Below are 280424 nucleotides of genomic sequence, written 5' to 3'. Positions count from 1 at the left end.
GGTTATTAAAGACCTTCAGATTATGATGATTCCAGTTGTTGTTATACAGATACTTGCTTGTTTGATTGTAAAATGTGAATCTCTGTAGTGTGTACTATTACTTTTGACTTTAATAAAGTATCCATCCATCCATTTATCCATCCATCCATCCATGTAACTGTAATTTCTGTCTGAAAAGTATCTGTTATTTTGATTTCTTCACTTCTGCCTCACAGATCCACTGAGTTTTGATTCTGAATTGGTGGTTCTTCTCTTTCTGCAGGTTGTTGGGTGCTGCTGCAGAAGAAGCTTTCAATGATCTGAAGAACGTTGTGAGTATAAACCTGTTAGTAGAGAGGAAGTTTGATCTGAGTCAGAAGATACATGGAGATTCAGGAGTGAAGAAGTTCTCAGAGCTACTGAAGGATCCACACTGCAGACCCACCACACTCAGGTGAGTTATTATAAATTTTTTCTTATCAAGTTTTTATAACTGTAGATTATAATAATGATCATTTCACTGTATAAGAACAAGTTTGCAGCAATCACAAGTATATGCTTACACTGTTGTGTAAATGTAATTAGAAAGTTAATTAATTGTTGGGTTCTTTTGTACTTAGTACTCTGGGAGGTTGAGTAATACTGTGCAGGAGATCAGCTCAGAAAGAAACTAAGACCAAGTCAAAAGCAGAGACTGATCTCATCTCCATTCAGGAAGACAGTATTAATATAGCAGCTACTGTGGCAACTTACAACACACTCTTATTACTCAGTTTAAAGAAGAAAAGGACATTTTGATGTATAATATTATGGGTTACTGAGCACTTAATATTCTTTAAAATAATTCATTGTATACATGAAATGATCCAGCAGCCTACAATAGCTAATTAGCTAATAATACAACAATACAGAATGACTTACCTGAACTGAGATTGCTGCATTCTCCACCATTTGTTAGAACATCAGGTTCTTTTAAAGAAAAATCTTGCTGCTTCGATCTTCTACTCCAGTGTTATTTGGACCTGTTATTATTATTTATTATTTGCACCTGCACTTTACACAACTGTTATACATACGTATATATGTATAGTTATAGTTATTTTGCAGCGTCTTATATAGTACTGCTACAACCCCTTCCCGTCCATGGTCTAAACATAGCCCTAGATTTTGTTGCAGGCCTTCCCGAATCGCATGGTATGACCGTCATCCTAACTGTTGTGGACCGTTTCTCCAAACCATTCATCTACTAGCACTTCCCAAGCTCCCTTCCACTTTCGAAACCGCCCAGCTCCTGTTTGATCAGGTCTTTAAGATCCATGGAATACCACAGGATATAGTTTCTGACCGTGGCCCCCAGTTTGTGTCCCAAGTCTGGTGCTCCTTCTGTAAGGCTTTAGGAACATCTGTTAGCCTCTCATCAGGGTTTCACCCCCAATCCAATGGGCAAGCGGAAAGAGCGAATCAGGAGCTGGAGGCTGCTCTGCACTGCATCACTGCCAGTAACCCCTCGCAGTGGTCCACTCAACTTGCCTGGGTGGAGTATGCCCACAACTGTTCTGCTACTGGGCGATCCCCAATCGAGGCCTCTCTGGGCTACCAGTCTCCCCATTTCGCTGAGCAGGAACAAGAACTGGCAGTTCCCTCTGTCAAACACCACATCCGCCGCTGCAGGAAGGTCTGGAGGTCTGTCAAGGCAGCCCTGATAAAATCACAGACCTCCACCCAGCTTCCGAGTTGTGTACTGATTGTGTACTGATAAATGTTGTTTTTAAACTTTTTAAAACTTAGGCAAATCACCAGGTAATTATGGCTCAGTAAAGCTTCACATACAAGAACATAACTGAACATAACTGATCAATCCACTTATTTAATTTCACTCTTTCTTCTGCTTGATTGTATTTTCAGACTCAGTCAGTGTAATCTGACAGATGAAGGATGTTCAGCTTTGTTCCAAGTTCTATCATCAGATTCCTCCACTGTGAGAGAACTCGACCTGAGTAACAATCAGATTCAGGATTCAGGAGTCAGACTCATTTCTGATCTACTCAACAATCCAAACTGTAAACTACACACTGTGAGGTAAATCTGAATCGTTCAGTGTGATCCTCAACATAAATACAACCAACAACCAAATTCACCTTAACCATAAATACCACTAATCTAACATTAATTATTAAGCATTAATATTTTATTGTATTTTATGCTGTGTGTTTTATTATGTAGATGTTTGTGTACATTTTATGTCATGTAAAGTTTTTGGAAAGCACTTTGTGATCCTTATCTGTGAAAAGTGCTATATAAATAAATTTTACTTAATTATTTTGGTAATATTGAGAGATTAAATAAATGTCTGATTTGTAAAATGTAATTAATAAAAAATTGTATTGTATTACTTTTATTACTTAAAGTAATTACTTAAAATGCTTAAAGTTACAACCCCAAACCAAAAAAAAAAGACCAGACAAAACATGAAATATCTTCATCCTGTCTGCAATGAAATATAATTTAAAGTAAATGTAAGAAACTCTAATAAATGATTTCTGCAGATTATCAGATTGTGGTGTAAGAGAGGAAGGTTATGCTGCTCTGGCTGAAGCTCTGAGATCAAACCCATCATCAGAGCTGATGGAGCTGGATCTCGGAGGGAACGATCCTGGAGATTCAGGAGTAAAACCGCTCTATGATCTACTACAGCATCCAAACTGTAAACTGAAGAAACTGGGGTAAGTTATTTAACAGCAGTTTATTTAGACTAGAAGAGCTGAAGAGTGAACAATTTAGCCACTAAATGAATTTGTGCATGGGTTTACTCCGGGTGCTCCGGTTTCCCCTCACAGCCTAACAACATGCAAGTGAGGTAAATTGGAGATACAAAATTGTCCATGACTGTGTTGGATATAACCTTGTGAACTGATGAATCTTGTGTGGTGAGTAACTACCGTTCCTATCATGAGTGACCAAAGTGTAAAACATGACGTTACAATCCTAATAAACAAACAAACATCTGTAGGATGTAAAAGGTGTAAGATAAGAAATGTAAACTGTACTTTTATACTCATGTACAGAATGTGACCAGATCAGATTTATTACTTATGAGAGTTTTAATATGTGTTAATATAATTGTAAACATGATCCTCTTTCTCTCTGTAGATTATTACTGTACAGTGAGGTGAAACTGTAGTTACACTTTTCTTCATTTCTAATATTTTTGCATATTTGTCACACTTCTTTGTTTACCTCATTCTAAATAGATTCAAATAAAGATGCTAAACAAAGTCATTAAAATCTACCAGTCTAAAGGTTACAAAGCTATTGCTACTGGGACTCCACCAAATCACAGTGAGAGCCATTATTCACTAATAAAGAAAACTCAGTAGTTAAAGCATCTTCTCACATTTGCCAACTTACTTGAGGGCAAAACAGGAGCAAATACTTTTTCACAGCACTGGAAAACTTAAACCCACTTCCACATTCTTGGAGGACATTAGTACAGTTTTGATTCTTTTGAGGGTACTGAGTTGATGGCTTGCTGACTATGGGTACACTTTCACCTAGCGCTTTCTCTCATTAGCGGTAGTTTGGGTTGCAAGAGAATCAGCACAGAAAAGTTGACTCCTCTCTGCTTCTGCCATGTTTTAGGAGCACATTGCTTTATCAATAGCTGTAGGAGAGATTGGAAGAAGGTCTTTAACATCCCATAAGCCACCACTGCCTCTAAAAGAGCTGCTGCCAACCAAAAGGGTCCCACTTTCCACCCAGCGCAACAAGACTTGTTGTACACCAAGGATCTTCCCCCTTATCCTGCAATTAAAGGAACTGTGACCTAGACATGTTGCACCATTTAAGATCATAAGGAGTGTTAGTCCACTAGCATACACTGTGCAGCTACCCCAGTTTATACAGATTAACCCAAAGTTCCACATATCACACCTCACGTTGGTACTTTACAGCTATTTACATCCCTCCCCACCACAGGCACATTTCTACCACATCAACTGGTTTTCTGGTGCCTCAACCTACATCATTAAGCTGCTGCTCTACATGCATCAGATGAAGGGCAGCAAACAGTATCTTATTGATAGAGAAGGGAAAGGTACAGGCCAGAAGAATGTTCCTGTGTTCCAGTCTGACACACCGTGCACTAGGAGCTGTTTGTAGAAGCTCTTTAAGAGATCTATTATCTTTGTTCACTCCCTCTCACAACAGAAGACGTACCATAGAGCTGCAGCACTCCTTAGATGCAGCTAACATTCTCTTCATAGGGTCATGAGAGACTCCCAGTGCAGAAAGAATCAACTCCTCGTCTCCATTTTCTTTTGTCAAAGAGATGTCGGGCCGTTGTTTAGTCAAGACTGTAGGGCATTTGCCTTTATAGCTCTGCATTCTGGTGTCGAATCCTGCTTCATGCAGCTCTTGTCTGTAACTTTCCCAGTTCCTTTCTCCTAGACATTTGGTCATATTTCTGCCCCTGAGCAAGGCCCTTAACCTTTAATTCCTCAAATTGTATTTAGTCACAGTTGTTAGTCGCTTTGGATAAAGGCATCTGCTAAATGCCATATGTGTAAATTGTATAACTGTATGCAGAGAAGGGGCGGCACGGTGGCTAAGTGGGTAGCACTGTCGCCTCACAGCGAAAAGGTCCTGGGTTCGATCCCCGGGTGGGGTGGTCCAGGTCCTTTCTGTGCGGAGTTTGCATGTTCTCCCCGTGTCTGCGTGGGTTTCCTCCGGGTGCTCCGGTTTCCTCCCACAGTCCAAAAACATGCCACTAGGCTAATTGGAGACACTGAATTGTCCCATAGTTACCTAGCCGCTGGGATGCACTGACCAGTGCATTGTAGTGCCAGTCCCAAGCCTGGATAAATAGGGAGGGTTGTGTCAGGAAGGGCATCCGGCGTAAAAACTGTGCCAAATCCCGCCGGCGACCCCTAAAAAGGGAAGAAGCCGGAAATGCCGACCCCGTAACCGAAAAACGGGACAAAAGGCTGAGGAACAAGAAGAAGTATGCAGAGAAGGGATTGGTCGAATATCTTAGCCATTGACACTTTCTAATCCTGGGTGATTAGTGTAGGTGGATGTTAAAATAGTAATTATATCCATTTTAAATTAAATCTACACAATAAAGTCTGCAGAAAACCGGGGTCTGGATTCTTCCTGAATCTGTTGTGTATAATAGTGTATTGCTCCTACAATTTCAATTATAATTTACTAAACTTTGCTGCATGAGAGGTCAAATTCTACCTGATTCTTTATAACTGTTTTATTCTTAGATTTTAAAAACCCTAAAAAAAACGATCAATAATCAGTAATAAAAAGTAAAAAAAAAGTAATTAAGTAATTACAATAAGTTCATCACCATCACACACAAAACCTTTAGCAATAACAATTCCTGATTTCTAGGATCAATATTTTCTACACAATCATTTTAAATTTAGATCTTGAGCTGCTTTAGAGAAACTTTTATTCTTATATCAGCTGTAAATGCTCTTAAAGCTCCTAAAGTTCTGATTCATTGTTTATGATTCTACTTACAGACTGAGTGATTGTGAGATCTCAGATGAAGGTTATGTTGCTCTGGCTGGAGCTCTGATGTTAAACCCATCATCACCTCTAACTGATCTGGATCTCAGTGGAAATAATCCAGGAACAAAAGGAATGAAGATGTTTAATGATTTATTAAAGAAACCAAAATCTAAACTGAGAGTGAGGTGAGTACATTTAACTTCTTGTGTTTAAATCAGTCAGTAAAGCTCAGAGTGAAACAAAACATATTAAAAAAATTTATTTATTATTAATTATTATTAAAACAACTAAAACTGTTAGCAGGTTTTATTATTTACAGAAGTGTATAATTTTGTATAATTTTGGTGAAGCAGGAGTTTGCACCAACACTGCTAAACAGTTTAATATGAACTTTAATTACTCATCAAAATGAAATAAAACCCTGCTGGTTAAGTGATGTGATTAGTAATTAACTATATTTACTTGGTATTAAAGCTTGTACGTCTATTATTTTATTGTATAAATGTAAAATATCTTAGGTGTACATTTACATGTCTTGATTCGACCAGACTACAGCAAGCGTGTGGAACAAAAAGTGCAGAACTGCAAATACAGACTGTTACATACTAATTTAACATTAACAATTAAATATGAAGTAATTTTGAATCCACTCTAAACTCACTGATCCTGTATTCTGGTCTGTTACATTAGCAGTAAAATAACGGTGTAATAATATTATTATTTATTGTTTTGTAGATTTCTGAGCAGAAGCCCTGAGATGAATAAAGCTTGTGATTATCTGAATAAAATGGATATAAAGATGTTAGAACTGAGTGAGGTGGATCTGAGTGGAAGAAGAAATGTTGGAGATTCAGGAGTTAAACATGTATCGACTGTACTGAAGGATCCACACTGCACGATTACAAAACTCATGTACGTTTATTTATTGGAAAAATCCTGGACAGGTTGCCAGTCCATCACAGGGCAATAACACACACACACACACACACACACACACAAGTATTTCCAATGAACTTCAAATTAAATCTACACAATAAAGTCTGCAGAAAACCGGGGTCTGGATTCTTCCTGAATCTGTTGTGTATAATAGTGTATTGCTCCTACAATTTCAATTATAATTTACTAAACTTTGCTGCATGAGAGGTCAAATTCTACCTGATTCTTTATAACTGTTTGTTTTTTTAGGGTTTTTAAAATCTAGGAATAAAAACAGTAATCAGAAATCAGAAATGAAAAGTAAAAAAAAGTAATTAAGTAATTACAATAAGTTCATCACCATCACACACAAAACCTTTAGCAATAAGAATTCCTGATTTCTAGGATCAATATTTTCTACACAATCATTTTAAATTTAGATCTTGAGCTGCTTTAGAGAAACTTTTATTCTTATATCAGCTGTAAATGATCATAAAGCTCCTAAAGTTCTGATTTACTGTTTATGATTCTACTTACAGACTGAGTGATTGTAAGATCTCAGATGAAGGTTATGTTGCTCTGGCTGGAGCTCTGATGTTAAACCCATCATCACCTCTAACTGATCTGGATCTCAGTGGAAATAATCCAGGAACAGAAGGAATGAAGATGTTTAATGATTTATTAAAGAAACCAAAATCTAAACTGAGAGTGAGGTGAGTACATTTAACTTCTTGTGTTTAAATCAGACAGTAAAGCTCAGTGTGAAATGAAACGTATTAAATACTTATATTTATTATAAATTTTTATTAAAACTACTGAAACTGTTAGCAGGTTTTATTATTTACAGAAGTGTATAATTTTGTATAATTCTGGTGAAGCAGGAGTTTGCACCAACACTGCTAAACAGTTTAATATGAAGTTTAATTACTCATCAAAATGAAATAAAACCCTGCTGGTTAAGTGATGTGATTAGTAATTAACTATATTTACTTGGTATTAAAGCTTGTACGTCTATTATTTTATTGTATAAATGTAAAATATCTCAGGTGTACATTTACATGTCTTGAGTCAACAAGACTACGGCAAGCGTGTGGAACAAAACGTACAGAACTGCAAATACAGACTGTTACGATCGCAAAGTGTAAAGTCAACTGAAAAACATACTAATTTAACATTAACAATTAAATATTAAGTAATTTTGAATCCACTCTAAACTCACTGCACCTGTATTCTGGTCTGTTACATTAGCAGTAAAATAACGGTGTAATAATATTATTATTTATTGTTCTGTAGATTTTTGAGCAGAAGCCCTGAGATGAATAAAGCTTGTGATTATCTGAATAAAATGGGTATAAAGATGTTAGAACTGAGTGAGGTGGATCTGAGAAGAAGAAATATTGGAGATTCAGGAGTTAAACATCTATCGACTGTACTGAAGGACCCACACTGCATGATTACAAAACTCACGTACGTTTATTCACTAGAAACATCCTGGTCAGGTCACCAGTCCATCACAGGGCAATAACACACACACACACACACACACACACACTTACACTTACGTATTTCCAATGAACTTGGCTGCATGTCTTTGAATTATGGGGAAAAAAACGGAACTCGCAGAAGAAACCCATGCAGACATGGAGAGAACATGCAAAACTCCACACAAAGAACACTTTCAATTTTACCTGGGAATCAAACTCAGCACCTTCTTGCTGTGTCATTATTTTTTCAGTACAATTCAAAATAAACACGTAATCACTTCCACAAAGTAAAAGGGTCTAAATAGTTCAGTGAATAAGACACTTATTCTATTTTTATTTTATTCTGTTTTTAATAAATGTTTGGAAAGGTGTTTGGTTGGTAATTTAGTCTAGTTCACTATTTCTAAGATCTGAGTTTATATCTAAGTGGTGCTGTTGGAATTTACACTGACATGATTGGCTATGTGTGCTGGTTAAGATACTGAACAAGTAATCAGAAGGTGGCTGGTTAAAGCCCCACCACTGTCATGTTACCTGTAAAAAACTCCAGAAAAGGACTCCAAACCCCATAAGCCCTTGCTCCAGGAAAGGGTGGGGCTTAGTATTTAAAAGGAGAAGTCAGCCATTTTCTTTAAGCACACTAATTGTGTAAGGTGCCATGAGGTCTATTTTTGATTTGGATGTGTGTTAATGAAAATCATCCATTCCTTCATCCATTTCTTTATGTACCTGCATCCAATTTCAACCTTGCACCTAATGAAGTTCAAGTAAATGGAACTGTTTGTGTAACTGGCAATAAAAGGAACTTCTCAATCTGTTCTCTTTCTGTCCTATGTGTTTTAATGGGCACACCATCACGATAGCATAACCATCTATTACCTGCTATTTCCCAAACTTCTACATATTGCTGAATAGGCAATATTTTACATTACCACTATTGGGCCCCTGAGCAAGGCCCTTAACCTTTAGTTGCTCAAATTGTATTTAGTCACAATTGTTAGTAGCTTTGGATAAAGGCATCTGCTAAATGCCATATGTGTAAATTCTATAACTGTATGCAGAGAAGGGGTTGGTCTATTATATCTTAGCCATCTTAGCTTTCTAATCCTGGGTGATTAGTGTAGATGGATGTTAAAATAGTAATTATTTCCATTTCAAATTAAATCTACACAATAAAGTCTGCAGAAAACCGGGGTCTGGATTCTTCCTGAATCTGTTGTGTATAATAGTGTATTGCTCCTACAATTTCAATTATAATTTACTAAACTTTGCTGCATAAGAGGTCAAATTCTACCTGATTCTTTATAACTGTTTGTTTTTTTCAGGGTTTTTAAAATCTAAGAATAAAAACAATCAGTAATAAAAAGTTAAAAAAAAGTAATAAAGTAATTACAATAAGTTCATCACCATCACACGCAGAACCTTTAGCAATACGAATTCCGGATTTCTAGGATCAATATTTTCTACACAATTGTTTTAAATTTAGATCTTGAGCTGCTTTAGAGAAACTTTTATTCTTATATCAGCTGTAAATGCTCTTAAAGCTCCTAAAGTTCTGATTCATTGTTTATGATTCTACTTACAGACTGAGAGATTGTGAGATCTCAGATGAAGGTTATGTTGCTCTGGCTGGAGCTCTGATGTTAAACCCCTCATCACCTCTAACTGATCTGGATCTCAGTGGAAATAATCCAGGAACAGAAGGAATGAAGATGTTTAATGATTTATTAAAGAAACCAAAATCTAAACTGAGAGTGAGGTGAGTACATTTAACTTATTGTGTTTAAATCAGTCAGTAAAGCTCAGGGTCAAACAAAACATATTAAATACTTATATTAATTATTAATTATTATTAAAACAACTAAAACTGTTAGCAGGTTTTATTATTTACAGAAGTGTATAATTTTGTATAATTTTGGTGAAGCAGGAGTTTGCACCAACACTTAAACAGTTTAATATGAACTTTAATTACTCATCAAAATGAAATAAAACCCTGCTGGTTAAGTGATGTGATTATTAATTAATTATATTTACTTGGTATTAAAGCTTGTACGTCTATTATTTTATTGTATAAATGTAAAATATCTTAGGTGTACATTTACATGTCTTGAGTCGACCAGACTACAGCAAGCGTGTGGAACAAAAAGTGCAGAACTGCAAATACAGACTGTTACATACTAATTTAACATTAACAATTAAATATGAAGTAATTTTGAATCCACTCTAAACTCACTGATCCTGTATTCTGGTCTGTTACATTAGCAGTAAAATAACGGTGTAATAATATTATTATTTATTGTTCTGTAGATTTCTGAGCCCTGAGATGAATAAAGCTTGTGATTATCTGAATAAAATGGGTATAAAGATGTTAGACCTGAGTGAGGTGGATCTGAGTGGAAGAAATATTGGAGATTCAGGAGTTAAACATGTATCGACTGTACTGAAGGATCCACACTGCATGATTATAAAACTCACGTACGTTTATTTATTGTAAACATCCTGGTCAGGTCACCAGTCCATCACAGGGCAACATACACACACACACACACACATATATACACACACACACACACACACACACACACATATACACACATACACACACACATACACACACACACATATACACACACACACACATACACACACACACACACACATATACACACACACACACATACACACACACACATACACACACACACACACACATATACACACACACACATATATACACACACACACACATATACACACACACACATATACACACACACATACACACACACACACACACATATACACACACACACACATATATACACACACACACACACATACACACCTGTGTTAATTTCGTTGACGAAAAATGACACATTTCTCATTTGACGTCGTGAAAAACAAGACGATGTGTAAATCATGTGGGGCGACGGTCTCGGGTAAAAACAACAAATCTGAAACATCTGGCACTGCTGGCAGTATAATGGCAACATAACGTCACAGCTGCTTTTATGGTACCCAGTTTTATAAAGAATGTAATATGCAATTTGTTATGAACAATGCATATATGTTTCAGGCAGAGCAGGCCTACTGGTCATTCATATTTTGTTATTGTTATGCTCAGTAAGCAGGTCAGGTAAATAAAGATGTTGTTTGAAATAAGTTAATAAAGCAATAAGCCACGAGAGGCCGTTCATTACTGTGATTTTAGCACGGGGATGACGTTTTTGGCACGACGCGAAGCGGAGTGCCTAAAACTTCTTTCCCCGTGCTAAAATCTTAACAGTAATGCACGGTCTCGAGTGGCTTATTGCTTTATTAACTTATTTCAAACAACATCTTTATTTAACTGACCTGCTTACTGAGCATAACAATAACAAAATATTAATGACCAGTAGTTCGATTAACAGTGTTGCTAGGCAACATGAGGGCAAAAATAACATTAATTTTTTCTATTCAGTGGCGTATTAATATGGAATGATGTGAGGTGGTCATAGGTGTGAGTTTATCAGGGATTTTACAACGGCTTCGAACGCGGCTCAGCCAATCAGATTTTAGGACCGGAACTATCCGTTTTATAAATCTGGTTTTGTGTGTATTGCACATTCAAACATTATTAATATTCCATAACTGGTTAAAAATGTTTCATTTTGTGTTAGTGTATATAATGACAAATAATTTAAGGGAAGTGATGACAAAGCATTTACATTTTACACCCTTTATATGTATTTTAGGGCAGCACAGTGGCTAAGTGGGTAGCACTGTTGCCTCACAGCAAGAAGGTCCTGGGTTCGAACCCCAGGTGGGGCGGTCCGGGTCCTTTCTGTGTGGAGTTTGCATGTTGTCTGCGTGAGTTTCCTCCGGGTGCTCCGGTTTCCTCCCACAGTCCAAAGACGTGCAAGTGAGGTGAATTGAAGATACTAAATTTGTGCATGACTGTGTTTGATATAACCTTGTGAATCAAATAAACTTGTGTAATGAGTAACTACTGTTCCTGTCATGAATGTAACCAAAGTGTAAAACATGACATTAAAATCCTAATAAACAAACAAATATGTATTTTAGTCGACTGAATCGACTGTAGATTTAGTCGACTATATTCTTATGATAATTAGTCAACTAAAACTAAAACAATTCAGATGACTAAATTATGACTAAAACTAAATTACATTTTAGTCAAAAGACTATGACTAAAACTAAATCAAAATTTGCTGTCAAAATTAACACTGATACACACACACACATATATACAGTGCTGGCCAAAAGTATTGGCACCCCTGCAATTCTGTCAGATAATACTCAATTTCTTCCAGAAAATGATTGCAATTACAAATGCTTTGATATTAAAATGTTCATTTAATTTGTCTTCAATGGAAAACCACAAAAAGAATTGTCAAAAAGCCAAATTGGATATAATTCCACACCAAACATAAAAAAGGGGGTGGACAAAAGTATTGGCACCCTTTGAAAAATCATGTGATGCTTCTCTAATTTGTGTAATTAACAGCACCTGTTACTTACCTGTGGCACATAACAGGTGGTGGCAATAACTAAATCACACTTGCAGCCAGTTAAAATGGATTAAAGTTGACTCAACCTCTGTCCTGTGTCCTTGTGTGTACCACATTGAGCATGGAGAAAAGAAAGAAGACCAAAAGAACTGTCTGAGGACTTGAGAAGCAAAATTGTGAGGAAGCATGGGCAATCTCAAGGCTACAAGTCCATCTCCAAAGACCTGAATGTTCCTGTGTCTACCGTGCGCAGTGTCATCAAGAAGTTTAAAGCCCATGGCACTGTGGCTAACCTCCCTAGATGTGGACGGAAAAGAAAAATTGACGAGAGATTTCAACGAAAGATTGTGCGGATGGTGGATAAAGAACCTCGACTAACATCCAAACAAGTTCAAGCTGCCCTGCAGTCCGAGGGTACAACAGTGTCAACCCGTACTATCCGTCGGCGTCTGAATGAAAAGGGACTCTATGGTAGGATATCCAGGAAGACCCCACTTCTGACCCAGAGACATAAAAAAGCCAGGCTGGAGTTTGCCAAAACTTACCTGAGAAAGCCAAAAACGTTTTGGAAGAATGTTCTCTGGTCAGATGAGACAAAAGTAGAGCTTTTTGGGAAAAGGCATCAACATAGAGTTTACAGGAAAAAAAACGAGGCCTTCAAAGAAAAGAACACGGTCCCTACAGTCAAACATGGCGGAGGTTCCCTGATGTTTTGGGGTTGCTTTGCTGCCTCTGGCACTGGACTGCTTGACCGTGTGCATGGCATTATGAAGTCTGAAGACTACCAACAAATTTTGCAGCATAATGTAGGGCCCAGTGTGAGAAAGCTGGGTCTCCCTCAGAGGTCATGGGTCTTCCAGCAGGACAATGACCCAAAACACACTTCAAAAAGCACTAGAAAATGGTTTGAGAGAAAGCACTGGAGACTTCTAAAGTGGCCAGCAATGAGTCCAGACCTGAATCCCATAGAACACCTGTGAAGAGATCTCAAAATGGCAGTTTGGAGAAGGCACCCTTCAAATCTCAGGGACCTGGAGCAGTTTGCCAAAGAAGAATGGTCTAAAATTCCAGCAGGGCATTGTAAGACACTCATTGATGGTTACCGGAAGCGGTTGTTCGCAGTTATTTTGTCTAAAGGTTGTGCTACCAAGTATTAGGCTGAGGGTGCCAATACTTTTGTCCGGCCCATTTTTGGAGTTTTGTGTGAAATGATAATTGATTTGACTTTTTTTTCATTCTCTTTTGTGTTTTTTCATTGCAAGCAAAATAAATGAAGATATTAATACCAAAGCATTTGTGATTGCAATCATTTTCTGGAAGAAATTAAGTATTATCTGACAGAATTGCAGGGGTGCCAATACTTTTGGCCAGCACTGTATACATACACACACACACATACACACACATACAAAAACACACAAACACTTACGTATTTCCAGTGAACTTGACTGCATGTCTTTGAATTATGGAGAAAAAACTGGAACTCGCAGAAGAAACTAATGCTGACATGAAGAGAACATGCAAAACTCCACACAAAGAACCCTTTCCACATTACCTGGGATTCAAACTCAGCACCTTCTTTTCTCTGTACAATTTAAAATAAACACGTGATCACCAAGTCACCTGGAACAGTGGTTCCTAACTGTCAGGTTCAGGAGGGGAGTGAAGAAGCAGCTCAGAGTGGCTGAGGCGTGTACGAGCCTGTAGGGGGCGCAAATTTTATCACCATGACTGACAGAAATGTTCAGCATTACCGGTGTGTCTGATCTGTTAGATATTAACACTGAGTTGAGGGAGGGACATTAATTATAAACTACTTTATTCTAAATTAATAAGAAGTGAGTGAGCAATAAAAAAATAAAATCTTTCTTATTTGTTGTGAAATTATCATGAATTTCCTCCTGGATGGTTCATGTGGGCAAAATATAAATAAAAGATCATCAGAAAACAGCCTGATGAACAAGATCTAAACCTCAACTGATCCTCAAACCCTGCAGAGTAAATAAAACCTTCCAGGAACAGTGAGGGGAGAAAATCCTCAAGAGGAACAGACATGATTTAATTTTACACCCACCAACATGTAGCTTATAATATGATATTATTTATAAATACTTTTATTCAGATGTTCTTCTTCTCTCTCTGCAGCTTGAGGAACTGCAGCATTACAGATAAAAGTTGTACTGATCTGAAATCAGCTCTTGATGTAAATCCATCACACCTGAAAGATCTGGATCTGAGTAACAATCAACTAGGAGATTCAGGAGTGATTCAGATCTCTCATCTACTGAAGGATCCACAGTTCAAACTCCACAAACTCACGTTAGTATTTTATTATCATTTATTTATTACCAGATCATTGGTGTTGAAATAAACTAATTATTTATAAGAAAGTAAATTAAGAGCCAACAGTACATTTATATAATTAAATATTTTCTTATTTCTGCAGATTATCAGATTGTGGTGTAAGAGAGGAAGGTTATGCTGCTCTGGCTGAAGCTCTGAGATCAAACCCATCATCAGAGCTGATGGAGCTGGATCTCAGAGGGAACCATCCTGGAAATTCAGGAGTAAAACTGGTTGTTTATTTACTACAGGATCCAAAGTGTAAACTGAAGAAACTGAGGTAAAAGAAAATTAATGACACTCTTATTATTTCTACTCCTTTATCCACTGATATATTATGTGTGAGGAAAAGTTTGTGAACCCTGTAGCATGAATTGATTTTCGTTTCAGTGTCGCGTAGCAACAAGGCAAACAAAGCAGCCCAAGCATCTCTGTCCCCGCAATTAATGATGACGCGTGTATCAAATTAACCAATAAGCTGCGACAACCGAGACTGTAGGTTTGTCCAATTAGCTGCGTCTTTGTGGTTTGTTAAAGTTTGTTGAAGTGCAGGAAAGTTGATGATGAATGTCGTATCTCTCAAGAAAAATCCTTTTACTTGTTGAAGTAAAAGGAATGCCAGTATGTTTAATTTGTGGAGAATCTCTCGCTGTTCTAAAGAAAAATTATATTGAAAGACATCATACAACCAAACACGCAAAGTACAGTATACCACTCTGCAAGGATCGGAATGACCGGAGAAAATAAAGGTGCTCAGAAAAAATTTGATTGCACAGCAAACTTCTTTCACACGACCCAGAAAGGAACTGGACAGTGTGACTGAGGTGAGTTATGTGGTCAGTAAACTGATCGCAAAACGACTACAGCCTTTTTCTGATAGCGAGTTTATGAAGGAGTGCATGGTTTCTGCTGCTAAAATATAAGCTTCATGTAGCGGATGGTGGATCTCAGCCCGCCTAGTAGGGGTAGAAAGGAAACTAAACTTACCCTGGACGACCGCAGAGTGTACAGATCTAAGTCTTCACCCCCCAGTACAATTAGTCTCTGTACTTATAGGTATAAGTATGGTTTACCTATTTTGCGTGAAATATGTGATTCACTAATAGATGACAGCAGGTGGGCTTCGGAAAAATACTCACAGTGGCAACCCGAAGTTTTGTTGTTAACACTATACTAATAAGTATTAAATAAATGTTAACTTTCCCCCTTCTGCACACCTAGCAGAACAGGTGAGACGCCCCTACTCCAGGATAAGGCAACATACAACTTTTAACATCCAAATGATGTTTATTTAAGAAAACTGTAATGAGTTATGTTGAATATATATCAACTTAATAGCTATAATGCAACAAATTAAAACACAAATGCAATGAAGTTACAATTGTGATCTATCTGTAACAAGCAACGTTTGCTTTACAAGTTTTAAATACTCAGTTACTACTGTTCAGTTCACTGTTAATACTATTCAGTTCCTTACAATTAAACATCTTGCACAAAACACTCAAGTAAGCTCTTGTTACAAAATATCCCTGAATAACTACTGGAACATTTAGAAGATAATAAACAAAATATTTAAGTGTGTATATTTGATATACAAATATATTTGATATATCAAAAATATTTGATCACTTTCCTTCATTTGCTGACTGGAGTAGCTGAGAGGATGTCCGAATGGCAGGAAAAGAACAGTTCAACACAGCAAACAGCTGCCCCCGTTTCTAGAATGCAGTTCAAACACACGTGCACAAAAAATCGTCCTTCACGTAAGAAGTTGACAACAGTCAGTTCACTTGCAATGTCTCAGTCACTCTCTGTCCCCACGCGAGTATCCAATTTAATTAAAAAGTCACAAGCACTGGCGCTCTGTCCCGCACTTCACACAGCAGTCTGGTTGCAGTTTAATAATATCCACTTACACCCAAAACGGCTTTGGAAAGTCAAATAAACACGTTCTTACTTCGCTCCAGAAGTCGTAGTATTACTCGAAGTCCACGTTTTACACACAATACAGACAAAGCCTCAAAATTTTATCAGTCTATAGTGAAGTTAAACGCGTCCGCCATTACACACACACTGTATCTCCGGTTTTAGTCAGTTCTCCTCGCTTGTACCTTTTCGAACCCCTCAGCTCAACAACAGGTGCAGCGACTTAACTAAACTTCCCAATACCTTAAGATATTTACGGTTAGACTGGACTGGTTTCTGCTCTCGCTCTCGCTCTATCCACAACAACACTGGAAAACGGGCGCTAAAACGATCAAATATAAACACTACATACCATCAGCATCTTTTTATAAAGCATATATTATTTGGCTGTATGTTGCATCATTGCAGTCTGTGGCCTGTGACCAGATATGTAATTATTAATCTGGCCCTTAGTGGGTAGAAGGTTCCCCAACCCTGCTTTAAACAAACCGACTCCACTGATAATAAATATTAGCACCTCAGTGTTCTCCTCACCTCTTTATATCTCCTTATTTAGCTCAGATTTATTCACAGTTGTATTATTACTTATTATTTAATTACCTGCAACACATTCCAAATAAAGTTGGGACAGTAAAGCATTTACCACTTTGTAATGTTGTCGTTCCTTTTCACCACTTAAAAGAGGTTTTGGCACAGAGGAGACCAAGAGATTTAGTGTTTCAGCTTTTATTTTGTCTCGTTTTTCCTGCAAACACGTTTTAAGATGAGCAGCAGTACAGGGGGTCGTCGTCGTTGTTTCAAACTCCTCCACACGTTCTCTATTGGGGACAGGTCAGGACTGCATTGGGGCCAGTCCAGCCACACTTTTGTAATGAGTGCAGCAGGTGGTTTTGCATCGTCTTGTTGAAAAATGCTGGACGTCCCTGGAAAAGACGACGTGTTGAAGGCAGCACATGTTGCTCTACATACTTTTCTGTATTAATGCTGCATCATAGAGTGTAAATGACCTTTACCAAGGGCACTGACACACCCCCATACTATGACTGGCTTTTGGACTTGTTGCTGATAACAGTCCTTTTCGTCTTTGGTCCGGAGCACACGGCGTCCATTTTTCTATTAAAAAAAACCCTGGAATGTTGATTCATCTGACCACAATACACGTTTCCACTGTGTAATGGTCCATCCTAGATGCCTCCGAGTCCAGAGAAGTAGACGCCGCTTCTGGACATGCTTAACATAAGGCTTCTTTTTTACACAGTAAAGTGTTAAGTATGATTAGTGCAGTAACTCTGTATTGTAGAGCTGATAAAGGTTTGATAAACTAATCCCTCACCCATGTGGTCATATCAGCTAGTGTTGAGTGGAGGTTCTTGATGCCGTCTGAGGGATGGAAGATCACGAGTGTTCAGATTAAGCTGCACCCTCCACCTTTACACACTGAAATTTCTCCTGATTCCTTGAATGGTTTAATGATATTCTGTACTGTAGAGGGAGAACATGCAAATCCCTTCCAATCTTTCTTTGAGGTTTATTGTTTGTAAACATTTCAATCATTTTCTCACCCATTTGTGGACAAACTGGATCCTCTGATCATCTTTACTCATCAATTATTTAGTTTAAGTTTATTCACCTCATTACTTGCCCTAAATTGCCCCTGTCCCATTTTTTTTGGAATGTGTTGCAGGCCTGAAATGCAGGAATGGATGTTTATTAATAAATGAAATGAAGTTGAGCAGATAAAAGATGAAATATCTCAGCTTCATCCTGTCTGACATCAAATAAAAGTCAGTCAGTGTAAGAAACTCTTTGTTTTTATTATTTACATTTTCCATACTGTCCAAAGTTTAAAGTGATATTAAACACTGAAACAGCAAACTGAGCATGACGATCAATCTGAACCTCAGTGTAACTCTAATGTAACATTATTTTTACTATGTTTACATTCACCACTTCATTCTAATAATTATCTCACTTTGTCACATCACTGTCAGGGTGAACTCAGGGTTACAGATTGTAGAACATTATAATTTATAATAATAAAACATTTTCTTTCTTTCTTTCATCCAACAGATTTGATAAAACAGGAAGGTTTGACTATTTAAAGCGAGTCCAAAAATAAGCCTGATAATCAGCAGTTTCTTGAACCCTGCAGCTCCTCTTCATCACAAAAACCAGCAAAAGATGAAGAAGCTCAAAACACAGATGAAGAGGAAGGTTCCTCACTCACCTCAGACAGTAAAGACACATTTTGTTGTGCGTAACCCACTCAGTGTAATCGGTAATTCAGGAATGGTGGAGACCCCCAGGACAGCAACTCAAAAACATCAACGTCAGGCAGCTGTAGGCTAGACAACGTCCTACCACCGTTAATCCTGTTGAGGGATTTTATCTTTTAGTAATTTTTGCTGTTTCTTATCGTCTGATCTTTTGTCCTCGCAATGAGCTGTGCTATTAACAGATGTCTCAACACACACGCATGCACGCACGCACACACACACACACACACACACACACACACACACACACACACACACACACTACTATAGCTGTAAAGCTGATTATCCATCCAACAGGCTCCCTCATCTCCCACTAGACTTTTTTTATTCCCTGACCAAGGTCTTTCTTGTGCCCAGCTACTTCAATTTCATAATGATCACTGTAGACGTCCTGGTAACTCTGAAAGCTCTGAGATATTGTTTATATTCTTCCCCTGATCTGTACATGACTATAATATGATGGTGGAGATCCACAGATGATCTCTTGGACTTCATGGTTCTGTGTTTGTCCTGACGATGTCGTGTTTATAGACTCGGTTTTACCTTTCCAAACTATGTTCAATCAATTCAGATCGTAACAGGTGATTCCAGTGAAGTTCCAGACACGTCTCAATCATTAAAGCAAACAGAAGGCATCAGATCACAATCTGGAGCGGCACAGCAGGGGGTCTGAATACTTTTGTAAATAGAGATTTTAATTATAATTTTATCCATTCAAAATAAACAATAAAGTGTCACAGGGTCAAAGTCAAGGGGTCTGAATGCTTATTAATTCCAATGTATATATATCCCATATGTAATTGGCAAAGTCACACTAAGATATTTATATAATAAATGATCCACTGACAAATCTTTGTTAAGAAAAATATCTTGTGGTAGTTTTAAAGATTGTGTAGAGTAATTACAGACACAAGAGACTCCAGTGGGGGGGGGGGGGGGGGGTTAACACAGAGCTCCTTAATAATATATTTAGAAATTGTGAGTATTGATCTTGTGTGGGTCAGTAGTTCTGTGTTCAGTGAGATGTGAGTGTGATTAAAAACTGGATTACAGGCATCAGATTCTAATTTTGTTAATATTTACAAGCTAAAGTTAATTAATGAAATATTAAAATGTTTTCTCTGTGTTTTTATTAATAGGAGCAAAAATATAAAAGTGTCCATTTTATCTTTAAATGAGGCATAAAACACTAGATGAAGCATAAAATTACATAGAAGATTTATTCCCACTCTAAAATTCATCACAGGTTCTTCAAGAGTCATACATGTTAAGAATGATTCGTTTGAACAGGGTCATTTATATCATAATTTTGGATTTGCACACAATAATAGATTATAATCCTAATAAAACATCACACTGAAAAAGGCCTTCCCCAAACTGTTGGAACAACAAGTTGGAAGAATTTATTTTATACTATTGATTATATTAACCCGTTGGCAAAGGATGTGGCTAAACCATCAGAACTATTTTGTTAAGAGGTTTGAAATTGGAACCACAATGCGAACTCAACCACAGAGACTGAAACAGGGTTTAAATGGTTTATTAAGAATCACAGTCCAAACCGAGAACCAGGGAACGAGGGTGAAGGCGAGGGTACCAGCGGCAGCTCAGAGGGTTGAAGGGTGACAGGGACCCCAGGTGGCAGGTGGATGAGGGATCCAGGGACCAGGCAGAGAAGGCAGGAACACAGGAACAGAGAGCCCGCGAGGGATCCAGGAACCAGGCAGAGAAGGCAGGAACACAGGAACAGAGAGCCAGCGAGGGATCCAGGAACCAGGCAGAGAAGGCAGGAACACAGGAACAGAGAGCCCGCGAGGGATCCAGGAACCAGGCAGAGAAGGCAGGAACACAGGAACAGATAGCAGGTGCAAAGGGAACACAGGTACAGATAGCAGGTGCAAAGGGAACACAGGTACAGATAGCAGGTGCAAAGGGAACACAGGAACAGATAGCAGGTGCAAAGGGAACCAGGCAGTGTGCAGAGCAAACAGCAACTGACAATCTGGTGGTGATTGGGAAGAAACCAAGGGTTTAAAACAGTAGGCTGATGAGGAGTAGATTGGAGACAGGTGTGCCCAGAGCGGTAGAGAGAACAGAGTGGCGACACTCCCATAGGGAACCGTTGGAAAGGGGGCGGGACATATTTTCTGCGCAGCTTCCGGGTTGTGGAGCTCTGTATAGTTCCAAACAACCCATAGAGCCCCATTCATTTTCACTACTTATCAAGCATTTTTAGCTGTTTGTTACTTTGTTTTAAAAAAATAATGAATTTGATGTCATTAATATACTTAATACTGTTATTGTTTAGCATTTGCTCAGCACTAAATGTTACATGTTTATCTTAATTAATAGGTATAACTGAATTTAGCTTAGTCAGTTAAGCTAAATTATTGACACTAGAGTCTTTTCACCTAAAATGGATTAATTAAAAGTTGATTAATCAAGAGTCTTGTTACAGAAATGATAATAAAACATCAGAGCCATAATAAATCATTATACTTTTACTTTCATTCTTAAGTACATTTGAAGGTAAATTTAGTTTAGTACTTTAGTGGAGGTAAAGAGTATTTTACTTTTATTACTACTTTTACTGGAGTAATATTTCACCTTGGATATCTCTACTTTAACTCAACTACATGGTTTGTGTACCTTGTCCACCACTTACATTAGACAAAATGAACTAGTGCATATTAATTATGAATTAATTCATGTATTACATGTAGGAATAAATTATTACTTACTCATGAAATAAGACGTGAATTAATGCTATTTCATGTACCTGCACTATAATGTTAAAGGTATTGGTACGGTAGTGTGTTTATGAATCTGTTCATTCAGTGCAGGTAAACCTTATGAATCCAGCCACATGGCTTAGTGTTTAACCAAAATGATTATTATTATGAATCCTCAGGAAAGTGAAGGGAGATTAGTTTATGTAAAAAACAAAACATAAAAAACTGTCTAATCTCTGTACTGTATATTGTCTCTACTACTTAATGATATCGCATTATGTAATGTATGCTAATATAATGTACTGTGTGTTAACAAGAACGACCTATTAAGTCATTATAAACATCAATCTTCCACTTTATATACCAAATTGACATTAAAGCAGATGCAGTAAATGTAAAGGCAGGTGAAAATACCCAGAAATTGTACAAATGTTTATTATTTAATGTTTAATATTTCATTCACTGCTGCCTGTCCCATAGGAGAACATGACAGCGCCGGGTTTGTTTGGAACTATTGGAGGGTTACATGAACCACGTGACCGCGTAGCGGCGAGATCAAGGAGTGTCGCAACTCTCTCTATCTACGGCTCTGGGTGTGCCCAGAGCGGTAGAGAGAACAGAGTGGCGACACTCCCATAGGGAACCGTTGGAAAGGGGGCGGGACATTTTTTCTGCGCAGCTTCCGGGTTGTGGAGCTCTGTATAGTTCCAAACAACCCATAGAGCCCCATTCATTTCCACTACTTATCAAACATTTTTAGCTGTATGTTGCTTTGTTTTAAAAAAATTATGAATTTAATGTCATTAATATACTTAATACTGTTATTGTTTAGCATTTGCTCAGCACTAAATGTTACATGTTTATCTTAATTAATAGGTATAACCCAATTTAGCTTAGTCAGTTAAGCTTAATTAATGACACACGAGTCTTTTCACCTAAAATGAGTTGATTAATCAAGAGTCTTGTTACAGAAATGATCATAAAACATTAGAACCACAATAAATCATTATACTTTTACTTTCATACTTAAGTACATTTGAAGGTAAATTTAGTTTAGTACTTTAGTGGAGGTAAAGAGTATTTTTACTTTTACTACTACTTTTACTGGAGTAATATGTTACCTTGGATATCTCTACTTTAACTCAACTACATGGTTTGTGTACCTTGTCCACCACATACATTAGACAAAATGAACTAGTGCATATTCATAATGAATTCATTAATGTATTACATGTAGAAATCAATTATTAATCACTCATGAAATAAGAGATGAATGAATGCTTTTTCATGTACCTGCACTATAATGTTTTTGGTACGGTAATGTGTTTATCAATCTGTTCATTCAGTGCAGGTAAACCTTATGAATCCAGCACATGACTTAGTGTTTAGCCAAAATGATTATTATTATGAATCCTCAGGAAAGTGAAGGGAGATTAGTTTATGCAAAAAACAAAACATAAAAAACTTTAATGTCTATACTGTATATTGTCTCTACTACTTAATGATATCGCATTATGTAATGTATGCTATTATAATGTACTGTGTGTTAACAAGAACGACCTATTAACAAGTCATTATAAACATCAATCTTCCACTTTATATACCAAATTGACATTAAAGCAGATGCAGTAAATGTAAACGCAGTTGAAAATACCCAGAAATTGTACAAATGTTTATTATTTGCCGTTTAATATTTCATTTACTGCTGCCTGTCCCATTTGAGAACATGACAGCGCCGGGTTTGATGGAACTATTGAGGGTTACATGAACCACGTGACCGCGTAGCGGCGAGATCAAGGAGTGTCGCAACTCTCTCTATCTACGGCTCTGGGTGTGCCTAAGTAGGCAGAGGAGAGATCTATTGGCTGGAAAATGGAGGTGAAGTACCTCCAGCCATCACCAGATGTCGCCAAACTGCCCACAAAGGGAGTCTAGGGAACCACAGCCCCTGAGAAACTCCTAACATATTTAGGAGGGGTGTCCACATAGTTTTGGCCATATAATGTATAGAGAAAGTGGTGGTTTTGGTCTGGTGTGTATTTAGGAGAATTTTGGACGGCAGGAACAGAACCTGGAGCAGGGGGGTCATTAGCAGAACGAGTCATTAAACTTAGATTAAACATCCTGTCATTTGCCGATGAATTTCTCCGCAAACCTTTTGTCAGTCAATTCGGGGAGAGTGAGGACGGTTGCAACATTATTAATCACAATAATCATAAAATTAATAAAAAGGCTTGTTATAACATTAATTATAACATTATGGATGAAATGTTATGGATTAATATAGAATACCTTTAACACACACAGTTTAGTAAGCTAAAATAATTTGTGGTTCAAATTGATTGTAGTAATTATCCCCAAACATGACTGTTACTTAAAAACAGGGCCTATATATATATATGAATAGGTTGGCTATGCTGAGAAATGCATCATCAGCTGTGTGAATGTGGTATGAATGTCTATGTGTGTAAATGGGTGTTTGTCCACATGTTCACTAAAAGAGCGGATTCCTCTGCCGCTTTGATGCCGATGCTACATTTGGTGTCAGAAGTGGGATCAAGTTGTTCTGAGCCAGCGGCGAGAAATGGCGGCATGCTGGCGAGTGGACTGGTGTTCGGGGTGGCTCTGGCTGGACCGGCATTTCCGAGCTCGGCACGACGAGAGCTGACGCGGGCTTGCTGTTCGGGTGTGCTGGCCCAGATGAACTGCTGGGGCTGGAGAGGCTGGCGGCGGTCAGGAAGACGGAGTTTGCAGAGCGTGCAGAGCTCGTCTTATTGGGTCATTAAACGTCGCTGGATGGACACGGTGAACACGGGGCGGAACGGACGGCGGTCCGAGGAGACGTTTGGGCGATTGGCGGCAAGATGACTTCATGACGATGAACGAGTTGGTGTGCTGGTGTCTCTGAGCTCGGTACGGCGGGAGCGGTGCTGGATTGCTGTCGGGTGCGCTGGCCCATGAACTGCCAAGGCTGTGAGAGACTGGTGGCTTGGGCGGCGGTCAAGGAGACTGAGCGTGTGGAGCTCGTCCTGTTGGACCGGATTGGTGCGGCATGCCAGTGTTCCAGATAAGGCGGTGAGTGGAGGCAGCGGCTCGGCAGCTGGAGTGATGACTGACTGTGGCGTGTGATGATACCAAGCCACCCAGCGCACCATCTCTTCTCCAAACCAGAGGTCGGTGAGCAGAACTGCCAAGACGGGGACTGTGAGGGACTTCATTGGGGGTGGTTTAATTGGGTCACCGGGACAGTTGACCTTTGGGGGGGGGCTGTGTAGAGACCCGCTACTTTGGACCAGAAGGGGGCAGAGCTTTACCCAGAAGGACTTGCGGCTGTGGTATCAAGATCTATCGTGACAGTGTTGCTCAGCGCTGGGAATGGGTTGGCTATGCTGAGAAATGCATCACCAGCTGTGTGAATGTGGTATGAATGTCTGTGTGTAGATGGGTGTTTGTCCACATGTTCACTGAAAGAGCGGATTCCTCTGCTGCTTTGACGGCGAAGCTACAGTACATTATATATATCAGTGGGGCTCCTGCCAAATCTCTCAGGTGGAGCAACTGTTGCGATGATGGCCAAGGTGACCCATTCAGTGGGTAAATTAAAGCTTAAATAAGTAACATCTTAAGTCATCTGTCAGTTTGCCCTCACAAATAACTTTGAACATGGAGAGAGAGAGAGAGCAGCTTTATTATTAATCATAAAATGAAGCTTCACACTAACAATTTCATCAGATAGCATTTTATTTTAGGTGCAGCAGATCCAGAATAAAGATTGGGGGCATCAGGGCTGATGTGCAATGAATAAAGAAGTACAGTTAAACAACTGGGGAGATACAATACAAGATATACAATTGGGGAAATACACAATTCACAATTTAAAAATGACATTACTTGTATTGAAGTTTTGCTCGTCTCTCTTTCAAAGCAGCAAAGTGATCAATTACTCTCTCACTGAAGGCAAGGTAGCAAAATGTGCATGATCGTTCATCATTGATATTACCATCGGGGCTGTCTTATAGTTACCCAGTAGAGCCCCCCGAAGAACGAAGAGCCATTTTTTTGAATGCCTCTTTATAAGATCCGACTCCCTTCAAGGAGCCATAATTCCCATCACTAGCTCCAATTATCGCTACACTAGGTTACGTCTGACGCAAGCACGTAAGTGCGAGCCCCTCCGGAAGTCGTTCAAAATGCATTGCAGCGCCTGCAGTTAAAAAAAAGAGCCTTAACATGAGAGTCTATGAGAGCGATCTTGGGCGATTTTCAGTTAGAGTGAAGTCGCCCAAAAGGAGGCGGTACTGTACAGAACACAACCCACGCTGATTGGACTACAATATTCAGAGGCAAGGCAGACTCTAGAACAGTCACAGATAGTTTAGCACTGGTTAAATGTGATAGAAAAAAAAATTTCTTCCCTTTCGCCCTTTGGTGGTGCGTCGCCCGATCGCCGTAATGAACGAGACGCCCCTGATATATGTATGTATATATATATATATATATGTGTGTGTGTGTGTGTGTGTGTGTGTATGTGTATATGTATGTATCCTTTTACTGGTAGTAGTATTTTTACATTCAAATTAATGAGTAAAAACCCTATCTGTACACAAATAAAAAAGTCTTTGCAAAATTATGTTAAAGAATGATTTTACTACATATGTGCAACTGCCATGTTATGGGTGTATTCAAGTATTATTTTTTACACATATTATCATATGTATACAGTCCCCTCCAAAAGTATTGGAACAGTGAGGCCAGTCCCTTTATTTTTGCTGTAGACTGAAAACATTTGGGTTTGACATTAAAAGATGAATATGAGACAAAAGATCAACATTTCAGCTTTTATTTCCAGGTATTTACATCTGGATCTGATACACAGTTCAGAAGATAGCACCTTTTGTCTGAACCCACCCATTTTTCTTGTGAGCAAAAGTATTGGAACAGATCAACTTAAAACAGATTAAAGTGAATAATACTTAATTTTAGTTGCAAATCCTTTGCTTGCAATAAATGCATCAAGCCTGTGACCCACTGACATCACTAAACTTTTGCATTCTTCTTTTGGTGCCTCTTTCAGTTGGTGTTTGTTGGTGTTGGGGTTACTCCCTTCAGTCTCCTCTTTAGCAGGTAAAATGCTCTATAGGGTTTAAGTCTGGAGATTGACTAGGCCAGTCCAAACCTTCCACTTCTTGCCCCTGATGAACTCCTTTGTAGTTTTGGCAGTGTGTTTTGGGTCATGATCTTGCTGCATGATGAAGGATCTCCCAATCAGTTTGGTTGCATCTTTCTTTAAATTAACAGACAAAATGTTTCTGTAGACTTCTGAGTTCATTGAACTGCTGCCATCATGCGTGACATCATCAATGAAGATTAATGAGCCCGTCCCAGAAGAAGCCATGCAAGCCCAAGCCATGACATTACCTCCACTGTGTTTTATAGATGAGCTTGTATGTTTGGGATCATGAGCAGATCCTTTCTTTCTCCAAACTTTAGCCTTTCCATCACATTGGTAAAGGTTCATCTTTGTCTCATCAGTCCATAAAACTTTATCCCAGAATTTCTGAGGCTTGTCTACTTCTTGGCAAATTCCAGCCTGGCCTTCCTATTCTTCTTGCTCATTAGTGGTTTGCATCTTCTGGTGAAGCCTCTGTACTTTTGTTCATGAAGTCTTCTGTGAACAGTAGATTGTGATACCTTCACTCCTGCCCCCTGGAGGTTGTTGCTGATGTCACTAACAGTTGTTTTAGGGTCTTTCTTTACAGCACGCACAATGTTTCTGTCATCAACTACTGTTGTTTACCTGGGTCTACCTGTTCCACATCTGTTACTTAGTACAACAGTGATGACTTTCTTCTTCAGGACATTCCAAACGGTTGTACTGGCTATGGCCAATATTTGTGCAATGGCTCTGATTGATTTTCCATCTTCTCTCAACTTCACAATTGCTTGTTTTTCACCCATAGACAGCTCTCTGGTTTTCATGCTGGTTACTCCTCTAACCATAAATGCACAGTCTGCACAGGCAAAACCCAAATCTGAAACTGAGCGTAGACGTTCAGCGCTATTTATTGTTTAAATAATCAATGTAACAGGACACACCTGGGCAGCAAAACACACCTGACAGTCACATGTTCCAATACTTTTGCTCACAAGAAAAATGGGTGGGTTCAGACAAAAGGTGCTATCTTCTGAACTGTGTATCAGATCCAGATGTAAATACCTGGAAATAAAAGCTGAAATGTTGATCTTTTGTCTCATTTTCATCTTTTAATGTCAAACCCAAAAATAAAGGGATTGGCCTCACTGTTCCAATACTTTTGGAGGGGACTGTATATGTTACAACTGTGTGTGGGTGGGTAGCTGACAGATGTGGATTTTATTTTATTAAAATGTTGTCTTTTCAATACAAACAGTATTTGAGAAACTGAAGGAAATACATAAAGTGTTGCAATCATTCACCCGCCTCCCCCCCCCCCCACCATAACTTAAAGCAACTGAATTTCTAGCCTTGTCTATTTTATATGCTCCACCTAAGGATCACACTTTGCAATTTGTTTCTTCAAATGGACCTTGTATAGATCATTTACACCCAACTTGAAAGAAAGAGACAAAAATAGCATGTTATGATCAATCATAGCTTTTTGTGTTTTAAATATTTCAGATATTTGGTAAGACATTTTTACTGTTCTAAGCTGAGCTCTGGAGGTGGATGGTCCCTCATCTGATTGGGAACTGCCCATCACTTTCTGTTAGAGGACAGTAACACACATTACCATGGTAGATCAAATGAAATGCCATGCTCTATGTTCAACATATACTGTACCTCTGTAGGCCTCCCAGTATCATCCCACTCTGAGGCAGCTGAGATGGTTTCTTTATCGTCCTTCAACAGTGTTTTTTTGTATTAAAGAACATTATTTATACTCATCAGGATCTAGGAACATTTACATTACTAACAATTGCAGAAGGCTCAAAACCACCAATCACTGGAGAGATGCCAATAAAAGTGTTCAGGCTGTACCAATGCAGTTCTTAATATTCCACAGTTTATGCACTACAGACTAATGATTTACATGTAATGAACAGCCTTGAACAGTTTTTGTGTTTCATTTTTATCTGCTGCTATGTGCATCTGATTCCACTTGGATTACACCTAGATTGAGTAAATAAAAAAAAAAAACATGTAAAATCGAGACAAATATTACAACTGTCATATTCAACATTTTGCCCTATCCTTCTGCTAAATGTTGAATAAGGGTTAAGTTTTTTTTATTAATTTAAACTCACGCATTAACTCTAAGCATTTTTGTTTGCCATTTGCCTTTTTTACCGACGCTGCTGTATTACTTTCATGATTTTCATGATCTGCACACGCAAACATTCAAATGAATAATTCTATTGGTGTAAAATATGACGGACTACTTTTTTTTTTTATTCACCTCCATGGTGAATCCATTTATCGCCACTCCATTGAGAATGTCTGTTTATAGGTAACCGTGAACGCGCTTTTGCTGGGTTCAATCTACTCAGAATTGAGTAATCTAACCCTGAACCGCTTTTCTGGAACCGAAAACTCCGGCTATGACACGGCGAGATAAATCAACTCAAGAGCTCAGGGTTAAGTTTGAAGTTTGTTAAACCTGCTTTCTGGAATACCCCCCTGTAGATGTGTGGTTAGAAGCGTAGTTCCTGGTGGCTACGTCATCGCTGATGTAGGACGCAGTTCAAGGACCGTAGTCACAATGCCAAGAAAGCAGGAAGTTTACTTCAGTCTTGTTAAGATAAGATAAAATAAGATAACATAAGACTTTATTGATCCCCTTAGGGAAATTAACTTGTTACAGCAGTATGAAGACAGGAAAAAAACAGAAAGAAATACAACTAAGTGAAAAATATTGCACACATAGTGTGTAGTTATTGACTCTAAATAAATAATATCTAAGAAATAATATATACATTAGAAATATGCAAAATATATTAGGTTATTGCACTAAATGTAAATAGATTACATATTGCACTTGTTATTACACCATGAACATGTAAGATTAGGTATGAGAAGTTATGGTATGTTTAGGTATGTTTATGATTATGATACCTATGATTAGGTATGTTTGTTGTACAGACATTTAAAATGTCAAATATTTAATCATGTAGTTCTTAATGGACTTCTTTATGTATTTATGTAAATATAGTTGCATTTGTCGAATAATGAATTTATATATATATATATATATATATACAGTGTATCACAAAAGTGAGTACACCCCTCACATTTCTGCAAATATTTCATTATATCTTTTCATGGGACAACACTATAGACATGAAACTTGGATATAACTTAGAGTAGTCAGTGTACAACTTGTATAGCAGTGTAGATTTACTGTCTTCTGAAAATAACTCAACACACAGCCATTAATGTCCAAATAGCTGGCAACATAAGTGAGTACACCCCACAGTGAACATGTCCAAATTGTGCCCAAATGTGTCGTTGTCCCTCCCTGGTGTCATGTGTCAAGGTCCCAGGTGTAAATGGGGAGCAGGGCTGTTAAATTTGGTGTTTTGGGTACAATTCTCTCATACTGGCCACTGGATATTCAACATGGCACCTCATGGCAAAGAACTCTGTGAGGATGTGAGAAATAGAATTGTTGCTCTCCACAAAGATGGCCTGGGCTATAAGAAGATTGCTAACACCCTGAAACTGAGCTACAGCATGGTGGCCAAGGTCATACAGCGGTTTTCCAGGACAGGTTCCACTCGAAAAAGGCTTCGCCAGGGTCGACCAAAGAAGTTGAGTCCACGTGTTCAGCGTCATATCCAGAGGTTGGCTTTAAAAAATAGACACATGAGTGCTGCCAGCATTGCTGCAGAGGTTGAAGACGTGGGAGGTCAGCCTGTCAGTGCTCAGACCATACGCCGCACACTGCATCAACTCGGTCTGCATGGTCGTCATCCCAAAAGGAAGCTGACGCACAAGAAAGCCAGCAAACAGTTTGCTGAAGACAAGCAGTCCAAGAACATGGATTACGGGAATGCCCTGTGGTCTGACGAGACCAAGATAAACTCGTTTGGCTCAGATGGTGTCCAGCATGTGTGGCGGCGCCCTGGTGAGAAGTACCAAGACAACTGTATCTTGCCTACAGTCAAGCATGGTGGTGGTAGCATCATGGTCTTGGGCTGCATGAGTGTTGCTGGCACTGGGGAGCTGCGGTTCATTGAGGGAAACATGTATTCCAACATGTACTGTGACATTCTGAAACAGAGCATGATCCCCTCCCTTTGAAAACTGGGCCTCATGGCAGTTTTCCAACAGGATAACGACCCCAAACACAACCTCCAAGATGACAACTGCCTTGCTGAGGAAGCTGAAGGTAAAGGTGATGGACTAAACCCAATTGAGCACCTGTGGCGCATCCTCAAGTGGAAGGTGGAGGAGTTCAAGGTGTCTAACATCCACCAGCTCCGTGATGTCATCATGGAGGAGTCGAAGAGGATTCCAGTAGCAACCTGTGCAGCTCTGGTGAATTCCATGCCCAGGAGGGTTAAGGCAGTGCTGGATAATAATGGTGGTCACACAAAATATTGACACTTTGGGCACAATTTGGACATGTTCACTGTGGGGTGTACTCACTTATGTTGCAGCTATTTAGACATTAATGGCTGTGTGTTGAGTTATTTTCAGAAGACAGTAAATCTACACTGCTATACAAGTTGTACACTGACTACTCTAAGTTATATCCAAGTTTCATGTCTATAGTGTTGTCCCATGAAAAGATATAATAAAATATTTGCAGAAATGTGAGGGGTGTACTCACTTTTGTGATACACTGTATATATAATGTATGGGAAAGGATGTTGTTTTTCCACTTGTGTCTGTGATATTTGGTAGAAACCATCTGTACATAATGGATTCATAAAGGAATGAGTGAATGAATTAAATAAATGGTTAATCAATGAATGAATATATGAATGAAACGGTTGTAAAATAAGTGAGAATTATTATATGTAAAATTACAAAATGAATAGTGAAGGGAAAAGCTGTGATTTAAATAAAGGGGTGTGAGAGGGTGGCTTGGGGTTATAGGCCAAACATAGTTTCTATTAATTGGTGATATCTTTCTTGGCCTGCATGCATTGCTCCACATTGCTTAATTATTACACGACTCAACCAAAGCATGCAAAAGGTCAACATAAAATTTACCCTTAAAATGTATAGCTTAGGCCGCTCAGGTGGCGCAGCGGTAAAAAGAAACGCGCTGCAACCAGGGCTGGATTCTGAGAAGCGTGGTCTCGAATCCAGCCTTGCTTTACCGGTTCGAAGCTGAGTGGCTATATGAGCAACGACTGGCCGGTTGCTCATGTGTGGGGAGGGACAAAGAACCGGATGTGGGTCTCTCTCTGTCAGAATGCGATTGCGTTCTCTGCCGGCTGATTGGAGGCGCTTACACAGAGATGGGAGAGGGTGCCCTTAGGGTGTGTCTCTGCGCATGCAACGCTAGGTGGCGCCAAAACTCGTCAATGTGTGGGTGGCAAAGATGCATCTGGCTGCTGCTCGTGTTTCGGAGGGGATACGGGTTAGCTTCAATCACCTCCGTCAGGGCAGGGTTCGGCATAGACAGAGAGGAAGCACGATGCTAATTGAACAATTGGATGCGCTAAAAAGGGGAGAAAAAGGGGTAAAAATTAAAAAAAATTATTAAAAAAAAAAAATGTATAGCTTATGTGGAAATGTGTTTACTTTTAGGCGTATGAAAAAGTGTTGAAGTGGTGAAAGCGTTATTGACTACAAACAAATCAGAAGAGACAACATAGAAAGCTTTACAGTTATTCAACCCCCTAATGGTCTGCTCAACCATTTGGCTGATCTTACTTTGAGTCTAAAAACCTGGGTGAAAATAAGTTGTATTTAAATAATCTTGTTTGGGCCATATCTACTTCTTGTTTGACATGTGTTAAACTAAAAATATTGGATAGATTGTTTTAAGAAACCTATATGTGAAATTACAGTCTGCAGCTGAAAAAATATCCTTAAAAGTGCTTTTTATTATGGACAATCATAATCACCCACTGCACACAACTTTTGTGAAACAGAGAAGGAACGTAATTCTGAATGTAACAGAATTGTGGCACATGTATTTGTATATCTATGTACGTATGTATGTGGGTGTGCACATGTATGCACAGACAGGCACATACTGAGAAGAAGATATACGAAGAAGATATACTTTATTTGTCATATATACAGATACAGATGTACAGTACAATGAAATTCTTTCTTTGCATATCCCAGCTTGTTTGGAAGCTGGGGTCAGAGCGCAGGGTCAGCCATCGTACGGCGCCCCTGGAGCAGACAGGGTTAAGGGCCTTGCTCAAGGACCCAACAGTGGCTGCATAGTAGAGCCTGGATTTGAACCGCCAATCTTCCTGTTGATAGCCCAAAGCTCTACCCACTAGGCTACCACTGTCCCATACGCACCTCTTTGCACATCCATCTACACATTTTGTTTTTATTTTTGCACTGTACACTTTATAATTTATACTTTACATTTGATACAACCTATACCAGTCTTGTATACCAAAATAACACCTCCATATGTACCCGCAGGCTCTGTTGTAGTGTGTTGTTGGGATTATGCAAGTACGTGTTTGTATAATGTGAATTTTTATGGTGTGTACTATTACTTTTGATCTGTATAACTTGCTACTGAGGCCTATCTATCTATCTATCTATCTGTCTGTCTGTCTGTCTGTCTGTCTGTCTGTCTGTCTGTCTGTCGAAAATCGAAAATACTATGTGCACTAGCAAAAACATTAATTGTTTGTTGTTGGTATAATCCAAGAGTTTTTTAAACATTATTTTCTTGGTAACAATGATAAGTAAATCAATTGTTCATCAATTAGAAATTTCATTGCCATTATGATAAAGACTCTTTTTATGGGATTCGAACCCTCACTCCCACAAACGTGTGACACTGCCTTCAGCCACTTAGCCTCTTGAGCCACTAGGGACTAATGTAGAAATGTAGATTTAAATATATTGAAATAGCTAGTTCTTCTGGGGGTTTTTTTTCCCTTTAAGAAGAAGATTTGTATATAATTCGAATTATTTTACTTATTATTTTTACGCTTATTTCAATATTATTGTTTTTCTATGAATGTTTTTATTGTTAGTGGTGGGGGTGATATGAATATATATTATTAGATTAAATAATAGTGACGTTATTTCGGTCACAGCTCTCATATTTTGGCCTAATATTACAAAGTTTGTGAGTTTTGCACGTTCCCCGCTGTGGAAATCAGAGCAAACACGTCTGGAAACATTGTAGTTCAGACTACGGTGGTTCAAACCAACGTGGTTTGAACTACTGTGGTATCAACATGGATTCGGATATTTGTTAGTTTAACGGTGCATTGTACAATGGTAAGTAATTCTTCCATCTTTCAACATTGTCCTGATGAAACGATATTTGATGTCAGTATGCTTACATCTCTGTCTGCTCACAGGATCTTTAGCTAAAGCTATTGCACCCTGATAGTCCTCAGAAATTTGCACTGGTTTACATTTGTATACATTACCAATACCTTCCAGTACCTGGGTAAGATATACATGTACATAAACGCTCCTGTTCTGTAGCTGTTAAAGCCTCATATACTCAGCTTCACATGTGGATAATGCTACTGTAGGTTGTTTCTTTGTTCTCCATAAGACTAAACCTCCTGTTTCATTTAAGTTGAAGCAATATCCCGTCATGCTATACCTATTCTGGCTGTCTTGCCCAATCTGCATCACTGTAAGCTTGTAAGTTTAGACCTTCTTTGCACTTCTTGGACCACATTCGATAATCAATAGTGCTCTTCAAATATCTCAACATATATTTTGCTGTTACGCGTTGTTGTTCAGTCGGTTTGGCTAAATATTGAGACAACTTGCATACAACAAAACTTAAGTCTGGTCTTGTACATGTCATCACCAGTGGTGTATAAAGTACCGGAAGGCCATACTTGAGTAAAAGTACAAGTATCTTACCAGAAATTTACTTTGATAGAAGTAAAAGTCACCTTTTAGAATATTACTTGAGTAAAAGTCTAAAAGTATCTGATGTTTAATGTACTTAAGTATCAAAAGTAATTTGATATTAAATGTACTTAAGTATCAAAAGTAATTTGATATTAAATGTACTTAAGTATTAAAAGTAGAAGTAAAAGTAAATGCTGTTAGTATAAATGGAAGCGCTCATTTTAAATATAAAGATTGTTCTTTTAAGCCTGTAAACCACCTTAACTATTAACCTGTTTTCTTCCTTTCATCTGAACATGATTTGTGCCAATTCATGATCATAATCAACTGCTGACATCACCTGTTTGAAATCATGACATTATTTAGTTGTTTTTTTTAACTTATTACTAGCCCTAAACGTTCCTGTTCCAACGTTTTTAGAATGTGAGTTGATGTAAATGTACGAAACACTGCATCTATTTTATTTGCATTTTCTATACTGTCCCATTTTTTTTATTTGGGTAGTATATTTCAATAACAAAAAAATAATTTTGGCATAATTAATTTAAAGCAAAACTCTTTAATGATCTGTTCAACCATTAATTTAAATCAAAATATTTGAGTAAAATAATCTGTATTTAAATAATATTCTTTGGGCCGTATCTACTCACTGAATGGCATGTGTTCAACTAAAAAAATATTGGTATTCTTACTTTAAGAAAACACCATTTCTAACTTGAAGCCAACAGCTGAAAGATCATTAATAATAAGTTGGATAAGATGATTTTCTTGTTGAGATGATTAAAGGGTTAAAGACGAACTGCATGTACCTGCAAGCACCATGAATCTCTCCTCTACTGCTCTAATACAGAAGTTATCTGAGGAAATATTTGTCCGTAGGTGAGTTTTTATAAATAATGGACGTGTCTTCATGAGTTTTACAGTCAATGAATTCCAAACAAATGTAATGATTTATGAAACGTTTTATTTGTGGTTCGAATGTTAATGGGTAAAAATGGAAGGTAGATCTCTGAACAATGTTAATGCTAATAATATAAAAAAAAAAAAAAAAAAAAAAAAAAAAAATGCTGATGCTGCAGCTTTACTTTGTTAATCATTGTTAAATTACATCAGTGTGTTGGACGGGGAGCTTCTGAAATCTCCATATTTGCGGGTCTTTGGGTGAACGACGCACTTTTAGAAAACTCCCATAGCGTTTAGAGAACGTTTGCACATGCGCAGTAATGTGTTTCACCACAGGCGCAGATTCACCAAACCAGCTGCAGTCCGTCACACATCTCACATCATTTACCTTCATTCTGTAGTAACCAGTAACCAATTTACATACAGCCAATGTAACGGAGTAAAAGTACACCATTTCTTTAGAAAATGTAGTGGAGTAAAAGTGAAAGTTGCCGAAAATTTTTATACTCCAGTAAAGTACAAGTAGGCTACTTCAAAAAACTACTTAAGTACTGTAATGAAGTATTATTACTTCGTTACTATACACCACTGGTCATCACATATATCAGACTTCCTACAAGTTCTCTGTATTTCCTTGATTCAACAAACAAGGTTCACAAGGTGGCGGCCTTGCTTTACAATGAGCCATATCGAACCTGTTTAAGATTTTTTCAATGTATCGACTCTGGTTCATTTTCACAAAGTTTTCCAAGCAGTGTATTAATTTCCCTAAATCTTTCATTTTGAACTTCTCAGTAAGCATGTGTTCCACTGTTCTCATCACACTGTCATTGCTTGCTGCTATTATCAAATCATCAACCCCTATAATTAGTATTATTTTATCACCTTCTGTCCCTTTTGTATACAGTACACACAATGATCATCTGGATTTTGTGTGAATCCCGTCTCTAGTAAGTGATCATGTAAGACTTTGTTCCAATTCTGACCTGATTGTTTTAATCTGTATAGTGACTTTCAGTTTGTACACTAAGTTTTTTTTATTTTTCTCAGATTTTACTTTGAATCCCTCTGGTTGTTCTATGTACACTTCACAATCTATTGGTGCATGTAGATATGCTGCTTTCACATCCATCTGGTGTAGTAACATATCATTTTGTGCTGCTAATTGTAAAGTTACCCGTATGCTAGTCATACTTGCTGTTGGTGAAAAAGTGTCATGGTAATCTACTCCAGCAATTTGACCCAATGGGGGTTGCCATGATGCCTCCCTATTTCCGTTTGCCGTTTTTTTTTTTTTGTTTCCGGACGCGTTAGCTTTGCTGGAGTACTAACTACAACATTTCTAATGAGAAGAATGAAACTACTTTTGGTTAGGACTGCATGGTTCAAATATGAGCTCGGGCTCGACGTGTGCCACTCTCGGGTGCCACAACAACTCAAAAAAATTGAAGCTGTTGTTGGAAGTACGAGCTTTGAACACCAGCGGATTCGTAAACACTGTTTGTGCCCTGCGCCTTGTGCGTTACATTCCATGCCAACAAACGCGTTTTATTCTGTCCCTTCAGCTCCCCTTTCCTGCTTTACATCCACTCATGAGCCAGTATAAGTATACACTGTTGTAGATGTAAAAACAATCAACAAATCAGTTGTTATACATTGTTTATTATTTCCAATGTTTCACAGCAATTAGAATGTTCCTAGGCGCATCCCTTCCTTCCACAACTTTCCTAACCCTGCAATGCACAAGCAACCCACCGTCTCCACTACTCCACTCTCCCTCAGCGTTACCAACGCCTGATGTTCACCCTCAGCGTTACCCACGCCTGATGTTCACCCTCAGCGTTACCCACGCCTGATGTTCACCCTCAGCGTTACCCACGCCTGATGTTCACCCTCAGCGTTACCCACGCCTGATGTTCACCCTCAGCGTTACCCACGCCTGATGTTCACCCTCAGCGTTACCCACGCCTGATGTTCACCCTCAGCGTTACCCACGCCTGATGTTCACCCTCAGCGTTACCCACGCCTGATGTTCACCCTCAGCGTTACCAACGCCTGATGTTCACCCTCAGCGTTACCCACGCCTGATGTTCACCCTCAGCGTTACCCACGCCTGATGTTCACCCTCAGCGTTACCCACGCCTGATGTTCACCCTCAGCGTTACCCACGCCTGATGTTCACCCTCAGCGTTACCCACGCCTGATGTTCACCCTCAGCGTTACCCACGCCTGATGTTCACCCTCAGCGTTACCCACGCCTGATGTTTACCTCGGCTGATGCTCTGACTCGGTTCTACCTCTGCTTTCAAGAAAATGAAGTCGCTGTGTTTGCTATATAAAACCGTTCCTATTTTTTGGATATACAGTCATGTGAAAAAGTTAGGACACCCCATGAGAACCTTTGTCTTTTTGAACATATTTAAACAAATGAACATTTGAGCTTTATTTGAACAGTATTGAGAGATGGAGCTTATATAACTAAACAATTGAAACTGAAAAAATTACTTTTAAACACAAGTTGTAAAATGTAATGAACAAAAATGAAAATTTATTGTGAGGAAAAAGTAAGGACACCCTATGCCCTAATAGCCCCCTTTGGCTGAAATAACCTCAATTAGACATTTCCTATAACCCTCTACCGTCTCTGACATCGACTGGAAGAAAGTTTTCCCCACTCCTCCATGCAGAATTTCTTCAGCTGTGTGAGGTTTGATGGGTTTCTTGCATGCACAGCCCGTTTCAAATCACCCCACAGCATCTCAATAGGAATAAGATCCTGGCTTTGACCTGGCCATTCCAGAACTCTCCATTTCTTTCTTTTGAGCTTTTCCTTGGTGGATTTACTGGGATGTTTTGGGTCGTTGTCATGTTTAGATTAGATTAGATTCAACTTTATTGTCATTGTGCAGAGTAAACAAATACAGAGCCAACGAAATGCAGTAGCATCTAACCAGAAGTGCAAGATAGAGATTATATACATATAATACACAGTTAAAGTGCAGAAGTGACCAGATAAGTGAAATGAGGAGACATATAAGAATATTAAGACTATTAAACAGAATATTAAGACTATTAAACAGATAATGATGATTGTACAGTGAATAGACTAATATGTATTTACAAAGTAATGTAATGGAAGGTGACTAAAGTGGCTACATGAATGGGTAATGAATGAGAATAAATAATGTGAAGTATATAAGTATAGCGAGTATATACAGTATATACATTATTATTGTGCTGGTGTAAACAGCGCAATAGCGCCATGTGCAAATTTGCAAAATACTGATTGTATATACAGTCAAGATAAAACATTGTAAAAAGTACAGAGTTAAGTGTGGTACAAAGTGCAGTGATATTTTTACAATGGTGTGCTAGAGTTTAGCAGGGTAACAGCCTCAGGAAAAAAAGCTCCTCCTGAGCCTGCTGGTACGAGAGCGGAGGCTCCTGTAACGCCTGCCAGACGGAAGTAAGGTGAAAAGTCCATGGTTAGAATGAGAAACGTCCTTGATAATGTTCCTCGCTCTGCCCACGCACCGTTTATTGTAAATGTCCTGTATGGTGGGTAACTGGGTGCCGGTGATGCGTTGGGCGGTTTTAACCACCCACTGGAGAGCTTTCCGGTCAGCTGTGGAGCAATTGCCGTACCACACAGAGATGCAGTTTGTAAGAATGCTTTCAATGGTACAGCAATAAAAGTCCACAAGTATTCTGGGACACAAGTAGGCTTTTTTGAGTCTCCGAAGAAATGCATAGTCCACTTCCGCTTCAGCTTCAGTTTTTGGACAGATGGTCTTACATTTTTCTCAAGCACCCTCTGATACAGTGAAGAATTCCTCGTGGATTCTATAATGGAGAGCTTGCCATGCCCTGCTGCTGCAAATCAGCCCCAAACCATGACATTTCCACCTCCATGCTTCACAGTTGGTATGAGGTTCTTGTTCCCAAATGCTGTGTTTGGTTTGCGCCAAACATGTCTTCTGTTACTGTGCCCAAATAATTCAGCTTTGGATTCATCTGTCCTGAGCACATTGTTCCAGAAGTCCTGGTCTTTGTCTAGATGTTCTCTGGTAAACTTTAGTCCTGCCCTGATGTTTTTTTCACAGCAAGGGTTTCCTCCTTGCTCACCTACCATGAAAATCAAACTTGTGCGTCTCTTTCTGATGGTAGATGCATGTACCTTGACATCAACTGTGGCAAGAGCTAGCTGTAGGTCCCGTGATAACATTGTAGGATAGTTGGAGATTTCTTTATGCATCTTGCGGTCTGCTCTTGGGCTGAACTTGCTAGAACGGCCTGACCTGGCCATGTTGGCAGTTGTTTTAAATGTTCACCACATGTAAATGATTTTCCGGACAGTGGAATACACTGTTTCTAATTGTTTTAAGCTCTTTAGATCTCACCATGGTGATATCACTTACTTCAACAATCAAGAGTAAACCAAACTAACGTCTGAGGTGTAAATAAAACTCCACTGTCCCCTAACAATGGTCTAATCATTGCAGCTGATGTGGTGCACCGGATTCTAATTTTAGACATTTTAAGTAGTATTAAATGTGGGGGTGTCCTTACTTTTTCCTCACAATAAATTTAAATTTTTGTTCATTACATTTTACAGCTTGTGTTTAAAAGTAATTTTTTAACAATTTATTTGTTTAGTTATATAAGCTTCATCTCTCAGTACTGTTCAAATGAAGCTCAAATGTTCATATGTTTAAATATGTTCAAAAAGACAAAGGTTCTCATGGGGTGTCCTAACTTTTTCACATGACTATAGGTAATTGTATGCCTCTGTGCTTTTATAGTTCTGTAGATCCTCACCGTCTACACCTTCGGAAAAGACGAAATGGTTCACTATATTAATATAGCTAACCTCATGTCATCTACCCACTCTGTAAGTGTGGAAGGGTGCCCCCCCCCCCCCCCCCTAATTATGCAATTAGTTTTTTGCATAAACTAATCTCCCTTCACTTTCCTGAGGATTCATAATAATAAAAATTTTGGTTAAACACTAAGTCATGTGGCTGGATTCATAAGGTTTACCTGCACTGAATGAACAGATTCATAAACACACTACCATACCTGTAACATTATAGTGCAGGTACAGGAAATAACTTCATTCATCTCTTATTTCATGAGTGATTAATAATTGATTCCTACACGTAATACATGAATGAATTCATTATGAATATGCACTAGTTTATTTTGTCTAATGTAAGTGGTGGACAAGGTACACAAACCATGTAGTTGTAGTACTCCAGTAAAAGTAGTAGTAAAAATACAAATACTCTTAACCTCCACTTGAGTAAAAGTACTAAAGTATTTACCTTCAAGTGTACTTAAGTATGAAAGTAAAAGTATAATGATTTATTATGGCTCTAATGTTTTATTATCATTTCTGTACCAAGACTCTTGATTAATCAACTCATTTTAGGTGAAAAGACTCGTGGGGCATTAATTTAGCTTAACTGACTGAGTTAAGATGCTCTTCCTACAGGGCCGCGAGTGATCACTCAGTGGTTTGGGACAGACACTCATTTTACAACAGACAAATATAAAAGCTGCCTATCCAGCCCTCACCGCAGCCACCCCAGCTCTAACACTGTCAGTCAGAGTCAGAGAGGTTTTATTGTCATTTCAGCTACATACAAGTACATATTGAAACGAAACAGCGTTCCTCTAGGATCACGGTGTAACATGGTACAAAAAGTGCAAGACAAGACAAAACAGTGCAAATACAACAATAATACAAAAAATCCTATAATAAATAACTACAAAAGATATTCCTAATTATCCCTAATCTAAACAAGTAATTAGAAGACAGGACTAAAGACAAGTGTTAGTACATGATGGTGAATAGATGGTACAATGGTTCATGAGGTAGTGACATGTTGTACATTAGCAGCGTAAAATTGGCAATGCCGATAAGGTGCCTAAAAAGTAAATAAGGTGCAAAAATACAAGTAAGGTGCAGAAATTACTTGTTCAGTTCCAGGAGGTGTGCAAAAAATGCAAGTAACATAATCAATACAGTTCAGTGTGTGGCAGCAGAACATTTCCGGAGGAAATTGTTACAGTACTGAGTTTAGGAGTCTGATTGCTTGTGGGATAAAACTGTTACACAGTCTGGTTGTGTTAGTCCGGATGCTGCGGTATCGTCTCCCAGACGGGAGCAGAGTAAAAAGTCCATGTGATGGATGGGTTGGATCGTCCACAATGCTGAGAGCTTTGCAGATGCAGCGGGTGTTAAAAATGTCCGTGAGAGATGGAAGAGCGACCCCGATGATCTTTTCAGCTGTCCTCACTACTCGCTGGAGAGTCCTGCGGTCCGACGCAGTACAATTTCCGAACCAGACAGTGATGCAGCCGCTCAGGATGCTCTCGATTGTTCCTCTGTAGAACGTGGTGAGAATGGGGGGTGGCAGATGAGCTTTCCTCAGTCTTTCCAAAAAGTACAGACGCTGCTGGGCTTTCTTGCTGATGGAACTGGTGTTGAGGGTCCAGGTGAGATTCTCCTCCAGATGAACACCGAGAAATTTGGTGCTCTTGACGATCTCAACAGATGAGCCGTCGATGTGCAGTGGGGAGTGGTCCCTTAGTGTCTTTCTAAAGTCAATGACCATCTCTTTGGTTTTATCCACGTTCAGAGACAGGTTGTTGACTTGGCACCAGTCCGTTAGATGTTGTATCTCCTCTCTGTACGCTGACTCATCGTTGTTGCTGATGAGTCCCACCACAGTTGTGTCGTCTGCAAACTTAACGATGGAATTCGAGCTGTGCATTGCTGTACAGTCGTGCGTAAGCAGAGTAAACAGCACTGGACTGAGCACACAGCCTTGGGGAGCGCCGGTGCTCAGTGTGGTGGTGCTGGAGGTGTTCTTACCGATCCAGATGGACTGAGGTCTCTCAGTCAAGAAATCCAGGATCCAGTTGCAGGGAGAGGTGTTCAGGCCCAGCGTGCTCAGCTTTCCAATTAGATGCTGAGGAATGATGGTGTTGAATGCTAAGCTAAAGTCTATGAACAGCATCCTGACGTAAGTGTTCTTTCTGTCCAGGTGTGTAGAAGCCAGGTGAAGTGTAGTGGATATGGCGTCGTCCGTTGAGCGGTTAGGACGGTACGCAAACTGCAGTGGGTCCATGGTGGGAGGCAGTAGTGTCTTAATATGCCTCATGACTAGTTTCTCGAAGCACTTCATGATGATAGGCGTGAGTGCTACGGGACGATAGTCATTGAAGCATGACACAGATGACTTCTTTGGCACGGGTACGATGGTGGTCGTCTTGAGGCACGTTGGAACGATGGCGCTGCTCAGGGAGATGTTGAAGATGTCAGTGAATACATCTGCCAGCTGGTCTGCACATCCTTTGAGCACTCGGCCAGGAATGTTGTCTGGTCCAGAAGCTTTCCGTGGGTTGACTCTGTGCAGAGTTCTCCTCACGTCCGCTGTGGTGAGACGAAGCACCTGGTCGTCACAAGGTGGGATCGTCTTCCTCGCCAACATGTTGTTCTGCGCCTCGAACCGAGCGTATAAGTCATTCAGCGCATCTGGAAGGGAGGCATCACTGTCACAGACGGGTGGAGTCGTCCTGTAGTTGGTGATGGCCTGGATGCCCTGCCACAAGCGCCGTGTGTCACCGCTGTTCTGGAAGTGGCTGTGGATGTTCTGGCCATGTGCGCGCTTTGCTTCTCGGGCTACACGGCTACGGTAAGCCTGGACAGCATGGCTGCAAGGGCTTCTGGGTAAAGCCCGTGGCGGCCCCCTAGCGGCGACGCTACAATACTTTTGGTACAAGATTTATTTTAGACGATTGAAATTCCTCTGGCTTTGTTTTTTCTTTTATGTTTATATTTTTTATTTCTCTGCTTAAGAATACTTTATCTATTGTTAAAATTAGTGTGAGATCATATTTTTTTGTGTGTTCATATATACTATATGCATGTTTATGTAATAGTGTTGATTTAAAAAAAAAAAAAAAAACTTTTAGCATCTAAAACGTGACAGAACTTTAACGGAAAATCTAAATTCTGCATCAATTCTCATTTGTCCATCGCGTTTGACATCCACATCTTCCAATTGTGGACACTTTTGTTAAACGAGCCAAAAATGCTGCTAAATGTTCTGTGTGTAAAAGCGGAAATAAAAACAGCAGTTTTGTATAAGTGTGATTAGTGTAGATCAGGGGTCACGTGAGTTGCCCACAGAACATGTTCTAAAACAGCACTAGTGACTATAGAGCTCTATCTAAAATTATATTTGTGTTGCTGATCTTTTTGAATCAATAACACTTGCATTGATGTAGATTTAAAAATGACAAAATACTGAATATAACATTTTAAAAACAATAATGTTGGATGTTTATATGAGCGCTAATCTGCTTTATATCGTGCACATAACGCTGAGACAAGCAAACTAAATGACAGGTTTTGTCCGCTGTGGGCACACAGGTGCAGTGTACTTTCATTGTTTAGTATTGCAACAAGTAAGTATTAAGTAATATTACCCACAAGGTAACTACTACAATCTTCATTACATTTAAATTTACGTTTGTTGTTTTTTGTTAGTTTTACATTTTATGATTTATTACTGTATCCATACTGTAGGACTTTTATCTTATAATGCAGTAGTAGTAAGTAGTACAAGTGACTAGGTAACCACATTTGTTACATTAAAATTTACATTCCTTCATTTTTGGTGTTTTCTACTTTTAAGATTTTATGATTTTAACATTTTATTATTATTTGTTACTGTACGACTTTTATTTTTAAATGCAGTTGTGGTAATTAGTATAACCCACTAGCTAACTACTACTACAATCTTGTTACATACTACTTTTTAAATGTTATAATTTACTACTGTACCCATGCTGTATAGGGCTTTTATTTTGTAATGTATAGTAGGGTTTTTTTTTTTAGAACACATATGGCAGGCCTTTTTAACATAAAATTGGCTTCACCACCTTTACATTACAGATATCTGTAATTCATTTATGACTAGACATATTACTTAATTAAGATATCTCTAATTATATTTCTACTAGGAAAAAAACCAATTTGAGATATCTCTAATTACATTCTGACTAGAATAAATGATGTAGAATTTACCTATGGAGGCTTTAGTTTAAGATATATGCTATTAATTACTGACTATCTGTAACATACATTTCAGATATCTACAATTAAATTATGACTAGTCATGAAGTAGAAGATATCTTAAATGTTCTCATTATTTTAGATATCTGAAACTAAGATTCGATTAGTGCAAATTAAATTGCAGATATCTTAAAAGCAAATAATGACTAGGCAAAATTAAGTTAGAGATATCCAGAACTGTATTTTTTAATGAACAAGAGAGATCACCATGAATGAAACTATGAAAGTAAATGGTAGTGCAGCTGAGATGAGGAACCTTAAATAATAACACACACTGCTTATTGTTCTGTACCATATAGTTTATTTGTATCTGCACCAAAACTTTATCTTGTGTGACAAAACGAGAAGAAACAAACTAGTGTGTGAATAAGAGCAGGTCCTGTATTAGGATCTATTTACAAATAAATCTAACACGTTCATTCTGGTTGATTGACAGCAAGGATGAAGACAGCAGTGTGAAAACCTCTGATCTTGGTGGAGCAATAAAACCCCTGACTGTAGTTCATTCAATACTTTAAAGTATGTATTTAATCACAAACTACCTAACATACAACATGACATTTAAAAAGAACACACCGCTATAAACGTACACATATTCCAAATAAACCGAGGCTCAACCAAGCGACTGAAAAAAACGTCACAATTTTTGCACATGCGCGTTAAAGGGGAAACAGCGGGAACTGAATTAGTTGCTCCTCTGACGCTTCCACAGTGACAACGTTAAATCCGGTTACCCGACACAACTGGAACCAAACTTCCCCACGTTATCCAGCCACCGACTTGGAACTTATCTAACTTAGCCTCGCGTTACTGCATGCGGACTAATGGGATTGTTCCCATTCGTCTACTCTACTCCCGTTACACTGTTTGTTTACACGCTTCCGGGGAAGACTTTGACGAAGTCCCGAAGCTTCCGTCCTCTTTCCACCCGTGACACCGTAAATCTGAACTTAACGAAACTTGCGTTTTGCTAGTGTATACGCGAACATTCTCTGTGTTCCAAAACCGCTCCGCTCCACCGCCATTACCTTCTCTGTCTGTCCGCGCTCTCCTCCTTGCTCCTGATTGGGCAACAGGTGAGCTCGCAATTTGCTGATTGGCTCACATATCCTTTGGTTAAAGATGATAAAGGGCACAAGTGATTAAAGTTTTACCCATTTTGACACAGTCACACCTGTATACACACTTTACATTGCAAGTTAGATACATCAACATCTCCCTTGATCTTCATACCTTCAACAACATTTTCTAGTTTCAGTATGTCACCATAATTGCAATGACCTAAAGTTTCGTGCATGTTTGTATATCCTTGCAGCTATTACAACTGTCATTCTCATCAATTACTGTTTTTAAGTGTGAAATTTATTACCGTCCTCCAGATGTATCTCATTTTTACCCTTCTGAAAGATCACTTTGGCACCGTTGGTCGTTGCTACTTTGTCCTGTGGGTACGAATGGATGTACAATGCGTCTCTGAGTAACGCTGTGCAGCTCCTGTAGTTCTCATTCCATCAGCTAGCTCCATGACATGGTTCTCTTGTTGGAAAGTCGAATGCTTTGAACTTTCTGATGTGAGTTATAATGTGGATTGTTGCCCCAGTATCGACCATCAAATCTTTAGCTTAGTCTTTGACTCACTTTGAATGCATATGCGTTTTCAGGATTCAAGATTCAAGTTCCCCAATTATGCAATTAGTTTTTTACATAAACTAATCTCCCTTCACTTTCCTGAGGATTCATAATAATAATCATTTTGGTTAAACACTAAGCCATGTGGCTGGATTCATAAGGTTTACCTGCACTGAATGAACAGATTCATAAACACATTACCGTACCTGTAACATTATAGTGCAGGTACATGAAATAGCTTCATTTATCTCTTATTTCATGAGTGATTAATAATTGATTCCTACACGTAATACATGAATGAATTCATTATGAATATGCACAAGTTCATTTTGTCTAATGTAAGTGGTGGACAAGGTACACAAACCATGTAGGTGAGTTAAAGTAGAGATAGCCGAGGTAAAATATTACTCCAGTGAAAGTAAAAATACTCTTTACCTCCACTTGAGTAAAAGTACTAAAGTATTTACCTTCAAATGTACTTAAGTATGAAAGTAAAAGTATAATGATTTATTATGGCTCTAATGTTTTATGATCATTTCTGTAACAAGACTCTTGATTAATCACCTCATTTTAGGTAAAAAGACTCTAGTGGCATTAATTTAGCTTAACTGACTTTTTTTTTAAACAAAGCAACATACAGCTGAAAATGCTTGCTAAGTAGTGGAAGTGCTAAGGTGACATCCCCTAAAAAAAAAATAACACGTGGCCACGACTTAGTAAGAAGTGGGAATGAGATCGTGGCCACGACTTAAAAAAGTTGAAACAGTTGAATATTGTTTACTCTGTTCCCTTTCTTGACTATCGTGTCAATAAACAGAAAGGATGATTAAAGAATTGTACCTGCTTACTTTATATTTATTACATCTACAACAGTAGCGAACATTAACGTGTGTGTGTGTGTGTAAATGTTGTTTGTTTTGGAGTCTTGATGTAATATGCAGTCTTCCTCCTGTGTGTAACAGATGATCACACCATATTCAACTGTTTCCCCTAACAACACGTGTTAATGTATGGAACGTGTGATGGTTTATGTTTCAGTACGGAACTGTTAGAGCAACGCACACACAGATGTATGCGGTTTGTCATAGTAATGTTTACACACACACACACACACACACACACACACACACACACACACATGTTTGGAACTATTCAGAGCTCCACAACCCAGAAGCTGCGCAAAAAAATGTCCTGCCCCCTTTACAACGGTTCCCTATGGGAGTGTCTCTGTTCTCTCTACCGCTCTGATCCTAACCAACACGACTGGCGCATGCGTATTTCATCTCATGCCAGGTACCGCCCCAATATGAACTTGAAAGCATACCTGAAGTGCACTAAATGCTAAACTAGCATATGTTAAGAAATGTAAATAACACTTAATGTAAATAAGGCCATTGTTTGTGTGTAAAGCAAACAACACATGAAGATACGTTCCAACAGAGCGCTGTTTATTGTCATTGGGCAACTGCCGTACAAGGTGCATCTTGATAATATCATTAACATGTGCTACTGATCTACAACTCATCTACAACAGCCATTCAGAAATGAAAACACACTGATCTACTTCAACTTTTAGCTAAAGGCACTTAGTTTGGACTTTTATGTATAAATGTGTAATTAATAATAAAATAAGAGATGTAGTTTTTAAAATACTTTATAAACGCTACCCAGTCAGTGCTAGATTGAGTAGATTTATTAACATTTCTGATAGGTGTATCTTCTGTAAATGCTTTAGTGAATCCATCATTTATTTTTTTAATGTGTCTATACATTTTCCTTTTGGGTGGATGTGTTCTGGGAGTTGGGGGGGAAAATTGGCAAAGATGTTCCAGTTAGTTAGTTAGTTAGATAGATAGATAGATAGATAGATAGATAGATGGATGGATGGATGGATGGATGGATGGATGGATGGATGGATGGATGGATGGATTCTTTATTGATCCTTTGCAGGAAATTTCTTTGTTACAGCAGCTCACATCAGACAACAACAATTTCTTGTATACATACAACATTCACTTATATACATGTAAGCACTGTTTGTATGTATGCATAGCACAGTAATTGCTATTTATTGAGGTATGTAAACATTGGTTTAATGGTGCATGCATAGCATACAAAAAGTGGGTATTTATTATAGATTGTAAAATATTGCCTATTAAGCAATATGTAGAAGTTTGGGAAATAGCAGGTAATAGATGGTTATGCTATCATGATGGTGTGCCCGTTAAAACACGTAGAACAGAAAGTGAACAGATTAATAAGTTCCTTTTATTGCCAGTTACACAAACAGTTCCATTTACTTGAACTTCATTAGGTGCAGGGTTGAAATTGGTTGCAGGTACATGAAGGAATGGATGAAGGAATGGATGAAAGAATGGATGAAGGAATGGATGAAAGAATGGATGAAGGAATGGATGAAGGAATGGATGAAGGAATGGATGAAGGAATGGATGGAGGAATGGATGAAGGAATGGATGAAGGAATGGATGAAAGAATGGATGAAGGAATGGATGGAGGATTGAATGGAGGATTGGATAAAGGAATGGATGGAGGATTGAATGGAGGATTGGATGAAGGAATGGATGAAGGAATGGATGGAGGAATGGATGAAGGAATGGATGAAGGAATGGATGAAGGAATGGATGGAGGATTGAATGGAGGATTGGATAAAGGAATGGATGGAGGATTGAATGGAGGATTGGATGAAGGAATGGATGAAGGAATGGATGGAGGAATGGATGAAGGAATGGATGAAGGAATGGATGAAGGAATGGATGGAGGATTGAATGGAGGATTGGATAAAGGAATGGATGGAGGATTGAATGGAGGATTGGATGAAGGAATGGATGGAGGATTGAATGGAGGATTGGATGAAGGAATGGATGAAGGAATGGATGGAGGATTGAATGGAGGAATGGATGGAGGATTGAATGGAGGATTGGATGAATTGGCTGAAGGAATGGATGGAGGATTGGATGAAGGAATGGATGGAGGATTGAATGGAGGATTGGATGAAGGAATGGATGAAGGAATGGATGAAGGAATGGATGAAGGAATGGATGGAGGATTGAATGGAGGATTGGATAAAGGAATGGATGGAGGATTGAATGGAGGATTGGATGAAGGAATGGATGGAGGATTGAATGGAGGATTGGATGAAGGAATGGATGAAGGAATGGATGGAGGATTGAATGGAGGAATGGATGGAGGATTGAATGGAGGATTGGATGAATTGGATGAAGGAATGGATGGAGGATTGAATGGAGGATTGGCTGAAGGAATGGATGGAGAATTTAATGGAGGATTGGATGAATTGGCTGAAGGAATGGATGGAGGATTGGATGGTTTTAATTAACACACATCTAAATCAGGAATAGGCCTCATGGCACCTTACACAATTAGTGTGCTTAAAGAAAATGGCTGACTGCTTCTTTTAAAAACTAAGCCCCACCCTTTTCTTGGAGCAAGGGCTTCTGGGGTTTGGAGTCCTTTTCTGGAGTTTTTTACATGGATGATTAGGAATTATTTAAAAGTCAGTATATTTTTTTATATATTTGATAACGCTAATTTCCAGCCAATTGAGTCTTATATAATTAACTTAATAATAATATTAGCTAAATATTATATTCATAAAGTTAAAAATGCTAAAAAAAAAATTGCCATCTTTTATTTTTTTTATAAAAACAATTAATTCTTTGAGCCACTAATTAAATAAGAAATGATGTAAATTGGTAACTGTTTCAAAAACACTTTACATTTATATAAGGATAGCATTTTCTAAGGGGATTTTTATTCATTTACTTATTTTTTTTTTTTTTTACTTTCATTTTATATAATATACTTTTGGTACAAGATTTATTTTAGATGATTGTAATTCCTCTGGCTTTGTTTTTTCTTTTATGTTTATATTTTTTATTTCTCTGCTTAAGAATACTTTATCTATTGTTAAAATTAGTGTGAGATCATATTTTTTTGTGTGTTCGTATATACTATATGTAAGTTTATGTAATAGTGTTGATTTAAAAAATAAAAAAAAAAAAATAAAAAAAAAAAAAAATACAACTTTTAGCATCTAAAAACGTGACAGAACTTTAACAGAAAATCTAAATTCTGCATCAATTCTAATTTGTCCATCGCGTTTGACATCCACATCTTCCAATTGTGGACACTTTTGTTAAACAAGCCAAAATTATCTAAAATTATATTTGTGTTGCTGATCTTTTTGAATCAATAACACTTGCATTGATGTAGATTTAAAAATGACAAAATACTGAATATAACATTTTAAAAACAATAATGTTGGATGTTTATATGAGCGCTGATCTGTTTTATATCGTGTGCATAACACTGAGACAAGCAAACTAAATGCTGCAAATGTTAAATGTAATATTGACCAATTATATCGTCCCTCTAAATGAGTAGACCGTATTATTGCTAACTTTATGACAGGTTTCGCCCGCTGTGGGCACACAGGTGCAGTGTACTTTTATTAGTTAGTAATGCAATAAGTAAGTATTAAGTAATATTACCCACAAGGTAACTACTACAATCTTCATTACATTCAAATGTATGTTTCTCGTTTTTTGTTAGTTTTACATTTTATGATTTATTACTGTACCCATACTGTAGGACTTTTATCTTATAATGCAGTAGTAGTAAGTAGTACAAGTAACTTGGTAACCACATTTGTTACATTAAAATTTACATTCCTTCATTTTTGGTGTTTTCTACTTTTCTAAGATTTTATGATTTTTACATTTTATTATTATTTGTTACTGTACGACTTTTATTTTTATTTTTAAATGTAGTTGTGGTAATTAGTATAACCCACTAGGTAACTACTACTAAAATCTTGTTACATACTACTTTTTAAATGTTATAATTTACTACTATACTCATTCTGTATAGGGCTTTTATTTTGTAATGTGTAGTAGAACACATTTTTAACATAAAATTGGCTTCAGCACTTTTACATTACAGATATCTGTAATTTATTTATGACTAGAGATATTACTTAATTAAGATATCTCTAATTACATTCTGACTAGTATAAATAAAATTTGCGTATGAAGGCTTCAGTTCAAGATATCTGCTATTATTACTGACTATCTAAAACGTACATTTCTCGTACTATAGAAATGTACTAGAAAAAAAAGTACGTTTCTTTAATTTCCTTCGGGATCAATAAAGTATCTATCTATCTATCTATCTATCTATCTATCTATCTATCTATCTATCTATCTATCTATCTATCTATCTATCTATCTATCTATCTATCTATCATCGTCATCTATCTATCTATTTACATTTCAGATATCTATCATTAAATTATGACTAGTCATAAAGTAAATTACAGATATCTCACTTTTTGTTCTGATTGGTCATAACTGCAAATAAAGATATCTTAAATGTTCTCTTAATTGTAATATATTTTTAAGATATCTGAAACTAATATTCAATTAGTGCAAATTAAATTGCAGATATCTTGAAAGCAAATAATGACTAGGCAAAATTAAGTTATGGATATCCAGAACTGTATTTTTTAATGAACAAGAGAGATCACCATGAATGAAACTATGAAAGTAAATGGTAGTGCAGCTGAGATGAGGAACCTTAAATAATAACACACACTGCTTATTGTTCTGTACCATATAGTTTATTTGTTTCTGCACCAAAACTTTATCTTGTGTGACAAAACGAGAAGAAACAAACTAGTGTGTGAATAAGAGCAGGTCCTGTGTTAGGATTTATTTACAAATAAATCTAACATGTTCATTCTGGTTGATTGACAGCAAGGATGAAGACAGCAGTGTGAAAACCTCTGATCTGTGGTGGAGCAATAAAACCTCTGACAGTAGTTCATTCAATACTTTAAAGTATATATTTAATCACAAACTACCTAACATACAACATGACATTTGAAAAGAACACACCGCTATAAACTTGGTCATGATTTTTGCACATGCGCGTTAAAGGGGAAACAGCGACAGAAAAAAAAAGAAAAGCTTTTTGCACATGCGCGTTAAAGGGTAAACAGGGGGAACTGAATTCTCCGTCACGCCTGTTTAACTTTACAGCCTAGATTTATATCGCTGTTAGGAAATATCGTTACAAAATTAGTTTGTTCCTTGTTTACTGCAGATTCAGTTCGTGTAGTTTTATGTATTTTTGGATGTTTATTATTCGAGGACGAGACGAAAGAGACTCGAACTTAAGCACAGAGGAACGAAGGCCGAGAGGTACAGCAGTAACAGTAACAGTTCAGTACTGCGCCGTTTATATTCACTCATGCTGCCTGCACATGTGGAAGCTTCCAGTACAGATGTTTTATAGAGCATAATATAGTAGAGTATAAGAGGATAAACTGTAACTTATTTACTAGAGTATAAACCGGATTTACTAACTTGAATAGCAGGAACAGGAGGAGATCTGAGAGAGAGTTCTATTATGCGCAGTTCTATTATTCTTATTGTTCTATTCTAATGTAATTCTAATATATTGAATCTTTTCAGCTGCAGCGTTTTTATTCAGTTCTTTTTTTAATGAAATGAAAGTGATTTTTGGATGGAATAAATAAGAAGATTTTTGATCGGATGGAAGGAGGCGTCAGCATAAATAAATAGGTAAATATTTATACAGTTTCTATTCATTTAATCTATTAATATCGAACATTTACTTCTTTCTTTCTTTATCTTCATTTTTGTTTACACACAGTGTGTTGTAAAGAAAACATTTTAAAAGGCTGAACAGTTAAAACAATATGAAGTGAAAGTGAAAGTAAATTTCAGAACCACTCCTGCTTATTTCTACTAAAATAAACTCAAATAAAATAAAAACACGTTTGGTTTTAATCTGATGCTGTGATTAGAAAGAATGTGCTTTGTTTGTATTTTTAGTATAGAATTATTTTAAAAACGGTTCACTGTGAGTCTGTCTGAGATGTTAGATTCATGTAAACATTTTTATTCTCGCACAGACTGGAATTATTAAATTTATTTAACTGGTTTTAATTTCTGCTTCAGTACCAACATAACAAATGGAGTCAGTGTCTGGATCTGGATCTAAAGTGGATCTGACCAGTTATCTTTTATTCCAGCACTGGTGTGTTAATCTCTCATCACACTAACACCAGATTACAGTGAACATTATTACATCTGATCCAGATCCGACTCAAACTTACCCAGCATTCACATTTAATACAGAAATGAACCATTTAATCAGCTTTACATTCAATCTGGGATTAAATAAGAAGCTACGAGTTAGGAAGCTATAAAAGTTACTTTACAATCAACTTTTTATTAGACTGAACATTCTGTAACAAACACTCAATAACTACAATTCAAATAAAACACACAGATTTAGAAATGTTCCACACAATTGATAAGTGGTTTATAAACATCACTGGATCATGTAAGAAGCTAAAAATGCATTTAAAAAAAATATTTTAGCTGCTCGTGTATTTAGGCGTCACCACAGTAGATCACTGTGGTCCTCATGAGATTTGGCACAGTTTTCATTCCCTCTTTATTGTTATTTGAGCTTGGGAGTGACACTGAGGGACCTCCTGATGTCTAGGCTGCCCCCCACAGACGTAGCCAGTCATGTCTAAGATTCCAACCCCAGATGTCAGCGGTATTGGGCTAGTGTAATTTACTGCAGCACCACCCAAGTACTTTAAATATGATGTGTAAAAAAAGTTATTATATGTAGATACGTGGCTAATTTATACTTACTGCACTGTTTCAGATTCTGTTTGTATTATTTTAGAAATTGAATCATATTAAACAATAAATAAATAAATAAAAAAGAAGAAAACATTTGATTGATTATTATTTGCAGTATTTTGGTCAAATGTGGCCTTTAAAAATAGAATAAACGTGATATTTTACAAAAAGCAGTTAAATATTTCTGTATGTTGGGTTAGTGATGTAAAAATGTAGTTCTTTTCATTTTCATGTTTTACCACAGCTTTACCTTCTGGTGGGGTCGCGGTGTGTCCGGCTGGGCGCAGTAACACACCCCTGACAGAAAGCCAATCCATCACAAGCCATCATTTTATGATCTATTACACAACTGGAATTTTATTGATCTACAATTTATTAAAATTAATGTAATGAGCTCAACCATCTCAGTGTTCTCCTGTTTCTTTACCATCAGAATGAAGTCTGTGTTTAATAAGTGACTGAAGGTTTTGGTTTTTCTGACACATTGTCATCAGAGGCACGTGAGAAGCTCCAGATCTCTATAATGAGTCTCCAGGAGGAACAGTGTGATATTCAGAGGTGAGAATTTGAACTGCTGGCCTTCGTTCGTCCAGGTTTCCCTATGTTGTACCTGTGATACACATTTGTTCATAAAGCAGATCCAGGGATGTTCTGTAAAACAAGCTAACACAACAAAGTCTGGCTAAATTCCAGCTCATTGACTTACCTCTGGTGGGTACGTTGCACCATGTGGTTTAGGCATTTTTGGGGGAGGTGAACTGAAGAAAAACAAAAAAGTCAGATGGGGGATCAGAACACACTTTTTCTTCTCACTAACAGAATCCCCAAAGGACCAAATGCTTTCTGTATGTGATCAGTGGTGGGTGAACTACGGCCCGCGGGCCACATACTGTCAGGCTGTTTGATCCGGCCCGTTGAGTATTTACAAAATTGTCCTTTAGAGTCGGGCTTGCAAACTGAATCACCAAATCAACGAGTCAGAGACGACTCTTCACACTGATGATTCATTAGAATGGAATCAGGGAGCTGTGCTCTTATCTACGGTAAAGATTCATTTGTTTTTTTCACTCTGTTTCATTACAGTGTCAAACAACTTAAAGAGATTCAGTCGTGGTGCAGGCCTTGATAAACAGCTGTATAAACCAATCAGAGCTTCCGAATTCAGATTTTGGGTGAAATTTCAATCTCTTCATTGGTTGTTGTATAAGTGACAGTTTTGTGAACGAATCATCAGTTTCAGCTTTTTACCAGGAAAGCCAGAGAATTAATAATCTAAGCGGTTTTCATTAGTTAGGTGGATGAAAACAGTTAAATATGGATTTTATATTTTCTGAAAATATTCTGGAAAAACACACGATGGTCGCCAAGAAGAAAAAAGTGGATTATATTCCTAATACAACACCACACGGATCAGTGACCTCAACACACGACCTCAATTGTTCTATTGTTTTTATACAACAGTTTTTACAAAATAAAGAAAATAAATCAAAGAAGCCCTGAATTTCATATTGAAGATGCTTTAATATTAACAACCTTCCACCAAAAAGTAGTTCCACAATGAATGAGTTGCTGCTATACAACGGTAAAAATTCCTACCCTGCCTTAACACAGTAGGCTAAAAAAGGCATCTAGTGTAACACTACAACGTAACACTAGTTTGGAATAAAAATAATAAGCGAATATGAATAAGCGAAGATGAAAGGAAAAGGAGAAAAAGCTAAAAAATAAAATGAATTAAGAATTAAAAGATAGAATTTAGTTATTTATTAGTTATTTCATTATTTGTATATGTTAATCTGCACACTTTTGTATTGTATTCTGTTTGTTTCTCACCAATTCCAGCGTATTCAGCTGTTCCATCACTGCAGCCGACCTAACAGCGTTTACCGAATCAGAATTTGACGTGCGTTTGCTGTCGCACTCTTCTTCAGAGTCTGGCCAAACGGGCTGCAGGTTGAATGTTATCTAAAAGTGATTCATTTATCAATTTCTGAATGTGTACGAGCACAAATATGCCTACAAAACAACCGGCGGCTTGTGTGCATGAAGCTTGTCGTTACTGGCAACGCGTCAGCGGAGTAATACCGTTGTCGTGTGAAAAGCCTGTGCTGTTATCACCAATATCAGCACGGTTAGAACGCTTCTCAACCAATCAGATTGTAAGGTCGGAACTAACTGTTGTATAAATTAAGATAAATTATATCCACAGTTTATATCCACATTAATACACAGTGCTGAGAATCAGCTCAGCTAAATGCACGATAAGTTAAAACTTCTGCTACAATAAAAATCTTAATTGTTTAATCACGTCCTTTATATTATTCTACACAGCTGAGTCGAGACTAGTTACTGTTGGTGTGTAGATAGAAGCACAGCCCACAGATTCATCAGTACCAGGGAGAGGGGAGGGTTCCACCTTCAGAGATGTTCTACCACCAGTTTCTTAAGAACTGGAGAATCTTAAATTTTGGTGTCATCATGTCATGGTGATGGTGGACGCTGGCACATTTGGCTGCCGCTACCATTATCATATTTTATTATATTTATATCATATTTTTCTTTTATTTTTCATCTTTTTATACACTCCTGTTGCTCTATTTCTTTTTCATCAAATAATCTTAGCTACTGTTGATACTAAATGACTAGTGTGTTGGACAATTTTAAAAGATGCGGACGCTGGTACGTTTGGCTGCTGTTGCTCTCCCTTCATAAATCTTTAATTTTTTTTTACTTTTGTGTCTGTGATCTGTGGTCAGTTTTTCAATCTGGTTTCTTTTCTTCACATTCTGAAAACAGTGATGACTGGACTACAATATTCAGCTATGGTACTGCTTAAACTCCGATTTCCCTCCCCCGAGCCGCCACCGGCTTTGTACTTTCACCAAGATATCTAAAACTCAGACCTGAAACCGAGAAAGAGGAGAGGACGCTGGGGTGGTATGTTTCGCGAAGTTTATTTAAGTCTGCCTGTGTTTATCAGTGTTTTCATCAATGTTTTAATTACTGACTCTTGGATTTCTACGTATCTGCTGTCAGCGTTATACAACAGGAACTTTTTACCTGGGCGTAAATTGCGCACGATGTTGAGTTATTCCATCAACCAACTAATGAAACTCAACAACTACACTACTCCATCGTGTTTATCAGTAATAAAACAACTCGGACTTCTTCGCCGACCCCGCTACATTCACAGGAGTTCACGGAGAAAGTTTGTTTACTCCCAGTCTGATAACGCGATTCCATCTTTCTGGTCAGCTGTGCGCACTGCCGCACCGCAAACACGTCATCAGAATGCTGCCGTTCTCCGAACTAGTAGCGGTGATGTTTCCATGGCAACACTACATGCGGAGCGGGATATAAAACATGGAGTGGATTTCAATACTCTTCGGCCGATACAGAGAGAAACTGCTTCACCCAAGATCAAAATTGAGCTGTTTAACGCACAATCACTTACAAACAAATCCTGCCTCATACACAAACACATCTTAGACAAGTGCTTGGATTTGATGTGCATTACAGAAACCTGGCATCAGCCGGATGTTTTTTCTGCTCTAAATGAGGTCTGTCCCTCCGACTATAGCTATCTTCAGAAAGCCCGCAACACCGGTCGTGGTGGTGGTCTGTGTGTCATCTACCGCAGTGATCTGGATTTGTCCCTTCTGCCCCTAACTGAGCTGTCTTCTTTTGAATGCTTGGCTTTTAAATGTAATGCCCCTTCTCCTGTGACTGTACTTCTCATCTACCGCCCCCCCAAACCTAACTCATTCTTTATCTCTGAGATGGACAATCTTCTCTCAAATTTTTTTACAACCTGTGCTAACATTATGATACTTGGGGACATGAACATCCATGTAAATTCTCCCTCCTGCCGCCGTGCAGCTGAATTTCTCCAGTTGTTGGACTGTTTTAATCTTAGACAACTTGTTGATGTCCCCACACATACCAAAGGGCACACTCTTGATTTGGTCATCACTGATTCTGCACCCATCAGCAATCTATCTGTATATGATGTGGGTGTCTCCGATCATAAGGCTGTCTCAATAGAGTTGCCTTTAATGTCCACCCACATTAAGCCCAAACGCCAAATTAGTTTCAGAAATTTGAAGAACATGAATCCAGAAACCATGACAGTTGATCTGCAGCATATTCATCATACAAAATTTTCCTCAGCTGAGGGTGCAGTTAATTTTTATAATACAGCTCTGAGTAGCATTTTGGATATCCATGCTCCAGTTAAAACCAGAACTGTGACTTTCTCTCGCTCAGCACCCTGGTACACTGATGAACTACGGGATATGAAGACAGCTGGGCGTGCCCTTGAACGGCGTTTCAAAGCTTCTGGCCTTACAGTGCACAAGCTAGCCTATCGGGAACACCAAAAGGCCTATTCAAAATCCCTTAAAGAGGCAAAATCACAGTTCTTCTCAAACATCATCAAAAACAGTCCAGGAAATTCCAAACAGCTGTTTTCCACCATCAATCATCTCCTCAATCCACATGCTCCCTCACTTGCGGAAATGACAGAAGAGCACTGTAATAAATTTATGACCTTTTTCAGAACGAAAACAGTCAATTCATTCTGTCCTTCCTGGCTCCTCCCCTCTGTCCATGCAGACTAATCATTTACAGTTTGAGGTCTCTCAGCCCCTTAACTGTTTTCCAGAAGCCTCACAGCAAGAAGTCGAAGACATCATTAGGAGGATGAAACCGTCTACCTGTGCCTCAGATCCCTTTCCTACACAATTAGTCAAAGCAAATATTTCTGCCATAAGTCCTCTGATCACCACCGTAATAAACCACTCTCTCCAGGCTGGACATGTTCCTTTTGCTTTTAAGACTGCCATTATCAGACCACTTCTCAAAAAATCCACTTTAGATCCTGAGGTTTTTGCAAACTATAGGCCCATTTCTAACCTTCCCTTTCTTTCCAAAGTAATGGAAAAAGCGGTTGCTGCCCACCTTCAGGTCCACCTTAGAGACAATAACCTTTTCGAAAAGTTGCAGTCTGGTTTTTGTTCTGCTCACAGCACCGAAACAGCATTGATCAGAGTCACTAATGACCTACTAATGGCAGCTGATGCTGGCTCACCTTCCTTGCTCATCCTTCTTGATTTATCAGCTGCATTTGACACAGTGGACCATGGAATACTCCCAAATCGGCTACATCACACCATTGGCCTCACGGACACTGCCTTTTCCTGGTTTCAATCCTACCTCAGTGACAGAACAGAGTATGTTTCCCTCGGTAATGCAAGGTCCCAGACACATACTGTGACCTGCGGAGTCCCACAGGGGTCAGTTCTTGGCCCCATCCTTTTCAATCTGTACATGCTCCCGCTTGATCATGTCATTACTCACCATGGAATTTCATTCCATTGCTACGCTGATGACATACAACTGTATTTGAAAATCAACACACCCTCCTCTTCATCATCATCATTTTCATCATCTTCTCTGACATTGCTTGCTGCCTGTCTGGAGGAGATACAGTCATGGATGAAACACAATATTCTCCAGTTGAACAGTGCCAAAACTGAAGCAATCTTGGTTGGCACCCCACATCAGATTCAGTCATCTTTTATAGACAGCTTTACTTTCTCTGGTCACAATATTCCCATTTCCTCATCAGTCACCAATCTTGGTGTAAGATTTGACTCACATCTCACTTTCGATACCCTTATTAAACACCTCTGCAGGATCTCTTTTTATCGTCTGAGAAATATTGCTAAACTTCGTCCCACTCTCACTCTATCAGATGCTGAAAAACTGATGCACGCTTTTGTCTCCTCCAGACTGGATTACTGCAATGCACTTCTCATTGGGATTTCTAGCAAAAGTCTTCATAGATTACAAAGCATTCAGAACAGTGCCGCTAGGATGCTGATGAGAGTGCGAAAATATGAGCATATCACACCGATTCTACGTTCTCTTCACTGGCTTCCCATCTCTGTTAGGATTGAATACAAGGTCTCCCTCCTCACTCACCAGTGTATTTATGGTTATGCTCCCACCTATTTGAAAGAACTGCTCACCACTCAAACCTCATTCCGATCCTTCCGCTCTACCAACTCAAATCGCCTTCTCCCCCCAAGAACCAAGCTCAGTACCATGGGTGATCGGGCCTTCTGTTCTGCTGCCCCTCGCCTTTGGAATGCCCTCCCTGACCATTTGAGGGCACCACAGCCGATTGGGACTTTTAAGAAGAGACTCAAAACCTTTCTTTTTAGCAGAACCTATGAATAATTTTTAATTTATGTAGTGATTGTAGCTATTTTATTTATTTATTTATTAATTGTAGTGATGTCTTTATCTTGTGGCACTTTGAGATTTGTACACAAATGTAAAGTGCATTACAAATGAAATGTATTATTATTATTATTATTAAATCCTACCAACCACCACACCATGTTCTACCATCAACCACTCCATGCTTTACTAACCACACCATGATCTACTATCCACACCATGTTCTACCATCCACACCATGTTCTACCATCAACCACACCATTATCTACTAACTACACCATGTTCTACCATCAACCACACCATGTTCTACTATCCACACCATGTTCTACCATCCACACCATGATCTACTAACCACACCATGTTCTACCATCCACACCATGATCTACTAACCACACCATGTTCTACCATCAACCACACCATGTTCTACCATCCACACCAAGTTCTACTAACCCTACCAAGTTCTACTAACTACACCGATTTCTACTAATCACACAATGTTCTACTAACCTTACCAAGTTACAGTGAGGGAAATAAGTATTTGATCCCCTGCTGATTTTGTAAGTTTACCCCCTTACAACGACTTGAACAGTCTATAATTTTTATGGAAGGTTTATTTTAACAGAGAGAGACAGAATATCAACAAAATATCCCGAAAAAAAACATTAAATAAAAGTTATAAATTAATTTGTATTTAATTAAGGGAAATAAGTATTTGATCCCCTACCAACCAGCAAGAATTCTGACCCCCACAGACCGGTTATGTGCCCATGAGGAACACAAATTAGTCCTGTCCCTGTATAAAAGACTCCTGTCACAGAATCAGTTTCTTCTGTTCAAATCTCTCCACCACCATGGGCAAGACCAAAGAGCTATCAAAGGACGTCAGGGACAAGATTGTAGACCTGCACAAGGCTGGAATGGGCTACAAGACCATCAGCAAGAAGCTTGGTGAGAAAGAGACCACTGTTGGTGCCATCATTCGAAAATGGAAGAAATACAAGATCACAGTCAATCACCCTCACTCTGGAGCTCCATGCAAGATCTCACCTGGTGGGGTAAGAATGATTCTGAGAAAGGTGAGGTCAGTCCAGAATTACACGGGAGGAGCTTGTCAATGATCTCAAGGGAGCTGGGAGCAGAGAAATGCTGGATATGACCCCAAGAACACCATCCCCACCGGGCATTTCTCTGCCTCCAAACACGGCGAGTGGAGTTGTTGCCAAAGAGCTCAATTTTGGTCTTATCTGACCATATCACATTCTCCCAAGCTTTCTCTGAATCATTCAGGTGTTCATTGGCAAACTTCAGACGGGCCTGTACATGAGCCTTCTTGAGCAGAGGGACTTTGCGGGCACTGCAGGATCTCAATCCATTACGGCGAAGTGTGTTACTAATGGTTTTCTTGGTGACTGTGCTCCCAGCTCCCTTGAGATGATTGACAAGCTCCTCCCGTGTAATTCTGGACTGACCTCACCTTTCTCAGAATCATTCTTACCCCACCAGGTGAGATCTTGCATGGAGCTCCAGGAGTCTTTTATACAGGGACAGGACTAATTTGTGTTCCTCATGGGCACATTACCAGTCTGTGGGGGTCAGAATTCTTGCTGGTTGGTAGGGGATCAAATACTTATTTCCCTTAATTAAATACAAATTAATTTATAACTTTTATTTAATGTTTTTTTTCTGGATTTGTTGATATTCTGTCTCTGTTAAAATAAACCTTCCATAAAAATTATAGACTGTTCAAGTCTTTGTAAGGGGGTAAACTTACAAAATCAGCAGGGGATCAAATACTTATTTACCCCACTGTATACTAACCACACCGTGTTCTACTAACCACACCAAGTTCTACTCACCTTAACAAGTTATACTAACCATACCATGTTCTACTAACCTTACCAAGTTATACTAACTACACCGTGTTCTACTAACGTTACCAAGTTCTACTAACCACACCAAGTTCTACTAACCACACCGTGTTCTACTAACGTTACCAAGTTCTACTCACCTTAAGTTATACTACCCACACCAAGTTCTACTAACCTTACCAATTTCTACTAACTACACCGTGTTCTACTAACTTTACCAAGTTATACTTACCACACCGTGTTCTATCAGCCACAGCCTTTACGTTGGTGACCATTTCTCTTCTCTTTGTGTTATTTAGTGAAGGTGAAGATAGACCCCCCTCTCCAACACCTACTGGTATATCCATGAAGAGTGACTGGTCAATGCACCAACCTCTTCAATTTAAAGATGGAAAAACATCTCAGAAAAGGTACCGACTTATCACCACTAACCAGTATTCTACTAACCACACTGTTCTACTAACCACACCATGTTCTACCATCCACACCATGTTCTACTACCCACACCATGTTCTACTACCCACACCAAGTTCTACTACCCACACCATGTTCTACCATCCACACCATGTTCTACAACCACACCATGTTCTACCAACCACACCGTGTTCTACTAACCACACCATGTTCTACTAACCACACCATGTTCTACCATCCACACCATGTTCTACCATCCACACCATGTTCTACCATCAACCACACCATGTTCTACTAACCACACCATGTTCTACCAACCACACCATGTTCTACCAACCACACCGTGTTCTACTAACCACACCGTGTTCTACTAACCACACCATGTTCTACTAACTTTACCAAGTTATACTTACCACACCGTGTTCTATCAGCCACAGCCTTTACGTTGGTGACCATTTCTCTTCTCTTTGTGTTATTTAGTGAAGGTGAAGACAGACCCCCCTCTCCAACACCTACTGGTATATCCATGAAGAGTGACTGGTCAATGCACCAACCTCTTCAATTTAAAGATGGAAAAAGATCTCAGAAAAGGTACCGACTTATCACCACTAACCAGTATTCTACTAACCACACTGTTCTACTAACCACACCATGTTCTACCATCCACACCATGTTCTACTACCCACACCATGTTCTACTACCCACACCAAGTTCTACCAACCACACCGCGTTCTACTAACCACACCATGTTCTACTAACCACACCGCGTTCTACTAACCACACCATGTTCTACTAACCACACCATGTTCTACCATCCACACCATGAACCAGACTCAGCAGGGCCCATCCTTCTTGGGTGGCCTGGAGGATACTTTAAATAAATACACGATTTACACAAATCATACAAACACAGAATTAAATGATCTAAAAGTTATAACTGGTAATAAATAGATAAATAAACAATTAAATAATAATAGAGTTGTTATCCGCTCTAGTCTTCAATAAAGTCTGTAGTGATTTCTTGTCATTCTTGGTGCAGTTACTCCAGACCCGTCACATCTGACAGGAGCAGCATCGTTGTCCCGGCAGTCTCGACTTTAATCCTTAACCTCGGCGGGTAAACAGGTTTCCATCAGAATGCCCTCGGGGTAAAACAACAGAGAATGTAGTTAATAATGTACAATGCTAGTTGACAAACAGTTTTATAGAGAGTTTTAGACTCCGGCAGCCCTAATTATTACAGCATAACTAAAAGGGAGAGCGAGCAGGTAACAAGGTCATGAAGGCTTTCACAGGACATCAGCGCCCATCTCCCCACCGTCATCAAACCTGAGTGATCGGACAAGAGAGGCAGAACGACAGCAACCCAACATCCCTGATCACCACAAGTTTCTATCACCAAGAACCCCCAAGCTCTGCGCCTTTGTCTATACTAATCAAAAGCCTGAGAAAATAAATATGTTTTCAGTCTAGACTTAAACATTGAGCCGTGTCCGAATCCCGAACAGAGGCAGGAAGATTATTCCAAAGTTGTGGAGCTTTGTAAGAAAATGCTCTTCCACCAGCCGTGATCTTTTTAATTTTAGGAACTATAAGTAACCCTGCATCTTGTGAACGAAGTGGACGTGCTGGGCTGTAGTGATTAATAAGTTCACTCAGATACTGTGGTACAGACCATGTAGCGCTTTATAAGTTAGTAAAAGTATTTTGTAATCAATGCGGAATTTAACTGGCAGCCAGTGTAGAGATGATAGAACAGGAGTAATATGATCAAATTTTTTAGTTCTAGTTAGCACTCGAGCTGCTGCATTTTGAACTAACTGGAGTTTGTTTAAGGATCTACCAGAGCATCCAGTTAGAAGAGCATTACAATAATCTAACCGAGAAGTTATAAACGCATGGATCAGTTTTTCGGCGTCATTAACAGATAGTATATTTCTTATTTTAGAAATGTTACGCAAATGATAGAAAGCAACTCTAGTAATATTATTAACGTGTGTATCAAAGGAGAGATCTGAATCTATTGTGACACCCAAGTTTTTTACATCTGGGCTGGGAGTAACAGAGAAAGTGTTTAGATTTAGCACCAGGTTAGACAACTTGTCTCTTGCAGCTTTAGAGCCAACAAGTAAAACCTCAGTTTTATCTTAATTAAGTAAAAGAAAATTAGACGACATCCAGTTTTTTATGTCGTTTACACTTTAATCTTCTATCTTACTGATTGTGTCAGTATCATTTGGTTTGGCTGATATATACAGCTGTGTGTCATCTGCATAGCAGTGAAAGTTTATGCCATGTTAATGAATAATTTCACCTAGTGGAAGCATATAGAGTGTAAATAATAGCGGTCACAGTACCGACCCCTGTGGAACACCATACTTTACTTTTGTAGTTTCCGAGCATTTATTATTTACATAAACGAATTGCGAGCGGTCAGTCAGATATGATTGAAACCAAGAGAGTGCGAGTCCTTTAACACCTACTGTATTTTCTAGCCTCTCCAGTAAAATGTTCTGATCGACCGTATCAAACGCTGCGCTAAGATCTAATAGAACAAGAAAAGAGACACATCCATTATCAGAAGACATTAATAACTCGTTAACTACTCTAATTAATGCGGTTTCGGTACTATGGTTGGGTCTAAATCCTGATTAAAATTTTTCATGAATACAATTTTCATTCAAATAAGAACATAATTGTTTGGAAACAACTTTTTCTAATATCTTTGAGACAAAAGGAAGGTTTGAAATTGGCCTATAATTAGATAAAACGTGGATCAAGATTAGGTTTTTTAATCAGGGGTTTAATAACAGCACTTTTAAACAGTTTAGGTACGTACCCAAGGCTAAGGGATGCATTGATTAATGTAAGCAGGGGCTCTACAATAGCTGGGAGTAAATCTTTAAGTAAACGAGTTGGAACAGGATCGAGTATACACGATGATGACTTCGATGATTTAATCAACACAGTTAGTTCATTTTGGGAGATTGGATTAAAGGAATTTAGTTGGATTAACTCGTTACTATTATCACCAATGCTGCTCGGAGTGAGTTTATACTTAACATTGGCAGGTGACACACTCTGACTCTGAAGTCGTATTTTTTCTATCTTGTCATTAAAGAATTGTAAAAAATCATCGCTGGTACAGTCAGGCGGTATATTAGATTCAGTTTCATTGATGTTTTTAGTTAATTTGGACACTGTCTCGAAAAGGAATCTAGGATTTTTTTATTTTTCTCTATTAGGGACGAATAATAAAGATTTAGCTTTTATAAGTGCATGTTTATACTCAGAGCATCTTTCCAAGCAATCTTATACACTTCCAGTGTAGTGTGACGCCACTTGCGTTCTAATTTTCGTGCTGCTTGTTTAAGTGCGCATGTGTGGTCATTGTACCAAGGAGCAAGTTTTTTCTCTCTAATCAGTTTAGTTTTGAGTGGGGCTACGTTATCTAAGGTTGTGCGCAGTACGGTCGCTAGGTTTTGAGTTGCCTGATCTAGTTCTTTAGGTTCTGATGCTGATATATTTGGTAATTCTGGTAGGCAGTTTATGAACGCTGCTGCAGTTGCAGATGTAATAGTGCGCTTACATTTAAAACGATTTGGTTGCTGTATATTATTGGACAGGGACACTTCATATATTAGTAGAGAGTGATCAGAGATTAAGTCATTCTGTGGTACGATTACCAGGTTGTCTATGTTTATACCATAAGTAAGTATTAAATCTAAGGTATGTTTACAGCAGTGAGTGGGTCCTGTTACATTTTGGGTGATGCCTAAAGATTCTAAAATAGAATCAAATGCAATTTTGAGTGGATTACACTTATCCTCATAATGGATATTAAAGTCACCAACAATTAAAGCTTTCTTAGTTGATAAAACTAATTTAGAAAGAAAATCGGCAAATTCGTTAAGAAATTCTGAGTAAGGACCAGGGGGTCGATAAACAGTAACCAGCTTAAACATACTAGTTTTATCAGATGAACATTTATTGGTTATGTCAGAGATAAGAACTTCAAACGAGTTTGTTAGGGGAGTTGATTTTACAGTAAGACCTATGTCTTTATCATAAATTGTGGCTATTCCTCCACCACGACCGCTAAGACGTGGCTTATGTTCATAACTGTAACTCGGAGGAGATGCTTCATTTAAACTTAGATACTCATCAGGTCTAGCCCAGGTCTCAGTTAAACAAAGTGCACTAAGACAATTATCTGTCATTATTTCATTTACAATTACTGTTTTACATGCAAGTGACCTGATGTTTAGAAGTCCTAACTTTAGTTTAGCTCTACTATGGTTTTCATGATGCTCATTAAGATTAATTTTAATTAAGTTATTATGACATACTTTTTGATATTGTTTTGGCTTACACCTGCCACGGTAAACAGACACAGTCTCAATGGTTTGTGACCTAAGGATTCCGGGTGACGTCCGATGGCGACTCGCAGACAGTCGGTTAGGCCTGTTAGTCTGCTGCCTGGTCTTGGCTCTGGATAGTCATTTAACACTATCTGCCGCTACACTAACGCGGTGGTAAAGCCTGTCACCTATGCTGCAAGAAATGCGAGCAGCACCCTCCCACGTGGGGTGGACACCATCCCGCTTCAAAAGACCAGGCCTTCCCTCAAAAGTGGACCAATTATTACTGCCGTAAACGAACATCATTAGTGCCGACGTGGATAACAATCTTCGAAAATCTACGATTAGCATTAGCCAGCACTTTCAGGTTTGCTCTGATGTCAGGCGCCCTGGCCCCCGGAATACAAGTGACTATGGTTGCTGGTGTCTCTATGGGGGTTGCAATACGCACTGAATCTAAGCACTCACTAGTAGTAGTCTGTTCTAACGCCCGAACGGGCGAGTGCCTGACCGGGGGGGGGGGGTGGGGGGGTTAGCGAGATTTTTTTACTTCTAAAACTAAAGCAATTCATTTTTCACCCACGGGAGACAGATTGAATTATTCTCACTGACCACGCTCACATGCACGTTTAATGTTATTTAGTTCCGTTTGAAAAAAAAAAAACCTTCAAAATAGAGCTAACAGTGAAGATAACCGGTTACAAAAGCAGCGACCGCTGTTATAGGACGTGTTTGTGTTCAATACTCTGTTCACAGTGTCGATACAAGTGATTCAGGAGTCGACTCATTTTAAGCACAGCGTAAGCTTCTTTTCTCAGTCATCTCTCCGTGTTTACTGTTATGATGAATGATGCGGTTGTAAATAAACACCAAATACTACAGAACATTTTGTGTGACTCGCTTACCTTATAAAGCTCAGGCTTAATTATACTGGTTATTACCACAGAGCGGGAGCCGACTCAGAGTCGTTTACGATTTACCGAGGTGAACCACGAATGTACGTGCCGATAGAATCGGCTCAGATGGGATCGGACTGTATTATCTTTTTAAAGTAAATATTTCAATCAGCAGAATCGCATCGCATGTATGATGTGCACAACGTTAATTACGTGCGTTTATTAATGAACGTTAACGTTAGCTTGTCAGAAGCTTTCTCAATTATGTCTGTGCGGTGTTTTTTTTTTTTTACAATTAGTGATGGCAACCCAAGCAATTGTTCCACTGCACTATTTTACTCTAAAAACTTACACTATTCCATAATGCTCCAGATTGCATCATTCTAAATAGGTATCGGTATCGGCGAGTACAAAAATACATGTACTTGTACTCGTACTCGATTGGGAAAAAATTGTATCGATGCATCCCTACCTATAACGATTAAATTCTTCATTATGAACCTTTATGTTGGTAACCTCTTCTCTTCTTTTTGTGGTATTTAGTGAGGGTGAAGAAAGAACCCCCTCTCCAACACCTACTGGTGTATCCATGAAGAGTGACCATTCAATGGCCCCACCTATCAACTTTAATGATGGAAGAACATCTCAGAAAAGGTACTGACTTATCACCACCAACTTATCACCACCAACACCATGTTCTACCAACTGTATTTTGTTAATATAAAAAACAATAATAAATCAGGACAGAGACAAAATAAGACTGAAGTTATACAAGTAACACTTCTGAAAGGTCTGAAAGTTAGCAGTTTAACTGGTAACAGGTAATGGAATCATGATTGGGTATAAAAGGAGCATCCATCGATGGGTCGTGGATCGCCACTTTGTGCCAAACTTTGTGAGAGCGTCATCAGAGAAACTGTCGTGCTGTCGTGATGGACAGAGCAACATGGGCTCAAGAGTATTTTGGTAAATCTCGGTCACTTATCATTAACTGCTGTATCAAGAAATACAACCTGAAACAAAAGCTGTGTTAGAAATCACAAACTTAAACAGTACGTACTAGATTGGAGGCGGTGCGCACTGCTCAGCCAATATAGCAGTTCATTCTTTCAGTACACAAGTGTGCAGTATGGATGCAACTTCAGACGTACTACGTCCGCCATCTTACCAACGTCACGTGATACATGACATCACATCGCCACAGTTATAGCAATTTTAAAATCAGACAAAATCCATTCTGTCATTTTCCACAAAGCTGCTAAAAATGTTATTTAGGGTTGTAATTAATCATAACTTTTTTATTTTTGTCTCCACTTTCCACCATTTTTTGTCATCCGCTTTGAATGCCTTTGCAGCTCCAGTTGAATTATGGTATAGATTATTGGATCGCACGTGTGCTGTGTTTGCATATCTGGCCATGCTTCTATAAAAAGATTAAGAATGTCTTCATCCACAGCCGTCAGAACTAGAGAGGAACAGTTTAAGAGAAAAGCAGGTTTGTCAACAGCCAGCAAACAATAAAACAAGACTATATAAGAAACCTTCCACCTGTAGCAACTTAAAAGTCACCCAGCCAAATACAACATGGCCGTCTCTTTGTGGTCGACTCTGCCACTGAGTTCTGCACTCTGGCAGCTTGGAGTGAATGGAACTCTGAGGCAGTGATGAGGGTCTTTTGGAGGACCTAAAGGATGAGTTACTAGATATCTGCCAACCTCCTTGGAGTGCCTCTATGATTTGACCATTTGATTAGACAATCGTCTCTGGGAATGCAAACAGAGCCGCTGGGTGAGGGCATCCTGGAGACCATGCAGCTCAAAAACACCCAGCTCCTACGCAGTTGTGTCCAGTCTGGCACATAGTGCAAATAAATCTGTCCTGGTGACAGGGGAAGCAGTCCCATCTTTGTGTCTGGGAGAGTCTACCCCAGTAACAATGCAGCTAACCACATTGAGAAGATTCCCTTCCTCACTAAAACTCTGAACCTACCTTTGATCCTGAGGTTTTTGTTGCTCTCAGTGCACCATTCTATCAGAAGACATGTCTCAGAGGAACCTTGAGCAACTCTCCTGAGGCCAAGGAGCCACTTAAGGTGCTTGATTTATTTGATGGTTTCAATAAAGTCAAAGTACCATGACTTCTGGGTGGTCTTTAGCAAGCTCAGAGCTTTAACCCATCCAGCTTGATTATTCCTTTACTTTCATCAGGAACCACTTGCACAGTTCCTCCCCAGGGCAGGATGAGCCATGGATGAATACTTCCAGGAAGTCCTAGGTCTTGGACATATTTGGTCATCTTTTTCTCCAGCAAGGGTAGGCTTCTTTTTGAAGAAAAAGGATGGATCATTGCATCCTTGCATCTACCAACAAGGTCTCAACACCATAGCAGTTAAGGACCAACTCTGCTTTGAATAATAGCAGCAGGACTCAGTCCTCACTGAATTGGACCTGTACAACAAATATACCCTGATCAGATTTTGGCAGGGGGATGAGGGAAAAATGACCTTCATCAACCTGTTGGGCCTTTATGAGTACAGACCATAACTGAATGTTTCCATCCCATCTTGGTTTGGCTGCTCCAGCACTTCTTGAGCTTTGAGGTTCATTCAACATTTCAGGACCATTGTGATACCCTGACCAAGAAGTCTTTAGGTAGGCCAGATGGATGCTGGAGGCCCAAGGGGTCTTTAAAGAAATAAAAAGGCTCTTTGTGACTGCCCCAAAGCTCCGACTACCTGACAAGGTGGATGACCAAGAGGGTCAACCAAGATCTTGAATGAACACTCTAGCCCCGACCAACCCCACGTTTTGGTCAAAACAAACATCTGCTCTGGGCAGAATATGCTCACAAAACTTTTGACACTAATCCAGCAGACATCGGCTTTCTGTCTGCACTGAGCTTCATCCAGTGCTGCAATAGAGTCTGGAGGAAAGTTACCGCTGCATCTAGAGTAGCTGCTGACCACCATCACTGATCAGTTGTGTAGTGTGAACAGTTCAGATATCTGACCGCTGTAAAAGTCATGTAGTGTGTCTGTGACATTATTATTTCAGGTACTGAAGCATCATAAATACATGATCAAAGAAAAAAATAAACCACATCAAACACTGTAAATACCAACAGTCCAAAACAAGCCAATTCATTCATCAAATTATTTTATTTATTTAAGCTGCTGGTTATAAATCTGTACTGAATTTACTTTTAACAGCACAGATCATCTCAACCAAAAACCTGCTAACAAGCTACAGAAGAAGATCTCAGACTTCATCAGCGTCTTTGATGTAAGAATGAAGTTTTATTTACACTAAAGCATTTCTTACCTGAACAGTCAGATTAGGGATTATTCACTCTTGTGAGCTCTTCATTATCTTTGCTAACAGCTTATCAGTGGACTTTAGGTCAGGAAACTGGTGTGACCATGGTAAACGCTTAATTATGTTCTCTTTTAACTGTTTTATGTTTGATAGAAGCCAAAACCTCAATGTAGTTTATTGACAGAATCAGATTTTTGTTTAAAACCTGTTGGTCCTTCATGGAGTCCATGATGCATCCTTAAAACCTCACCAGAAAGAAAACATCACAGATCCATGACCATCCCATAGTGCAGGGACTGGATTTCATTTTGTAGATCCATTCTTATTTTGACACTAAACCCCCCCTCGTTGTGTAGAATAATGATAAACTCGTCAGGAGTTTTTAGATTGATTATTAATAGTATTTTGTACAGATATGAGTATCAGAAGTTACTATAAAATATTGGTGCATCAGTAATTGATCATTGTGAGGGTCTAATAGTTCTGTGTTTTATATTTTTATATTCTGTTTTGTTTTAAGGAAGTGGAAAAGAAGATCGTGGGGTTTGTAAAAAAGGAACTGGAAATGTTTAAAAATCTTTTGAAAGAAGAAAACACAAACTATAACGAGGAAATGAAGGATGAGAAGATGTTCAGTCTGAGAGACTCTGCTCTTAATATGATATTTCATTTTCTGAAGATGATGGAACGTGATGATATCGCTGATGCTCTTCAGAGTAAGAATATAACAGATATTTAACACTTCATACATTTATAAACACGTGCATGGTGTGTTGTGTTGCTGCCATGATAAAGATAATCTGATCGTTGTTATAGTCTTTAATTTTTGCTGATATTTACAGCATTTGACTGACCATTTTCTCCAAAGCGACTTACGATTGTGACTGAATTCATAGTGAGCAGTTGAGGGCAGGTGAGTCCTTCCACAAGTTCTGTCATACAGCAATGCCACCTTCAATGCCCTCATGTGGGCGTCTCATCACAGGCCCAGAGTAACAGAACTTGTGGGACTTTATGTGGTTCTGTAGCTCTTTTTCTGTTCTGGCCGTCTTGTACACTTGCTCAGTGGTGATCATCTTCCTTCATGAGATGGGATTCAGCAATTGTCTTTAATTTAGCTGTGTTTATCAGCATGTTCTTTTCCTTTGCAGCTTTTTGAAATGACACACCAGCTCCTGTAGTTCTTTAATGCTCTTTACACCAATTCCGAATCCTCGGGCAAATACGTGTAGCATCTTTCTCATCTCTTGTTTTGCACGGATGTTAAACAGAAAAAGTAAGACGTTACATCCTTGTTGGGTTTCTTACCCTTAACCACGCTAATATGTGATTGTCGTAGCAGCACATTTACATTTTCGGAGCGACTTATCCAGAGCGACTTACAGAAGTGCTTCCATAGTAAACATTTCATTACTCTGGTTTAAGTAAACAACAGTTCAAGAACACAAATCTGCTGAAACCTGTTAAGACAAAAGTTTTGATTTCAAGAAATGAATAAGAGTGTTGGTACAAGTCAGTTTAAATGCTTAGTAAAAAGGTGATAAAGATTTTTAATAGTTTTTTAAAGACAGCGAGAGACTCTCTCTCTCTCTCTGGCGTATGTCCTTAGACCTTCAGCTCCGTTGTTGCTAGCCAGTCTAGTGTTTCGTCATCCAGATCTGTTAACCCACGAGCGCCATTCGGTGGCCGGAATTTGGGGCAGCTGGTCATCACATGTTCCACTGTCTGTAATGGGTCCCCACATTCACAGTGGGCACTGTCTGCAAGACCCCACTTCTGCATCGCTGCTCCAAAGCGTCCCACCCCTGTCCTCAAGCGATTAAGGGTTGTCCACTCCTTACGGGTGAGGAGCTGGCCAGGAACATCTGTTGGGTCTTTAATATAGTAATGAAGCGTAGATGGCCCTACTGCCTTCCACTGGTCCCTCCATCTTGCCTTCACCCAGGAAGCCTTGGAGATGTAAGCTGGTGTTGTGCGGAGCAGTTCCTGGGCATGTGTGGCAAAGGGGTGTCGGGACTTGAGGCGCATGCACTGTGGTGTCTCTGTGACGATCTTGTGGAGGAGGTGTGATTCACTCATCTGTGCCTTCCGAGCGAGGGCCAACATGGCCGCTTCTCGTCTGACCTCTGCCGGGGCGATTCCAGCGAGGACAGGCAGTTGATAGGTTGGAGTGGCTCGTAGGCATCCAGAGACAGTCCGCAGGGCAGTGTTGAGGGCCACATCCAGCTTCTTCACATGGAGGCTACGGCACCAGACCGGGGCACAATACTCAGCAGTGGGGAACACCAGTGCCTCAGTGGAGATGCGCAGTGTCTTTGTGCTGGCTCCCCAGGTAGTGCCGGCGAGACAGCGTATCAGTGCAGCACGGGCAGTGGTCTTTGCCTTGACACTCTCCAGGTGTTGTTTAAAGGACAGAGTTCTGTCTAGCTTCACACCGAGGTATGTCGGGGAGGGCTGGGACTGTAGCTGGACATTGTCAACCATGATGTTGATCTCACGGGTTGCTTCCTTGTTGTAGAGGTGGAACATTGTTGCTACAGTCTTATCGGCGCTGAGCTTGAGGCGCCAGTTCTTCAGGTAAGAGGACAAGATGGCCATGTCCTTGGAGAGGCCCTCCTCTACTGCTTCCCAGGATGGCTTGCTGAGTAAGATGGCCAGATCGTCTGCGTAGCTGTACTTCCGAGATGTTGTTTTGGGTAGATCATGGATGTAGATGTTGAACAGCATTGGTGCCAGCACTGAACCCTGTGGGACGCCGTTCCTGAGCTTTTTCACCCTGCTGCTTTGACCGTTGCTGGTATGTAGCCGGAAGCTGCGGTTGCTCAGCATCTCCATAATGAAGCTCACCATGTGCTTGTCTGGGATGGTATCCAGAAGCTTCATATGTAGCCCACGCAGCCATACAGTGTCGTAGGCAGCTGTGAGGTCCAGGAAGACGGCCCCAGCTTTCTCACCTGCCTGGAAACTGTTCTCTATGTCTTGGCACAGGAGGGTCACCTGGTCTGTTGTAGATCTGCCACTTCGAAAGCCAGCCTGTTCTTCTGGCAGCTGGGGATCAATCACTCGGGTGAGGCGCACCAGGATGAGGCGTTCGAGGAGCTTGTATGGTACACACAGCAGTGAGATGGGCCGGTATCCTTTGGGGTCATCGCTTGGCTTGTTCGGCTTTGGCAGGGCTATCACCTTCGCACGACGCCAGATTTTAGGCAGCTTTAAGTACTGAAGGCATACGGAGAGGAAGGAACGGAGCCAGTCAGTTGCCTTCATGCCTTGGTGTTTTATGTATTCGGGGTGGATGCCGTCTATGCCTGGTGCCTTGCCAGTCTTCAGGCATTGAATTGCCAGTTCAAGTTCTTGCGTTGTGAAGTTAGTAGATAGGTCGGAATCACACCCTGGGGCCCTAAGCAGCTCATGGACTCTTGCCGATATCTGTCGAGCGGAGTCCTTGTCTGCATTGGGGAAGCGGCCATTACTCAGCAGGAGTGACGCAATGGAGTTTGCAGTGATGGGACACTGTGCAGGAGCTGTTGACCTACCGGTCAGCTTGTTCAGGGTCTGCCACCCCCGTCGGCTGGAGTGTGTGAAGTTAATTGACTCCACAGTCTCAGTCCAGCGTTGCCTACGCTTCTCGGTTAACCTACAAAATAAATTATCTGCTGCTTTGTCCCTGTCTTCGCTGGTCTGCGATTCTGTATGGGCATGCAGTAGGTTTTCACATTCTTTGTCCCAGCAGGGAACATAGGCCTTACGCACACCACGGGGGATGTTATTCTTGGCGGCGGAAAGCAGCATCTTGCAGTATGAGTCGTAGGCATCGTTTAGGTTGTTAGGGCACGGAGGTAGTAGACCGGCAACTGCCTTGCTGACTTGTTTGGTGAAGCCTGCCCAGTTCGCTTTCCGAAAGTTCCACCTCTTGACATCCTTCCCTTGCACAGGCTGGACCAGAGATGGAATAGCGATAAGCGACGGTCGATGGTGTGACCGGGGAAACATGTCCAGGGTGCGTCTTACCGGGAGTGGCTGGTTACTATGCCATTTTGCAAATGCCAGGTCTGGATTGGTGGTACTGTTCCATCGGGCAGAGTAGAATGTACATGGCTCCTTTGGGTCATATAGCAGTGTTGCATCTATAGTCGATGCCCAATTTACCAGAGCTTCACCATCACTGTTGGAGCTACTGTATCCCCAGTCTGTGTGGTGACTATTAAAGTCACCAGCATACACAGCAGGGGCTGGGACATCTGGCAGAGACGATGGGCCCAGTCTGCTAGATGGTGGTTTGTAGATGTTGACGATAATGATGTCATGCACTTTTGTTGTTAACCATTCTATCTCTGCACCCTCCAGGGATTGTCCAGCAGCTGACCAGGCCATATCTTTGCGGACAAATGTGGCAATACCGTGATGTTTATTGGTGATGTGACCGGCCAAGGTGTACCCAGGAACCCTCAGGATGTTCTTGTTTTCCATATGGGTCTCCTGTAGGGTGATCACTGTCACATTACTTTGGATGGCTATTTGCTCAAGGACGTCAATCTTGGCAGTGGTAAGACCTTCAATGTTGAGCTGGAGAAGCGCTAGCGCTGGGGCTGTGGTCAGTGGACGATGTGAAGACATTTGTTTCGCTTGAAGGGCATGCAACCTTGCAACTACTCTTCAGCTACTTGCGGGAGAGGCCACGTGGAGGCTGTCTTCTTCTCCCCCAGCGAGAGACTCAGATGTTCGGAACAGCGAGAGACTCAGATGTTCGGACAGACAGAGGAAGTTCGTTTCACCATTTTGGGTGCCAGTACAGAGAAGAGCCTTGATGCTCGTCTTCCTTGAGTCCTGGGTGGAGGATTAAGTCGAGCGAGACTAGAGGCTCGGAGGTTGCGTGGTACAGAGCGGGGTTTGATTAGACCACGAAGGTAGCTTGGGGTTGGTCCATTTTTGGCTTTGTAGGCGAGCATCAGTGTTTTAAATTGAATGCGTGCAGCTACAGGAAGCCAGTGAAGAGAACGCAGCACCATGTTGTTGGCTGTACAGATTCCTCAGTGGTTGGACCCTGTGTAAGGAGACACCGAAACATGGTTATCCATAATTAGTCAGACTGTACTGTGTCGAATTTTTACTTTGTGCCTGGTTCATTTCTCTTACTTTCTCGTGATTATCTGGAGTTTTGTGATCTGATCCCATTTAAATTCATTTAAAATGACTTGCAGCAGGATCCTGCTAGCATGTGAGACCAGTATAGTGGTCCTGTAGTTGCTGAATTGGAGCAAGGCACATTTCTTAGACAGTGGAATAAAGACTGTGTCCATTCTTCTGACCAGATCCCAGTCTCCCACACTTTCCTGCAGACCTTATGCAGCTTGTTAAGATTAATCTCTCCACCAAACCTGAGTAGATCAACTGCTATATCATCAGGACTTGGTGCCTTTTAATTAGCCACTTCTAGCAGGGCACACTTCTGCTGTCAACAGGTCAACAGGTCTGCTGTTGCTTTTCCTTCCTTTAATGAATCCAGCTCAGATTATTTATCTCTTCTGATCATCTTCTGCCCTTCACATCAGTTTTCTGTATCCATCAGGGTTTTTACTTCACACTTTTCTCTTATCCAGTTCTTGCATTTACATTTGTGTCAGTTAGCAGACTCTTTTTATCTAAAGGACTTACAATTATGACTGAATACAAGTTAAGCAATTAAGGGCCTTGCTCAGGGGCCCAACAGTGGCAACTTGGCTGTGGTGAGGCTTAGACATGCAACCTAACCTTGCAGTACCTTAACCACTGAGCTACCACTGTCTTCTTCTGTACTGTTTCCTTTATCTGCTGCCACAGTCCGTCTGGTATTTGTGGTTCCTCAAGTCTCTCTAGCTCTTCAAACCCTAACCCTAACCCTAACCCTGGTCTTTTCTGAGATTATTAAGGTCCAACAGCTGCTTCATTTTGAATCAGAGTGTAATGATCAACATTACAAGATTGTGATCAGGGTCATTAATGGTAATAACTAGGAGAACATGCTACAAAATTGAATAACAGTATAGAATTCTCTAAATCACTAATTGGTCGTCTGTGTTGCTGTACGTAAATTTTTAAGCCAGACAAAAACATTTTTGTTTCAAGTGTTCTACAGTCCCTGACAGAAGTTCTGTCGCTTATCCATGTTGTGGAAACAAAAGTTTATAACCTGACTTTAAATTCATCCATTGGTTTTAGAAATGACTCATATGAAAGCTGAAACCCTCCCAAATGAGGTTTAATTTACCAAAATAAATTTGCTTCACTGCAGAAATATTGATCATTTAATGAACACAGAAAGGTCAGATTTTGGCAAGACAAAAGTTTTGTCGCCCACAGAAAGTAATGTGAAAATCAAACAAATAATTTACTTCAAATACAAAGATATGTTTCATAACATTGGTGAATGAAGTTGTGGTGCTATTAGAGCCATATTTAATATTTTGTGTGACTTCCATGAGCTTTAAGGACTGCATCCATGTGGTTCGACAATGATTCATACAATTTATTGATGAAGTCATCAGGATTAGCAAAGAATGCAGTCTTACATGCCTCCCAGAGTTCATCAAGATTCTTTGGTTTTGTCTTCCAAGCTTCCTCTTTCATCCTACCCCAAACATGCTCAATGATGTTCATGTGACTGGGCTGGCCATGATGTTCTGGTGACTGGGCTGGCCAGTCCTGGAGCACCTTGATCTTCTTCACCTTGAGGAACTTTGATGTAGAGATGGATGTATGAGATGGAGCACCATCCTGCTGCAAAATTTGACCCCTTTTATGATTGGGAATGTAAGAGGTAGCTAATACTTCTTGATATTTTAGGCTATTGATATTGCCTTCCACCTTGCAAATGTTTCACACACCCCCATACTGAATGTAACCCCAGACCATGATCTTTCCACCACCAAACTTAACAGTTTTCTGGGTGAATCTTGGATCCATACGGGCTCCAGTAGGTCTCCTGCAGTATTTGCGGCGGCTGTGGTGTAATTCAACTGAAGATTCATCTGAGAAATCCACCTTCTGCCACTTTTCCAGCGTCCATCTGTTTAGCAGGCTGTGGGCCTTTTGTTTAGTGCTGGCTTCTGGGCACTGATTCGACCATGGAGGCCATTTCGAGACAGAATCCTACAAACTGTTCTAGTTGACACAGGGACTTGAGGTGACCAGGCCTGGTGGAGCTCTGCTGCAGTGGAAGAGGGGCTGGCTTTGGATTTTCTAACCAACAAACGTTCCTCCTTAGCAGTTGTCTTGCGGGGTCTGCCGGACCTGGGCTTGTCAAAAACATCTCCAGTCTCTTCAAATCTTTTTTTAATTCTTTGTACTTGACGCTGAGACACATTAAAGGTGCCAGCCACCTCTGCAGTGGATCTGGTCTTCAGCCTCTTGATAATCAAGGCTTTGGTCACAGGGTGGATTTTTGGCATGTTGTCAGAGGTGAAGTTGCAGTTCAAGTGAAGGTCTGGGGTGCTGGGGTTCTTTTTATACACACCCACTAATTAACCGATCAATTAGTGAGCACAGGTGAGGCTGTAAACTAGGATTGGGTGCATTATATGACAAGGCGACAAAACTTTTGTCTTGCCAAAATCGGACCTTTCTGTGTTCATTAAATGATCAATATTTCTGCAAAAAAGCAAATTTATTTTCGTAAATTAAACCTCATTTGGGAGGGTTTCAGCTTTCATATGAGTCATTTCTAAAACCAATGGATGAATTTAGTCAGGTTATAAGCTTTTGTTTCCACAACATGGATAAGCGACAGAACTTCTGTCAGGGACTGTATACCTTCAGTCACAAAAATAAAACAAAGTTAAATCACTGAAATCCCAGGACTGCCACACAACACACCCTTACATGTGTATGTAAACTTTTGGCTGTAACTGTGATTTAAATGTATATTTTTCTATTTTTGTTTAGATGTGCTGATTGGGTTTGAAAAGCATAAACTGAAACTGATACTGAGAAAGAAGTATCATCATGTGTGGGAAGGAATTTCAAAACAAGGAGAGTCCACCATTTTAAATCAGATCTACACAGATCTCTACATCACTGAAGGTGGAGCTGGAACTATAAACCAGGAGCACGAGATGAGACAAATCCAAAAGCAGAAAACCAGCGTAACAAAGGAAGCAACTCAAATGCAGCAGGAGCGACAAATTGAATGCCAGAACATGTTTGAACCACTGCCTGGACAAGACAAGAACATCAGAACGGTGCTGACACAGGGCGTGGCCGGCATTGGAAAATCCATCTGTGTGCAGAAGTTTGTTCTTGACTGGGCTACAGATAAAAAATATGAGGACTTCAAATTATTGTTTCCTCTGCCTTTCAGAGAACTAAACTTAAAGAAAGAAAAGCGCAACCTGATGGACGTCATCTACGAGTTTTTCCCTGAAACTAAAGGACTGAGGTTCACAGACAGGTATAAAGTCATGTTCATCTTTGATGGACTTGATGAATGTCGACTCCCTTTGGCATTCCAGGAAAATGAAAGATTGACAGACGCATCGATGCCAGCCACACTGGACGTTATACTAACCAGCCTCATGAAAGGAGACCTGCTTCCCTCAGCTCTGATCTGGATAACCACTCGACCTGCTGCAGCTGCTAGGATCCCTGCTGAATGTGTGGACCGGGTGGTGGAGGTCCGGGGCTTCAACGATCGACAGAAGGAGGAGTACTTCAGAAAAAGAATCAGTGATGAGAGCCTCGCCAACAATATCATCAAACACATTAAAGCATCTCGGAGTCTCTACCTCATGTGTCACATTCCTGTCTTCTGCTGGATTTCAGCCACAGTTCTTGAGAAGATTTTGAAGGAAACAGAAAATGAAGAGACACCAAAGACGCTGACTGAGATGTACACCTGCTTTCTGATCTTCCAGACCATCCAGGGGAACCTGAAATATACAGGAAAAAACTCCTCAGATATTCTATGGGATAAAGAGACCATACTGGCACTGGGAAAGCTGGCATTTTATAACCTGGAAAAAAGCAACCTGATTTTTTATGCAGAAGATCTAGAAGAGTGTGGAATTAATGTCAGTAAAATCTCTGCATACTCTGGCCTGTGCACTCAGGAAACAAGCAGGTTTCACGACACAGTTTTTAGCTTTGTGCATCTGAGCATTCAGGAGTTTATCGCCTCTTTATATGCATACATGCGTCTCAGAAATGAAAATGTGAATGTTTTTAACCAAGAGTCGACATCATCAGAGAACCCTGAGGAGAAAACTATGGAACTGCTCAGGATTGCAGTAGACAAAGCTTTGGAGAGCAACAGTGGACATCTTGATCTTTTTCTTCGGTTCCTTCTGGGTCTCACAGTTGACTATAATCAGAAACTCATCCGAGGTCTGTTGAAGTCCAGTGGAAGAAGCTCTGACTGCCAGAAAGAGATTGCTCAGTACATCAAGAAGAAGTTTGATGAAAACCCATCTCCAGAGAGATCCATCAACCTGTTCTACTGTCTGAATGAGTTAAACGATGATACTTTAGTAAAAGAGATCCAAATCCACTTGAGCTCAGGTCGTTTGTCTGAAGCTGAACTCTCACCTGCACAGTGGTCTGCTCTGGTCTTTGTGTTGCTGACATCAGACAAAGATCTGGATGTTTTTGACCTACAGAAGTTCATAAGATCAGATGAATGCTTTAGGAGGCTGCTGCCAGTCGCCAAGGAGTCAAAAAGAGCTCTGTAAGTAAAACTGATTCATTTTAGCTTGTTTTTTTTCACCTGATGCTCATAATGAGAGCCATGAGGGCAAAAAAAAACTGTAGGCGGGTCTAACCACATGGAAGGGATGAAAAATGTAAATGTTTATGTCAGTGGTTACAAAACCAAACACATTATTCTTTTTCTGACATCAGATATTGGCAGAATGAATCAGGCAGTAACACTTTACTGCTTTACACCAAACAATAATTGGAACTTTGAGGAGGAATTACTGCAGAAATCCAGAGTAATGTTTTTGATCTGATGCTTGTAGGTGATCAGATGTTCTGTTGTATTTTCAGACTCAGTAGCTGTAACCTGACAGACAGAAGCTGCTCAGCTTTACTCACGATTCTTAATTCTGAATCCAACCTGACCGAGGTGGATCTGAGCAACAACGACCTGCAGGATTCAGGAGTAGAGCTGATATCTGCTGGACTGAAGAATCAGAACTGTAAACTGGAGATACTGAGGTGAGATCATCTCTCCATTATATTTAACATTAGCAGCCCAGTAGTGGTGATTTTGTAATACTGTACATAAAACTATAAAATAAATAAAAGGTTTCAGCCCCAAACTATTTTATTGCCTAAGACAGCAGCTTAGTCTAGAGTGAGTTTTTAGGCTGAAGAACTAACTGAAGTTATCTGCTCCGTCTAACTGACTATTGGAAGAAACCAAATGACAGTTAAGATCACTTTACAGTGGTCCAATCTGAACATTAGAATAATTAGGGTGTGTACTAGTTTCTTAATGTCATGTAGCAACAACACAGATTTTATTTCTCTGCTTTTATTATATAAAAAACAAATAATTGAGCAGCATTAAGCTTTAGACCAAGATCTTTTTCTGTGGCTTTTAGTTTTACAGAACAATAACTGAGTTCTACAACCCCAATTCCAAAGAAGTTGGGACGTTGTGTAAAACATAAATAAAAACAGAATATGATGATTTGCAAATTCTTTTCAACCCATATTCAATTGAATACACTACAAAGACACGATATTTAATGTTCAAACAGATAAACTTTATTGTGTTTTGCAAATATTCACTCATTTTGAATTTGATACCTGCAACATGTTCCAAAGAAGTTGGGACAGGGGCATGTTTACCACTGTGTTACATCACCTTTCCTTTTAACAACACTCAGTAAGCGTTTGGGAACTGAGGACACTAATTGTTGAAGCTTTGTAGGTGGAATTCTTTCCCATTCTTGCTTGATGTACAACTTCAGTTGCTCAACAGTCCGGGGTCGCCGTTGTCGTATTTTGCGCTTCATAACGCGCCACACATTTTCAATGGGAGACAGGTCTGGACTGCAGGCAGGCCGGTCTAGTACCCGCACTCTTTTACTACGAAGCCACGCTGTTGTAACACGTGCAGAAGGTGGCTTGGCATCATCTTGCTGAAATAAGCAGGGACATCCCTGAAAAAGACGTCGCTTGGATGGCAGCGACGTCCCAATACCATCAGAGATGCTGGCTTTTGAACTTAGCACTGATAACAATCCGGACAGTCCTTTTCCTCTTTGGCCCGGAGGACACAACGTCCATGATTTCCAAAAACAATTTGAGATGTGGACTCGTCAGACCACAGGACACTTTTCCACTTTGCGTCGGTCCATCTCAGATGAGCTCGGGCCCAGAGAAGCCGGCGGTGTTTCTGGGTGTTGGTGATATATGGCTTTGGCTTTGCATGGTAGAGTTTTAACTTGCACTTGTAGATGGAGCGACGAACTGTGTTCACTGACGATGGTTTTCTGAAGTGTTCCTGAGCCCATGTGGTAATATCCGTTACAGAATGATGTGGGTTTTTAATGCAGTGCTGTCTGAGGGATCGAAGGTCACGGGCATTCAGTGTTGGTTTTCGGCCTCGCCGCTTACTTGCACAGATTTCTCCAGATTCTCTGAATCTTTTGATGATATTATGGGCTGTAGATGATGAAATCCCTAAATTCCTTGCAATTGCACATTGAGAAACGTTGTTCTTAAACAGTTGGACTATTTGCTCACGCAGTTGTTCACAGAGTGATGAACCTTGCCCCATCCTTGCTTGTGAACGACTGAGCCTTTCGGGGACGCTCCCTTTATACCCAATCATGACATTTACCTGTTTCCAATTAACCTGTTCACCTGTGGAATGTTCCAAACCTGTTTTTTGAGCATTCCTCAACTTTCCCAGTCTTTTGTTGCCCCTGTCCCAACTTCTTTGGAACATGTTGCAGGCATCAAATTCAAAATGAGTGCATATTTACAAAAAAACAATAAAGTTTATCCGTTTGAACATTAAATATCTTGTCTTTGTAGTGTATTTAATTGAATATGGGTTGAAAAGGATTTGCAAATCATCGTATTCTGTTTTTATTTATGTTTTACACAACGTCCCAACTTCATTGGAATTGGGGTTGTAAAATAGAATTAATGAGCTTTTTCTCAGTCAGATTTAGAACCCAACATTAGTAAGTCTGTTCTGTCTTTATGTCTCTAAAATAGTAACATTTTGTGTAACTGAGCTGTTGTAGGGTTTTCGTATATAATCCCAAAAAAATGTACAATTCAAGTGCAACAAACTTAAACTACACCTGGGTGCTTTGGTACTAATTAAATTCGAAACCAATTAAAAATCATATCAAAAGTGCACAATATTTATGGAACTGTGTTTTAAACATATTCTCAAACCATTACCAAACACAGTGGTAAACACGTCCTTGTCTGAGGTCTTTTTAAAATGTCTTTTAGTGATCAAAAATAAAATTATTTACAAAAGTAACATAAACAGCTGCCAAAACAAAAAGTTTACAAATCACTGCTTTCTTTTTTTATTTGCATTTCATCTCCTGGCTTTTTGTGTGTGTATGGTGCATAATACATTTCTGCAGATTATCAGATTGTGGTGTAAGAGAGGAAGGTTATGCTGCTCTGGCTGAAGCTCTGAGATCAAACTCATCATCAGAGCTGATGGAGCTGGATCTCAGAGGGAACCATCCTGGAGATTCAGGAGTAAAACCACTGTATGAGTTACTAGATCATCCAAAATCTAAACTGAGGACACTGAGGTGAGTTTTTATCATCTTTTAGTTTATCCAGCCATTTTTTTTTGTTTTTTTTATAACTGTGTTAATTAAAACTTTTGGTGTTTATTTGACAAACTTGTTTTATTTAAACACAAGAATTTAGTATCTGAGCAATGTAGAAGATGAAAGGGAGTGTATTATTACAGACACCATTTCTGGAAAACGAAGAATGTGTAATGTCGTAATTCTCTTGAATTTTTACTTACCTGATAAAAATAGAAAGAAAAGATTTGCAATGTTTTGATCAACTTCAGTGTAGTTTATGAATAGAAACACATTTAGAATTTAATGCCTGCAGCACCTCACCACACTTTACCTCAACTGCAAAATACCTTCAAGCCTGATGCAAGCCAGAACGTTGCTCAAAAGTGGCTTGTGACTGACTCTTCATCTGCACCTTCACAAACACCATCTGCATCCCTCTCCTGTGGACCGCATTAAACTTAAATAGCTGCAGAGTCCGATCCCTCTGTGTGAAATATCTCTTGGCACTGGTGTCTTTCATCCCGTGGAGCAACTGCAGGGCAGCATGGTCCAAACAGAGGGTGAAACAACATTCTAGCATTGACTGGTCATCTCTCTTCACCACTTTAGACAAAACAGCCCCCAGTCTGAAGCATCAGCAAAACAAAAGGTGGAGATTATAGAATTGTTGAAGCTTTTATTAAAGTAAGAACTTCATCCACCAGATTGACCTGGTGCTGCATTTTTAGTAAGATCAGTCAGCAGACTGACAAGGTCCAAATATTTAGGTACATTTACAGTGGTGTTAAAAAAAAATAGCAGTACAACACCATTAACCTGATAAATCACTGTTTTTAGTAAAAGTGATATTTCTACATAGCAAATAATTTACTTAAAAGTGTAGTAGAGTAATGAAAACAAAACAAACCCAACAATTAGGACGTGCATCCCACTCATTCTGAGTAATAGAAGCATTGATTGAAAGGGGCTTGTTCAAAATAATAGCAGTGAGGAGTTCAACTGGTGAAGCTATTCATTCTGCAGAAGAACGGGTGTCCATTTTGGCCCTTATTTAAGGTAGGAGGGGGGCAAATGTTGCACAGGTTGGTCATAGCTCATTTCCTTCTGAAATACTGGGTAAAATGGGTTGTTCCAGACATTGTTCTGATGAACAGCGTACTTTGATTAAAAAGTTGATAGTAGAGGGAAAAAACATACAGAGAAGTGCAGCAAATTATACTGCTCAGCTAAAATGATCTCAAATGCTTTGAAGTGAAAACCAAAACCTGAAAGACGCAGAAGGAAGCGTGGAACTACTGTTCGAATGGATCGAAGATTAGCCAAAATAGCAAATACTCAGCCAATGATCACCTCCAGAAAGATCAAGGAACATCTGAAGTTACCAGTGAGTACAGAAGATGATTAAATGAAGCCGATTTACCAGCAAGAACTCCTGCAAAGTCCCGTTGTTAAGATAAAGACGTCCTGAATGGGTTACAATTTGCCAAAGAACACATCGACTGGTCCAAAGAGAAATGGCTGAACATTTTGTGGACTGATGAAAGCAAAATTGTTCTTTTTGGGTCTAGTGGTTGTAGACAGTATGTCAGACGACCCTCGAGCACTGAATTCAAGCCAAAGTTCACTGTGAAGGTAGTAAAGCACGGTGGTACAGAATGATGATATGGGGATGTTTATCATACCGTGGTGTTATGTCTATTTATCACATACGAGGGATCATGGATCAGTTTAAATATATCAGAATACTTGAGGAGATCATGTTGCTCTATGTCGAAGAAGAAATGTCCTTAAAACGGGTGTTTCAACATGACAATGACTCAAAAGATCTTGGTTACAGACAAACAAGATTGAGGTAATAGAGTGACCAGCACAATCCCCTGACCTCAATCCCAGAGAGAACTTGTGTTCTGACGTCTGAAACACGTTTTTTTGAGGCAAAACCCAAAATGCAGAAGAACTGTGGAACGTCGTCTAATCATCCTGGACTGGAATACCTGTTCAGAGGAGCCAGAAGTTGGTCGACTCCATGCAACACAGATCTCGGAAACAATCGTTATGCCACTAAATATTAGTTCAGTAATTTAAAGTAAAGTGAAACCTCAAAAAAAAATTTCAGTTTATACATTTTTTAAGTTTTTAAAGAAAAATGCTGCACTGCTATTATTTTGAACAGCCTAATATTCATTTTTCTTAACTTTCTGTAAAGGATGAACACAAACTGGCTAAATTTTGTTAATGTTTTGATTTAGAATTAAAAGTGGAGTATTTTCAGTGCATTTGCATTTATGGAAATAAAAGTTATTATAATGAATTTGTGCTTTATTCACTTTTTTTAAATCATTGCTTTTTTTTTTAACACTACTGTACATTTATGCCATTTAGAAAATGCTTTTATTAAAAGCAACTTACATTTGTCAGTCAGTGAGAGTTACGGCCCTTACTCAACATAAACAGTGAGACGTAACTAGACCGTGGTAAAAAAAAAGGGATGAAGAAAAAGAACTGTTTAATGGTAGCTTTATGTTACTAATTACATATCATATAAATAAATATACATCATTTATAAATAAATGAACATTTTTCTGCAGGTTGTTGGGTGCTGCTGCAGAAGAAGCTTTCACTGATCTGAAGAAGGTTGTGAGTATAAACCTGTTAGTAGAGAGAGAGCTGGATCTGAGTCAGAACATACATGGAGATTCAGGAGTGAAGAAGCTCTCAGATCTACTGAAGGATCCACACTGCAGACCCACCACACTCAGGTGAGTGATCAGATAGCAGATACAATGTGATTATGTTCACATTAAATCTATAAATATGTTAGTGTGGGGTATAAACATCTAGCAAAGTCGTTTCCTGCCTGTTTTGCATCTGGATACTGAAGATTGTTTATATGTGTTATAGTTTGTTATATCAAAATAATAGATTAGAGTTAGATTAGAGTTGTTCACTTTACTAATTTAACCCTTGTTGTTTGTTTAAAACATGTAGCTTATAAATGTAAAATTTAGTTACAAGATACAAAAGGAATTTGTCCATGAGCCAAATGTGGCTAGACGTGCAGGATCTATATGAAGAGATGGGTTAGGTCCATTTTACTTTACATTGTACATCTTCACACCATCCAGATTCATACTTACACCAAAATGACTTCATACTTATTAAGAAGAATCTTTGTTTTTATTATTTGCAGCTTGAGGAACTGCAGCATTACAGATAAAAGTTGTACTGATCTGAAATCAGCTCTTGATGTAAATCCATCACACCTGAAAGATCTGGATCTGAGTAACAATCAACTAGGAGATTCAGGAGTGATTCAGATCTCTCATCTACTGAAGAATCCACAGTTCAAACTCCACAAACTCACGTTAGTATTTAATGTTTTTTATAAATGTCTAGATCATAAAAGTGCTGTGATATTTTATCTTCTTACAAAGTTATTCTCTATGAAAGTAAAATATGATCCAGCAGCAAATTTAAATATTTTCTTATTTCTGCAGATTATCAGATTGTGGTGTAAGAGAGGAAGGTTATGCTGCTCTGGCTGAAGCTTTGAGATCAAACCCATCATCAGAGCTGATGGAGCTGGATCTCAGAGGGAACCATCCTGGAGATTCAGGAGTAAAACTGCTCTATGATTTACTACAGAATAAAAAATCTAAACTGAACACACTGAGGTAAAGATCTTTTCTAGTATTATGATGTAATGACTAAATTTAGAGTAATAAGTTATAAAAGAATTTCAGATCATGATGATTCATGCCAGACTTTTGGTTCTACAGCTTCAGGTCCATCCTTGGATATTAGTAACTTGGATATTTTTGTCTGAAAAGTATCTAATCAGTTGTTATTGTTGATTTCTTCACTCCTGTCTCACGGATCCACTGTGGGTTTTGATTCTGAATTGGTGGTTCTTCTCTTTCTGCAGGTTGTTGGGTGCTGCTGCAGAAGAAGCTTTCACTGATCTGAAGAAGGTTGTGAGTATAAACCTGTTAGTAGAGAGAGAGCTGGATCTGAGTCAGAAGATACTTGAAGATTCAGGAGTGAAGAAGCTCTCAGATCTACTGAAGGATCCACACTGCAGACCCACCACACTCAGGTGAACTATTATACATTTTTCATTTAGATGGTGAATTTACTTTTTTCTTATTAAGTTTTCATAACTATAGATAATAATCATTATCATTTTACTGTATAGGAACTAGTTTGCAGCAATCACAATTATATGCTCACACTGTTGTGTAAATGTAATTAGAAAGTTAATTAATTGTTGGGTTATTTTGTACTCAGTACTCTGGGAGGTTGAGTAATACTGTGCAGGAGATCAGCTCAGTAAGAAACTAAGACCAAGTCAAAAGCAGAGGCTGGCCGCTCGGGTGGCACAGCGGTAAAAACACACGCTGGAAACAGAGCTGGATCTCGAATACCTCGTATCGAATCTCAGTTCTGCCTGTCATCTAAGGCAGAGCAGCCACATGAACAACGATTGGCCTGTTGTTCAGATATGGGCGGGACTAAGCTGGATGGGTCTCTCTCTCATGACTGCACAAAGAGAATTATTTATGAGCATGGCCTAGAGCCAAATGATCAGGGTGCTGGAGTTAGAGGGACATAAAACCTGTTAACACATGTGCTGTGGTAACTATTTCTGGAATTACAGGAAACTGAACATAACTGATCAATCCAATCATTTAATTTCACCCTTTCTTCTGCTTGATTGTATTTTCAGACTCAGTCAGTGTAATCTGACAGATGAAGGATGTTCAGCTCTGTTCCAAGTTCTATCATCAGATTCCTCCACTGTGAGAGAACTCGACCTGAGTAACAATCAGATTCAGGATTCAGGAGTCAGACTCATTTCTGATCTACTCAACAATCCAAATTGTAAACTACACACTGTGGGGTAAGTCTGAATTAAACACCTCCCCACAGAGCCCAACGCCACATAAACATTTATTTAACTCGATTACACAGGGGTAAACACGCCACTATCTCAGCGTTTTCAGTGTGATGCAGGCGGCAAAATTCTAAATGTTTTTTATATTTGCAAAGTACAAATTTTATTAGTGAAAACATTGGAAATTTTGTTTTTTACTTGTATCAGTTAAATAAAGATTCAGTAGAATTAACAATTTACAGATTCTTCTTTTACTGCATTTTACTAAACACAGCAGCTTTTCTGGAAATGAAGTTTGTATTGTAACTGAACTAAGCAAAGTACTGATGCTTATGATGACCAGATGATTATTACACTGATCAATCCACTCATTTAATTTCACACTTTCTTCTGCTTGATTGTATTTTCAGACTCAGTCAGTGTAATCTGACAGATGAAGGATGTTCAGCTCTGTTCCAAGTTCTATTATCAGATTCCTCCACTGTGAGAGAACTCGACCTGAGTAACAATCAGATTCAGGATTCAGGAGTCAGACTCATTTCTGATCTGCTCAACAATCCGAACTGTAAACTACACACTGTGAGGTAAGTCTGAATCGTTCAGTGTGACCCTCAACATAAATACAACCAACAACCAAATCTGTAAATACCACTACAGTCTAAAGTCAATCAACCACACATACACCCTCCAGTATACATGCAGTCATGTGAAATATTTAGGGCACTCCATGAAAACCTTTAATCATTAAACTTTGATATTTAGTTTATTAGACATGTCTGATTTGTAAAATGTAACTAATAGAAATGTTATTGTATTACTTTTATTACTCCTTAAAATGCTTAAAGTTACAACCCCAAATCCAATAAAAGACCAGATAAAACATGAAATATCTTCATCCTGTCTGCAATGAAATAAAAGACAAAGTAAATGTAAGAAACTCTGATAAATGATTTCTCCAGATTATCAGATTGTGGTGTAAGAGAGGAAGGTTATGCTGCTCTGGCTGAAGCTCTGAGATCAAACGCATCATCAGAGCTGATGGAGCTGGATCTCAGAGGGAACGATCCTGGAGATTCAGGAGTAAAACTGCTTGATGAACTACTACAGGATCCAAACTGTAAACTGAAGACACTGAGGTAAATTATTTAATCATGTACAGCGCCTAGAAAATAATTCATTCCCTAAAGAAATAGTCACTATTTTGTCTAACATCAACAGAACAATGCTGAAGTGTAAAATCCACATAGTCTAAATGTTTTTAACTGTTTTGTAATATTACTATTTTTTTATCAGTAAAGTAAGTTTTTAAGAACATGCAGAGCTACTGATTAAACCTAGATTTTCTTTTTTTCTGTGATTGAGTGGATTACCATCCAGAATCAGATCTATGAGAGTTTTAATATATAATAATATAATGGTAAACATGATCTTGTTTATCTTTGCAGGTTGGTAAAAACTGATGATGCTGAGAGAGTGTTAAAGTCTCTGAGTGATAAACTTCATGTGAACCCGTTACTGCAGAGTGAGCTGGATCTGAGTCACAAAATAAAAGGACATCCTGGAATGACGTCGTTTTCTGCTCTACTGGAAGATCCACACTTCAGACCAAAGAAACTCACGTACGTTATTTTATTCAATTATTTATTTAATTATTTAATAATTATTTAATTATTTACTTCTAAAATAGTCGTTAATAATAATTTGCTCATCCCTTGATCTTAGATCCATAATGAATTTGATAAGCCTCTGTTCAATATCTCACGACCCTGTTAGAGAATACTAGTTAATAGATGAGCAGAAATGCATTAAGAAGTGTAATAATGTTTTTTTTATATTTACACTGATAAACATCCACAAACATTCACTGATTTCAGCTGAAAAAATTAAATTTAACAGCGCCCTCTCTCTGCAGGTTGTGTGGGTGCAGCTTAACAGAGAACGACTGCACTACTCTGGTTTCAGCTCTCAGTATGAACCCATCACACCTGACTGATCTGGATCTGAGTCAAAATCCAATAAAAAACTCAGGAGTGAAGAAGCTCGTTCCTCTACTGCACAAGCATCAATACAACCTGGAACGACTCAAGTAAGTTCAGTAATATTATTATATACACATATTTGTTTTATAAACCTTTTCATATTTAAATTAGTCATTAATGCCAGTGTACAGTGTACAATCACTTTAAGATTAAAATATTGTTTATTTAATGCAAACTATTAGAAATGTTTCTTTAATGGGTATGTTTAACTATTAACAACCATTAGCTAACTTTGCCCAACTGTTCTACTGAGCAGCATCTACTCTCATCTCCACAAAAACCATGTCATCACTGAAGTCACCTGTAGTACTTTATGTTAAACTTTGCTTTAAGGTGCTTGGGTGATGCAGCAGTAAAACATGCTAGCACACCAGAGCTGACATCTCAGTTTGAATCTCAGCTATGGCCAGTTCGGGCACCTACACAGAAAATTAATGCCTAGTTTGTTGGGTTGGGTAACTGAATTACGACCTCTGCTGGCTGATTGATGGTGCTGCAGAGAGACGGGGGATAATGGAGATCAGTGCACGACTTTTCATACACAATACCTCTGCCATGTAAACTCACCTTGTGCAGGTTAAAAGATGCAGTCGGCTATTGCACATGTGTCGGAGGGGGGTATGTGTTAGTCCCAGCTCTCCTTGGTCAGTAGAGGAGCTCAGCAGCAGTATAGAGGAAGCAAAATGCAACCCGAGGCAAAATGGATGTGACTAGATTGGTTCAAAATGGAGGGAGAGAGATGGGTAGATTAGAAAGATCTTGAGCTGCTTTAGAGAAACTTTCATTCTCACATCATCATGTAAATGCTAATAAAGTTCTGATTCATTGTTTATGATTCTACTTACAGACTGAGTGATTGTGAGATCTCAGATGAAGGTTATGTTGCTCTGGCTGGAGCTCTGATGTTAAACCCCTCATCACCTCTAACTGATCTGGATCTCAGTGGAAATAATCCAAGAACAGAAGGAATTAAGATGTTTGATAATCTATTGAATAAACCAAACTCTAAACTGGATGTGAGGTGAGTACATTTAACTTCTTGTGATTCAGTCAGTCAGTAAAGCTCAGAGTGAGATACAACAAATGTAATACTTTTATTATAAATTATCATTAAACAGTTTTATTCATTTTGGTGAACTCTTTTCACTTCAGCACTTTATATTCTGCATGTAAACAAACACATTTTTAAATATAGAACAAATTTATTATTCTGTAGATTTCTGAGGAGAAGCCCTGAGATGGATGAAGCTTGTGATTATCTGAATAAAATGTGTATAAAGATGTTCAACCGGAGTGAGGTGGATCTGAGTGGAAGAAGAAATATTGGAGATTCAGGAGTTAAACATGTATCGACTGTACTGAAGGATCCACACTGCATGATTACACAACTCACGTATGTTTATTATTTCATCAGTACATTAAAATGTATATAATAGTTCATAAATGTATCAGCTTTATTAAATGTTAAGTTTTTATTATTTTTTAGACCTGACTGCATTTAAAATCTAAATATAATCTTAATGCTCGCCAGTGTGTCTACAGGTATCCTTAAATTATCTTTATGATAAATGAAAACTGATATGTGAGAATATAATATATGATCAAAACAATGTGGACACCTGGGGATCTAGTGTAAAATAGCACAGAAACAAGATAAGCAATGTTTTACTATGACCCCTCAGGTGGTATGCATTAAAAAGCTAGCATGCTTCAATCATATATATAATCCATAATTATAATCATATATCTAAAATCACTCATTAAACGAGTATCATCATACTGCTGGACTTTATAATGACTTAAGTACAGTAGCTGCATTCACAAGTAAAAGTTAAATGCACAACAGTAAACACACGTCAACAAAGTTAAGAAGCGCCTCCGACTCCTCAGTACTTGATCTCACTGAAATAAACTGATGCTCAGTGGAAACGTGTGCTGTGATCTAATGAACTGATTTATCAGACGCTTTATTAAAATAATGGACGCCTTGTTCTCTGTTCCAAAGAAAAGAATCGTTTAAATTGTTAGCAGTGTAAAGTTTCAGAATCTGTCATGAGAGCATCATTAACTCTGAAAATACATATATCATATGGACACCCCTTCTAATTATTGAGTTCAGGTGTTTATTATTTTGTAAACAGTTTAGGGCACAGGTGTCAAACTCAAGGCCCGCGGGCCAGATCAGTTACGTTACTATAGCAATTAGTATCTTTACACAAAATGCTAACTCGTTAGCGCTATTTTACGTTTGGTTAAATCTCATATTGTACCAGATGTAACACTTGACTACAGCTGTGTGCTTGTACTGTATTAAGTTCTTTATTGTTTGTATTTTTACTTCATTCTGATGCACACAGTGTATCACACAGCTGGGAAGCAAATAAACCGACTGTATTCTGAAGGGAGCTGTCTGTCTGTCTGTCTGTCTGTCTAGCTGAGCAAGGGGGATAAACTATTAGTGAGGGCAGAACGATTGTCTTAAAAATAGATCCTAAAATGCACAAGAAGATAAATAAGAGAATTAAGCAGAAGGAGGAAATGTAATGAAAGTGAAAACAAGTTTGTGCTTCAGGAAGGGAAACCGGTGCGTCTCTTGTGTTATGAGGCCGCGTCTGTGGTAAAGGAGGACAATATAAATGCAGAATTCAGCCTCCAAGAAAAACAACAGACTGCAATCACAGCAGGATACGTTACAATCGGCCCTTTGAGGGCCACAATAATGCTGATGTGGCCCTCGGTGAAAATGAGTTTGACACCCCTGGTTTAGGGAAGGCCCTATTCTGTTTGATTGCCTTGTTTGAACTTAGATGTGCCCCTCAATTCCTCCATTTACCCGCAGCATGTGGTTTTCATCAAGCTTGTTTGTGCATACGGTGGTCAGACTGTATTTGTTATGGACGTTTTCACATACCTTGTCCTACAGTCTGGGTCTCATCATTAAACCCTGAAATCTTCTATTTTTTTTCCTGTTCATTTAAATTACTCATATTTGGACAAACAAAACATCTGCACTTTACACCCTGTTTCAACTTTTCTGAAACTGAGGTTTGATAGAGAATGTTCTGTGTTCTTTCTGCAGATTATCAGATTGTGGTGTAGGAGATGAAGGTTATGCTGCTCTGGCTGAAGCTCTGAGATTAAACCGTTCATACATGAAGGAGCTGGATCTCAGAGGGAACCATCCTGGAGAATCAGGAGTGCAGAAGATCTGTGATGTTTGTAAGGGTGGATTGTATAACCTTCTAACACTACAGTCTAGAAACTTGAGTGAAATTAAACTGAGGTGAGAGATTTTTGTTTTCATCACTTTACTGTCGTCTCTAAAATCTGTTACAGAATTATTAGATTTAAACTAAATATGAATGTAAATCTGATGATGAAGGAGGAAACTGTGCTGGACTCTGTGCTGATCATCATTTATTATCAAAAGAGAATTAGCATGAACTGTTGCTAATCAGATACACTCACACAGTTACACATTAATGAAATGAAGCTCGTTTTCACACGTGCTGAGAGTATTTGGGTCTGTAACCGGTACTGATTCTGTATTTATTATACTCATCATAACAGGTTTCTTTTTACACAGACAAGTTCATCCTGTTATAGCATCAACATGGTACAGATTACACTGTTATTATCCTTTAATAGCGATTCTTTAAACACTTTCTTTAAAACAACTGAAACAGAGAGAGCAGTTAAGAACAGGAGGATGAGGACCAATGTTCAAAACTAGTAAGTCCAGGCGAAGTTGCCCTCTGGAGGCCTGGAAGTGCAATGACATGCAGCCAGACTTTTGTTTCCATCCGTTTTCTACAATTAGAGTCAAGATTCAAGAGTTTTATTGTCATGTGCACAGAAGAACCGGCAGTTACTCTGTACAATGAAATTCTTACTTTGTTCGTCCTCCAAACATCAATAAGTAAAAAAAAAAAAAAAAAAAAAAAAAAAAAAAAAAAAAATTAAACTAACAGAATAAAAAAACTTTAATTTAAATTTAAACTATAAAAAACGTTTTATATACAGAGGAATAAAAATAGATACGGTTGGCATTGCCAATTGCGGTTGGTGACTGTCAAGGGTTAAGATCTTTCTCCAGAAACGGACTTTGGGGGTATTTTGTGTTTATTTTCTTATTTTCTCGGACATGTTGGTCGCTATATATGCTAATTCTACTATTGGTAATATTTTCCCCTGATGTGTTTGTTCGGGAGCGGGGATATTTTGGCAGTGAATAGATTAGATTCGGTTTAGTTGTGGTTAGTCGTTCCGAATGTGTGTTCGCGTACTGGAAGTACGTTCACAGTGGGTTTACATTAGGGTTTTTTTTTTTCCTCTCCTTCCCCCTACCTTTGTCCTCTTGCCACAAGGTTCCAAAGCCCTCAATCTTTCAGCGGTACTATCCAGTCTCAGTTATTACTTAGGCACTATTAATTTAAAAGATGGTTTAAAATCTGAGCAAATGTGTTACATTTATTTCCTGGAACATCAGGGGCCTACAGTCCTGGAACAAGGCCATACGAGTGTTTAATCATCTTAAATCTTTGGATCTTCTGATATTGCTTTCCTACAAGAAACTCACCTTTCTGAACTTGAGCACACCAAACTCCATAAACCATGGATTAATCAAGTGTTTCACTCTAACTACAATAGCAGAGCAAGGGGGGTAGCTATACTGGTCAATAAAAGAATACATTTTATTCCCTCTAATATTATATTTGACCAAAATAGACAATATATCATAGTGGTGGGCATTCTCTTCCACACCCAAGTTGTACTGGTTAATGTATATGCACCTAATTGGGACGATCTGGACTTTATGGATAGATTGCTGTCTATTATTCCTAATTTAAACACACACAAATTCATTTTAGGAGGTGACATTAACTGTGTGATTAATCCCACTCTGAATCGTTCAAAACAAACGTCCACTAAATTGACTAATATGGCATCTTCGCTATCTCTCTTTGTCGAGGAAAGCGGCTGTACCGATCCGTGGAGGGAACTCCACCCCCAATTAAAATCTTTTTCTTTTTTCTCCCAGGTACACTGCTCCTTCTCCCGAATAGACTATTTCTTTATTAGCCACGAGCTTATGCAACAACTCAACCGGATTGATTATTTAGCAAAAGTCGTCTCTGACCATGCCCCTCTGCTAATGGAATTGACTTTTGTTAATTACCAAAGAGACCCCCCTCAATGGCGCTTTAATCCAAGCCTACTCTCCGATGAAAATTTTTGTGTTAGGATTTCCGATTCTATCCGTTTCTTCTTTGATACTAACAAATCAGATTCAGTTACCTACTCAGTGCTCTGGGAGACGCTTAAGGCGGTGATCAGGGGCGAAATTATTTCTTATGCATCACACATTAGGAAGTCCAACACGAAGAAACTTGATGAACTTTCTAAATCTATACTTTGTCTTGATGGTCACATGTCCTCTAGTCCTACCCCTGTGTTAGTTAAAACAAGACTAGATCTCCAGGCTGAATTTAACCTACTCTCCACCAAGCATGCAGAAGCCTCCATTTTGCAGTCACAAGGTTTTTTATATGAATACGGGGAAAAAAGTGGACGGTTGTTGGCTCATCAGTTAAGGAGGCAGGAGGCCTCCAGGATGATCCACCAAATTAAGGACACCCTTGGTAACGTAATGACCTATCCCAAAGATATTAACATGGCTTTTAAGAATTATTACTCCTCACTTTATACCTCAGAGGGTCCAGCCAATACTTTCGCCATGCACTCTTTCATGGATGGACAAAAAATTCCTGTGTTGGACTCAACTCAGACTGAGGAGCTAGAACGCCCCATTACCTTAAGTCACAGGTGTCAAACTCAAGGCCCGCGGGCCAGATCCGGCCCGCCACGTCATTTGATCCGGCCCGCGAGAGCTTAAACGACTGTACGATTGTTGTGATGGTTCGAGTCATTACAGAGACGCGCTTATAATTTAAAGAGACTCTTGCGCCTTTAAGTGGCATTGTTGACATCGTAGTCATGGCAACTAACGCGGGGTAGCGTAGTCAGTAATGTAAACAATAATAAATAAATACAGATAATTATCTTGCAGTATAATACAGAAGCATCGTCTGTAAGTAGTGGCGTTTATATTCTCAGTTGTTAGTAAATCACAGCGTTTTAGTTACAAATTTACCGTAATTAAATACTGTTGTTACGTTACTATAGCAATTCGCCCTTTTCACAGAGCCCGATGACGTATTTCCGGTTTCTTTTAGCAGGGTAAACAAAGCGCCGCTGTAATGGAGTTCACTGCGTCTCTGCATAATTTGTTTGTTGAAATATTGAATTTTGCCTTAAAAAATGTACATAAACCAGCACTGAGAATATATTTAGACATTTGTTTGTAGTAATTTGTTTTTGTTAAGTGCACAAAAAGAAACATTTTACCCTTAAATGCACTTCAAAAATGTTCACTGAGACAATATTAATATTGTGTTCTAAAGAATGCATTAGTTTTAATAACCATAACTGAATTGACAAACAAACAAAAGGCAGAGTAAAAGAAGGTTAAAATGTATTTGATTTATTATATTAGTAAATATTTATAAAAGTATGCAAACTTGAATGACTTAAATTCATTAAAATGATCATCTTAATTCATGAAACATTTTTCCATATCCAGTGTTGTTTCAACAGAAGCAACATCAACATACAAAAACATCCTCTAGACAATAACCGTAACACCTGAACAACTAACCATAGAGAAACCATATTTGCTTGAGGGAGAGTCAAGTCAAGTCAAGTCACCTTTATTTCTATAGCACATTTAAAAGACAACGTGTGTCAACCAAAGTGCTGTACATTAAAATCAAGTATAAATAACACAACTATGCATATAATATTTAACAAATCATTAACATACATACAAAATAACATACATACGCACCAACATATAAATCAAATAAAACCACTAAAACAAAGATGGCTATGACAACCCAAAAAATATTAAAAACTTATTCATTAAGAAGACTCAAATGCCAAAGAAAACAAATAAGTTTTTTTATTTGACTTAAAGGCATCTATTGTGTGGGACTCCTTTATGAAAAGTGAGAACGTGGAATAGCTAAGAGCAGTTGGTTAGAGGATCGTAGAGCTCATGGAGTGGAGTAAACACAGAGAAGGTCAACGATATAGCTCGGAGCCAAGCCATGTAAAGCCTTAAAAACAAATAATAGAACTTTAAATTCTATCCTATATTTGACTGGTAACCAATGCAATGATGCAAGTATGGGGGTAATGCTCTCCCTTTTCTTGGTACCGGTCAGGAGCCTCGCGGCTGCATTTTGAACCAGCTGTAGACGTGACAAGCTTGACTGACTGATTCCCAAGTACAGTGAATTACAAAAATCGATACGCGAGGAAATAAAAGCATGCACTACTGTTTCCAAATCATTAAAAGAAAGGATACTTTTCATTTTAGCAATGTTCCTAAGTTGAAAGAAACCAGCTCTCACAACAGCATTAACTTGTTTCTCAAACTTAAGAGCGGGATCAAAAATGACACCCAGATTTTTTACATGGCTATTTACATACGATGTTAATGGCCCCAGATCATTAGCTATGGCCCTGAGTGGTTGAGAAAAGTGATGAAAAGGTTTAAGCATGTAAGCAGAGTTTTGTACAAAGTAAATTAGAAAAAATACATGAATCTGAACTGAAATATTCGATGTAACCGGTAGGGACTTTTAATCTGAAGATGACTCCGTTAAGGTAGCCATTACAGGTGTGTGTATATAGTCTCGCGTTAGTTGCTGGAAGTATCGTTTGGTCTCGTTGGTAGTTGCCGGTCGTGCTTGGAGCTCAGCTCGTGGAGTGGCATTAATTTGCCAGTGGTTTGGTTTATGACTTTCGTCTGGAGTAGTCGTTTTGTCTGATTTGCATGCGTGTGGATGAAACATCAAGCAACACCTGTTGTTATCAAGAGTGTGCGGCGCTAGAGTGGACATGCAGTGGTAATTTCGAGTGAGCTTCAGTTACTGCACAGGCTGTACTTAGTATATTTAAACATCTGAATGCATGTATTTTGCAGTGTGAGCTGTATTTATAGTGAGGATTCGGTGGTTCCGGTAAATTTGGGATCCCGTTAACTAACGTACACAGGTATAGGATGGTTTAGTTTAATTTTCTTATGATAATATTACGGTACAGCCATGCAGGTCAAATAATTGTGCGTTTGTATTTATTGCAGAGCTTGGAGACCTGTAGTAATTATAGCCACTGTTTTCTTGGTAGTTTTCTCTCATTAGAATTTATACTGGTTATACAAAGGTATTATATTGTATAGAATGGTGGAGCTGGGTGCCAAATCTGATTAGAGGTTTGATTAATAACACGTTCAACGAGTTTCAGTATGCTGCGACCCTAGGTTATCTCAGGTCATACTAATACTGTGGATCATAGGCCTTGAATAGGCCCCCACTAATCTACATTAGTTTGTGTGGTCCATTTTTGTGGTGTTTTGGGTTGCGTGTATGGTTTGTGTTGCTTTTGTTAGTGTGCTTGAGTGTACTTATTTCTTGGTTTCTTTGTATTTTGTGTGCATTTAATTTATAGTGGGTGGCAAGCTATTGATGGCAAAATCATGGTATAGATTTTGTCCTATGAATCCTGGTTAAGCGGGAACAGTTGCCTCAGTGTTTATGCCCTGAGTGGTTTTAAGACACCCTGTTAGGCCATTTTATGAATAATCCTTTTAAGTGTTTTTGTGGACTAAATATCTGATACGTATCTATTTATTGAAGAAGGAAACGTGTTGTATTCTTACCTTGTTGTTTTTAAGGCAAATGATCATGTTGTAATGACTACTTTTGTATAATGACTTTTTAAAAATTCTGTTCTAAAATAAACTTTGTTCTACTATATCAGCCTTAATCAGTTTCTGTGTGCCTTAGTAAGGAATACTTCACGTTCTGGTAAACAGAACTTGTGGTCGTTACATCAGATACTTGATGAGGGTCACATTTAGAACCTGAAGATGACTTATTGAATTGTTATTATTATTGAAATAATTCAGCTTAGGTTGGTCTGTCAGAAACAGAATCTGCTTTATTTCATTCTCCAGCTCCATCACCTTGTGCTCCAGTTCCTGTATCCTTGCAGATGCAGCATCCACTGCACCTGTGACAAAAGAAGGAACACATTACATTATTCTTTTACATTAAATATCGAAAAGTCAAAAGATGTGCTGGACATTCATTCAGGCTATATTCTAGACTCTTTAGACTGTTATTCAGGAAGTATTGCATCTTTACACTGTTATTCAGATAAATATAGTATCTTTAGACTGTTATATTGGTATATTTAGTTGTAATGTTACTCACCACCGGGAGACGGAGGATGGCAGTAATCGTGCTCCATAACATTAGCCATAGGCTCATTTAGCATAGCTCCCGGTTCCTGCTCGTCTCTCTCTCCCGTTGCGGCTTCAATGTTACTTGCCCTCTTGTATGGTGCCTGACGATCCTTCCGATCCCTTTCTAAGTCTAACTCTGCTCCCTCCTTCTTTCACATACACCTCCTCAGGCTTAAAGTGCAGGGTACACACATACGTACTGCCACGCAGAATAGTACATTTGGCACCTAATTGCAGTAATCCATTTAAGGCGTAAATGTAAATTTTTGGGGAAGTCGTGAAAATTTCAATGTGGATGTTTTATTTTATTCTTAGAGCAAAAAGGTACATTACAGTAGCACTTGCTATGCTGCTCCATTTTACCGGTACGGCTAAGCTGCACTGTTTACCCTGCTATTTTTTACTTCCGCATTCCAAACCCGGAAATGTGAAAAGGGCCTATTAGTATCTTTACACAAAATGCTAACTCGTTAGCGCTATTTTACGTTTGGTTAAATCTCATATTGTACCAGATGTAACACTTGACTACAGCTGTGTGCTTTTACTGTATTAAGTTCTTTATTGTTTGTATTTTTACTTCATTCTGGTGCACACAGTGTATCACACAGCTGGGAAGCAAATAAACCGACTGTATTCTGAAGGGAGCTGTCTGTCTGTCTGTCTGTCTGTCTAGCTGAGAAAGGGGGATAAACTATTAGTGAGGGCAGAACGATTGTCTTAAAAATACACTGTAAAATTCTAAACAAGCTGCATCTTTCAAAATGCATGCTGATTTTGTGACCTGCAAAGTGACACAGCCCACCAGTAGATGATGTTACACATATTTACACATGATCCTAAAATGTACAAGAAGATAAGTAAGAGAATTAAGCAGAAGGAGGAAATGTAATGAAAGTGAAAACAAGTTTGTGCTTCAGGAAGGGAAACCGGTGCGTCTCTTGTGTTATGAGGCCGCGTCTGTGGTAAAGGAGGACAATATAAACAAAGAATTCAGCCTCCAAGAAAAACAACAGACTGCAATCACAGCAGGATACGTTACAATCGGCCCTTTGAGGGCCACAATAATGCTGATGTGGCCCTCGGTGAAAATGAGTTTGACACCCCTGCCTTAAGTGAACTATCGGATGCAATTAGATCCCTTAATAGTGGGAAATCTCCTGGACCAGATGGCTTTGTAATAGAATTTTTTAAGGAATTTAATAACTTACTGTCCCCTGCCCTGCTGGAGGTCTTTAATGAGCCCCTAAGCAGAGGTTGTCTGTTGTCCTCCCTCTCTCAGGCCACCATTACACTCATCGCCAAAAAAGATAAAGATCCCACTCTTTGCAGTTCATACCGTCCTATAAGTTTACTTTGCAATGAACACAAAATTTTGGCCAAGATTTTGGCTAAACGTATAGAACATGTCCTCCCTTCTGTCATATCAGAAGATCAGACTGGATTTATTAAAGGAAGGCAACTGTCCTCCAATATTCGCAAACTTCTTAATGTATTATACGCCCCCGATGATTCACAAGTTCCAGAAGCAGTCATTTCTCTAGACGCAGAGAAGGTTTTCGACCGTATAGAATGGGATTATTTATTTTCAGTTCTTGGGAAGTTCGGGTTTGGAGACGTCTTAATATCTTGGATTAAACTACTTTATACAATACCGTCAGCCCGAGTGCTTACTAACTCAAACTACTCAGACTATTTTCCCCTATTTAGAGGCACACATCAAGGATCTTTCAAAAAGTGAATTTTACCCAATAAACACAGCAGCTCTCACTATAGCACAAAAGGACATCCCCTTTAATCTTGCTTCAAATGGCTTCAAGTATCTAGGTGTTAGCATTACTCATAAAATGTCGTGCCTTCAAGAAGCTAATTTCTCTCCTTTAGTTGCTAAATTAAACATTGACTTTCAAATGTGGAATAGTCTTCCCCTTTCTCTAGCAGGAAGGGTGCAGTGTATTAAGATGAATGTCCTCCCAAATTTTTTTTTTTTATTCCAATGTCTTCCAATTTTTTTTGCCCAAATTTATTTAATTATCAGTAAGGATTCTACATAGTGGCAATGTTTGCATGTTTGTAGTATGTTTGTCTGACTTACATGTTGTTAAACTTTTAAAAACCAATAATAAAAAAAAAAACTGCTGCTATGTGCCTTTTTTACTGCTTTAGTCATATAAGGTGCAGAAATTATTGCAGTGTTATACAGCATAAATACATACAATACAGCAGCAGTTATTTTAAGGTGCAAATTGTGCAACATTATGTGCAAGTAGCAGCAGTCATTTAAATGTGCAATAGTGCATTGTAGAGGATGTACAATGTTCATGAGGTAGGTTGTGTATGTGACAGTCCATGTTTGTTCACAAGTCTGACTGCTTGTGGGTAAAAACTGTTGGTCAGTCTTGTTGTTCTGGCCTTTAGGCTTCTGAAGCGTTTGCCTGATGGCAGAAGAGTAAAGAGGTAGTTTTGGGTGTGTGTGCTGTCCTTAATTATGTTGTGGGCTCTCCTGACCACCCTGGTCTGATAAATGTCCTGTAGTGCAGGGAAGGACGTTCCAGAGATTCTCTGTGCAGTTTTTATTACACGCTGGAGTGCCTTCCTGTCCTCTGCAGTGCTGGTAAGGACACTTTCCACCGTACATCTGTAGAAGTTGCTGAGAATTTTGGTTGACATGCCAAATTTTCTTAGCCTTCTTAGGAAGTACCGTCTTTTTGATGATGTGGCGTGTGTTGCAGGACCAGGTGAGATCCTCACTGATGTGCACACCCAGGAATTTAAAGGTTTTCACCTTCTCCACCACTGTTCCATCTATATACAGCGGTGTATGCTGTTCTCCTCTCCTTCTGGGGTCCACAATCAGTTCCTTTGTTTTGTTGATATTTAATGAGATATTTAATAAGATTTTTCTGACACCAGTCCACAAGATCTGCTATCTCTTTCCTGTACGCCGTCTCATCCCGCCCAGTAATGAGACCAATGGCTGTGGTGTCATCAGCAAACTTAATAATACTGGTGGTGTTATAAGAGGCCACACAGTCGTGTGTGAAGAGCGAGTACAGAAGAGGGCTCAGCACGCAGCCTTGAGGTGTCCCAATGTTAATGGTCTTTGTGCTGGATGTTCGAGTGCCAATCCTGACTGACTGAGATCGGTCAGATAGAAAATCTAGTATCCAGTTACAGAGGGTCAGTGTCAGTCCAAGGGTGTGGAGCTTTTCGGTGAGCCTGTGTGGTATGACTGTGTTGAACGCCGAGCTGTAGTCGATGAACAGCATTCTTACATACAGTGGGGGAAATAACATTCAAGATTCAAGATTTACTTTATTGTCATTTAAGTATTTGATCCCCTGCTGATTTTGTAAGTTTACCCCCTTACAAAGACTTGAACAGTCTATAATTTTTATGGAAGGTTTATTTTAACAGAGAGAGACAGAATATCAACAAAAAATTCAGAAAAAAACATTAAATAAAAGTTATAAATTAATTTGTATTTAATTAAGGGAAATAAGTATTTGATCCCCTACCAACCAGCAAGAATTCTGACCCCCACAGACGGTTATGTGCCCATGAGGAACACAAATTAGTCCGGTCCCTGTATAAAAGACTCCTGGAGCTCCATGCAAGATCTCACCTGGTGGGGTAAGAATGATTCTGAGAAAGGTGAGGTCAGTCCAGAATTACACGGGAGGAGCTTGTCAATGATCTCAAGGGAGCTGGGAGCAGAGAAATGCTGGATATGACCCCAAGAACACCATCCCCACCGGGCATTTCTCTGCCTCCCAACACGGCGAGTGGAGTTGATGCCAAAGAGCTAAATTTTGGTCTCATCTGACCATATCACATTCTCCCAAGCTTTCTCTGAATCATTCAGGTGTTCATTGGCAAACTTCAGACGGGCCTGTACATGAGCCTTCTTGAGCAGAGGGACTTTGCGGGCACTGCAGGATCTCAATCCATTACAGTGAAGTGTGTTACTAATGGTTTTCTTGGTGACTGTGCTCCCAGCTCCCTTAAGATCATTGACAAGCTCCTCCCATGTAATTCTGGGCTGACCTCACTTCATTACGATAGGTGTGAGCGCAATGGGACGATAGTCATTCAAGCAGGTTATTGTGTTTGTCTTTTGGAGTGGAACAATGGTGGTGGTCTTAAAGCAGGAAGGAACGGAGGCTTGCATAAGAGACAGGTTGAATATGTCTGCAAACACATCCGCCAGCTCTGATGAACAAACCTGTAGTGCACTTCTGGGAATGCTGTCTGGACCAGTTGCCTCCCTTGGGTTTACTCTCAGAAGCGCCCTGCGCAGCTCCATCACAGACACAATGAGTGAAGCGTCCTGTGTGCTCTCTGTGGTTGGAACCTCTTGCAGTGGTTCGATGGTGAGGACCTCAAAGCGCGCGTAGAACTCATTCAGCTCTTCTGTTAGTGATGGATTGCTGGTTGTAATGTCCATGTTCCTTTGCTGGTAATCTGTGATGTGTTGCAAACCTTGCCACATGCGGCGGGAGTCCGTATTGATGTAATATCCCTCCAGCTTCAGTGTGTACTGTCTCTTGGCCCCTTTGATGGCTCTACGCAGGTCATATCTGGCCCTTTTGTAGTCCTCAGTGTTGCCTGAGACAAATGCAGCTGAGCGAGCACGTAGCATGGAACGAACCTCACAGTTTATCCAGGGTTTTTGGTTGGGGTAGTTCCTGCAGTGTTTAGTGGGAACAATAGCCTCAGTGCAGTAGCTGATGTAACCAGTTACTCCAGAAGCATACTCCTCCAAATCAACAGTACAGTCCTCTCTCAGAGCAGCAGTTCTAAACACGTCCCAGTCTGTGCTGTTAAAACAGTCCTGAAGTTCCAGATCAGTTTCTTCATTCCACACTTTAACAGTTTTACTCACTGGTGGTGCTCGCTTGAGGAGTTGTCTGTATGCAGGGTAGAGGAACACGGAAATGTGGTCGGACTGTCCGAAGTGTGGCCGTGGTACTGCCCTGTAAGCTCCCTTTACGTTGCTGTAGACTTGGTCAAGCACGTTCCTCTCCCTCGTCGGAAAGCTTACATGTTGGTGATATTTGGGCAGAACAGTTTTGAGGTTGCAATGGTTAAAATTGCCGGCTGCGATGAACACGGCGTCCGGGTGTGCAGTCTCTTGTTTACTGATTGTATCGTGCAGTAGTCCCAGTGCTGTAGCGGCGTTAGCTCGCGGTGGAATGTAAACAGCGAGTATAAACACTGCGTTAAACTCCCTCGGCAGATAAAAGGGTCTACACTTCAGCATTAGCAGTTCTAAATCAGCTGAACAGTGTTCTTCCACAATCTGTACATCCGAGCACCAACTGTTATTAACGTACACACACACACCGCCGCCTTTGTTCTTACCTGATGCGGAGTTGCGGTCCCAGTGGTAAACAGAGTGCGTCTGCAGATGAATTGCTGAGTCCGGTGTTTTATTTGAAAGCCAGGTTTCTGTTAGAATAACAGCACAGCAGTCTCTGATCTCACGTTGTGTTGTTATCCTGGTTCTCAGCTCATCCAGCTTGTTTTCGAGGGGTTTTAGGTGCAGTCCTGAATATTGCAGATATAAATCTTTCTGTAACTGTTCAGTTTTTAGTTTGAAAACGTTCTGATAAAGAATTTATGTTGATGTTTTTGAAGTTATTCAACACTGATAATACAGGAATTGATTTACTTGAAGTTATTGGGAAAAATTAAATGTCTGCAAACTAAACAAAGTAAAAAATTTAACTATAATTGTAACATTTACATATTAAAGTTATTTAAATAGTTTGATATAGCTGTATGGTATGTTTGTATGGTTGGTTATGTTATAATGAGAGAGGCGTAGGACCCAAAGGTGCGGAGCAAAAAATAATATTTTATTAACAATAAATAATATAAATACAGTACAACATAAACAAAACTCAAACAGAAGACAATTCGGGAAATCACGAACGAGGCCGCTGGTGTCGCTGGCAACTGAAAAGGAAACACAAACAAAGAAATAGAAAAGGAGCTGAAGCGGCTCGCCTACTAAATAAGAGGCGGTTTCGAAGAGGCGGAAATATGGAAATACGGAAATAATCCGTTACAGAGACAAAACTAACACCAGAGTGCTATTAACAGCAGCAGATCGGTTGTGTCACCAGCATTAACAGTAATGCAGTTATTAAGTTTTTATTTGAAAATCATAACATGCTAACAATTGATTAATTATTGTAAATATTTACTTTATACGACATTAAATAGTAGATTGTAGCTGGAAATATATATGAATACTTCATAGAACATAAATATGTTCACTGTGAATGAAAAATGTTACTTTTTGTGAAGTTTAGACAATCACATCACCAGATTCCATTTATACATGGTGAAGTTTGTGTCTATGTTTACTTGGATCAAACCCCAGACTTCAGTCCTATTGTAGACTAGTATTAGTAGTCAGAATTGCACTTGGGCTCTGAAACTGCTTTTCCATCTGTCCAAACATATAGAACTTCAAATCTAAAGAAAAGTGTGGAAACACTGTAAGATTGTGTAGCAGTAAAATCATTATTAGACTGTTATTAATGTTATAAATGTTATAAGATTGATGTTTCTGGATGTTTCTTCTCTACAGGCTGTTAAAAAGTCCTGATGCAGAGGAAGCCAACACCACTCTCAATCAGATTCTAGGTAAAAACATCTTACTGCAGAAGGAACTCGATCTGAGCTCCAAAACACTGAAAGAGATCAAAGTGAATCAACTATCAGCTCTGCTGGAGGATCCACACTGTACAATCCAAAACCTAACGTAAGAGGAACCATTTTCTACACTTATATTATTCATTTATTCTACTATCATGCAAACACTCTTGATTACAGCTTGATTAAATATCCTCTACATTAATACAGACCTTATTAAAAATAATAATAAATATTTAATCATTATAATTATGATTAAACACTCGTATCTTCCTCTGTTTCTCTCTGCAGGCTGTATAAAAAATGCAGCATTACAGAAGAAGACTCTGCTGGTTTACTTTCAGCTCTGGTTTTAAATCCTGTTCACCTGAGAGAGCTGAATCTGAACCAGAATAAACCAGGAGAATCAGGAGTGAGAAACCTGTGTGAACTGGTGAAGAACCCTCGGTGTAAACTGGAGAAACTAAAGTAAGTCATGATGTGTTTATAATGAAAAACAACCTGGATTTAAACTGTTAGTTGGATTTACATAAAATCTATTTTGGACTATTTCACTAGTATACAGATTTATTCACTGTTAACCTTTAAATATTTGTCTTATTTTGTTTTATTAATTTATAAATCAGTGAAGTTGTATTAAACACTGTACTAATGCACATACTATTAACAACTTCTATTTAAATGTTCTGATTTTAATTATAATTTATTATTAATATATATAGGTATACACACTGTAATTGCAGAACAACGTCAGCCAGGAACAAAAATCTGCACCAGCTCACTAATCATTTAATAATAATTTGAATTCTGCAGCACTCAAACCAGTTCAGACTGCATCAGGTCCAATTGCATTCTAGATCCATCTCAATGTAGAGTACCGCACCAAAGGGTCTGAATATTTTTGTGAAGGTGATATTTTAGTTTTGATTTTTAATTCATTTTGGGGAAAACTAATAACATGACGTCTTTACATCCTGTTTAATTACGTGTAAATTCATGATAAAATGGTAATTATATCTATTTAAACTATTCAACATGAACCTTTTTTTAATCTGTCAGAATAAACTTTCCTATTTAATCTATCAGCATTGTTTATACTTAATGAATAGTTTATTAATGTGTTATAAAGCCCTACCACTACGTTACTAAACCATTACTGTGTTTGTAACAACTGTTTTACTTCAACATAAACTCAGAATCAGGCTTTATTGGCCAAGTATGCTCACACATACAAGGAATTTGTTTTTGGTTACACAGATGTGTAACCAGATGTGTAAACTCCTGCTTATAGTTCCTGTTTACTAAATGATTGTGTGTATTTAGAATAAAAGAATTTGCTCTTGATCTGCAGGCTGAATAACTGTAGTATAACAGAGAAGGACTGTAGAGATCTGGCTTCAGCTCTGCACTATAACCCCTCATACCTGAAGGAACTGGATCTGAGTCAGAATGGATTAAAAGAATCAGTGAAGGAACTGTTCAGTCTACTGAAATACTGCAAATAAGTAAGTAAATATAAAACTGTACATGTTTAGCTTCTATACATCATAATAATAAAGAAATCAGGAGAAAGATCATTACAACAACTAATCACCAGGATCAATAATAAAACTAGATAGCAGTTTATACCATTATTGATTAGCTGGTTCATAACATTGTTGTTCACACAAAAAAAAAAAAAAAAAGATTCATATTTTATTTCCTAAAGTTTGATCTGATATTAAACACTAAAACAGCAAACTGATCATGAAGATCAATCTGAACCTCAGTGTAACTCTAATGTAATTTTTACTATGTTTACATTCATTCTAATAATTATCTCACTCTGTCACATCACTGTCAGTGTGAACGCAGGGTTACAGATTTTATGAATTATAATTTACAATAATAAAACATTTTCTTTCTTTCTTTCTTTCATCCAACAGATTTGATAAAACAATGTTTGACTATTTAAGGCAAGACCAAAAACTGGCTGATGACCAGCAGACTCCTGAACCTGGCAGCTCCTCTTCATCACAAAAACAAGCAAAATATAAAGAAACTTAAAACACAGATGAGGATGAAGGTTCCTCACCCACTTCAGACAGTAAATATGATGAATATTTTTAGGTGTAACCCACACGGTGTAATCAGTAATTCAGGAATGGTGGAGACCCCCAGGACAGCAGTGGGACAGGAACTCAAAAACATCGACTCCATTCAGCTGGAGGCTAGAAAACGTCGTACCATCATTAATCCACAGAGGCAAACATACAAACCAGTTCCAACTAATGTACAACACACAGAATGTTTTATCTTATCAGCTTTACTGACGTTTTATATAAATATATACTGATGTGATAATAATATCTGATAGGAGAAATGTAAGACTGAAGTTTGTGACATGATCAGTGATACTATTACAACTAATTCTGATCATCTAATAAGAAGGTAGAGCTGGAATCTCAAAGCTTCAGTCAGCGTTAGGTTATAGAAGATGATCCCTAAAGTCTGATCATTATATTGGGACACGAGGTGAAATGTGTTTAATAAATAATGTAACACATAAATCCACATGTACAGAGTTTAATCATCAAACCAGCGGCTCAGTACTGATCATTAAAACCTATTAAACATTTCCTGATCTCAGGGGTTTAGGAAGGTAAACTATGAACACTGTCCAGTCCAGTAAATATCTGAACTTCACACATTTTTAATGATAAATAAAAATAAAAACAGTTTGACTTTGTGTTGTTCAGGCTGCATATTTCATAACGATCACTGTAGACGTCCTGGTAACTCTGAAAGCTCTGAGATCTTGTTTATATTCTTCCCCTGATCTGTACATGACTATAATATGATGGTGGAGATCCACAGATGATCTCTTGGACTTCATGGTTCTGTGTTTGTCCTGACGATGTCGTGTTTATAGACTCGGTTTTACCTTTCCAAACTATGTTCAATCAATTCAGATCATAACAGGTGATTCCAATAAAGTTCCAGACACGTCTCCATCATTAAAGCAATCAGGAGGCATCAGATCACAATCTGGAGCGGCACAGCAGAGGGTCTGAATACTTTTGTAAATAAGAGATTTTTATTTTAATATTTTAACAGTTCTAATTGAATTGACTTGTTTTGTAATTTTTAATTTCACTTTGTAATGATATAAGATTGATGGTTAAAATTGTGTCACATGAAGATATTTATATAATAAATGATCCACTGACTAAATCAATATTCAGCAAAATATCTTGTGGTAATTGTAAAGATTGTGTAGAATAATTACAGACACAAGAGACTCCAGTGGGGGGTAACACAGAGCTCATTAATATTATTTATTATGTATTGATCTTGTGTGGGTCAGTAGTTCTGTGTTCAGTGAGATGTGAGTGTGATTAAAAACTGGATTACAGGCATCAGATTCTAAATGTGTTCATATTTACAAGCTAAAGTTGATTATTGAAACATTAAAATGTTTCTCTGTGTTTATATTACAGTTTTTCTGAGTTGCTAAAACACATTTTCTGAACTGTCCGCTCCTTTTCTCTAAACACAAAACCCAAAATGTACTTTCACAAAACCTCTGACTTGTCTTGCAAAATCAAACAATCAATTCAAAACTATTTTATCTTCGCTCAAAACCAAACACTGCCATCAAAATACACACAAATCCAGCCAATGCATGAACACAACACAGCAGTTATTACACACTACATAAAACAACACTGTGCTTTTATCATAGCAAAACCAAATATCTTTATTCTGGAATGTTTTTTGTTTACATAAAAACATATTTACTGAAGTGTTTATGTATGTATATATTAGAGAACCAACAAAGATATACAGTATATGAACTGCAATATATTTATTTATTGTATTTACAGTTTGCAATGTCAATCATTTTTTCTGCCTCAGGATCATGTATCTGGGCAGTTGTAGCCTAGTGGTTAAGGTACTGGACTAGTAAGCAGAAGGTTGCCGGTTCAAACCCCACCACTGCCAGGTTGCCACTGTTGGGCCCTTAAGCAAGGCCCTTAACCCTCAATTGCTTAAACTGTATACTGTAAGTCGCTTTGGATAAAAGCGTCTGCTAAATGCCGAAAATGTAAATCTCTGGGCGTGGTCTGGCCACAGGATTTCATCTACGTCACAGGCAATATTCTTCCTATCTAGACAACGCAAAATAAAATCCTTTTGCATGCAGAATCCAGGCTTGGGAAGAATCCACTCTAATGTCATCACATGCTGCATCCATGATGGAAGGCTTAGATTTATGAAATGGAGGTTATTGATAAACCCTCACATACATTTTGACAACGGTAAAAGCCAAACAACAATGTACACAGGATGCTTTTCAGCTCTGGATCCCCCACTCGAGTCCAAGCAAAGTGTCTTGTAGACCATCCAGAAATGTTAGATGTTGTGTGGTGTAGGGCCCTGATGTAACATGGTGATGCAGAACTCCATTGCTGTTGATGGCTGAACATACATTTTCAGCAATAAGCAGATGCTTTTATCCAGAGCAACTTACAGTATACAGTCTAAGCAACTGAGGGTTAAGGGACTTGCTCAAACAGTGGCAACCTGGTAGTGGTGGGGTTTGAACCTGCAACCCTCTGCTTACTAGTCCAGTACCTTTACCAATAGGCTACATGGTCACATTGCCACCACGATGGACAGGCATTTCTATAATTGCATGTTGACCAGTTATGTTGAGACGTCTTCTCCACCTCTTAGTAAGACTAATTTTAGGTTTGTCCACATATAAACGATCGTGGGGCGTCTCCGGGGTTTTAGTTTAAATGTGACACATCATGACAGACCTCATGTCGTTGTATACATGTGCTGCTTTACACAGAATACAGTATTTGATATGACTGCTCTTGTTCATGGTCATCCTCATCTTTCTCTTCTTCACCACGTCCTCCTCTTTTTCTTCTATTGTTGCCTCCATTGCTCCAAGTCACAATACAGCTCAGAAATGCCACATTCATTGGAACTGACTTTTATCTCGTTTACCTACTGATTTTAACCCTTTTTACTGATATGACCCGTGTGTGCACAGTTTTTACCTGTAGTGTGTTAACGATGACAATAGTGTGTTTGTTGTGTTTAACTTTTGTGGCATGTGTGTGCTGTTTTGCATCAAAGTGCCTTACCATGAGAAATGTGTGTTAGTCAGTGAGAATGTGTTTAGAGTTTTGCAAAAAGGTTGAATCAGATGTGAAACTGTGTCAAACTAGGAGAAAATGGTTTAAGGTTTTGTGAAATGAGTGAGTCATTCAATAGACAAGTTTTGGCAGTTGACAGCTGTGTTCCAAGAATGGGGTTTAGTGTTTTATTTTCTGTTTATCAGATTTGTGTCTTTTTATCTTTAAATGAGAACAAAACACTAAATGTAGCATAAAAATATAAGATTTATTCCTGACTCTAACAATCATCACAGGTTCAATAATCACTAACAATAGATTCAAAATAATGTAATAATAATAAAACTATTTAAATTACAATCTTAAACATGTGTAACACCATCTTATCCTAGAGTAGCGTGTGACGTCATAAGATGTGTTGTCATGGAGAACCGTTATCATTAGCTAACGCTAACTATTAGCTTTCATTAGCTAACTCAGCTTAAAATAAGAAAAGCCTACCGTACAGCAATATTAATATTAATTTTAGCTTCTTTTATTTATAAGTTACAACAAAAAAACTTAATTCTAATCAATAATTGTAATTATATTTTGTAATATTAAAGTTTTATCCACAATTTTTACATCAAACTAACGAGCACAAACAAATCTCACATTTATACACAATCATGTTTATAAGCTGTTTTACTTCCAATAAATCAGCAAAAAACTCTAAAACGTTTAATATTAATAATGTTTTATTTTTATTGCTAAACTAAAGTGTAGTAAATCACACTTACCTTCAATTCTGTTCTTCTAACATACAGAAATATATATAACTCTGATCCGATTCCACATAATGATTCGTTTCAACCGAGTCATACATGTTGAGTGATTCATTTTAAACGAGTCATTCTTGTCGAAAATGATTCATTTGAACAGAGTCATACATGTTGAGTGATTCATTTGAACTGAGTCATACATGTTGATAATGATTCATTTCAACCGAGTCATAAATGTCGAGAATGATTCGTTTGAACAGAGTCATACATGTTGAGAATGATTCATTTAAACTGAGTCATATATGTTGAGAATGATTCATTTAAACTGAGTCATACATGTTGAGTGATTCATTTCAACCGAGTCATACATGTTGAGAATGATTCGGTTAAACAGAGTCATACATGCTGAGAATGATTCGATTGAACCGAGTCATTCACATTGAGAATGATTCATTTTAACCGAGTCATACATGTTGAGAATGATTCGTTTGAACCGAGTAATACATGTTGAGAATGATTCGGTTGAACTGAGTCATTTATATGATAATTGTGGATTTACACACATGAACACAATAATAGATTATCATCCTAATAAATCATCACACTGATATTAATGTTTTATCATTTTGAAGAACAGAATCTAAGGTGAGCAAGATTTACCTCAGACTTTAGTTCTGTAATAAAAACGAAGCTTTATAAGATATGAAACTTTTTAGGGTTTTTTGCTTCTTTATGTAAAGATAAAAGATCAAAATAAATGTAATTAAAAATTCTGCTGGTTTGTTTGTTAAATATTTTCAGCATTGATACAAATACAGCAAATATAAATACTATAATAATACTGTAATAATACTATAATAATACTGTAATAATACTGTAATAATACTGTAATAATACTATAATAATACTGTAATAATACTATAATAATACTATAATAATACTATAATAATACTGTAATAATACTATAATAATACTATAATAATACTATAATAATACTATAATAATACTATAATAATACTGTAATAATACTATAATAATACTATAATAATACTATAATAATACTGTAATAATACTATAATAATACTATAATAATACTATAATGGATCAGAATGGGGCGACATGGTGGCTCGGTGGGTTCCTCCTTTCTAATCACTACCAGAAGAATTTAGTTTTTAATATTTTATATATTATTAGACTAAATCTGGACACTGTGTCAATCCTTGATGTCCTATTCAAAATCTAATAAACAACAAGGGGTGTAAGAAGCCAATCTGGCAACTCAGTCCTGAGCAGAAACATGAGAGCAGTGAATACCTTCAGATTCTAAATGTGGAAGCTGGATGTTCCTCACCAGATCTGCTGGTGTCCTGCTGAACAGAGGCTCCAGAACCTGGAACTTCAGCTACAGGGTAAGAGAACCACCTTCATTTCTAACATTTTATTATTAGATTTGATCATTTGTTCATGTTGAATCTGTGGAACATTAATGCTGCAGGAGGTTCATCTAAACTAACCAAGGACAGGAACTTCTGGATCATCTGTAATTATCTGTTCAAGCTCAAGTGTTTAGTGTGAAATGTAAATAATATTAATCCAGATGATCATCAGACCAGTTCAGCTTTAGTTCCAATCCCCTTAAATCTAATTTTAGGTTCTACTGTATCTTCTACCTGAAACTGTGTAAATAAATAATCATTAGTAATAATCAGACAGGAAATAAAGCTGTGAAATCATGGAATCCTTTAAAACATCCACAAGAGATCCTAAAATAAACAAATCTGTAAATGTGATTATTAAATGTAGATGGATCAACAGGTGGGTGTTTGTTTACGTCTCTTATTTCACATGTATGAATTAGTTAGAAGCTGAACTGTTTTATAGAACTGGTTCTGTTACTCTGAATAAGATATAAATGTTAAGGAATGTGGGAACCTAAATTTGTGGACGTGGTCGTGTAACAATGTGCTAGACTTGATGTGTGGGGCAGATACACACACACACACACACACACACACACACACACAGAGACAAAATGTGTAATAACAACAAAACAGAAGACAAGGTTACACAAGACGAGACACACTAACACATGACCTAAGCTAAATGCTAATCTAAACACAAATAACCTGATTAAACTATCCTGAACCTAGGCTAACAATGACTAACTGACTAACACAAAACATGAAGATTTTATTAGATTAGATTCAACTTTATTGTCATTGTGCAGAGTAAACAAGTACAGAGCCACGACATGCAGGAGCATCTAACCAGAAGTGCAAGATCGAGATTATTTACATATAATACAGTTAAAGTTCAGAAGTGAGCAGATAGTGAAACGAGGAGACAGATAAGAATATTAAACAGATAATGATGATTGTACCGTGTATAGACTGATATGTAATGAAGGTGACTAAAGTGGCTACATGAATGGCTAATGAATGAGAATAAATAAAGTATATAAGTATAGCAGATATATACAGTATATACATTATTGTTGTGCTGGTGTAAGTAGTGCAGTAGTGCCATGTGTAAAATACTGATGGTATATACAGGTGAGATGATACACTAGATGGTACAAAGTGCAGTGATACTTTTACACTGGTGTGCTAGAGTTTAGCAGGGTTACAGCCCTGCTGGTACGAGAGCGGAGGCTCCTGTAACGCCTGCCAGATGGAATCAAGGTGAAAAGTCCACGGTTAGGATGAGAAACAAGACTAAACACAAACCTGACAAACCATCACATGAGCAAGAAAACCAAAATAGTCTCCGCTGAAGGATCCACAGCTGCTCCCTTAAATGTCCTGAGCATTACACCTGTAACGAGGTGCAGCTGTGGATCATTAGATTTGCAGCGGTATAAAGAACAGTTGGGTGTGTGAGTAAAACCTGTTGTAAATATCTTCTGTTTTATTTATTTGTGTTTAATTTTAGAGTCTAATTGCATCGTAAACCTGAGAATCAGAATCACATTCATTACAAATTACATTTTTAGATTGAAATTAGTACAAAATAAGCATTTATTAATTTTGTAATTAACATTTATTGTAGCATCTACAAACAGTGTTTGTAATTTGGGACCCCGCCCTCAGAGGAGTGATGTTAGTGTTAGAGTAAATACATCGTGTGATTCGGGACCCGCTCACAGTGGAGTGTTTTAGCAGTGTAGGGATTAGCGTTACGTTTGGAACACAGCCCATATCTCTGTTTTGGGTTCTCCTCAGCAGGATGGATTTGTATGAGATGAGAGGTCGACTGCAGGTCATTACTGAGGAAACCACAGCGAGTGAGGAGGAGGAGAATGAGGATGAGTTTGTATTGGTGGGTAACAGGAAGTCGACCCCGGACCCTGGCGACCCTCCGGATGCCTTCTGTGGAGACTGTGGGGTCCCGGTACACTCCGGCATGGGAGAACACACCCAGCATAGAGTCACCCCCCTCACCACCACCGCCCAGGACATGAAGGTGTGTGTTGTGTTCTGTCTGATCTTGTAGTAGCAGCAGTGATGAGAGGAAGATGAGCTCCAACTGGCTATGACTAAACATCTCACATGAGATTTGGTACCATGTTACCGAGGGTGCAAATAATTCTGAATCTGTGTTCTGGTTGTGTGTGTGTGTGTGTGTTCTGGTTGTGTGTGTGTGTGTGTGTGTGTGTGTTCTGGTTGTGTGTGTGTGTGTGTGTGTGTGTGTGTGCAGACTGAGCTCAGTAAGAACAGCAGTGGTTTGGTTGAGAAGATCACACAGATTGAGAACTTCATCAGCAACCTGGAGGAGATCTTCATCACTGTGTAGGTGCAGCTTTAGCTTCTCCTCTTCTTCTCTTATGAAACCATCTGCAAGTTATTCAGGTCATGTGACAGAACAGAACAGTTTTGGCTCCATCATAAATGTTGGTGTGTATTTAGGAGAACTTTGGACGGCAGGAGCAGAACCTGGAGCAGCACTATAACGACGTGCTGCAGACTCTCTCTCAGCGCTACAGTGAGAACAGCGCCGCCCTGCTGGACCACAAGAAACTTAAACTGGAGACCCTGTACGGGCAGCTGCTGAACTGTGGAGAAACTCTGAGCACCAGTAAAGAGCTGATCGAGCGTGCTCAGGAACTGCACCGCTGTACCCACAAACACACCTTCCTCAAGGTCAGAGGTCATTTACATTAGTTTCAGAATGAACAAGTCATTTTTAATAACATGATCTGGGTCATTAGAAGCAGGAAGGACTAAACAGTTCTAAACACCTTAACAGTTATACAGACCCTCCTGCTGGTGCATTGTGGGTATTGTAGTGAGATGATGCTATGATGAGATTTTTATGATATAAAGGAATTAAGTGAATCCATTTAAAATGGAGCATCAGTAGAATGTTTTAATGGAACCACCAGGAAAAACCAAATCCAACCCGAATCCAAACTGCACAGAAAAACTGAACTTAGATACTTTTCTTCTCCCCCAGCAGAAAGATTCACCTCTTGTGCTCGCTAGATGGCGCTATAGATTTAGTTTTGACAAGAACATCTTAGGCTCGGCTCATACAGAAAACTCTCACTTATAAAAGTTACTTAATACAAGTTAAATATACATTATACATTATAATATAAATATACAGTATTATACAATCTAAATACTTAATTATTTATATAATATGAAATGTTATGATAAGAGGCTGTAGAGTGTAAAACTCTATACACTCTAGAATGTGGAGGTGTGAGGTACAACCATGTTTTACTGCATCAGATACAAAACAATTACAATCACAGATGTAAAACTTTTCCTCTCCACCACCACAAACACTCACCTCTTGTGGTCGCTAGATGGAGCTATAGATTTAGTTTTGACATGAATTTAGTGTTAGCTCATACAGAAACCTCCTTGTTATAAAAGTTACCTAATACAAGCCGACTTACAATCTAATACTTAACTCATTATATATACAGGGTAAGTCAACTCGTTTATTTCAGAAATGAAAGGGAAAATGACATATCTGAATACCCCAGCAAGTAATGGGTGAGGGGGCCTATCTTTTAGGCTATGTCCAAAACATGGCCGCCATCTTAAAGCCACCATATTGGATCAACGGCAAGTTTTTCCAATGGGAAGGTGTAGCATATCAGAGAAGATCTGAATTTTCTCAGAAATCAATAACAACAAAACTTTTGTTGTTGGTTACAGGTAACTGAAGATGGAATTGATGAAAGAAGAAAGGATCGAGGTGATTCTGATGACCAGGGAACACAGCTGCTGTATCATAGCCACAGACTTCAACAACCGACACCCAGAAAGATCCACCAATTACACACGGCACTGTTGCATCCCTCATAGCCAAATTCTGAGAAACCAGGACTGTGGACAACAAGCCACGTAGTGTTCATCTGAAGACCACTACCGATGAAGAAACCTCACTAATGGTTTTGGCAGCCTTCGCAGCAGCGATGTCTCGCAGCAGAATGTGGTGTCAGCTAGTGTCCCTAGATTCTTTATACCAATAAGTGGCACCGCTTCAAGATCCAGCTGCAGCAGAAACTATCAGAGGACGACCCTGATAGACGTGTGAAGTTCTGCACCTGGGCGTTAAGACCAACATCAACGGGATCCCACATCCACACAGGGCGTTCTGTTCAGTGACCAGGCCAATTTTTATGTCAGTAATGAGGTCAACCACCAGAACGTGAGGTACTGGAGTGATGAAAACCCTCACTGGACGATAGACACCAAAGTGGTAGGTGATGTGAAGGTCATGGTGTGCTGTGGAATATGGGGCACCCGTGTAATCAGACCCATTTTAATCTACCAGACCCTAGATGCTCAGCACTACCTGACAATGCTACAGGAAACAGTGTTCCCATCCATTCTGACCCAAGATGGCAGTTTCCCCTGTTATTTCCAACAGGACGGGGCTCCACCACACTACGGAGCAGGTGTTCGTCAGTGGCTGGATATTCAATCCCCCGGTCATTGGATTGGACGTCGTGGTCCTGTGGAATGGCCGCCCAGATCACCCAACCTCACACCACTCGACATTTATCTTTGGGGTCTCAAACAAATTGTGTATGCTGAGAAAGTCCACAACAAACAGCACCTTCAGCACGGCATCCTGGAGGCTGGTGACAGCATTTCTCCAGAGATTCTCATGCGGGTTCATAACGATTGGATCCAGCGCCTTAAGCTCTGTGTTCAGCACCAGGGACGACACACTGAACACGTCAAATAGCCGTGCATCACAGGTTCCCGGTTATTGTTGCAACTTTCTGTGTTGATAACTTTTGAACCACAAGAGATATTGCACATCTGATTGTGGCAATCGATGTCTGAGAAAATTCTGGTCTTCTTTGATATGCTACATGTCCACCTTCCCATTGGAAAAACTTGCCCTTGATCCAATATGGCTGCTTTCAAGATGGCGGCCATGTTCCGGACATAGACTAAAAGATAGACCCCCTCACCCATTACTTGCTGGGGTATTCAGATATGTCATTTTCCCTTTAGTTTCTGAAATAAACGAGTGTCCTGAGACTTTTGACTCACCCTGTGTATATATACATTTATATATACTGTATATACAGTGTATCACAAAAGTGAGTACACCCCTCACATTTCTGCAAATATTTCATTATATCTTTTCATGGGACGACACTATAGACATGAAACTTGGATATAACTTAGAGTAGTCAGTGTACAGCTTGTATAGCAGTGTAGATTTACTGTCTTCTGAAAATAACTCAACACACAGCCATTAATGTCTAAATAGCTGCAACATAAGTGAGTACACCCCACAGTGAACATGTCCAAATTGTGCCCAAAGTGTCAATATTTTGTGTGACCACCATTATTATCCAGCACTGCCTTAACCCTCCTGGGCATGGAATTCACCAGAGCTGCACAGGTTGCTACTGGAATCCTCTTCCACTCCTCCATGATGACATCACGGAGCTGGTGGATGTTAGACACCTTAAACTCCTCCACCTTCCACTTGAGGATGCGCCACAGGTGCTCAATTGGGTTTAGTCCATCACCTTTACCTTCAGCTTCCTCAGCAAGGCAGTTGTCATCTTGGAGGTTGTGTTTGGGGTCGTTATCCTGTTGGAAAACTGCCATGAGGCCCAGTTTTCGAAGGGAGGGGATCATGCTCTGTTTCAGAATGTCACAGTACATGTTGGAATTCATGTTTCCCTCAATGAACTGCAGCTCCCCAGTGCCAGCAACACTCATGCAGCCCAAGACCATGATGCTACCACCACCATGCTTGACTGTAGGCAAGATACAGTTGTCTTGGTACTTCTCACCAGGGTGCCGCCACACATGCTGGACACCATCTGAGCCAAACAAGTTTATCTTGGTCTCGTCAGACCACAGGGCATTCCAGTAATCCATGTTCTTGGACTGCTTGTCTTCAGCAAACTGTTTGCGGGCTTTCTTGTGCATCAGCTTCCTTCTGGGATGACGACCATGCAGACCGAGTTGATGCAGTGTGCGGCGTATGGTCTGAGCACTGACAGGCTGACCTCCCACGTCTTCAACCTCTGCAGCAATGCTGGCAGCACTCATGTGTCTATTTTTAAAAGCCAACCTCTGGATATGACGCCGAACACGTGGACTCAACTTCTTTGGTCGACCCTGGCGAAGCCTGTTCCGAGTGGAACCTGTCCTGGAAAACCGCTGTATGACCTTGGCCACCATGCTGTAGCTCAGTTTCAGGGTGTTAGCAATCTTCTTATAGCCCAGGCCATCTTTGTGGAGAGCAACAATTCTATTTCTCACATCCTCAGAGAGTTCTTTGCCATGAGGTGCCATGTTGAATATCCAGTGGCCAGTATGAGAGAATTGTACCCAAAACACCAAATTTAACAGCCCTGCTCCCCATTTACACCTGGGACCTTGACACATGACACCAGGGAGGGACAACGACACATTTGGGCACAATTTGGACATGTTCACTGTGGGGTGTACTCACTTATGTTGCAGCCATTTAGACATTAATGGCTGTGTGTTGAGTTATTTTCAGAAGACAGTAAATCTACACTGCTATACAAGCTGTACACTGACTACTCTAAGTTATATCCAAGTTTCATGTCTATAGTGTTGTCGCATGAAAAGATATAATGAAATATTTGCAGAAATGTGAGGGGTGTACTCACTTTTGTGATACACTGTATATATATATATATATATATATATGTATATATATATATAGAGAGAGAGAGAGAGAGAGAGAGAGAGAGAGAGAGACGGTCTGAGTCAACTTGTTCGTGACACCACAGGTTACGTGAATTTTGGTTCATAATCTGAAATTATGACCACAGGACACGATTCTACTGCGCTTCAGTCCATCTCAGATGAGTTGGAGGACAGATAAGTGGGCGGCATTTCTGGATGTTGTTGAATTTTCATTACAGGAGCAGCTCGGTTTATAATTAAAGATCCAAGATCACTGAGATGCAGTTTTGCTTTTCTCTGGATCATAATTATATAACTAATATTAATATATATAATCATGTTTTATATTTTATCTGTCTTGTGTTTCTCTCGTGCACCAAAATATCTAAATGTTGGTGAAGGCTACACACTATGGCCTCCAACATGTGTATCTCAAGGTTAGAAGTCCTAAAGAGCAAAATCCCATCAGAGCTTATTATTTGGTAAAGTTTGATTATTTACAGACATAAATAAGTGAATGAGACAACTTTTTCTGGACCATGAACCAGACCTGAGCTCTAATGTTACTTGAGCAGCATGAGCACAGTGAGTACTTTCAAAATGTCCAGCTCACTTGTGTTCTCAGGTGAGGTCATGTGAGAATTATTGATGGTGCATCTTCAGGAATAAATCAGTCTCGTCCTGCCAGGGTCGAGCTTCAGGTTACAAGCTGCAGTTCATACTACAGTGGACATGTCTAGACAACCTGAGGCTTGAGAGTCTGAGGGAGGGACAGACAGGATTAGTGGAGTGTTGTCAGCATGAGAATATTACACAACTCAATCAAAAATGAGCCACATAATGAACCTTGTGGGACTCTTGTTTAAAGTTTGCAAGGAGAAGATCTGTCAGGATGTTCCTCCAAGTTAGAAGCTAACCAAAGCTATGGCAGTACTGGACTGGCAATCAGAGTGTTGTCCTTTCAAGCCCCATGACTTCCAAGTAGCCACTGTTGGGTCCCTGAGCAAGGCCCTTAACCCTCAAATAATCATAATTGTGTCCTTATTATCGCCAATTACTCCAAGAGTAACGGTTCACTACTGAACCTGACCTGTCCCCAATAGAGAACGTGTGGAGGATTTTGAAACGACGACGACCCCCCGTACTGCTGCACATCTTAAGACATGTTTGCAGGAAGAACGAGACAAAATAAAAACTGAAACACTAAATCACTCGCTCTCCTCGCTGCCAAAACCTCTTTTAAGTGGTGAAAAGGAACGACAACATTACAAAGTGGTAAATGCTTTACTGTCCCAACTTTATTTGGAATGTGTTGCAGGCCTGAAATGTAGGAATGGATGTTTATTAATAAATGAAATGAAGATGAGCAGATAAAAGATGAAATATCTCAGCTTCATCCTGTCTGACATCAAATCAAAGTCAATGTAAGGAACTCTGCGTTTTTATTATATCTGCATTTTCCATCCTGTCCCATATGACGTCAGATTAGTGCCAAAGGTCGAGAGCACATTGCACTCGAAGTTTGCACGTTAAAACAGTGCCAAAAGTCCCCGACCAATCAGAATGTGTTTTCGGTTTTGAAAACACAAAACCAGCCTAGACCGTAAGGCTTTTTAAGATTTTTAAAGAATATATTGATTATATATGCACTTGTTGTATCTTCGTTAACACTTAACATGTATTTTAGCTTTCCCCTGGTGCATCCATTGTAGCTGAGATTCCCCCACCAGAATCCAGTAATCAAGTCGTATCAGAACACCAAGCAGTGAGGTAAAAACATAACTGCAATATAAACAATATCATAATACCAACCAGTCTGCATTTAATATGGTGCACTTATTGTGTATTGATATTGTTAACACTAATGTTTTTATTTTGGCCTTATGTCCAGTGTGTCAAATAAATTTTCCATTGTATAGAAATTCATGTCAGCTAGTATGGAGAAAGATAACAATGTATTTGATATCTTCATTTTTATTACTTCTATAATTAAATTATAAGGACAATACTATCATATTAGGACACCGTTCTAATTATTGAGTTCATGTGTTAAATATGACCATTAATTCTAATTCTGCTTTGTTCATCTGCTATAATGACTCCAGCTTGTGTGTGTTTAAGAAGTGATTGACTACACTACTGTAAGTACATTTGCAGAGTGGTATGTACATGTATATAACAAGAAACATGGTAATCTATACAAAAGTCAATGCTTATTTTGGTTTTTGATGTTGCTTTCTGAACAGGCTGATGCAGACTTTGTAATGGCAGTTTGAGTTGATGCAGACGAATATGAGATGAATATGATGAACTATTAACAAGACTTTTTTCAGGAATGTGAGCAAGGCAAATTACCCCCCTCCCCCTTTTTTAAATGATAGGGACATTTTCAGGACACACTTTGTGTTTATTTAACATTCAAATATAAAAGAAAACATACAGTAATAATTAAACTGTTACCAGCCTGTTAAATTCATCAAATAAACAGTAAACTGTGCAGAAGAAAACATTTACTTGTTTCCACAATTAATGTTTGTTTGCACAAACATTTGCATAAAACTGTATTTGTTTATTTTATAGTTGAAATGACAGCAGTTTCTATATTTGCACCAGTTTTTCTAGTTTTATTAAGATGCGATATGTTCTTTTCAAAGTTAATAACACATACTACACCAGATGTGTAAGTTATTAACTTGCAAAATGTTTCTAACATTTGGATAACATCCACCAATGGTTGAGACAGCTGGTTCGCCCTCTCTTTGTCAAAGAACATTCCTCTAATGGCTCACAGGACAGGAAAACATAAGACCAGTTCAAGGACAGGAACACATAAGACCAGTTCATCTGTGGATATTTGTGCCCATTCATTAAATAAGTAAAACAAACTCTGTACTGGTAATTTTTTTTTATTATTATAATTTTCATGAGAATACAGTCAATACTTACTTATTCTTTGAAGAAGCTGGAGACAATAAATATAAATATCTTAAGCGTAACAATCTGATGGTATTGTAGAAGATATGCAAGTTCCTGCTTATCTAGTTGGGTGGATACCTCTGGGACAACAACCCCAGAATCAATTATAGAATCTTAATGAAAAACAGCAGCTTTCCAATCAATATCACTGTCCTGAACATGCTAAAGACCCATTTAAAAGTACCCTAAAAAGATGCACTTTGGCATGTGTTTATGTCACTAAAGTATATGATAAGGCTTAAATGTTTGATGGTTAAGAGGTGCAGGGTGTTTGCAATGTCCAGCATCTAATTTCTAGACTGTGCTGGATATCATAATATGTGGAAGTTACAGCTGTCCACACATCAACCCAAAGAAATGATCTGTTATTTTAGGTTTTCACCCTCTGTGCTGTTTGCTGGTTGCATTTCTAACTGCTGCTTATAAAAATTAGCTGCACTTTAGGAGATTTTTCTTTACTGAGGTCCAAGAGTCAGGGTTCACTTCTGCTCCATTTACATTCAGTTATCATACCTGCACATGTGGAGAGTTCCAGTACAGATGTTTTTGTTCCTTACACAAACTTTCCAGTATTATTTGGCCCCTGTCCCAACTTACTTACAATGTGTGCAGTTTTATAGAGTATAAGAGGATACATTAAAAATTATTTAGCAGAATGTATACCGGATGTACAAAACCTGAAGAACAAGAACAGGAAGAGATCTGAGAGAGAGAGAGAAAGAGAGAGAGAGAGAGGAGCTGCTGCTGCTGGGGAAGGTGTGCAGTGTCGGATTCTACCGTAATTCTAATATAATTCTAATATCATTCTAAATTCTAATCGAATCATTTTAGCTGCAGCGTTTTTATTCGGTTCTTTTTAATAAATGAAATGTGAGAGATTTATGACCGGATGTTGGATGGAAGGAGGCTGCAGCTTTCAGAGGAGAATAAAAAGGTACAAATATTCAGAACATTTCTATAAATTGCGGATTAATATTGAACATTTACTTTATTTATCTTTATTTGTATTTATTTATCTTCATTGTTTGTAATCACACGTGTGAGATTAAAGAAAAGTTTTTGACCGCACTACTGTCAGAAGTAAAAGCGAAAGTAAAATCTCTCCACCACTTCTACTAAAAATAAAATCAAATAAAAACACGTTTTAATCTGCACTAATCTGCTGTTGTGTTTAGTAAATATTTCTAAATTGTATGTGTTTTTATCATAAAATTAACTAAAAACGGTTGATTAATAATTGAATGTTATTTGTAGAAATGCTGCAGTTTAGATTCATGTGAAACTTTTTAATCTCCAATAATGACTCGGACAGACTGGAATTATTAAACTAATGTAACTGGTTTTAATTTGGTTATGTAAATATTCACTTCCCACACAGTAAATTATAAAGTTAGTTTTATATTAAACATTCGCGTTTCTTTCGTCTCGACTAATAAACATCCACAAATAAATAAAACTGCATGAACTGAATCTGCAGTAAACAAGGAACAAACTACAATCACATCTGTTTCAAAAAGGTTATATTTTTATTTACCGTTATTTCATGATGCGCCCATTGAAAAGCTGGGATAGGCTCCAGCACCCCCCGCGACCCTGATAAGATAAGCGGTTAAGACAGTGAGTGAGGGAGGAATTCAGATTATAGATCAGTATTACCTAGAGACACGAACCATTCACTACACCTGTGTTAGATCCTACAGTACAGCTACAGTCAACATAAACACCGTGTCAACAATTCTAACAATGATTCATGTCCATTATAATACATTAAACCATGGAGTTATTTAGTTAAAAGTCAAGTCAAATGTATTTATATACTGTAGCACTTTTTACAATGAACATTGTCTTAAAACAACTTTACAAAATACAGGACCAACAGATACAAAAACCCCTGTTGAGCAAGCCGAGGGCGACTGTTACAGGAAAAACTCTTTAGCGGAACCAGACTCAGCAGGGACCCCCGTCCTCCTTGGGTGGTCTGGAGGAAACTTTAAATAAACAGGATTTACACAAATCATACAAACACAGAATTAAAATGAACTAAAAGTTATAACTAGCAATAAATAAATAACTAAATAATAAGTTATTATTCAGTCCAGTCTGTAATAAAGTCTGTCGTGAGTTCTTGACATTCTTGGTGCAAACACGCCAGGTTTTGTCACATCCGGCAGGAGCAGCATTGTTGGCACGGCAGTCTTGACTTCATTCCTTAACCTAGGCGGGTAAACAGGTTTCCATCAGAATGCCCTTTGGGTAAAACAACAGAAACTGGAGTTAAAAATGTACAATGCTAGTTGAGTAAAACAGTTTTACAGAGAGTTTTAGACTCCGGCAGCCCTAATTATTACAGCATAACTAAAAGTGAGAGCGAGCAGGTAACAAGATCATGAAGGCTTTCACGGGACATCAGCGTCCATCTCCCCACCGTCATCAAACCTGAGTGATCGGATAAGAGAGGCAGAACGACAGCAACCCAACATCCCTGATCACCACAAGTTTCTATCACCAAGAACCCCCAAGCTCTGCTCCTCTGTCTATACTAATCAAAAACCTGAGAAAATAAATCTGTTTTCAGTCTAGACTTAAACATTGAGACTGTGTCCGAATCCCGAACAGAGGCAGAAAGATTATTCCAAAGTTGTGGAGCTTTGTAAGAAAATGCTCTTCCACCAGCTGTGGTCTTTTTAATTCTAGGAACTATAAGTAACCCTGCATCTTGTGAACGAAGTGGACGCGCTGGATTATAGTGATTAACACTTCCAGTGTAGTGTGACGCCACTTGCGTTCTAATTTCCGTGCTGCTTGTTTAAGTGCGCATGTGTGGTCATTGTACCATGGAGCAAGTTTTTTCTCCCTAATCAGTTTAGTTTTGAGTGGGGCTACGTTATCTAAGGTTGTGCACAATACAGTCTCTAGGTGTTGAGTTGCCTGATCTAGTTCTTTAGGTTCTGATGCTGATATATTTGGTAATTCTGGTAGGCAGTTTATGAACGCTGCTGCAGTTGCAGATGTAATAGTGCGCTTACATTTAAAACAATGTGGTTGCTGTATATTATTGGACAGGGACACTTCATATATTAGTAGAGAGTGATCAGAGATTAAGTCATTCTGTGGTACGATTACCAGGTTGTCTATGTTTATACCATAAGTAAGTATTAAATCTAAGGTATGTTTACAGCGGTGAGTGGGTCCTGTTACATTTTGGGTGATGCCTAAAGATTCTAAAATAGAATCAAACGCAATTTTGAGTGGATTACACTTATCCTCATAATGAATATTAAAGTCACCAACAATTAAAGCTTTTTTAGTTGATAAAACTAATTTGGAAAGAAAATCGGCAAATTCGTTAAGAAATTCTGAGTAAGGACCAGGGGGTCGATAAACAGTAACCAGCTTAAACATATTACTTTTATTAAATGAACATTTATTGGCTATGTCAGAGATAAGAACTTCAAAAGAGTTTGTTATAGGAGTTGTCTTTGTCATGTACCACCCACTACACTTAAATTACAGAAAAAAAAACCTACAGTATAACCACAGTAATAAAGAATATACATTATATGATTTATTGCTGTAGCAAAACTGTATGCAATTGTATTAAGTAGTACAACCCACTAGGTAACTACTACAACCGTAATTATAAAAAAATTAATGTAATTAATTTGTTAATTTTTGAAAAATGTTTACATTTTGAATTACCTATTGTGACCATGCTGTAGGACTTTTATTTTACAAAGCAGTTGTAGTAGGTAGTACACATGAATAAGTAACTACTACAACCTTTGTTACATTAAAATTTACTTTTCTTGATTTTTGTTAATCTTTTATTTTTTGATTTAATGCTGTACCTATACAGTTGGACTTTAATTTTGTAATGCAGTTGTAGTAAATAGTTCAACTCATTATGTACTAGCTACTACAACCTTTTGTTATTTAAAAATGTGTATAGAAGGAGGTGAAGCTATACAGTCATGTCTTGTACTGTGTGTTTGGGTGATCTTTATCATATGCAGTAAGTTTTAATGTATTTTGCTCAAATTTGGTCTAAAATGCAGATTTATAAAGAGAATAAACTTATACATCACAAACACTGTATAATAAAATGTTTCTGTTTATTAAAGAATAAATTAAATTTGGATTTATTGATGGAGAATTTATTTTTTATTTCATTAGATTTTTTTTCTGGTGAGGGTCACTGTGGGTCCTGCTGGGTGTGACGCAGTAACACTCCGCTGACCAAAAACCAAATCACAAGGCGATTTTTATGATATTATAATGAACTGTTAGTATTTAAGTGATGAATCATTTATTAGAATTAATTTAATCTCAACCATCTAAATGCTGTTTGTTTTCCATCAGGATGAAGTTGGTGTTTACTAGGTGACTGAAGGTTTTGGTTTTTTCTAAACAATGTCAGAGGAGGAGTGTGAGAAGCTCCAGCTCTCTAAAATGAGTCTCCAGGAAAAGCAGTGTGATATTCAGAGGTGAGGATTTGAACTGCTGACCTTCGTTCATTATGTATTTTAAAATTTTCACAACACGAATGTTCATCCATCAGATCCAGAGTTACAGCTCCACATGTCTCTGTGTTTAGCTGGATTTTTCTTACTGTGTGGTGGTTTCACTTTTAAACTTGTGTTTTACAGCTCGGGCTTCTGAAAAATGCTGTGAGTCAGAGTCGAAAACACATCATAAAAAAGTTTAACATGGATTACTGTACTAAAATAATGACATAGGACCATTAAGATTCTCTCAGTTATTACTGGTTATAAGTGCTCTGTACTGCTGAAATTCCTCACTCATTATGTGAAAGCGCCTCATTCTGTCAAAACAGCTCTACTGATGAACTATTTTATTTGTTGTTATTATTGTTTAGGGCTAAACGCTGAATTGAAAGTAATAAGATTATCTGACCATAAATGCATGTTAGTCTTGTTAAAAAGTCTCTGTTTTACGGAAGCGTATTGCTGCCACACAGATAAAAAAAAATACCGTCAGTATGTCGTTATAACGAGAAAAGGATGTCATTATAACGAGAAAAGGATGTCATTATAACGAGAAAAGATGTCGTTAAAACGAGAAAAGGATGTTGTTATAACGAGAAAAGATGTCGTTATAACGAGAAAAGGATGTCATTATAACGAGAAAAGATGTCGTTAAAACGAGAAAAGGATGTTGTTATAACGAGAAAAGATGTCGTTATAACGAGAAAAGGATGTCGTTAAAACGAGAAAAGGATGTCGTTATAACGAGAAAAGGATGTTGTTATAACGAGAAGAGTTCATTACCTTAAATGCTGCAAAGCTGACAGAGCGTAGCTGCTGATGGAGAGACAGTTTGCACACATGCATGATGCTGTAACTTGTGTAACCTTACAGCTCGACATGCCGATCAAGATTCTCCTTTAGGAGCAACAATGTCTAAACTTAGTTTAATATTCAACATCTGTCTGACATTCGGCATTCCGATCTAAATAAGTGCTTCAAAAAACACATAAGAACTCCTTATTTTATGATTTCTTACAGGAATAAAAATAGTCAACATACTACAAAAACAATTTAATATTAATTTTAAGATTATGTCTATTTATCTAAAGAAAGGTTATAATAAAACCATTTATCAATCCCACTTCATCTAATGAGTTAGGGACCGTCATAAAACTAACGGTGAAACATAGGAAACATTTACTCTGCACTTATCCAGACTTATAAATCCATTTAAATCCTGTATGATTTGTATTTTTGGAAATATAATTTGTATATTTGAAATATAAATTTATTATATTAAATATAAATGTATATATATATGTATATAAATGTAATGTAAAATAAATACTATGTTATTTCAAAAAATAAGGTGTGTGTAGTAGGTGAGAAACATTGATGTGTTTGTGTAAAAATAGTTTGACATTAATTCATCAAATCACACAAGATTTAAATGGATTTATTAGTCTGGATAAGTGCAGAGTAAATGTTTCCTACGTTTCTCAGTTAGTTTGATGACGGTCCCTAACTCATTAGCTGAAGTGGGATTGATAAACGGTTTCATTATAAGCTTTCTTTAGATAAATAGACGTAATCTTAAAATTAACATTAAATTGTTTCTGTAGTATGTTGACTATTTTCATTTGTGTAAGAAATAAATAAATAATAAGTGGGTCTTATGTGTTTTTTGAAGCACTTATTTAGATGGGAATGCCGAATGTCAGACAGATGTTGAATATTAAACTAAGTTTAGACGTTGTTGCTCCTAAAGGAGAATCTTGATCGGCATGTCGAGCTGTAAGGTAACACAAGTTACAGCATCATGCATGTGTGCAAACTGTCTCTCCATCAGCAGAGACGCTTCTGTCAGCTATACAGCATTTAAGCTAATGAACTTTTCTCGTTATAACGACATCCGTTTCTCGTTTTAATGACATCCTTTTCTCGTTATAACGACATACTGACGGTACTGTGTGGGAGCAATACGCTTCCATACTGTTTATAACATAGTTTGAGGATTTTTAATGCATTTGTCATATTTAAACCTTTACTTTATACACATTGCCATGGTGACACCATTTACATGACATTACTTTGCCAATACAACCACCCCACCCCCCAAACCAAACCTTCCAACCAGTGCAGGTGTCGTCCTGCCTAGTGTCCTCTTTTTTATAAACCAAAATATGGTGGCACTGCCAATTATGCCCACTAGATGGCGCCGAGCCGACCGGTGGCAACGCTGAGTGTCCAACCGAGGAGTTCAGAATCTCATCCTGATCTCTGAAGATTTCAATCCTGCTTTTCTGTCCCTCACACTTCCAAATTTCAAGCAATAAAGAAAAAACCCCAAATCATATGGAGCTAATTTAGTGCCAAAACTTCGCAAATAAACAGAACGTATTCTGTAAATATGATTCGATTTGCAAACAAACACAACACGATCTACAAATAAAAAACATGACTATCTAATGCACACAGTGTGATTTACAAATACAAAACGCCACTGTTGCAAATGCATATGTGACTTTCAAATAAATGCACAGCTGTTTTCTAACACACTGCACTTCACACACAAATAGAACACGCTTTACAAATACAAATGCTGTTCCGCAAATGCCGTTTGTGAATCACGTGACTTTTGGCGCTGTTCTGGCGCCTTGTGTCAGATTTTCTCACAAATGCATCCCGACTCGTACAAATGCGTCACACCTGAGCGGTAGGGGGCGCTGTGGTACACTTTCAGCATTTACTGGACTACACATTGTTTGTGAAGATGCGCGCATACTAAACATTACGGTAAACGCAAGGCAGGTTTATTTGTATAGCACCTTTCATACACAGTGGCAATTCAAAGTGTTTTACATAAGGAAAAAAAAATAAAAGCATTAAAACATTTCTCAGATCTAGAACCTCAGAAAGACTTCTAAAAGCGTCTGGCGATACTGGTTAAAAAAAAATCACGAAGTGAACGTGACTATATCAGTATCAGTATAAATATATCAGTTAAAATAATGTACATATATCAGTTAAAATAATATATAAACATATCAGTTAAAATAATGTACATATATCAGTTAAAATAATATATAAACATATCAGTTAAAATAATATATAAACATATCAGTTAAAATAATGTACATATATCAGTTAAAATAATATATAAACATATCAGTTAAAATAATATATAAACATATCAGTTAAAATAATGTACATATATCAGTTAAAAGAATATATAAATATATCAGTTAAAATAATATATAAATATATCAGTTAAAAATGAATACATTAATAAACCCATATCTTCCTGCAAATTGTATTTGGGATACAACTTCAGACTTTGAAAAAAAGGGTTGGTAATAACTGCATATAATGATTTTACTTACTATTTCAACTAAAATGTCATCTAAGCTCTTCCGTTTTAATTTAGATAATTATTAGTTATTAAATGGAATAATCTTGATTACATAAAGTGTTATTGTCATTAAAAGGAATTCCACTTCATAATGATAGTACACCACCTGTAGTTTACACTCAGTATCAGGCCATTCTGATGTATCATTTCTAAATAAAGACTTTTTTTGTCACATTTCTATTATTTTCACTCTAAACTGTTATTAAAATTCTCTCATTATTATTAGAGATTATATGCGCACATCTGCACAAACAATGTGGGGGATTCACAAACGGCATTTGCGGAACAGCATTTGTATTTGTAAAACGTGTTCTATTTGTTTGTGAAGTGCAGTGTATTAGAAAACAGCTGTGCATTTATTTAAAAGTCACATATGCATTTGCAACAGTGGCGTTTTGTATTTGTAAATCACACTGTGTGCATTAGATAGTCGTGTTTTTTATTTGTAGATCGTGTTGTGTTTGTTTGCAAATCGAATCATATTTACAGAATACGTTCTGTTTATTTGCGAAGTTTTGGCACTAAATTAGCTCCATAAAATCACTTTATTGTCACGTCACGTCACCACAGGTGTGAAAGGTGAGCGAAGATCTCAGGTGCTCAGTCCCTCACATGAAATAAAGAACATACACGTTTGATTGACATATACCAGCATCATCTGTTCCATATATTCAGATTAAGCTATTACTGATGTACACAGATTACAGGATGCTCTACTGTGAGTCTGTGGTTAGAAAAAGGGAATAAGGAATGTACAGTGTATCACAAAAGTGAGTACACCCCTCACATTTCTGCAGATATTTAAGTATATCTTTTCATGGAACAACACTGACAAAATGACACTTTGACACAATGAAAAGTAGTCTGTGTGCAGCTTATATAACAGTGTAAATTTATTCTTCCCTCAAAATAACTATATATAGAGCCATTAATGTCTAAACCACCGGCAACAAAAGTGAGTACACCCCTAAGTGAAAGTTCCTGAAGTGTCAATATTTTGTATGGCCACCATTATTTCCCAGAACTGCCCTAACTCTCCTGGGCATGGAGTTTACCAGAGCTTCACAGGTTGCCACTGGAATGCTTTTCCACTCCTCCATGACGACATCACGGAGCTGGCGGATATTCGAGACGTTGCGCTCCTCCACCTTCTGCTTGAGGATGCCCCAAAGATGTTCTATTGGGTTTAGGTCTGGAGACATGCTTGGCCAGTCCATCACCTTTACCCTCAGCCTCTTCAATAAAGCAGTGGTCGTCTTAGAGGTGTGTTTGGGGTCATTATCATGCTGGAACACTGCCCTGCGACCCAGTTTCCGGAGGGAGGGGATCATGCTCTGCTTCAGTATTTCACAGTACATATTGGAGTTCATGTGTTCCTCAATGAAATGTAACTCCCCAACACCTGCTGCACTCATGCAGCCCCAGACCATGGCATTCCCACCACCATGCTTGACTGTAGGCATGACACACTTATCTTTGTACTCCTCACCTGATTGCCGCCACACATGCTTGAGACCATCTGAACCAAACAAATTAATCTTGGTCTCATCAGACCATAGGACATGGTTCCAGTAATCCATGTCCTTTGTTTACATGTCTTCAGCAAACTGTTTGCGGGCTTTCTTGTGTAGAGACTTCAGAAGAGGCTTCCTTCTGGGGTGACAGCCATGCAGACCAATTTGATGTAGTGTGCGGCGTATGGTCTGAGCACTGACAGGCTGACCCCCCACCTTTTCAATCTCTGCAGCAATGCTGACAGCACTCCTGCGCCTATCTTTCAAAGACAGCAGTTGGATGTGACGCTGAGCACGTGCACTCAGCTTCTTCGGACGACCAACGCGAGGTCTGTTCTGAGTGGACCCTGCTCTTTTAAAACGCTGGATGATCTTGGCCACTGTGCTGCAGCTCAGTTTCAGAATGTTGGCAATCTTCTTGTAGCCTTGGCCATCTTCATGTAGCGCAACAATTCGTCTTTTAAGATCCTCAGAGAGTTCTTTGCCATGAGGTGCCATGTTGGAACTTTCAGTGACCAGTATGAGAGAGTGTGAGAGCTGTACTACTAAATTGAACACACCTGCTCCCTATGCACACCTGAGACCTAGTAACACTAACGAGTCACATGATATTTTGGAAGAAAAATGACAAGCAGTGCTCAATTTGGACATTTAGGGGTGTAGTCTCTTAGGGGTGTGCTCACTTTTGTTGCCGGTGGTTTAGACATTAATGGCTGTATATTGAGTTATTTTGAGGGAAGAATAAATTTACACTGTTATATAAGCTGCACACAGACTACTTTTCATTGTGTCAAAGTGTCATTTTGTCAGTGTTGTCCCATGAAAAGATATACTTAAATATCTGCAGAAATGTGAGGGGTGTACTCACTTTTGTGATACACTGTAAATGTTTATAGCAGGATATGTAGGGAGTAGAATTATCCATGTATGAGTCCATGATGTACAGGTATTGTGCAAGATATATATTATATATACAGTAGTGTTCAAAAAAATAGCAGTGATTTTAAAAAAGCGAATACGGGGTTCCGGTGACGTCATCTACCCGAATGGCAGCCTAGAACACTAGCTCCTCCGAAAACCAAATAACTCGCCCCATTAAACCATCTAAATTTACTTATACTCGAAAATACAGAGCGGGGCAAGAATGGGAAAAAGGGACATGAACAAAAAAAGCACCGCTGAAGAATCCGCAGGCGATGAAAATGCAGAAAACAGCTCGTCTACACACGCACATGATGACGAAGCTAATGCTAACGCTCAATTACATGAAGCAGCAAGTTTAGCGAGAGTGCTGGAAGAAATACGAGACTTTCGCAAAGACGCAAAACAGCAGTTACTGGATATAAAATCTGAGCTTGCTCTTATTAATCACAAAATAGCAGAAGCAGAGACACGAATTGAGAAGACTGAGGACCGCATCCAAAATATTGAACAGGTAGTAGGCAAACTGATAAAAATAGTAACTCAACAAGAGAACAAACTAATCGATCAGGAAGGGAGATCCCGGAGAGAGAACTTAAGGATATATAATGTTCCAGAGGGAGCGGAAGGGCCGAATATGGTGGAGTTTATAGAGAAAGTTCTCCGGGAAACGTTAGAGCTCCCCGCGACCACTCAGCTGGATATTGAGAGAGCACACCGCGCACTCGCCTGGAGACCCTCCGAGAGTAACGAGGACAAGCCACGGTCGATAATAATTAAATTTCTCAGAAACAAAACTAAAGAAGAGCTTCTTCGCAAGGCATGGGGGCAGAAAAGGGTAAACTTGAACGCGAGGCCAATATATTTCGACCAGGACTATCCTCCAGCAGTACTACAGAAACGTAAGGAATACTCGGAGGCGAAACGAGTGCTGCAGCAGAGAAAAATTCGCTACCAAACACCGTTCCCTGCTAAACTACGTGTGTTCTTCGAGGACGGGACGCAGCTGTACCACACAGTCGAGGAGGCGACTAAAGATATGAGAGACAGAGGCTTTCCTATCAACGTGACCACATCAAAAGAGTCCCTGGCTGAACAGCTATCTCGCTCAATGTGGGAGACGGTGGGAGGGCAGAAACAGCAGGGAACATGCGAAGAGCGAGGACAAAATATCCGTGAGAGACTACGAGCGTTTAGAAGACAGCCCCTGCCCTCCTCAGGAGAGTAATAAGGTTGGATTAACTTTAGAAATGTAGATAAGCTAAATGGATCTTTATTTAAAATACGCTATTTTCCTTAGGAAAAATGCTACTTTCGTTACTAGGAAATACATAATGCACTGTGATTCTTCAGTTTAATAGATACATTTTACTATTGTCTCCCTTAATGACAGTAAAATATACATAGGAGGAACGTACACGGAAAATTTTTTCGACATGGTGGACAGAGACTCGTCCATTTCTCCTTTTTCTGGATGCCACAGTGGGGACCTCCTCCACTTAGGTTGGAGAGACCTTCCCCCACAGCTAGATATTTTTTCTAGCTTAGTACAGGGTCGTTTGTTGAAGACCCCAACCTTGGAACCACATTGTTGTTCATGTTTGATGTTTATTGTTTACTTGTATTTGTTTGTTCAGGGAGTGAATCAATTAAGCTTTATGTCTGTGATAATAGGTTACCGGAATATGAACACATATGGCCAGGGATAAAGTAAAGTTTATTTCTTTTAATGTGAATGGGTTGCTAAATCCAATTAAACGCAGTCGAATCATATCTAAAATGAAGAAGGAACAAGCCCAGGTAGTGTACCTACAAGAAACTCACTTAAATGACAAAGAGCATGAGAAACTAAAGAGGATGGGCTTTACTTATTTGTTCTTCTCTTCATATAAATCAGGGCATAGGAGAGGGGTTGCTATCCTCATTTCAAATAAAATACGCTTCGAAAAGATATTTGAAATGAGAGATGAAGAGGGCAGATTTATTTTAGTACGTGGGAAAATAGAAGGACATCCAGTTACTCTGTTAAATATATATGCACCCCCAGGAAGTGATTTGGGTTTCTTCCAGAAGATTACAAATATTATAGTAACAGAAACAGAAGGGCTTTTAATATGTGGGGGAGACCTAAATGTACGACTGCAACCAGGGCTGGACTCTTCGGGTGGAAAAAAACGTGGACTAAAATCACTACATAAGAAAATAAACACACTGTTTAAAGAAGCTGGATTGATTGACATATGGAGAAATCTATTCCCTACCAGAAGAGATTATACTCATTATTCTGCTCCACACTCCCTCTACACAAGGATAGATTACTTTATAACATTTGGGAAAGATAGAGATAATATAGATTCTTGTGGAATAGGAACAATAGATTTAAGTGACCATGCACCAATATATTTATATGTTAATTTTGAGATGCAACCAAGAAATAATACTTGGAAACTAAATACGAGCCTACTTAATGACCCTTATTTCAAAACACAAAATAAAAGAGAGATCAAGGAATTTTTGGAAATTAATGATAATGGAGAGGTCTCACCACCCATTCTGTGGGATACCTTAAAGGCCGTCTTACGCGGTAAAATCATAGCAATATCAGCACATAAAACAAAAATGAGGAATAAAAAAATGGAGGAACTACAAGGGAAATTGAAGGAATTAGAAAAAAAACACAAGTTGAATTTGGCGCAAAACATATTGGAAGAAATAAAAAAAACTAGACATGAAATCAATAATCTGGCCACACAAAAAAATCAAAACAAACCTAATGTTCCTGAAACAGAGACATTATGAAAGTGGACCCAAATCAATGAAAATATTGGCATGGAAATTGAAAAAAAAGATAGCAGAAAATACAATTTATAAAATCAAAGACCCAAGAACAAAAATAATAAAACATAAAATAAGCGAAATCCAAGATAGCTTTGAAGCATTTTATAAAACGTTATATTCCAAAATTCCAGGGGAAAATGTGACCCAAATCGACGCCTTCCTGAATTCGTTAGAGCTACCGGTTTTAAATGAAGAACAAAACAAAAGTCTCACTGCTGATGTAACGGAAGACGAACTAAAAGCGGCAATTAGTAGACTTGAACAAATCACCAGGATCGGATGGCTTTACGACAGAATGGTATAAAGAATTTGGAAGTGAATTAATTCCGGTTCTGCTATCCACTGTAAATTGGGTCCTAAAAGAGGCACAAACACCACCTAGTTGGAAGGAGGCTGTAATCTCAGCTATATTAAAAGAAGGCAAGGACAAAATGGACTGTGGATCCTACAGACCAATATCTGTTCTTAATGTAGATTATAGACTGTTTACCTCTATAATGGCCAGACGATTAGAAAAGTTCCTACCCATCTTGATTCACCATGATCAGACGGGTTTTATACAGCAACGCCAAACAGTGGACAATATACGAAGGTCACTACATATTATAGACCATATACAAAAAAACAAAATGAAAGCGATAGTGATGAGTGTTGATGCAGAAAAGGCATTTGACTCAGTTAACTGGACCTTTCTTTATAGAACCTTATATAGATTTGGCTTACATGACATAATTATTAAAACAATACAGACCTTATATGATAAACCAAGGGCTAGGATTAAAATTAATGGATATTTATATAGTTTTAACATAGAAAGAGGCTCGAGACAGGGTTGTGCATGGTCACCTCAGCTGTTTGCTTTATACCTGGAACCATTAGCTCAATATATTAGACAAAATGAGGATATTATGGGAATTACAATTAAAGGGACGGAGCACAAATTGGCTTGTTATGCTGATGACATTCTCATTTTCCTAGGGCAACCAACTCACTCGTTACCCCATCTGATGCAAACGTTTGAACAATATGGTCAACTATCTGGTTATAAGATTAATGTAAATAAAACTCAGTTACTTTCATTCAACTATAACCCACCAGGAGCGATTAAAAATAGATACCCCCTGACATGGCATACAGAATATTTTAAATATTTAGGTATTAACATTCCAAAAGACCTTACAAAACTCTCAGAATATAACTATCAGCCTATAAACGAAAGAATTAAGGAGGACATTACAAGATGGAATCTAATTCCTTTGCTTAGTTTCGGCTCAAGGATTGAATCCACTAAAATGAATTTATTGCCTAGATTGTTATACCTGTTTCAAACTTTGCCTATAGAGGTCAGCCAAAGCCAATTCAACGAATGGGATAAAATGTTATTAAAGTATATCTGGCAAGGTAAAAGACCTAGTGTTCGCCTCAAAACTCTACAATTAGCCAAGGAAAAAGGGGGATGGGGTTTACTTTCCTTTAGAGATTATTATTTTGCAGCGCAAATGAGAGCTGTGATTTACTGGTGTAATCCACTATACAATATGCACTGGAAAAATATAGAGGAGAAAATAACTACCACCACCTTACAGGCAATTCTTGCAGATGACAATTTACAAGGTTATATAAATACTATTGATAACCCATGGGTGAAATGGACCCTTAAAGTATGAAAAACTATTATAAAAGAACACAAATTGGAGGGAGATATTGCAATCCTTAAATGGTGTGCATATGATTCCAGTTTTACACCGAACAAATTGGACTCTAGATTTAAGGAATGGACGACCAAGGGAATAACAGCGTTGTGCACAATAATGAAAGAAGGAACATTACCTAGTTTTGAAAAGCTTAAAGAAATACACCTACTAGGAAAACAAGACTTTTATCGATATTTACAAATGAGATGTTTTGTTAACACAAGGGCAAAAAATGTAGCCGGGGCAAACATAGGCCTAATTAACTTACTCAAGAAATCATATAACGCAGATATTGGCGGTGGGATAATTTCATGTTTGTACAAAGCTTTCTCTGACCTAAAAACACATTCAACTCTGTATATTAAAGCCAAATGGGAAAAGGAAGGAGGGATAAGTATATCAGAGGAAGAATGGACAACAATATGGAGATATCAGTGGAAGTGCACCAGATCTCAATATTGGAGGGAGTTTGGGTGGAAGAACTCAATAAGATACTTTATTACACCCTCTCAGAAATCACATTATGATAATAACCCCCCTGTCTGCTGGAGAAACTGTGGAAATCAAAATGCTAACCACTTCCATGTGTTTTGGGACTGCCCGGGTATTAAAGACTATTGGATGGGAATACATGAAGCTCTACAAAATATCTTTGAATCTGAAATTAACTTAGAGTGCAAGACCATGTATCTTGGACTCATACCTCAGGAGTGGGTGAAAAAGGATAAACACTTAATAAATGCACTGTTAGTGGCTGCCAGGAAAGCTCTTACCAGGAAGTGGTTGTCCCGGGAGAGCCCGACCCTGAATGTATGGACGGACATCACAATGAGTATTTACAAAATGGAAAAAATAACAGCATTCTTAAATTTAAACTTAGAACAATTTGATTTAATTTGGGTAAAATGGGTCAATTATGTTACACCCCTTAGGCCTGATTTTATTTTCACAGAGTAATGCATATGTTGTATATAAGAATTCACTCCCTATTTGTACATAGTTCATTTAGAAATATTGTTATTAATGCTACTATTGTTATTATTATTGTTTTCTCCCCTCCACGGACGAGGAGAGAGGGAAAGAGGAAGTTTGTGAAAAAAAACAAAAAAAACACAGAAAACAGTTTGTATTGAAAATTTTGTGATGCTAAATGTTAATAAATAAAGAATAAAAACAAAAAAATAAATAAAAAAAGCGAATACAGCACAAATTCATTATAATAACTTTTTTTTTTCCATAAATGCAAATGCACTGAAAATACTTCACTTTCAATTCTAAATCAAAACATTAACAAAATTTAGTCAGTTTGTGTTCATCCTTTACAGAAAGTTAAGAAAAATGAATATTAGGCTGTTCAAAATAATAGCAGTGCAGCATTTTTCTTTAAAAACTTAAAAAATGTATAAACTGAAAATAATGTTTGAGGTTTCACTTTACTTTAAATTACTGAACTAATATTTAGTGGCAGAACAATTGTTTCTGAGATCTGTGTTGCATGGAGTCGACCAACTTCTGGCACCTCTGAACAGGTATCCAGTCCAGGATGATTAGAACATTCCACAGTTCTTCTGCAATTTTGGGTTTTGCCTCAAAAAAATGCTCTTCAGATATCAGCCCACCAGTTCTCTCTGGGATTGAAGTCAGGGGATTGTGCTGGTCACTCTATTACCTCAATCTTGTTTGTCTGTAACCAAGATGTTTTGGGTCATTGTCATGTTGAAACCCCCATTTTAAGGACATTTCTTCTTCAGCATAGGGCAACATGATCTACTCAAGTATTCTGATATATTTAAACTGATCCATGATCCCTTGTATGTGATAAATAGGTGTAACACCATGGTATGAGAAACATCCCCATATCATCATTTTGTACCACCATGCTTTACTGTCTTCACAGTGAACTGTGGCTTGAATTCAGTGCTCGAGGGTCGTCTGACATACTGTCTATGGCCAAAAGAACAATTTAGCTTTCACCAGTCCACAAAATGTTGAGCCATTTCTCTTTGGAACAGTCAGTGTGTTCCTTTGTAAATGTTAACCCATTCAGGACGTCTTTATCTTAACAATGTGACTTTGCAGGAGTTCTTGCTGGTAAATTGGCTTCACTTCATCATCTTCTGTACTCACTGGTAACTTCAGATGTTCCTTGATCTTTCTGGTGGTGATCATTGGCTGAGAATTTGCTATTTTGGCTATTCTTCGATCCATTCGAACAGTAGTTCCACACTTCCTTCTGCATCTTTCAGGTTTTGGTTTTCACTTCAAGGCATTTGAGATCATTTTAGCTGAGCAGCCGATAATCTGCTGCACTTCTCTGTATGTTTTTCCCTCTACAATCAACTTTTTAATCAAAGTACGCTTTTCATCAGAACAATGTCTGGAACAACCCATTTCACCCAGTATTTCAGAAGGAAATGCGCTATGACCAACCTGTGCAACATTTGCCCCCCTCCTACCTTAAATAAGGGCCAAAATTGACACCCGTTCTTCTGCAGAATTAATGACTTCACCAGTTGAAATCCTCACTGCTATTATTTTGAACAAGCCCCTTTCAATCAATGCTTCGATTACTCAGAATGAGTGGGATGCACGTCCTAATTGTTGGGTTTGTTTTGTTTTCATGACTCTACTACACTTTCAAGTAAATTATTTGCTATGTAGGAATATCACTTCTACTAAAAACAGTGATTTATCAGGTTCATGGTGTTGGACTGCTATTTTTTGAACACAACTGTGTATGCAGGTGTGGTGGATTTAGTTCAAGTTCACACTACACAATGGCTGATAGGGGGGTTTCACACTACACCATCTATCACCAACTGGAATCACAGGCGAGCTTCTCTGGTCTCCCAAACTACGTTCTGTCACGAAAACAAAGGCAAGAAGGTACGAGGGGTTTAATGATACCACGTCCAAAAATGCACATCAACAAGAAGCGAGAGATCAAAGTTTGTGCGCTGATGTGCAGCGTAAAATCAAAGAGAAAAAAGAAATGAATCTGAGTGGATTTGGCAACACGACCAGCAGGGATTATTTTGTTCTGTAGTGAGTTGGAGATTAATAAATATGTTTGTGATGCATTGTGGGTATTATGGTTTGGCGTGGACTATAAGTTCACAACTACTATAAAGTTTGTGTGTGTGTGCTGATGTATTCCGATAGAAACTATATTATCCCCCTCACCGCACTCGCAACCAACTGATCCAGATATTCAACATGCTAGATATCTCTCCTCCGAGCCGCTCAGATCGAGTTGTTGAGTAGTTCACACATAGTGATCGAGAGTCGAGTTTAGATCGCCGAGCGAATGCCGAGTTGCTCCTGAGCCTCCACATCTAGTGGCGTCAGCACACTTCCCACAGTGCACCTGTAGAATATCCTGAGGATGTGGGGATTCATTCCAAACCTCTTGAGCTGTCTGAGGTAAAAGAGGCGCTGTTGTGGCTTCTTCACCACCCGTGTGGTGTGTTCTGTCCATGTAAGATCCTCTGTGATATGAACCATGTGGAACCTGAAGCTGCTGACCCTCTCCATCATGCTCCTGTGATTGTGATAGCGGTGTGCATTATCTCCTGCTTTCTGAAGTCCACAATCAGCTTCTTGGTCTTGCTGAGGTTTATTAGATGGAGGTTATTCTCCTGGCACCAGTGTGTCTGGAAGCTGACCTCCTCTCTGTCTCGTCGTTGTTGGAGATCAGGCCTGTGATCGTCGTGTCATCTGAAAATTTGACGATGACATTGGAGCTGTAACGGGCGGTGGAGTCGTGTGTGTACAGGCAGTAGAGGAGAGAATTGAGAACACAGCCCTGAGGAGCTCCAGTGTTGAGGGTCAGTGAGGAGGAAGTGATGATGTGAGGATGTGAGGATGGACTTGATGATTGTTGTGTAGAACTGGATCAGCAGACTCTGTGGCAGGTTGAATTTCCTCAGCTCTCTCAGGAAGAACATTCTCTGCTGAGCCCTCTTGGTGATGGAGAGTGATGGAGAGTGTGTTCTTTTCCCACTTCAGGTCCCTGGATTAGGTGGTGCCCAGGAACTTAAGTGACTCCACCACTAAGACCAAGGAGCCATTTATTGGGGTTGGGGTAAGTCCACCACCATCTCTACAGTCTTTTGTGTGTTGAACAGCAGGTGGTTGTCGCTGCACCAGGAGACCAACTGCTCGACATTAGGCCCACCACAGTTGTGTCATCAGCAAACTTCAAGATCTTTACAGCTGGTTCCTTAGAAACACAGTCATTGGTATAGAGACTGAAGAGAAGGAGTGAAGCACACAGCCTTGTGGTACACCAGTACTTAGGTTCCACTGGTCTGAAGTGTGTTTTCCTAGCCGCACCTGCTGTGTCCTATTTGTCAGAAAGTCCATGATCCACCGGCAGATGGCATCCGGCACTGACAGCTGGAACAGTTTGACCTGCAGCAGCTCTGGCACTATGGTGTTAAAAGCCGAGCTGAAGTCCACATACAGAACTCGAACGTAGGTTCAGGACTGTCGAGGTGCTGTAGCATGAAGTGCAGGGCCAAGATGATGTACACCATGTTCTACCATCCTCACCATGTTCTACCATCCTCACCATGTTATACCATCCATACCATGTTCTACCAACCACACCATGTTCTACTAACCTCACCATGTTATACCATCCACACCATGTTCTACCATCCTCACCATGTTCTACCATCCACACCATGTTCTACTAACCTCACCATGTTCTACCATCCACACCATGTTCTACCATCCTCACCATGTTCTACCATCCACACCATGTTCTACTAACCTCACCATGTTCTACCATCCTCACCATTTTCTACAATCCACACCATGTTCTACCATCCACCACACCATGTTCTACCAACCACACCATGTTCTACTAACCTCACCATGTTCTACCATCCTCACCATTTTCTACAATCCACACCATGTTCTACCATCCACACCATGTTCTACCATCCACACCATGTTCTACTAACCTCACCATGTTCTACCATCCACACCATGTTCTACCATCCTCACCATGTTCTACCATCCACACCATGTGCTACCATCCACACCATGTTCTACCATCCTCACCATGTTCTACCATCCACACCATGTTCTACTAACCTCACCATGTTCTACCATCCACACCATGTTCTACCATCCTCACCATGTTCTACCATCCACACCATGTTCTACCATCCTCACCATGTTCTACCAACCACACCCTGTTCTACCATCCATACCATGTTCTACCATCCACACCATGTTCTACCATCCACACCGTTCTACCATCCACACCATGTTCTTCCATCCTCACCATGTTCTACCATCCACACCATGTTCTACTAACCTCACCATGTTCTACCATCCTCACCATTTTCTACAATCCACACCATGTTCTACCATCCTCACCATGTTCTACCATCCACACCATGTTCTACCAACCACACCATGTTCTACTAACCTCACCATGTTCTACCATCCTCACCATTTTCTACAATCCACACCATGTTCTACCATCCACACCATGTTCTACCATCCACACCATGTTCTACTAACCTCACCATGTTCTACCATCCTCACCATTTTCTACAATCCACACCATGTTCTACCATCCTCACCATGTTCTACCATCCTCACCATGTTCTACCACCACACCATGTTCTACCAACCACACCATGTTCTACTAACCTCACCATGTTCTACCATCCTCACCATTTTCTACAATCCACACCATGTTCTACCATCCACACCATGTTCTACCATCCACACCATGTTCTACTAACCTCACCATGTTCTACCATCCTCACCATGTTCTACCATCCACACCATGTTCTACCATCCACACCATGTTCTACCATCCACACCATGTTCTACCATCCATACCATGTTCTACCATCCACACCATGTTCTACCATCCTCACCATGTTCTACCATCCACACCATGTTCTACCATCCATACCATGTTCTACCATCCACACCGTTCTACCATCCACACCATGTTCTTCCATCCTCACTATGTTCTACCAACCACACCCTGTTCTACCATCCATACCATGTTCTTCCATCCACACCATGTTCTACCAACCACACCCTGTTCTACCATCCATACCATGTTCTACCATCCACACCATGTTCTACCATCCTCACCATGTTCTACCATCCACACCATGTTCTACCATCCTTACCATGTTCTACCATCCACACCATGTTCTACCAACCACACCCTGTTCTACCATCCATACCATGTTCTACCATCCACACCATGTTCTACCATCCACAACATGTTCTACCATCCTCACCATGTTCTACCATCCACACCATGTTCTACTAACCTCACCATGTTCTACCATCCTCACCATGTTCTACCATCCTCACCATTTTCTACAATCCACACCATGTTCTACCATCCACCATACCACGTTCTACCAACCACACCATGTTCTACTAACCTCACCATGTTCTACCATCCTCACCATTTTCTACAATCCACACCATGTTCTACCATCCACACCATGTTCTACCATCCACACCATGTTCTACTAACCTCACCATGTTCTACCATCCACACCATGTTCTACCATCCTCACCATGTTCTACCAACCACACCATGTTCTACCATCCACACCATGTTCTACCATCCTCACCATGTTCTACCATCCACACCATGTTCTACTAACCTCACCATGTTCTACCATCCACACCATGTTCTACCATCCATACCATGTTCTACCATCCTCACCATGTTCTACCATCCTCACCATGTTCTACCATCCACACCATGTTCTACCATCCACCACACCATGTTCTACCATCCTCACCATGTTCTACCATCCACACCATGTTCTACCATCCTCACCATGTTCTCTCAACCACACCCTGTTCTACCATCCACACCATGTTCTACCATCCACACCGTTCTACCATCCACACCATGTTCTTCCATCCTCACTATGTTCTACCATCCACACCATGTTCTACCAACCACACCCGGTTCTACCATCCATACCATGTTCTACCATCCACACCATGTTCTACCATCCACAACATGTTCTACCATTCTCACCATGTTCTACCATCCACACCATGTTCTACCATCCACACCATGTTCTACCAACCACACCCTGTTCTACCATCCATACCATGTTCTACCATTAACACCATGTTCTACCATCCACAACATGTTCTACCATCCTCACCATGTTCTACCATCCACACCATGTTCTACCATCCTCACCATGTTCTACCATCCACACCATGTTCTACCAACCACACCCTGTTCTACCATCCATACCATGTTCTACCATCCACACCATGTTCTACCATCCACAACATGTTCTACCATCCTCACCATGTTCTACCATCCACACCATGTTCTACTAACCTCACCATGTTCTACCATCCTCACCATGTTCTACCATCCTCACCATTTTCTACAATCCACACCATGTTCTACCATCCACCATACCACGTTCTACCAACCACACCATGTTCTACTAACCTCACCATGTTCTACCATCCTCACCATTTTCTACAATCCACACCATGTTCTACCAACCACACCATGTTCTACCATCCACACCATGTTCTACCAACCACACCATGTTCTACCATCCACACCATGTTCTACCAACCACACCATGTTCTACCATCCACACCATGTTCTACCATCCACACCATGTTCTACCATCCATACCATGTTCTACCAACCACACCATGTTCTACTAACCTCACCATGTTCTACCATCCACACCATGTTCTACCATCCTCACCATGTTCTACCATCCACACCATGTTCTACTAACCTCACCATGTTCTACCATCCACACCATGTTCTACCATCCTCACCATGTTCTACCATCCACACCATGTTCTACTAACCTCACCATGTTCTACCATCCACACCATGTTATACCATCCTCACCATGTTCTACCATCCATACCATGTTCTACCATCTTCACCATGTTCTACCATCCACACCATGTTCTACCATCCACATCATGTTCTACCATCCTCACCATGTTCTACCATCCATACCATGTTCTACCATCCTCACTATGTTCTACCATCCACACCATGTTCTACCATCCTCACCATGTTCTACCATCCATACCATGTTCTACCATCCACACCATGTTCTACCATCCACACCATGTTCTACCATCCTCACCATGTTCTACCATCCATACCATGTTCTACCATCCTCACCATGTTCTACCATCCACACCATGTTCTACCATCCACCACACCATGTTCTACCATCCACACCATGTTCTTCCATCCACACCATGTTCTACCATCCTCACCATGTTCTACCAACCACACCATGTTCTACCATCCACACCATGTTCTACCATCCACACCGTTCTACCATCCACACCATGTTCTTCCATCCTCACTATGTTCTACCATCCACACCATGTTCTACCATCCACAACATGTTCTACCATCCTCACCATGTTCTACCATCCACACCATGTTCTACCATCCTCACCATGTTCTACCAACCACACCCTGTTCTACCATCCATACCATGTTCTACCATCCACACCATGTTCTACCATCCACACTGTTCTACCATCCACACCATGTTCTTCCATCCTCACTATGTTCTACCATCCACACCATGTTCTACCATCCACAACATGTTCTACCATCCTCACCATGTTCTACCATCCACACCATGTTCTACTAACCTCACCATGTTCTACCATCCACACCATGTTCTACCATCCACACCATGTTCTACCATCCACCACACCACGTTCTACCATCCTCACCATGTTCTACCATCCACACCATGTTCTACCATCCTCACCATGTTCTACCAACCACACCCTGTTCTACCATCCATACCATGTTCTACCATCCACACCATGTTCTACCATCCACACCGTTCTACCATCCACACCATGTTCTACCATCCACAACATGTTCTACTAACCTCACCATGTTCTACCATCCACACCATGTTCTACCATCCTCACCATGTTCTACCTACCACCACACCATGTTCTACCATCAATACCATGTTTTACCATCCTCACCATGTTCTACCATCCACGTTATGTTCTACCATCCACACCATGTTCTACCATCCACGTTATGTTCTACCAACCTTACCATGTTCTACCAACCACACCATATTCTACCATCCACACCATGTTCTACCAACCACACCGTGTTCTACCATCCTCGCCATGTTCTACCATCCACACCATGTTCTACCAACCTCACCATGTTCTACCATCCTTACCATGTTTTACCAACAGTTACATTATACAATCTAATGATGTTTAACCAGAATGTACCCATTATTATCTTGAACAGGTTCTACCACCATAATTCCTTCATTCCACACCATGTTCTACCATCCACCACACCATGTTCTACTTCTTCTGAACTAAATTCTAGATACTTATGAAGGCTAAGTTCTTTAGCATGTACCGCTACGTTTCTAACATATCTTCTCTCTGTGGTATCTAGTGAGTGTGAAGACAGACCCCCCTCTCCAGCACCCTCTGGTGTATCCATGAAGAGTGACCGGTCAATGGATCACCCTATCACCTTTAAAGATGGAAGAACATCACAGAGAAGGTACTGATTTATCTTCTCATGATCTTCACCAAGTTCAGAAACCAGAACTGAATTTATTAGCAGTGACGCAACTTTAGTTTTATAATGAATTTATACACCATCCTCACCATGTTCTACCATCCTCACCATGTTCTACCATACTCACCATGTTCTACCATCCTCACCATGTTCTACCATCCTCACCATGTTCTACTAACCACACCATGTTCTACCATCCTCACCATGTTCTACCATCCTCACCATGTTCTAACATCCACACCATGTTCTACCATCCTCACCATGTTCTACTAACCACACCATGTTCTACCATCCTCACCATGTTCTACCATCCACACCATGTTCTACCATCCACCACACCATGTTTTACCATCCTCACTATGTTCTACCATCCTCACCATGTTCTACCATCCACACCATGTTCTACCAACCACACCATGTTCTACTAACCACACCATGTTCTACCATCCTCACCATGTTCTACCATCCTCACCATGTTCTAACATCCACACCATGTTCTACCATCCTCACCATGTTCTACTAACCACACCATGTTCTACCATCCTCACCATGTTCTACCATCCACACCATGTTCTACCATCCACCACACCATGTTTTACCATCCTCACTATGTTCTACCATCCTCACCATGTTCTACCATCCACACCATGTTCTACCAACCACACCATGTTCTACCAACCACACCGTGTTCTACCATCCTCGCCATGTTCTACCATCCACACCATGTTCTACCAACCTCACCATGTTCTACCATCCTTACCATGTTTTACCAACAGTTACATTATACAATCTAATGATGTTTAACCAGAATGTACCCATTATTATCTTGAACAGGTTCTACCACCATAATTCCTTCATTCCACACCATGTTCTACCATCCACCACACCATGTTCTACCATCCACCACACCATGTTCTACTTCTACTGAACTAAATTCTAGATACTTATGAAGGCTAAGTTCTTTAGCATGTACCGCTAAGTTTCTAACATATCTTATCTCTGTGGTATCTAGTGAGTGTGAAGACAGACCCCCCTCTCCAGCACCCTCTGGTGTATCCATGAAGAGTGACCGGTCAATGGATCACCCTATCACCTTTAAAGATGGAAGAACATCACAGAGAAGGTACTGATTTATCTTCTCATGATCTTCACCAAGTTCAGAAACCAGAACTGAATTTATTAGCAGTGACGCAACTTTAGTTTTATAATGAATTTATACACCATCCTCACCATGTTCTACCATCCTCACCATGTTCTACCATCCTCACCATGTTCTAACATCCTCACCATGTTCTACCATCCTCACCATGTTCTACTAACCACACCATGTTCTACCATCCTCACCATGTTCTACCATCCTCGCCATGTTCTACCATCCACACCATGTTCTACCAGCCACACCGTTCTAACGTCCACAACATGTTCTACCATCCTCACCATGTTCTACTAACCACACCATGTTCTACCATCCTCACCATGTTCTACCATCCACACCATGTTCTACCATCCACCACACCATGTTTTACCATCCTCACTATGTTCTACCATCCTCACCATGTTCTACCATCCAGACCATGTTCTACCATCCACACCATGTTCTACCATCAACCACACCATGTTTTACCATCCTCACTATGTTCTACCATCCTCACAATGTTCTACCATCCACACCATGTTCTACCATCCACCACACCATGTTCTACCATCCTCACCATGTTCTACCAACCACAAAATGTTCTACCATCCTCACCATGTTCTACCATCCTCACCATGTTCTACCATCCACACCATGTTCTACCATCCACACCATGTTCTACCAACCACACCATGTTCTACCATCCACACCATGTTCTACCAACCACACCATGTTCTACCATCCACACCATGTTCTACCATCCATACCATGTTCTACCACCACACCATGTTCTACCATCCACCACACCATGTTCTACTTCTACTGAACTAAATTCTAGATACTTATGAAGGCTAAGTTCTTTAGCATGTACCACTAAGTTTCTAACATATCTTCTCTCTGTGGTATCTAGTGAGGGTGAAGACAGACCCCCCTCTCCAGCACCCTCTGGTGTATCCATGAAGAGTGACCGGTCAATGGATCACCCTATCACCTTTAAAGATGGAAGAACATCACAGAAAAGGTACTGATTTATCTTCTCATGATCTTCACCAAGTTCAGAAACCAGAACTGAATTTATTAGCAGTGACGCAACTTTAGTTTTATAATGAATTTATACACCAACCTCACCATGTTCTACCATCCTCACCATGTTCTACCATCCTCACCATGTTCTACCATCCACACCATGTTCTACCAACCACACCATGTTCTACAATCCTCACCATGTTCTACCATCCTCACCATGTTCTACCATCCACACCATGTTCTACCATCCATACCGTGTTCTACCATCCTCACCATGTTCCACCATCCACACCATGTTCTACCATCCACACCATGTTCTACCATCCTCCACACCCTGTTCTACCATCCTCACCATGTTCTACCATCCTCACCATGTTCTACCATCCACACCATGTTCTACCATCCATACCATGTTCTACCATCCACACCATGTTCTACCATCCACACCATGTTCTACTAACCACACCATGTTCTACCATCCTCGCCATGTTCTACCATCCACACCATGTTCTACCAACCACACCGTTCTACCGTCCACAACATGTTCCACCAACCTCACCATGTTCCACCGTCCACACCATGTTCTACCAACCTCACCATGTTCTACCATCCACACCATGTTCTACCATCCTTACCATGTTCTACCATCCACACCGTTCTACCATCCACACCATGTTCTTCCATCCTCACTATGTTCTACCATCCATACCATGTTCTACCATCCACACCATGTTCTACCATCCATACCATGTTTTACCATCCTCACCATGTTCTACCATCCTCAACATGTTCTACCATCCACACCATGTTCTACCATCCACACCATGTTCTACCATCCTCACCATGTTCTACCATCCACACCATGTTCTACCATCCTCACCATGTTCTACCAACCACACCCTGTTCTACCATCCATACCATGTTCTACCATCCACACCATGTTCTACCATCCACACCGTTCTACCATCCACACCATGTTCTACCATCCACAACATGTTCTACTAACCTCACCATGTTCTACCATCCACACCATGTTCTACCATCCTCACCATGTTCTACCATCCACACTATGTTCTTCCATCCTCACCATGTTCTACCTACCACCACACCATGTTCTACCATCCACACCATGTTTTACCATCCTCACCATGTTCTACCATCCACGTTATGTTCTACCATCCACACCATGTTCTACCATCCACGTTATGTTCTACCAACCACACCGTGTTCTACCATCCTCGCCATGTTCTACTATCCACACCATGTTCTACCAACCACACCATGTTCTACCATCCTTACCATGTTTTACCAACAGTTACATTATAAAATCTAATGATGTTTAACCAGAATGTACCCATTATTATCTTGAACAGGTTCTACCACCATAATTCCTTCATCCCACACCATGTTCTACCACCACACCATGTTCTACCATCCACCACACCATGTTCTACTTCTTCTGAACTAAATTCTAGATACTTATGAAGACTAAGTTATTTAGCATGTACCGCTAAGTTTCTAACATATCTTCTCTCTGTGGTATCTAGTGAGGTTGAAGACAGACCCCCCTCTCCAGCACCCTCTGGTGTATCCATGAAGAGTGACCGGTCAATGGATCACCCTATCACCTTTAAAGATGGAAGAACATCACAGAAAAGGTACTGATTTATCTTCTCATGATCTTCACCAAGTTCAGAAACCACAACTGAATTTATTAGCAGTGAAGCAACTTTAGTGTTATACTGAATTTATACACCAACCTCACCATGTTCTACCATCCTCACCATGTTCTACCATACTCACCATGTTCTACCATCCTCACCATGTTCTACCATCCACACCATGTTCTTCCATCCTCACCATGTTCTACTAACCACAACATGTTCTACCATCCTCACCATGTTCTATCATCCTCGCCATGTTCTACCATCCACACCATGTTCTACCAACCACACCGTTCTAACGTCCAAATGTTCCACCAACCTCACCATGTTCCACCGTCCACACCATGTTCTACCATCCTCACCATGTTCTACCATCCTCACCATGTTCTACCATCCTCACCATGTTCTAACATCCACACCATGTTCTACCATCCTCACCATGTTCTACTAACCACACCATGTTCTACCATCCTCACCATGTTCTACCATCCACACCATGTTCTACCATCCACCACACCATGTTTTACCATCCTCACTATGTTCTACCATCCTCACCATGTTCTACCATCCAGACCATGTTCTACCATCCACACCATGTTCTACCATCAACCACACCATGTTTTACCATCCTCACTATGTTCTACCATCCTCACAATGTTCTACCATCCACACCATGTTCTACCATCCACCACACCATGTTCTACCATCCTCACCATGTTCTACCAACCACAAAATGTTCTACCATCCTCACCATGTTCTACCATCCTCACCATGTTCTACCATCCACACCATGTTCTACCATCCACACCATGTTCTACCAACCACACCATGTTCTACCATCCACACCATGTTCTACCAACCACACCATGTTCTACCATCCACACCATGTTCTACCATCCATACCATGTTCTACCACCACACCATGTTCTACCATCCACCACACCATGTTCTACTTCTACTGAACTAAATTCTAGATACTTATGAAGGCTAAGTTCTTTAGCATGTACCACTAAGTTTCTAACATATCTTCTCTCTGTGGTATCTAGTGAGGGTGAAGACAGACCCCCCTCTCCAGCACCCTCTGGTGTATCCATGAAGAGTGACCGGTCAATGGATCACCCTATCACCTTTAAAGATGGAAGAACATCACAGAAAAGGTACTGATTTATCTTCTCATGATCTTCACCAAGTTCAGAAACCAGAACTGAATTTATTAGCAGTGACGCAACTTTAGTTTTATAATGAATTTATACACCAACCTCACCATGTTCTACCATCCTCACCATGTTCTACCATCCTCACCATGTTCTACCATCCACACCATGTTCTACCAACCACACCATGTTCTACAATCCTCACCATGTTCTACCATCCTCACCATGTTCTACCATCCACACCATGTTCTACCATCCATACCGTGTTCTACCATCCTCACCATGTTCCACCATCCACACCATGTTCTACCATCCACACCATGTTCTACCATCCTCCACACCCTGTTCTACCATCCTCACCATGTTCTACCATCCTCACCATGTTCTACCATCCACACCATGTTCTACCATCCATACCATGTTCTACCATCCACACCATGTTCTACCATCCACACCATGTTCTACTAACCACACCATGTTCTACCATCCTCGCCATGTTCTACCATCCACACCATGTTCTACCAACCACACCGTTCTACCGTCCACAACATGTTCCACCAACCTCACCATGTTCCACCGTCCACACCATGTTCTACCAACCTCACCATGTTCTACCATCCACACCATGTTCTACCATCCTTACCATGTTCTACCATCCACACCGTTCTACCATCCACACCATGTTCTTCCATCCTCACTATGTTCTACCATCCATACCATGTTCTACCATCCACACCATGTTCTACCATCCATACCATGTTTTACCATCCTCACCATGTTCTACCATCCTCAACATGTTCTACCATCCACACCATGTTCTACCATCCACACCATGTTCTACCATCCTCACCATGTTCTACCATCCACACCATGTTCTACCATCCTCACCATGTTCTACCAACCACACCCTGTTCTACCATCCATACCATGTTCTACCATCCACACCATGTTCTACCATCCACACCGTTCTACCATCCACACCATGTTCTACCATCCACAACATGTTCTACTAACCTCACCATGTTCTACCATCCACACCATGTTCTACCATCCTCACCATGTTCTACCATCCACACTATGTTCTTCCATCCTCACCATGTTCTACCTACCACCACACCATGTTCTACCATCCACACCATGTTTTACCATCCTCACCATGTTCTACCATCCACGTTATGTTCTACCATCCACACCATGTTCTACCATCCACGTTATGTTCTACCAACCACACCGTGTTCTACCATCCTCGCCATGTTCTACTATCCACACCATGTTCTACCAACCACACCATGTTCTACCATCCTTACCATGTTTTACCAACAGTTACATTATAAAATCTAATGATGTTTAACCAGAATGTACCCATTATTATCTTGAACAGGTTCTACCACCATAATTCCTTCATCCCACACCATGTTCTACCACCACACCATGTTCTACCATCCACCACACCATGTTCTACTTCTTCTGAACTAAATTCTAGATACTTATGAAGACTAAGTTATTTAGCATGTACCGCTAAGTTTCTAACATATCTTCTCTCTGTGGTATCTAGTGAGGTTGAAGACAGACCCCCCTCTCCAGCACCCTCTGGTGTATCCATGAAGAGTGACCGGTCAATGGATCACCCTATCACCTTTAAAGATGGAAGAACATCACAGAAAAGGTACTGATTTATCTTCTCATGATCTTCACCAAGTTCAGAAACCACAACTGAATTTATTAGCAGTGAAGCAACTTTAGTGTTATACTGAATTTATACACCAACCTCACCATGTTCTACCATCCTCACCATGTTCTACCATACTCACCATGTTCTACCATCCTCACCATGTTCTACCATCCACACCATGTTCTTCCATCCTCACCATGTTCTACTAACCACAACATGTTCTACCATCCTCACCATGTTCTACCATCCTCGCCATGTTCTACCATCCACACCATGTTCTACCAACCACACCGTTCTAACGTCCAAATGTTCCACCAACCTCACCATGTTCCACCGTCCACACCATGTTCTACCAACCTCACCATGTTCTACCATCCACACCATGTTCTACCATCCTCACCATGTTCTACCATCCACACCGTTCTACCATCCACACCATGTTCTACCATCCATACCATGTTCTACCATCCACACCATGTTCTACCATCCTCACCATGTTCTACCATCCACACCATGTTCTACCATCCACCACACCATGTTTTACCATCCTCACTATGTTCTACCATCCTCACCATGTTCTACCATCCAGACCATGTTCTACCATCCACACCATGTTCTACCATCAACCACACCATGTTTTACCATCCTCACTATGTTCTACCATCCTCACAATGTTCTACCATCCACACCATGTTCTACCACCCACCACACCATGTTCTACCATCCTCACCATGTTCTACCAACCACAAAATGTTCTACCATCCTCACCATGTTCTACCATCCTCACCATGTTCTACCATCCACACCATGTTCTACCATCCACACCATGTTCTACCAACCACACCATGTTCTACCATCCACACCATGTTCTACCAACCACACCATGTTCTACCATCCACACCATGTTCTACCATCCATACCATGTTCTACCACCACACCATGTTCTACCATCCACCACACCATGTTCTACTTCTACTGAACTAAATTCTAGATACTTATGAAGGCTAAGTTCTTTAGCATGTACCACTAAGTTTCTAACATATCTTCTCTCTGTGGTATCTAGTGAGGGTGAAGACAGACCCCCCTCTCCAGCACCCTCTGGTGTATCCATGAAGAGTGACCGGTCAATGGATCACCCTATCACCTTTAAAGATGGAAGAACATCACAGAAAAGGTACTGATTTATCTTCTCATGATCTTCACCAAGTTCAGAAACCAGAACTGAATTTATTAGCAGTGACGCAACTTTAGTTTTATAATGAATTTATACACCAACCTCACCATGTTCTACCATCCTCACCATGTTCTACCATCCTCACCATGTTCTACCATCCACACCATGTTCTACCAACCACACCATGTTCTACAATCCTCACCATGTTCTACCATCCATACCGTGTTCTACCATCCTCACCATGTTCCACCATCCACACCATGTTCTACCATCCACACCATGTTCTACCATCCTCCACACCCTGTTCTACCATCCTCACCATGTTCTACCATCCACACCATGTTCTACCATCCATACCATGTTCTACCATCCACACCATGTTCTACCATCCACACCATGTTCTACTAACCACACCATGTTCTACCATCCTCGCCATGTTCTACCATCCACACCATGTTCTACCAACCACACCGTTCTACCGTCCACAACATGTTCCACCAACCTCACCATGTTCCACCGTCCACACCATGTTCTACCAACCTCACCATGTTCTACCATCCACACCATGTTCTACCATCCTTACCATGTTCTACCATCCACACCGTTCTACCATCCACACCATGTTCTTCCATCCTCACTATGTTCTACCATCCATACCATGTTCTACCATCCACACCATGTTCTACCATCCATACCATGTTTTACCATCCTCACCATGTTCTACCATCCTCAACATGTTCTACCATCCACACCATGTTCTACCATCCACACCATGTTCTACCATCCTCACCATGTTCTACCATCCACACCATGTTCTACCAACCACACCCTGTTCTACCATCCATACCATGTTCTACCATCCACACCATGTTCTACCATCCACACCGTTCTACCATCCACACCATGTTCTACCATCCACAACATGTTCTACTAACCTCACCATGTTCTACCATCCACACCATGTTCTACCATCCTCACCATGTTCTACCATCCACACTATGTTCTTCCATCCTCACCATGTTCTACCTACCACCACACCATGTTCTACCATCCACACCATGTTTTACCATCCTCACCATGTTCTACCATCCACGTTATGTTCTACCATCCACACCATGTTCTACCATCCACGTTATGTTCTACCAACCACACCGTGTTCTACCATCCTCGCCATGTTCTACCATCCACACCATGTTCTACCAACCACACCATGTTCTACCATCCTTACCATGTTTTACCAACAGTTACATTATAAAATCTAATGATGTTTAACCAGAATGTACCCATTATTATCTTGAACAGGTTCTACCACCATAATTCCTTCATCCCACACCATGTTCTACCACCACACCATGTTCTACCATCCACCACACCATGTTCTACTTCTTCTGAACTAAATTCTAGATACTTATGAAGACTAAGTTATTTAGCATGTACCGCTAAGTTTCTAACATATCTTCTCTCTGTGGTATCTAGTGAGGTTGAAGACAGACCCCCCTCTCCAGCACCCTCTGGTGTATCCATGAAGAGTGACCGGTCAATGGATCACCCTATCACCTTTAAAGATGGAAGAACATCACAGAAAAGGTACTGATTTATCTTCTCATGATCTTCACCAAGTTCAGAAACCACAACTGAATTTATTAGCAGTGAAGCAACTTTAGTGTTATACTGAATTTATACACCAACCTCACCATGTTCTACCATCCTCACCATGTTCTACCATACTCACCATGTTCTACCATCCTCACCATGTTCTACCATCCACACCATGTTCTTCCATCCTCACCATGTTCTACTAACCACAACATGCTCTACCATCCTCACCATGTTCTACCATCCTCGCCATGTTCTACCATCCACACCATGTTCTACCAACCACACCGTTCTAACGTCCACATGTTCCACCAACCTCACCATGTTCCACCGTCCACACCATGTTCTACCAACCTCACCATGTTCTACCATCCACACCATGTTCTACCATCCTCACCATGTTCTACCATCCACACCGTTCTACCATCCACACCATGTTCTACCATCCATACCATGTTCTACCATCCACACCATGTTCTACCATCCTCACCATGTTCTACCATCCACACCATGTTCTACCATCCACACCATGTTCTACCATCCTCACCATGTTCTACCAACCACACCATGTTCTACCATCCATACCATGTTCTACCATCCACACCGTTCTACCATCCACACCATGTTCTACCAACCACACCGTTCTACCAACCACACCCTGTTCTACCATCCATACCATGTTCTACCATCCACACCGTTCTACCATCCATACCATGTTCTACCATCCTCACCATGTTCTACCATCCACACCATGTTCTACCATCCTCACCATGTTCTACCATCCACACCATGTTCTACCATCCACACCATGTTCTACCATCCTCACCATGTTCTACCATCCTCACCATGTTCTAACTTCCACACCATGTTCTACCATCCTCACCATGTTCTACTAACCACACCATGTTCTACCATCCTCACCATGTTCTACCATCCACACCATGTTCTACCATCCACCACACCATGTTTTACCATCCTCACTATGTTCTACCATCCTCACCATGTTCTACCATCCACACCATGTTCTACCATCCTCACCATGTTCTACCATCCACAACATGTTCTACCATCAACCACACCATGTTTTACCATCCTCACCATGTTCTACCATCCATACCCTGTTCTACTAACCTCACCATGTTCTACCATCCTCACCATGTTCTACCATCCTCACCATGTTCTACTAACCACACCATGTTCTACCATCCTCACCATGTTCTACCATCCACACCATGTTCTACCATCCTCACCATGTTCTACCATCTACACCATGTTCTACTAACCTCACCATGTTCTACCATCCTCACCATGTTCTACCATCCACACCATGTTCTACTAACCTCACCATGTTCTACCATCCTCACCATGTTCTACCATCCACACCATGTTCTACTAACCTCACCATGTTCTACCATCCACACCATGTTCTACCATCCTCACCATGTTCTACCATCCACACCGTTCTACCATCCACACCATGTTTTTCCATCCTCACTATGTTCTACTAACCTCACCATGTTCTACCATCCTCACCATGTTCTACCATCCACACCATGTTCTACCATCCATACCGTGTTCTACCATCCTCACCATGTTCCACCATCCACACCATGTTCTACCATCCACACCATGTTCTACCATCCTCCACACCCTGTTCTACCATCCTCACCATGTTCTACCATCCACACCATGTTCTACCATCCTCACCATGTTCTACCATCCTCACCATGTTATACCATCCATACCATGTTCTACCATCCACACCATGTTCTACCATCCACACCATGTTCTACTAACCACACCATGTTCTACCATCCACACCATGTTCTACCAACCACACCGTTCTACCGTCCACAACATGTTCCACCAACCTCACCATGTTCCACCATATACACCATGTTCTACCAACCTCACCATGTTCTACCATCCACACCATGTTCTACCATCCTTACCATGTTCTACCATCCACACCGTTCTACCTTCCGCACCATGTTCTTCCATCCTCACTATGTTCTACCATCCACACCATGTTCTACCATCCTCACCATGTTCTACCATCCACACCATGTTCTACCATCCTCATCATGTTATACCATCCATACCATGTTCTACCATCCACACCATGTTCTACCATCCACACCATGTTCTACTAACCACACCATGTTCTACCATCCACACCATGTTCTACCAACCACACCGTTCTAACGTCCACAACATGTTCCACCAACCTCACCATGTTCCACCATCCACACCATGTTCTACCAACCTCACCATGTTCTACCATCCACACCATGTTCTACTAACCACACCATGTTCTACCATCCACACCATGTTCTACCAACCACACCGTTCTACCGTCCACAACATGTTCCACCAACCTCACCATGTTCCACCGTCCACACCATGTTCTACCAACCTCACCATGTTCTACCATCCACACCATGTTCTACCATCCTCACCATGTTCTACCATCCACACCATGTTCTACTAACCTAACCATGTTCTACCATCCTCACCATGTTCTACCATCCACACCATGTTCTACTAACCTCACCATGTTCTACCAACCACACCGTTCTACCGTCCACAACATGTTCTACCAACCTCACCATGTACTACCATCCACACCATGTTCTACCATCCTCACCATGTTCTACCATCCACACCATGTTCTACTAACCTCACCATGTTCTACCATCCTCACCATGTTCTACCATCCACACCATGTTCTACTAACCTCACCATGTTCTACCATCCACACCATGTTCTACCATCCACACCATGTTCTACCATCCTCACCATGTTCTACCATCCACACCATGTTCTACCATCCACGTTATGTTCTACCAACCACACCGTGTTCTACCATCCTCGCCATGTTCTACCATCCACACCATGTTCTACCAACCACACCATGTTCTACCGTCCACATGTTCCACCAACCTCACCATGTTCCACCGTCCACACCATGTTCTACTAACCTCACCATGTTCTACCATCCACACCATGTTCTACCATCCTCACCATGTTCTACCATCCACACCGTTCTACCATCCACACCATGTTCTTCCATCCTCACTATGTTCTACTAACCTCACCATGTTCTACCATCCACACCATGTTCTACCATCCTCACCATGTTCTACCATCCACACCATGTTCTTCCATCCTCACTATGTTCTACTAACCTCACCATGTTCTACCATCCACACCATGTTCTACCATCCTCACCATGTTCTACCATCCACACCATGTTCTACCATCCACGTTATGTTCTACCATCCATACCGTGTACTACCATCCTCACCATGTTCTACCATCCACACCATGTTCTACCATCCATACCGTGTTCTACCATCCTCACCATGTTCCACCATCCACACCATGTTCTACCATCCTCCACACCCTGTTCTACCATCCTCACCATGTTCTACCATCCACACCATGTTCTACCATCCTCACCATGTTCTACCATCCACACCATGTTCTACCATCCATACCATGTTCTACCATCCACACCATGTTCTACCATCCACACCATGTTCTACTAACCACACCATGTTCTACCATCCTCACCATGTTCTACCATCCTCGCCATGTTCTACCATCCACACCATGTTCTACCAACCACACCGTTCTACCGTCCACAACATGTTCCACCAACCTCACCATGTTCCACCGTCCACACCATGTTCTACCATCCTCACCATGTTCTACCAACCACACCCTGTTCTACCATCCATACCATGTTCTACCATCCACACCATGTTCTACCATCCACACCGTTCTACCATCCACACCATGTTCTACCATCCACAACATGTTCTACTAACCTCACCATGTTCTACCATCCACACCATGTTCTTCCATCCTCACCATGTTCTACCTACCACCACACCATGTTCTACCATCCACACCATGTTTTACCATCCTCACCATGTTCTACCATCCACGTTATGTTCTACCATCCACACCATGTTCTACCATCCACACCATGTTCTACCACCACACCATGTTCTACCATCCACCACACCATGTTCTACTTCTACTGAACTAAATTCTAGATACTTATGAAGGCTAAGTTCTTTAGCATGTACCGCTAAGTTTCTAACATATCTTCTCTCTGTGGTATCTAGTGAGGGTGAAGACAAACCCCCCTCTCCAGCACCCTCTGGTGTATCCATGAAGAGTGACCGGTCAATGGATCACCCTATCACCTTTAAAGCTGGAAGAACATCACAGAAAAGGTACTGATTTATCTTCTCATGATCTTCACCAAGTTCAGAAACCAGAACTGAATTTATTAGCAGTGACGCAACTTTAGTGTTATACTGAATTTATACACCAACCTCACCATGTTCTACCATCCTCACCATGTTCTACCATCCACACCATGTTCTACCATCCACACCATGTTCTACCATCCTCACCATGTTCTACCATCCACACCATGTTCTACCATCCACACCATGTTCTACCATCCTCACCATGTTCTACCAACTTCACCATGTTCTACCATCCTCACCATGTTCTACCAACCACACCATGTTCTACAATCCTCACCATGTTCTACCATCCTCACCATGTTCTACCATCCACACCATGTTCTTCCATCCTCACCATGTTCTACTAACCACACCATGTTCTACCATCCACACCATGTTCTACCATCCATACCATGTTCTACCATCCACACCATGTTCTACCATCCTCATCATGTTCTACCATCCACACCATGTTCTACCATCCATACCATGTTCTACCATCAACACTATGTTCTACCAACCACAACATGTTCTACCATCCTCACCATGTTCTACCATCCACACCGTTCTACCAACCTCACCATGTTCCACCATCCACACCATGTTCCACCATCCACATCATGTTCTACCAAAACACCATGTTCTACCATCCTCACCATGTTCTACCATCCTCACCATGTTCTACCATCCTCACCATGTTCTACCACCCTCACCACGTTCTACCATCCTCACCATGTTCTACCATCCACACCATGTTCTACCACCCTCACCATGTTCTACCATCAACACTATGTTCTACCAACCACAAAATGTTCTACCATCCTCACCATGTTCTACCATCCTCACCGTGTTCTACCATCCACACCATGTTCTACCATCCTCAACATGTTCTACCATCCACACCATGTTCTACCAACCACCACACCATGTTCTACCAACCACCACACCATGTTCTACCATCCATACCATGTTCTACCATCCACACCATGTTCTACCATCCTCACCATGTTCTACCATCCACACCTTGTTCTACCAACCACCACACCATGTTCTACCATCCATACCATGTTCTACCATCCATACCATCTACTACCATCCACACCATGTTTTACCATCCACACCATGTTCTACCATCCATACCATGTTCTACCATCCACACCATGTTCTACCATCCTCACCATGTTCTACCATCCACACCATGTTCTACCATCCACACCATTTTCTACCATCCACACCATGTTCTTCCATCCACACCATGTTCCACCATCCACATCATGTTCTACCAAAACACCATGTTCTACCATCCACACCATGTTCTACCATCCTCAACATGTTCTACCATCCACAACATGTTCTACCAACCACCACACCATGTTCTACCATCCACACCATGTTCTACCATCCACACCTTGTTCTACCAACCACCACACCATGTTCTACCATCCATACCATGTTCTACCATCCATACCATGTACTACCATCCACACCATGTTCTACCATCCATACCTTGTTCTACCATCCACACCATTTTCTACCATCCACACCATGTTCTTCCATCCACACCATGTTCCACCATCCACATCATGTTCTACCAAAACACCATGTTCTACCATCTACACCATGTTCTACCATCCACACCATGTTCTACCATCCTCAACATGTTCTACCATCCACACCATGTTCTACCAACCACCACACCATGTTCTACCATCCACACCATGTTTTACCATCCTCACCATGTTCTACCATCCACACCATGTTCTACCATCCACACCATGTTCTACCATCCTCACCATGTTCTACCTACCACCACACCATGTTCTACCATCCACACCATGTTTTACCATCCTCATCATGTTCTACCATCCACGTTATGTTCTACCATCCTCACCATGTTCTACCATCCACACCATGTTCTACCATCCACACCATGTTCTACCATCCACACCATGTTCTACCAACCACACCATGTTCTACCAACCACACCATGTTCTACCATCCTCACCATGTTCTACCATCTTTTTCACTTCCGGTTGTAGGGTACGCTGTGCGCGTTTTGTGCTGCCGCTCCTGCCGCTGCTCTTGGACTTTCTTTTGTTTCATGTGCTTTATTTACTTATTTTTTCGCTTTTTGTATCTTTTGGCTCTGTATTTGACCGTTTTTTCTGGATTTTCTACTCTGACTCCTCGCTTTTTTCTGGATCACGACTAACGCCAAGCCTCCCACTTTTTAGCCGGCTGCTATGTGCTTGTGTGCGTGCGCTCTTCTCATAGCCCGTTCCGCTAGCTACAACATGGGTGCGTGAACTTCATTTCTCTCAATCTGTTGTTTGCTACCAGTCCGGCTTTAGTCATGTCCATTGCTGAATACCGGTCTGTGGTTCGGGTTGTGTCTTGGCTAACGCAGCCTAGCTTTTAGCTACCCGGCATCTTTGTGGTGAGTGTATGGTAAGCGGTTGGATGCATGTAGGTCTTCTGCTTTCATGAGCCTACTTGTACCTGTACGATTTCCTGGATCTGTTATGTTACCTTTTGTCTGGATCACTTACCTGTGGATTATTCACCTAGTCATGTGGCAGCTGCCGGATTCTAAAGAAATCTCTCAGCGTGTTTACTCCTTCGCTGAACTTTATCATCTACGCTCTTCATATCGTCTTGACTCCTCAACTTACAAGATATGTCATTCCATTGGCATTACACGTCGACCATACTACATCCACCGTGGCAACAGACATCAACACATTGTGCATTCGTCATCTGTCTCGGGTATTCCTGTGATTTACAGCTTGGTCCTTGGGCCTAGGAGCTACCCATCGATGTTCCAGCGAGGAGTGGACTCTAGTGTTTTAAGTGAGGTCCCAAGATCCTAGGTCTTGCCCACTTTTGTTTAAACCTCATCTGCTCAATGTCGTCAGCTAAACCTGGCCCTGTTCAACTGCCGCTCCATGTCTGATAAAGCCGTCCTCCTTAACGACCTCATCGGACATCATCACCTGGACCTGCTCTTCCTGACTGAAACCTGGCAATCACAAGGCGACTTCTTTCATCTAAACGCGGCCAATACACCTGGATTTAAATATCTCTGTGCTCCTAGGCTGAGTGGTCGTGGTGGGGGTCTAGCCGTCTTTTTCAGCAGTAAATTAAAATAAGCCATGAGTAAGATGCAGGAAACTGCTCTTTTTGAGTACATGGCTCTCAGGATCATGGGCCCTTGTCCAACTGTTGTGTTGTTAGTTTACCGTCCTCCTAGCAGTTCCATCTCCGATTTCTTACTTGAACTTGGTGAGGTCCTAACCACTGTCAGTTCTCTGTCAAAGTCACTGGTCGTCCTTGGTGACTTTAATATTCATATTGACTCTGTATCTCCTGGTTCTATTGTTTTTTTGTCACTCTTAAACTGCTTCGATTTGTATCAACATGTGGATTTCTCAACTCATAAACATGGTCACATTTTGGACTTAATTTGCTCCTCAGCCGGAAAGATCACTAATGTATCAGGTCATGATATTGGCATATCCGATCATCTGTTTATCACATCATGTATTTCACTACATACTGCGAAACTCCCTTCTAAGACCCTTCTCTCTTACCGCAATATCTCCTCTGTTAATCCGTTAGCTTTCTCCTCCGTCTTGGAATCTTCCAGCTTACCACTTATTACCTCACTATGGGACATTGATGAGGCCATCTCTGTTTACAATCAGTCTATGGCCGATACCCTTAACACCCTTGCTCCAGTTAAAACTCGGTCTGTGCCCTCCTCGCATTCCTCACCCTGGTTTACTGCAGAACTTCGTGGTTTAAAAACAGCTGGTAGGCGCCTTGAACGTCTATATAGGAAAACAGGATTATATGTTCACCATCAAGCTTATCTCGATCATGTGGTCAGATATAAAGAGGCTTTAAACAATGCTCGCACTACCTACTACACTTCTACAATTACAAAGGCAGGCCTGGACCCCAAGCGACTCTTTACTACTGTGAATAAACTTTTACGTCCCCCCTCAGACTCCCTAGCTCCATCAGTGTATTTATGTAATGCATTTAACTTTTTCAAGGACAAAGTGTCAAACATCTATCAGGATATACTGAATGATCAGACATGTAAATCACTGCTCTCATTCTCAATCTCTTTTGGTACTTCCTCTTCCCTGCACACTTTCTCGTCTTTTGCATCTGTCAATCCTGTCAGCATCACTAGAATTATAACAGGTTCCAAGACCACTACCTCACTTCTCGATCCTGCTCCTACAGTTCTTCTCAAGCAAGTTATTTCTTCTTTGTTGCCCTCTATTTGTCACCTTGTCAACCTTTCTCTTGAATCTGGTCATGTACCGGTAGCTTTGAAAACTTCTGTTGTTACTCCCATAATTAAAAAACCTGATTTAGATAGCTCCATATTAAGTAACTACAGACCAATATCTAATCTCCCATTTATTGCAAAAATCCTGGAACGTGTCGTGGCCTCCCAGCTACTTGACTACATGAATTCTAACAATCTTTTTGACGCTTTTCAATCCGGTTTTCGTGCCCGTCATAGCACAGAGACTGCACTTTTGTGTGTACTCAATGACCTTCTTCTTTCCTCTGATAAAGGTTTTGCTTCTATCCTTTTACTCCTTGATCTCACTGCTGCTTTTGATACGGTTAACCACGAAATTCTCATAACCCGGCTCTCTGACATTGGTTTTTCTGGCATCGTTCTGACTTGGTTTAAATCTTATCTATCTGATAGGCTTCACTTTGTTGGCATAGGTAAACACACATCTGATGTTGCTCCTGTTAAGCAGGGTGTTCCCCAGGGCTCAGTATTGGGACCACTGCTGTTTCTTATTTACATCCTACCCCTTGGTGAAATTTTTCGCCACCATGGGTTGAATTTTCACTGCTACACTGACAACACCCAGGTTTATCTAAACCTTATACCATCTGATCCTTTTCCACCACCATCCCTCACTGAGTGCATCTGTGATCTTAACTCATGGCTGTGTGCAAACTTTCTTCTATTAAATGCCCATAAGACGGAGTATCTCATTATTGGCTCCAAATTGGCTGTCTCTTCTCTCACTAACACATCCCTCACTATTGCTGGTATCTCTGTTCAGTCATCATCTAAGGCACGTAATCTTGGGGTGCTGCTTGATCCTCCCCTGTCATTGGAACCACATATCAATTCCTTGACAAAGTCTGCCTTCTTCCAGCTTCAAAAGGTCACCCGTTTGCGTCCGTTCCTTTCATTTAAAGCTGCTGAGACCCTGGTACATGCCTTTGTCACTTCCAAACTTGACTATTGCAATTCTCTCCTTTATGGACTTCCGCTAAAATCCCTCCGACCCTTGCAGATTGCTCAGAATGCTGCTGCCCGAGTATTGACCCGGTCAAAAAGACATGAACATATCACTCCGGTACTTGAACAACTCCATTGGCTTCCTGTCAAAAAACTTTTAGTGCTTACTTTCAAGGCACTTCACGGTCTGGCACCCTTGTATCTGGCTGATCTCTTACATCGCTATGTCCCTTCCCATCGCTATGTTATGAAAGGCGCTATATAAGTCGAATGTATTATTATTATTATTATTATCCACACCATGTTCTACCAACCACACCATGTTCTACCATCCTCACCATGTTCTACCATCCTCACCATGTTCTACCATCCTCACCATGTTCTACCATCCACACCATGTTCTACCAACCACACCATGTTCTACCATCCTCACCATGTTCTACCATCCTTACCATGTTCTACCATCCTCACCATGTTCTACCATCCACACCATGTTCTACCAACCACACCATGTTCTACCATCCTCACCATGTTCTACCATCCTCACCATGTTCTACCATCCACACCATGTTCTACCAACCACACCATGTTCTACCATCCTCACCATGTTCTACCATCCATACCATGTTCTACCATCCTCACCATGTTCTACCATCCTCACCATGTTCTACCATCCACACCATGTTCTACCAACCACACCATGTTCTACCATCCTCACCATGTTCTACCATCCATACCATGTTCTACCATCCACACCATGTTCTACCATCCTCACCATGTTCTACCATCCTCACCATGTTCTACCATCCACACCATGTTCTACCAACCACACCATGTTCTACCATCCTCACCATGTTCTACCATCCTTACCATGTTCTACCATCCATACCATGTTCTACCATCCACACCATGTTCTACCATCCACACCGTTCTACCATCCACACCATGTTCTACCATCCACAACATGTTCTACTAACCTCACCATGTTCTACCATCCACACCATGTTCTACCATCCTCACCATGTTCTACCTACCACCACACCATGTTCTACCATCCACACCATGTTTTACCATCCTCACCATGTTCTACCATCCACGTTATGTTCTACCATCCACACCATGTTCTACCATCCACGTTATGTTCTACCAACCTCACCATGTTCTACCAACCACACCATGTTCTACCATCCACACCATATTCTACCATCCACACCATGTTCTACCAACCACACCGTGTTCTACCATCCTCGCCATGTTCTACCATCCACACCATGTTCTACCAACCTCACCATGTTCTACCATCCTTACCATGTTTTACCAACAGTTACATTATAAAATCTAATGATGTTTAACCAGAATGTACCCATTATTATCTTGAACAGGTTCTACCACCATAATTCCTTCATTCCACACCATGTTCTACCATCCACCACACCATGTTCTACCATCCACCACACCATGTTCTACTTCTACTGAACTAAATTCTAGATACTTATGAAGGCTAAGTTCTTTAGCATGTACCGCTAAGTTTCTAACATATCTTCTCTCTGTGGTATCTAGTGAGTGTGAAGACAGACCCCCCTCTCCAGCACCCTCTGGTGTATCCATGAAGAGTGACCGGTCAATGGATCACCCTATCACCTTTAAAGATGGAAGAACATCACAGAGAAGGTACTGATTTATCTTCTCATGATCTTCACCAAGTTCAGAAACCAGAACTGAATTTATTAGCAGTGACGCAACTTTAGTTTTATAATGAATTTATACACCATCCTCACTATGTTCTACCATCCTCACCATGTTCTACCATCCTCACCATGTTCTAACATCCACACCATGTTCTACCATCCTCACCATGTTCTACTAACCACACCATGTTCTACCATCCTCACCATGTTCTACCATCCACAGCATGTTCTACCATCCACCACACCATGTTTTACCATCCTCACTATGTTCTACCATCCTCACCATGTTCTACCATCCAGACCATGTTCTACCATCCACACCATGTTCTACCATCAACCACACCATGTTTTACCATCCTCACTATGTTCTACCATCCTCACAATGTTCTACCATCCACACCATGTTCTACCATCCACCACACCATGTTCTACCATCCTCACCATGTTCTACCAACCACAAAATGTTCTACCATCCTCACCATGTTCTACCATCCTCACCATGTTCTACCATCCACACCATGTTCTACCATCCACACCATGTTCTACCAACCACACCATGTTCTACCATCCACACCATGTTCTACCAACCACACCATGTTCTACCATCCACACCATGTTCTACCATCCATACCATGTTCTACCACCACACCATGTTCTACCATCCACCACACCATGTTCTACTTCTACTGAACTAAATTCTAGATACTTATGAAGGCTAAGTTCTTTAGCATGTACCACTAAGTTTCTAACATATCTTCTCTCTGTGGTATCTAGTGAGGGTGAAGACAGACCCCCCCTCTCCAGCACCCTCTGGTGTATCCATGAAGAGTGACCGGTCAATGGATCACCCTATCACCTTTAAAGATGGAAGAACATCACAGAAAAGGTACTGATTTATCTTCTCATGATCTTCACCAAGTTCAGAAACCAGAACTGAATTTATTAGCAGTGACGCAACTTTAGTTTTATAATGAATTTATACACCAACCTCACCATGTTCTACCATCCTCACCATGTTCTACCATCCTCACCATGTTCTACCATCCACACCATGTTCTACCAACCACACCATGTTCTACAATCCTCACCATGTTCTACCATCCTCACCATGTTCTACCATCCACACCATGTTCTACCATCCATACCGTGTTCTACCATCCTCACCATGTTCCACCATCCACACCATGTTCTACCATCCACACCATGTTCTACCATCCTCCACACCCTGTTCTACCATCCTCACCATGTTCTACCATCCTCACCATGTTCTACCATCCACACCATGTTCTACCATCCATACCATGTTCTACCATCCACACCATGTTCTACCATCCACACCATGTTCTACTAACCACACCATGTTCTACCATCCTCACCATGTTCTACCATCCACACCATGTTCTACCATCCATACCGTGTTCTACCATCCTCACCATGTTCCACCATCCACACCATGTTCTACCATCCACACCATGTTCTACCATCCTCCACACCCTGTTCTACCATCCTCACCATGTTCTACCATCCTCACCATGTTCTACCATCCACACCATGTTCTACCATCCATACCATGTTCTACCATCCACACCATGTTCTACCATCCTCACCATGTTCTACTAACCACACCATGTTCTACCATCCTCGCCATGTTCTACCATCCACACCATGTTCTACCAACCACACCGTTCTACCATCCACAACATGTTCCACCAACCTCACCATGTTCCACCGTCCACACCATGTTCTACCAACCTCACCATGTTCTACCATCCACACCATGTTCTACCATCCTCACCATGTTCTACCATCCACACCATGTTCTACTAACCTCACCATGTTCTACCATCCTCGCCATGTTCTACCATCCACACCATGTTCTACCAACCACACCGTTCTACCGTCCACAACATGTTCCACCAACCTCACCATGTTCCACCATCCACACCATGTTCTACCAACCACACCATGTTCTACCATCCACACCATGTTCTACCAACCACACCATGTTCTACCATCCACACCATGTTCTACCATCCATACCATGTTCTACCACCACACCATGTTCTACCATCCACCACACCATGTTCTACTTCTACTGAACTAAATTCTAGATACTTATGAAGGCTAAGTTCTTTAGCATGTACCACTAAGTTTCTAACATATCTTCTCTCTGTGGTATCTAGTGAGGGTGAAGACAGACCCCCCTCTCCAGCACCCTCTGGTGTATCCATGAAGAGTGACCGGTCAATGGATCACCCTATCACCTTTAAAGATGGAAGAACATCACAGAAAAGGTACTGATTTATCTTCTCATGATCTTCACCAAGTTCAGAAACCAGAACTGAATTTATTAGCAGTGACGCAACTTTAGTTTTATAATGAATTTATACACCAACCTCACCATGTTCTACCATCCTCACCATGTTCTACCATCCTCACCATGTTCTACCATCCACACCATGTTCTACCAACCACACCATGTTCTACAATCCTCACCATGTTCTACCATCCTCACCATGTTCTACCATCCACACCATGTTCTACCATCCATACCGTGTTCTACCATCCTCACCATGTTCCACCATCCACACCATGTTCTACCATCCACACCATGTTCTACCATCCTCCACACCCTGTTCTACCATCCTCACCATGTTCTACCATCCTCACCATGTTCTACCATCCACACCATGTTCTACCATCCATACCATGTTCTACCATCCACACCATGTTCTACCATCCACACCATGTTCTACTAACCACACCATGTTCTACCATCCTCACCATGTTCTACCATCCACACCATGTTCTACCATCCATACCGTGTTCTACCATCCTCACCATGTTCCACCATCCACACCATGTTCTACCATCCACACCATGTTCTACCATCCTCCACACCCTGTTCTACCATCCTCACCATGTTCTACCATCCTCACCATGTTCTACCATCCACACCATGTTCTACCATCCATACCATGTTCTACCATCCACACCATGTTCTACCATCCTCACCATGTTCTACTAACCACACCATGTTCTACCATCCTCGCCATGTTCTACCATCCACACCATGTTCTACCAACCACACCGTTCTACCGTCCACAACATGTTCCACCAACCTCACCATGTTCCACCGTCCACACCATGTTCTACCAACCTCACCATGTTCTACCATCCACACCATGTTCTACCATCCTCACCATGTTCTACCATCCACACCATGTTCTACTAACCTCACCATGTTCTACCATCCTCGCCATGTTCTACCATCCACACCATGTTCTACCAACCACACCGTTCTACCGTCCACAACATGTTCCACCAACCTCACCATGTTCCACCGTCCACACCATGTTCTACCAACCTCACCATGTTCTACCATCCACACCATGTTCTACCATCCTTACCATGTTCTACCATCCACACCGTTCTACCATCCACACCATGTTCTTCCATCCTCACTATGTTCTACCATCCATACCATGTTCTACCATCCACACCATGTTCTACCATCCTCACCATGTTCTACCATCCATACCATGTTCTACCATCCTCACCATGTTCTACCATCCTCAACATGTTCTACCATCCACACCATGTTCTACCATCCTCACCATGTTCTACCATCCACACCATGTTCTACCATCCTCACCATGTTCTACCAACCACACCCTGTTCTACCATCCATACCATGTTCTACCATCCACACCATGTTCTACCATCCACACCGTTCTACCATCCACACCATGTTCTACCATCCACAACATGTTCTACTAACCTCACCATGTTCTACCATCCACACCATGTTCTACCATCCTCACCATGTTCTACCATCCACACCATGTTCTTCCATCCTCAACATGTTCTACCTACCACCACACCATTTTCTACCATCCACACCATGTTTTACCATCCTCACCATGTTCTACCATCCACGTTATGTTCTACCATCCACACCATGTTCTACCATCCACGTTATGTTCTACCAACCACACCGTGTTCTACCATCCTCGCCATGTTCTACCATCCACACCATGTTCTACCAACCACACCATGTTCTACCATCCTTACCATGTTTTACCAACAGTTACATTATAAAATCTAATGATGTTTAACCAGAATGTACCCATTATTATCTTGAACAGGTTCTACCACCATAATTCCTTCATCCCACACCATGTTCTACCATCCACCACACCATGTTCTACTTCTTCTGAACTAAATTCTAGATACTTATGAAGACTAAGTTCTTTAGCATGTACCGCTAAGTTTCTAACATATCTTCTCTCTATGGTATCTAGTGAGGTTGAAGACAGACCCCCCTCTCCAGCACCCTCTGGTGTATCCATGAAGAGTGACCGGTCAATGGATCACCCTATCACCTTTAAAGATGGAAGAACATCACAGAAAAGGTACTGATTTATCTTCTCATGATCTTCACCAAGTTCAGAAACCAGAACTGAATTTATTAGCAGTGACGCAACTTTAGTGTTATACTGAATTTATACACCAACCTCACCATGTTCTACCATCCTCACCGTGTTCTACCATCCTCACCATGTTCTACCATCCACACCATGTTCTTCCGTCCTCACCATGTTCTACTAACCACACCATGTTCTACCATCCTCACCATGTTCTACCATCCTCGCCATGTTCTACCATCCACACCATGTTCTACCAGCCACACCGTTCTAACGTCCACAACATGTTCCACCAACCTCACCATGTTCCACCGTCCACACCATGTTCTACCATCCTCGCCATGTTCTACCATCCACACCATGTTCTACCAACCACACCGTTCTAACGTCCAAATGTTCCACCAACCTCACCATGTTCCACCGTCCACACCATGTTCTACCAACCTCACCATGTTCTACCATCCACACCATGTTCTACCATCCTCACCATGTTCTACCATCCACACCGTTCTACCATCCACACCATGTTCTTCCATCCTCACTATGTTCTACCATCCATACCATGTTCTACCATCCACACCATGTTCTACCATCCTCACCATGTTCTACCATCCACACCATGTTCTACCATCCACACCATGTTCTACCATCCTCACCATGTTCTACCAACCACACCCTGTTCTACCATCCACACCATGTTCTACCATCCACATCATGTTCTACCATCCACACCATGTTCTACCATCCACACCATGTTCTACCATCCATACCATGTTCTACCAACTTCACCATGTTCTACCATCCTCACCATGTTCTACCATCCTCACCATGTTCTACCAACCACACCATGTTCTACAATCCTCACCATGTTCTACCATCCTCACCATGTTCTACCATCCACACCATGTTCTTCCATCCTCACCATGTTCTACTAACCACACCATGTTCTACCATCCACACCATGTTCTACCATCCACACCTTGTTCTACCATCCTCACCATGTTCTACCATCCACACCATGTTCTACCATCCACACCATGTTCTACCATCCTCACCATGTTCTACCATCCACACCATGTTCTACCATCTACACCATGTTCTACCATCTACACCATGTTCTACCATCCACACCATGTTCTACCATCCACACCATGTTCTACTAACCTCACCATGTTCTACCATCCTCACCATTTTCTACAATCCACACCATGTTCTACCATCCTCACCATGTTCTACCATCCACACCATGTTCTACCATCCATACCATGTTCTACCATCCACACCATGTTCTACCATCCACCACACCCTGTTCTACCATCCTCACCATGTTCTACCATCCACACCATGTTCTACCATCCACACCATGTTCTTCCATCCTCACCATGTTCTACCTACCACCACACCATGTTCTACCATCCACACCATGTTTTACCATCCTCACCATGTTCTACCATCCACGTTATGTTTTACCATCCACACCATGTTCTACCATCCATGTTATGTTCTACCAACCACACCGTGTTCTACCATCCTCGCCATGTTCTACCATCCACACCATGTTCTACCAACCACACCATGTTCTACCGTCCACAACATGTTCCACCAACCTCACCATGTTCCACCGTCCACACCATGTTCTACCAACCTCACCATGTTCTACCATCCACACCATGTTCTACCATCCACACCATGTTCTACTAACCTCACCATGTTCTACCATCCACACCATGTTCTACCATCCACACCATGTTCTACCATCCACACCATGTTCTACCATCCTCACCATGTTCTACCATCCACACCATGTTCTACCATCCACCACACCCTGTTCTACCATCCTCACCATGTTCTACCATCCACACCATGTTCTACCATCCACACCATGTTTTACCATCCTCACCATGTTCTACCATCCACGTTATGTTCTACCATCCACACCATGTTCTACCATCCACGTTATGTTCTACCAACCTCACCATGTTCTACCAACCACACCATGTTCTACCATCCACACCATATTCTACCATCCACACCATGTTCTACCAACCACACCGTGTTCTACCATCCTCGCCATGTTCTACCATCCACACCATGTTCTACCAACCTCACCATGTTCTACCATCCTTACCATGTTTTACCAACAGTTACATTATAAAATCTAATGATGTTTAACCAGAATGTACCCATTATTATCTTGAACAGGTTCTACCACCATAATTCCTTCATTCCACACCATGTTCTACCATCCACCACACCATGTTCTACCATCCACCACACCATGTTCTACTTCTACTGAACTAAATTCTAGATACTTATGAAGGCTAAGTTCTTTAGCATGTACCGCTAAGTTTCTAACATATCTTCTCTCTGTGGTATCTAGTGAGTGTGAAGACAGACCCCCCTCTCCAGCACCCTCTGGTGTATCCATGAAGAGTGACCGGTCAATGGATCACCCTATCACCTTTAAAGATGGAAGAACATCACAGAGAAGGTACTGATTTATCTTCTCATGATCTTCACCAAGTTCAGAAACCAGAACTGAATTTATTAGCAGTGACGCAACTTTAGTTTTATAATGAATTTATACACCATCCTCACCATGTTCTACCATCCTCACCATGTTCTAACATCCACACCATGTTCTACCATCCTCACCATGTTCTACTAACCACACCATGTTCTACCATCCTCACCATGTTCTACCATCCACACCATGTTCTACCATCCACCACACCATGTTTTACCATCCTCACTATGTTCTACCATCCTCACCATGTTCTACCATCCAGACCATGTTCTACCATCCACACCATGTTCTACCATCAACCACACCATGTTTTACCATCCTCACTATGTTCTACCATCCTCACAATGTTCTACCATCCACACCATGTTCTACCATCCACCACACCATGTTCTACCATCCTCACCATGTTCTACCAACCACAAAATGTTCTACCATCCTCACCATGTTCTACCATCCTCACCATGTTCTACCATCCACACCATGTTCTACCAACCACACCATGTTCTACCATCCACACCATGTTCTACCAACCACACCATGTTCTACCATCCACACCATGTTCTACCATCCATACCATGTTCTACCACCACACCATGTTCTACCATCCACCACACCATGTTCTACTTCTACTGAACTAAATTCTAGATACTTATGAAGGCTAAGTTCTTTAGCATGTACCACTAAGTTTCTAACATATCTTCTCTCTGTGGTATCTAGTGAGGGTGAAGACAGACCCCCCTCTCCAGCACCCTCTGGTGTATCCATGAAGAGTGACCGGTCAATGGATCACCCTATCACCTTTAAAGATGGAAGAACATCACAGAAAAGGTACTGATTTATCTTCTCATGATCTTCACCAAGTTCAGAAACCAGAACTGAATTTATTAGCAGTGACGCAACTTTAGTTTTATAATGAATTTATACACCAACCTCACCATGTTCTACCATCCTCACCATGTTCTACCATACTCACCATGTTCTACCATCCACACCATGTTCTACAATCCTCACCATGTTCTACCATCCTCACCATGTTCTACCATCCTCACCATGTTCTACCATCCATACCGTGTTCTACCATCCTCACCATGTTCCACCATCCACACCATGTTCTACCATCCACACCATGTTCTACCATCCTCCACACCCTGTTCTACCATCCTCACCATGTTCTACCATCCTCACCATGTTCTACCATCCACACCATGTTCTACCATCCATACCATGTTCTACCATCCACACCATGTTCTACCATCCACACCATGTTCTACTAACCACACCATGTTCTACCATCCTCACCATGTTCTACCATCCACACCATGTTCTACCATCCATACCGTGTTCTACCATCCTCACCATGTTCCACCATCCACACCATGTTCTACCATCCACACCATGTTCTACCATCCTCCACACCCTGTTCTACCATCCTCACCATGTTCTACCATCCTCACCATGTTCTACCATCCACACCATGTTCTACCATCCATACCATGTTCTACCATCCACACCATGTTCTACCATCCTCACCATGTTCTACTAACCACACCATGTTCTACCATCCTCGCCATGTTCTACCATCCACACCATGTTCTACCAACCACACCGTTCTACCGTCCACAACATGTTCCACCAACCTCACCATGTTCCACCGTCCACACCATGTTCTACCAACCTCACCATGTTCTACCATCCACACCATGTTCTACCATCCTCACCATGTTCTACCATCCACACCATGTTCTACTAACCTCACCATGTTCTACCATCCTCGCCATGTTCTACCATCCACACCATGTTCTACCAACCACACCGTTCTACCGTCCACAACATGTTCCACCAACCTCACCATGTTCCACCGTCCACACCATGTTCTACCAACCTCACCATGTTCTACCATCCACACCATGTTCTACCATCCTTACCATGTTCTACCATCCACACCGTTCTACCATCCACACCATGTTCTTCCATCCTCACTATGTTCTACCATCCATACCATGTTCTACCATCCACACCATGTTCTACCATCCACACCATGTTCTACCATCCTCACCATGTTCTACCATCCATACCATGTTCTACCATCCTCACCATGTTCTACCATCCTCAACATGTTCTACCATCCACACCATGTTCTACCATCCTCACCATGTTCTACCATCCACACCATGTTCTACCATCCTCACCATGTTCTACCAACCACACCCTGTTCTACCATCCATACCATGTTCTACCATCCACACCATGTTCTACCATCCACACCGTTCTACCATCCACACCATGTTCTACCATCCACAACATGTTCTACTAACCTCACCATGTTCTACCATCCACACCATGTTCTACCATCCTCACCATGTTCTACCATCCACACCATGTTCTTCCATCCTCAACATGTTCTACCTACCACCACACCATTTTCTACCATCCACACCATGTTTTACCATCCTCACCATGTTCTACCATCCACGTTATGTTCTACCATCCACACCATGTTCTACCATCCACGTTATGTTCTACCAACCACACCGTGTTCTACCATCCTCGCCATGTTCTACCATCCACACCATGTTCTACCAACCACACCATGTTCTACCATCCTTACCATGTTTTACCAACAGTTACATTATAAAATCTAATGATGTTTAACCAGAATGTACCCATTATTATCTTGAACAGGTTCTACCACCATAATTCCTTCATCCCACACCATGTTCTACCACCACACCATGTTCTACCATCCACCACACCATGTTCTACTTCTTCTGAACTAAATTCTAGATACTTATGAAGACTAAGTTCTTTAGCATGTACCGCTAAGTTTCTAACATATCTTCTCTCTGTGGTATCTAGTGAGGTTGAAGACAGACCCCCCTCTCCAGCACCCTCTGGTGTATCCATGAAGAGTGACCGGTCAATGGATCACCCTATCACCTTTAAAGATGGAAGAACATCACAGAAAAGGTACTGATTTATCTTCTCATGATCTTCACCAAGTTCAGAAACCAGAACTGAATTTATTAGCAGTGACGCAACTTTAGTGTTATACTGAATTTATACACCATCCTCACCATGTTCTACCATCCTCACCATGTTCTACCATCCTCACCATGTTCTACCATCCTCACCATGTTCTACCATCCACACCATGTTCTTCCGTCCTCACCATGTTCTACTAACCACACCATGTTCTACCATCCTCACCATGTTCTACCATCCTCGCCATGTTCTACCATCCACACCATGTTCTACCAGCCACACCGTTCTAACGTCCACAACATGTTCCACCAACCTCACCATGTTCCACCGTCCACACCATGTTCTACCATCCTCGCCATGTTCTACCATCCACACCATGTTCTACCAACCACACCGTTCTAACGTCCAAATGTTCCACCAACCTCACCATGTTCCACCGTCCACACCATGTTCTACCAACCTCACCATGTTCTACCATCCACACCATGTTCTACCATCCTCACCATGTTCTACCATCCACACCGTTCTACCATCCACACCATGTTCTTCCATCCTCACTATGTTCTACCATCCATACCATGTTCTACCATCCACACCATGTTCTACCATCCTCACCATGTTCTACCATCCACACCATGTTCTACCATCCTCACCATGTTCTACCAACCACACCCTGTTCTACCATCCACACCATGTTCTACCATCCACATCATGTTCTACCATCCACACCATGTTCTACCATCCACACCATGTTCTACCATCCTCACCATGTTGTACCATCCATACCATGTTCTACCAACTTCACCATGTTCTACCATCCTCACCATGTTCTACCATCCTCACCATGTTCTACCAACCACACCATGTTCTACAATCCTCACCATGTTCTACCATCCTCACCATGTTCTACCATCCACACCATGTTCTTCCATCCTCACCATGTTCTACTAACCACACCATGTTCTACCATCCACACCATGTTCTACCATCCACACCTTGTTCTACCATCCTCACCATGTTCTACCATCCACACCATGTTCTACCATCCACACCATGTTCTACCATCCTCACCATGTTCTACCATCCACACCATGTTCTACCATCTACACCATGTTCTACCATCTACACCATGTTCTACCATCCACACCATGTTCTACCATCCACACCATGTTCTACTAACCTCACCATGTTCTACCATCCTCACCATTTTCTACAATCCACACCATGTTCTACCATCCTCACCATGTTCTACCATCCACACCATGTTCTACCATCCATACCATGTTCTACCATCCACACCATGTTCTACCATCCACCACACCCTGTTCTACCATCCTCACCATGTTCTACCATCCACACCATGTTCTACCATCCACACCATGTTCTTCCATCCTCACCATGTTCTACCTACCACCACACCATGTTCTACCATCCACACCATGTTTTACCATCCTCACCATGTTCTACCATCCACGTTATGTTTTACCATCCACACCATGTTCTACCATCCACGTTATGTTCTACCAACCACACCGTGTTCTACCATCCTCGCCATGTTCTACCATCCACACCATGTTCTACCAACCACACCATGTTCTACCGTCCACAACATGTTCCACCAACCTCACCATGTTCCACCGTCCACACCATGTTCTACCAACCTCACCATGTTCTACCATCCACACCATGTTCTACCATCCACACCATGTTCTACTAACCTCACCATGTTCTACCATCCTCACCATGTTCTACCATCCACACCATGTTCTACTAACCTCACCATGTTCTACCATCCACACCATGTTCTACCATCCACACCATGTTCTACCATCCTCACCATGTTCTACCATCCACACCATGTTCTACCATCCACGTTATGTTCTACCAACCACACCGTGTTCTACCATCCTCGCCATGTTCTACCATCCACACCATGTTCTACCAACCACACCATGTTCTACCGTCCACATGTTCCACCAACCTCACCATGTTCCACCGTCCACACCATGTTCTACTAACCTCACCATGTTCTACCATCCACACCATGTTCTACCATCCTCACCATGTTCTACCATCCACACCGTTCTACCATCCACACCATGTTCTTCCATCCTCACTATGTTCTACTAACCTCACCATGTTCTACCATCCACACCATGTTCTACCATCCTCACCATGTTCTACCATCCACACCATGTTCTTCCATCCTCACTATGTTCTACTAACCTCACCATGTTCTACCATCCACACCATGTTCTACCATCCTCACCATGTTCTACCATCCACACCATGTTCTACCATCCACGTTATGTTCTACCATCCATACCGTGTTCTACCATCCTCACCATGTTCTACCATCCACACCATGTTCTACCATCCATACCGTGTTCTACCATCCTCACCATGTTCCACCATCCACACCATGTTCTACCATCCTCCACACCCTGTTCTACCATCCTCACCATGTTCTACCATCCACACCATGTTCTACCATCCTCACCATGTTCTACCATCCACACCATGTTATACCATCCATACCATGTTCTACCATCCACACCATGTTCTACCATCCACACCATGTTCTACTAACCACACCATGTTCTACCATCCTCACCATGTTCTACCATCCTCGCCATGTTCTACCATCCACACCATGTTCTACCAACCACACCGTTCTACCGTCCACAACATGTTCCACCAACCTTACCATGTTCCACCGTCCACACCATGTTCTACCAACCTCACCATGTTCTACCATCCACACCATGTTCTACCATCCTCACCATGTTCTACCATCCACACCATGTTCTACTAACCTCACCATGTTCTACCATCCTCACCATGTTCTACCATCCACACCATGTTCTACTAACCTCACCATGTTCTACCATCCACACCATGTTCTACCATCCACACCATGTTCTACCATCCTCACCATGTTCTACCATCCACACCATGTTCTACCATCCACGTTATGTTCTACCAACCACACCGTGTTCTACCATCCTCGCCATGTTCTACCATCCACACCATGTTCTACCAACCACACCATGTTCTACCGTCCACATGTTCCACCAACCTCACCATGTTCCACCGTCCACACCATGTTCTACTAACCTCACCATGTTCTACCATCCACACCATGTTCTACCATCCTCACCATGTTCTACCATCCACACCGTTCTACCATCCACACCATGTTCTTCCATCCTCACTATGTTCTACTAACCTCACCATGTTCTACCATCCACACCATGTTCTACCATCCTCACCATGTTCTACCATCCACACCATGTTCTTCCATCCTCACTATGTTCTACTAACCTCACCATGTTCTACCATCCACACCATGTTCTACCATCCTCACCATGTTCTACCATCCACACCATGTTCTACTATCCACGTTATGTTCTACCATCCATACCGTGTTCTACCATCCTCACCATGTTCTACCATCCACACCATGTTCTACCATCCATACCGTGTTCTACCATCCTCACCATGTTCCACCATCCACACCATGTTCTACCATCCTCCACACCCTGTTCTACCATCCTCACCATGTTCTACCATCCACACCATGTTCTACCATCCTCACCATGTTCTACCATCCACACCATGTTATACCATCCATACCATGTTCTACCATCCACACCATGTTCTACCATCCACACCATGTTCTACTAACCACACCATGTTCTACCATCCTCACCATGTTCTACCATCCTCGCCATGTTTTACCATCCACACCATGTTCTACCAACCACACCGTTCTACCGTCCACAACATGTTCCACCAACCTCACCATGTTCCACCGTCCACACCATGTTCTACCATCCTCACCATGTTCTACCAACCACACCCTGTTCTACCATCCATACCATGTTCTACCATCCACACCATGTTCTACCATCCACACCGTTCTACCATCCACACCATGTTCTACCATCCACAACATGTTCTACTAACCTCACCATGTTCTACCATCCTCGCCATGTTCTACCATCCTCGCCATGTTCTACCATCCACACCGTTCTACCATCCACACCATGTTCTACCATCCACAACATGTTCTACTAACCACACCATGTTCTACCATCCTCACCATGTTCTACCATCCTCGCCATGTTTTACCATCCACACCATGTTCTACCAACCACACCGTTCTACCGTCCACAACATGTTCCACCAACCTCACCATGTTCCACCGTCCACACCATGTTCTACCATCCTCACCATGTTCTACCAACCACACCCTGTTCTACCATCCATACCATGTTCTACCATCCACACCATGTTCTACCATCCACACCGTTCTACCATCCACACCATGTTCTACCATCCACACCATGTTCTACCATCCTCACCATGTTCTACCATCCTCGCCATGTTTTACCATCCACACCATGTTCTACCAACCACACCGTTCTACCGTCCACAACATGTTCCACCAACCTCACCATGTTCCACCGTCCACACCATGTTCTACCATCCTCACCATGTTCTACCAACCACACCCTGTTCTACCATCCATACCATGTTCTACCATCCACACCATGTTCTACCATCCACACCGTTCTACCATCCACACCATGTTCTACCATCCACAACATGTTCTACTAACCTCACCATGTTCTACCATCCACACCATGTTCTACCATCCTCACCATGTTCTACCATCCACACCATGTTCTTCCATCCTCACCATGTTCTACCTACCACCACACCATGTTCTACCATCCACACCATGTTTTACCATCCTCACCATGTTCTACCATCCACGTTATGTTCTACCATCCACACCATGTTCTACCATCCACACCATGTTCTACCACCACACCATGTTCTACCATCCACCACACCATGTTCTACTTCTACTGAACTAAATTCTAGATACTTATGAAGGCTAAGTTCTTTAGCATGTACCGCTAAGTTTCTAACATATCTTCTCTCTGTGGTATCTAGTGAGGGTGAAGACAGACCCCCCTCTCCAGCACCCTCTGGTGTATCCATGAAGAGTGACCGGTCAATGGATCACCCTATCACCTTTAAAGCTGGAAGAACATCACAGAAAAGGTACTGATTTATCTTCTCATGATCTTCACCAAGTTCAGAAACCAGAACTGAATTTATTAGCAGTGACGCAACTTTAGTGTTATACTGAATTTATACACCAACCTCACCATGTTCTACCATCCTCACCATGTTCTACCATCCACACCATGTTCTACCATCCACACCATGTTCTACCATCCTCACCATGTTCTACCATCCACACCATGTTCTACCATCCACACCATGTTCTACCATCCTCACCATGTTCTACCAACTTCACCATGTTCTACCATCCTCACCATGTTCTACCATCCTCACCATGTTCTACCAACCACACCATGTTCTACAATCCTCACCATGTTCTACCATCCACACCATGTTCTACCATCCATACCATGTTCTACCATCCACACCATGTTCTACCATCCTCATCATGTTCTACCATCCACACCATGTTCTACCATCCATACCATGTTCTACCATCAACACTATGTTCTACCAACCACAAAATGTTCTACCATCCTCACCATGTTCTACCATCCACACCATGTTCTACCAACCTCACCATGTTCCACCATCCACACCATGTTCCACCATCCACATCATGTTCTACCAAAACAGCATGTTCTACCATCCTCACCATGTTCTACCATCCTCACCATGTTCTACCATCCTCACCATGTTCTACCACCCTCACCACGTTCTACCATCCTCACCATGTTCTACCATCTTCACCATGTTCTACCATCCTCACCGTGTTCTACCATCCACACCATGTTCTACCATCCTCAACATGTTCTACCATCCACACCATGTTCTACCAACCACCACACCATGTTCTACCAACCACCACACCATGTTCTACCATCCATACCATGTTCTACCATCCACACCATGTTCTACCATCCTCACCATGTTCTACCATCCACACCTTGTTCTACCAACCACCACACCATGTTCTACCATCCATACCATGTTCTACCATCCATACCATCTACTACCATCCACACCATGTTTTACCATCCACACCATGTTCTACCATCCATACCATGTTCTACCATCCACACCATGTTCTACCATCCTCACCATGTTCTACCATCCACACCATGTTCTACCATCCACACCATTTTCTACCATCCACACCATGTTCTTCCATCCACACCATGTTCCACCATCCACATCATGTTCTACCAAAACACCATGTTCTACCATCCACACCATGTTCTACCATCCTCAACATGTTCTACCATCCACACCATGTTCTACCAACCACCACACCATGTTCTACCATCCACACCATGTTCTACCATCCACACCTTGTTCTACCAACCACCACACCATGTTCTACCATCCATACCATGTTCTACCATCCATACCATGTACTACCATCCACACCATGTTCTACCATCCATACCATGTTCTACCATCCACACCATTTTCTACCATCCACACCATGTTCTTCCATCCACACCATGTTCCACCATCCACATCATGTTCTACCAAAACACCATGTTCTACCATCTACACCATGTTCTACCATCCACACCATGTTCTACCATCCTCAACATGTTCTACCATCCACACCATGTTTTACCATCCTCACCATGTTCTACCATCCACGTTATGTTCTACCATCCTCACCATGTTCTACCATCCACACCATGTTCTACCATCCACACCATGTTCTACCATCCTCACCATGTTCTACCTACCACCACACCATGTTCTACCATCCACACCATGTTTTACCATCCTCATCATGTTCTACCATCCACGTTATGTTCTACCATCCTCACCATGTTCTACCATCCACACCATGTTCTACCATCCACACCATGTTCTACCATCCACACCATGTTCTACCAACCACACCATGTTCTACCAACCACACCATGTTCTACCATCCTCACCATGTTCTACCATCTTTTTCACTTCCGGTTGTAGGGTACGCTGTGCGCGTTTTGTGCTGCCGCTCCTGCCGCTGCTCTTGGACTTTCTTTTGTTTCATGTGCTTTATTTACTTATTTTTTCGCTTTTTGTATCTTTTGGCTCTGTATTTGACCGTTTTTTCTGGATTTTCTACTCTGACTCCTCGCTTTTTTCTGGATCGCCAAGCCTCCCACTTTTTAGCCGGCTGCTATGTGCTTGTGTGCGTGCGCTCTTCTCATAGCCCGTTCCGCTAGCTACAACATGGGTGCGTGAACTTCATTTCTCTCAATCTGTTGTTTGCTACCAGTCCGGCTTTAGTCATGTCCATTGCTGAATACCGGTCTGTGGTTCGGGTTGTGTCTTGGCTAACGCAGCCTAGCTTTTAGCTACCCGGCATCTTTGTGGTGAGTGTATGGTAAGCGGTTGGATGCATGTAGGTCTTCTGCTTTCATGAGCCTACTTGTACCTGTACGATTTCCTGGATCTGTTATGTTACCTTTTGTCTGGATCACTTACCTGTGGATTATTCACCTAGTCATGTGGCAGCTGCCGGATTCTAAAGAAATCTCTCAGCGTGTTTACTCCTTCGCTGAACTTTATCATCTACGCTCTTCATATCGTCTTGACTCCTCAACTTACAAGTTATGTCATTCCATTGGCATTACACGTCGACCATACTACATCCACCGTGGCAACAGACATCAACACATTGTGCATTCGTCATCTGTCTCGGGTATTCCTGTGATTTACAGCTTGGTCCTTGGGCCTAGGAGCTACCCATCGATGTTCCAGCGAGGAGTGGACTCTAGTGTTTTAAGTGAGGTCCCAAGATCCTAGGTCTTGCCCACTTTTGTTTAAACCTCATCTGCTCAATGTCGTCAGCTAAACCTGGCCCTGTTCAACTGCCGCTCCATGTCTGATAAAGCCGTCCTCCTTAACGACCTCATCGGACATCATCACCTGGACCTGCTCTTCCTGACTGAAACCTGGCAATCACAAGGCGACTTCTTTCATCTAAACGCGGCCAATACACCTGGATTTAAATATCTCTGTGCTCCTAGGCTGAGTGGTCGTGGTGGGGGTCTAGCCGTCTTTTTCAGCAGTAAATTAAAATAAGCCATGTGTAAGATGCAGGAAACTGCTCTTTTTGAGTACATGGCTCTCAGGATCATGGGCCCTTGTCCAACTGTTGTGTTGTTAGTTTACCGTCCTCCTAGCAGTTCCATCTCCGATTTCTTACTTGAACTTGGTGAGGTCCTAACCACTGTCAGTTCTCTGTCAAAGTCACTGGTCGTCCTTGGTGACTTTAATATTCATATTGACTCTGTATCTCCTGGTTCTATTGTTTTTTTGTCACTCTTAAACTGCTTCGATTTGTATCAACATGTGGATTTCTCAACTCATAAACATGGTCACATTTTGGACTTAATTTGCTCCTCAGCCGGAAAGATCACTAATGTATCAGGTCATGATATTGGCATATCCGATCATCTGTTTATCACATCATGTATTTCACTACATACTGCGAAACTCCCTTCTAAGACCCTTCTCTCTTACCGCAATATCTCCTCTGTTAATCCGTTAGCTTTCTCCTCCGTCTTGGAATCTTCCAGCTTACCACTTATTACCTCACTATGCGACATTGATGAGGCCATCTCTGTTTACAATCAGTCTATGGCCGATACCCTTAACACCCTTGCTCCAGTTAAAACTCGGTCTGTGCCCTCCTCGCATTCCTCACCCTGGTTTACTGCAGAACTTCGTGGTTTAAAAACAGCTGGTAGGCGCCTTGAACGTCTATATAGGAAAACAGGATTATATGTTCACCATCAAGCTTATCTCGATCATGTGGTCAGATATAAAGAGGCTTTAAACAATGCTCGCACTACCTACTACACTTCTACAATTACAAAGGCAGGCCTGGACCCCAAGCGACTCTTTACTACTGTGAATAAACTTTTACGTCCCCCCTCAGACTCCCTAGCTCCATCAGTGTATTTATGTAATGCATTTAACTTTTTCAAGGACAAAGTGTCAAACATCTATCAGGATATACTGAATGATCAGACATGTAAATCACTGCTCTCATTCTCAATCTCTTTTGGTACTTCCTCTTCCCTGCACACTTTCTCGTCTTTTGCATCTGTCAATCCTGTCAGCATCACTAGAATTATAACAGGTTCCAAGACCACTACCTCACTTCTCGATCCTGCTCCTACAGTTCTTCTCAAGCAAGTTATTTCTTCTTTGTTGCCCTCTATTTGTCACCTTGTCAACCTTTCTCTTGAATCTGGTCATGTACCGGTAGCTTTGAAAACTTCTGTTGTTACTCCCATAATTAAAAAACCTGATTTAGATAGCTCCATATTAAGTAACTACAGACCAATATCTAATCTCCCATTTATTGCAAAAATCCTGGAACGTGTCGTGGCCTCCCAGCTACTTGACTACATGAATTCTAACAATCTTTTTGACGCTTTTCAATCCGGTTTTCGTGCCCGTCATAGCACAGAGACTGCACTTTTGTGTGTACTCAATGACCTTCTTCTTTCCTCTGATAAAGGTCTTGCTTCTATCCTTTTACTCCTTGATCTCACTGCTGCTTTTGATACGGTTAACCACGAAATTCTCATAACCCGGCTCTCTGACATTGGTTTTTCTGGCATCGTTCTGACTTGGTTTAAATCTTATCTATCTGATAGGCTTCACTTTGTTGGCATAGGTAAACACACATCTGATGTTGCTCCTGTTAAGCAGGGTGTTCCCCAGGGCTCAGTATTGGGACCACTGCTGTTTCTTATTTACATCCTACCCCTTGGTGAAATTTTTCGCCACCATGGGTTGAATTTTCACTGCTACGCTGACAACACCCAGGTTTATCTAAACCTTATACCATCTGATCCTTTTCCACCACCATCCCTCACTGAGTGCATCTGTGATCTTAACTCATGGCTGTGTGCAAACTTTCTTCTATTAAATGCCCATAAGACGGAGTATCTCATTATTGGCTCCAAATTGGCTGTCTCTTCTCTCACTAACACATCCCTCACTATTGCTGGTATCTCTGTTCAGTCATCATCTAAGGCACGTAATCTTGGGGTGCTGCTTGATCCTCCCCTGTCATTGGAACCACATATCAATTCCTTGACAAAGTCTGCCTTCTTCCAGCTTCGAATGGTCACCCGTTTGCGTCCGTTCCTTTCATTTAAAGCTGCTGAGACCCTGGTACATGCCTTTGTCACTTCCAAACTTGACTATTGCAATTCTCTCCTTTATGGACTTCCGCTAAAATCCCTCCGACCCTTGCAGATTGCTCAGAATGCTGCTGCCCGAGTATTGACCCGGTCAAAAAGACATGAACATATCACTCCGGTACTTGAACAACTCCATTGGCTTCCTGTCAAAAAACTTTTAGTGCTTACTTTCAAGGCACTTCACGGTCTGGCACCCTTGTATCTGGCTGATCTCTTACATCGCTATGTCCCTTCCCATCGCTATGTTATGAAAGGCGCTATATAAGTCGAATGTATTATTATTATTATTATTATACACACCATGTTCTACCAACCACACCATGTTCTACCATCCTCACCATGTTCTACCATCCTCACCATGTTCTACCATCCACACCATGTTCTACCATCCTCACCATGTTCTACCATCCTCACCATGTTCTACCATCCTTACCATGTTCTACCATCCTCACCATGTTGATCACAGTTTTCTCTGTACTGATTTAAGCTGCTGGTTATAAAAATCTGTACTAAATTTATTTCAACAGCATTGATGACCTCGACCCAAAATCTGATAAAAAGCTGCAGAAGAAGATCAAAGATTTTCTCTTCAACATCTTTAATGTAAGAAATACAATTAATTTTTTCATTTAGCTTTCATTTACAACATCAACACTGCAGTAAATCTCATCAGTCAGTGGCATCAGTGGCCAGTGGTAGCTCAGTGGTTAAGGTACTGGACTAGTAAACAGAAGGTTGCCGGTTCAAGCCCCGCCACCACCAAGTTGCCACTGTTGCTCAGGGCAAGGCCATTAACCCTCAATTAATTGTGTTCTGCTCATTGTGTAAGTCGCTTTGGATAAAAAACGTCTGCTAAATGCTGAAAATGTAAATGTCTTGATGTAAAAGGGACATCAAATAATAAGCTGTTTAATACAATGAGAGAGATTTTATTTTTGATAAAAAAACACATCATATTTCTATACATTTCTATACTGTTAATCCAGTGATGCCCAATATGTTGATCTACCAGTCGATGTTGGTAAATCGCACCTCATTCAAACAGGTCAACGTGATTAACATGAAATGTGACCACTGTGTCTTTCATTTCTGGTTTGTTACCACAGCTATGCCTCATCCCCGCCTAAAGCACTGTTAATCTAGAACATTTTCATTCATCAGTAGCCAGTTTGCACCATTTTTGCATTTTTCCTTCTGTTACCTGCACCGTTAGTGAAGATGAGGGAGCAACTGAGCACAAAGAACCAAAAACGCTTCGTTCATACAGGAATGAAGCTGACAGAGAAATTTTAACCCTCAATCTGACATTCATATGAAGTCATTTGAACTAAAGCGCCTCTGCTGGACAGTTTTGGAACTTGCTGGCTGAGGTAAAATATCCAAACATAAAATGTGCTTCATATTTGACAGTATTTTTTGGATCGACCTGCTTGTGTGAATTAGCATTTTACCACATGAACATAATGAAGTGTAAATATTGCTCCACTCACTGATGATCACTTGGAAGCTGCTTGAGAATCAGTACCAGCAGCTCCTGTCCAGATACATAAACCTGACCGATACCATTCAGTATAAATCATCAGAATAAAGTGTGATTATTCTAACTCTGAGACTACCACCCCCATGATTTACACATGGAATAAGAGTCTTATGCAGGAATTTAGTGTTTTCCTTTCTCCAGACATACCGCTTCTCTTTTAAAGGCTAAGCACCAGCTAATATTGAAGTTTTAAACACATAAATGCATTGAAAGTTGAGTTCCTAACTTGTGATTATTGATAGTTAGAAAACATTTTTTTTTACAAATTCAAGTAATATGGCTTAAAATTCTGTTGTTTTGCCTCACTCGCGGTCTTCGGAATCTGTCACAGGCGTCGCACGTGTGACATAGATGGTGGACAACAACTCAAGAAGTTGAATGGAAGGCGATGCAAAATGATTAAAAGTTGCGTTGTGTTTGGCTGCAATAATTCAATTCAACACCAACACCGATTTGATAGTATCGCCAAATATATAAATATTATATATCTAGATAGATATATAGATGACACAGCTTTAGGACAAATCAAATGTGTGTTTATTGTTAAATACAGAACAGAGCAGGGATGCGCAATAAGAATGCGTGTCTTTTCTCTATTAAAAAAAGGTTTAAATTAAGCTTCTAGCCTAGGCTAGATATACACTGTAAAATGAAAAAAAAAAGTGTTTAGGCTAAATATTTTAAATACACTAATCTGATCAAAATATGGTAAAAATAAAAATGGAATAAAGGCTGAAAGACCTTAAACCTGCGTTATCATGCGCGCTAGAAAAACCAACACGTTCACCTGAGGTGGTTTGAGAGAGGATCTGAGTGCGGTAGTGATGTTTCCCTCAGCACTAAATCTCTCTCTGATGGTGCTCGGTGCACAAATACACACCTGTACTGTACCTGCATGTGACTTTACAAAGCAGAGGAAATCTAGCCTGGTTATAGCGCCAATATTACCCATCTATTTAGTAGGTATAATTAACATAACAATATATACTACATTTTAAGTTATTATTCGTTTCAATACATTTTTATTCAACGAAAATTTTTTTAAATCATTCCAGCAAGCCAGCAAGAGAATATTTGCAGGCTACAATGTCATATTAATCGTCATTAAGTGTTTTAGAACGCCAAGGCTGTTTAAATATCACTATGGAAGCACTTCTGTAAGTCGCTCTGGATAAGAGCGTCTGCTAAATGCTGAAAATGTAAATGTAAATATAGTCTAAATTACAATTATTTTATTGAGTGTGAACCATTAATAAACTTGCCTATAATTACTGTTGCCATTGTTTCCATTTTAAAACACAAAGCCTGACACTCAGGTTGCGGTAAAATGACGCTCTTAGCTCATTTTCATAATTAATTCATTTAACATTTATTACACTTGAATGTAAGCGTAAAACAAGATGGACCCTGCAACAGCAAAAAAAAAAAAAAAAAAAGAGTGAAAGAAAGAAAGAAAGAAAAAACTTTATACAGGCACCCCCACTGTCACTGCAGATTCATCCTCTTCATTAAATTCAGAAATAGCTTCGGAATCTGAAGAACCAGCACTGGAAAATTAGCAGTCCAAGTCATTCATAACGGTGTAGTAGTACACTGTTGTCCACCAGTGACGTCACGCTGCAACTTCCTGGAATTTCCGGAGCGATCTCAGGTTTTTCCGTCAATTTACTTGAAATCGTCGATTTTTGAGTGAATTAAACAAGTTATTTACATTTTATTCACGTTTATGGTTTTTAGGTAGCTAAAATAATGTGAAATCTTTAGAGAGGTCCATTAGGTGGTGCTTAGCCTTTAAACTAAAAAGTACTATTTTCTTCTCATCTTTTCACTTACTTTTTTTTCCTGTAGCTTCTGGCGTGTCCATGTGATCTTTAGTAAACTGCACACACTCAGCAATGTTCGTTTTGTAGAGCAGTGTTTTTTTTATCTTGCAATCCTGTGATGCACTCCAGTGTTGTTTTTCTCCTGATAGTGGACTCATAAACATTAAGTCAATGTTGTGGAGGCCTTTAGTTGCTTACAGGTCAGCTTGGGTACCTTTATGACCTCTCAGACTATTACATGCCCTGCTCTTTGTTGGTAAATCACTCCTGGGGAGGGTAACTGGTCTGGAATTTACTCAAGTCTGTCTTACTGCTGAATGGTTGAGTCCAAAGTCCAGCTTGATAAGCATCAACATCTCTTTTTTAGAGGTTCTTAGAAAAACACTTGACCCTAATTTTACCTTCATTTTAACTGATAGTGGTTCACATACTTTTGAGACTCACAGATGTGTAATATTGGATTATTTTCCTCAATCCATGACCAACTATAATATTTTTGTCACATTTTGTCTCTTGTGTAAAAACGTTGAAAATTTGAAAGGTTCACAAACTTTCAAGCACCTCTAAATGTATTAAATCATTGTTATTCTAAATAACCCAACCAAACCCAGTTTTAGCTCTTGAACAGAATAATTCAGTTTTTCATGTAAAATCTCTGTGCCTGTGATGCCAGGTTCTGGGGATATTGTTGATTTGGTGATTTATTGCCATTACCTCAAATAATCATTATAAATGAATAATTTAATGATTTTATAAAAGCTGTGAACTTTTGTTTGTTTTGTTTTAAGGAGGTGGAGACGATGATCATCGGGTTTGTAAAGCACGACCTGGAAATGTTCAAAAAATTTCTGAGAAAAGAAAACACCAACTATTACGGGACAAAGACGAAGGAGGAGGTGTTTAATCTGAGAGAGGACGTTCTTAATATGACGCTGTTTTATCTGAAGAAGATGAAACATGAGGATGTCGCTTCTGCTCTTCAGAGTAAGAATATACAATCCCCTCCACAATTACTGGCACCTCTTGAAGTTCTTAGAAACATAAAGTAATTGAAGCATTTTTGTGAGAGAAAGAACCCTGCAAAACCTGAGTGCTCATGGGAAGAAACACATCACACAGACAGTCAGACGAAGCTTCCACTTTACTGCAGTGGTGCCAATATTTTTTCTTTAATTTACTTTAATTAAAGGTTTGATTGTTTCTCATTTGTCAGAGTAGATAAGGCCAGTTTACCAAAGGTCTGAATTTCCCATAACCCTTTTACTTCATCTTTATCAGGGGTGCCAATAATTGTGGATGAGTCTGTAAATAACCCTTCACACATTTCATACACTGGCATGTTGTTTTCTCACCATAGTGGGAGGGATATTGGAAATTAAGGTTATCCAAACAGTTTAACTAACCAGTTCATCCTGGTCAGGGTTGATGTGGGTAAGGCACTGTGTGGGTACACTGGGAACATGGCAGGGAAATTAGCATTGAAAATGTTTTAGCATCTTAAATCAGCAGTGTTTTATATGAGCGTGAATGTTTGTTTACATTGATTTGGGACCATTGCGTCCACTGTAATCCTAGTCCCGCTGCAAATCAGTACCGTTTAACTAAAAACCTGATCAATATGATGGAACACTTCTGTTCTAGTAGGTGTGGTATATTACAGGTTGTCAGATTTATTGTTATTGTTATTATTAGAGTATAATTAATGTATATTTTCTTCTTATAATTGTTTGTTTAGATGAACTGACTGGATTTTACCAGCGTAAACTAAAATTAAGACTGAAAAAGAAGTATCAGCACGTGTGGGAAGGAATTTCTAAGAAAGGAGAGTCCACCATTTTAAATCAGATCTACACAGATCTCTACATCACTGAAGGTGGAGCTGGAACTATAAACCAGCAGCACGAGGTGAGACAAATCCAAAAGCAGAAAACCAGAGTAACAAAACAAGGAGAGTCCACCATTTTAAATCAGATCTACACGGATCTCTACATCACTGAAGGTGGAGCTGGAACTATAAACCAGGAGCACGAGGTGAGACAAATCCAAAAGCAGAAAAACAGCCTAACAAAGGAAGCGACTCAAATGCAGCAGGAGCAACAAATTGAATGTCAGAACATGTTTGAACCACTGCCTGGACAAGACAAGAACATCAGAACGGTGATGACACAGGGCGTGGCCGGCATTGGAAAATCCATTTGTGTGCAGAAGTTTGTTCTTGACTGGACTACAGAAAAATATCAGGACATCAGTTTCATGTTTCCTCTGCCTTTCAGAGAACTAAACTTGAAGAAAGAAAAGCGCAGTCTGATGGACGTCATCTCTGAGTTTTTCCCTGAAACTAAAGGACTGAGGTTCACAGACAGGTATAAAGTCATGTTCATCTTTGATGGACTTGATGAATGTCGACTCCCTTTGGCATTTCAGGAAAATAAGACACTGACAGACGCATCGATGCCAGCCACACTGGACGTTATACTAACCAGCCTCATCAAAGGAGACCTGCTTCCCTCAGCTCTGATCTGGATAACCACTCGACCTGCTGCAGCTGCTAGGATCCCTGCTGAATGTGTGGACCGGGTGGTGGAGGTCCGGGGCTTCAATGATCAACAGAAGGAGGAGTACTTCAGAAAAAGAATCAGTGATGAGAGCCTCGCCAACAATATCATCAAACACATTAAAGCATCTCGGAGTCTCTTCCTCATGTGTCACATTCCTGTCTTCTGCTGGATCTCAGCCACAGTTCTGGAGAAGATTTTGAAGGAAACAGAAGATGAAGAGACACCGAAGACGCTGACTGAGATGTACACCTGCTTTCTGATCTTCCAGACCATCCAGGGGAACCTGAAATATACAGAAAAAAACTCCTTGGATGTTCCATGGGAAAACGACGCCATTCTGGCACTGGGAAAGCTGGCATTTTATAACCTGGAAAAAAACAACCTGATTTTTTATGCAGAAGATCTAGAAGAGTGTGGAATTGATGTCAGTAAAATCTCTGCATACTCTGGCCTGTGCACTCAGGAAAGAAGCAGGTTTGCTGGTACAGTTTTTAGCTTTGTGCATCTGAGCATTCAGGAGTTTATCGCCTCTTTATATGCATACATGCGTCTCAGAAATGAAAATGTGAATGTTTTTGACCAAGAGTCGACATCAACAGAGAACCCTGAGGAGAAATCTATGGAACTGCTCAGGATTGCAGTGGACAAAGCTTTGGAGAGCAACAGTGGACACCTTGATCTTTTCCTTCGGTTCCTTTTGGGTCTCACAGTTGACTATAATCAGAAACTCATCCGAGGTCTGTTGAAGTCCAGTGGAAGAAGCTCTGACTGCCAGAAGTCCAGTGGAAGAAGCTCTGACAGCCAGAAAGAAATTGCTCAGTACATCAAGATAAAGTTTGATGAAAACCCATCTCCAGAGAGATCCATCAACCTGTTTTACTGTCTGAATGAGTTAAACGACGATACTTTAGTAAAAGAGATCCAAGACCGCTTAAGCTCAGGTCGTTTGTCTGAAGCTGAACTCTCACCTGCACAGTGGTCTGCTCTGGTCTTTGTGTTGCTGACATCAGAGGAAGATCTGGATGTTTTTGAGCTACAGAAGTTCGTAAGATCAGATGAATGCTTTAGGAGGCTGCTGCCGGTCGTCAAGGAGTCAAAAAGAGCTCTGTAAGTAAAACTGATTTATTTTAGCTTGTTTTTTCTACTGATGCTCATTTAGAGATTGACTGACATTTAAACTTGGACACGAGAAGTCACTCTATAGTCCAGACATTTCGAGTTAAAGCCACAAGTTGTAACTGCAGCCCTGTCTCTCCTAACAATCATACACTATCAGCCATGAGCTACAGAAAACTCACATGATTTAGGATGGGTATTTTGACCTGCTAAGCATGATTTGTAGTTTGTAAAGGCATTAGCAGGGCTCTAGAGTGCGACCTAATTTCTCAATGGTGCGACTAAAAAAAATCTCAGGTCGCACCGGTGCGACCAGGCGTCCGAGGGAACAAAAAAAAAAAACAGACACACATTAGGCCAATAACATGGTCTAAACCAATCAGAGATAGTGAAGGGCGGGACAATATTCTAGCGGTGATATGTGAGCGACGTTCAGCTCAGCCAATCAGAATGTAGCACCAGGTTTATACATGTGCGTTCGGACGTTCTGCAGTAAGTTTAGTTTTGTATATGAGACTCGCCGGATGTCCCCAGAATGGAAGTTCGGGTTCTGGAGCTCGGCGGTGTAAAGTGTTGTAACGCTCACTTAAGTCCTGACTAAACAGTTAAAGTGACTCGACCCTGTCGTGTGCCTTTATTCCCACACCTCCACCACCGCACAGCAAAAGACCCGTTACATCCCCACCGGACAGCGGCTAGGTGAGCCGACCCTCTACAGTAGCAAGGGGCTAATGCTAGCAATAAAGTGCGATGATAGCGAAAGTAAAAACACGACAATATTTTTGTTAAGTAAAATATAAAAATAACTAAAAGACCAAAATATATTAGAATACATGTAGTCAAAATACACAGTGAGTGCACAGCAAGCGATTTTGGGAATCTGTGTAAAAGATCCAGTAAAGCAGATAATATAATGCACTGCATTTAAGATTACACTCTAACACTCTAGAGCCCCATACACACACACACACACACACACACACACACACACACACACAAACACACACACAAACATATACAGTACATATAATTTTAAATACACACACACACATATAAATAGATATACACATACAGTACATACACATTTACTCTATTATTATTTTTTATCATTTTTATAAGTGTGCTATAATTAGTCTATAATACTATAATTAACTGTAAAGAGCATGGGACGACAGTGGCCGGCAATTTGTGACTGGTTCTAATACATTTCGAATTGAAAGGCTGAAAAAGCCCAATGCATCTATAAAACACATTACATGCCGAGATAAATGCACTGCCCGAGTGTCCCCCCCCCCCCCCCCCCCCCCCCCCCCCTCCCCACTGCCTTTCAGCGGCAGGCAGCAGCAAACAGATCATCAGACGAGGCCATGTTGACCAGATTGTTAGTTATTTACAAGTCAATATTGCCTGTATGGACAGTGATAAAAAAAAGTGAACCTGTAAAACTGCGGTGTTAAATGCGATGCGGTCGAAAATTTGGGTGCATCTAACTTTTGTGCTGGTGCACCTAAGAAGAAAAAGTTAGGCGCACCAGTGCAACCAGTGCAAAAAGTTAGAGAGCCCTGATTAGTCCTATCTGCTTTCTATGTCTCCTTTATCAGCACCAGTCTGGGAGGGTAAGAACTATCATTGTCTAGATTTGGGAGGAGGGGTAAAAGGCCAGAAATACTGGATTTTACATTGTAATGGGCCACATTTGCATATACATTGTAATGGTTTACATTGAATTGTAAACATTTTGCACATTTTTAGAGAGTTATGCAATTTATCAAATCAAGATTTACTGTATAGTTATGCTGTAAAGACACTGCAGAACAGAAGAACAGAAAACAGGGTAATATTATGGTTTGGTATTGAAACTATGAAGTAGTTTTATGGTGAATGACAAGAAACAACCCGCTGGTTAACTGGGTGAAAACTACCAACTATGGATATGAACAAGTTACTACAGAATTTGAGATTTTATGTAAAATAATAAAGGAATCATTAAGACAAAAGGGCCAAAAACACTAGACCCCTGACACTGATAAAAACTTTAATGAGGAATTACTGCAGAAATTCATTTTATATATTCAGTAATATATTTTAATCTGATGCTTGTAGATGATCAGATGTTCTGATGTATTTCCAGACTCAGTAGCTGTAACCTGACAGACAGAAGCTGCTCAGCTTTACTCACGATTCTTAATTCTGAATCCAACCTGACCGAGGTGGATCTGAGCAACAACAACCTGCAGGATTCAGGAGTAGAGCTGATATCTGCTGGACTGAAGAATCAGAACTGTAAACTGAAGATACTGAGGTAAACTGGAGATCTCTCTTTTATTAGGTACAGTTTAGCAGTCCAGCAGTGGCTGGAGGTTTCTGTAATATTGTAAATAAAACTAAAGTATAAAATAAAAACTGGAAGGAATTACAGCACTTTAAAAGTACTCCAAACCTCCAGACTGTTTAATTGTGCTTGACGGCACCTTTTAAAGAAACTGAATGAAGTCACTTAGCAGCATCTTACAGTGGTTTAGTATAAAACCTTCTCAACATCATGTAGCAATATCACAGGTTTTATTTTGCTGCTTTTATTATATTAAAAACACACAATTAAGCAGCATTAAGTTTTACACCCAGATTTTTAACTGTGGCTTTTATTTTTACAGAACAGTTTTCTTAAATAGAATTAATTTAGAACCTAACATTAGAACCTCTGTTTTATTTTTATGCCTTTAAAATTGTTTAAGATTTTGTCTAACCGAGCTGCTGAATCTGTCTGAGTTTTGTGGGTTAGTTTCTTAAACAACTTTCTGAACAATTTGCAACAAACCTAAGCTAAACCTTTGTGTTTTAAATTAAACTCATAACATTAATTCATTCATTGTCTTATCCGCTTATCCAATTAGGGTCGCGCACGGGGGTGAAGGTGGGGGGGGGGTGGGGGGGCGGTACACCCTGGACGGTACACCCTGGACGGTACACCAGTCCATCGCAGACTCAAAACAATATATATAAATAATATGAAAGTGCACAATATGTATGGAACTGCTTTTATATCCTCAGCTGAAATGTTTAATTAAGCATGAATAAAAAATCCACTTTCACACCTACAACAGTTCCCAAACTCAGTTCCCAAACCATTACAGAACATAGTGGTAAACACGTCCCTGTCTCAATTCCTATTGGAATTTCTTTCAGCCATCAAATTTAAAATAAGTGTAAGTAACATAAAAACTGCAAAAGTTTACAAATCACTGATATTTTTTTTTTCATTTCATCTACTGCCTCATGTTTCTGCATAATAAATGTTATTATTTCTGCAGATTATCAGATTGTGGTGTAAGAGAGGAAGGTTATGCTGCTCTGGCTGAAGCTCTGAGATCAAACCCATCATCAGAGCTGATGGAGCTGGATCTCAGAGGGAACCATCCTGGAGATTCAGGAGTAAAACCGCTGTATGAGTTACTAGAAGATCCGGACTGTAAACTGAAGACACTGAGGTGAATATTTGTAAACCTGAATCTGGGTGAATGTGTGAGTTGTGAGGAATTGTTGGTAGTGATGTGCTACATTTATTCAGGTCACACTTTTTATTACTTACATTTGTAATAAATATAATTAAAAGTTTTTATATGGGTCACTTTTTCTCTCTCTGAGCAAATGAGTAAAAATGTTTGTTTATTTAATTTATATTATTTAAACCTGCAGGTAGTTTTTAACCAACCAATTTATAGTTTATTTTACAAGTAAATGCAGTTATTGTAAAATATTGATGTTTTGTCACCAGAATTGATAAACCTGTTTATCTTATTATACATTTATAGTTTATTATTCATTTTTATAGCATGTATTTATTAACAATTTAAGAATAACATGGAACAATTCTGTCACAGTAAAATGTACTGATGTCTTTATTCCACAGGTTGTTGAGACCTGATGCAGAACCTGGTTTTGAATATCTGAGGAACATTGTGAATATAAACCCGTTACTGCAGAGAGAGCTGGATCTGAGAGAGAAGATACATGGAGATCCAGGAGTGAAGAAGCTCTCAGATCTACTGAAGGATCCACACTGCAGAACAACTAAACTCATGTATGTAGAATGATGGCTTTGGATTTTTACCTGATATGTTTATTAATAAGGTAAATCAGGTTATTTAAACTAGTTATTATAGGTGTGTACATTTATCTGGATGTAGATGGTTTTCTTTAAGTTATAGACACAAAAACATTTTTTCTATTAGTACAGTGCACACAGGAATCTAAACATTACTGAGGATTTAAAAGTTTGTCCACATCTTTTTCTCCACAGGTTGTGTAACTGCAGTATTACAGATGAAGGTTGTGCTGATCTGAAATCAGCGTTTTCTTTAAATCCATCACACCTAAAACATCTGGATCTGAGTGAAAATAGGAAACTAGGTAATTCAGGAGTACAGAAGCTCTGTGATCTACTGATTGATCAAAAATGCTTCCTGCAGAAACTGATGTGAGTATTTTAAACATTTCCTTTAACAGTATGTTGTACAGAACCTTTAGTTATAGATCTAATTTACCATAGTACATTTCATACATGATAAATGTAGATGTTTCACCTGATCTCACAGTACATCAGAAAACTAATCCAACTCAGCAAGCAACATCTGTTAATCAAAACTCCAACCTGTCAAAACCATTAAAATAACTGGAAATTAAGTCCAAGTCCAGTGGTGGTGTTCTGGTTATCAGGAAATGTCCCACTGCCATATTTACACTCACCAACCACTTTTTTAGGTTCATTTATCCTCCTCAAGTCTGCAAAGAGAATTCCTTCTAAAACCTCTCTATTGCATCAGGACTCTCTGTTAATGTTTAATCTTTTTAACCATTCTTTTGTGTTTTGGGTCGGTCATCCTGCTGGAGAACCTGTGATAATCACACTGTTTTGGCACTGAGTGGCATGTTGTCACAATTAAACAATTGTCTGTAGTAATAAGATTAAGTGATTAATTTGAATGAACAGGAGAATGTTTGAAAGAAGTGAGACATTTAAATCTACTTTACTTACTCTAAATTATTATAATGTATTTTTTAAAGTACTGAATTTTGTTTACTGCAGGACTGGTCACATTATGTTGTTACATTCAAATGTTGATTTCTTGATGAGGTTTCATTAAATTTCATTTAATTTTCAGATGGTAGGTTAGTGTAATACCAAGCAATACCGCTGCACCCAAGAAACAATACAGCACATTACAGCATTACAGCAATACATTTGCACTAAAATTTCCAATAGAGATAGAAATGATTTTACCTGCTTTTACATTTATTAATCACATTCAGAAGAACTCTCACCTACTGATACTCACACCTACATTTACATGCATTTAAATGTCACTGTGTTTCTGCAGATTATCAGATTGTGGTGTAAGAGAGGAAGGTTATGTTGCTCTGGCTGAAGCTCTGAGATCAAACCCATCATCAGAGCTGATGGAGCTGGATCTCAGAGAGAACGATCCTGGAGATTCTGGAGTAAAACCACTTTATGAGTTACTAGATCATCCAGAATCTAAACTGAAGACACTGAGGTGAGTTTTTATTCAGTCTCTTTTTTGTTTTTGTATAACTGTGTTAATAAAAATCTTTGGTGTTTATTTGTAACTTGTTTTATGTACATTTTTCTGCAGGTTGTTGGGAGCTGCTGCAGAAGAAGCTTTCACTGATCTGAAGAAGGTTGTGAGTATAAACCTGTTAGTAGAGAGAGAGCTGGATCTGAGTCAGAAGATACATGGAGATTCAGGAGTGAAGAAGCTCTCAGATCTACTGAAGGATCCACACTGCAGACCCACCACACTCAGGTGAGTGATCAGATAGCAGATACAATGTGATTATGTTCACATTACATCTATAAATATGTTAGTGTGGGGTATAAACATCTAGCAAAGTCGTTTCCTGCCTGTTTTGCGTCTGGATACTGAAGATTGTGTTTAATTGTTATAGTTTGTTTTATTAAAATAGATTTTTATATAAAAATGTAGAGTTGCTTGTACACTTTTTATTTTACACTTGTTGTTTGTTTAAAACATGTAGGTTATAAATGTAAAATTTAGTTATAAAATACAAAATACGTGCAGGATCTATCTGAAGAGATGGGTTAGGGCCATTTTACTTTACATTTACATCTTCACACCATCCAGGTTCATACTTACACCAAATAACTTCATACTTATTAAGAAGAATCTTTGTTTTTATTATTTGCAGCTTGAGGAACTGCAGCATTACAGATAAAAGTTGTACTGATCTGAAATCAGCTCTTGATGTAAATCCATCACACCTGAAAGATCTGGATCTGAGTAACAATCAACTAGGAGATTCAGGAGTGATTCAGATCTCTCATCTACTGAAGAATCCACAGTTCAAACTCCACAAACTCACGTTAGTATTTAATGTTTTATATAAATGACTAGATTATAAAAGTGCTGTGATATTTTATCTTCTTACAAAGTTATTATTTATAAAAGTAAAATATGATCCAGCAGCAAATTTAAATAATTAAATATTTTCTTATTTCTGCAGATTATCAGATTGTGGTGTAAGAGAGGAAGGTTATGCTGCTCTGGCTGAAGCTCTGAGATCAAACCCATCATCAGAGCTGATGGAGCTGGATCTCAGAGGGAACAATCCTGGAGATTCAGGAGTAAAACTGCTTGATGATTTACTACAGAATAAAAAATCTAAACTGACCACTCTGAGGTAAAGATCTTTTCTAGTATTATGATGTAATGACTACATTTAGAGTAATAAGTTATAAAAGAATTTCATATCATGATGATTCCTGCCAGACTTTTGGTTCTACAGCTTCAGGTCCATCCTTGGATATTAGTAACTTGAATATTTCTGTTTGAAAAGTATCTAATCAGTTGTTATTGTTGATTTCTTCACTCCTGCCTCACAGATCCACTGTGGGTTTTGATTCTGAATCGGTGGTTCTTCTCTTTCTGCAGGTTGTTGGGTGCTGCTGCAGAAGAAGCTTTCAATGATCTGAAGAAGGTTGTGAGTATAAACCTGTTAGTAGAGAGGAAGTTTGATCTGAGTCAGAAGATACATGAAGATTCAGGAGTGAAGAAGCTCTCAGATCTACTGAAGGATCCACACTGCAGACCCACCACACTCAGGTGAGCTATTATACAGTCTTTCATTTAAATGGTGAATTTACTGACTTTTTTTTATTGTTTTCACAACAAGAGCATGATCATCATCATTTCAGTGTAAGAGCAAGTTTGCAGCAATCACAATTATATGGTCACACTGTTGTGTAAATGTAATTAGAAAGGTAATTAATTGTTGGGTTCTTTTGTACTTAGTAGTCTGGGAGGTTGAGTAATACTGTGCAGGAGATCAGCTCAGAAAGAAACTAAGACCAAGTCAAAAGCAGAGACTGATCTCATCTCCATTCAGGAAGACAGTATTAATATAGCAGCTACTGTGGCAACTTACACACACTCTTATTACTCAGTTTAAAGAAGAAATGATCTTTTGATGTATAATATTATGGGTTACTGAGCACTTAATATTCTTTAAAATAAGTCATTGTATACATTAAATGATCCAGCAGCCTACAATGGCTAAATAGCTAATAATACAACAATACAACATGACTTATGCCAAGTTCACACTACACGACTTTCTGATTTGTCGGGTCGCTGTACAGTTCACACTACACGACTGAATCTTTTGCACTCACAGGGCTCTAGAGTGCGACCTAATTTCTCAGTGGTGCGACTAAAAAAAATCTGAGGTCGCACCGGTGCGACCAGGCGTCCGAGGGAACAAAAAAAACAACAGACACACATTAGGCCAATAACATGGTCTAAACCAATCAGAGATAGTGAAGGGCGGGACAATATTCTAGTGGTGATATGTGAGCGACGTTCAGCTCAGCCAATCAGAATGCAGCACCAGGTTTATACATGTGCGTTCGGATGTTCTGCAGTAAGTTTAGTTTTGTATATGAGTCTCGCCGGATGTCCCCAGAATGGAAGTTCGGGTTCTGGAGCTCGGCGGTGTAAAGTGTTGTAACGCTCACTTAAGTCCTGACTAAACAGTTAAAGTGACTCGACCCTGTCGTGTGCCTTTATTCCCTCACCTCCACCACCGCACAGCAAAAGACCCGTTACATCCCTATGGAGCTAATTTAGTGCCAAAACTTCGCAAATAAACAGAACGTATTCTGTAAATATGATACGACTTGCAAACAAACACAACACGATCTACAAATAAAAAACACTATTTGTAAACAAACACAACACGATCTACAAATAAAAAACACTATTTGTAAACAAACACAACACGATCTACAAATAAAAAACACTATTTGTAAACAAACACAACACGATCTACAAATAAAAAACACTATTTGTAAACAAACACAACACGATCTACAAATAAAAAACACTATTTGTAAACAAACACAACACGATCTACAAATAAAAAACACTATTTGTAAACAAACACAACACGATCTACAAATAAAAAACACGACTATCTAACGCACACAATGTGATTTACAAATACAAAACGCCACTGTTGCAAATGCATATGTGACTTTCAAATAAATGCACAGCTGTTTTCTAACACACTGCACTCCACACACAAATAGAACACGTTTTACAAATACAAACGCTGTTCCGCAAATGCCGTTCGTGAATCACGTGACTTTTGGCGCGGTTCTGGCGCTTGTGTCACTTTTGTCAGATTTTCTCACAAATACATCCCGACTCGTACAAATGCATCACACCTGAGCAGTAGGGCCGCTGTGGTACACGTTACAACATGTGAATGAGCGAGAAGAAGCCACTGTTCATTTATCCTACCGATCATTTATCTATAATTCTGTGCTACTTTTGCCTGCTTTATTTCTGCTAGCGGTTAGTTAGTTTTAATTTTTCATACAACTAGGGAAGCCGATCGTTTTTAAATAGCTATCTGTGACCTTAACATTACGGAACATTGCAGTTAGGTAGAAGGTTGGGTCTAATAAAGTTCATTACTGACTAAATGTGTTGAGCATTTTTTACGTTATCTTGTACTTAACTGTTTTTATAAGTAAAAAATTTTTTGTTGCTGCTCCCTTGCCAGTTCTGTTCTAATTATTTTTCCTTATTCCATGTTCTATCTATCTGTCTGTCTATCTATTTCTCTATGTCTCTCTCTCTCTCTCTCTCTCTCTCTCTCTCTCTCTCTCTCTCTCTCTCTCACTATATATCTATATATATATATAGTTTAAGTTATTATGTCCACATTGAAACTGTGACAGTGTGGCCAAATATTTTAGCTGTGTTTATGGTCTTATTTAAGTCTAATTTACTATAAAATATGTTTAAGATTATCATGATGTTGAAAAAACAGTAACACTTGTTGACCCAGTCAGGAATGAAGAACATAGCAAGCGGAAAAATAGCTAGAATTTTGCTAAAATATAGTTGCTAAACTATGCCTATGTGTTCATGAATTAATATGAATTCTTGTAAAGATAAGGGAATCTTATGACAGCAGGGCTGAGTGGTAATTTAGGACAATGCAGAGAATTTAGCGTGTTTAGAGTGTTACCCGTGTGACCTCTGCAGTAGATGGGTACATTTTAATGTGCAGAATGTACACCCAAACTACATATGTTAAAATGTAGACACGTCCTCCAGAGACTCAGGATGTGTTGTTGTTAATAAATCAGTAAATGGACGGGAATGTATTGACATGCGTGGGTTTCCTCCTGGAGCTTCCGTTTCCTCCTACAGTCCAAAGACATGAAAGCGAGGTGAACTGGAGACACTAAATTGTCCATGACTGTGTTTGATATTAAACTTGTAAACTGTTAAACCTCGTGTAATGAGTAACTATCGTTCCTGTCATTAATGTAACCAAAGTTTAAAACATGATGGTAAAATCCTAATAAATAAATAAACTTGAGATATACTGTATGACTGAGATACAGATCAGTGGCTCTATCGAGATGCGCAACCTATAGTATAAAATAATCATTCATTCAAAAAGGCAAAGCGCTTCATCCACCTAAGCTGCGTCCGGAATCGCATACTTACAGAGTATGTACTAGATTGGAAAAAGTATGCACTACTCTGCCAGTAAAAAAGTACATACTTCCAGTACAGAAGTATGCAGTATGCACACAACACCGCTACGCACTACATCCGCCATCTTTCCAACGTCAAGTGATGACGTGGGACGTGATGACGTAATATCACCATGGTTACAGACTCATTACAAACCCCACTCACCAAACTATTGGATATTTATCGTGTTTTTGTTATTAATTCATCTTTAAAATGTTTTATTTTATTTATCTTACTTACACTTGTAAACAGAGGACCGCTATCTTTCTTGTTTCTTATTACGCTTCGAACGCCTACGCAGCTCCAGTTGCATTATGGGATACATTAACGGACCGCAAGCGTGCATCGCTTGCATACTCAAACATGGCTGCCCAATAAGTAGGTCATCCGGGTACTTCTCGCGTACCTCTTTATTTATACTATGTATTCGGACATACTAACCGCTCTCGCGTCCTCATTTCGCGTACTATTGAGTATGGAAGTATGCGATTCCGGACGCAGCCCTAGACTCAAGCCGACTGGAGTGGCTTCTTCTCGCTCATTCACATGTTGTAACGTGTACCACAGCGGCCCCTACTGCTCAGGTGTGATGCATTTGTACGAGTCGGGATGCATTTGTGAGAAAATCTGACAAGTGACACAAGCGCCAGAACCGCGCCAAAAGTCACGTGATTCACGAACGGCATTTGTGGAACAGCGCTTGTATTTGTAAAACGTGTTCTATTTGTGTGTGGAGTGCAGTGTGTTAGAAAACAGCTGTGCATTTATTTGAAAGTCACATATGCATTTGCAACAGTGGCGTTTTGTATTTGTAAATCACATTGTGTGCGTTAGATAGTCATGTTTTTTATTTGTAGATCGTGTTGTGTTTGTTTACAAGTCGTATCATATTTACAGAATACGTTCTGTTTATTTGCGAAGTTTTGGCACTAAATTAGCTCCATACATCCCCACCAGACAGCGGCTAGGTGAGCCGACCCTCTACAGTAGCAAGTGGCTAATGCTAGCGATAAAGTGCGACGATAGCGAAAGTAAAAACACGACAATATTTTCGTTAAGTAAAATATAAAAATAACTAAAAGACCATAATATATTAGAATACATGTAGTCAAAATACACAGTGAGTGCACCGCAAGCGATTTTGGGAATCTGTGTAAAAGATCCAGTAAAGCAGATAATATAATGCACTGCATTTAAGATTACATTATAAAACAGATAGTTCCGGTCCTAAAATCTGATTGGCTGAGCCGCGTTCGAAGCCGGTGTAAAATCCCCGATAAACGCACACCTAGGACCACCACCATTCCATATTAATACGCCACTGAATAGAAAAAATAAATGTTATTTTCGCCCTCATGTTGCCTAGCAACACTGTTAATCGAACTCCCTGGGGTCGCGGAAGAATGCTTTATTGTAAGTTTATACACAATAAATACATTTATGAATTCAACATTGTTGTATTTATTGTATTTTATGTTGACCGCCGTTTTATTAAAGCAATAAGAAAAAAAGTTAGGCGCACCAGTGCAACCAGTGCAAAATGTTAGTCTAGAGCCCTGCACTCAGGAGTCTTTCAGTTGGTGTATATTACACACTACACGACTGATGGGTGATGGGGGGTTTCACACTACACCATCTATCACCAACTGGAATTACAGGCGACCTTCTCTGCTCTCCCCCCCTTTTTTTTTTTTTTTTTTTTTTTTTTTTTTTTTTTACAAAAACACACGTGAGAAGTGACGAGGAGTTTAATGATACCACGTCCAAAATACACATCAACAAGTAGCGAGAGATCAAAGTGTTTGTGCACTGATGTGCAGCGTAAAATCAAGGAGTAAAAATAAATGAATCTGAGTGGATTTGGCAACATGAACAGTATGGATTGTTCTATAGTAAGTTTGAGGTTAATTAATAATTTTGCAATGCAGCGTGGGTATTATGTTTTGTAGAGGATGATCAAGTCAGAAATACTGTAAAACGTGTGAGTGCTGGTGTATTCTCATATAAACTATATTATCCCCCTGTCCCACCTGTTTCCTCTTCTGCATTTCCCCTCACACAGTATCTTGCGTTCTCATTGGCTGTTCGACATGTCACTCATTCTCAGTCGTACATCTCAGATCAGATATCTGACCTGCTACAAAACTCAATCCAGTCGCCGAGCGCTCGGCGAGCCGGTCGGATCGAGTTGTTGGGTAGTTCACACTTAGCGATTGAGAGCCGAGTTTTGATCGCCGAGTTGCTACCAAGCTGGAAAATCTAGCGCCGACCAGTCGCCGAGCGAAAATCAGGGCAAAAATCGTGTAGTGTGAACCAGGCATTACCTGAACTGAGATTGCTGCATTCTCCACCATTTGTTAGAACATCAGGTTCTTTTAAGGATAAATCTTGCTGCTCAGATCTTCTACTCCAGTGTTATTTGGACCTGTTATTATTATTTGCACCTGCACTTTACACAACAGTCATACATATACAGTCATGTGAAAAAGTTAGGACACCCCATGAAAACCTTTGTTTTTTTGAACATATGAACATTTGAGCTTCATTTAAACAGTACTGAGAGATGGAGCTTATATCATTAAACAAATAAAAATGAAAAAATACTTTTTAAACACAACAAAAATAGAAATTTATTGTGAGGAAAAAGTCAGGACACCCTGTGTGTATAGTTATTTAGCAGCGTCTTTATATAGTTATAGTTACAGTTGTATAGTCCATTTACATATCTTTTATTATATTACTGCAGGAATTACAGGAAACTGAACATAACTGATCAATCCACTTATTTAGTTTCACACTTTCTTCTGCTTGATTGTATTTTCAGACTCAGTCAGTGTAATCTGACAGATGAAGGATGTTCAGCTCTGTTCCAAGTTCTATCATCAGATTCCTCCACTGTGAGAGAACTCGACCTGAGTAACAATCAGATTCAGGATTCAGGAGTCAGACTCATTTCTGATCTACTCAACAATCCAAACTGTAAACTACACACTGTGGGGTAAGTCTGAATTAAACACCTCCCCACAGAGCCCAACTCCACATAAACATTTATTTATCTGACAAAGGTACAAAAAAACTGCCCCTGTTTTTTCTGACCAACTTTATTGTGCTTCCTAAATTTGAACAAATTTAGAATTTGATGCCTGCAATGTACTCAGATAGTTGGGACAGAGGTAAAATATAAAAAAAAAGTTTTTAAAATATTTAATTTACACAATTTTGGAAACATTCCACAATTAGCTGGTGAACAGGTAACAGGTGAGGAAATCACGATTGGGTATAAAAATATTCACTTAGTTCAGAAACATTTTACATTTGTCAGTGTAGGATGGTAAATAATTGTGAAAAAGTTCAAGCAATCTGGAGAAACCTCAATTTATTTAGAGCAAAACAGGAAACACTATTAAATAAGTCTTAATTTTGATTCATCATATCAAGCCATCAAATTTAAAATAAGCGTAAGATAATAAGATAAGATAATAAGGCAAAAGACAAGTTTACAAATCCCTGATATATATATATATATATTTTTTCATTTCATCTACTGCCTCATGTTTTTGCATAATACATTTCTTATTTCTGCAGGTTATCAGATTGTGGTGTAAGAGAGGAAGGTTATGCTGCTCTGGCTGAAGCTCTGAGATCAAACCTATCATCAGAGCTGATGGAGCTGGATCTCAGAGGGAATGATCCTGGAGATTCAGGAGTAAAACCGCTGTATGAGTTACTAGAAGATCCGGACTGTAAACTGAAGACACTGAGGTGAATATTTGTAAACCTGAATCTGGGTGAATGTGTGTGTTGTGAGGAATTGTTGGTAGTGATGTGCTACATTTATTCAGGTCACACTTTTTAATAATTACAGTTTTAATAAATATAATTTAAAGTTTTTATATGGGTCACTTTATTCTCTCTAAGCAAATGAGTAAAAATGCTTGTTTATTTAATTTATATTATTTAAACCTGCAGCTAGTTTTTAACCAACCAATTTATAGTTTATTTTACAAGTAAATGCAGTTATTGTAAAATATTGATGTTTTGTCACCAGAATTGATAAACCTGTTTATCTTATTATACATTTATAGTTTATTATTCATTTTTATAGCATGTATTTATTAACAATTTAAGAATAACATGGAACAATTCTGTCACAGTAAAATGTACTGATGTCTTTATTCCACAGGTTGTTGAGACCTGATGCAGAACCTGGTTTTGAATATCTGAGGAACATTGTGAATATAAACCCGTTACTACAGAGAGAGCTGGATCTGAGAGAGAAGATACATGGAGATCCAGGAGTGAAGAAGCTCTCAGATCTACTGAAGGATCCACACTGCAGAACAACTAAACTCATGTATGTAGAATGATGGCTTTGGATTTTTACCTGATATGTTTATTAAAAAGGTAAATCAGGTTATTTAAACTAGTTATTATAGGTGTGTACATTTATCTGGATGTAGATGGTTTTCTTTAAGTTATAGACACACACAAAAACATTTTTTCTATTAGTACAGTGCACACAGGAATCTAAACATTACTGAGGATTTAAAAGTTTGTCCACATCTTTTTCTCCACAGGTTGTGTAACTGCAGTATTACAGATGAAGGTTGTGCTGATCTGAAATCAGCGTTTTCTTTAAATCCATCACACCCAAAACATCTGGATCTGAGTGAAAATAGGAAACTAGGTAATTCAGGAGTACAGAAGCTCTGTGATCTGCTGATTGATCAAAAATGCTTCCTGCAGAAACTGATGTGAGTATTTTAAACATTTCCTTTAACAGTATGTTGTACAGAACCTTTAGTTATAGATCTCATTTACCATAGTACATTTACCATAGTACATTTCATACATGATAAATGTAGATGTTTCACCTGATCTTACAGTACATCAGAAAACAAATCCAACTCAGCAAGCAACATCTGTTAATCAAAACTCCTCCCAACCTCGTGTTCAGGTTATCAGGAAATGTCCCACTGCCATATTTACATTCACCGACCATTTTATTAGGTTCATTTATCCTCTATCCTCCTCAAGTCTGCAAAGAGAGTTCTTTCCAAAAGTTCTGTATTGCATCAGGTCTCTCTGTCATTTTTTTTATTTTTTATCTTTTTAACCATTCTTTTGTGTTTTGGGTCACTCATCCTGCTGGAGAACCTGTGATAATCACACTGTAGAAACAATCGTCTGTAGTAATAAGATTAAGTGATTGATTAGAATGAACAGGAGAATGTTTGAAAGAAGTGAGACATTTAAATCCACTTTTCATTAAATTTCATTTTATTTTCAGATGGTAGGTTAGTGTAATAGGCCGCTGCACCCAAGCAACAATAAAAACATCACAGCACTAAAACTTGCACTAATATTTCCTATAGAGATAGAAATGATCTTACTTGCTTTTATCTACATTTATTAATCACATTCAGAAGAACTCTCACCTACTGATACTCACATCTACATTTACATGCATTTAAATCTCACTGTGTTTCTGCAGATTATCAGATTGTGGTGTAAGAGAGGAAGGTTATGCTGCTCTGGCTGAAGCTCTGAGATCAAACCCATCATCAGAGCTGATGGAGCTGGATCTCAGAGGGAACCATCCTGGAGATTCAGGAGTAAAACCGCTCTATGAGTTAATAGATCATCCAAAATCTAAACTGAAGACACTGAGGTGAGTGTTAATCCAGTCAATTTTTAGTTTTTGTATAACTGTGTTAATAAAAATATTTGGTGTTTATTTGTAACTTGTTTTATGTACATTTTTCTGCAGGTTGTTGGGAGCTGATGCAGAAGAAGCTTTCACTGATCTGAAGAAGGTTGTGAGTATAAACCTGTTAGTAGAGAGAGAGCTGGATCTGAGTCAGAAGATACATGGAGATTCAGGAGTGAAGAAGCTCTCAGAGATACTGAAGGATCCACACTGCAGACCCACCACACTCAGGTGAGTGATCAGATAGCAGATACAATGTGATTATGTTCACATTAAATCTATAAATATGTTAGTGTGGGGTATAAACATCTAGCAAAGTCGTTTACTGCCTGTTTTGCATCTGGATACTGAAGATTGTTTATATCTGTTATAGTTTGTTGTATAAAAATAATAGATTTTGATATAAGAATGTAGAGTTTCTCTCTTTACCAATTTCTTTTTTTTTGAAACTCACATTTTTATTGAACTTTTTACTTACATACATACACACTTAAAGAACGTACAGTATGTGGCAAACAGAAATTGAAAAACAAAAACATATCAGACATGGTTACAGGTATCCTTTATCAAAATACAAATACATAGAGGTAAATCAGTCAATCCTTAAGCATCATTTACTGTGTCATATTGTGTCCATTTTTCCCATTTATTCACAAAGACATTTTCTCTTAGTCTAAGCCGATAGGTCATTTTCTCCATAGTATATACCTCTCTTATGATCTTTAGCCACTGGGTTATAGTGGGAGGTTCAGTTTTACACCAGTTTCTTGTTATTGCTTTTTTACATGTGATCAATAATATTTTGGTTAAGTATCTATCTTTTTCTGAGACATAATCATTTAAATTTCCAAGATACATAACTTTACATTCCTTGGGTATTACATATCCTAGAATGTCTTTCATTACATTATTTACATTTCCCCAGAATGTGTTAAGTTTATGACATTTCCAAAATATGTGTGCATGGTTTGCTTCTCTCTCTCCGCATAAGCGCCAACATGTGTGTTTTGAACCAGTTTGTTTACTCTTTAATTTAGGTGTGATAAAGTAACGGGTCAGGTTATTCCATCCGAATTCCCTCCATGTTCTCCAGTTTGTAGTTGTGTGTTGTGTCTCACACATATCGTGCCATTCATCCAGAGTAATGTTAATGTTCAGCTCCCTCTCCCACTTCTCCTTTATGTACAGAGTAGAGGCAGCTTCTGAGTGTCCTAGACTTCGGTACAGCACTGAGACTGCCTTGAGTTTAGTTCCATTGTATGTCCTGATCATCACATCAGTTATACCATTCAAGGTTTTCACTGTTTGTATTTCCTTAGTAAAATAATCCCTTAACTGCAGGTATCTAAAATGGTCTCCATTTTCCAATCCATACCGTGTTTTTAGTTCCTGAAAGTTCTTTACATTCCCATTCTCTATCAAAGTGCACATAGCTGTAAGCCCTTTTCTAGCCCAGTTTCTAAAGTTGTGATCATTTAAGCCTGGCTTAAATCTGTCATCATATGCAAACCAACTCAACTATTTTAAATCTTTTTCTAATTTGTGGTGTTTGACAAGATCAAACCAGATACTCAATGTGTGCAAAGTTATTGGATCAATCGTGTCTTGTAGTGACATCTTTAGTTTAGCATTGCCAATCAGTACCTGGGTTGGAATGTCTGTTACCGCTCTCTCAATATCTTTCCACTTTGCACTATAGTCCTCATCACACCACTTGACTATTGGTCTGAGCTGTGCTGCATGATAATAGTATTTTAAATTAGGGAGTGCCATACCTCCTTTGTCTTTTTCTAATTGTGGTGTACAATATCTTATTCGTGGTTTTTTCCCATCCCATATGAATCTAGAAATCATTTTATCCCAGGTTTTGAACTTTTCTTGTGGAATCCTAATAGGTAATGACTGGAAAAAATATAGTAGTCTAGGGAAGATGTTTATTTTAATTACTTCAATTCTTGAGTTAAAATCTAATGGTAGGGTCGACCATCTTTCTATATCTTTACTAATCTGGAGATGGATTTGATCATAATTTGCTTTATAGAGATGAGCTAATTGTTTTGTCAGGGTCACACCAAGATATTTAATAGTTTTTGATTGCCATTTTAATTTATAAGTTTTCATGATTTGTGTGGATGGAGTATAATAAAAGGTCAAAATCTGTGTCTTATTCACATTTATTTTGTATCCTGAGTGTTCACTGAATTTATTTATAAGATGCATCAGCTGAGTAAAAGTTGTATTGGGGCTGTCCAGGTATATCATGATATCATCCGCAAATAGGCTTATTATATGTTCTTGTCCATTAATATTAATTCCGTTTATTTCCTCACTTTGTCTGATCGCCTGTGCCAATGGCTCAATATATATAGCAAAAAGGAGCGGGGACAAGCAGCATCCCTGTCGGCGTCCCTCTTCCCAACGTTATTCTCTCTGTTAGGCTCCCATTAGCTTTTATTCTGGCTGTAGGATTTTGATAGATAGTTTTAATACAATTAATTGAGTCTTTATCGAATCCAAATCGTTCTAGTACTAAATACAAAAAGGTCCAATTTACACTGTCGAAGGCTTTTTCAGCATCAAGACTTAGCAATGCAGCACTTTGTTTATTAGTCTGTATTGTGTTAATTATCTGGATGGTCCTCCTAATGCTGTCTTGTGTTTGGCGTCCTATAATAAAACCGGTTTGATCCTCATCTATTAGGTCATTTATAAATTTCTCATATCTTTGTGCTCTAATAGATGTATATAGTTTGTAATCCACATTTAAGACTGATATTGGTCTAAAATTGTTACAGTATTCAGTATCTACCTTCTTTGGGAATTACTGAGATTATCGCCTCTTTCCAGGATGGTGGTAGGTGGCCTTCTTTGAGAGTCCAATTAAAGGAGGCCACAAGGAGAGGTACCAGCTCCTCTTTAAAAGTTCTGTACCACTCTGATGGGAAACCATCACCTCCAGGGTTTTTTTGGCTTTAAGCTTGGATATAGCCTTGGATATTTCCTCTGGTGTTATAGGAGCTGTAAGGTCTTTGTTTTGTAGTTCCCCAATGGCTGGCAAATCGAGTGAATTAAGGAACTGTCTTTTCGACTCCTCGCTGGATAAGGGGGGTTGTGTATATAGATTTTTGTAGTAGTCTTTGAATATATTTTCTATTTTTGTAACATTATATTTTAATTGGCGTGATTGAGGATCTCTGATTTTGGATATTGTATTCAGTGCCTGTTGTTTTCTGATTCGCCTTGCCAGTAGTCTAGTAGCTTAAGGGCCAATTTCATAGTATTCCTGTTTCACAGATCTAAGTTTTTTCTCTATCTCTCCTCCTAGAATTTTGTCTATTTCCCCTTTCGTGGTCTTCATTTCCTGTAGGAGTTGAGTATTTTGGGTGTTTTGATGTTTTATTTCTAGGTTTTTTAATTTTCCAGTCAGGTTGAGATAAGCCGCTTGTTTTAGTTTCTTTTGATTTGATGTTATAGCTATTAATGTTCCTCTAATTACAGCCTTTAAAGTGTCCCATAGGATCGTCGGGCTAGTTTCATCCGTATCATTTTCTTCGATATATATTTTTATTTCCTTTCTAATTTGCTCAATTATTACTTTATTGTTCATGATGCCACTGTTCAGTCTCCAAATCGTATTTCTATGTCTGCTATTAATGTGCACAGTTAAATGGACCGTGTTATGATCAGAAATATCAGCCACTCCTATTTTGCATTCTCTCACCCTGTGCATGTCCCAGCTATTCATAAATACATAATCTATTCTAGAATGAGTATTGTGTGTGTTGGAATAGTGTGTATAGTCCCTCACTGTTGGGTGAAGTTCTCTCCACACATCCGTCATACCCTGTTCCTTTAATAATATATTCATGAATTTAGTTAAGTGAGCCTTACTTCTTTTTGTGCTTGTATCTATCTTATGGTCTAGAAGTACATTAAAATCCCCAGCGCACATCATAATACCTTCTGATTCTGATGCTACAGTTGTGAATAAGGCTTTAAAAAAGGTTTTATCACTTTCTGGTGGAGCGTATACATTAATTAATGTGACTATCTCATTCTCAAATTTTCCTTTAACAATAACGTATCGACCCTCTTCATCATTAATTTCTTTCAAACATTTAAAATTGACTGAGTTTTGCATCATTATTGCAACCCCTCTCTTGCGGCTCCGTTTGCATGTGCTATAGAAAGTGTTTCTATAACCAAATTTCTTCAGCTTTTCATGTTTTTCCTGAGATAGATGAGTCTCTTGAAAGAAAATGACCTGTGCTTTAAGTTTCCTCATTTTGAGAATTACCTTGCTTCTCTTAATTGGGTTGTTCAGCCCATTCACGTTTAATGACACTAGCGAGATGTTACTCATATTGTTTTTGTAGGGTCTTGTACTTTTCCTGAAACCATATCGTAACCATGATAACCAACAACAACTTTGTAAGAACATAGAACAGTTTGATATAAAACAGGGAATAATCTAGATTCCAAAAGTAGGCATGTGTCCACGCTGGAGTCCATCCCGGTTCTGGTCGCACCTCTCCCCGGTATCTCTGCCGTGATTCCCCTCCGATTCAGTTCTTTCACCGCCTCCTGTGCACTCTCATATGTCCACGGACCGGCTTCCCAGTGGATCCTGATTTTCGTCAGGGGCGTCTGGAAGCATATTCCTTTCTCCTTCAGGGCTTTTTTAATACCGTTGTATTCCTTTCTTTTCCGGACCACCTCGGTGGCGTAGTCATGATCAAAAAAGAGTGCTCGGTTTTGGTAGTGGATTTTTTTTCTTCCAGGCTTCCCTCAGCACCGTCTCTTTCACCGTGTATTGAAGGAAATTCACCACAATAGACCTCGGGGGTTTATCAGCGTCTGGTTTCGGCAACAGGGCTCGGTGTGCCCGCTGTATTTGTAGATCCATGTTTATCGGTAGAGGCAGTTAGTTTTTCAGAAGTTGTTTAATGAATTGTGTTACCGAGCTGCCCTCTGCTCCCTCTTTCATGCCAAAGATGCAGATGTTATTCCGCCGATTTCTTCCCTCTTGGTCTGGCAGCATATCCTGTAGTGTTCTCTGTTGTTTTATAGATTGAAGCAGAGCCTCTTTTGCCTCCGTGTTCCAGTTTTCTAACTCTTCGATTCTCTGTTCAGTCTCTGTGATTCTTGTAGCTTGTGTGTTTAGTTCTGTCGTTGTTTCCGTGAGCCGCTGGTTAATGTCCTTACGAAAATCCTCGAGTTCTTTTTTCATTTCCTCTTTGATTTCTTCTTTGAATGTGGTGAACTCTATTTTCAGTTCGGTTTTAAAGTCTTGGATTTCCTTAACGATGTTTTTCATTCCTGTTCGAATCACCCCGGCCGCCTCGGACTCCATGCACTCTTCCTCTCCCTCCATGTCATCTGTTGTATCGTCTCCGTCTTCGTTGGTCAATTCGGGTTGTTTTTTCGGGTTCTTTTTGTTTGTTTGTCTTCTTGGTCTTCCTCCCCTTTCCATCTCTGTTTCAGATGTATTCATTTTTATCGAAATAATCAAATTCGGGGTTTTTTATCGAGTACTGATCGGGAGCAAGTTATCTATGCTGCCATCTTGGGTTGCCTCTCTCACTTCACCTCACTCTCTTTACCAGTTTAACACGTGTTGTTTGTTTAAAACATGTAAAATTTATTTATAAAATACAAAAGGAATTTGTCCATGAGCCAAATGTGGCTATACGTGCAGGATCTATCTGAAGAGATGGGTTAGGTCCATTTTACTTTACATTTTACATCTTCACACCATCCAGATTCATACTTACACCAAATAACTTCATACTTATTAAGAAGAATCTTTGTTTTTATTATTTGCAGCTTGAGGAGCTGCAGCATTACAGATAAAAGTTGTACTGATCTGAAATCAGCTCTTGATGTAAATCCATCACACCTGAAAGATCTGGATCTGAGTAACAATCAACTAGGAGATTCAGGAGTGATTCAGATCTCTCATCTACTGAAGAATCCACAGTTCAAACTCCACAAACTCACGTTAGTATTTAATGTTTTTTATAAATGTCTAGATCATAAAAGTGCTGTGATATTTTATCTTCTTACAAAGTTATTATCTATAAAAGTGAAATATGATCCAGCAGCAAATTTAAATAATTAAATATTTTATTATTTCTGCAGATTATCAGATTGTGGTGTAAGAGAGGAAGGTTATGCTGCTCTGGCTGAAGCTCTGAGATCAAACCCATCATCAGAGCTGATGGAGCTGGATCTCAGAGGGAACCATCCTGGAGATTCAGGAGTAAAACCGCTTGATGATTTACTACAGAATAAAAAATCTAAACTGAACACACTGAGGTAAAGATCTTTTCTAGTATTATGATGTAATAACTAAATTTAGAGTAATAAGTTATAAAAGAATTTCAGATCATGATGATTTATGTCAGACTTTTGGTTCTACAGCTTCAGGTCCATCCTTGGATATTAGTAACTTATTAGTATTAGTAATTTCTGTCTGAAAAGTATCTAATCAGTTGTTATTGTTGATTTCTTCACTCCTGTCTCACTGATCCACTGTGGGTTTTGAACTGGTGGTTCTTCTCTTTCTGCAGGTTGTTGGGTGCTGCTGCAGAAGAAGCTTTTAATGATCTGAAGAAGGTTGTGAGTATAAACCTGTTAGAAGAGAGGAAGTTTGATCTAAGTCAGAAGATACATGGAGATTCAGGAGTAAAGAAGCTCTCAGATCTACTGAAGGATCCACACTGCAGACCCACCACACTCAGGTGAGTTATTATACATTTTTTTAATGTAAATGGTGAATTTACTGACTTTTTTCTTATTAAGTTTTCATAACAAGAGCATGATCATTATCATTTAGGGCCAGCTGTAGCCTAGTGGTTAAGGTTCAAGCCCCACCACTGCCAGGTTGCTGCTGTTGAGTCCTTGAGCGAGGCCCTTAACCCTCAATTGCTCAGACTGTATACTATAACTGTACTGTAAGTCGCTTTGGATGAAAGCGTCTGCTAAATGCTGAAAAAATGTAATGTAAATTTCAGTGCAAGTTTGCAGCAATCACAATTATATGCTCACACTGTTGTGTAAATGTAATTAGAAAGTTAATTAATTTTTGGGTTCTTTTGTATTTAGTAGTCTGGGAGGTTGAGTAATACTGTGCAGGAGATCAGCTCAGAAAGAAACTAAGACCAAGTCAAAAGTAGAGACTGATCTCATATCTGTTATATCTGCAGTACATCCGTTAGTACTGGATATACGATAAATATTCAAAAAGAGACTAAGATGTACCGTTAGCACAACAGGTGCATGTTAACTAGAGTTTTTCACAGTTCACAACCACTGATGAGAAAGGTAAACCCCTACAGGGTTTAGTAGACTGCTCATCCTGTGACTTAACCATGGGGATTATTCTGCCCCTTCTTGCAGGTTAAGTACTAACTAAGTCAATCTAGAAGGGGGGTGCCATTCTCTTGCAGGGTAACGACGTTCACTACATGGCACTGACTTTGGCACAGGAACAGCAGAGTGGTCTCCTGTTAGTTCATCAGGATTCAGTTGGCATGAGGATGAAGGAGGCTGTTCCATGGTGACTGCTAAAGGCAACTGTAAGTCAGGCTCGCTGCTTTGTGAAAAGCTCTGAGATCCTTGCAAAAGTTGATTTGCGTGTCGTCTCCAAACAGCATCATCAGTTGTCTGGACAGTGTATGACACAGGTCCAGTTTGAGAAATCACAGAAGCTGGCACCCATTTTGTTCCTGAGGTATAATTGCGTGCAAGCACGTTGTCCCCTGGGTGAAACACTCTGCTTTTTGCTCTCGCGTCTCTCCTGTGAACTTGTGCTTGTTGTTGAAGTTGTACCACATCTTTGACATGATAATGAATGTTTCAGCATCAGGGTGGCTGGAGAAACTTTGGTTGTAGCATGGGTGGTGCTTCGATATGACAGCAAAAAGCTGTTCAGACGCTGGTGTGGAGTTGCCTGCCCTTTAGATACCTTTAATGCATGCTTCATCGTTTGTACAATTCTTTCAGCAAGGCCATTTGTTGAAGGATGATATGTGGCTGATTTAATGTGTTGCACCCCATTAGCTTACAAAAAGGAAGCAAGGTCTTGTGACATGAACTGTGGCCCAGCAAAATCTATGTGAATGCACTGCCAGGGGTTCTCTGGCCAATCCCAGGGACGTAAGGGTGAAAGCTGTGGTACATTTCTGATTCTCTGACATGAGGAGCATGATTTTGTATTCTCCTCGATGTCCCTATCCAGACCAAGCTATCAGACATAGCTCCTTGCTATCTCCTTCATTTGCACCATACCACAGTGGCCAGAGTGGAGCTCCTATAACACCACCTTTCTCAACACTGTCGGAATAATGACCCTTCTGCCCCAGATAAGGCACACTGCCTGAGAGTTCATGATGCCTTGACAGATGAGGTTGTACAGCACAATCACTGGTGATTATGTGACATAACTGAGTCGTTTCATGTGTCTTTCCGTACTTGAGCGGCAGTAATCACTGTCACGGGAGTCTCCTCTACTTGCCTGAAATAAAAAATGTCCTGCTGACTGCTCTCAGGGTGAGTCACTGGAAGAGGCAATCTTGAAAGTCCATCAGCATTGCGATGCAGTTCGGATTTATGATACTTGATATCATATGTGTGGGCTGATAACAGCATCTCTGCATTTGGCTTGCAGCTAGCGAAGGTATACCTGTGTGAGGTCCGAAGATTATGGTCAGTGGTCTATGATCAGTCAGCAATGTGAATTTTCTCCAAAACAAGTACTGGTGAAACTTTCGGGCACCGAATATGATTCCCAATGCCTCTGATTCAATCTGGGCATACCTGCTTTCTGCCATATTTAAGGTGTGTGAAGCAAACGCGGTTGGTCTTTCTGACGGCATGATGTGGGAAATGACAGCTTCCAGAACCATAAGGGGAAGCATCACAAGCAAGCTGGATTTGCAACTTTGGGTCAAAGTGAGTCAGTACATCAGACTCTAGCAATGCTTCTTTGGCTCTTTAAATGCATCATTGCATTGTTTTGTCCATCTCCACTGCTTGTTTTGGCAAAGCAGCTTGTGTACTGGTGTCAAGACTGTAGCCAGGCCCTTAATGAATTTTCCATAGTAACTCAGGAGCCCCAAGAATGAACAAAGCTGACTGACATTTTGTGGGGAAGGAGCATTTACAATGGCCTTTACCTTGGAAGGTGCTTTGTGAAGGCCCATGGCATCAATAACGTGTCCCAGATATTCAACAGACTGTTTTAAAAATTCACATTTGTCTTCGCGGACTCTCAGCCCATAGTCCTTAAGACGCTGTAATGTTGCATCAAGAGTGTTTAAGTGTTCTTCCTCTGATTTCCCAGTTAGCAGGATATTATCTAAGTAACACCGGACAGGCCACTCTGGAACAGCGATGGTGCTGATGTGACCCCAAAAAGGCAAACACTTATACCTGAACAATCCTTTGTGTGTCACAATTGTGAGTAGCTCTCTACTGCTCTCATCTACCTGCATTTGTAGATAGGCCTGGGAAAGGTCAATTTTACTGAAATGCTGGCCTCCGGCCAAGCCAGCAAAAGGTCATCAATGTGTGGCAGCGGATACTGCTTAACTGACAGAACTGGATTTAACGTGACCTTGAAATCACTGACCGATCTATCTTTTTTTTTGAACAGGTACAATGAGAGTGGCCCCCACACTAATACTTACGGGCTCCAGAACGTCACTTTTTACCAAAGCCTCCAGTGCAGCCTCTACCTTTGAATTAATTGCACAGGGCGAGCCTTTAGAAAGGATTACTGTCAGGTTTGACATCCAGTTTTACTATAATACCTTTCATGGTGCCCAACTCGTCCTTAAACACTTCTGAGTGTTTGGTTAAAACAGCAGAGAGACCAGTGACACCTTTGGACACCATTCGAACTGAGGGCCAATTAAACTGGATCTTTTCTAACCATGAGCGGCCTAGAAGTGCTGGGTAATGGCCTTTAACAATGTAGAGTGGTCATTTAGTGGCACTTTCCCATCAATGACACCTCTGATATCAACACGCTCACCAGTGTATGTTTTTAGTACAATGTTTGTTGATTCTAAGGGCACATGTTTCAGGTAGCTGCAATACACACTGTCTGATACAATCGAAACAGCAGCCCCAGTGTCAATCTCCATACGAACTGACTGCCCTTCTAAAAGAGGTGTCACTTCCTCAGCAGATGAATCGCTACCATCAGTATGGATCCCTTTTCATTTTGCACCCTTTTCTGAGTTTTTCTTGCCCTTACAGGCACGCTCAATGTGGCCTTTCTTTCCACAGCTCCTGCACATTAAATCTTTGCACCAACACTCCCCTAAGTAACGCCCTAACTTACCGCAGCAATAGCATGTAGTGCTTTTAATCACTTGTGATTTATTCTGATTGTGTTGTTTAAAACGTCACCAAACTCACAGCGCCCGAAAGTTTCTTTAGGGCTGCTACGAACTTTAGGGCTGCTAGGGCTGTGACCCGAGAATGTCCACAATGTCTGTGTATTATTTACCCCCCGGTTTTGTTGGATGTACCAGGCTATGGAGAAGGTTAAAAGTTTTAGTGCCCATAACAGTGAGAAAAGTCGATACTCTTTTAGCTGCTTTGACGCCATTTGCTTCGACAACATAATTAAATCTTTCAGTGTAGGAGCTCCACTGTTTAACACTCTCATCGAAAGGACCAATGTGTCCAATAAAGCCAGTCATTTCACTCGTATCTTGCATTAGCCACTTGGTTGAAATATCCAAAGTTTACAACTGCAGTATTTGTACCATTTCCTTTAGCCCACTCACAGATTTACTGGTACCAGCAGTCCGAGAAGGGTCGTTACATCTCCTTGCTGACGAGATCCAACTTTCTTTAGCATTTTTTTTTCTCTCTCCTTCAAGCCGTCAGTCCGGAGCTAACTCAGCTTGCTCTTTCCGTGCACAGAAAAAAAGTGTACATGCCGTCTTTTAACATGCACAAAACAACGTAGGTTACTTCTCTCCACTCGTTGCCACTTGTTATATTGGCAGTATGTCCGTTAGTACTGGATATACAATAAATAATTAGAAAGAGACTAAGATGTACCATTAGGACAACAGGTGCATGTTTACTAGAGTTTTCCTCTACTAGAGTTTTCCTCTACAACTAATCCTATTTTTATTCACAGGCGTATTATAATTACTATTTTGTATATAGTACTATGTACATAGATATAATTCCATGTATGTACATTGCTATAGTTATAACAATAAATTAATATGTCATAGATATATATGTGTACTGATATGTTCTGGGGTTTTTTTTGCACAATGCTACTACTGATAGATGCTAACTGCATTTTGTTGCCTTGTACCTGTACTGAGCAATGACAGTAAAGTTGAATCTATCTAATCATCTATTTACTAAAAGTATGAGGGGCGTCCTCAACACCTCGAGAGAAGATACTCATCACACACAAACTTCCAGTTTATTATATGAATGGAGCAGCTTATATAGTTGGTGTAGTACATGAGAAATGTGATTTCTAAACTTGGTTGAATTTTAATGGTAGGGAACAAAGAGAACTATTTACGAGCATGGCCTAGAGCCAAATGATCAGGGTGCTGGGGTTAGAGGAACATAAAACCTGTTAACACAGGTGTGGTGGTAACTATTGCTGGAATTACAGGAAACTGAACATAACTGATCAATCCACGTATTTAATTTCACACTTTCTTCTGCTTGATTGTATTTTCAGACTCAGTCAGTGTAATCTGACAGATGAAGGATGTTCAGCTCTGTTCCAAGTTCTATCATCAGATTCCTCCACTGTGAGAGAACTCGACCTGAGTAACAATCAGATTCAGGATTCAGGAGTCAGACTCATTTCTGATCTACTCAACAATCCAAACTGTAAACTACACACTGTGAGGTAAGTCTGAATTAAACACCTCCCCACAGAGCCCAACGCCACATAAACATTTATTTATCTGACAAAGGTACAAAAGAAATTGCTACTGTTTTTTTCTGACCAACTTTATTGTGCTTCCTAACTATAAACAAATTCAGAATTTGATGCACTCAGATAGTTGGGACAGAGGTAAAATAAAATAAAGTTTTTTAAAATATTTAAATTACACAATTTCTGAAACATTCCACAATTAGCTGGTGAACGGGTAACAGGTGAGGAAATCATGATTGGGTATAAAAAAATTCACTTAGTTCAGAAACATTTTACATTTGTCAATGTAAGATGGTAAATAATTGTGAAAACGTTCAAGCAATCTGGAGAATCCTCAATTTATTTAGAGCAAAGCAGGAAACACTATTAAATGAGTCTTAATTTTGATTCATCATATCAAGCCATCAAATTTATAATAAGTGTAAGTAACATAAACTGCAAAAGACAAAAGTTTACAAATCCCTGATATTTTTGTTTTTTCATTTCATCTACTGCCTCATGTTTCTTCATAATAAATGTATTATTTCTGTAGATTATCAGATTGTGGTGTAGGAGAGGAAGGTTATGCTGCTCTGGCTGAAGCTCTGAGATCAAACCCATCATCAGAGCTGATGGAGCTGGATCTCAGAGGGAACCATCCTGGAGACTCAGGAGTAAAACCGCTGTATGAGTTACTAGAAGATCCGGACTGTAAACTGAAGACACTGAGGTGAATATTTGTAAACCTGAATCTGGGTGAATGTGTGTGTTGTGAGGAATTGTTGGTAGTGATGTGCTACATTTATTCAGGTCACACTTTTTAATAATTACAGTTTTAATAAATATAATTTAAAGTTTTTATATGGGTCACTTTATTCTCTCTGAGCAAATGAGTAAAAATGTTTATTTAATTTATATTATTTAAACCTGCAGATAGTTAATTTATAGTTTATTTTTCAAGTAAATGCAGTTATTGTAAAATATTGGTGTTTTGCCACCAGAATTAATGAACCTGTTTATCTTATTATACATTTATAGTTTATTATAAATTTCTTATAGCAAAGGGTTAACAAAATCCAATATTACCCCTTTACACTAATGGCATGGAAGGGACTCAGGTGAGATCTACAAATAAAATACAATCATGCATAGAATGGCTCAATGCCTAAGGCTTATGTGTTTTATAAAAAAATTAAAGTTTTATATGGCCCAGTTCACAAAAGTAGCTAAAATGCCACTTCGTTCTCCCATGCACCAATACATTTATATTAATTCCCCTCCTACTTCAGGTATACTCCCATGGTGGGAAAATGACTGTCGGTTAAATACTCTTGGAATATGTGCTGCTTACCCTCCAAAATGATATAGATCTAACACAACTTTCTTTGTTAACATACAAATTCAAGGAAAAAGAGAAAAAAATAGCTCACAATGTCACACAACACAGTAAATATGTGAACAGAGAGGTTAACTTTAATGTTTTACTGTAAGTGGTAAAACGATTAATGTACGAATGCAGCAATATTACTGAAATATATCTGAAAACAGGTTCTCAATTTTAACGTGTACTAATGTAGACGGTAATATAAATCATCAATGTTATCAAATGAGAGCACACTTAGTAACAAGCCCATAAACAAATTTAAATAAAATACCCCGGGGTTATAGTCTGAGGGAGCTACCCTCCGTTGGCGCACATTGGAGAAAAAAAACCTTTCACTCCCAGTTCCATTGCAGAATAGATCCTGTCAGCAAACAGTTCAGCAAAGACTTCGGATGTGAAAGTACACAAGTTTACCGATATCCGTATTTCAAGATGTCCTGAACATTCACCGGTCCAAACTCACAACTTTCACATGTCCCGAAAGCCCATCGATGTCCAGCAGGGAAGACCTCCTACAAACTTGTCCATTACGTTGCTGGATTTCAGCACTGTCATTAAATGTTCTTCAAACTGTTAATTTTGTCTTTTGACTTCTTACCCCAAAAGTATCTGAACTCCTACACAATAATGATTATAATTAAAAATTTAAAGTCCACAACTGAATAACAAACGTCTTTTCAAAGCAGAAAAAAACAAACACATTTACAGTAGTATGTGGCAATATAATTACGTTTACACTACTTACACTTACTCAACTTTTAATTTCAACCTATTGTATTCAAACACATAAGCAACAATGTAAACTAAATTGTCAACTCAATTCGGTTCATTTCACATCTGGTTCTATTTAATCAATGAAACCTAGCATCTAAATTTTATGAGGGCTACACATCTAATGTATTTATTAGCAATTAGAGATTAACATGGAACAATTCTGTCACAGTAAAATGTACTGATGTCTTTATTCCACAGGTTGTTGAGACCTGATGCAGAAACTGGTTTTGAATATCTGAGGAACATTGTGAATATAAACCCGTTACTGCAGAGAGAGCTGGATCTGAGAGAGAAGATACATGGAGATCCAGGAGTGAAGAAGCTCTCAGATCTACTGAAGGATCCACACTGCAGAACAACTAAACTCGTGTATGTAGAATGATGGCTTCAGATTTTTACCTGATATGTTTATTAAAAAAGTACATCAGGTTATTTAAACTAGTTATTATAGGTGTGTACATTTATCTGTATATAGATTATTTTCTTTAAGTTATAGAAACAATCATCTTTTTTCTATTAGTACAGTGCACACAGGAATCTAAACATTACTGAGGAGCCAAAAGTTTGTCCACATCTTTTTCTCCACAGGTTGTGTAACTGCAGTATTACAGATGAAGGTTGTGCTGATCTGAAATCAGCGTTTTCTTTAAGTCCATCACACCTAAAACATCTGGATCTGAGTGAAAATAGGAAACTAGGTAATTCAGGAGTACAGAAGCTCTGTGATCTGCTGATTAATCAAAAATGCTTCCTGCAGAAACTGATGTGAGTATTTTAAACATTTCCTTTAACAGTATGTTGTACAGAACCTTTAGTTATAGATCTCATTTACCATAGTACATTTCATACATGATAAATGTAGATGTTTCACCTGATCTCACAGTACATCAGAAAACAAATCCAACTCAGCAAGCAACATCTGACAATCAGAACTCCTCCCCATCACAACCATTAAAAATAACTGGAATCTAAGTCCAAGACAAAGTCTGGTGGTGTTCAGGTTATCAGGAAATGTCACACTGTCATATTTACACTCACCGACCATTTTATTAGGTTCATTTATCCTCTATCCTCCTCAAGTCTGCAAAGGGAGTTCTTTCCAAAAGTTCTGTATTGCATCAGGATTTTTATCTTTTTAACCATTCTTTTGTGTTTTGGGTCAGTCATCCTGCTGGAGAACCTGTGATAATCACACTGTAGAAATAATTGTCTGTAGTAATAAGATTAAGTGATTGATTAGAATGAACAGGAGAATGGTTGAAAGAAGTGAGACATTTAAATCCACTTTATTTACTCTAAATTATTATAATGTAATTTTTTAAAGTACTGAATTTTGTTTACTGCAGGATTGTTCACATTATGTTGTTGCATTCAAACGTTAATTTCTTGATGATGTTTTATTACATTTCATTTTAATTTTCAGATGGTAGTTTAGCGTAATACCAAGCAATACCGCTGCACCCAAGCAACAATAAAATCATTACAACAATAAAATCATTGCACAAAAATTTCCAATAGAGATAGAAATGATCCTACCTACTTTTATCTACATTTATTAATCACATTCAGAAGAACTCACCTACTGATACTCACACCTACATTTACATGCATTTAAATGTCACTGTGTTTCTGCAGATTATCAGATTGTGGTGTAAGAGAGGGAGGTTATGTTGCTCTGGCTAAAGCTCTGAGATCAAACCCATCATCAGAGCTGATGGAGCTGGATCTCAGAGGGAACGATCCTGGAGATTCTGGAGTAAAACCACTTTATGAGTTACTAGATCATCCAGAATCTAAACTGAAGACACTGAGGTGAGTGTTTATCCAGTCTCTTTTTTGTTTTTGTATAACTGTGTTAATAAAAATCTTTGGTGTTTATTTGTAACTTGTTTTATTTACATTTTTCTGCAGGTTGTTGGGTGCTGCTGCAGAAGAAGCTTTCACTGATCTGAAGAAGGTTGTGAGTATAAACCTGTTAGTAGAGAGAGAGCTGGATCTGAGTCAGAAGATACATGGAGATTCAGGAGTGAAGAAGCTCTCAGAGCTACTGAAGGATCCACACTGCAGACCCACCACACTCAGGTGAGTGATCAGATAGCAGATACAATGTGTTTATGTTCACATTAAATCTATAAATATGTTAGTGTGGGGTATAAACATCTAGCAAAGTCGTTTCCTGCCTGTTTTGCATCTGGATACTGATGATTGTTTATATCTGTTATAGTTTGTTGTATAAAAATAATAGAATTTAATATAAGAATGTAGAGTTTCTCTCTTTACCAATTTAACACGTGTTGTTTGTTAAAAATTTGTCCATGAGCCAAATGTGGCTAGACGTGCAGGATCTATCTAAAGAGATGGGTTAGGGTTATTTAACTTTACATTTTACATCTTCACACCATCCAGGTTCATACTTACACCAAATAACTTCATACTTATTAAGAAGAATCTTTGTTTTATTATTTGCAGCTTGAGGAACTGCAGCATTACAGATAAAAGTTGTACTGATCTGAAATCAGCTCTTGATGTAAATCCATCACACCTGAAAGATCTGGATCTGAGTAACAATCAACTAGGAGATTCAGGAGTGATTCAGATCTCTCATCTACTGAAGAATCCACAGTTCAAACTCCACAAACTCACGTTAGTATTTAATGTTTTTTTTATAAATGACTAGATTATAAAAGTGCTGTGATATTTTATCTTCTTACAAAGTTATTATCTATAAAAGTAAAATAAGAGCCAGCAGCAAATTTAAATAATTAAATATTTTCTTATTTCTGCAGATTATCAGATTGTGGTGTAAGAGAGGAAGGTTATGCTGCTCTGGCTGAAGCTCTGAGATCAAACCCATCATCAGAGCTGATGGAGCTGGATCTCAGAGGGAACCATCCTGGAGATTCAGGAGTAAAACCACTTGATGATTTATTACAGAATAAAAAATCTAAACTGAACACACTGAGGTAAAGATCTTTTCTAGTATTATGATGTAATGACTGAATTTAGAGTAATAAGTTATAAAATAATTTCAGATCATGATGATTTATGTCAGACTTTTGGTTCTACAGCTTCAGGTCCATCCTTGGATATTAGTAACTTATTAGTATTAGTAATTTTTGTCTGAAAAGTATCTAATCAGTTGTTATTGTTGATTTCTTCACTCCTGTCTCACTGATCCACTGTGGGTTTTGATTCTGAATCGGTGGTTCTTCTCTTTCTGCAGGTTGTTGGGAGCTGCTGCAGAAGAAGCTTTCACTGATCTGAAAAAGGTTGTGAGTATAAACCTGTTAGTAGAGAGAGAGCTGGATCTGAGTCAGAAGATAGATGGAGATTCAGGAGTGAAGAAGCTCTCAGAGCTACTGAAGGATCCACACTGCAGACCCACCACACTCAGGTGAACTACTATTTATTTTTTCATTTAAATGGTGAATTTATTGACTTTTTTCTGATTAGAACAAGTTTGTAGCAATCACAAGTATATGCTTACACTGTTTTGTAAATGTAATTAGAAAGTTAATTAATTGTTGGGTTCTTTTGTACTTAGTAGTCTGGGAGGTTGAGTAATACTGTGCAGGAGATCAGCTCAGTAAGAAACTAAGACCAATTCAAAAGTAGAGACTGATCTCATCTCCATTCAGGAAGACGGTATTAATATAGCAGGTTACTGTGGTAACTTACAACACACTCTTATTACTCAGTTTAAAGAAGAAAAGGACATTTTGATGTATAATATTATGGGTTACTGAGCACTCAATATTCATTAAAATAAATCATTGTATACATGAAATGATACAGCAGCCTACAATGGCTAAGTAGCTAATAATACAACAATACAGAATAACTTACCTGAACTGAGATTGCCGCATTCTCCACCATTTGTTAGAACATCAGGTTCTTTTAAAGAAAAATCTTGCTGCTCAGTGGTGCGTTTCTTGATAATGATTGCACGTTGAGAAACGTTGTTCTTAAACTGTTGGACTATTTGCTCACGCAGTTGTTCACAAAGTGGTGAACCTTGCCCCATCCTCGCTTGTGAACGACTGAACCTTTCGGGGACGCTCCCTTTATACCCAATCATGACATTTACCTGTTTCCAATTAACCTGTTCACCTGGGGAATGTTCCAAACAGGTGTTTTTTGAGCATTCCTCAACTTTCCCAGTCTTTTGTTGCCCCTGTCCCAACTGTTTTGGAATGTGTTGCAGGCATCAATTTCAAATTGAGTGAATATTTGCAAAACACAATAAAGTTTATCTGTTTGAACATTAAATATCTTGTCTTTGTAGTGGATTCAAGTGAATATGGGTTGAAAAGGATTTGCAAATCATCGTATTCTGTTTTTATTTATGTTTTACACAACGTCCCAACTTCATTGGAAATGGGGTTGTACAAACAATACAATATACGCAAAAAACTATATGTAGACAATGTACAAATTTACATGTTCAGCAGAATGTAAAATATAAAAATAGCATAAGATAAATGGTAAAGTAAGGTAAGATGCAGTACAGTATTGTTGCAGCATGTATAAAGTACAGTGTGGCATGTAAACAACAGTAAACAGCAGTTCAGTTTTAGTTATTAATGAGTTTGATGGCATTTGGAAAAAAACATCATCAATGGCAAGTCTACAGCAAACGGGGGCACAATTTAGGCAAAAGAGGGCTAAGACAGGTGTATGTCAGTTATCTGCAGCAGGCTTTACTGTGGAAGAGGAAGTAACTCTAAGTACTGAACACTAGGCCCAACAGCCACTGAAAGGATATCTAAGGGAGTAGATGTATGTTTAAAGTTCCCATCTACCCATCTACCCCTCCTCGGCCTACATCCCCTGTGCAACCTTCACTTTGCAGCAGTCCTGGGTCATCTCCTGGGCCTTCCTCTGCCCTTTGAACAAGCATTTAATAAAATGATTTAAACATTGAAATACAACATTGCATATTTTATAGTCAAATTTGAATGAATGACCTGCATTATATATATTTACAGTATATATATACAGATCGGCCATAACATTAAAACCAGTGAGTGTGTGTTGTATATATACAGTCCCTGACAGAAGTTCTGTCGCTTATCCATGTTGTGTAAACAAAAGCTTATAACCTGACTTTAAATTCATCCATTTGTTTTAGAAATGACTCATATGAAAGCTGAAACCCTCCCAAATGAGGTTTAATTTAAGAAAATAAATTTGCTTCACTGCAGAAATATTGATCATTTAATGAACACAGAAAGGTCAGATTTTGGCAAGACAAAAGTTTTGTCGCCTTGTCATATAATGCACCCAATCCTAGTTTACAGCCTCACCTGTGCTCACTAATTGATGGGTTAATTAGTGGGTGTGTATAAAAAGAACCCCAGCACCCCAGACCTTCACTTGAACTGCAACTTCACCTCTGACAACATGCCAAAAATCCACCCTGCGACCAAAGCCTTGCTTATCAAGAGGCTGAAGACCAGATCCACTGCAGAGGTGGCTGGCACCTTTAATGTGTCTCAGCGTCAAGTACAAAGAATTAAAAAAAAGATTTGAAGAGACTGGAGATGTTTTTGACAAGCCCAGGTCCGGCAGACCCCGCAAGACAACTGCTAAGGAGGAACGTTTGTTGGTTAGAAAATCCAAAGCCAGCCCCTCTTCCACTGCAGCAGAGCTCCACCAGGCCTGGTCACCTCAAGTCCCTGTGTCAACTAGAACAGTTTGTAGGATTCTGTCTCGAAATGGCCTCCATGGTCGAATCAGTGCCCAGAAGCCAGCACTAAACAAAAGGCCCACAGCCTGCTAAACGGATGGACGCTGGAAAAGTGGCAGAAGGTGGATTTCTCAGATGAATCTTCAGTTGAATTACACCACAGCCGCCGCAAATACTGCAGGAGACCTACTGGAGCCCGTATGGATCCAAGATTCACCCAGAAAACTGTTAAGTTTGGTGGTGGAAAGATCATGGTCTGGGGTTACATTCAGTATGGGGGTGTGCGAAACATTTGCAAGGTGGAAGGCAATATCAATAGCCTAAAATATCAAGAAGTATTAGCTACCTCTTACATTCCCAATCATAAAAGGGGTCAAATTTTGCAGCAGGATGGTGCTCCATCTCATACATCCATCTCTACATCAAAGTTCCTCAAGGCGAAGAAGATCAAGGTGCTCCAGGACTGGCCAGCCCAGTCACCAGACATGAACATCATTGAGCATGTTTGGGGTAGGATAAAAGAGGAAGCTTGGAAGACAAAACCAAAGAATCTTGATGAACTCTTTGCTATTCCTGATGACTTCATCAATAAATTGTATGAATCATTGTGGAACCGCATGGATGCAGTCCTTAAAGCTCATGGAAGTCACACAAAATATTAAATATGGCTCTAATAGCACCACAACTTCATTCACCAATGTTATGAAACATATCTTTGTATTTGAAGTAAATTATTTATTTGATTTTCACATTACTTTCTGTGGGCGACAAAACTTTTGTCTTGCCAAAATCTGACCTTTCTGTGTTCATTAAATGATCAATATTTCTGCAGTGAAGCAAATTTATTTTCGTAAATTAAACCTCATTTGGGAGGGTTTCAGCTTTCATATGAGTCATTTCTAAAACCAATGGATGAATTTAAAGTCAGGTTATAAGCTTTTGTTTCCACAACATGGATAAGCGACAGAACTTCTGTCAGGGACTGTATACAGTATATCAGTATATACTGTATAATGAGTGTATAAAAGCTCAAGAAGCACTTTAAACTCAGTTCTGTGATATTTTAATGTTTGTGTATGTTCCTATTTCTTTTTTGTTATTATATATATATACAGGGGTTGGACAAAATAACTGAAACACCTGTCATTTTAGTGTGGGAGGTTTCATGGCTAAATTGGACCAGTCTGGTGGCCAATCTTCATTAATTGCACATTGCACCAGTAAGAGCAGAGTGTGAAGGTTCAATTAGCAGGGTAAGAGCACAGTTTTGCTCAAAATATTGCAATGCACACAACATTATGGGTGACATACCAGAGTTCAAAAGAGGACAAATTGTTGGTGCACGTCTTGCTGGCGCATCTGTGACCAAGACAGCAAGTCTTTGTGATGTATCAAGAGCCACGGTATCCAGGGTAATGTCAGCATACCACCAAGAAGGACAAACCACATCCAACAGGATTAACTGTGGACGCAAGAGGAAGCTGTCTGAAAGGGATGTTCGGGTGCTAACCCGGATCGTATCCAAAAAACATAAAACCACGGCTGCCCAAATCACGGCAGAATTAAATGTGCACCTCGACTCTCCTGTTTCCACCAGAACTGTCCGTCGGGAGCTCCACAGGGTCAATATACACGGCCGGGCTGCTATAGCCAAACCTTTGGTCACTCGTGCCGATGCCAAACGTCGGTTTCAATGGTGCAAGGAGCGCAAATCTTGGGCTGTGGACAATGTGAAACATGTATTGTTCTCTGATGAGTCCACCTTTACTGTTTTCCACACATCCGGGAGAGTTACGGTGTGGAGAAGCCCCAAAGAAGCGTACCACCCAGACTGTTGCATGCCCAGAGTGAAGCATGGGGGTGGATCAGTGATGGTTTGGGCTGCCATATCATGGCATTCCCTTGGCACAATACTTGTGCTAGATGGGCGCGTCACTGCCAAGGACTACCGAACCATTCTGGAGGACCATGTGCATCCAATGGCGGTGCCGTGTATCAGGATGACAATGCACCAATACACACAGCAAGACTGGTGAAAGATTGGTTTGATGAACATGAAAGTGAAGTTGAACATCTCCCATGGCCTGCACAGTCACCAGATCTAAATATTATTGAGCCACTTTGGGGTGTTTTGGAGAAGCGAGTCAGGAAACGTTTTTCCTCCACCAGCATCACGTAGTGACCTGGCCACTATCCTGCAAGAAGAATGGCTTAAAATCCCTCTGACCACTGTGCAGGACTTGTATATGTCATTTCCAAGACGAATTGACGCTGTATTGGCCGCAAAAGGAGGCCCTACACCATACTAATAAATTATTGTGGTCTAAAACCAGGTGTTTCAGTTATTTTGTCCAACCCCTGTATATACAGTGGGGGAAATAAGTATTTGATCCCCTGCTGATTTTGTAAGTTTACCCCCTTACAAAGACTTGAACAGTCTATAATTTTTATGGAAGGTTTATTTTAACAGAGAGAGACAGAATATCAACACAAAACATTAAATAAAAGTTATAAATTAATTTGTATTTAATTAAGGGAAATAAGTATTTGATCCTCTACCAACCAGCAAGAATTCTGACCCCCACAGACCGGTTATGTGCCCATGAGGCTACAAATTAGTCCTGTCCCTGTATAAAAGACTCCTGTCACAGAATCAGTTTTTTCCATTCAAATCTCTCGACCACCATGGACAAGACCAAAGAGATATCAAAGGACGTCAGGGACAAGATTGTAGACCTGCACAAGGCTGGAATGGGCTACAAGACCATCAGCAAGAAGCTTGGTGAGAAAGAGACCACTGTTGGTGCGATAATTCGAAAATGGAAGAAATACAAGATCACAGTCAATCACCCTCGCTCTGGAGCTCCATGCAAGATCTCACCTTGTGGGGTAAGAATGATTCTGAGAAAGGTGAGGTCAGTCCAGAATTACACGGGAGGAGCTTGTCAATGATCTCAAGGGAGCTGGGAGCACAGTCACCAAGAAAACCATTAGTAACACACTTCGCCGTAATGGATTGAGATCCTGCAGTGCCCGCAAAGTCCCTCTGCTCAAGAAGGCTCATGTACAGGCCCGTCTGAAGTTTACCAATGAACACCTGAATGATTCAGAGAAAGCTTGGGAGAATGTGATTTGGTCAGATGAGACCAAAATTGAGCTCTTTGGCATCAACTCCACTCGCCGTGTTTGGAGGCAGAGAAATGCCCGGTGGGGATGGTGTTCTTGGGGTCATATCCAGCATTTCTCTGCTCCCAGCTCCCTTGAGATCATTGACAAGCTCCTCCCGTGTAATTCTGGACTGACCTCACCTTTCTCAGAATCATTCTTACCCCACCAGGTGAGATCTTGCATGGAGCTCCAGAGTGAGGGTGATTGACTGTGATCTTGTATTTCTTCCATTTTCGAATGATCGCACCAACAGTGGTCTCTTTCTCACCAAGCGTCTTGCTGATGGTCTTGTAGCCCATTCCAGCCTTGTGCAGGTCTACAATCTTGTCCCTGACGTCCTTTGATATCTCTTTGGTCTTGCCCATGGTGGTGGAGAGATTTGAATAGAAGAAACTGATTCTGTGACAGGAGTCTTTTATACAGGGACAGGACTAATTTGTGTTCCTCATGGGCTCATAACCGGTCTGTGGGGGTCAGAATTCTTGCTGGTTGGTAGGGGATCAAATACTTATTTCCCTTAATTAAATACAAATTAATTTATAACTTTTATTTTGTTTTTTTCTGGATTTTTGATGTTGATATTCTGTCTCTCTCTGTTAAAATAAACCTTCCATAAAAATTATAGACTGTTCAAGTCTTTGTAAGGGGGTAAACTTACAAAATCAGCAGGGGATCAAATATTTATTTCCCCCACTGTATATATACTACTGTATATGTATATATACAGTGTATCACAAAAGTGAGTACACCCCTCACATTTCTGCAAATATTTTATTATATCTTTTCATGGGACAACACTGTAGACATGAAACTTGGATATAACTTAGAGTAGTCAGTGTACAACTTGTATAGCAGTGTAGATTTACTGTCTTCTGAAAATAACTCAACACACAGCCATTAATGTCTAAATGGCTGGCAACATAAGTGAGTACACCCCACAGTGAACATGTCCAAATTGTGCCCAAAGTGTCAATATTTTGTGTGACCACCATTATTATCCAGCACTGCCTTAACCCTCCTGGGCATGGAATTCACCAGAGCTGCACAGGTTGCTACTGGAATCCTCTTCCACTCCTCCATGATGACGTCACGGAGCTAGTGGATGTTAGACACCTTGAACTCCTCCATCTTCCACTTGAGGATGCGCCACAGGTGCTCAATTGGGTTTAGTCCATCACCTTTACCTTCAGCTTTCTCAGCAAGGCAGTTGTCATCTTGGAGGTTGTGTTTGGGGTCGTTATCCTGTTGGAAAACTGCCATGAGGCCCAGTTTTTGAAGGGAGGGGATCATGCTCTGTTTCAGAATGTCACAGTACATGTTGGAATTCATGTTTCCCTCAATGAACTGCAGCTCCCCAGTGCCAGCAACACTCATGCAGCCCAAGACCATGATGCTACCACCACCATGCTTGACTGTAGGCAAGATACAGTTGTCTTGGTACTTCTCACCAGGGCGCCGCCACACATGCTGGACACCATCTGAGCCAAACAAGTTTATCTTGGTCTCGTCAGACCACAGGGCATTCCAGTAATCCATGTTCTTGGACTGCTTGTCTTCAGCAAACTGTTTGCGGGCTTTCTTGTGCGTCAGCTTCCTTCTGGGATGACGACCATGCAGACCGAGTTGATGCAGTGTGCGGCGTATGGTCTGAGCACTGACAGGCTGACCTCCCACGTCTTCAACCTCTGCAGCAATGCTGGCAGCACTCATGTGTCTATTTTTTAAAGCCAACCTCTGGATATGACGCCGAACACGTGGACTCAACTTCTTTGGTCGACCCTGGCGAAGCCTGTTCCGAGTGGAACCTGTCCTGGAAAACCGCTGTATGACCTTGGCCACCATGCTGTAGCTCAGTTTCAGGGTGTTAGCAATCTTCTTATAGCCCAGGCCATCTTTGTGGAGAGCAACAATTCTATTTCTCACATCCTCAGAGAGTTCTTTGCCATGAGGTGCCATGTTGAATATCCAGTGGCCAGTATGAGAGAATTGTACCCAAAACACCAAATTTAACAGCCCTGCTCCCCATTTACACCTGGGACCTTGACACATGACACCAGGGAGGGACAACGACACATTTGGGCGCAATTTGGACATGTTCACTGTGGGGTGTACTCACTTATGTTGCAGCTATTTAGACATTAATGGCTGTGTGTTGAGTTATTTTCAGAAGACAGTAAATCTACACTGCTATACAAGCTGTACACTGACTACTCTAAGTTATATCCAAGTTTCATGTCTATAGTGTTGTCCCATGAAAAGATATAATGAAATATTTGCAGAAATGTGAGGGGTGTACTCACTTTTGTGATACACTGTATATATTCAAGATAGTTTTTTAAATGCAAATTTGCTGAATTTATCGTTTTTGTGCGGGCAAAGTTTAAGTTAAGAACTACTTAATGAATTATGAATGGGTTAGACTACTCTTTCTTAATTTACGAACGTTTTTAAGTACTACATTAGTTACAAAGGGTTTCGGGAAACACTTGTAAATTTTAAAATGTTCGTAAGTACGAGGTTACGAAGTACTGAGTGTTACGAATGTTTTGGGAAACGCACCCCAGATCTTCTACTCCAGTGTCAATTGCTGAGTATGAGAAGGGGGGTCCTCAAAACCTCGAGTGAAGATACTCATCACACACAGACAGTCGGAGTAAAACTTCCAGTTTATTATATGAATGGAGCAGCTTATATAGTTGGTGTAGTACATGAGAAATGTGATTTCTAAACTTGGTTGAATTTTAATGGTAGGGAACAAAGAGAACTATTTATGAGCATGGCCTAGAGCCAAATGTTCAGGGTGCTGGGGTTAGAGGAACATAAAACCTGTTAACACAGGTGCTGTGGTAACTATTGCTGGAATTACAGGAAACTGAACATAACTGATCAATCCACTTATTTAATTTCACACTTTCTTCTGCTTGATTGTATTTCAGACTCAGTCAGTGTAATCTGACAGATGAAGGATGTTCAGCTCTGTTCCAAGTTCTATCATCAGATTCCTCCACTGTGAGAGAACTCGACCTGAGTAACAATCAGATTCAGGATTCAGGAGTCAGACTCCTTTCTGATCTACTCAACAATCCAAATTGTAAACTACACACTGTGGGGTGAGTCTGAATTAAACACCTCACCACAGAGCCCAACGCCACATAAACATTTATTTATCTGACAAAGGTACAAAAGAAATTGCTACTGTTTTTTTCTGACCAACTTTATTGTGCTTCCTAACTATAAACAAATTCAGAATTTGATGCACTCAGATAGTTGGGACAGAGGCAAAATAAAAAAAGTTTTTTAAATATTCAAATTACACAATTTTGGAGACATTCCACAATTAGCTGGTGAACGGGTAACAGGTGAGGAAATCATGATTGGGTATAAAAAATTTCACTTAGTTCAAAAACATTTTACATTTGTCAATGTAAGACGGCAATAATTGTGAAAACGTTCAAGCAATCTCTAGAAACCTCAATTTATTTAGAGCAAAACAGGAAACACTATTAAATGAATTTTGAGCTCTCACATGGCATTACATAAAAAACAGTCAACCTACTGTAATAAATATCTACATGAGCTTGAGAGTACTTCAGAAAACCACTGTCACTTACATGGGGTAAACACGCCTCTGTACTTGCAAAGTAAAAATTTTATCAGTGAAAAATTTAGAAATCTTTGTTTTTACTTTCATCAATTAAATAAAGATTCAGTAGAATTAACAAATCACAGATTCTTCTTTACTGTATTTTACGAAACACAGCAGCTTTTCTGGAAATGAATTAATAACTAAGCAAAGTACTGATGCTTATGATGACCAGATGATTATGGTGCAGCATTGGTTTAAACACAGGAGACTAATTACACTGATCAATCCACGTATTTAATTTCACACTTTCTTCTGCTTGATTGTATTTTCAGACTCAGTCAGTGTAATCTGACAGATGAAGGATGTTCAGCTCTGTTCCAAGTTCTATCATCAGATTCCTCCACTGTGAGAGAACTCGACCTGAGTAACAATCACATTCAGGATTCAGGAGTCAGACTCATTTCTGATCTACTCAACAATCCAAACTGTAAACTACACACTGTGGGGTGAGTCTGAATCGTTCAGTGTGACCCTCAACATAAATACTACCAACAACCAAATGTACCTTAAACATAAATACCACTACAGTTCAACGTCGACCAACTATACAAACATCCTCCATTATACATGCAGTTATGTGGAATAAATAGGACGCTCCATGAAAACCTTTAATCAATAAACTTATAAACTTTATTTTATTAGAAATATCTGATGTGTAAAATGTAATAAATAGAAATGTTATTGTATTACTTTTATTACTCCTTAAAATGCTTAAAGTTACAACCCCCCAAATCCAATAAAAGACCAGATAAAACATGAAATATCTTCATCCTGTCTGCAATGAAATAAAAGTCAAAGTAAATGTAAGAAACTCTGATGAATGATTTCTGCAGATTATCAGATTGTGGTGTAAGAGAGGAAGGTTATGCTGCTCTGGCTGAAGCTCTGAGATCAAACCCATCATCAGAGCTGATGGAGCTGGATCTCAGAGGGAACGATCCTGGAGATTCTGGAGTAAAACCGCTCTATGAGTTACTAGAAGATCCGGACTGTAAACTGAAGACACTGAGGTAAGTTATTTAAAGTAATGAATTTAGACTAGAAGAGCTGAAGGGTGAAGAATTCAGCCACTAAATGTATTTGTGCTAAACTCATCCAGGAGGTAACAAAAGAACCCAGATGAACAAATAAAGAACTGCAGGCCGTACTCGCCTCAGTTAATGTTCATGATTCCACAATAAGAGAGACAAATGCAGAACTTTTTGGAAGACGTGGCTTGTGTTAGTGTGATGGACAAATTAGCAGAAATGGAAGAATTTGGGTGTGGGGACTAATCACTTTTTACTGTAATTAGTGTGATTGCTCAAGCAACCACTCCATTGTTATCCGTTAGTCATATTCTTCTTCCGTCTTCTTTTTATTGTTTCTCCTGTTTTTTGTCAACATTCGCAATTTTCAGCGGCTTGTACACAGATAGAGTCCCCTGTGTGGGAAAAGTATTCACACCCCCACACACTGCAGCTCTTCCATACAGCATTTAGATACGCTCACTTCCCACTGATGTAACCCCGACTCAGATACAGCATGGGGATTCGAACCCACGCCCACCTGCCACGCCCGTTTTTCAGCCCCATTCACTTCATATTTTGAAAGTTTGAGATATCAACGCCATTCCAACTCTAAATCGTGAAGCTCACTGATGTAACCCCGACTCAGATACAGCATGGGGATTCGAACCCACACCCACCTGCCACGCCTGTTTTTATGTCCCATTAACTTCCATTCATTTTTAAAAGTTCAAGATATCTATGCCGTTCCAACTCTAAATCGTACAGCCCACTGATGACACCCTGACCTGGATGCAGCTTTTGGGTATGCACCCCCACCCACCTGCCACGCCCATTTTTTCGCCCAATTCACTTCCATTAATTTTGTTAAATTTTGAGATATCAACACCATTCCAACTCTAAACTGTATCGCCCATTGATGACACCGCGACTTGGATACATTATTTGGATACGCAGCCCTGCCCACCCACTGCACTGCAATCACACTTGCATTTTCTACAGGAAATGCACCTCTCTAGTTCTAACTTAGAATGTTTAATTTTCAGAACTGCTTAAATGTTTAAAGCAAACTGTTTTTGTTTATTTCAGGCTGTAAATCATGTACGCCTGAAAAAATAATTCATTTCCTAAAGAAATAGTCACTATTTTGTCTAACATCAACAGAACAATGCTGAAGTGTAAAATCCACATAATTTCTCTAAATGCTTTTAAAATGTTTTGTAATATTACAGATTTTTTTTATTGGTGAAGTTTTTAGGAACATACAGAGTTATTGATTACAGTAAGAGTTTCTTCTTTTTCTGTGATTTTCTTTTACTTACATCTGTATGTAAGAAATGTAAACTGTACTTTCAGAATCTTGTTCAGAATGTGACCGGATTACCATCCAGAATCAGATTCATGATTTATGAGAGTTTTAATATATAATAATATAATGGTAAACATGATCTTGTTTCTCTCTGCAGATTATTGAAAACTAAAGATGCAGAAAAAGCGTTAAAGTCTCTGAGTGATAAACTTCATGTGAACCCGTTACTGCAGAGTGAGCTGGATCTGAGTCAGAAAATAAAAGGAGATTCTGGAATGATGTTGTTTTCTGCTCTACTGGAAGATCCACATTTCAGACCAAAGAAACTCACGTAAGATATATTATTCAATTATTTGCTTCTAAAATAGTCGCTAATAATTAACATATTTTACTAAATCTGAACCTGCTGTACAGTGTGGTGAAACTGTATTTACCCTTTTCTTCATTTCTCATATTTTTGCAAATTTGTCACGTTTGTTTGTTTACCACATTCTAAAGAGATTTTTCTTTTGCTTATTCCTGATCTGAGGTCCATAATGAATTTGATAAGCCTTGGTTCGATATTCTCACAACCCTGTTTAGGAAAACTTTTTAATAGAGGAGCAGAAATGCATTAAGAAGTTTATAATGTTTTTTTTTTGAGAACTTGATACTTACTTATTTAAATATGTAGAATTCAGTTTGTAACAGCGCCCTCTCTCTGTAGGTTGTGTGGGTGCAGCTTAACAGAGAAAAGCTGCACTACTCTGGTTTCAGCTCTCAGTAGAAACCCATCACACCTGACTGGTCTGGATCTGAGTGAAAATCCGATAGGAAACTCAGGAGTGAAGAAGCTCTTTCCTCTACTGCACAAGCATCAATACAAACTGAAACAACTCAAGTAAGTCCAGTAATATTATTATATACACATATTTGTTTCATCAACCTTTTCATATTTTGTACAACAGTGAATGTGCTAGGAAAGAAACATTTAAGCTAAACACTGATTAGATATTATTTTTATATACACTTCCACTGAGGAACCAACAACAACTGATTGGATTTTAAAAGGTTTGTAAATTTCAACCTTCCAATTATTAGGCTATTAGTCATTAATGCCAGTGTGCAGTGTTCAAGCACTTTAAAATTTAAACATTGCTTTGTTTATTTAATGTGAACTATACATATTTATATTTGTATGTTTAACTATTAACAACCATTATCTAACTTTGCCCAACTATTCTACTGAGTCGCATCTACTCCCATCTCCAAAAAAAACATGAATCACTGAAGTCACCTGTAGTACTTTATGTTAAACTTTGCTTTATGGTGCTTGGGTGATGCAGCAGTAAAACACACTAGCACACCAGTGCTGACATCTCAGACTTTTTAAGTTTGAATCTCAGCTCTGCTACAGGCAGTCCGGGCACCTACACAGGAAATGGTTGATTGATGGTGCTGCACAGAGACAGGGGATATTAGGATGCCTGTTGTAGCTGGTGAATGTGCCCCGGGTTCCCAGCGAAGCAGGCGTTACAGAGCTCAGAAAACAAAGGCCTTAAGTAAGTAGGTCACTAATTAGGGCAGATCACCCGCAGCTGTGGGCTGGCTATTTAAGCGCAGCAGCGGGTGTCGCACCTTTTGTTTGTTTTCGCCCTCTCTGTGGCAGCTCGTCCACGCTCCGTTCGTAGCCTTAGGTGGTACCCCTGGTGGCACAAGGCCATTCGGGTGTGTAGACCGCAAGGTCGAGGTAGTTAGTGTTCCTTTCTCCTCTTTTAGAACTAGCGTGGTGCGACGCCGTGCAGTCCTCGAACTGCTATTTGTTTACTTGATTAGCATTTAGCATTAGCGGTTTCATTCAGCGCCGTGATACGACGCTGGTACTGTTCACCGCTATAGTGCTCTTATTGAATATAGTCATTGGATTCCACAACCGCTGGGTGGCGACTCCGTAAGGCGCTCGGTTGGTCTGCCAGCATCCCCGGTTCGAATGCGCATGTGTGAGCTTGCCTAACTAAACGTGCATCTTTCTCTCTTGTTTCAGATCGGTGTGCTTCAGCTACCGCGACCGTAAGCGTGTTGCGCGTCGATTGATATCTACGCTAGCCTACCGCTGTGCTGGGGCTAGTATTCAGCGGAGGTTTTTCTCCCTACGCGCTTTTGTTAACCCGCGCCACGTTGGTGCGGTGGTAACGCTCCCGGCTCTCACCTCAAAGACCGGGGTTCGCATCCGCTCTTTTGATTTTTCCTTTTTGTCAATTTTTGGTTCGCTGCATTTGCAGCTTCTGTCGGAGGTTCCGATCGTTTTTTTGTTTCCCTTTTTGTTCTCTGTTTTTTTTTCTGTTTATTATTTTAAAAATAAAACTTTGATTTATCGTTATCTCTGCCTGTGAGTCCTCCTTTCTCTACCCACGTAACAGGGGATAATGGAGATCAGTGCAAGACTCTCCACATGTAATACCTCTGCCATGTGAACTCAGCTTGCGCATGATTAAAGATGCAGTCGGCTATTGCACGTGTGTCGGAGGCGGCGTGTGTTAGTCCCAGCTCTCCTCGTTTAGTAGAGGAGCTCAGCAGCAGTATAGAGGAAGCAAAATGCAACCCGAGTAAATGGGTGTGACTAGATTGGGTCAAAATGGAGAGAGAGGTTGGTAGGGGGTTGCAAAAAAATTGGGAAGATTTTGAGCTGCTTAAAAAAATTTCATTTTCATATCACCATGTAAATGCTAATAAATTCATTGTTTATGATTTTATCTACAGGCTGAGTGATTGTGAGATCTCAGATGAAGGTTATGCTGCTCTGGCTGGAGCTCTGATGTTAAACACCTCATCACATCTAACTGATCTGGATCTCAGTGGAAATAATCCAGGAACAAAAGGAATGAAGATGTTTGATGATTTATTGAATAAACCAAACTCTAAACTGGATGTGAGGTGAGTACATTTAACTTCTTGTGTTTAAATCAGTCAGTAAAGCTCAGAGTCAAACAAAACATATTAAATACTTTTATTATAATTTATCATTAAACAGTTTTATTAATGTAAGTGGACTCTCTTTTCACTTCAGAACTTTATATTCTGCATGTAAAATCAAAACCCAAACAAACACATATTTAAATATAGACGGATCAAATGTGGATGGATGAATGTGGATTTATGTTTATGGATGATAATTATTATTATTGTTCTGTAGATTTCTGAGCAGAAGCCCTGAAATGGATGCAGCTTGTGATTATCTGAATAAAATGGATATAAAGATGTTAGAACTGAGTGAGGTGGATCTGAGTGGAAGAAGATATATTGGAGATTCAGGAGTTAAACATCTATCGACTGTACTGAAGGATCTACACTGCATGATTACAAAACTCACGTACGTTTATTCTTTCAAGCAGTACATTCAAAGTATATAATAGTTTATAAATGTATCAGCATTATTAACGAAGCTTAGTTTGAGAATAGCTGGGATAAATGTACTTTGATCTCTACTAAAGAAAATAGAAAATAAACAAGATAAGCAATTTTTTATGGGAGGGTATTAGTGCCCACAGCATCTGTGAGAGCATCGTTCACTCTCTCTATTTCCTCGGCTGCTCCCATTAGGGGTCACCGGCAGATCGTGATCTGCATTATTGATTCAGCACAGTTTTTACGCCGGATGCCCTTCCTGACATGACCCCCCCTATTTATCTGGGCTTGGGACCGGCACTACAATGCACTGGTTTGTGCATCCCAGTGGCTAGGTATCTATAGGACCATTCAGTGTCTCCAATTAGCCTGACTGCATGTTTTTGGAGGAAACCCACACAGACATGGGGAGAACATGCAAACTTCACACAGAAAGGACCTGGACCTCCCCACTGATGGATTAAACCGAGGACCTTCTTGCTGTGAGGTGACAGTGCTACCCACTTAGCCACTGTGCCGCCCTTGTGAGAGCATCATTAACTTAAAAATACATATATCTCATGTGGACACCTTTTCAAATTATTGAGTGTTTTATTAAATGTTTATTTGTAAACTGTTTGGGGAATACCCTATCCTGTTCTAGTATCAATGACTTGTGCATATAGATCCCTGACATCAACCCTGTGTGATTAATTGGAAAAGTGCTAGACTGACCTCAAGTCAAGTCAAATTTATTTATACAGCGCTTTTAACCATGGACATCGTCTCAAATCAACTTCACAGAATCCAGGACCAACAGACCAAAAACCTGCACATAGTGCAGACCTGCAGTGTTAATTTCATTGACGAATGATTTTCGTCATAGTTTTCGTCAATGAACCTTTTTTTCATGACGAAAACGAGACGGTAACTAAATAAAAACTACATGAAAGGATAAAAACTATGACGAAATGAATCGTCACTTTCGTCAACGAATAAAAACGAGACGAAAATGTTTGGCAGGGACGACATCCAATAACTGATTTAGTTTTGTGGAAGGTAGGGACAAGTTAGGAAGAGATCCAATCAGAACTACTTTAGCGTATGTGGAGAGGCGGGACAAGCCGATTAGCCATCCAATCAGTACTAATCTTTTGCAGTACGTAAGACCACACTCGCACAAATTTGATCTAAACCCGGGAAGACCAGACCGGCCTGTGAACTTTCTTTACTCATGGAACCAGGTCAACTCAACAATGTCAACAGAGAGAAAGAGGAGAGCCGATATATGGACACATTTGATGTTGTGAAAAACAAGACGATGTGTAAATCATGTGGGGCGACGATCTCGGGTAAAAACACAACACATCTGAAACATCTGGCACTGCTGGCAGTATAATGGCAACATAACGTCACAGCTGCTTTTATGGGACCCAGTTTTATAAAGAATGTAATATGCAATTTGTTATGAACAATGTATATATGTTTCAGGCAGAGCAGGCCTACTGGTCATTAATATTTTGTTATTGTTATGCTCAATAAGCAGGTCAGGTAAATAAAGATGTTGTTTGAAATAAGTTAAATTTTAAACTGTTTTTGTGTGTATTGCACATTCAAACATTAATAATATTCCATAACTGGTTAAAAATGTTTCATTAAAAAAGCATTTACATTTTACACCCTTTATATTTATTTTAGGGCGGCACGGTGGCTAAGTGGGTAGCACTGTCGCCTCACAGCAAGAAGGGCCTGGGTTCGAACCCCAGGTGGGGCGGTCCAGGTCCTTTCTGTGTGGAGTTTGCATGTTCTCTCCGTGTCAGCGTGAGTTTCCTCCGGGTGCTCCGGTTTCCTCCCACAGTCCAAAGACGTGCAAGTGAGGTGAATTGAAGATACTAAATTTGTCCATGACTGTGTTTGATATAAATCTTGTGTAATGAGTAACTACCGTCCGTCATGAATATAACCAATGTGTAAAAACATGACGTTATAATCCTAATAAACAAACAAATATGTATTTTAGTCGACTGAATCGACTGTAGATTTAGTCGACTATATTCTTATGATAATTAGTCGACTAAAACTAGACTAAAACTAAAACAATTCAGATGACTAAATTATGACTAAAACTAAATTACATTTTAGTCAAAAGACTATGACTAAATCTAAATCAAAATTTGCTGTCAAAATTAACACTGCAGACCTGTCTTCATTTTCAAATCACTGTTTTTTGTTTTTATCAGAGTTTACACCCTGTCTGGTGACACTGACACTGAGGTTTGATAGAGAATGTTTTCTGTGTTCTTTCTGCAGATTATCAGATTGTGATGTAGGAGATGAAGGTTATGCTGCTCTGGCTGAAGCTCTGAGATTAAACCGTTCATACATGAAGGAGCTGGATCTCAGTGGGAACCATCCTGGAGAATCAGGAGTGCAGAAGATCTGTGACGTTTGTAAGTCTGGATGGTTCAACTGGAGTGAAATTAAACTGAGGTGAGTGAGGTCTCACACAGAGTAACAATCCATATAACGCAAGAAACTAAAGCTCAGATCAGTAAGACTTCACACTGAGCACACGTAAACAACGTCCATTAATAGCAAACAAACTGAAAATATGTAACAGAACCAGTAAGTCCAGGTAAAGTGGAGGTGCAATGTCATGCAGCCAAGCTTCAGAGTGCTTGTAACTTTTATTCACTGTCTTTTGTACCACCACTTTATCCTATTCAAGGTCGTGGTGGGTACTATTCAACTAGGCGAAAGGAGGGGGCACCCTGAATAGGTTGCCAGTCTATCACAGGTTTAACACACACACACTCATATCTAAGGCAATTTTAGTACCTGTATTTGGACTGTAGGAGGAAACCGGAGCACCTAGAAGAAACCCATGCAGACACAAGGAAACCGTGCAAACTCCACCCAGAAAGAACCTGGACTGCTCAACCTGGGAAATGAACCCAGGACCTTCTTGCTGTGAGGCAACAGTGCTACACATTGGTGACTACGCAGGAGCTACCTACCGAGCCACCATGATGTGCTTGTTAAAATAATGTGAAAAGGTTCGGATAGAGAAGAAATGTTGATGTTTCTGGTAATACAGGAATGGATTTACCAATAAACTTACCCAAAACTGTCTGCAAACTGAACAATAAGTGCTTTAGGTGGAAACGTTTATTAATCAGGGAAAAGTTAAATATTTAGTTTGTACAACCTTAAACAGTAGATTGTAGCTAGAAATATATGATTTTGTCATTAAATTCTTTATGGTAAATTATGTTCACTTTGAAAAAAAATTGTCACTTTGCAATTGTGTTAAAGGTTTAGCCAATCACATCACCAGATTCACATTTATACATGGTGCAGTTTGCATCTAAATTTACTTGAATCAAACCCCAGAGTCCAGTCCTATGGCAGACTAGAGATTAATAGTCAGGATCACACCCAGGCTTGGAAACTGCTGTTCCACCTGTTCAACATACCAAACTTCAAATCTGATCATAAAAAGTGTGACTGTAAAAACACTGTATAACTGTTATTAATGTTATTAATGTTATTAATGTTATTAATGTTATTAATGTTATAAGATTGATGTTTCTGGATGTTTCTTCTCTACAGGCTGTTTAAAAGTCCTGATGCAGAGGAAGCCTACACCACTCTCAGTAAAAGTCTAGGTATAAACATCTTACTGCAGAAGAAACTCCATCTGAGCTCCAAATCACTGAAAGAGATCAAAGTGAATCAACTATCAGCTCTGCTGGAGGATCCACACTGTACAATCCAAAACCTTACGTAAGAGGAACCATTTTCTACACTTACATTCATTCATTTATTCTACATATTTATCATAAATAAATGCTATAGATTATATAAAAGGGGATTCCAAGAACCCAGAGTAGACAAAAATGTCTCTAGACCTCAACTGAATCCATCTGCTGCAATCTGAGTTGATTTGGACATTACCACGGTCTATAAGGAAGCCCAGTTTACACTGCAGGACAAACACCAAGTCATGAAGTTCAAGGAACCATCTGTGGATCCCCACCATCAAATGGTGGCAATAGCATTAATGGTTCTGTAAATAGATGTGAGAACATGTTGGATGGACAACCATCTCTACAGTCTCTATAAATCACATCTATATGGCAGAGTGGTGAGATGAAAGCCACTGTAGAGTAAGATGAGATAAGATTCCTTTATTAGTCCCCATGGTGGAAATTTGAGTGTTACAGCAGCTCCAGTACAGTGTAAGTACAGTAGATACAGTAAATAAAATAAAGCAGAATAAAATAAAAAATAAGGAAATTATAGAAAAATTTGCTATGCTATGCAACTACTATTATACAAAAGTATGATAATTACAACAGTATAATAAAAACACTATATATACTATATGTAGATATATACATACTGTATGTGTGTATAATGAAACATAGAGTCCAGTGATGGGGAAAAAGGTGTGGAGATCTGGAGTTATTGTAGGATGGGGGGGGGGGCTTGCTCATCAGTGTGAGGACAGTCTGTGTATTCTGCTATTGTTATACAGTCTGATGGCAGTTGGCACAAAAGAAGGTCTGAAGCGCTCTGCCTTGCTCTTTGGTGGGATTAGTCTATGGCTGAATGAACTACCCAGCCACCATAGTTCCTCATTGAGAGGGTGAGAAGGATTATCCAGGATGGCCCTGATTTTGTCCTTAGTTCTCCTCTCACATACTAAAAGGCTGCCAAAAAGGAGTCTACAATGTTTTAAATTAAGGGTCTGTATATTTTCAGTTGTCATTCTGGGTGATCAGGTGTAGATTGATGTTAATGGTAATTAGTGGACGCAATCTGAAATGGTAATTATATTGGTTTGTCATCAATGTGTAGAATTGAAAGTAAAAATAAAAAAGAACAAATAAAGACAGTTTCTAATAGCGCCCTCTCTCTGCAGGTTGTGTGGGTGCAGCTTAACAGAGAACGACTGCACTACTCTGGTTTCAGCTCTCAGTATAAACCCATCACACCTGACTGATCTGGATCTGAGTGAAAATCCGATAGGAAACTCAGGAGTGAAGAAGCTCGTTCCTCTACTGCAGAATCATCAATACAAACTGAAACAACTCAAGTAAGTTCAGTAATATTATTATATACACATATTTAATAGAAATGAACAGTGATTAATCTGTGATGTCACTGTGTAGTGTATCAGCACTTTAGGAGAAAAACATTGGTCTGTTTTTTTAGACTAGAGGGACTAGAACCTTCTTTTGTAGTTGTTTTATTGTGCACCACATCAGGAAATGTAGATCAATCACAAGATTACCTTTCACATGTACATCCTACTACACATTGGCCTTCACTCTGGTCATATATCCACACCATCTTCAGCAACCAAGCAGCTGTATTTTAAATGACCTGCCAAGAAGGAGATGCAGTTGTCCAACCTCAAGATTACGAGTGATTGTACAAGAATCTAAGTGGCTTCCATAGAGAAATAGTCTACTCTTCTTGATGTTGTAGAGGAGGTACCGGCATGATCTTATCATGTTGGCTATAGAGAAGGTCAGCTGGTTATTCAGGATAACACCAGGGCTTCTTACCTTATCAGATGGTCTGATCTGGGAGTCATTAAGACAGATGACTAGGTCCTGGGTTGGGGATTGATCTCCAGGAATAAATAACAGCTCTGTCTTGCTGGGATTAAGTTTTAGATGATGAGCCGACATCTATTGTGAGATATCTTGCATACATGCTGAGATGCGAGCTGAGACTTGTGTGTCTGAAGGAGGAAATGACAGAACGAGCTTAGTGTCATCTGCATAGGAGTGGTAGGAGAAGCCATGGGAGGCTATGACCTTACCCAGAGAGCGGGTGTAGATAGAGAAAAGAAGAGGCCCAAGTACAGCACCCTGAGGAACACCGGTTGAGAGAGTGCATGGAGGGGATATAGATGCTTTCTATGACACCTTATAAAAGTGCCTTTTTTAGGTGGGAGGCCACCCCGATTGTCATCCCGAACCGGTTACTCCAAGGTTGGAGAGAGTAGACAAGAGAATGTTGTGATTCACTGTGTCAAATGCTGCAGGTTAAGGATGATCACCTACCACCACCATTTGAGATTGAGGCAACAGTTGAGGCAACAGGGGTAGATGAGGTTACTGTTATTACTGTCCCTATTACGTGCCCACATCGTCCAGGAGCAGAAAACTAATGGACGACCCAGATTACAATGATAATAATTACAATCATTAAAGGTTCTTCACCAGACACAGATGAGACTCAGAACCCTGAACAATAAGAATTTCTGATTTCTACACTGAGAGAAACAGGATCAATATTTTCTACACAATCAGTTCAGGTTTCAGCTCCATGATGAAATAATTCAGGAGAAACTCGAGCTGCTTTAGAGAAACTTTTATTCTTATATTAATATTTAAATTCTCATAAAGCTCCTAAAGTTCTGATTCACTGTTTATGATTCTACTTACAGACTGAGAGATTGTGAGATCTCAGATGAAGGTTATGTTGCTCTGGCTGGAGCTCTGATGTTAAACCCCTCATCACCTCTAACTGATCTGGATCTCAGTGGAAATAATCCAGGAACAAAAGGAATGAAGATGTTTAATGATTTATTAAAGAAACCAAACTCTAAACTGAGAGTGAGGTGAGTACATTTAACTTCTTGTGTTTAAATCAGACAAACAAAGTTTTATTATTTACAGAAGTGTATAATTTTATATAATTTTGGTGAAGCAGGAGTTTGCACCAACACTGATAAACAGTTTAATATGAACTTTAATTACTCATCAAAATGAAATAAAACTCTGCTGGTTAAGTGATGTGATTATTAATTAATTATATTTACTTGGTATTAAAGCTCGTACGTTTATTATTTTATTGTATAAATGTAAAATATCTCAGGTTTACATTTTCATGTCTTGAGTCGACCAGACTACAGCAAGCGTGTGGAACAAAGAGTGCAGAACTGTAACTGTGCAATAACTGTGGAGAACATACTAAATCAGCATTAACAATTAAATATGAAATAATTTTGGTGGGATCCACTCTAAACTCACTGCGCCTCTATTCTAGTCTGTTACATTAGCAGTAAAATAACGGTGTAATAATATTATTATTTATTGTTCTGTAGATTTCTGAGGAGAAGCTCTGAGATGGATGCAGCTTGTGATTATCTGAATAAAATGGATATAAAGATGTTAGAACTGAGTGAGGTGGATCTGAGTAGAAGAAATATTGGAGATGCAGGAGTTAAACATGTATTTGGAGATTCAGAAGTTAAATATCTATTTGGAGATTCAGGAGTTAAACATGTATGTGGAGATTCAGGAGTTAAACATCTATCGACTGTACTGAAGGATCCACACTGCATGATTACAAAACTCACGTAAGTCACTAGAGAGTAAATAAAACCTTCCTGGAACAGTGAGGGGAGAAAATCCTCAAGAGGAACAGACATGATTTAATTTTACACCCACCAACATGTAGCTTATAATATTATATTATTTATAAATACTTTTATTCAGATGTTCTTCTTCTCTCTCTGCAGCTTGAGGAACTGCAGCATTACAGATAAAAGTTGTACTGATCTGGAATCAGCTCTTGATGTAAATCCATCACACCTGAAAGATCTGGATCTGAGTAACAATCAACTAGGAGATTCAGGAGTGATTCAGATCTCTCATCTACTGAAGAATCTACAGTTCAAACTCCACAAACTCACGTTAGTATTTTATTATCATTTATTTATTACCAGATCATTGGTGTTGTGCTTGTTTCTACTCAAACTCATTATTAATGAGAGGAAATTATGAACCAACAGTAAATTAAAATAATTAAATATTGTTATTATTTCTGCAGATTATCAGATTGTGGTGTAAGAGAGGAAGGTTATTCTGCTCTGGCTGAAGCTCTGAGATCAAACCCATCATCAGAGCTGATGGAGCTGGATCTCAGAGGGAACCATCCTGGAGATTCAGGAGTAAAACTGCTCGATGATCTACTACAGGATCCAAACTGTAAACTGAAGACACTGAGGTGAGAGAAAATAAATGTACAAGTAGCTGACAGTGTAGATGCAGCACAGCAGTACGAGTCCTGGGTACCTGGGTTTGATTCTAATCTCCAGTTAAAGATGAACATCATTGATGAGCTCTTAAGCATTAATAAGACGTGTTAATATAAAGTTTATTATTTATAATGAAATGTTTTTCTCTCTGCAGATTCTTAAAGTCTCCTGAAGCAGAAGAAGTCTACTCCTCTCTTTATTCCACTCTGGGTCAGAACCCCTTAATACTGACCCAGATGAAGCTGGAAAGGAACCCAGGGGGGGTATCAGGAGATTCCAGAGTGAAGCTTCTCTCAGCATTTCTGCAGGACTCTCACTGCAAACTGCAGAAACTCCAGTCAGTACTTCACTCTTCAGCTGCTCGTGTTTGTAGTTTTTATACTTCAAGAGCTTCTTTTATTCCACAACATTATTTACAGGTTCTGGTACTGCATGTAGAACCTTTATTTTTATGTTAGGGCAGTAGAAAGTGTTTATAGTAAGAAAACGACCTCAGAGAAGCAGATTGACAGTTACGACAACTAAAACCTCTGATATTTAAGTAACTCAGCATCTGAACATGACAGATACATTCGGGGGTTTCTGTTGTGTTTAGGATTAATGGCGATGATCTAACGATGGAGAGCTGTTCAGCTTTATCTGAAGTTCTGAGATCAGGATCCTCCAGTCTGAGAGAGCTGGACCTGAGCAACAACAACCTACAGAACTCTGGAGTACAGAAGCTCTGTGAAGGACTGAAGAAGAACGAGTGTAAACTGGAGGTTCTGAGGTAATGATGCTCATCATCTACACTTCTGTAATCTCATGGTGTTGAGCAGCTAAGTAACAGCATCTTTTAGTTGAGGTTCTCTCTAAGTTAAAGTACCTAAAGACCTTGTTCACAAAAACAACAACATCAGACTGACAGACAAATCAATAATTTTGAAGTTCTGCAATCTACAAGAGCTCTGAGTAGAGCCACTGCTCTGAATTAAGAGGAGCCAGCCACATACAGGTGTCCACTAGTTAATGTTCATGTCCAGTAGAGATTCAGGTATAACACTGGATGATGTAGATCTAGGAAACACTGAAGGTCTTACAGTTCAAACATCTCATACTGTTTTTGTTAGCAATTTAAAGTTTAGGGGGGTATTAATGTCCACGACAGGGGCCACATCTGTGAGAGCATCATTAACTCTAAAAAACACATAAAGACACAAGTGGACACCTTCTAATTATTGAGTTCAGGCCTGTCAGCCACACCCACTGTGTGTACAAAAAACAGTTTGTGGAAGGGAATGTTCATAGAAACAAGGTTTCCTTAAATTTGATGTCTTTTTTATGTAATAAATTATCAAGCTGAGCACTAATTTTAAATCACTACTTTCTTTCATTTATTGCAAAAAAAATAAAGTTTTCTGTTCTTTCTGCAGATTATCAGATTGTGGTGTAGGAGATGAAGGTTATGCTGCTCTGGCTGAAGTTCTGAGATCAAACCGTTCATACATGAAGGAGCTGGATCTCAGAGGGAACCATCCTGGAGAATCAGGAGTGCAGAATATCTGTACCGTATGTAGTGCTGGATGGTTCAACTGGAGTGAAATTAAACTGAGGTGAGAGATTTTTGTTTTCATCACTTTACTGTCGTCTCTAAAATCTGATGATTTAACTGTAGCAGAATTATTAGATTTAAATTAAATATGAATGTAAATCTGATTCTGATGATGGAGTTAAAGGAAGTTTTTACTGTTTAAACTGGCTTTTTAAATTTTACACAAATTAAGACTGATGTTTCTGGATGTTTCTTCTCTACAGGCTGTTTAAAAGTCCTGATGCAGAGGAAGCCTACACCACTCTCAATCAGATTCTAGATATAAACATCTTACTGCAGAAGAAACTCCATCTGAGCTCCAAAACACTGAAAGAGATCAAAGTGAATCAACTATCAGCTCTGCTGGAGGATCCACACTGTACAATCCAAAACCTCACGTAAGAGGAACCATTTTCTACTATTATATTATTCATTTATTCTACATGTTTATTATAAATAAATGCTATAGATTATATAAAAGAGAATTCCAAGAACCCAGAGTAGACAAAGTGTTATGTGGAAAGGAGGAGGACTCAAAAATGCAGATAAAATTAATATTTATTAATTTTAAATCAAAAGACAAAAAACAAAAGGTCAAAACAGAGAACAAAAAACGAATCGGGAGAACCCCGATTGATACCGCTGAACACTGCAGGCAGATGAAACTGAAAAAGAAAAAAAAAAGGAAAAAAACCACAAAAGCCGAGACGCAAACCCCGGTCGCCCGAATGCGAGGCGGTCGCACTCACCATTACGCCAAACTGGCGTTAATGCTAGAGAAGCTCGGCACGCCTATGAAGCGCTGGCTTGGGTGAAAACCGAAACTAAAAATCAGTCTCGAATATAAAGACCCGGACGCCACAAAGCGCGAGCGGGTAACAGGATCGTCTCGCCACCAGACGGGACTGGTTAGCGTTGGGGAGAGCCGACCTGTAATAGATAGAAAAAGAGAAGAATTAGATACTCCTCGAGGAGCGGATTCGAACCAGGGAAGCTGGCGTCAGGGGCAAGCGTAACCCAGCTGCGCCACCCCGGATTTAGCGAACTGCTTAACCTTGAGTTAATACAAAAGCCGGTTTAACCAGTAAAATGGCCACCGCTAGCCACCTGCGTTTGCTACAGGGGAATGCTAGCAGGTAACGTCAAAACAATACCAGCGCGAGGGCTGGACGGAATCGCACCGCACTTTCCCTGTCATAAGTAATATCAAGGAACTATTTTACCCAGGCCTTTCAGCCTACACACCCAACCGACCTACAAGCCGCCTGGGGTAAACGTCTAGCCCTGTAAAGTGAGTGGACACCGCTCGCTGTCATGCCAGAAACAAAAACCAACGGTGCAACTCCCGCTGCTGCACAGCGCAGGCTTAAATAAGCCAGCTGCAGCGGCAGGTCGTCAGCCTTAATTACAAGGCCTCCTATTTGAGGCCTGTGTTTTAGATGTTCTGTAATGCCTGCTTTGCCGGAAACTTGGTAAGTTCACCAGCTACCGCAGGCACCCTAATACAGAGTTGACAAAGTGTTACATTAAACACCAGTAGACATTAAACACCAATAAATAATCTTCATTTCTCTTTACATTCCCACAGTAACTGTTAAACCTGATAAGTTCCAGAATTGGTAAAAATATTAGTGCATGTTTACAGAATAAGCTGGTTTATCTGATCACTAGATTAGACCAGTCAGACTCCATAAAGATCTGAATAATTAGCTAAAATAATCATTTAATCCTGATCTGCTCCATTTTCACTCTCTGTTGGTGAAGTTCTATTTTTTTCAAAAAGTAATCATACCATAAAACCTACAATTTCTTATTTCTCATTTATATTCAGATTTTTTTGTTGTGACATTCCAGATTATGGTCAAGCCTGTTTGCTTTAATAATTTTTAAAATGGGTCTCCTGTTCAATTGGTGATGTATAAGAACCACAATTTACACCACATTGTCAGGATAGAAACCAAATCATGTAGTGCAAGGAACCGTCTGTGGAGCTCCAAGATCAAATTGTGATAGGCATAAATCAGATATAAAACATTATTTAAGACTTAAGTCCACAGTGGCCTCAATCATTTTGAAAGAAGCATGGCACAGCTATGAATTTTTCTAAAGTTTGTCATTTAGTTGGTCAAATTGAGCATCTACAGCATCTGTGCAAAAGTTTGAGGCAGGTGTAGAAAAATTCTGCAAAGTAAGAAAGCTTTTAAAAATAGAAGTGTTAATAGTTTATTTTTGTATTTGTACTAGGGCTGTCAAACGATTAAAATTTTTAATCGCGATTAATTTCAGAATTTCATATAGTTAATCGCGATTAATCGCATTAAAAAAATCTGTGTAAATGTTATAGAAAAGAAGGATTTTTAAGTGAAATGTTACAATTAAAATGGTGAACATATTTTATGCTAATACTGATGTTAGTACTGACTAGTACTGATGTTAAAAACTGCTGGGACAAGAGAAAACTGTAAGGGAGTTTTATTCATACTAGGCAGTAAATGTCAGATTGTAGGTTAGAATTTCTCCATCAGCAAACATTGTAGATCAGCGGTGCTTTAGGTGGGATAAGGCGTAGTTATTGTAACAGACTTTTCTGTGGTTGTATTGTGACAATGGTTTGATGGACGTTTCTACACGAAGTGAGTGTGTTTTGACCCTTTGGGGCTTCCATAGTGCATGGACTAACATGCTTGACTCAGCTTTCCGGTATTTGGTACCGTAACAGAATAAGTTAATAAAAGTGTTCTGCTCCCGACAACTTGTGAATATAGCGTGTATTTATTTCTTTATTAAGCAAGTGCATCACTACGACGCTCGGTTACATTATGTTAACAAACCGCAAATGAAAAACGGTGGCAAGTCCGACATTAAAACGTTTGTTCTACCAGTCAAGTCTCAACATGAACTAGAATTTGCGTTAACGGCACTATTATTTTTAATCGCGTTAAATTGAGATCGCGTTAATGCGTTATTATCGCGTTAACTTCGACAGCCCTAATTTGTACGTTTGAACAAAAGGCAACGTGAATAAACAAAAAAAGAAATCTAAATCACATCAATATTAGGTGTAACCACCCTTTACCTTGCCTTGGATTAGCGAGGAATAAGTGAGGGCAGCTATAAAGAGAATGAAGAGTAGAAAGGCAGTTGGCCCAGATAACAAACCATTAAAGGCAGATGAGTTTAAACTCGATTGTTTAACAAAATCTTGGAATGTGAGAGGATCTCTGAGGATCTCTGAGGAGTGGAGAGGAAGTGTGATGATTATTAAAAATGAAAAGTTCTTTCCTGAACTCACATCAGATTGAGAACCCTGAGCAATAAGAAATTCTTACTTCCATATTGTGAATGGATGAAGGGCAGATGGTGAGAGATTCTGCAGAAATGATGGAGATAGGTGATGATGTCTGACTGAAGTTATTAAAATAATAACAAAGTTCTTCACCAGACACAGATGAGACTCAGAACCCTGAACAATAAGAATTCTTGATTTCTACGCTGAGAAAAGCAGGATCAATATTTTCTACACAATCAGTTCAGGTTTCAGCTCCATGATGAAAGAATTCAGGAGAAACTCGAGCTGCTTCAGAGAAACTTTTATTCTTATATTAAAATATAAATTATCATAAAGCTCCTAAAGTTCTGATTCACTGTTTATGATTCTACTTACAGACTGAGTGATTGTAAGATATCAGATGAAGGTTATGTTTCTCTGGCTGGAGCTCTGATGTTAAACCCCTCATCACCTCTAACTGATCTGGATCTCAGTGGAAATAATCCAGGAACAGAAGGAATGAAGATGTTTAATAATTTATTAAAGAAACCAAAATCTAAACTGAGAGTGAGGTGAGTACATTTAACTTCTTGTGTTGAAATCAGTGTGTAAAATAGATTGAAACAAAACATCTTTAGTACATTTATTTTATTATAAATGATCATCTCTCTTTTTAGCACTTTATTTTCTGCTTGTAAAATGAAAACCTGAACACAAATTATTTTATACTTAAACCTAATTATATACACTGCCTGACCAAAAAAAGATCACAACACTTGGATTTAACTAAGCAAATAGGTAAGAGCCTCCCATTGGATAATTACTGCATGGGTGATTATGTTTCAGCTGGCAACAAGTTATTTAACCCTAATCTGAAAGACACATCCTGTGGTCGTGGAAAAGATGTTCATCTGTTTTAGGAGGGTCAAATTATTGGCATCAAGCAGAGGAAACATCTAAGGAGAAGCTGAAACTGAAAGGGGGGGGGTGGGGGGGTGGGGTTGGGGGACATCATCTTCCAGGAAGGAATGTGGTCAGAAAAAAATCTTGAATGATGGTGATGGGCGATTACTTAAACGTTTGGTGAAATCAGATGGTAGAAAAACTCCAGTAGAACTCAGGGATGTTTAATAGTGACAGTAAGAGCATTTCCACACCCACAATGTGAAGGGAACTCAAGGGATTAACCACCAGGTTATTCCATCAATGGATCTTTTCTTCCCTGATGGCACGGGCGTATTCCAAGATGACAATGCCAGGATTCATCGGGCTCAGATTGTGAAAGAGGTTCAGAGAGCATGAGACGTCATTTTCACACATGGATTGGCCACCACAGAGTCCAGACCTGAATCCCAGTGAGAATCTTTGGGATGTGCTGGAGGAGACTTTGTGCAGTGGTCCAAATCTCCCATAATCAATACAAGAACTTGGGGGGGGAAATTAATGCAACACTGGACAGAAATAAATGTTGTGACGTTGCAGAAGCTCGTGGAAACGATGCCACAGTGAATGTGTGTCGTAATCAAAGCTAAAGGCGCTACAACCAAATATTACAGTGTGTGACATTTTTTTGGCCAGGCAGTGTATTTACTAATTAAATTGAGATGGATGATTGGATGGACTGAAGGATGAATGTAGATGACTGGGTGAATACATAAAGGACGAATGGCTGGATGTGGTCGGATAGATGAATGAAAGAATAGATGAATGTGGATTTATGAGTAGGTGGTTGGCTGGATGATAATTATAATTTATTGTTCTGTAGATTTCTGAGGAGAAGCTCTGAGATGGATGCAGCTTGTGATTATCTGAATAAAAAGGATATAAAGATGTTAGAACTGAGTGAGGTGGATCTGAGTGGAAGAAGAAATATTGGAGATTCAGGAGTTAAACATGTATCGACTGTACTGAAGGATCCACACTGCATGATTACAAAACTCACGTACGTTTATTCTTTCATCAGTGTAAAATATATTCACAGGGTTCCAACATTTATAATTTAATTAAATTTTTCTGTCGGGCGACCCACATTTTGTTTGATTTCTATCGTGACCCAGGCAACAAAAATAAAACACTAAACAAAAATACTTAATTAACGTGTGAACCACTGTGGTTTACAAGATGTAACTTAAAGCATGGGGGGGGGGGGGGGGGGAGACGTAACGTGATCACCAAGTCACCTACAACAGAGTAAAGAAAAGACTCAGTTCATCTCAATCAGAAGCGAGTGTGCAGTAAAATAAAATCTCACTTATTTGTTGTGAAATAATCATGAATTTCCTCCTGGATGGTTCATGTGGGTAAAATATAAATAAAACATCATCAGAAAACAACCTGATGAACAAGATCTAAACCTCAACTGATCCTCAAACCCTGCAGAGTAAATAAAACCTTCCAGGAACAGTGAGGGGGGAAAATCCTCAAGAGGAACAGACATGATTTAATTTTACACCCACCAACATGTAGCTTATAATATTATATTATTTATAAATACTTTTATTCAGATGTTCTTCTTCTCTCTCTGCAGCTTGAGGAACTGCAGCATTACAGATAAAAGTTGTACTGATCTGAAATCAGCTCTTGATGTAAATCCATCACACCTGAAAGATCTGGATCTGAGTTACAATCAACTAGGAGATTCAGGAGTGATTCAGATCTCTCATCTACTGAAGAATCCACAGTTCAAACTCCACAAACTCACGTTAGTATTTTATTATCATTTATTTATTACCAGATCATTGGTGTTGTGCTTTTTTCTACTTAAAGTTGTTATTCATGAGAGGAAATTGAGAGTCAATTATCAGTAAATTAAAATAATTAAATATGTTATTATTTCTGCAGATTATCAGATTGTGGTGTAAGAGAGGAAGGTTATGCTGCTCTGGCTGAAGCTCTGAGATCAAACCCATCATCAGAGCTGATGGAGCTGGATCTCAGAGGGAACCATCCTGGAGATTCAGGAGTAAAACCGCTCGATGATCTACTACAGGATCCAAACTGTAAACTGAAGACACTGAGGTGAGAGAAAATTAATGACACTCTTAATATTTCTACTCCTTTATCTGAAGCTCTACTGATATATTATGTGTGAGAAAGTTTGTGAACCCTGTAGCATGAATTGATTAATTGAAACAAACCGACTCCACCTGAACTGATAATAAATATTAGCACCTCAGTGTCTCCTCACCTCTTTATATCTCTTTATTTAACACTCAGAACAATCTTCTGCTGCTGGACTCGTACAACAGTGAGGAGAAACTTTACATCATTTAGGGAGGTCTAGCATAAACGAATCATGTTACACAAATAAAATCAGTTATTATTGTAAATGAAGGATAAAACAACATTTGATGATTGTGCTGCTCTATGTGTTTTCAAAGGATTTACAAACTTTATCTTACATCTGTACCACCTTAAACCATTACTAACAGTGGAGGATACAGTAAAATTAATCACATTAGTGTATTAGCACAGCTAATACCCAGCAGGTATTGTTGGTGCCTCCACACCCCAGAACTATTGTGATTAAACCTCAGACCTGCTCTCACCAGGTTTATGTTTCCCTCATAGTTACCTAACTTCGTTAAACCTTCCATAAACCATCAGTGTGTTAGATCCTCCAGTGGACTGGACCGCCTTGTACCCACGAGCTTCATTCACACCACGACCCCAATCAGGATGAAGTGGTTACTAAGAATGAATGAATGAATGACTTAACTCTCATACTGCCACACAGCAGTATGAGTCCTGGGTACCCGGGTTTGAAGATCTATGTCACTGTTGATCTCTTAAGCGAACACAGTCATATAAAGTTTATTATTTTTATTTAAATGTTTTTTCTCTCTGCAGGTTCTTAAAGTCTCCTGAAGCAGAAGAAGTCTACACCTCTCTTTATTCCACTCTGGGTCAGAACCTCTTAATACTGACCCAGATGAAGCTGGAGAGGAACCCAGGGGGGGTATCAGGAGATTCCAGAGTGAAGCTTCTCTCAGCGTTTCTGCAGGACTCTCACTGCAAACTGCAGAAACTCCAGTCAGTACTTCACTCTTCAGCTGCTCGTGTTTGTAGTTCAGAGAGAAATGAGATTTATTAGCACATGAATGTTAAACTCCGTCATTCTGAACTACAAGAGCTTCTTTCATTCAGTGTCATCATTACAGGTTCTGGTACTGCATGTAGAACCTGGTGATGAATTCAGGTGCTCAGTAGGAGATCATTTATACTAAATAGTTACCTAGTAAATACACACACACATATACACACACACACACACACACATACACACACATACACACTCACACACACACGAGAGGAAAGATGCAAAATAATTTTACTGTTTTTGTCATAATTTCTGTTGTAATTCTGCACATGTTAAACATCACTAACTCACATCAGGCTGAGTTCTAATAAAGATCCTAAAAGTTGTTAGTAGGGCACTAAAAAGTGTGTATAATAAGAAAATGGTGAAGTAACTATGATGACACACTGCACTTCTGATTACAAATACTTCCCCAGTACAGCAGCATTTTTAAGCTATTATTATTATCATAACTAATGATCAATAAAATAAAACACTCAAACTTTTTTTTTTATTATTTACATAACTAACCTACAGTTATTTAAATAACTCATTATCTAAACATGACAGATACATTCGGGGGTTTCTGTTGTGTTTAGGATTAATGACGATGATCTAACGATGGAGAGCTGTTCAGCTTTATCTGAAGTTCTGAGATCAGGATCCTTCAGTCTGAGAGAGCTGGACCTGAGCAACAACAACCTACAGAACTCTGGAGTACAGAAGCTCTGTGAAGGACTGAAGAAGAAAGAGTGTAAACTGGAGGTTCTGAGGTAATGATTCTCATCATCTACACTTCTGTAATCCAGAGTGAGGCACAGGTGAGTGCCTGGTCACCAAGCCTTACCCAGTCAGGTCTAGTTAAAAGGGTGACCTGGATCTTGTGGGCTCACAACCTACAAGGTGATGGTTAAAGACTAGGATTGTAGCGCCCAGGTGGCACAGCAGGATATTCCACTGCACACCAGCACAGAGATTCTGAACTCCTCGGTTTGAAATTCAGCGTTGACAGAACTTTGCTTGTGCACTGTGGAGCAGCAAAGTAACAGCACCTCTAAGTTAAGGTTTCCTTCAGGTGACAGAAAAGAACCTCCTCCTAGTAAATGAGTTAAAGTACATTAGGTTCTTGTTCACAACAAGGCAGCATCAGGACATCAGGAGTAATTTTGGAGTCTTTGTAGTCGTACAGATACCCACTAATCAATATTCATGCCTAGTGGAGCTTCAGGCACAACTCACTGGATGGAGATCATGGTGTAGATCCAGGAAACACAGAAGGTCTTACATCTTAAAGTTGCTTTTGGAACATCTGAGCATCCACCATTAGGAGCAGTGATATATTCTGTGGCCAAGAATATAGGTATCTAGAGTAACTTTCTCAGCTTACTGTCACTGAGACCCACCAGTGGAATCTGATGGAGGAAAAAAAAGGTTTTGGGTCATTCTATAGATTGGGGTACATTTCACATCACCAAAAAAGTACAAAAACAATGTTCTCTCTCAATAGAACAATCAGTGGTTCAAGTTAATATATTCCTTTAGTGTAACATATTCACTAGTTGCAAAGCTTAAACATTTAAAAAAAAAAGGGAAAGTAGATGTAGACTACTAGGTAACATAGTTAACATAGTTACTACTAGGTAACATAGTTGACAATTTCCCTATTTTGACCCATAACTTCAGTGGTAGACCTTGCCTGGCTGACCACATGTCATTTCTTGAACAGAATAATGTCTAATTTGAACATACAGTGGGGGAAATAAGTATTTGATCCCCTGCTGATTTTGTAAGTTTACCCCCTTACAAAGACTTGAACAGTCTATAATTTTTATGGAAGGTTTATTTTAACAGAGAGAGACAGAATATCAACAAAAAATCCAGAAAAAAAACATTAGATAAAAGTTATAAATTAATTTGTATTTAATTAAGGGAAATAAGTATTTGATCCCCTACCAACCAGCAAGAATTCTGACCCCCACAGACCGGTTATGTGCCCATGAGGCACACAAATTAGTCCTGTCCCTGTATAAAAGACTTCAGATCTCTCAACCACCATGGACAAGACCAAAGAGCTATCAAAGGACATCAGGGACAAGATTGTAGACCTGCACGAGGCTGGAATGGGCTACAAGACCATCAGCAAGAAGCTTGGTGAGAAAGAGACCACTGTTGGTGCGATCATTCGAAAATGGAAGAAATACAAGATCACAGTCAATCACCCTCACTCTGGAGCTCCATGCAAGATCTCACCTGGTGGGGTAAGAATGATTCTGAGAAAGGTGAGGTCAGTCCAGAATTACACGGGAGGAGCTTGTCAATCATCTCAAGGGAGCTGGGAGCACAGTCACCAAGAAAACCATTAGTAACACACTTCACCGTAATGGATTGAGATCCTGCAGTGCCCGCAAAGTCCCTCTGCTCAAGAAGGCTCATGTACAGGCCCGTCTGAAGTTTGCCAATGAACACCTGAATGATTCAGAGAAAGCTTGGGAGAATGTGATATGGTCAGATGAGACCATCGACTCCACTCGCCATGTTTGGAGGCACAGAAATGCTGGATATGACCCCAAGAACACCATCCCCACTGTCAAACATGGAGGTGAAAACATTCTGCTTTGGGGCTGTTTCTCTGCTAAGGGTACAGGAAGACTTCATCGCATTGAAAGGCTGATGAACAGGGCCATGTACCGTAGAATCTTGAATGAGAACCTCCTGGCCTCAGCCAGAACACTGAAGATGGGTCGTGGATGGGTCTTTTAGCATGACAATGACCCAAAACATACAGCCAAGACAACAAAGGACTGGCTTAAGAAGAAGTACATTAAGATCCTAGAGTGGCCTAGCCAGTCTCCAGACCTTAATCCCCTAGAAAATCTGTGGAGGGAGCTCAAACTTCCAGTTTCCAAGCGACAGCCTCCAAACCTTCAGGATTTGGAGAGATTCTGTAAAGAGGAGTGAGGAGAGAGATGTGCACAAACCTGGTGACCAACTACAAGGAACGTCTGACCTCTGTGCTCGCCAACAAGGGTTTCTCCACCACGTACTAGGGCCAGTGATAGCTCAGTGGTTAAGGTACTGGACTAGTAAACAGAAGGTTGCCGGTTCAAGCCCCGCCACCACCAAGTTGCCACTGTTGGGTCCCTGAGCAAGGCCCTTAACCCTCAATTGCTCATCGTGTTCCACTCACTGTGTAAGTCGCTTTGGATAAAAGCATCTGCTAAATGCTGAAAAATGTAAATGTACTGTCACGTTTTGCTAGGGGATCAAATACTTATTTCACCTAATCAAATACAAATTAATTTATAACTTTTATTTAATGTTTTTTTTTTCTGGATTTTTTGTTGATATTCTGTCTCTCTGTTAAAATAAACCTTCCATAAAAATTATAGACTGTTCAAGTCTTTGTAAGGGGGTAAACTTACAAAATCAGCAGGGGATCAAATACTTATTTTCCCCACTGTACATTTGAATTAAAATTATAACAAAATTGTAACCATAACAATGTATGTAACATAGCTGATGGTCAATTAATATACTTATTGACAATGTTCTATTATAGATAAAATATTTAAAAAAATAAGAGGACATTCACCACAGTTTGTTCAATATACCCCTACAGAGAAAAATGATATCATGTAATGCTGGTCACATAGTTTTAGAACAAACCATTTTTGAGTTGCTGAGTGGAGTTCTGTTAGTAACATCGTTGACAGAACTTAATAAATAAAGATATTTAAATTATTTAAAAGAGAAACTCAATTTAAAAAATATTTTTCTTTAGTATTTAAAATTTTGAAATAAATAAAAAAATAGATGTTGTTGCCCTTAATGATTTTATTCATTATTTTGAAACCAAGGCACCCTCAACTTAAAAAACGGACACAGCAAAAACTGTTCATTTAGGAACATCATGACAAATTTCAAGCTAAATGAAGCATTAGGATGCACATCATGTTCATGTGATATCACAACATGTGTTCCATTAATAGGTAAAATATGAAATTTTTAAAGAAAATAGTTAGAATAAATATAATTATTATCATTGGAATGTACCCCAAATTATAGAATGACTCTTTTATTATGGTTGTAATTTATTTTGTGACTGTGGAACCATTTTGTTGTGGTGGGGAGAGAAAAAGCCCAGACACACCCATAAGAAAACAACAAAATAAAAAGGGGTGATAACTAAGTTACCACAAAAAAAGATGAATTTAGCAAAGAAGCCTTATGTTAACCATGTCCAGAAGCAGCGTCCACTTCTCTGGGCTCTGAGGCATCTAGGATGGACCATCACACAGTAGAAAAGTGTATCGTGGTCAGATGAATCAGCATTCTAGGAATGGATGTTTATTAATAAATGAAATGAAGTTGAGCAGATAAAAGATAAAATATCTCAGCTTCATCCTGTCTGACATCAAATAAAAGTCAATGTAAGAAACTCTTGTGTTTTTATTATTTACATTTTCCATCCTGTCCCAACTTTTTTCTGACTTGGGGTTGTATAAAAATAAAACAGTTATATGCTTTTACCTTTGTGACAACAGTTAGTGGAAGGTCCTTTCCTGTTTCACTATTACTGTGCCCCTGTGCACAAATCAATGTTCATAAAGACGAGATTTGAAGTCAATTTGATTTTTCTTCTAAAAAAATTAATAAATGTAATTTATATAAACTTAAATACATAAATTATGAAGCAAAGCAATAATTTCAAATCACTTTTTACACCCTGTCCCACTGTTTCTGACACTGAGGTTTGATCAATAATTATTTCTGTGTTCTTTCTGCAGATTATCAGATTGTGGTGTAGGAGATGAAGGTTATGCTGCTCTGGCTGAAGCTCTGAAATCAAACCGTTCATACATGAAGGAGCTGGATCTCAGAGGGAACCATCCTGGAGAATCAGGAGTGCAGAAGATCTGTAGCGCATGTGAGCTTGAATGGCATAAATTTCTAACACTACAGTCTGGAAACAGGAATAAAATTAAACTGAGGTGAGAGATTTTTGTATTCATCACTTTACTGTCGTATCTAAAATCTGATGATTTAACTGTTGCAGAATTATTAGATTTAAACTAAATATGAATGTAAATATGATTCTGATGATGGAGGAAACAGTGCTGGACTCTGATTGGACGTTATTAATGAATATGAAATAAATCTGAACTGTAACAGGAATGTAAACAATTAGAAAGTACAACAATTCTTATTCATCTCATACAAGAATTAGCATAAACTGTTGCTAGTTGCTAGTCAGATTCATTCACACAGTTAGACTTTATTTATACTGTGTTTGGACATCATAATTTATCTTATTACAGAACTGAAGTGATTTATTTTACTTTTTAAACTGGCATTTTAATTTTTTTTTACAAAAACTATATACCCTTGTTAATAACATACAGTGAGGAAAATAAGTATTTGATACACTGATGCCGATTTTGCAAGTTTTCCCACCTACAAAGAATGGAGAGGCTGTAATTTTTATCGTAGCTACACTTCAACTGTGAGAGACAGAATCTAAAAAAAATCCAGATAATCACATTGTATGATTTTAAATAATTAATTTGCATTTTATTGCATGAAATAAGTATTTGATCCAATGGAAAAACAGAAGTGAATATTTGGTACAGAAACCTTTACAGCGGTCAGACGTTTCCTGTAGTTCTTGACCAAGTTTGCACACACTGCAGCAGGGATGTTGGCCCACTCCTCCATACAGATCTTCTCCAGATCTTTTAGGTTCCGGGGCTGTCGCTGGGCAACATTGAGTTTCAGCTTCCTCCAAAGATTTTCTATTGGGTTGAGGTCTGGAGACTGGCTAGGCCACTCCAGGACCTTGAAATGCTTCTTACGGAGCCACTCCTTAGTTGCCCTGGCTGTGTGTTTCGGGTCATTGTCATGCTGGAAGACCAAGCCACGCCCCATCTTCAATGCTCTTACTGAGGGAAGGAGGTTGTTGGCCAAAATCTCGCTATACATGACCCCATCATCCATCCTCCCTTCAATACGGTGCAGTCGTCCTGTCCCCTTTGCAGAAAAGCACCCCCAAAGTATGATGTTTCCACCCCCATGCTTCACGGTTGTACTCATCCTCCTTCCTCCAAACACGGCGAGTGAAGTTGATACCAAAAAACTCTATTTTGGTCTCATCTGACCACATGACCTTCTCCCATGCCTCCTCTGGATCATCCAGATGGTCATTGGTGATCTTCAAACGGTCCTGGACATGTGCTGCCGTGAGCAGGGGGACCTTGCGTGCCCCGCAGTATTTTAATCCATGGCGGCGTAGTGTGTTACTAACGGTAATCTTTGAGACTGTGGTCCCAGCTCTCTTCAGGTCATTGACCAGGTCCTCCCGTGTGGTTCTGGACTGATTCCTGACCTTTCTCAGGATCATCCTTACCCCACGAGGTGAGATCTTGCATGGAGTAGCAGACCGAAGAAGATTGACAGTCATCTTGTGTTTCTTCCATTTTCTAATAATTGCACCAACAGTTGTTGCTTCTCACCAAGCTGCTTGCTATTGTCCTGTAGCTCATCCCAGCCTTGTGCAGGTCTACAGTTCTGTCCCTGGTGTCCTTAGACAGCTCTTTGGTTTTGGCCATGGTGAAGAGGTAGGAGTGTGATTGATTGAGTGTGTGGACAGGTGTCTTTTATACAGGTTACGAGTTCAAACAGGTGCAATAAATACAGGTAATGAGTGCAGAATAGGAGAAGCTTCTCAAAGAAACACTAACAGGTCTGTGAGAGCCAGAATTCTTGCTGGTTGGTAGGTGATCAAATACTTATTTCATGCAATAAAATGCAAATTAATTATTTAACAATCATACAATGTGATTATCTGGATTTTTTTTAGATTCTGTCTCTCACAGTTGAAGTGTAGCTACGATAAAAATTACAGCCTCTCCATTCTTTGTAGGTGGGAAAATCAGTGTATCACATACTTATTTTCCTCACTGTATATTTAACTTTTTTTCATTTTTATTAATAAATTATAAATAAGTTGATTAAATAAAGAGATAAGAGCAGATATAGCACAGAGAGTGTAGCATGAACACTGCTGCAATTATTTTTATTTTAAAATAAATGATTTATTAGAAAATATTTCTGATTTACTCTGTAACTTTTTGCTTTTTTCAATACACTACTGTAATGTTTCTGGATGTTTCTTCTCTACAGGCTGTTTAAAAGTCCTGATGCAGAGGAAGCCTACACCACTCTCAGTCAGATTCTAGGTAAAAACATCTTACTGCAGAAGAAACTCGATCTGAGCTCCAAATCACTGAAAGAGATCAAAGTGAATCAACTATCAGCTCTGCTGGAGGATCCACACTGTACAATCCAAAACCTTACGTAAGAGGAACCATTTTCTACACTTATATTATTCATTTATTCTACTATCATGCAAACACTCTTGATTACAGCTTGATAAAATATATCCCTACATTAATAGAGGCCTTATTAAAAATAATAAACATTTAATCATTGGTATTATGAATACACACTCGTATCTTCCTCTGTTTCTCTCTGCAGGTTGTATAAAGAAGGCAGCATTACAGAAGAAGACTCTGCTGGTTTACTTTCAGCTCTGGTTTTAAATCCTGCTCACCTGAGAGAGCTGAATCTGAACCAGAATAAACCAGGAGAATCAGGAGTGAGAAACCTGTGTGAACTGGTGAAGAATCCTCGGTGTAAACTGAAGAAACTGAAGTAAGTCATGATGTGTTTATATTCACATGGAATCTCTTTCGGATTATTTACTAGCATACAGATTTATTCACTGTTAACCTTTAAATATTTGTCTTATTCTTATCATTATTATTAACAAGTTCTATGTAAATAACACACAATTACTTATTTATTAATTTATAATTTATCAGCATTGTCGATGCTTTATGAATAGTTTATAAATGTGTTATAAACCCCAGTGGTACGTTACTAAACCTTTACTGTGTTTGTAACAACTGTGTTACTGAAACATAAACTCCTGCTTATAGTTCCTGTTTACTAAATGATTGTGTGTATTTAGAATAAAAGAATTTGCTCTTGATCTGCAGGCTGAATAACTGTAGTATAACAGAGAAGGACTGTAGAGATCTGGCTTCAGCTCTGCACTATAACCCCTCATACCTGAAGGAACTGGATCTGAGTCAGAATGGACTAGAAGAATCAGTGAAGGAACTGTTCAGTCCACTGAAACACTGCAACATAATGTAAGTAAATATAAAACTGTACATGTTTAATTTCTATACATCATAATAATAAAGAAATCAGGAAAAACATTCACTGGTGTTACAACAACTAATCACCAGGATTAACAATAAAACTAGATAGTAGTAAATTACCATTACTGATTCAAAAAAGATTTATGAAAATATTGTTGTTGTATGTTGTTTCATCCTCCTTATACCCAGTGTACAATTTAACAGGCAGCTAACTCCAGGGCCAGTGATAGCTCAGTGGTTAAGGTACTGGACTAGTAAACAGAAGGTTGCCGGTTCAAGCCCCGCCACCACCAAGCTGCCACTGTTGGGTCCCTGAGCAAGACCCTTAACCCTCAATTGCTCATTGTGTTCCGCTCACTGTGTAAGTCGCTTTGGATAAAAGCGTCTGCTAAATGCTGAAAATGTAAATGTAACTCATTTCCCTTTCACCACACAGAAACAATTCCTTTACTTATTTATTGGAGCTATTTGAGAAAAGGTAAAACTGAAATAAAACAATAACAATTTTTATCATTATGACAAAACATAGTGTATAAGGTACATAACAATCATGTCTATGATTTATTACTGGTTGAGGACCATAATTATCACATTTCTTAGCATCTAAATAAACTTACAAAAAATACATCTAAATCTCTCCACATGTGAAAATACATTACATGCATTACATAGTATAATAAACACTTAAAAAAAATGTTTAAATCGATGTAAGATGGAACAGGATTAACAGTCAGATACAGCCAGGACCGGAGTGGGCCACTTTTTCAGCCCGGGAGTTTCATGCCCAAACCCGGCCCACTTTTTCCGCGGAGGAAAAATTTGAATAAATGAAACGGCAGCTCGCTCTTACAATGACTTTTTATTGGGTATAAGTTCAGGTGTATGTTGGTAAGTTAACAGAAAACACTTCACTTAAACATGTTTAATTCAAATTTAAATCAGATAAAGATTTAAAAGATAAAAAATGTGATAAAGATGAAAAAGTATTTACATTTGTACATGAGCAATAAGTTGAAATAAAAATAATTTGAAATTAAAATTGCATTTGTCTTTTCAACAGAGAGGTTCTCTATTGTTAGGTTTACACTAAACTCCTAAGTAGCTTCACTATTTAGTGGCTACCTACAGCATCAAAAGCCTCCTAAGCAGTGCACTATTAATAACGGTGTCATTGTCTATAGACATGAGACATGGCTTATCTGCTGCTCTGAGGTTTAAAAAAAACATTTCATTAAGGGTTAGCTGAATAACATAACATGCTTAAAGTTTTTTTTGTTTGTTTTTAACAATTTAGCCTTTATTATGATGGTGTAAAATTGATAGTGATTTAGGCTATTTGTCTTCATTTGTTAAAATAAATGAGGCTATCGTGCTGACATCTTTCTGAATGTCTGAACAATTGAACATGTATCATGTATATTCTCTACGTTATATTTTACATTACAAATAACTATCTTAGTTTAAATAACTCTGTTAGAATATCCTCTACCCGTCCCTTCAGTAGTCATGGATCATCAGTACAGTAGCGTCGGAACAAAAACATTCCATTAATGAGTTAGGCTATTTAATATATCACACTTCAAATTATGTTTATTATTTTCAGCTTGAAACTGGATATTTGTGATTAATGCTGTGTATTGGGTTCTACAAAATAAACTACGCTAAGTTGACTTGGCTATGTTGCGCAATACCAGCTGCATGGGGTAAAAACATGTCTGTTAATTTGGCACATTTGGCAGCATCTTCTTCCATTGCCTTTCTTTTTTTTTTAACCTGGTCTTTTCGGCTCCACCTGGCCTCTTCCTGCCCTCCATCACCATCGACTTGTGCTATTCTGTTGCTATATTTACTTTTACCGGCGCTCCAGAAAAGACGCCTCATGGGCCAAACCAACTTAAACATTTGGGAGGGGGGGATTCCCTCAGATGGTAGAACCCATCTAATCTACTGCGATGTAGGGGCTGCGCTGTCAGATGAATGGAGAATGAATGCAAGAAGAAGATTAGATAAGTGACAGGTAAGTGTCAAAATTATTTTTCCCAACCGGCCCAAACTTGAGACTGACACGAGCCGGCCCATCGGGAATCCTCCCGAGTCTCCCGATTAGCCACTCCGGGCTTGGATACAGCCATGCTTATCTTTACTACCTCTTCATCAGGCTATTACTGATGATGTCATTAAAGGAAGGTAAAATCTTACTTGTAATACTATAAATGTCCAGCAGAGGGTTAAAAAACTATAATATTAACTTCTATCACATTTAATTTGTTTTCTCCTCCTGATTATGCTTATGGATCCTCAACATCTTCACATCTCCTTCTCTACTTTCTACTTATCAGCAGGAACAGAAACTAAATCCAAAACAAGAAGAACTTGATAAAAGACAAAACTCCCAGTTTTAAACCATAATTTTGCCATAAAAAAAAAATAAAAATCAATCTCTGTCTTCATACTGTCACATGTAGGAGGTCTGGTGAAAGTGTTTTCAGTTGCTCAGAGGTCCAGGTGTTTTGTTTTTTAGACCAACTTATGTCAGTGATCTGTTACTTGCACCCACTGTTCCTCTTTACTGATGCAGTTGTTCATGTTTTATTTTCACTGTCCTTCATTTTATATGTTTGGTGATTGATGCTCCAGTAATTTGGGATCTTATTGTTTGGCCTTTTAAACCTCTGATATGTAAGATTTCAGGAGAACATGAGGCAACTAACAAAGCGCTCAGTGTTTAAGCTCTTATATATCAGATGCTTGGTGTTAATTATAACTAGTTTGATCGACTCACCTGTACAGCAGAAATAAAAATGTACAATTAGTTTAGGATGTAAAACAGTTACAGAAGGGGAAGTTAGACACGGTGATGATGAGTTTCTCTTTTATCTCAGGTAAGAACAATTATTTAGGAACCACAAAAGGAGAGAAGCGCTTCATGATGATGGAGATAAAGCACATACCGCTCTGCTCAGGTCCATCAGCTCACTGCTCAAGTGAATGCAGGGTTACAGAGTTTATTCAATTCTATTGTACAATAAAAAACATTTTCTTTCTTTGATCCAACAGAAATAAAAAAGCAAGAGGATCTAAACAATCTGGAGGAGGCCAAAATAAACCTGATGACCAGCAGACTCCTGAACCTGACTCCTCCTCAACACAAGAACAAGGAAATGATGAAGAAACTCAAAACACAGATGAGGAAGAAAAGTCCTTAAACTCTTCAGACGATGAAGAGGATAAAGCTTCTGAAGTGGTGGAGACCCTCGGGACAGCAGTGTGAATGATGTTAACACAGAACAGAACCAGGCTAGAAAAAGAAGGTTCCTCACCCACTTCAGACAGTAAAGACAAATTTTGGTATAACCCGTAACCCACACGGTGTAATCAGTAATTCAGGAATGGTGGAGACCCCCAGGACAGCAGTGGGACAGGAACTCAAAACCATCGACTCCATTCAGCTGGAGGCTAGAAAACGTCGTACCACCATTAATCCACAGAGGCGAACATACAAACCAATTCCAACTAATGTACAACACACAGAATGTTTTATCTTATCAGCTTTACTGACTTTTTATATAAATTTATACTAATGTGAGATTAATGTCTGATAGGACAGGAGAAATGTAAGACTGAAGTTTGTGACATGATCAGTGATACTATTACAACTAATTCTGATCATCTAATAAGAAGGTCGAGCTGGAATCTCAAAGCTTCAGTCAGTGTTAGGTTATAGAAGATGATCCCTAAAGTCTGATTATATTGGGACACGAGGTTAAATATGGTGCAAACAGAGACTTTTAATGGAACGTTCTGTTCATCTGTTCTGTTTATTTTTTTCACATCGTGAGATTAACAGTAACATCATCAGGAAACCTCTCACACAGACACACAGGTGAAATATCTGAGTGCTTGTGGGCCCTGATGTCAGGAGGTCTTGGAGAAGTAAAAAGGTAAATTATGCACACAGTCCAGTTAGTGTCTGAACTCACACATTTTTAAATGAGAAATGCTAAAAATAAAGACAAGCAGTTAATGCAGAGTAAACAGAGGAACAGCTTTTAATAGTGTTGGGATCCTGGTTTACCTGTGGGAGCTCTGTGTCCCAGAAAGAAGATTTTCCTCAGTTACAGCCAGTAATGAGATGAGCACTGTAATGTGTGGAGCTAAAATTCCTCACTGTGATGTAACAGATTTATAAGATTTAATGCAGATAATGTTTATACATTCCTACAAAGTGTGTGTGTGTGTGTGTGTGTGTGTTGGATAAATGTGTCTATCAGGTAAAGATGAAGACAATGTGTTCTGTATTTAAATTTTATTTTCCTAACGTTACGTTTGATTAAATGATCTGATTTGTTTTTATTTGAGAGTCTGAATACTTTTGTAAATAAAATATTTTAATTTGGTAACAGTTTTGACTTAATAAATGTGTTTTTGTTTGTTTTCACTTTGTAATGATATAAGATTAAGTGCAGATCGGTGGTTAAAATAGTTATTTTATCTTAAAATCAAACAAAGTGTCACAGGGTCAAAATCAAGGGGTCTGAATACTTTTTATTACAATGTACAATATTATATAATATATAACAGGCAACGTCACTAAGATATTTATATAATAAATGATCCACTGACTAAATTTATGTTAAGAAAAATATCTTGTGGTAATTGTAAAGATTGTGTAGAGTAATTACAGACACAAGAGACTCCAGTGGGGGGTAACACAGAGCTCCTAAATAATATTTATTATGTATTGATCTTGTGTGGGTCAGTAGTTCTGTGTTCAGTGAGATGTGAGTGTGATTAAAAACTGGATTACAGCCGTCAGATTCTAAATGTGTTCATATTTACAAGCTAAAGATAATTAATGAAATATTAAAATGTTTTCTCTGTTTTTATTAATAGGAGCAAAAATATAAAAGCTTAAATTATAACATCTTTAAATAAGAACAAAACACTAAATGTAGCATAAAAATATAAGATTTATTCCCGACTTTAACAATCATCACAGGTTCAATAATCACTAACAATAGATTCAAAATAATGTAATAATAATAAAACTATTTAAATTACAATCTTAAACAAGTGTAACACCATCTTATCCTAGAGTAGCGTGTGACATCATAAGATGTGTTGTCATGGAGAACCGTTATCATCAGCTAACGCTATTAGCTTTCATTAGCTAACAGCTTAAAATAAGAAAATCCTACTGTTCAGCAGTATTAATAATTTTAGCTTCTTTTATTCATGTTACATTAAAAACAAAAAACTTCATTCTGATTAATAATTGTAATTATATTTTGTAATATTACAAAGTTTTATCCACAATTTTTACATTAAACTAACGAGCACAAACAAATCTCACATTTATACACAATCACGTTTATAAGCCGTTTTACTTCAGATAAATCAGCACAAAACTCTAAAACGTTTAATATTAATAATGTTTTATTTTTATTGCTAAACAAAAGTGTGTAGTAAATCACACTTACCTTCAGTTCTGTTCTTCTAACATACAGAAATATATATAACTCGGAACCGATTCCACAGAATGATTCGTTTCAATCGAGTCATACATGTTGAGAATGATTCGGTTGAACTGAGTCATTTATATGATAATTGTGGATTTACACACATAAACACAATAATAAAATATAATCCTAATAAATTATCACACTGATATTAATGTTTTATCATTTTGAAGAACAGAATCTAAGGTGAGCAAGATTTACCTCAGACTTTTATTTTGTAATAAAAACGAAGCTTTATAAGATATGAAACTTTTTAGGGTTTTTTGCTCCTTTATTGAAAGATAAATGATTAAAATAAATGTAATTTAAAATTCTGCTGGTTTGTTTGTTAAATATTTTCAGCATTGATACAAATACAGCAAATATAAACACTATAATAATACTATAATAATACTATAATAATACTATAATAATACTATAATAATACTATAATAATACTGTAATAATACTATAATAATACTATAATAATACTATAATAATACTATAATAATACTATAATGGATCAGAATGGGTCGACATGGTGGCTCGGTGGGTTCCTCCTTTCTAATCACTACCAGAAGAATTTAGTTTTTAATATTTTATATATTATTAGACTAGATCTGGACACTGTGTCAATCCTTAATGTCCTATCCAACATCTAATAAACAACAAGGAGTGTAAGAAGCCAATCTGGCAACTCAGTCCTGAGCAGAAACATGAGAGCAGTGAATGCCTTCAGATTCTAAATGTGGAAGCTGGATGTTCCTCACCAGATCTGCTGGTGTCCTGCTGAACAGAGGCTCCAGAACCTGGAACTTCAGCTACAGGGTAAGAGAACCACCTTCATTTCTAACATTTTCATTATTAGATTTGATTATTTATTCATGTTGAATCTGTGGAACATTAATGCTGCAGGAGGTTCATCCATCTAACCAAGGTCAGGAATTTCTGGATCATCTGTAATTATCTGTTCAAGCTCAAGTGTTTAGTGTGAAATATAAATAATAATAATCCAGATGATCATCAGACCAGTTCAGCTTTAGTTCCAATCCCCTTAAATCTAATTTTAGATTCTACTGTATCTTCTACCTGAAACTGTGTAAATAAATCATCATTAGTAATAATCAGACTGGAAATAAAGCTGTGGAATCATCGAATCCTCTAACACATCCACAAGAGATCCTAAAATAAACAAATCTGTAAATGTGATTATTAAATGTAGATGGATCAACAGGTGGGTGTTTGTTTACGTCTCTCATTTCACATGTATGATTTAGAAGCTGAACTGTTTTATAGAACTGGTTCTGTTACTCTGAAGGACCATCAACATAAACGTATAAATATTAAGGAATGTGGGAACCTAAATTTGTGGACGTGGTCGTGTAACAATGTGCTAGACTTGATGTGTGGGGCAGATACACACACACACACACACACACACACACACACACACACACACACACACACACACACACACACACACACACACACACACATACACACACAGAGACAAAATGTGTAATAACAGCAAAACAGAAGACAAGGTTACACAAGACAAGACACACTAACACATGACCTAAGCTAAATGCTCATCTAAACACAAATAACCTGACTAAACTATCCTGAACCTAGGCTAACAATGACTAACTGACTAACACAAAACATGAACATTAGATTAGATTTAACTTTATTGACATTGAGCAGAGTAAACAAGTACAGAGCCACGACATGCAGGAGCACCTAACCAGAAGTGCAAGATAGAGATTATTTACATATAATACAGTTAAAGTGCAGAAGTGAGCAGATAGTGAAACGAGGAGACAGATAGACTAATCGTGTATAGACTAATATGTAATGGAAGGTGACTAAAGTGGCTACAAGAATGGCTAATGAATGAGAATAAATAAAGTATATAAGTATAGCAGATATATACAGTATATACATTATTGTTGTGCTGGTGTAAACAGTGCAGTAGTGTCAGGTGTAAAATACTGATGCTATATACAGGTGAGATGATACAGTTGTAAAACGTACAGAGTTTAATGTGGTACAAAGTGCAGTGATACTTTTACATTGGTGTGCTAGAGTTTAGCAGGGTTACAGCCCTGCTGGTACGAGAGCGGAGGCTCCTGTAACACCTGCCAGACGGAATCAAGGTGAAAAGTCCACGGTTAGGATAAGAAACAATGACTAAACAAGATTTCTGAGCATGAAGCCATGACCAAGTCACAAACCTGACAAACCATCACATGAGCAAGAAAACCAAAATAGTCTCCACTGAAGGATCCACAGCTGCTCCCTTAAATGTCCTGAGCATTACACCTGTAACGAGGAGCAGCTGTGGATCATTAGATTTGCAGCGGTATAAAGAACAGTTGGGTGTGTGAGTGGAAACTGCTGTAAATATCTTCTGTTTTATTTCTTTGTGTTTTATTTTAGAGTCTTATTGCATCGTAAACCTGAGAATCAGTTACTCACATTTATTAAAAATTACATTTTGAGATTGAAATTAATACAAAATAAGCATTTATTAATTTTGTACTTAACATTTATCATAGCAACTACAAATAGTGTTTGTAATTTGGGACCTCAGTGGAGTGATGTTAGTGTTAGAGTAAATACGTTGTGTGATTCGGGAGTGTTTTAGCAGTGTAGGGATTAGCGTTACGTTTGGAACACAGCCCATATCTCTGTTTTGGGTTCTCCTCAGCAGGATGGATCTGTATGAGATGAGAGGTCGACTGCAGGTCATTACTGAGGAAACCACAGCGAGTGAGGAGGAGGAGAATGAGGATGAGTTTGTATTGGTGAGTAACAGGAAGTCGACCCCGGACCCCGGCGACCCTCCTGATGCCTTCTGTGGAGACTGTGGGGTCCCGGTACACTCCGGCATGGGAGAACACACCCAGCATAGAGTCACCCCCCTCACCACCGCCACCCAGGACATGAAGGTGTGTGTTGTGTTCTGTCTGATCTCGTAGTAGCAGCAGTGATGAGAGAACGATGAGCTCCAACTGGCTATGACTAAACATCTCACATGAGATTTGGTACCATGTTACGGAGGGTGCAAATAATTCTGAATCTGATTGTGTGTTTTGGTGTGTGTGTGTGCAGACTGAGCTCAGTAAGAACAGCAGTGGTTTGGCTGAGAAGATCACACAGATTGAGAACTTCATCAGCAACCTGGAGGAGATCTTCATCACTGTGGAGGTGCAGCTTCAGCTTCTCTTCTTCTTCTCCTATGAAACCATCTGCAAGTTTTTCAGGTCATGTGACAGAACAGTTTTGGCTCCATCATAAATGTTGGTGTGTATTTAGGAGAACTTTGGACGGCAGGAGCAGAACCTGGAGCAGCACTATAACGACGTGCTGCAGACTCTCTCTCAGCGCTACAGTGAGAACAGCGCCGCCCTGCTGGACCACAAGAAATTTAAACTGGAGACCCTGTACGGGCAGCTGCTGAACTGTGGAGAAACTCTGAGTACCAGTAAAGAGCTGATCGAGCGTGCTCAGGAACTGCACCGCTGTACCCACAAACACACCTTCCTCAAGGTCAGAGGTCATTTACATTAGTTTCAGAATGAACAAGTCATTTTTAATAAGATGATCTGGGTCATTAGAAGCAGGAAGGACTAAACGGTTCTAAACTCTTCCATGATCAGGAAATGGCCTTCCCAATACTGTTGCTGCAAAGTTGGAGGAATATAATTCCTGTATATAGTTGATTTATTAACACACAGATTGAGTCATTAGAAGCTGTGTCGGGTGTCCCAATACTTTTGTTCATATAGTGTGTATCAGGATAGGGTTTCTGTTAGGGTTTAATGGAGGTCTGGAGCCTCCTCACAATCCCTGTTCTCTCTCATTCACAGGCTGTTACACCTGTTATTAAAAGGTAAATTACACTGATGCATGCTGGGAGTTTATCAGCCTGGTGTGGACTAATCATTTTGTAATGTAGTTTTGTGTTTGTCTGTTATGGATGTGTCCCAAACCACACACACCTATTGGTTCATTTCCCAAAAACTGAGCCAGAGCCGGACTGTGTCCTCTTTATTTTAAAGTAAATAGTTTAAATTCTGCTGATTAGATCCGAATCCAATTTTATGATCGTTTACTGAGAGCAGTGCACTAAACTTTACCAGGTTTACTATTAGTGTGAATAACTGTGTGGAAAAACCGAATTGAACTCCAAAAACCAAACTCACCCCATCACAACGATTCACCTCTCGTGGTCGCTAGATGGTGCTATAGATTTACTATAGATATAGATTTATTATAGATAAAGATTTAGTATAGATATAGATTTAGTATAGATATAGATTTATTATAAATATAGATTTAGTGTCGATATAGATTTAGTGTCGATATAGATTTAGTTTTTACAAGAACATCTTAGGATCGGCTCATACAGAAAACTCTCACTTATAAAAGTTACCTAATACAAGCTAAATATACATTATAATATAAATATACAATATTATACAATCTAAATACTTAATTATTTATATAATATAAAATGTTATGATAAGAGGCTCTAGAGTGTAAAATTCATTAGAATGTGGAGGTGTGAGGTACAACCATGTTTTACTGCATCAGATACAAAACAATTACAATCATTGATGTAAAAATGGTAACAAGTGTAAAAACTGCTTTTAGTCCCGGATCCAATTTTATGACAGTTTACTGAGATTAGTGCACTAAACTTGATCAGGTTTAATATTAGTGTGTTAAAAAACCCGAATTGAACTCCAAAAAACCGAATTCAGATACTTTTCCTCACCCCCACCACAAACATTCACCTCTTGTGGTCGCTAGATGGAGCTATAGATTTAGTTTAGACAAATTTAGGATTAGCTCATACAGAAACATCTAGCTTATAAAAGTTACCTAATACAAGCCGATTTACAATCTAAATACTAAATTATATAAGTGGAGAAAATAGGAAATTATACCTAACATACAGAAACTATAACACATGTAATACAGTAATACAGTGCTTATTTAAATGAATATAAAATGTACAATTTAATGTATCATTTGTTAGCTGAGGTGTAAATTAGGATGTTAGATTAATAGTTTTGCCAGATTCTGTGGACTGGATGTTTGTGTCTCTGTAAATATAGCAGCATGATTTAATTAGAAAGAGGTAAATAAGAGGTGGAGGTGTGATGGTCCAAGGGGTGTAAAGATGAAGAGTGATTAATTCTTCACTGTATCAGAGGGTGCTTGAGGAAAATGTGAGACCATCTGTCCAAAAACTGAAGCTGAAGCAGAGGTGGACCATGCAGCATGACAACGACCCAAAACATTCCAGTAAATCCACCAAGGAATGAATCAAAAGAAAGAAATGGAGAGTTCTGG

The 280424-nt window shown here is 39.6% G+C and overlaps 6 protein-coding genes and 1 long non-coding RNA gene across 7 annotated transcripts in view; all 7 read left to right on the top strand.

The window, feature by feature from the left end:
• The first annotated feature begins 487 nt into the window (after positions 1 to 487).
• On the top strand, positions 488 to 14875 carry LOC134323465 (ribonuclease inhibitor-like). Its single transcript, XM_063004991.1, has 13 exons — positions 488 to 530; positions 1230 to 1662; positions 1768 to 1779; positions 1885 to 2058; positions 2526 to 2702; positions 5511 to 5684; positions 6235 to 6411; positions 6954 to 7127; positions 7708 to 7881; positions 9484 to 9657; positions 10206 to 10373; positions 14555 to 14732; positions 14864 to 14875. The coding sequence occupies exons 1-13, from the start codon at positions 488 to 490 to the stop codon at positions 14873 to 14875; spliced, it is 2070 nt and encodes a 689-aa protein (XP_062861061.1).
• A 3-nt stretch (positions 14876 to 14878) lies between these two features.
• Positions 14879 to 19804, top strand: LOC134323212 (uncharacterized). The gene is made up of 2 exons (XR_010014031.1): positions 14879 to 15032; positions 18749 to 19804. It is a non-coding gene; the product is annotated as an uncharacterized LOC134323212 (long non-coding RNA).
• A 32605-nt stretch (positions 19805 to 52409) lies between these two features.
• LOC134323464 (protein NLRC5-like) lies at positions 52410 to 215476 on the top strand. The gene is made up of 38 exons (XM_063004990.1): positions 52410 to 52620; positions 52894 to 53004; positions 54539 to 54663; positions 62519 to 62629; positions 63114 to 63224; positions 68434 to 68544; positions 71099 to 71171; positions 71725 to 71920; positions 79125 to 80901; positions 81222 to 81392; positions 87168 to 87341; positions 87475 to 87651; positions 87903 to 88073; positions 88704 to 88877; positions 89282 to 89455; positions 89831 to 90007; positions 90317 to 90490; positions 90784 to 90957; positions 91758 to 91931; positions 92127 to 92303; positions 93990 to 94193; positions 106882 to 107055; positions 198430 to 198600; positions 199610 to 199786; positions 200209 to 200379; positions 200599 to 200775; positions 201677 to 201853; positions 201953 to 202123; positions 202527 to 202700; positions 202842 to 203018; positions 203270 to 203440; positions 209217 to 209390; positions 209978 to 210154; positions 210576 to 210746; positions 210970 to 211146; positions 211887 to 212063; positions 212163 to 212333; positions 215470 to 215476. Exons 3-38 carry the CDS (start codon positions 54629 to 54631, stop codon positions 215474 to 215476), a joined length of 7329 nt encoding a protein of 2442 aa, XP_062861060.1. The 5' UTR covers positions 52410 to 52620; positions 52894 to 53004; positions 54539 to 54628.
• A 2306-nt stretch (positions 215477 to 217782) lies between these two features.
• Positions 217783 to 226559, top strand: LOC134323463 (ribonuclease inhibitor-like). Its single transcript, XM_063004989.1, has 7 exons — positions 217783 to 217819; positions 217979 to 218102; positions 218244 to 218420; positions 218675 to 218845; positions 223837 to 224010; positions 224573 to 224749; positions 226376 to 226559. Exons 1-7 carry the CDS (start codon positions 217783 to 217785, stop codon positions 226557 to 226559), a joined length of 1044 nt encoding a protein of 347 aa, XP_062861059.1.
• A 1233-nt stretch (positions 226560 to 227792) lies between these two features.
• Positions 227793 to 239130, top strand: LOC134323462 (ribonuclease inhibitor-like). Its single transcript, XM_063004988.1, has 6 exons — positions 227793 to 227989; positions 228089 to 228259; positions 228964 to 229140; positions 229401 to 229571; positions 237971 to 238144; positions 238953 to 239130. The coding sequence occupies exons 1-6, from the start codon at positions 227793 to 227795 to the stop codon at positions 239128 to 239130; spliced, it is 1068 nt and encodes a 355-aa protein (XP_062861058.1).
• A 366-nt stretch (positions 239131 to 239496) lies between these two features.
• Positions 239497 to 273948, top strand: LOC134323461 (protein NLRC5-like). The gene is made up of 27 exons (XM_063004987.1): positions 239497 to 239690; positions 241154 to 241327; positions 241703 to 241876; positions 243736 to 243909; positions 244169 to 244345; positions 246670 to 246849; positions 247972 to 248145; positions 249287 to 249460; positions 250826 to 250999; positions 251486 to 251740; positions 251903 to 252076; positions 252214 to 252390; positions 252576 to 252758; positions 253017 to 253190; positions 253834 to 254013; positions 254216 to 254389; positions 257658 to 257831; positions 259025 to 259201; positions 259787 to 259960; positions 260101 to 260277; positions 261109 to 261291; positions 261937 to 262110; positions 266125 to 266328; positions 268517 to 268690; positions 268871 to 269047; positions 269395 to 269550; positions 272620 to 273948. Exons 1-27 carry the CDS (start codon positions 239497 to 239499, stop codon positions 272831 to 272833), a joined length of 4896 nt encoding a protein of 1631 aa, XP_062861057.1. The 3' UTR covers positions 272834 to 273948.
• Positions 273949 to 277773: 3825 nt separating this feature from the next.
• Positions 277774 to 280424, top strand: part of LOC134323207 (fibronectin type III and SPRY domain-containing protein 2) — a 10850-nt gene continuing 8199 nt past the window's right edge. The window contains exons 1-4 of the mRNA XM_063004658.1: positions 277774 to 278011; positions 278175 to 278270; positions 278379 to 278612; positions 278933 to 278955. Of these exons, the coding sequence (XP_062860728.1) occupies positions 277775 to 278011; positions 278175 to 278270; positions 278379 to 278612; positions 278933 to 278955 (590 nt within the window). The 5' untranslated portion in view covers position 277774. The remainder of the gene's footprint in view (positions 278012 to 278174; positions 278271 to 278378; positions 278613 to 278932; positions 278956 to 280424) is intronic.

This window comes from Trichomycterus rosablanca, chromosome 11, assembly GCF_030014385.1.
Source record: "Trichomycterus rosablanca isolate fTriRos1 chromosome 11, fTriRos1.hap1, whole genome shotgun sequence".
NCBI classification, from domain to species: domain Eukaryota; kingdom Metazoa; phylum Chordata; class Actinopteri; order Siluriformes; family Trichomycteridae; genus Trichomycterus; species Trichomycterus rosablanca.
The sequence above is the reverse complement of the archived record's forward strand: the minus strand, read 5'-3'. Positions and strand labels throughout refer to the sequence as shown.

Coding starts and splice junctions, on each gene's coding strand:
- LOC134323465 (XM_063004991.1), top strand. CDS start 488: ATGATCATTTCACTGTATAAGAACAAGTTTGCAGCAATCACAA. Junction 2,703..5,510: donor TGTAAACTGAAGAAACTGGG/GTAAGTTATTTA, acceptor TTCTACTTACAG/ACTGAGTGATTGTGAGATCT. Junction 7,882..9,483: donor TGCATGATTACAAAACTCAC/GTACGTTTATTC, acceptor TTCTACTTACAG/ACTGAGAGATTGTGAGATCT.
- LOC134323464 (XM_063004990.1), top strand. CDS start 54,629: ATGAGTCTCCAGGAGGAACAGTGTGATATTCAGAG. Junction 87,342..87,474: donor TTCAAACTCCACAAACTCAC/GTTAGTATTTAA, acceptor TTATTTCTGCAG/ATTATCAGATTGTGGTGTAA. Junction 107,056..198,429: donor TGTACAATCCAAAACCTAAC/GTAAGAGGAACC, acceptor ATGTATTTCCAG/ACTCAGTAGCTGTAACCTGA.
- LOC134323462 (XM_063004988.1), top strand. CDS start 227,793: ATGTCACTGTGTTTCTGCAGATTATCAGATTGTGGTGTAAGAGAGGGA. Junction 228,260..228,963: donor TGCAGACCCACCACACTCAG/GTGAGTGATCAG, acceptor TTATTTCTGCAG/ATTATCAGATTGTGGTGTAA. Junction 229,572..237,970: donor TGCAGACCCACCACACTCAG/GTGAACTACTAT, acceptor ATTGTATTTCAG/ACTCAGTCAGTGTAATCTGA.
- LOC134323463 (XM_063004989.1), top strand. CDS start 217,783: ATGTGGCTATACGTGCAGGATCTATCTGAAGAGATGG. Junction 217,820..217,978: donor GGATCTATCTGAAGAGATGG/GTTAGGTCCATT, acceptor ATCTGAAATCAG/CTCTTGATGTAAATCCATCA. Junction 218,421..218,674: donor TCTAAACTGAACACACTGAG/GTAAAGATCTTT, acceptor CTCTTTCTGCAG/GTTGTTGGGTGCTGCTGCAG.
- LOC134323461 (XM_063004987.1), top strand. CDS start 239,497: ATGAATGATTTCTGCAGATTATCAGATTGTGGTGTAAGAGAGGAAGGT. Junction 239,691..241,153: donor TGTAAACTGAAGACACTGAG/GTAAGTTATTTA, acceptor TTCTCTCTGCAG/ATTATTGAAAACTAAAGATG. Junction 241,328..241,702: donor TTCAGACCAAAGAAACTCAC/GTAAGATATATT, acceptor CTCTCTCTGTAG/GTTGTGTGGGTGCAGCTTAA.